The sequence below is a fragment of the Mobula birostris genome, chromosome 17 (assembly GCF_030028105.1).
Source record: "Mobula birostris isolate sMobBir1 chromosome 17, sMobBir1.hap1, whole genome shotgun sequence".
In the NCBI taxonomy this organism is placed as follows: Eukaryota; Metazoa; Chordata; class Chondrichthyes; order Myliobatiformes; family Myliobatidae; genus Mobula; species Mobula birostris.
In genome coordinates this window covers 64,022,605-64,310,962 of record NC_092386.1, presented here as the reverse complement: position 1 = coordinate 64,310,962, position 288,358 = coordinate 64,022,605, and the positions used below count along the sequence as shown (strand labels likewise).

Genomic DNA, 288,358 nt, shown 5'->3' with positions numbered 1-288,358 from the left:
AAGAAGAAAGGGGGCCACAGCTTCAGAACCACTTCCTGCCATCCCAGAGTCAACTCCTATAATCATCACGAAGAGGTCTCAGAACCTGAGGTTGTTGTACAACCACAAGTCTCACTTGCCAAGCAAAGTGACCCCTTGTCAGGAAAGATGCTATCCCACAAGAGTACAAATCTTCCACGGTGATTATATCTTCAGGCCTGAATGGGACAATCTAAACATTTTGTGGATGTCTGTATATGGTTGTTGTATGAGATAGCATACTGCGTGTATAGTTGAGATGCATTTTCTATTGTTACGTAATCAGCAACAATGAATATATAATTGAGTCAGGTTTTATAAACAAACATAAACATTTATTAAACTCTGCTCAATAATAGCGAAAAGTATTCAAACGACTAACTTAACCGGAAGTTAACTGCTATACGGCAACTCTGGAACAGTTCTTAAAAGGGTAAATTCGAAAACAGTTTTTAAAGTGGTAAATTCGAAAGTCCAAATGATTTACACAATCAATAAGGGGAGACTTCTCTGGAAACGAATTTCTTCAAAGATGTAACATTACTGCTGATTCTCCAAAGGATTCACGATGAAGGAAATAAAACGCCTTAAAGGAACTGACCTTTTCCTGGCAAGTGAACACTGTACAAACTTCTCTGCTCTTGTAGGAGTTATCTACGATACAGGTCACTTTTCTGAACTGTTACATACCCCGTAACTGGGTTGCCAAACCAGCAGAAATGGAACACTTGTTGGAGTCTGTGATTACTAGGAACTAATAAAGTTTTATTAAAGAAATAAGTAATACAGTACACTAACCACAAGGATATAAATGTAACAGGTTAGCAATGATAGCATACACATATACACAGAAACAGGGTAATAGGAATCAACCAAGCTCTATCGCAGTCGAGGGGTAAAATGATCAGTCTTAAGGTGAAGCAGAGTTCAGTTCAGTCTAGTGCAGTTTGAAGTAATCGCTGTTGTTGTACCGTTGGGGTGGGGGGTGGAGAGAGAGAGAGAGAGAGAGAGATATGGATGGATGCAGTTGGTTGGTTTCAGGCAAACCTTTAGATGCATTCTGATCCAGCTGTGGTCACCGACTGTGACCCCTCCATTCTGGATGTGATCGTTCTTCCGTGGTGAACCCGGCACCCAGGCAAGGGCGGACACACACCAGGTTCCCACCAATCATACCTTTACACCCTGTGAGCCTCTGACCGATTCCCGCGAATTGGTCCTCCAAACTCCCACCAACTTGTGGGGCACACTGCTCTTTCCAGGGTCTCGTGGCGTGTGGGTCGTGCCTTAGCAAACCTGCTATTTTTATCCCCCTGATGGGGTATCACCTGTCCATCAAACTTCAAACAGTTCAGGTTAAAAGCAAACGGTCTGTGGCAGACACCAACATCTGAATTGTGCCTCTTTCTCGTTAATCTCTCTCTTCTCTCTTATTAGCATTTTGAATGTTTCTCCATTGTCTTTCGTTATCTCCCCCATTAGCATCGTCCGTTCTGCAGCTCTGCTTGGCTACTCACATGACAGAATGAAGACTTAATAAGGTCGATCCTTCATCAAACCGCCGAAAGGCTCCAACTTCATTCCAATCCTTCAGGTTCCCATCCTTTAATAAGGTCTTCACTCTCCAACACTACTGTAAAGGTAAATCAAAGGTACACCAACAATGCTGGCAGCGATTGGTGAAACTGCCAGCACAACGATTTTACCTTACAATAGAAAGAAAAACTCCGTTTTAAAACGAAACCGCGTCATGAGATGAATATGTAGCATAATGGCGAAACTAACGAAGCAAACAACAACCCAACTGAAACTAACTGCGTCACAACAGGATTTCCCTGTATCTACCTGTTGAGAACGGGTCATCGTTCTCTATTAAGTTAGACTTCATAGCTAAGCAGGGAGGGGTGTAGTATATTTAATATTTCAGTAATGTTTGAGTAATCTTGTGTATGAATATTGTTTGATTAAGCATTCATGTTTATTTAAATAATTAGTTACGGTTATATGAAAAAATACATCAATTGCACACATCATCACACTACCATGTGATACATGCGCACCTCGCTTAAAGTGAACCCGAAATTACACCTATACTTCGGACTCTTTTGTCTTCCTTTGAACTAGCTGAATGTTTTGCAGTTACAAAACATAGCAGTGAGGTTCCACACTTGTCGATGATACAGAAATAAGTGGAAGGGCATGCGGTGATGAGGACATTGTGAGTCAGCAAAGGAATAGATAGGATAGATTGTAGAAGAAATTGCATGCAGATTTTAGCACTAGATTTAAGAAATGAGCAGGGTCTGTCCGGATTTCCAGTGCTCTGCAGATCGTTTGGATTACAAGGAAATTGGCAATAAAAATAAAAAAGAAGTTAGATTTTAGCCGAGAAACCATTTAGGGAGCAGCCATTGTGATAGTGGGCCAGGGTTAGAGTAGGAAGGTAAGGTTTTGGTGCAAGGTGCTTCGCCAAGGAAAGTTGGAGGCCGAGAGAAGTTATTGGTAAGTTTCTTTCTTTATTTCTTACTTATTGCACAGCTAGAGCAGTAGAAATGACAGTCCGGGACAGTAGAGTGCTCCTCTAATGGGATGTAGTAAGACAAGGAGACTGCCAGTCTTTCTGACAACTACATTTGCAAGAACTGCATCAACCTGAAGCTTTTTACAGACAGCGTTGGGGAACTGGAGTTGGAGCTGGATGACCTTTGGCTTATTCAGGAGGCTGAGCATTGACTGACAGGAGAGACAGGGAGGTGGTTACACCTAAGGTGAAGACTCAGTGAACAGGGTAACCATCAGGAGAAGGAACGGGGACAGACAGACAACGCAGGTTATCTCTGTGGCCATTCCCTTCAATAACAAGTATATTGTTTTGGATTCTGTAGTGGGGGATGACTCGCAGAGGAAGCTATGGCAGTCAGTTCCCTGGCAATGAATCTGGCTCTGTGACTCAGAGGGGAATGGGGCAGAATAGGTGAACTCTCGTGTTTGGTGGGGAGGTTCATTGTTTAGGTGAACAGACAAGAGCTTCTGTGGACAAGAATGAGATTCCTGAATGCTATGTTTCCTCCCAGGTTCCGGGGTCAGGGAGTTCTCAGATCGAGCCCATACTCATACCCATTGAGCTCAAGGGGAAGGGGGAGCAGTCACAGGTCATTGTCCATGTGTCAGTGCCAAAGACATAGGTAGGAAGGGTGCTGAGTTCCTGCAAAGCGAATTCGGGGAGTTAGGTGCTCAGATCCCGGGTTGTGATCTCAGGATTGCTAACTGTGTCATGTGCCAATGAGGCCAGAAATATGAAGAGAATACAGTTTAGCTTGTGTCGAAGGAGATGGGGCAAGAGTGAGTGCTTTAGATTTTTTGGATCATTGGGTTCTCTTCCAGGGAGTGCAGCACCAGTACAAATGCAACAGTTTGTACAAATGTTTGTAGTTAATCTGGAGGGGGAGTCAGTATCTTTGCCAGACAGTTTAAAGTGTTGCTCCAGGGAGTTTAAACGAGAGTTACAGAGGGATGGGAACCAGCATTCCAGCACAGCAAATGTAGTGGGTGTGGGGAAAGTAGATGTTAAACACACATTCAAAGACAGGAACCAAAAGGTTGAGCATGGCGTTGCATCTATTTCAATGCAAGGAGTTTATTAGGTGTAGTGCCCTGGTTCACATCCTTACTGTTATGCTGTAGGTATTTCATTTAGCAGCTCTGTAAGAGCCACTGTTCTGCTTTCAGCCTGTTTGGGTTACTGTTGAAGATAAGGGATGATGTGGAATGTGTGACATCCAATTAGTGGGAGGTTTTCTTGGTGAGGTTGGGCTTGAGGTTTTTTTTTGTTCGAGAGGAGATGAAGAGAGAAGACGCTGGGGAGAACCAGTTGTAGCATATGATCCGGTGGAAGGTGGAATGTGAGCAACGCTCAGAAGGTTGCGCGTGCTTTCACGTTGACCGAGGGCCCAGTGCGTGAGTGACAGAGAAGTTCAAGATGAGTGCCAACTTGTGCACATTGACTGTTTAATTAGAATGGAACCTTTTCTTTTTGTTATTCTTTACTAACCCTTCAGTTAAGATTCATAAATATAATTCCTTTGTTCCTATGCACTGTACTGTCTGTAATTTTGTGACATTAATTTGTAACAGGGTGGCGAATTACACAGCATCCACACATACAGGGGTTAGGGGGTCTCACACCTCAATCTCACACATTTGGCAGGGCCGAAGATTGTCTTCCCTAGACTAACACAGACAAGGAAAGCAAGAGTGTTTCATGGGTATGACGCTCAATGGAAAAACATTGAGGAGAGGATACTTTCCATCCCCATAGTTTGTAAAGGGGGAATAAAAATGATGTAGTTCGGTGTTGTGAGGGGTCAGATATGTGTCAAATGGAAGGGAAATGTGAAATTCTCCATTTTATCAGAACAAATAACAAACATTGTCTATTTGGTGAGAGTCTCAATAGGAACATGAAACTTCAATGAAAAAGTTTTTTTACTTATGAGAGGCTTAGATGAAGTAAATAGTCAATGTCTGTTCCCCATGGGAGGGATGCCAAACACCACAATGCACAGGCTGAAGATGGGCAGGAGGAGAGGAACTGAAGGGTAAATGTTTCACACAAAGAGTAGCTGCAATGAGCTGCCAGAGGGGGTGGTGGAGGCAGGACTGGTAACAACATTTAAAGGGATCTTGAAAGGGATCTTGCTCGGACCAACAGGAGCAAGATGCAGGAGTGGCAGTTCACCTTCCTTAAGGATCTCTGCTGGGATCCCATCAGAACCAGTGGCATTGTTCATTTCAGTCTCCCATTAGCATTATGGTCCTCTTTCACACTGGGAGGTTCCCCCATATCTTCTCTCACAGGTCTCTGGAGGACTTGGTTAGTAACCTCTGGTTCAACAGTGCAGCCGCAGTTCCTAAAAGTGCCCCCTCCATCGATTGTTGATATCCTGCCAATCCTTTAGCAATTTCTTCCCATCCTTTCCGCAGAGGATTTAATCTGCAGTAACTTGGACCGCAGTCCGATTTGGTGGAACTGAGGAAGCCTCTAGTATTACCAGAATCTGCCAGGCTCCAGATTTCCAGTCTATCAAGAATTCTTTAGCTCTTTCACCGAGTTGGACATTTGCCTCGGCTCGGGAGTAGGCCCCTCTTTTGGCCTTGCTGTCAATGTCATTCTGCCAGGCACAAAAGGCTTTCCTTTTCTTGGAGACAGAACAAACCTGTCTCCATGTCATTATTATCAGACCAATCCTGATGTATTCTGGACTTGTACCCAAGGATGTTTTTGAAGATTTAAACAGACCCCAGTATTCTCCAATGCTCTCTGGGTATTCCTGTTGAAAGTTTTATCCAAACGAGGACAGAAGGTGTTGTTAGGTGGCAGAGTTAGTCACCCAGTTCGAGGCCAAGAACAAGGTCAGTACCACCACTATCATGGAGCTTCTGTATGCGGATGACATCTCCATTACAGCACACTCTGACAAAGACCTCCGATGTATCTTGAATGCCATTTCCAAGGCTTACAGGGGCCTGGGTTTTGTTTTGAATATAAAAAAAAAGACTCGGGTCCTAGATCAGCCGCTGCCTAACCAGCCATTTATCCAGACCTCCATAAAAGTTGACCACTTTCCCTACCTTGGCAGCATTCTCTCCTCAAAAGCAGACATCGACTCAGAGATCAACCATTGCCTGAGTAGTGTCAGTGGCGTCTATGCAAGGTTAAGGAAAAGAGTCTTTGAAGACCAAATAAAAGGTCCAAACAAAACTTTTGGTCTATAGAGCAGTGGTCTTTCCTATAATACTGTTGGAGCTGAATCATGGAACACCTACAATAGGCATCTGGAATCCCTGGAACAACACCACCAAAGAGCCTTACAAATGATTTTGAGGATCAGCTGGAAGGACAGATGTATTAACACCAGTGTACTTACTGGAGGAGGCCAACATGAACAGTATCCCCACCACGATAAAGCAACACCAACTCCAATGGTGAGTTCATTCAAATCAGGTGCCTGACTTACATCTCCTCAAACATATCCTCCACTCCCAGTTGAAGGAAGGTCAGCGAGCCACTGATGGCAAAGGAAACACTTCAAAGATGACATCAAAATCAGCCTGAATAAATTCAAAATTGCATCTAAGAACTGGGAGGGCACTGCACGCAATAGACACGCCTGAAGGAAATCTGTTCGAGAGGGAGCTGCGGGACATGACAGTGACCTCCGCTGTGCCACAGAGAGTAAGAAGCAGCTGTGAAAGATTGAACAACCACCACTTACTCACATCCACACTGCACCAGAATATGTAGATCCCAGATCAGCCGCTATGGCCACCAGAGGACCACCAATAGACAACACCTCAGGACAACATCTTACTCAACTCAAGTGATTGCAGTACTACAACTTTATGACTCTCATACAAATATTTCTGAGGGGTCTTGACAGCTTAGATATGAAGAGGACGTTTCCTCTTAAGGACAAATATAGAACTGGGGTCACTGATTTTAATATTTACAGTTGCTCATTTAAATAGAGATGGGAGAAAAATACTGTTGAGAGTTTTTAGAACGGTCTTTCTCAAAGGCTGGTAGGAACACTGTCTTTGAATATTTTAAAGATAGAAACACATTCTTGATAAACAACAGGTTGGAAAGTTTTGAGAGAGTTTTGGTTTTACTCAAATCAGCCAGGATCTTACTAACAACACACACAAAATGCTGGTGGAACGCAGCAGGCCAGGCAGCATCTTTAGGAAAAAGTACAGTTGACGTTTCGGGTCGAGAGGAGGGAGAACACCCTCTGACACTGTCGAACTGCCTCAATAGTGTACTTGTAGGTTTTCGCAAATAAAATGTTGTAAGGCATTTTATGTTTAAGAAAAACTGTAACAACTTATTTATTGTACTCCAAACACTGAACGCAAAGCACGGTGTCAGTACTTTATGTAATTACATCATCACAGCAGACCAGCCTCTTAAGTGAACCCCAACTCATGTAGGTGGTGTGAATTATGTACGTTTCCACCAATTACATTACCCTACACAGGCCCACCCCAGAATTCACTAAAACCGGCACTTTGACCCTGTGTGGAGTATTGACTAGCTGCTCAACTTGGGTCTATGCTCCATGGGTGGAGGAACAACAGAGGTTTCTGACTTGTCCAGAGATGTGTTGACATTTTCTGATGTCAGGGGCATGGCAGCAGATTCCTCCAAACCTTGGTGGGCCGGTTAAAAGCAATCAGATTTACCCTTCCTATCTATGATAAAATTCTTTTCTCCCTGTTCCAGAATGGTAGAACGGGCTAAGGGGATGGTGGATGAAAACAAACGAGGTGGAATGTAGGTCAACAGGAACCCAAGAGTGCTGTATGCCATGATGGGAGGTAGGAGTAGGTGAAAAAGAATTTACTGAGGAGGATGGAATGCTGTTGAGAGGCCGACAAGTGGTTGTGGTGTCAGAAATAAAGTCACCTGGCACTTGTAATGGCTGACTGTATACCAACTCGGCCAATGATGACTGCAGGTCCTCTTTTGGAGCAGTTCTGAGCCTCAGCAGGACCCACAGGAGGCAATTATGCCAGCACTCATCCATCAGGGAAGGCCTCAGAGCAGTGTTTAGGGAACAGTGAAACCACTCACATAGGCCATTGGACTGTAGGTGATATGCTGCGGTGTAATGTATCCTAACTCTGAGGGCCTGGACGATTGCACACCAGAGGTCTGATATGAATTAGGAACTGTGGTCAGAGGAAGTATCAGATGAGGTGCCAAACTGGACAACCCAGATGCTGATGAACACCCGAGCTACATCTGCTGCCGTCGTCAATGCCACAGGGATGACCTTTGGACACCTGGTGGTTCAGTCCACCATGGTAAAGATGGACGTGAAACTGTGGGGGGGGTGGGGAGGAGGACCAGCAAGCTCCCCTTTGACACGGTCAAACCATCGCTCAGGGACCTCCAAAGGTGCCAATGGAGCCCGAACATGACGCAGTCCAATCACACACGTCCTTTCTGAGGTCATGCCACACAAACTTTATTGCAACCAGTTTCTATGAGGCCTTTCAACCTGGATGTACAAGGGCATGTACGGAGTCAAAAACAGTCCATCGTCAGTTTGCGGGCACGATGGGGTGAAGGCGACTGGTTGAGAAAATGCACAGGAGAGAAACCCTAGCTTCCTCCAGCTTAATGTCAGCCAACCACAGGCCCATGACTGCTGTTAGGTAAGCCTCGCCCTCTGGGTCAGTAACTTGGTTGGCTGCCTGCCGCGACTATGCGTGTGGCCTCAGCTGCTGGGTGAGAGAGGCAATCAGCTACAGCATTATCTCTTCCCTTGGTGTGTTGTATATCAGTTGTGAACTCTGATGTGCAGGCCAGCTGGTGTTGCTGCCGTGCAGACCGAGGGTCCGATATTTTGGCCATTGTGTGCTCAAGGGGTTTGTTGTCAATGAACGCTGTGGAATGGCAACCCTCTAGAAGAAAACAAAAATGGCATACAGCCAAATAGAGATGTGAAGCTCGCGGTCAAATGTGCTGTACTTCCTTTCAGGGGGGCGGAGTTGGCAGCTGAAGAAAGCGAGTGGCTGCCACAGGCCTCCAGCTAACTGTTCGTGCACAGCACCCACAGCACAGTCTGAAGCATCGGTAGTGATGGCTATGGGTGTGTTGGGGCGTCAGTGTACCGATAGGGTCATGTTAGAGAGAGCTCATTTGGTATCATTAAATGCCCTGGTCAAATCTGCTGACTAGTCAAGCTCGTGATTAGGGCCATTGCCTTTAAGGGCAGTATGCAGGGGAAGCACAAGTTCAGCAGCTCATGGAATGAAATGGTGATAGAAATTCACCATACCTAAAAACTTCTGTAGTTTTTTAGTAGTGTGGGGTGGTGGGAAATAGCGATTACTTTTAAAGGGAGGGATTTCGCACCTTCTGTGGAGATTGGATGGCCAAGAAAGTCAATGGTAATAGAAACATAGAAAATAGGTGCAGGAGTAGGTCATTCGGCCCTTCAAGCCTGCACCGACATTCAGTACGATCATGGCTGATCATCCAACTCAGAACCCTGTACCTGCCTTCTCTCCATACCCCCGATCCCTTTAGCCACAAGGGCCATATCTAACTCCCTCTTAAATATAGCCAATGAACTGGCCTCAACTGTTTCCTGTGGCAGAGAATTCCACAGATTCACCACTCTCTGTGTGAAGAAGTTTTTCCTCATCTCGGTCCTAAAAGGCTTCCCCTTTATCCTCAAACTGTGACCCCTCGTTCTGGACTTCCCCAACATCGGGAACAATCTTCCTGCATCTAGCCTGTCCAATCCCTTTAGGATTTTATACGTTTCAATAAGATCCCTCCTCAATCTTCTAAATTCCAACGAGTACAAGCCCAGTTCATCCAGTCTTTCTTCATATGAAAGTCCTGCCATCCCAGGAATCAATCTGGTGAACCTTCTTTGTACTCCCTCTATGGCAAGAATGTCTTTCCTCAGATTAGGGGACCAAAACTGCACACACTACTCTAGGTGTGGTCTCACCAAGGTCTTGTACAACTGCAGTAGTACCCCCCTGCTCCTGTACTCAAACCCTCCTGCTATGAATGCCAGCATACCATTCGCCTTTTTCACCGCCTGCTGTACCTGCATGCCCACTTTCAATGACTGGTGTACAATGACACCCAGGTCTCGTTGCACCTCCCCTTTTCCTAATCGGCCACCATTCAGATAATAATCTGTTTCCCTGTTCTTGCCACCAAAGTGGATAACCTCACATTTATCCACTTTAAATTGCATCTGCCATGAATTTGCCCACTCACCTAACCTATCCAAGTCACCCTGCATCCTCTTAGCATGCTCCTCACAGCTAACACTGCTGCCCAGCTTCGTGTCATCTGCAAACTTGGAGATGCTGCATTTAATTCCCTCACCTAAGTCATTAATATATATTGTAAACAACTGGGGTCCCAGCACTGAGCCTTGCGGCACCCCACTAGTCACCGCCTGCCATTCTGAAAAGGTCCCGTTTATTCCCACTCTTTGCTTCCTGTCTGCCAACCAATTCTCTAACCACATCAATACCGTACCCCCAATACTGTGTGCTTTAAGTTTGCACACTAATCTCCTATGTGGGACCTCTGTCAAAAGCCTTTTGAAAATCCAAATATACCACATCCACGGTTCTCCCCTATCCACTCTACTAGTTACATCCTCAAAAAATTCCATGAGATTCGTCAGACATGATTTTCCTTTCACAAATCCATGCTGACTTTGTCCGATGATTTCACCGCTTTCCAAATGTGCTGTTATCACATTTTTGATAACTGACTCTAGCATTTTCCCAACCACCGATGTCAGGCTTACCGGTCTATAATTCCCCGGTTTCTCTCTCCCTCCTTTTTTAAAAAGCGGGGTTACATTAGCCACCCTCCAATCCTCAGGAACTAATCCAGAATCTAAAGAGTTTTGAAAAATTATCACTAATGCATCCACTATTTCTTGGGCTACTTCCTTAAGCACTCTGGGATGCAGACCATCTGGCCCTGGGGATTTTATCTGCCTTCAATCCCTTCAATTTACCAAACACCACTTCCCTACTAACATGTATTTCCCTCAGTTCCTCCATCTCACTAGACCCTCAGTCCCCTACTATTTCCGGAAGATTATTTCTGTCCTCCTTAGTGAAGACAGAACCAAAGTAGTTATTCAATTGGTCTGCCATGTCCTTGTTCCCCATGATCAATTCACCTGTTTCTGACTGTAAGGGACCTACATTTGTCTTAACCTATCTTTTTCTTTTCACATATCTATAAAAGCTTTTATAGTCAGTTTTTATGTTCCCTGCCAGCTTTTTCTCATAATCTTTTTCCCTTTCCTAATTAAGCCCTTTGTCCTCCTCTGCTGCACTCTGAATTTCTCCCAGTCCTCAGGTGGTCCGCTTTTTCTGGCTAATTTGTATGTTTCTTCTTTGGAATTGATACTATCCCTAATTTCCCTTGTCAGCCACGGGTGCACTACCTTCCCTTGTTTATTCTTTTGCCAAACTGGGATGAACAATTGTTGTAGTTCATCCATGCGATCTTTAAATGCTTGCCATTGCATATGCATCATCAATTCTTTAAGTATCATTTGCCAGTCTATCTTAGCTAATTCACATCTCAAACCTTCAAAGTTACCCTTCTTTAAGTTCAGAACCTTTGTTACTGAATTAACTATGTCACTCTCCATCTTAATGAAGAATTCCACCATATTATGGTCACTCTTACCCAAAGGGCCTCGCACGACAAGATTGCTAACTAATCCTTCCTCATTGCTCAATACCCAGTCCAGAATGGCCTGCTCTCTAGTTGGTTCCTCGACATGTTGGTTCAGAAAACTATCCTGCATACATTCCAAGAAATCCTCTTCCTCAGCAACCCGTGTTGGCTTCAGCACTCGAAAAGTATATGGAGATGAGATACGTGTTTGGATTTGGATGCACTGGTGACAAGTATGTCATCCAAGTAAACAAAAAGAAAATCTATGTTATTAATACAGAGTCCATCAGCCGTTGGAAAGTCTGTTGCATTTTTCCCCCAAACAGCATGCTCAGAAACACAAAGACACCAAAAGGGGTCATCACAGCTGTATAGGGGGTGTTCTCCAAGCACACAGGCACCTGATGATAGCCCCCAAATACACTGACTTTGGGAAAAAATTTAACTTTCCGGCTAAACGTGCTGAAAAGTCTTGGATGTGTGGGACCAGGTAAGGATTAGGGGTGGTGTACTAATCAAGGCATTGGTAATCGCACAAGGGTGACAACCACTACTGGACGTGAGGACCATATGGAGTAACGAAGTTCAGGGGCTATTCGACCAGCATACAATGCCAAGTTTTTCCGCGTTGGTAAACTCAGCCTTCACGGTTGCCAGCTTTTCTGGGCTCAGCTTACGCGCATGAGCGTGGACTGGCAGGCCAGTTGTAGAAATATTATGCTTGACCCCACGTTTGTGATTGTAGTGGAGAATGTGGGCTTTGTAAGGTTTGGGAATTCATCCAGCAGTTGAGTAAACTCACGTGTGGTGGTACATGTGCTTGACAGAGTCATTGTGGGGAACTTACTGGGGGAGCAGGGTAACAACCCAAAGTCCTTGACATCCACAAGCCGGCAGTTCTTAAGATCGATTAATAGTCCTTGGGCACACAGGAAATCTGCAGCAAGCAGAGGACTGGCCACTTCAGCCAGGATGAAGTCCCATATGTAACAGAGTATCACCTGTCATGTCCTGCAAGTCTGGATCCTGCTGCCATTGGAGGTCTCCAGCGAGGTTTTGTCACTCCTTGCCTTCTCATCAATAGGTAATGCTGGCAGCACACTCACACAGGGAGCGTCGCCCTGAAAAGGTGTCCATGGTGAACAGCAGACGACCCTGGCAGCTGGAGCCCACGGTGTTCACTTATGTCCTGGCACTGTCGAAGCTGCAAGGCCGTTGGTACTTCCTAGCATTCCTATTAAAGTGAGCGTGTTAAAAGCACAGGCCCAGCATCGTCTGTTTCGCAGCGGTCGGTACTCTTTCTTTCTTTTAGTTTCAAATCTTTTTATTGTTATATTATACAGGAAAAATAACATGAGTACATTGAAGTAACAACACTTACAATGCCTCAAAAAAAAAACATTATCTTAAAGATTGAAAAAAAATTTTGTGATAACAAAAAAAACCTACTAAGCAGAAAAGTGAGAGAAAAAAAGAGCAACACACATCAAAGTTGCTGGTGGACGCAGCAGGCCAGGCAGCATCTCTAGGAAGAGGTACAGTTGACGTTTCAGGCCGAGACCCTTCGTCAGGACTCATATCTGCGAGTTGTCCCGGTCCTGATGAAGGGTCTCGTCCGGAAACGTCGACTGTACCTCTTCCTAGAGATGCTGCCTGGCCTGCTGCGTTCACCAGCAACTTTCATGTGTGTTGCTTGAATTTTCAGCATCTGCAGAATTCCTGTTGTTTGTGAAAAAAAAGAGAACCCATTAGGTGTACAACCCCGGAGCCATGCGTCATACAAAAAGCTTCTAAAAATAAACATCAAACCGCCAGCAAGAAAAGAAAATATACTAAAATATTTACAATTAGATTGTGGAAAAATTATATCAATTAACTCAAATGATAATAACGAGCAAATAAGCCCCATCTTTTCTCAAAATCAAACAAAGGTTCAAAGGTTTGACTTCTAATTTTCTCCAAACTAAGACATAGCATCACTTGACAGAACCATTGTGACAAAGTGGGAGCTGATGTATCCTTCCACTTCAACAAAATGGCCCTCCTAGCTATCAATGTAACAAATGCAATAACATGTTGGTCAGACACAGAAATAGCATGAATATTTTGAGGAATTATTCCAAAAAGCCCAGTTAATTTATTAGGTTGTAGATTAATTTTAAGTGCTTTAGAAATTGTTGAAAAAACCGACTTCCAGAACTGTTCCAATATAGAACAAGACCAAAACATATGTGTCAGTGTAGCTATCTCAGTTTTACATCTATCACAATGACTATCAACATTAGAAAACATTTTAGAAAGTCTCTCCTTTGTCAAATGATAACAATGTACAATTTTAAATTGAATCAATGAATGGCTAGCACAAATTGAAGAGTTAACCAACTTCAATATCCGCATCCAATCCTCCGTCATAAAAGTCAAATTAAGTGCCTTTTCCTAATCCTGTTTAGTCTTAGATAAAGGATGCTTATCCCATTGTAATAATAAATTATAAATTCTTCCAATAGAACCCTTAATCAAAGGATTCATACTCATAATAGTATCTAACAGGTCAGCCTCCAATATGTAAGGAAAATTACTTAAGTATTTTTGTAAAAATGTCTAACTTGAAGGTATTGCAGAAAGTGTGAGTATGAAAGAGAATATTTATCAATTATTTGTTCAAAAGACATCAATCTACCTTCTTTAAATAAATCCAAAAAAGAATTAATACCTTTATTTTTCCAAAGTAAAAAAATTGGATCACTCAAAGAAGACTTAAAAAAGTAATTTCGGTAAATTAAACTACAAAGTTTAAATTTTTTAAGATTAAAAAAATTGCGGAATTTGAGCCAAATTTGTAAAAAATACTTAATCACAGGATATAGGTTTAAGTTAACAACTTTAACTAATTGCATAGGTAAAGGAGCTCCCAATAACGAGGTTAAATAAAACTGTTTTACAACTTTCAGTTCCAGGTCTACCCAAATTGGCTGATCACTCTTATCAACCCAGTATAACCAAAAAGACATATATCGCACATTAACACCCCAATGATACATTCTTAGATTAGGCAAAGCAAGACCTCCGTCCTTTTTCAATTTTTGTAAATGACATTTCTTAATTCTTGGTCTTTATTATTCCAAATAAAAGATAAAATAATAGAATCAATCCGATCAAAAAACTTCCTAGTCAAAAAAATAGGAATATTCTGAAATAAATATAGAAATTTCGGTAAAATCATCATTTTAACTATATGAATACCACTAACAAGTGAAACTGTAAGTGGACTCCATCTACTAAATAAATACTTCATAGAGTCTACTAAGGGAACAAAATTGGCTTTATAAAGATCCTTATATTTTTAGTAATTATAATACCTAGATATCTAAAAGAGTCTGTAACTTTAAAAGGAGTATTGTCATATATAGAGACAGAATCATTTAAAGGAAACAATTCACTTTTACTAAAATTTATTTTATATCCTGAAAAACCTCCAAATTCATTAAATAATTTCAGCAAGGCAGGAATGGATTCGTCAGGGTTAGATATATAAACCAATAAATCATCAGAGTAAAGAGAGACCTTATGCATGGTCTCATTCACCAAAATCCCATGGATATTTTTAGCCTCACGAACAGCAATAGAAAGGGGTTCTAATATAAATTAAACAACAAAGGACTTAATGGACAGCTTTGCCTTGTCCCCCATGAAAGCTGAAAAGAAGGAGACCTACAATTGTTAGCGACAATAGTAGCAATAGGGGCTTTATATATCATTTTAATCCAATTATTAAAATTAGCACCAAAGCCAAATTTCTCTAAAATATTGAATAAATATTTCCATTCAACTCAGTCGAATGCTTTTTCAGGATCCAAAGATACAACACATTGTGGAGTTTTAAAAGAGGGTGAATATATAATATTTGTAGGAAGAGGTGCAGTCCTGACGAAGGGTCTCGGCCTGTAACATCGACTGCACCTCTTCCTACAGATGCTGCCTGGCCTGCTGCGTTTACCAGCAACTTTGATGTGTGTTGCTTGAATTTCCAGCATCTGCAGATTTCCTGTTGTTTGAATATATAATACTAAATAGTCTCCGAACATTTGAAAAGGAATAACAACCCTTTATAAAGCCTGTTTGATCTTTAAAAATAATTTTACCCAAAATATTCTCCAACTGATTGGCCATTATCTTTGACAAAATCTTAGCGTCGACATTCAGTAATGAAATAGGTCTATATGAAGCACAGTCAGCAGGATCTTTATCTTTTTTAAGAATTAAAGAAATAGAAGCCTCATAAAAAGTAGAGGGTAATTCACCTTTCACAAAAGAATCCTTAAACATTTCCAACATATACGGAGAAAGCAACTTTCCAAATTTTTTATAAAATTCTACAGGATAACCATCAAGTCCTGGGGACTTACCAGATTGCATTGAAAAAATAGCTTTATGAATTTCAGTTTCAGTAATTTGAGCATCGAGAGTTTTTTGATCCTCAGCCGAGATTTTAGGAAAAACAATCTTTCATAAAAAAGCATTCATTTCAGAGGAATCTAACAGATATTGAGATTTATAAAGCTCAGCATAAAAATCATGAAAAATCTTATTAATTTCTTCATATTCCTGAGCTAAGGTACCATCTTTCCTACGAAATTTCATGATTTGCCTTTTGGCTACAGTCATTTTTAATTGAGACGCAAGCAGTTTATTATTTTTAACTCCAAACATATAAAATTGGCTCTTTAACTTAAGCAAATATCCTTCAATGGGATGAGTTAATAACAGGTTATATTGTGATTGAAGTTCCACCCTTTGTTTAAATAAATCAGTATTGGGGGAAATTGCACAGATATTATCTAAATCTTTAATTTGTTTTGAAATTCTATCTAATTCTGCTTTAGTTTGTTTTTTAAGTTTAGCTGAATAAGAAATAATCTGACCATATAAAAATGCTTTAAATGTATCCCATACGACTAATTTAGACATACCCCCATATCATTAAAAAGAAAAAATTCTTTTATCTGGGTTTCAATGAAACTGACAAAGTCAGAGTTTTGCAATAATGTCTGAGACATGTGCCAAGGTGGGCAGGCAAGAATGACATCATCAAATTCAAAAGACAAACTCGGAGGCACATGATCAGATATAGCAATAGCACCATATTCGTAAGTTTTAACATCAGGCAAGAAACGGGGATCGATTATAATATAATCAATCCTCGAATATTTTTTATAAACATGTGAGAAGAAAGAATATTCTCTATCATCGGGATGGAGATACCTCCACAAATCAATCCAACCAAAATCAATCAAAAAGGAATTAATAAATGATGCGGATCGATTTGGAAGTTGCTGATTCGTTGAGCTCTTATCAATCATAGGATTTAGGCAGCAATTAAAATCCCCAGCCATTATCAGCATATATTCATTTAAATCAGGCAGTAAAGCAAATACCTTTTTAAAAAAAGGATCATCTAAGTTAGGACAATACAAATTAACCAAAACAACTTTTCTGTTACAGATTGTTCCTTTAACAATTAAAAATCTACCATTAGAATCTGATTCAATATCCTCTTGAATAAATATATCAGGTTTAATAAAAATAGACACGCCTTTTGTTTTACTCTGAGAAGTAGAGTGGAATTGCAAACCATTCCATCATCCAAAAAATCTATTTTGATCTCCCACCCTGATATGTGTCTCTTGAGCAAAAATTATATCGGGTTGGAATAGGTTAATAATTTTAAAACAACACACACCAAAGTTGCTGGTGAACGCAGCAGGCCAGGCAGCATCTCTAGGAAGAGGTGCAGTTGACGTTTCAGGCCCAGACCCTTCGTCAGGACTAACTGAAGGAAGAGTGAGTAAGGGATTTGAAAGTTGGAGGGGGAGGGGGAGATCCAAAATGATAGGAGAAGACAGGAGGGGGAGGGATAGAGCCAAGAGCTGGACAGGTGATAGGCAAAAGGGGAAATGAGAGGATCATGGGACAGGAGGTCCGGGAAGAAAGACAAGGGGGGGGGGACCCAGAGGATGGGCAAGAGGTATATTCAGAGGGACAGAGGGAGAAAAAGGAGAGTGAGAGAAAGAATGTGTGCATAAAAATAAGTAACAGATGGGGTACGAGGGGAAGGTGGGGCATTAGCGGAAGTTAGAGAAGTCAATGTTCATGCCATCAGGTTGGAGGCTACCCAGACGGAATATAAGGTGTTGTTCCTCCAACCTGAGTGCGGCTTCATCTTTACAGTAGAGGAGGGCGTGGATAGACATGTCAGAATGGGAATGGGATGTGGAATTAAAATGTGTGGCCACTGGGAGATCCTGCTTTCTCTGGCGGACAGAGCGTAGATGTTCAGCAAAGCGGTCTCCCAGTCTGCGTTTAAAAGTCTTTTTTCATTTAATAGGATGATTCCAACCATGTACATTCCAACTTATTATATTAATCCATTTAAATACCATACTATAATTTTATTCTACTTTATACATGCACAGAACAGATGCCAATACGGGATGATCAAAAATGGCAGTGATGAAGAATACAACCAGATAAAAAACACGCACGCTCCGGAACCACCCAATGGGAAAAAACTCCTAACTCTAAACCCACCCACCCACACCCGGAAACCTGAAAAAGGCAAGTGATCTACAATAGAATTCAAAGCTACAGACTGCCCTGTCTGTATTTTCTTTCCCTCCCCCCAGTTAGTAAAAAAGTAGAGTGACCTTGTGAAAAAAACAATAAACTCTCAGCAAGGTATTTACATTCCATCGACTAATAAACAAGAAAGAACCAAAATAATGTTATCTCTTAGAGAGAAAAACCAGCGCCATCTTTAAGTTTAATATTAATTCCCTAAAAAGGCTTTAAATTTAATTATAAAATGTTATAATAAAACAGAAAAAATATATATAAAGCCCTATTAGTAGGAAAAAACTACCAATTAGCTAATTTTAAAAAAAGAAACAAACCAAGTATTAAATTAAAGGAACAAATTCCCCTATCATCTTCTCTCAGTTGTAGAATGTTTAGAGATCATTTAGACAGAAATACTTAAGCCCTAAATCTTTCCAAAGGAAAACCAAGAATATGCAATGATGAACAACTCTCCTTGTCTTCTTTAATTAGTCTCTCAATGAAATATACAAATGACCTTCATAAATCTTCTTTCCAAAATGCGAATAATATACAGATAGCCAAACAGCCTTTCAGATAGATCATTCAACAGCAGCATCGGTAACAATGGCGGGTATAGCCTGAATAAAGTCCAGTGCAGCTTTTGGATCAAAAAAAGTACGAGGAGGAGAATTAGCAGGAAAAATTTTAATTCTTGTCAGGTATCTCAAAGACGGAAAAAGTTTTTTATCATATGCTTGTTTCACTACCAGGGCAAATTTTGATCTTTGTTCCATTATCTCTCTTGGATAATCTTCGTAAAAACGGAGTTCAGATTCCATAAATCTAAAAACTCTCTGTTTTCTTGCCTGTCGCATTATTTGATCTTTAATTTTGAAGTGGTGAAAGCAAACCAGAACAGATCTTGGTTTACTAGAATCCTTCAATTTCGAGATAAGTGCCCTGTGTGCCCTTTCTATAGCAGGCGGCTTTGATAGAATGGTAGGAAATAAAGTGTGGAAAAGTTTACCAAAGTAAGCCGTTAAATCTCCATCTTCGGCTCCTTCCTGCAGCCCAGCAATTTGTATATTCCTTCGTCGAGACCTAGTTTCCAGGTCTATAATATTTTGATATCTTTCCAAACGAGTTGTAGCTTCAGACAACTTTTGCTTAGTTATCTTCAATTCCTCTTCATGTGAAATAACTTGAGTTTCCAGGTCTTCAAGTTTTCCCAGAAATGACTTCATTTCATTACTATTCTTTTCCAGTTGGTCTTTAATTGATCCATTCTGATCCTTAATTGAATTCAGTGTCTGAACGATATCTTTAGCCCACGATGGCATTTCATCAGATCTTTCCTTTTTCACCTTTCCTTTCCCATTACCTTTATCATTAGGTTCAGGTAAATTCTTCCCACTTCTTGTAGAGATAGACATATTGATCCCCCTCAAGAATCAGCAAGTAAATTTTTTAAATTCAAAGCTTAAACTAGGGGGAGAGAAAGAGAACTAAGAGCAGCACAAAAATACTGCTACTCCATTTGCAGACAGGGGCAATTCTCCTGGCATTCTTATGCTAGTGGCCTTGCTGAACGGGTTTACTGAGGCAGGGAAAGGAGGAGGAATGATGCACTGCTGCCTGGCTGAGTGTAGACTACCAGCCATTTTAGCAAGCTCCCTATAGTCCTTTGTGGGTTCATTAGCGAGGGCTATACAAAATTGATCAGGAGTTTGTTGCAAGAAGAGTTCTTTAAAAATAAAACAAGGATGATTTCCTGGTGATTTCACAGGAGAGACGGCATGTGGTCCATTAGCTCTGACGGCTTAGCATCGCTGAGGCCGGGCAAGGAGGGCAACTGTTTGGCGCACTCAGACTCCCCAAAGTCTGTAAAAGATGAGCTTCCAGCGATCGGTATTTATCATGTTCAGGTCGGTGTTCGAATAGACTCACCACTCTCGTACCTGTGGAGTTGCCGAGCGATGTTGCCACATAGTAGAATTTGGTTTTGTCGGCTGTGATCTCTCACAGCACAAATTGGGCCTCAGCTTCTACAAATCAAGCGACGGAATTTTGCTCCCAAAACTCCAGCAGTTTTAAAGTGACTGCATTGGCCAAGATGTCAAACAACTCTGGAATTATCCTAGAGCATTGGGGTCACCAATGTAGGTTTTCAGAAATAAAATGGCATAAAGCTTTTATGTTTAAGAAAACCGAAACTCATTTATTATACTCCAAACACTAAACACAAAGCATGGTAAAAGCACTTAATGTAATTATATCATCACATCAGACCAGTCTCTTAAGGTGAACCCTGACTCAGTGTTGGTGGTTGTAAATTATGTACTTTTCCACCAATTGCATTACCCTACATAATAAAACTTTTTTTTTGGAGTGGGACATGAACTCACAGCATCGAGTCAGAAATAACTCTGCTACCAATTAATCTTTCAATAAAGGCGGGAGGAGAAGATGGCGGCGCACCTGCGTGTGCACAGCTCTCTGGTGAAAAATGATATCATATCTGTTAAGTAGGGGCCGTGGACGATTCTGATTTGATGGAGAATGGACGTGAAAGCACAGGGGAACATCTGGAGAAATTTCTGAAACGCCCGTTCGCTGCTGTTGTTACTGTGTGGTCGGGAATCTTTCGGAGGGTAGGCCTCAAAATCCCTGGCCTTGCCTGCTTTTGGCGACCGAGAAGGAGGTCAAATCATTTGGACAGAGATGGCGTTCAGTACTCGGTGTCGGAAAGCTGATCAGCACTCGAAGTTTTCGGATAACTCAGAGTCGGATTGTGGTTGGCATGGCAGGGAGAGTTTTTCTTCCTTCTCCCGTCTGCGTGAGATGTGGGACATTTGAGAAACTTTGAACTTTACTGTGCTCATGGACTTCATCGTTATGGTACTGTTGCACTGTTTGTAACTATATATTATAATTATGTGGTTTTGTCAGTTTTTTCGGTCTTGGTTTGTCCTGTGTTTTGTGATATCACACCGGGGGAAATAATGTATCATTTCTTAATGCATGCATTACTAAATGACAATAAAAGAGGACTACGTGTCTTCATAATCATAATCTCTGATCCAATAGAAGCCGATTATTTATACAGCACAGAGTAGGACTAGCCTGCCCCGGCAACCCTCAACAAATCCAATTAACCCTAAACCAATCATGGGACAAGTTACAACAACTAATTCACCTACCCGGTACATGTTTGGACTGTGGGAGGAAACTGGAGCACCCGGGGAAAACCCATGCATTCCTTGGGTATAGACTCCTTACAGATGGCACCAGAACTGAACTCCAAATTGCAGAATGCCCCAAGCTGTCATGCTAACTGCTACCCTACTTTATACATTTGGCATTAAATCAAATGGTTTCATTATAATTGGCACTTTGCAAAGTCATGTTTGGAATATAGAATAGGACCTTTGCCTCACCATTTCTGTGGTAAGCATGGTGCCAAATTAAAGGAAATCCATCTGCCTATGCAAGGTTTATATCTATTCATTCCCTGCTTGTCCATGTATTTGTCTAAATTACTCTTAAGTGTTGTTGATATATCTGCTTCCACTACCCATCCCCTGCAATGCATTTTAGGCATCTACCATTCTCCAAGTAAAATATTGTTTCATAATTCTCCTTTGCTTTCCCCCTCTCACCTGATGCCCCCTCTAATGTTCGACATTTCCACCCTGAGAAAAAGATTCGCTAGCTTGCCAAACCTCAATTTAAAAACTTCTGTCTGATTTCTCCTTAGCCTCTGGCACGCCACTCAAAACAGTTTAATTTTTTTCAGCCTCTCATTATAGCTAATACTCTCTGTTACATACCCCGTAACTGGGTTGCCAAACCAGCAGAAATGGACCACTTAGTTGGAGTCTGGATTACTGGAACTAAGAAAGTTTTATTGAAGAAATAAGTAACACAGTACTCTAATTGTAAGGATATAAATGCAACAGGTTAGCAATGATAAAACACACACATGTACACAGAACTAGGATAATAGGAATCAATGAAGCTCTATCGCAGTCTAGGAGTAAAATGATCAGTCTCAAGTAACGCAGGGTTCAGTTCAGCTGAGTACAGTTTGTAGTAATCACTGTTGTGCCGTTGGAGAGAGAGAGAGCGCGAATATGCAAATTTCTGATTCAAACAGACCTTTGATGTTCCTCGCAGTTAGCTTTTGGGCGAGCCCTTTTACTGTCTTCTGAGGTCACCAACTGTGACCCCTCCGTTCCGGATACGATCGTTCTTCAGCAGTGAACCCGGCACCCAGGCAAGGGCAGACACACACACACCAGGTTCCTGCCGATCATACCTTTTCACCCTGTGCGTCTATGGTCGGTCCCGCGACCAGACCTACAAACTCCCACCAACTTGTGGGGGCACACTGCACTTCCAGGGTCTCGTTATCTCCTGATCTCATGGTGTCTGTCTTGCCTTAGCGAACCTGTTCCTTTTATCCCCCTGCTGGGGTATCGCCTGTCCATCAAACTTCAAACAGTTCAGGTTCAAAGCAACCGGTCTGTCAATACTCGGAACTGTGTCTCTTTTCGTTAATCTCTCTCGTCTCTCATTAACATTTTGAACATTTCTGCCTTTTGTCTCTCTTATCTCTCTCATCAGCATCAATCTTCTGATAACTTGGTCTTTCGTCACACCCCTATCCTTCAAAGGATTTTTACCGGGGTAAAAACTATAGGCATGAATACAGTATTAGATACACACAAATATACAGGGTCATCAGCTATTTGGCTAATACAGAGAACTTTAAGTTGTCAACACTTCGACAGGCAGTCAGCCATCACCTTTCCGTTCCTTTTATATGTGTTATTTTAATATCCTCTAAGACCAGGCTCCAACTTAGCAAACTTCATAGTGGCCAAAAACACTAATGAGTTGTGATCAGTGTAACTTCTCAGTGGTTTTCGTCCTGGACATAGATAACAAGGGTCGTCCCACACCAACTTAGCATTCTTTGGTAAGAGCTTAGTAAGAGGGTAGGTAATATCCGCAAAGTTTTTTTTTGCAAAACTTCCAATAGTGCCCCACCATCTCCAAGAACCTTCTCAGGGCTCTCTTGTTTGTCGGGGTGGGGACTTCAGAGATAGCCCGCACCTTAGCCTGCATCGGTGCCAGCTGCCCCTGTCTTACCACAAATCCCAGATAAGTGATTTTTCCGTGGCCGAATTCACTCTTTGCAAGGTTCACTGTCAGGCTGGCTTCAAACAGCTTTTTAAACAGTGCCACAATGTGGTCCTCCCACGTGTCACTCCAGACCACTAAATCACCAATATACGCTTCTGCATTCTTTAGCCCTTTTGTCACTGAATTAATCATCCTGTAGAGGTGTTGCTCACTAGGCTGACCTGATGTGACAACAACACCATGTCCCGGCTCTTTGCATCGCCTCGGGACATCCGGACATACGTGTGCGTGCCGTTTAATTGGCTTTATCGGCAGCTCGCTTTGTTCGGGGATTAAGTGAGAGAACTCATCAGCAAGTTGGGCACCACACTTATCTTTCCAAAATGGGTCTTCCCCTTATCAGGTGGCACCCTAGCCTCATTAATTTTCCTGATAACACTGACTAGGTTTGTTCGCCTATCGTGGCAAGCTGTTAGCATATCAATAGCCTGTAATTGTGTTAGCTCACGTCTACAATAGTCAATAGTATCCTTCCCCCTGTGCGGCCAGTAAAACTCTTTCATGATTCTACTGACTGTTTTCCTCACCCCAAAATGTCCACCGAGGGGTATCTTGTGGGTCAGGTTAAGAATCTCATCCCCATAAATTTTTGGCAGCACCCCCCATTCCTTATCTGCGGGCATGATACTTGGTCTCCATTTCCTCCTTAGTACTCCCTCCTTCACATAATAGCCCACTGGCTCCCTTTTAAATTCTGCTTCAGAGAGAGCTGTCTCCGCCAAAACCATCAGCTCCTCGTCTCGTTCCTGTGCCTGTACAAATTCCTTCCTTGCTAATGATAAATCTACCTTAACTTCTGTTTCACTACACTGCTTCCCACTTTCTAACCCCTTCTGATACAAGGCTGGTAAAAACGTCTCGGCTAAATCTATATTCACTTCGGCAGCCTTTCTGGACATGCGCCGAGTCACTGCGCAAACGGGATAAACCTGTGAGTCCATAGGCGGGGCCTCAATCCTGGCAGGCTAGCTTGTCAATCTTACTGCTGGGTACACCTCTCTGCCGGCGAGGTCATTACCGAGTAAGACCTCCACGTCTCCCATCGGTAGTTCGGGCCTCACTCCGATCGTGACCAGTCCAGAGACCAAGTCGCTTTTCAGGTGCATCTGGTGCAAAGGTACTGCTTCAGTCCCTTTCCCAATGCCTTTTTCACCCTGACCTCCCCAGTCTGGGTCTCTGAACTAAAGTCTAACACACTCTTTAATATCAATGACTGACAAGCTCCAGTGTCTCTCCAGATCCGTACTAGAACTGGGTTTAACCCCTCCTTCACCGACACCAATCCAGCCGAGATAAACCTCTCGCGCCCTTCCTGAACTTTATCAGACCTCTTCTCCCCTAACGGTTTGTTTACCAGCTCAATACAGCCAGTCGGAACCGTTGTTTTCCCTTTCACCGTCTCCTTCTTTGGGGCAGAGCACCTGGACGCAAAGTGTCCGGCTTTCCCACAATTATAGCATACGACCCCAGGAGACTTCCTACCAAACTGCTCCCAGTCTACCTTATCCTTCTCACCAGTCCCCGGCTTATTTTCTGACTTTTCTGGCGGACTCTCCCCGCCGTCTTGACTACCCTTCTGGTAGCCTTTATTCAGGGTAAACTTCGTCTTATGTGTCAACGCGTACTCATCCGCTAACTTAGCAGTTGCAGCTAAGGTGTCTGCCTCTTTCTCATCTAGGTAGGGTTTCATACCTTCAGGGACACATCCTTTAAACTGGTCAATCAGGATTAGCTGAAGCAGTCTGTCATAATCCCCACTGACCCCTTTTGAGGCACACCAACGCTCACGGGCGTCTACCTGCATCTACCTGCATCTCACGGGCAAACTCTAAATACATGCGGCCCCACTGCTTCCTTGCATTCCGGAACCTCTGCCGGTATGCCTCCGGGACCAACTCATCAATCCTGAGTATGGCCTCTTTCACCACATCATACCTCTGGGCATCTTCTGCGGACAAGGCCGAGTAAGCTTGTTGGGCTTTTCCTTTAAGTACACTCTGAAGCAAAACAGCCCACTTATCCCTCGGCCAGTCCTGACTAGCAGCAACTTTTTCAAAATGGTGAAAGTACCGATCAACATCGGTCTCCTCAAATGGGGGAACCAGCCTAACCTCCTGGGTCGCCCTGAACCCTCCACCTTGGTTCGGCATGGGCCCCTGCACTATCGGCATCTTTAACTTCTCCAGCTCAAATTCTCTTTCCCTCTGTTTCTCTCTCACTTCTCGTTCTAACTGTTTTATTCTCTCTTCGCGTTCTAACTGCTTCTCTTCTCGCTCCAGCTGCTTTACCCGGAACTCGTGCTCGAGTCTCAATTTTTCAATCTGCAGCTGTACTGCTTCTCCACCAGGTTTTCCCATAGATACCACCTCCAGCTCCCCTTGGGGAAACACACCATTAGATACATAATGCTCTATGATAGCTCTGTGCATCTCCGCTCTCCACATTGTCGACTTCCCCATAAAAAGATTCAACCATTTGGCCACAGCTGCCAATTCTGATTTCCTGGCATCCTCTAATGCCCCCAAGGCCGGCGCCTTTAGAAATTCCTCAATCTCCATTTCTGCTGTTTGCCCTTTCTTTCTTTCGGGAATTTTAACCCAATCAATTTACCCAGCCCAAATTTAGCGTTCAAAATTGCGGACGAGATCCCCACTTATGTTACGTACCCCGTAACTGGGTTGCCAAACCAGCAGAAATGGACCACTTAGTTGGAGTCTGGATTACTGGAACTAAGAAAGTTTTATTGAAGAAATAAGTAACGCAGTACTCTAATCGTAAGGATATAAATGCAACGGGTTAGCAATGATAAAACACACATGTACACAGAACTAAGATAATAGGAATCAATCAAGCTCTATTGCAGTCTAGGGGTAAAATGATCAGTCTCAAGTGACGCAGAGTTCAGTTCAGCTGAGTACAGTTCGCAGTAATCGCTGTTGTGCCGTTGGAGAGAGAGAGAGGGAGCAAATATGCAAATTTCTGATTCAAACAGACCTTTGATGTTCCTCGCAGTTAGCTTTCGGGCGAGCCCTTTTACTGTCTTCTGAGGTCACCGACTGTGACCCCTCCATTCTGGATACGATCGTTCTTCCACGGTGAACCCGGCACCCAGGCAAGGGCGGACACACACACCAGGTTCCCGCCTGGATCATACCTTTTCACCCTGTGCGTCTATGGTCGGTCCCACGACCAGACCTACAAACTCCCACCAACTTGTGGGGGCACACCACACTTCCAGGGTCTCGTTATCTCGTGATTTCATGGTGTCTGTCTTGCCTTAGCGAACCTGTTCCTTTTATCCCCCTGCTGGGGTATCGCTTGTCCATCAAACTTCAAACAGTTCAGGTTCAAAGCAACCGGTCTGTCAATACTCAGAACTGTGTCTCTTTTCGTTAATCTCGCTCGTCTCTCATTAACATTTTGCACTTTTCTCCCTTTTGTCTCTCTTATCTCTCTCATCAGCATCAATCTTCTGATAACTTGGTCTTTCGTCACATCTCTAATCCAGGAAACATCTCTTCTGCATTCCCTCCAAAGCCTCCACATTCTTCCTGTCATGTGGCGACCAGGACTCCACACAATACTCCAAATGCTTTACAACCACAACATGTCTTGCCAAGTTAAATACTCAGTGTACGGAACAATGAAGGAAAGTGTGCCATGTACCTTCTTTACCACTTGATCTACCTCCAGTTAGCTATGGACTGGCACCTCAAAATCACTCTGCTTCAGTTCTTGCCATTTATTGAATACTTTCTTCTTTCATTTGACCACCCAAAGTTCAACACCTTCAATTTGTCTAGTTCAAATTCAATCTGGCATTTCTCCGCATGTATTTCCAGCTGATCTACATCCGACTGTATTCTTTGATAACCATCTTCGCTATCTGCAACTATGCCATTTTTATACCCTCTGCAAACTTACTAATTGGTCCAGCTACATTTTCATTCATCATTAAATACACATATCACAATCAACAGAGATTCCAGCACTGATCCCTGCACAACACCACTGGTAACAGATCTCAAATCAGATCTACACCCCTCCACCATTACTTACTCTCTGTCATCCAGTTACCAAGTCCCATGTGCCTTAATCTTCTACATCAGTCAATCATGAGGGACCTTGTTGAATCTTTTTCTAAAGTCCATGCAGATAACATCCACTGTCATACGTTCATCAATCATCTTTGTCACCTCCCCTAAAGACTCAAAAGAATTTTGTAAGACATGGCCACCCCTGTACAAAGCTATGCTAACTCTTCCTAGTAAGTCCATGCTTTAATTGCTCGGAATTAGGAAGAAGAAAGAAAAGATAAAGAGGAAATTCTCCGGTCAGATCTGAGAAGGTAACTTCAGATTTTAAAAGCCCAGAAAACATTCAAAATGAAAATATTCAATGGCCTGAAAGGGAAGAATTCCCTGAGATATGGGGAGAGCATTGGACAGTAAGACAAGTTGGATTGCTCTTTCTAGAGCTGGTATGGACTTGATGAGTGAAATGACTTTTTGGAAGTCTATGTCAGTTACACCAGCCACATTTGCTTTATCGATTCCCTCTCATAAAACACAATTGCTGGAGATGCTCTGCAGGTAAAGCAGCATCTGCGGAGAGAGAAGCAGAGATGATAGTTCAGCTCAAGGTCCTTTCATCAGAACTATAAAAATGAGAAAATATGCATTGTAGATTGTAATCGTAGAGGTGAAAATAGAGGGAATTACGTGATAGAGTGGAGACCAGAATTGTCCAAATGTTGTAGGTACTGTATTAGAGAGGCTAATCAAAGCTGAAGACTGCTGGCTCTGGGAGATCCTGATTATCCATCGCAGATCTAACCTTGAGATACACCAGTTCTGTAAAACAGTGGTCCCCAACCACCGGGCCACGGACCGGTACCGGGCCGCAAAGCATGCACTACCGGGCCGCGAGGAAACAATATGATTTGGCGATAGGAGTCAGCTACACCTTTCCTCATTCCCTGTCACGCCCACTGTTGAGCTTGAACACACACGAGGTCATTACACACGCATCATCCATGTCAGCGCAGGAAGGAGATCAACTCCTCGAGCTTGCAAATGACGGCGGGCTGAAAGGTATGTTTGACATAACATCTCTGCCGGCATTCTGGATCAAGGTCAAGGGCTAAATATCCTGAGATAGCTATGAAAGCACCGAAAACGTTGCTTCCATTTCCAACATATCTCTGCAATGAATGCAATGAAAACTAAATTGCGGAATAGACTGGACATAAGGAACCCCCTTCGCGTATTGCTGTCTCCCATCACCCCTCGATAGGACCGTGTTGTTGCAGGAAAACAAGTATTCAGCCTAGGGCTCCCACTGATTCAGCGATATTGGTGTGTTGCAATGATTTTATATGTTCATACGGGGAAAATATGTGTTGTGTGTTTAATATCCAAATCTTACTTAAAATGTTATGATGCTATTGACTTATATAACCATATAACAATTACAGCATGGAAACAGGCGATCTTGGCCCTTCTAGTCCGTGCCGAACACTACTCTCACCTCATCCCACCGACCTGCACTCAGCCCATAACCCTCCATTCCTTTCCTGTCCATCTGCCTATCCAATTTTTCTTTAAATGATAATATCGAACCTGCCTCTGCCATTTCTACTGGAAGTTCGTTCAACACTTACTCCAAGCTCCCCTGCCCTCCCCTGATAATTGACTTATCACTATATTCATGTGAGGAAAATTTGTGCTGTGTGTTTAATATTAAATTTATTGGATAAACCCTTTTGGAAACGAACTGGAGTGTATTAGCCATTTATCACCTATATTCCGGTCATGATTAACACCCCCCGCCGAACAGAATCGCCAAAAGCGGTTTGTAGGAAAAAAATCGGCACGTACACGCATGCACAAGTGATGCATGCGCACACAGGTGCCCGCGCAAGGCTTCATGGTCATTGTAGTCTTTTTGGGGTAAACACAACGTATTTGACTGCTACTCTTGTCCATTGGCAACCCCCCCTCCCGGGTTGGCCGGTCCACAAGAATATTGTCAATAATAAACTGGTCCGCTTTGCAATAAAGGGTGGGGACCCCTGCTGTAAAATGTTGCTTATCTATCACATAAATAAGTTTGGTTTTGCCCCAGTTTTTAAATAAGTCAATACCTTCAGCACTCTGAAGGTAAAAAATAGTTTCATCTATGCATATTGTTCCAGTTATTGTAATGACTTGCAAGGGATTTCAATTAGGCTAGCTTGAAGAAATCTCTGCCCAACTACCATCAGCCCATCGCCTGCAGCACCAGAGGACCCAACGAACTTGACCACTTCTACACTACCACCAAGACTGCCTACTGTCCTATCCCTTGATCACATTCTGGGAAATCTGAGCATCTGGTTGTCCTCCTCCTACCTGGATATAGGTAGAGAATAAAGAGCCAAGAACCAAGATATTCACAATCTGCATTGGTGGCGTTCAGGAGTTGCGACCCATGAAATCGCATGAGCTGCAGGTATGACTCCACAAAGCCATCTGAAATACGAACTGGCAATTCCAGACCAGCACAGAATCACAGAAGGATGCTCGACAGCTGCGGCAGGGCTTGAATGCCATCACCTCCTACAAAGCAAAACCAAGCAACATAAATCACATCAAGGTTACACTCCGTGATGAGCTCAATGCCTTTTGTGCTCGCTTTGACTGGCAGAAATTGGAGGCACCTTTATGAGCCCCCATGGCCCCAATGACCCTGCGATTTCAGTCTCTGAAGCGAAAGTGGGAGCATCTTTCAGAAGGGTGAATCAATGTTAAGCACCTGGCCCAGACAGCGTATCTTGCTGAGTGCTAAAGACCTGTGCTAATCAACTGGCTGATATCGTCAACCTCTTGCTTTGGCAGTCTGAGGTATCCACCTGCTTTAGGCAGGCTTCATTCATACCAGTGCCTAAAAAGAACATGGCAACCTGCCTCAGTGACTAACACCCAGTAGCACTTACATCCACTGTGATGAAGTGCTTTGAGAGGCTGGTCAATAAGGATATCAACTCCTGCCTGATGAGTGACTTGGATCCACTCCAATTTGCCTACTGTCACAACAGGTCAACAGCAGATGCCATTTGATTGGCTCTTCACTCAATTCTGGAACATCTGAACAATGAAGATGCGTACATCAGGATGCTCTTCTTTGCCTCCAGATCAGCATTCAACACTATTATCCTCTCAGAAATAATCACTAAGATCCTGTGCAACTGGATCCTTGATTTCCTCACTTGTAGACCTCAGTCAGTATGGGTTAGCAACAACATCTCCTCTACAATCACCATCAACACAGGGTGTGTCTTTAACCCCCTTCTCTACATGCTTCGTACCTTTGATTGTGTAGCTAAGTACAGCTCTCACGCCATAGTTAAGTTTACTGATGCTACCACTGTTGTTGGTCAAATCGAAGGTGGATATGAATCAACAAATACATAGCAGGGAGATTGAAAATCTTCTTAGACACCCTTCTCTGGTCTTCTACCCGCTCTGGATATTTTCAATCCTAGCTGCCGATGAGGCAACAGCCATCTCTACTTCAGCACTCCTCTCTCCTGTTTGAATCTCACACCATTTGAACACACTGCTCTCCATACTAATCCCAAAACTCACCATCAAACCTGCAGACACAGGTGGGGGGAACGGAATTGCTGTTGCTGTCTCGTGGACCGACCTCTACCTTGCTGAGGCCAGGCTGCTATTCTCAGCCACTTCCTTTTACTTACTCCTTCAGCAGGGCTCTATTAGGGAATTTCAGACCATTGTCTCCAACACCATCACTAACCTCATAAAGTCTAGAGATCTACCAACCACTGCTACCCATCTCATAGTTCACTTACTTCACACTGCTCATTTTTACCTTCTACCTAAGATACACAAACCTGACTGTCCGGGTAAGCCCATTGTTTCGGCTTGCTCTTCCTCCACAGAACTTGTATCATCATAACTAGACTGAATTTGCCTATCTTGTTTCAATATCTTCCCACCTACATCCATGACACCATGTGCACTCTTGATCACTTTAATCACGTTAGTTTTATTAATCTATTTTACTTAGAGATACAATGCAGAGCAGGGCCTTCTGGCCCACGCAGCAACCCACCTAGCCTAATCACAGGACAATTTACAATGACCAAGTTGTTGTGTATGTAGTATTTCAGCAATATTTGAGTAATATTACAAATATGTTATTTGATTAAGCAGTCTTTGATGCTTACATAATGCATTAGGGACTACATGTAAAAGTACATAATCGGCATACAGTATGTCATTACGCCGCCATGTCATACATGTGTGCCTCATTTAGAGTAAAAACAAAGTTCAACTCGCATTCCAGGCTCTTTTGTTTTCCTTTCAATTAATTTTTATGTTTGGAGTAACAAAACATAACAGTGGCGATGAAGAAGTTTTAAATGAACCTGCAATGTTGAACCTAATCTGTTGAAGCCCAACAAGGCATTCAAGTTTTCTAAAAAGCACAGCAAGAAATGGTTGAGTAAAAAAAATCACAGCATGTGCTCTTTGGAAGGGGGAGAAGACGTTTTGAGTTGTAAAAAGGCAGAAAATGGACATATTCATGGGTTTCCTGAGAAGTGAGCAGTGGTTGATAATAGTCATAAATTTAAAAAAATTTAAATGACTGGCCACATCAGAAAGACTAACATATTTAATTGCTCAATGGATAACTGGCTCATGAATACTGAGCAAATTGAGCAATATTTTGAAGCTAATGAAATAGCCAACAAGAAGTGAGTGCCAGTTTTGCTGAGTGCATTGGGTTTAAAGGCATACAGTTTGCTTAGAAGTTTAACTGCACCAACCAAACCTGCCAAAATGAGCCTTGCTGAAATCTTGAAAGTAATGTAGAAACATAGTTGATTGCAGAAAGCTTTAAGTGGAATCAAAAGGAAGGGGAGTCCATTTCATCATACATGGCTGAAATGAAGAGATTGTCTGAGCATTGTCAGTTTAATGATGGGCTTAATGATGCACAAATTTTGTTTATTTTTAGTTTAGTTTGTGGAATCTTACAAGAAAGCATTCAAAAATGATTCCTAACTGAAGCACAACTCACCTTTAAAAGAACAGTTGAAACCACTGTATCAATGGAAACAGCAGGACAGGACAGCAAGGGAGATGAGGTTGAGTACAGGGCTATGGTAGGAAATTGTGTCACATGGTGTGAGCAGAATTATCTGCAGCTTAATGTGAAAAAAACTAAGGAGCTGGTGGTAGACCTGAGGAGAGCTAAGGTACTGATGACCCCTGTTTCCATCCAGGGGGTCAGTGTGGACATGGTGGAGGATTACAAATACCTGGGGATACGAACTGACAATAAACTGGACTGGTCAAAGAACACTGAGGCTGTCTACAAGAAGGATCAGAGCTGTCTCTATTTCCTGAGGAGACTGAGGTCCTTTAACATCTGCCGGATGATGCTGAAGATGTTCTACGAGTCTGTGGTGGCCAGTGCGATCATGTTTGCTGTTGTGTGCTGGGGCGGCAGGCTGAGGGTAGCAGACACCAACAGAATCAACAAACTCATTCGTAAGGCCAGTGATGTTGTGGGGATGGAACTGGACTCTCTGACGGTGGTGTCTGAAAAGAGGATGCTGTCCAAGTTGCATGCCATCTTGGACAATGTCTCCCATCCACTACATAATGTACTGGTTGGGCACAGGAGTACATTCAGCCAGAGACTCATTCCACCAAGATGCAACACAGAGTGTCATAGGAAGTCATTCCTGCCTGTGGCCATCAAACTTTACAACTCCTTTCTTGGAGGGTCAGACACCCTGAGCCAATAGGCTGGTCCTGGACTTATTTCCTGGCATAATTTACACATTACTATTTAACTATTTATGGTTTTATTACTATTTAATTATTTATGGTGCAACTGTAACAAAAACCAATTTCCCCCGGGATCAATAAAGTATGACTACGACTATAAGAGACACAATTGAATTGCAGTCTGGAATGAAAGTGAGTGTGAACAAAATTGCAATGTCTAAATAGAAACTGGCCTGGCTGAACAAATTGTGTTACTATCATGGCAGGAAGTCACATGCACCCGTGACGGGGTCCTGAATTACCCCAATGAGCTGTGCTTATGGAAAGAGAGAGAAAGAGAGGTGTCCAACACAGATACCTTGTTAGAAGGGAGAGAAAGGAGAGAGAGAGAGGGGCGAAGACTGCTTTGAGATGGTGTTATGGTTTTTCGGCAGCACGTTTATACTTTCTACAAGGACACTGGCAGCTTTCAAGTTCTTACAGAGAGAGAAGGGAGGAGCTGCTTGATGGACAGTTGATATTCAGCACAGTGAGATAAATAGAAGGTCAGCTGTTAGACCTACAGACACATGGTTTTGGACACTGAATGAGCTTTGTTGTGCCCACAGGAAAAAGTGGGTTTTAGAGGATCAATCAGTGGCTCTAGCAGTGTGAAAAGGGTGTGACCGGTGGGGAGTTATTCGTGTGTCCAACCCTTGCCTGGGTTGATAATTCCACCACAGAAGAACGGTCCCCTTTGTTATGGTCACAGTCGATGACTTCTAAAGGATTTCGGAGAACAACGGGAGGATTGATGGCGTCAGCTCACCTGAAGACTCAAATCTCTTCCTCTCTCTCTTTCCATCACTACTCAACTCAATACCACGAACTGAACTGAACTTTACTCATCATCGTAAGACTATCTATTTACCCCTAGACTTGTAGAAACTTGGTTTTCATATATTTCCACACTTACTAATATATATAACCATTGCTAACCTGTTTGATATATCTGCATTTATATTACTGTATTGCCTAGTTACTAATAAATACTATTAGTTAATAGCAATACTGGACTCCATAGTGTTTTCCATTTCTGTTGGTTCTTTAACCCGTCACGGGGTATGTGACAAAATTGGGGGCTCGTCCGGGATATGAACAAATTGGTGGAAACCATTCCAAAATTTGTGGGAGGCTTGTTTGAATTGATTGGGGAAAATCCCTTTTGATTTGGTCATGTGGAAAAACAGCAGAAATGGATGTTAGGGAACTTTTGGCATTGCCAAACCCTGTGGCCTTGAAGGGAGCTAAAAAGGATGAGTTGCGGAAAATTGTCGAGGAACTGGAACTTAAGACGGTAAAGAAGGATATGACTAAGGTAGAAATTCAAAGAAAAATAGTTGAGTATTATACAAACATATTCTAACAAAGCAATTTACTGAGGATGTGTTGAAAATGTTTGCTGAAGGTAACGTACTTACTGAGGCTGAGATTCAGCTTCAGTTGGAAAAATTAAAAATGGAGCATGAGTTGCAATTAAAACAGATAGAGACTGATGAAGCAGAAAAACACAGAAAAACAGAGACCGTTCGAGAGGGAGATGTGGCAGCTGAGAGGTTTAGTGTCAGGCCCTGATGATTTTTACAGCTCGGAAGGGCTTGTTTTGTTTGATGAATTTAAAAGTTGTGTTCTTGATGATGTAAGGGCATACCTAGATGAAGAGGATGCCGCCATCCTGCAGGGGTCTGTTAAGAAAGCAGACGAAATTGTTTTAACCCACGATGTTGAGTTTACTCCAGATGAGAGTTACCTAGAGAGTAGCTGGGAGGTTCGGGGTGACCTTGAATTTGAAACTGGGACAAGTGATGAAAGCCCAGAAGAGGCAGCTGTCCCGATTGTCTGTATTCAGGTTGTTGAAGTACCAGTGGATTCACAGGGTACTGAACCTTGTGTTGAAGCTCAGTTAAGGTCTGAGGTGTCTGACTCGGTGGAAAGGAGTGCAGTTCATTTGTGTCAGATGGTTTTGATTCAGTGAATAAGGGGTTAACCTTGGTACCAGTGGAAATTGAGGATTCTCAATCACTTGTATTAGACAGTGTGCTAAAAGTTAGTGATGAGATAAAAATTGATGTGGTAAATGTTACTGAAGATATTGAGAAAAGTGTTGTTTCTGGACTTTTGAATAAAGTATTTGTGAAGGTTGGATTGGTTGTGCAACCTTTGATCCTGCTTGCAGGACAAAGGCCTGCTGAGGAAGTATGTGCCACTCTGTTGAATTTTGCTTTGACAGTTGGAGGTAAACACCTTCAAGGTTATGATGTTGTTCACGATGATGGTATGGAGACAGGTCAAAATAAATGTCGTAGAAATAAGATGAATGGATTGTTTGGCCTGTTCCACAATATACACATGGTAGTTATAAGTCTTGTGATCGGGCTGAGTTTAGTAAACAATGGGGGAAGGTTGACACCTCTCCAAGGTGATGATGTGTCACAGACTTTTCTACCTTCCATATTCCAGCAGGACGTAGAGGGTAGTAAAGTTGATAGTGGAGTGTATGAAAATGTACAGGAACAGAAGCGAAATTCTGAAATGGTGGCTTTAAAGCTCTCACAGAAGAGGAGGCTCAGAATGAGTCAGTGGGATATTACCTTAAAGATGGGGTGTTGATGAGGAAGTGGAGACCAGCCACTGTGCCTTCAAGTGAGGATTGAACATCAGGTAGTGGTTCCAAAGGTTTACAGAGCTGAAATTTTAAACATGGTTTACAGTATGCCTTTAAGTGGACATTATGGAGTGAGAAAGACGGTGAACAGGATTATAAAGGAATTCTACTGGCCTAATTTAAGAAAAGATAATAGGAATTTTTGCAGGACTTGCCATACTTGCCAGGTTGAAGGGAAACTTAATCAGGATATTCAAGTAACACCACTTAAACTGATACCAGCTTTTGGTGAACCTTTTTCCAGGGTCATAGTGGATTATGTTGGCCCATTGCCAAACACTGCAGATGGTCATCAGTACTTGTTAACAATTATGTGTGCTGTGACTAGGTTCCCTGAAGTCGTACCTCTCAGAAACATCAAGGCCAAGACTGTGGTAAAAGCATTCAGTAAGTTTTTCACACTGGTATGTCTGCCCAAAGAAATTCAATTTGACCAGGGTAGTAACTTTACTTCGAGAGCATTCCAGGGGATAGTTGGAGAATTGTGAGCTAAGCATATTGTGTCATCTGCATATCACACAGAGTCCGAGGGAGCCTTGGAACGGTTCAACTCCACTCTTAAGACCATGATTAAAACATATTGTGTGAAAAATGGGAAAAACTGGGATGAGGGCGTTCCCTACTCTTATTTACTGTTGGAGATTCAATTCAAAAATCATTGGAGTGTAGTCTATTTGAACCTGTGTTCGGTCACAGGCCAAAGGGACCTTTGACCCTACTCCAAGAACCGTGGTCTGATTTGGAAATATGTGTCAGTGTGCTTAACTATGCTTTAAGATTCTGGGAGAGACTTGACAACACTTCTGACCTTGCAAAGGAGGGTTTGCAGAATGTTCAAATTAAAATAAAATACTCGTTTGATAGGATGGCACCTGGGAGAACTGTTATGAAAGCAAATGGAGTCGTGAAGCCTGGGAATGAGGTGCAAAATCATTTTAACCCACTGAATCTAGTATCAGTAAGTCTTAAGAATTCCATTGTTTTGAAAAATATTACTGATAAGGTCCATCAGTTGAATCCTACACCGCAAAAACAATTGAAAGAATTAATTAGCAAGCATAAAGATTTATTTTCTGACATTCCAAGACGGTGTACAGCTGAAGTGCATGACGTCATTGTAAATTCAGCCCAGCTGAGCAAAGAGCATCCTCACAGAATGAATTTAGAGAAAAGTAAAATGGTTGAACAAGAAATTGGAAACAAGAAGGAACAGGGAAAGAGAGTGGATGACTGTATTGATAGAGTGGGGAAGACTATATACCTTACAAAAATTGACCTGTTAAAAAGATATTGGTGTGTTCCTTTGACAGAGAGGGCTAAAGAGATATCAGCATTTGTGATGCCATCTGGGCTGTATGAATATAATGTTTTACCCTTCGGGATGAAAAATGCTCCAGGGACATTTCAAAGAATGATCAATTCTGTGACTACAGGGTTAGAAAACACAGGGACTTACATTGATGATTTAGTTGTATGGAGTGACACGTGGGAAGAGCATATAGCAGCTGAACAAAGACTGTTTGAAAGGCTGTCCAAGGCCAATCCTACTGTAAACCTCACTAAAAGTGAGGTTGGCCATGCCACAGTTACATATCTGGGCTATGTAGTAGGCCAGGGCCAACCGGCTCCTGTGCAGGCCAAGGTTCAAGCTATTGTTGAGGTTCCTGTTCTGACGGGCAAGAAAGCTTTGAGGAGGTTTTTGGGAATGGTTGGGTATTACCGAAAGTTTTGTAAAAACTTCACAGACATCACTCTCCCCCTAATGAAACTCCTAGGGAAGAGTGAAAGATTTGTATGGAGTAATCTTTTCCAGGAGGCATTTGTACGTCTGAAAACCATCCTGTGCTGAAAGCACCTGATTTTTCAAAACTATTCTCTATAGCCACAGATGCTAGTGACGAAGCTGCTGGGGCAGTACTGTTACAAAAAGGTGTGGATGACATTGAACACCCAGTAGCTTATTTCTCAAGGAAATTTTATGTGCATCAGAAAAATTATTCCACTGTTGAAAAGGAATTGCTAGCACTTATTCTGGCTTTACAACATTTTGAAGTCTATGTTTGTCCTGCCCAGAGACCACTTGTGGTTTACACGGATCACAATCTGTTGTTGTTTCTAACTAAGATGAAGGATAAGAATAGAAGGTTATTAAATTGGAGTCTGATATTGCAAGGATATGACCTGACAATCAAACATGTGAAAGGTACTGACAACATTATAGCTGATTGTTTATCTAGATGTTAAGTTAGAAATTATACACGTTTTTGCTCTGTTATCTGATGATTATACATGTATCCTTTCAAATTCTATACTTTCCAGTTAAACTAAAATTTTGCCTGCGTGAAAATTTTTTCTAAAAGAAAGGGGGGTGTGACGGGGTCCTGAATTACCCCAATGAGCTGTGCTTTTGGAAAGAGAGAGAAAGAGAGGTGTCCAACACAGATACCTTGTTAGAAGGGAGAGAAAGGAGAGAGAGAGGGGGGCGAAGACTGCTTTGAGATGCTGTTATGGTTTTTCGGCAGCACGTTTATACTTTCTACAAGGACACTGGCAGCTTCCAAGTTCTAACAGAGAGAGAAGGGAGGAGCTGCTTGATGGACAGCTGGTGTTCAGCACGGTGAGATAAATAGAAGGTCAGCTGTTAGTCCTACAGACACATGGTTTTGGACACTGAATGAGCTTTGTTGTGCCCACAGGAAAAAGTGGGTTTTGGAGGATCGATCAGTGGCTCTAGCAGTGTGAAAAGGGTGTGACTGGTGGGGAGTTATTCGTATGTCCAGCCCTCGCCTGGGTTGATAATTCCACCACATAAGAACGGTCCCCTTTGTTGTGGTCACAGTCGGTGACTTCTAAAGGATTTCGGAGGACAACGGGAAGATCGACGGCGTCAGCTCATCTGAAGACTCAAATCTCTTCCTCTCTCTCTCCATCATCACTCAACTCAATACCACGAACTGAACTGAACTTTACTCATCATCGTAAGACTATCTATTTATTCCTAGACTTGAAGAAGCTTGGTTTTCATATATTTCCACATTTACTTATATAGTCATTGCTAACCTATTTGATATGTATCTGCATTTATATTACTGTATTGTCTAGTTACTGATAAATACCAATAGTTAATAGCAATACTGGACTCCAAAGTGCTTTCCATTTCTGCCGGTTTTTTAACCCACCACGGGGTACGTGACACACCAAAGCAATGCAGGCTTGAGGGTAAAACTTGCAGAAAATGTAACAAAGTAGGACACAGTCAAAGAGCATGTCAGGCAGCCAGAAGTAAATGGTCTGCATAGGGGAGAGAAAACACGGGGATAAGAGTGACACAGAACTGAGTAGCCTTGAAATGTACAATGTGAAAGCTATCAACAGACAAGCAATATGGCTTACACCAAAAGTGAACTCAAATTAGTTTAAATGGAATTGGACACTGGTTCAGATGTTGCAGTCATTCCACTAAATGAGTTTGAATAGCATTTCAAAGATAGTGAACTGAAGCATGCAGATATTCAGCTAAGAATGTATAATGGAGAAAAGATAACTCCTGTGGAAATCACACTCGTAGTAGTGAAATAAAATCACCAAAAAGTCACATTCAACTTGTATGTGGTAAAAACAGGAGGACCAGCACTGTGGGGATGTGAGTGGCTGAAACAACAACTTGATTGGAGATCCATCCACCATTTGCATTCCACATTCCCTGCAATAGAGTCAACTGAATGCAAATTAAGAAAGGTACTGGATGATGCCAAAAGCATATTGGACTATTCTGCTTAGAGGGAGCATGTAAGTGACGAAAGCAGTGGTCGGACTACAACAATTTTTGTAGACAACATATCTGAGACAGTTTCTGATATTTTAATCAGGTAGTTACTTGTGAAATGTGCCTTGGTTTTCAGTTGGAAGAGAGTTCAAGGGGTTTCGGGAATGCATTCAACTTTTGTGATTATAAAAAACCAGAATCTACTCTGCAAGCATTAAAGTTATTGCATGAGCTTCAAGTAGGAGACAAAAAGCTCTTTGTAAAAGTAGCTGCAAAGACCAAAGCCCAGCAGGATGAATGGAGGGCCAAAAAGAAAGGAGTTTATAGAGATACAGAAACAGAGGATTTATCAGATGATGAGAAAACCGGGAGAAATCAGATCATAAGGGGAGCAATAGAAAGATTAATAGTCCAGCGAACTAAATGCACCTTCCCAAGATCAAGATGTACATCCTAGAAAGAAGAAAAAGGAAAAGAAAGAGGAGTATGATATAAGTACTGTGGAAATGAAAGAGAATAAATGAGATCTAATTTATTGAGAAATTAGCAAATTCAGAGATACTCACAAGAAAATAAAAGGAAAAGGAAGGCAAGAAAAAGACAGATGAGATGTTGAAATGGAGAGAAGAGATAGAGAGAAAGAATGTAAGCAATAAAGAAAGAAAGAAAAAGTGGGATAAAGAGAGAGAATGAAACCGGGACTGGGAGAGAAGCAAAGATCAAAGTAGGTCCAACGAGAATAGCCGAGAAAAGTAGAAGAAAGATGTCAGAGCTGTCACAAACACTTCATGCAGTCTAAGAGTCACCAGATGTAGGAGGGAGACCTGGATACTGAGATTGTTTTCACAGCCACAAGTCTCACCTACCTAGCAAAGTGATCTGTCTTGTCAGGAAAGACAGAATCCCAAAAGAGTAAGAAATCCCCCAAAGCAATTAATTCTTCAGACCTAAACGGGACAATTTAAAATTTACTATGCTGTGTGTGTTTATATAGTAGTTTTATTATACAGTATACATGTACAGTACATGTATAGAAGTTGAGATGCATTCTCTATTGAACTGGAATTGACGGCTAAGCAGAGAGCAGTGTTGTGTATTTAATGTTTCACTAATGTCTGAGTAATATTGTAAATATATTGTTTGATTAAGCATTCTTTGTTGTTTATATAATGCATTGCAGGTTATATATAAAAGTACGTAAATGGCATACATCATTACACCACCATGTCATATGTGCGAAAGTAAAAACAATGTTTCCAGCATTCCCAGCTCTTCTGTTTTCCTTTCAATTAGTTTTTATGTTTTGGAGTTACAAAACATAACACAATAAACCTATTAACCAGTATGTCTTTGGAACAAGGAAGAAACCAGAGCACCTGCAGGAAGCCCACATGCTCACAGGAAGGATATACAAACTCCTTACAGATGGCGTTAGAACTGAACTCTGAACTTCAACACCCTGAGCATCATGCTAACCGCTGTGTTACTGTAAGCGCCCTGGCTCTGATCGCCTCATTTTCACTATGGATGTCCAGTCCCTATACACCACTGCCCCCATCAGGAAGGCTTTAAAGCTCTCCGCTTTTTCTTTGACAACAGGTTTAATCATTTCTGTTCTATCACCACCCTCCTCTCTCCGGTGGAACTAGTTCTCACCTCAACAATTCCTCTTATGGCTCCTCCCACTTTCTTCAAACCCAATGTGAAGCCACGGTATCCGCAGGGGCCACAGCTAAGTCTGCCTTTTCATCAGCTACGTGGAACAGTCAAGATTCCAAGCACTCTTTCTGTGCTACAGTTTTACTTGGTCCCTCAAATATACTTTGTCTATTTTGGACACCTCTCCCCTTTCTCGATCTCTCTGTCTCCATCTCTGGAGACAGACTGTCTCCTGATATTTTTCTTTCACAGGGAGCTTGGCTATAGCTCTTCCCATCCTGTCACATGTAAAAATCCTATTCACTTTCTCAGTCCATCTGTCTCTGCCACATCTGTTCTGCGGAGGAAGCTTATCATCCCAGAACATCAGAGATGCCTTCCTTCTTCAAAGAATGTGGTTTCCCTTCCACCACCATTGATTCTGCCCTCACCCACATCTCCTCGATTACCCACACATCTGCCCTCACACCATCCTCCCGCTGTCACAATGGGGAGAGGGATCCTCTTATCCTTACCTACCTCCCCCGGAGCCTCTTTATCCAGCATATCAAAGCACCAAGTAAATTTATTATCAAAGTGCATTTATGTCATCATATACTACCCTGAAACTAATTTTCTACAGGCATTCACAGGAAATACAGAGAAACACAATAGAATCAATGAAAAATTGCACACAACAAAGACAGGGGAATCAGAGATGCAGAGGGTCAGCAACTTTAAACTCCTTGGCGTTATCATTTCAGAGGATCTGTTCTGGGCCCAGCATATAACTACCACTACAGAGAAGGCACGGCAGACTTTCATAAATGTGCAGTGGAGAGTATACTGACTAGCTGGATCACAGCCTGGTACAGAAACACCGATGTCATTGAACAGAAAAGCCTACAAAACGTAGCGGATACAGCCCTGTCCATCATGGGTAAAGCCTTCCCCAGCATAAACAGACAAACAGCCAATGAGCAAAAGACAACAACTGTGCAAGTATAAAAACAAAAAAAATACTAACAAATAAATAAGCAATAAATACTGACAACATCAGTTATAGAGATCTTAAAACTGAGACCTATATGCATAGGTCATTTTAAGTATATTAGTTGAACATCTAGTTCAAGCTAATCAATATCACAACCGAATATATTAACATACACTTTGAATGCATCTGCACTCATATCTCTTCCTTGAGGTAAAAGAGTGTAGGATCCCCTGTTCTATCGATATCACTGGACAACAAATTTTTTCCGAAGTGTTGCTTTGTGGAAATTGAATCCGGATAAAGTCACTCAAAGACCATATAAGTACAAACTCTTTATTCAAAGCACTTGGGGCTTATTCAGTTAGTCGCTCAAACAGGAACAGTCTGTCTGTGACTGTTCCTGCCTGATCCACCAACTAACAAACAATTCCCTTTACAACACAGATATATTTGTTCAGATACCCCCCACACGACAGGCTGGAGTCAAAGTTATCCACTACACGACAGCCCCGAAAGACAAATTACAAAATAGGCATAATGGACAGAACATACACAAACAGGCTGGAGTGGTCCTATCTCTACGCATGTGTGCACAAGGAGATAAGCATCCTGAAACTCTAGCTAGCTGCCTTCAAGAAGAAATATGGCTCAGCACATCTGTGGATCATCAGCGGTTTCTTTCAGAAAAACAGGCTGCTATTATAACTCTTTTACATACTTTATCAGCTTCTTCAGAGATTGATTTTGGTTATGATAGACCGCTTGAAGCTGAACATAAATATAATTTCAGACTACTTGTATCACGTAGGGATTTAGATAAACAAGAAATTAACTTTTATTGAATGTGTTTAATTGCATAATGGTGCTGACACATTGCAATAGCTCAACTAAGCTAAAAATGGTTTGTTGATGTCTTTCATTTGTTCTCTGTGTCTGAAGCTTCTCGCTCGTGTCCAATAATCAGCCAGCATAAAGGCTGATTTATACTTCTGCATCAACGCATCGCCATAAGTTCTGCGTCGCCGCAAGCCATACGAAAAGTCGATGCGGAACCCGACGCGAAAGCTTGCGTTGCTGCGACGCGCACCTCCCCCAAAATATAACTGCGCGTCGCAGCAACGCAGACTGCAGCAGCTGTTATTGGTCCGCTTGGTAGCATCGCATGTCATCCTACACCGCAGTAGCTTCCCATTGGGCGACTGAAGGCCCTACGTGCGTTGTGAGCATTTATACTTGTGCATTGGTGTGTCTGCGTCGCTCGGACGTTCGCGCACGTCACGCATGCGTACTCACCTGCCCGCGCAAGGCTTCATGGTCATGGTAGTCTCGGGGTAAACAAGACGCGAGCGTCTTTTTCCGTGCGAAATGTGTCCTCCATAATTTCGGAGGTCTGTAAAGCTTTATGGAAAGCATTGCAGCCAGAGTTCCTTCCCTGCCCTTCAGTCGCCCAATGGGAAGCTACTGTAGCGAAGGATGACATGCGATGTTACCAAGCGGACCAATCACAGTTGTTGCGTTCTGCGTTGCAGCGACGCGCGGTTACATTTTGGGAGAGGTGCGCGTCGCAGCAACGCAAGCTCTCGCGTAGGGTTCCGCGTATGGTTTGCTGCGACGTGTTGACGCAGAAGTATAAATCAGCCTTAAGCCTATACTTCTATGTCAACGCGTCGCCGTAAAAACACAAGTATAAATGCTCACAACGCGCATAGGCTACGGCGTCCAGTTAACGCAGAAGTATAAACCAGGGTAGTCTTCACGAGTTCACGGTCAGTTGATAATCCGGATGACAAATAGAAGATGTTGCTGTATGGTTGTGTGCCTGGTCTCCAGCCTCACACACTATGGCAACCCCGGTTACCAGGCAGTCGGCCTCGCAGCATCCGGTTGCGCCTGCGCAGTCGCCGCCCCGCCCCTCCCGTACCACCTTGGCGCGGCGGGTGATTCCAGCTCCCGGCGGCCGAGACCACGGTGGGGGGTTTTGGACCCGGAGACGGACTCCGTAGCGCGGGCGGCCCCCGGTGAGTGACCCTGGGTGGGTCGTGCAACTCCTGCTCTCGCCGGAGAAAGTGAGGGCAAAAACCGGGGTGGCAGGAGAAGTGGGGGCCGAATACTGTTCCCCTCCACCTCGCGGGACCGGCGGCACAGTGCAGTGGTTTTCAGGTTGAGCCCCAGCGACCCCCGTCCCCTCCCTCTGAGCACACAACGACCCCCGTCCCCTCCCTCTGAGCACACAACGACCCCCGTCCCCTCCCTCTGAGCACACAACGACCCCCGTCCCCTCCCTCTGAGCACACAACGACCCCCGTCCCCTCCCTCTGAGCACACAACGACCCCCGTTCGCTCCCTCTGAGCACACAACGACCCCCCGTCTCAACACTTACGTAACACCGGACGTGCATATCAGAGACCGCCTTGAGCTCCTGGTTGCATTTGAGCTCTGCTCGCCACTGCTGCGGTGAGGCCAGATGCAAATGAGGACAACACCTCCGATTGTGCCTAGATTGTGTGAACATTGATCTTAACAATTTCAAATAACCCGCACTCCTTGTGTTCGCCTAGTTCTACTAGTGCACCGAGACTCTCCATTTGTTCATCTTTCCCATCCTCTTCCCCCCTACCCATCCCCACTCTTTTTGCTACCTCATCTGGTTCTATCTGCCCAACACCCACGTCTGTCCACCTGGGGTACTACTCCTAAGGCACGTCCTTCTGTTTAGTATCTGCGACACCTCCTTCCTACTTCCCGGTTCTGCTTGTCATCTTCCAGCTTTTTTTCCTCTCTACCTTCCATCTCCTCACCCTCCTAGCTCCATGTACCCAACCTGTTTCCATTTATCACCCACTAGCATCTGTATCAAAATTGTGGAGATGGGCTGATAACGTTCCAAGCAGCAGAATCAATCCAGTTCAATCTAAACAAAAACCAGATGTGGGCAGATAAATGGCAGATGAAATTGAGTGTAAATAAATTTAAGATATTACATATAGAAAGTAGAAATATTAGATATAAGTATGCATGGGGAGGGGTCTTGAGTTAGAAAGTGCACTGCATGAGAAGGATTTGGGCATCCTGGTAGACTCATCACTAACAACATCTGGACAAGGCACAGAAGCAATTAGAAAAGCTAATAGAATGTTGGGCTATATAATGCACTCAGTGGAGTTCAAGTCTAGAGATGTTCTCCTTAAGCTGGTATAATGCGCTTGTGAGGCCACACCTTAAGTACTGTGTACAATTTTGGTATCTCATTCTGTAAGGGATGTGAAGGCACTGGAGAGGATTCAGGGAAGGGTGATGAGACTCACTACAGGCCTAGGGTACGAGCTATGAAGAAAAATTGAAACAATTAAATCTTTTTAGCATGAGGAGACACGATAGAAGTATTCAAAATCATTCAGGGTATAAGTAAGTTGGATGCCAGCTGCTACTTCAAAATTAATCCATCATCAAGGACATGGGGCCATAGGTGGGGACTGGTTAAAGGGAGATTTCAGACTAATTGGGAAGCATTTCTTTATACAGCGAGTTGTGGACACATGGAACAAACCAGCTAGTTGTGTAGTTGAGAGCAATACCTTCGAGACTTTCAAACCTAAACTTGATAGTTATGTCAACACGCTATGTGAGTAGGAATTTGACAAGCTTTGTTGGACTGAATGGCCTGTTCTTGTCAAACATGTTCTAATGTGTCAACTCCCACCAGTTCTACCTATCACCTACTAGCCTCTGTCTCACCTCCTCCCTCACACTTGTGTATACTAGCTGCACAGGGTCTTGTTCATTCCTAGATAGTACAGAAGCTAGATAGAACAGTGTTCTAAGATCAACAAAGGCTTTTATTTCAATCTAAGTGAGGTACCTGAAAAATTGTCCCTTCTAATTGAAATCACACAAACAGAAAAATCCTGGCAACATTAACTTTCATTATTTCATTATGGAGTACTGTTCTGGTGAGAGTAGAAAATTGATTATCTGGAAGCAGCAAGTGCCCATAAATGGGTTGTTTTTCCTTTGGCAAGGTGTAATGCCTGGCATGCCAGCAGGTTTATGCTGGAGACTTGCATTTTATATCAAGGTACCAAAGGTGTGATTACTAAATTGGCTTCTGACAAATTTGGTTAGAAAATAAATTGTGGAGGTTAGGGGCTAAAGAGGAATTATAGTGAGTGTTATGATTGGCAGATGTTTAACAAATGATGTATAATGTGGGGAAAGTGGAACATTCCCTTTGGCAGAAAAAATAAAATGTACATTGTCAGTGGGTGAGAGATTGTCATTTGAGGAAAGGTTAGACAGGCCAGCTTGTATCCGCTGGAGTTTTGAGGAGCAACATGATGAAAACTAAGTTTCAGAGTGGTCTTCACAGATTGAATGTGGAGCAGAGGTTTCCTCATGGGAGATTGTAGAACAAGGGTCACTATCTTAAAAGTGGTTGTATCTTTAAGATAGAGATAAAGCAAAATATTTCAGAGTGAGAATTTAACTCTTCCTCAAAAGTTTGTGTAAATGAAGTCCAAATGTTTTAATGGCAGAAGTAGAGTCTTGATAAACAATGTGATAGAAAGGTACTGGAGTCGAGGTTTTGTTCAGCTCAGGTAGAAATTTATTCAATGGAGGAACAGGCAATATGGGTCAACTGGTCTGATGCTGTTACTCATTTGCTTGTTCATACCATATGCTGACTTTCTTGCTTTTTCCAAACCTTTTCAACAGTAGGAGGCCCTTACAGAAGAGCAGAGCTTGGAGATGGGTAGCTCTCTTTAGCATGTGCCATTACATTTTCCACCGCTTCCAAATACCTCGCTAAAACATTGACATTCTACTGAAGGTATGTCCTCTTCCAATTATGGTGAGTTATTTGAAAGGGGGTTAAGGGTCTTGGTGCTATTGTTAAAAATACGGAAGAGCTTGCAATAATCGTATTACTGCCTTTTTTATGGCATTAACATGCAACAGGCATTCAAGCAGGAAGAGAACATGTCTTGCACTGTAGAACTCCCTACGTAGTGTAAAGATTTAAAATCTTAAAGATTAACTTTATTTGTCACATGTACATAAAACGCTTGATTGCGTCAATGACTATCACAGTCCGAGGATGTGATGGGCGCAGGTGGCAGATGTAGTCGTGCTTTCAGAAGCCAACATAGCATATACAAAACCTACGAACCCTAACCCTAATCCATATGTCTTTGGAACGTGGGAGGAAACCTATGTGGTCATAGGAAGAATGTATAAACTCCTTGCAGAGGGGGTGGGAATCAAACTGCAATCACTGATCAATGGCATTGTAAAGCATTGTGCTAGCCAGTATGCTACCATGCTGCTGACTGAACTTTTGCAGCAGTCAAACTTATGCCCATAGCTTCTGATTGAGAAATACTGTAAGTGTGTTATCATCTGAGCTGTGGTTGTTAATCTTCAAATAAAAACTAATCTAATTGAAGCTATTTATTGCATTTGACAATTTAAAGTCAGTAGGTTTCAACATGATCTGCACTTTGGTCTGTAAAGACTTAGTTATTGGTAAATGGAAAATAAATAAGATACAAAGTAAAGTCCTTTGGTCAGATGGAGAAGATTAGTTTTGGATAAAGACTGTTGTGTTCAATATTGAGGGAGAGTGCAGAGCCCACGCCAGGATGCCAGCATGCGGGATATTCTTCTGAACTTTATTGATAACCCTGTTTGTACGGTATGTGAACTCCTCCCATGTGGGAGCGGCTAACTGAGTGACATAGGAATAACATTATTAAGTACCACCACATCTCCCCTTCTTGGGGGGGAAGAAAAAGAAAAACTAGGAATGTACTATGTCTCTAGAATTACATTGAAATTATCACTAAAATTGAACGATTCAGTTCACTTTGCCCATAGCACGTAACCTATGCTCCTTACAGAAACACAAAAAGGAACTTCCAACATTATAACTGTGTTTCTTTGTTTTTCTCTTTTTTTTCCCACTAAGTCCTTTTTGTTTAGAAATATTTTAATTAGAACTCTTATAATTAAAAAACACTTAACTGACTACCTGAACACTCTGGAAAAGTGAGGGAGTTATTTTGCCTCTTTAGTTATGTGCCCTAAGCTGTTAGAATATATCCGTGGTGGGACAGGTAAACAGCGATATCTGATATAGGTTCCTCAAAGTGTTGGAGCAGATTGAGCTTCTTGAACAGGTGCGTCCACCTCAGGTAAGTTGTCCTCGTCATAAGAATCAGGTCACTGTATTTCTTTCTCTACCTCTCGTGGACTTTGAAGTTGCATAAATACATGCTTGTTCTGCCTGATGTCACCTTATGATGTTCTGATCACAAACAATCGTCGTGCATGCTGCTGGACTATTGTTCCTTTGGTGGATTGGTCTGAAACCCAAACAATTTCACCACTCCTGGGTGGTGACAAAGATTTTGTTCTGAATCTGAGATTATGCATGCTTTTCGTTTTCTCACACTGTATTGTCTCAAAATTTCTCACTTTGTTTAAGTCCTGTAAGTGAAATTGGAGAAGGGAAGGAAGAACAGACGGGCTTGTTCTCAGTCTCCAGCCCATTGACATCTCTGATGAACCGTAGCCATTTGTAAGAAGTCAGGAGTGATAAGCCAGCAGTGCTTTGTGGGGTCTTTTGTTTTTAGTAGAAGACTCTTAACAGTTTGCACTGTTCTTTCTGCTTTTCCATTTGCCTGTGGCTACTATGGACTGCTTGTCTGGTGTTTGGACTCATCGTCTCTAACAAAGGCTTTGAACTCTGAGCAGCTGAATATTGGACCGCTGCTCAAAGTTCCATGAGTAATAATCCAGTGAGAGTATATTTGTCTCTTTTCAACTTGAAAATGTCGGTGTCTGCAATTTGTCATTGGAAGTCTGGGAATTCTGTGGGACAGTGAGGTTCAGCATGATTTTCTGTAGGCTTCACATTGCTTTACACAATCTCCCAGATGTTTGCTCAGACCAGGCCACCACATGATTGCCTTGCTCTTTAGATGACATTTTTCAAAACCTTGGTGGATTTGACTGATGATTTTGACGTGTACAGAAGCAGGAATAATGAGTTTGGCACCCTTTAGCAGCAAACCATCAAGAATGGTGAGTGTCTCTCTTTTAAGCCAGTAAGGTCTCAATTTGTGAGCTTCTTTTGGAACAGTTGGCCATCCATGCTCATGGTATTGCATAATCTTGCTGTAGATTTGGTCCTTTTTCAACTTAGTTTGAACTTCATCCTGTTTCCTTATGCAGGAAAGCATTCACATACCTGAGCTAAGTAGATGTTGGTATCTTCCATGAGAGCACAGTTAGCTTCTGTCCACTCATTCTTGCATGGCATCCTTGACAGACTGTCCAGTGGTGGGAAATATTTGCCTGGGACATGTTCAATGTCATAACAGTATTGCATAAGCCTCATTCTGAATCTTTGCAGATGTGGAGCAGTTATTGAAGTGTTTCAAGCTGAGGAGTCTGACAAGTGACTGTAGGTCTGTTTCAAGTAGGAATTTAGTGCCTATCAAGTAGCAGCATGAGAGTCTGTCTCCTTTTTGATTTGGGCATTACACTGTTCAGAAGGAGTCAGTGCTGTTGATACATATGCCTCTGGTTTCCATACACCACTGCAGTTTTGCATGTGCACTCCTCCTAGGTCGAAGGAAGAGGCATCTGCAGAGATCTTGGTTGCTTTGTTCAGATCAAAGAACAACAATGTTGGTGGAGAGATAAGCTCTGCTTTAAGTGATGAGACTTCTGCAGCGCGTCCCAGGTTCAAACGTTTTCTCTGGGAGAGGATATCACATAGTGGCTTTGTTTTCTCTGCCAAATCTGGAATGAACTTTCCCAGCTGGTTTACCGTGCCAAGGAAACTGCAGATCTCTGATACATTCGTAGGTTGTTCCATTTTCTGAACTCTTGCCAGTTTGTCTGAATGTGGTTGAAAGAAGATTAAAGCTGGGAGCTTAATGTCCAAGGATGCACACTGTATCAAAAAGCCAGGCAGGAAGGCAGAAGGGGTGATGTTGCTGTGTGGTAAAAAGTGAAATCAAATTATTAGAAACAGGTGACATAGGGTTGGAAAGTGTTGAATCATTGTGTATAGAGCTAAGGAACTGCAAGAGTAAAAAGACCCTGATAGGAGTTGTAAACAGACCCCAAGCAGTAGTAAAGATGTGGTCTACAAATTAAAACAGGAGATAGAAAATGCATGCCAAAAGGGCAATGTTACAATAGCCATGGGGGATTTCAGTATGCTGGTGGATCGGGAAAATCAAGTTGGTGCTGGATTCCAAGAAGACGAATTTCTAGAATGCCCACAAGATGTCTTTTTAGAACAGCCCAGTAAGGGATCAGCTATTCTGGATTTTGGTGTTGTGCAATGAACTGGAAGTGATTAAAGAGCTTATAGTAAAAGAACCCTTGGGGGTTGTGAGATCAGAATATGATTGAATTCACCCTAAATTTTGGAAGGAGCAGTTAGTCAGATGTATCAGTATTACAGTGGAGTAATGGGAATTATAGAAGCATGAGAGAGGAGTTGGCCAGAATTAATTGGAAAAGAACACTGGCAGGGATGACAGCAGAGCAGCAGTGGCTGGAATGTTTGGAAGGCACAGGATATATACATCCCAAAGAGGAAGAAGTACTTTAAAGGCAAGACGACACAACCGTGGCTAATAAGGGAAGTCAAACCCAACATAAAACCCAAAAGGGCATATAGTAAAGCAAATATTAGTGGGAAGATAGAGGATTGGGAAGCTTTTAAATACCAATAGAAGGCATCCAAAAAGTAATTAAAAAGGTAAAGATGGAATGCGAAAGCAAGCTAGCCAATTATATTAAAGAGGATACCAAAAGTTTCTTCAGATACAAAGTGTAAAAGAGGCAAGAGTGGATATCGGACCATTGGAAAATGATGCTGGAGAGGTAGTAATTGGGGACGAGAAATGGCAAATGAGCTGAATAAGTATATTGCATCAGTCTTCACTTGGAAGACCCTGGCAGTATGGTGGAAGTTCCAGGTGTCAGGTCATGAAGTGTGTGAAGTTAGCATTACTAGAGAAAAGGTTCTTGGGGAAACTGAAAGGTCTCCTGGACCAGATGGTGTATACCCCAGGGTTCTGAAGCAGGTGGCTGAAGAGATTGTGTAATGATCTTTCAGGAAACACTAGATTCTGGAATGGTTCTGGAAAATTGGAAAATTGCAAAGTCACTCCACACTTCAACAAAGGAGAGAGGCAGAAGAAAAGAAATTATAGGCCATTTAGCCTGACCTCAGTGGTTGGGAAGATGTTAGAGTCGATTGCTGGGGTACTTGGAGGCACATGATGGAATAGGTTGTAGTCAGCATGGTTTCCTTAAGGAAAAATCTTGCCTGACAAATCTGTTGGAATTATTTGAAGAAATAACAAGTAGGATAGACAAAGGAGAATTGGTTAATGTTGTGTACTTGGATTTTCAGAAGACCTTTGTCAAGGTTCCACACGTGAGGCTGCTTAACAAGCTACAAGCCCAAGGTATTTCAGGAAAGATTGTAGTATGGATAAAGCAGTGGCTGACTGGCAGGAGGCAAAGAGTGGGAATAAAGAGATCCTTTACTGGTTGGCTGACAGTGACTACTGGTGTTCCAGGGGGGTCTGTTGGGACCGATTCTTCTTTCTCGATATGTCAGTGATTTGGATAATACAATGGATGGCTTTGTTGTAAAGTTTACAGATAACATGAAGATAAGTGGAGAGGCAGGTAGTTTTGAGGAAGTAGAGGGTACAGAAGGACTTAAGACGAGAATGAACAAAGAAGTAGCAGATGGAATACAGTGTCGGGAAGTGCATGGTCATGCAGTTTGGTAGAAGAAATAAAAGGGTTGACTATTTTCTAAATAGAGAGAAAATACAAAAAAAAGTGGTGTAGAGGGATGTGGGAGTCCTTGGCAGATTTCTCTAAAGGTTATTTTGCAGGTTGAGTCTGTGATGAGGAAGGCAAATGTGATATTAGCATTCATTTTGAGAGGACTAGAATATCAAAGCAATGATGTAATGTTGTGACTGTATGAAGCACTGATGTGGCCTTATTTGGTGTATAGTGAGCAGTTTTGGACCCCTTAGAAAGGACGTGTTGAAAATGGAGAGGGTTGGAAGGAGGTTCATGAAAATGATTCCAGTTTTGAACGGCTTGTCATATGAAGACCTTTTGACGGCTTTGGGCCTATATTCACTAGAATTCAGAAGAATGAGGGGCAAATTCATTGAAACCTATTGAATGGTGAAAGCACTCGGTAGAGTGGATGTGGAGATGATGTTTCCTATGGTGGGAGAGTCTAAGACTAGAGGACACAGCCTCAGAATAGAGTGACGACCTTTTAGAATGAAGATGAGGAATTACTTTAGCCAGAGTGTGGTGAATCTGGGCAACTGTGGAGGCCAAGTATGTATGTGTATTAAAGGCAGAGGTTGATAAATTCTTGATTGGTCAGGGCATGAAGGACCATGGGGAGAAGACGGGATTGGGGCTGAGAGGAAAATTGGATCAGCCGTGATGATAATGGCCAAGACTGTTGCATTGGTGCCATTTCACTTATGTTATTGGACAGAGCTCTTTGATGTGGAGACTTGCCACAACTCCTGCAGTCAGACATTTTACCTGCTCTTTGTTTTGCTTGTCTATTTTGTTTGAGCTGAGCTCTACAGTCCCCTCTTTCTGTAGTCTTTCTGTCTGCACCTCTTGTATATCACATTTCATTTTCCTGTGAAATTTTTTTTGAATTTGTCCTGCACTGTTTTGTACTCCTTTTCCTGAGCATCTGTCAGTCCTAATCCATCCATGATGTCATCTGCTTTGTCACCCTTGGAGTACATCAGTGTGCTGACTTGATGCTCTTCTGAAGCTTGAGTGAGATTGCTTGCAACCCTGAATCTCTCAAAGCATCTAAGTCATCTCTCAAAGTCCACTGGTTCAGAGAAATCAAATGTCTCGGGACTTTATTAGGTAAGCAGAAAATAGATAATGCAGGTACTTGCTCCATTTTCCTGCTTGTTTGTTTAATTATTTGGACAACAAAAGTTGTCTTTTCACTCCCTGAGAGTTTGACTGACTTCTCTGCTGTGTTTGTGTCTCTGTACATATCCCCAGGCTGGTGGCCCACAGATTATTACACTGTGTCTACTTTTGGGTGTATCCTGAAGTGTTGCGTAGCAACCCTGGCCAGTTCTCAGCTCAGTTAACAAACTAGCATAGGCAGATTAGGTTGATAAGTCTCTGGATATCTCATAGATATATGCAACAAAAACACTTACTGTAAAGTCTTTCTTGTCGGGGATCTCATTTGGTCAGTAGCATGAATTCATCAACGATCAACCACTTTTGACACCATGTTGTGTTCACTATTGTGGGATAGTGTAAAGCAGGGGTCCCCAACCTTTTTTGCACGGCGGACCTGTTTATTATTGGCAATATTCTTGCGGACCAGCCGACATGGGGGTGGGGGGGGGGGGTAGGGTTGCCAATGGACAAGAGTAGCAGTCAAATACGTTATGTTTACTCCGAGAAAGACTACCATGACCATGAAGCCTTGCGCGGTCACCTGTGTGCACATGCATGACTTGCGTATGCGTGTACATGCTGATTTTTTTCTACAAATCGTTTTTGGCATTTCTGTTCGGGGGGGGGGGTAATCACGACCGGAATATAGGTGATTAGTGGCTAATACACTCAATTTTGTTTCTAAAAGGGTTTATCTAATGAATTTAATATTAAAAGCACAGCGCATATTTTCCTCGCATGAATATAGTGGTAAGTCAATTATCAGGGGAGCTTGAAGTAAGTGTTGAACGAACTTCCAGTGCAAGTGGTAGAGGCAGGTTCGGTATTATCATTTAAAGAAAAATTGGACAGCTATATGGACAGGAAAGGAATGGAGGGTTATGGGCTGAGTGCAGGTCGGTGGGACGAGGTGAGAGTAGCATTCGGCACGGACTAGAAGGGCAGAGGTGGCCTGTTTCCGTGCTGTAATTGTTATATGGTTATATAAGTCAATAGCATCATAACATTTTAAGTAACATTTGGATATTAAACACACAGCACATATGTTCCTCGTATGAACATATAAAATCATTGCAACACACCAATATCGCTGAATCAGTGGGAGCCCTGAGCTTGTTCCCTGCAACAAGACGGTCCCATTGAGGGGTGATGGGAGACAGCGATACTCGAAGGGGGTTCCTTATGTCCAGTCTATTCTGCAATTTAGTTTTCGTTGCATTCATTGCAGAGATATGTTGAAAATGGAAGCAACGTCTTTAGTGCTTTCGTGGCTATCTCAGGATATTCAGCCTTGACTTTGATCCAGAATGCCGGCAGAGATGTTATGTCAAACATACTTTTCAGCCCGCCGTCATTTGCAAGCTCGAGGAGTTGATCTCCTTCCCACGCTGACATGGATGACACGTGCATAATGACCTCGCGTGCGTTCAAGTTCAACAGTGGGCGTGACAGGGAATGAGGAAAGGTGCAGCTGACTCCTATCGCCTAATCATATCGTTTCCTTGCTGGGGACTGCTGGTGTAAAGCACACACAAGGAAGCCGGCATACTACAGTTCAGCTTTCAACATCATAATTCCCTCCCGACTCGAAAGAAACTCGGAGACCTCAGCTTTCACCCTGCCTTGTGTAAATGGATCCTGGATTGCCTGTCAGATCGCTGGCAGGTGGTAAGAGTGGGCTCCCTCATCTCTGCCCCTCTGACCCTCAACACAGGTGCCCCTCAGGGCTGTGTACTAAGTCCCTTCCTTTAACTCTCTGTATACCCATGACTGTGTCGCCACCCACAGCTCCAATCTGCTAATTAAATTAGACAGTGCCTCTTTCATCTCAGACGGTTCAAGAAGTTTGGTATGGCCCCCTAAATTCTAAGAACTTTCTATGGGGGCACGATTGATAGGATCCTGACTGGCTGCATCAATGCCTGGTATGGGAACTGTACCTCCCTTAATGGCAGGACTCTGCAGAGAGTGGTGTGGACAGTCCAGCGCATCTGTAGGTGTGAACTTCCCACTATTCAGGACATTTACAGAGACAGGTGTGTAAAAAGGATCATTGAAGACTTGAGTCATCCCAACCACAAACTGCTACCATCCGGGAAACGGTACTGCAGCATAAAAGCCAGGACCAACGGGCTCCGAGACAGCTTCTAACGCCAGGCCATCAGACTGCTTAATTCATGCTGATGCTACTGTATTTCTATGTTATATTGACTGTCCTGTTATACATAATATTTATTATAAATTACTATAATAGCACATTTGAATAGAGACATAACATAAAGACTTTTACACATGTATATGAAGGATGTAAGTAATAAAGTCAATTCAATTCAATGCAGAATATTCCTTTGAATTTAATTGATAACACTGCTTGTACAGTATGTGAACTCTTCCCATGTGGGAGTGACTAACTGAGTGTCATAGGAATTACACTATTAACTACCATAACAAAGACAAATAAAATTCAAAATTAAAGTATTTGACTATCCAAAAGGAAAGAATTTATTGGGATAGAGCAGAGAGCAGGAAAGTGGGACAAGCAGGATTGTTTTTACATAGTCCTGATGAGGGGTCTCAGCCCCAAGTGTCAACTGTTTATTCATTTCTGTAGATGCTGCCTGACCTGCCGCGTTCCTCCAACGTTTTTTATGTGTTATTACAGTGGTCCCCAACCACTGGGCTGCGAGGAAACAATATGATTTGGCAATAGGAGTCAGCTGCACCTTTCCTCATTCCCTGTCACGCCCACCGTTGAACTTGATCGCACGCGAGGTCATTACCCACGCATCATCCATGTCAGCGCGGGAAGGAGATCAACTCCTCGAGCTTGCAAATGACGGCGGGCTGAAAAGTATGTTTGACATAACATCTCTGCCGGCATTCCGGATCAAAGTCAAGGCTAAATATCCTGAGATAGCCACGAAAGCACTGAAAACATTGCTTCCATTTCCAACATTTTTCTGCGAAGCGGAGTTTTCTGCAATGTATGCAACAAAAAGGAAATTTTGGAATAGACTGGAAATAAGGAAACCCCTTCAGTATCGCTGTCTCCTATCACCCCTCGATAGGACCGTCTTGTTGCAGGATTCAGCGATACTGGTGTGTTGCAATGATTTTATATGTTCATATGGCGAAAGTATGTGCTGTGTTTAATATCCAAATGTTACTTAAAATGTTATGATGCTATTGACTTGCTTATATAACCATATAACAATTACAGCACGGAAATAGGCCATATTGGCCCTTCTAGTCCGTGCCGAATGCTTACTCTCACCTAGTCCCACCGACCTGCACTCAGCCCATAACCCACCATTCCTTTCCTGTCCATATAGCTATCCAATTTTTCTTTAAATGATAGTATCGAACCTGTCACTACCACTTCTACTGGAAGTTCGTTCAACACCTACTTCAAGCTCCCCTGTCCTCCCCTGATAATTGACTTATCACTATATTCATGCAAGGAAAATATGCGCTGTGTGTTTAATATTAAATTCGTTAGATAAACCCTTTTAGAAACGAAATTAAGTGTATTAGCCACTTACCACCTATATTCTGTTCGGGATTAACACCCCTCCCCCCCCCCCCGAACAGAATCGGCAAAAACGATTTGCAGAAAAAAATTGGCAGGCACACGCATGCGCACTGGTGCCCACGCAAGGCTTCATGGTCATTGTAGTCTTTCTCGGGGTAAGCTCAATGTATTTGACAGCTACTCTTGTCCGTTGTCAACCCTACCCCCCCCCCCGGTTGGCCGGTCGGCAAGAATATTGTCAATATTAAACCGGTCCTGGTGTGGCTTTTTGGAATTCTATGTCTGTTGCATCAGTCATATGTGTTTCATTGATTCTCTTTGTTTTAAAAACAAAATGCAAGAGATAGTGAACAGATCAGGTGGCATCTGTGTAAAGAGAAATGGGGGTTAGTCGCTCAGCTCAAAGATCTTACGAGATGGTGCTGGCAATATATGGGGACCATAAGAAGTAGGAGCAGAATTAGGCCATTCAGCCCATCAAGTCTGCTTTACCATTCCATCATGGCTGATCCCAGATCCCACTCAGCCCCTTTAACTTGCCTTCTCACCATATCCTTTGATTCCCTGACCAATCAGGAAACTATCAACTTCCACCTTAAATACACACATGGACTTGTCCTCCACCACAGTCTGTGGCAGAGCATTCCACAGATTCTCTACTCTCTGGCTTTAAAAAAAATCCTCCTTACCTCTGTTCTTAAAAGATTATCCTTCAATTTTGAGGTTGTGCTGTCTACTTCTGGATTCCTCCACCAGAGAAAATATCCTCTCCACATCCACCTTATCTAGTCCTTTCAACATTCGGTAAGTTTCAATGAGATCCCCACGCATTCCTCTAAATTCCAGTAAGTACAGGCCCAAAGCTGCCAAACGCTCCTCATGTGTTAACCCCTTCATTCCTGGAATAATCCTCGTGAACACCTCTGGTCTCCCTGCAATGACCACACATCCCTTCTGAGTTATGGGGCCCAAAACTGTTGACAGTACTCCAAGTGTAGCCTGACTAGATTCAGCATTATCTCCTTATTTTTATAATCTATTCCCCTTGAAATAAATGCCGATGACTATCCTTTTGTACATAATATTTATTATAAATTACTGTAAATTGCACATTTAGACGGAGATGAAAGTAAAGATTTTTACTCATGTATATGAAGGATATAAGTAATAAAGTCAATTCAATTCAGTCATTGGTTTCCTTCACTCACCTCAACACTGAATTGACTACACAACCTGTAGATGCACTTTCAGGGACTCTGCTTTTGTTGTGTATGGCTTTTCATGTATTCTGTTGTATTTTTTTATTTTCCTGTGGGTGGCTGTGAGAAAATAAATCTCATGTTGGTGTATCGTATACATACTTGGATAATAAATTTTCACTGAACTTTTTGTCAAAATTGGAAGAATGGCAAAAGCATGCTGTGAATTGTAGAGAGAGGGAGTAGTGGAGGGAACTGGTCAGTTCTGGTGCAAACAGGTAAGACTGGTTTTCTGGGATTACTGACTTCAGCATTCTGTCCTGAGGTGTGTAATTTGCCTAGACAGAAGATGAGCTGGTATTTCTGAAGCTAACTTTGGGCAACAGTCTGGAGCAGCAAACAGATCTGTTTAAGGAATTCAGTGCCTCAGGCAGTGTCTGTGAATAGAATTTAATCCAAAAAGCTCTAGGAGTGAAACTTCTCCAATCAAAGAGTTGACTGGGCAAGTTAATGCAGGTAAGATTTCTTGTGTAGAGTATCCTTGTACTTGTGTGTCTAGCAGTTGGTCATATATCTATGAATAAAATTCCAATGAGAGGCTATTTGGTCTATCAGTTGAGGCATGGCGTGCAGACCCTTCTCCCATCCTTTAGTACACCTGATATTCCACCCTGGGTAGCCTCCAACCTGATGGCATAAATATCAATTTCTCTCACTTCTGGTAAAAGCCACCCTTGCCCCACCTTCACCATTCCCCGCTCCTGTTTCCCTCTCTCACCGTATCTCCTTATCTGCCCATCACTTCCCTCTGGTGCTCCTCCCGCTTACCTTTTACTTAACACCTACCATCTTGTACTTCTTCCTCCACTCCCCCCACCTCCACCTTCTGACTCTGACTTCCTGATGAAGGACCCTGGCCTGAAACGTCAACTGTTCATTCATTTCCATAGGTGCTGCCTGACCTGCTGAGTTCCTCCGGCATTTTGTGTGTTTTGTCTTGGAATTCCAGCATCTGCAGATTTTCTTGTGTTTTTGATGAGATTGAAAGTTCAGACTTTGGGCTATGAGAAACATGGAGTGACTTTGAATAACATGTGCAGATGTACCTTGTCTGTTGATCTTGTTACAAATGAAGGGACAACTGATGGACCATAAAGCTGAGAGATTAGCTCATGTTTAGGAGTAAAGATGCTAGGTAAAGAAGTTGTAAAAACAGATACTTCTCCGGAAAAGGATGAATTTGTAGTCTTAAAACACTATGTATGGAAAACAGGAGGCACCTGGAGAGTATGTGTAGGGATGTATCCTTGGATCAGTAATTGCAAGGAAAAGGCAGTCAGCCTGAGACAGAGTTGAGAAAACAGCTTGTCATGAACCAGGCCAGTTCGCAAGTGTGTGGGTAATATCCCAGTTAGTAACAGAAAGTAAATGTAACACTGCATGTTAACTAATTAGTATGTGCACATATTAATTAAGTTGTTTAACGGAACTCTGGAGTGTGATTATTTGTCTGGAAGTGTTGTCAGAGAATAACAGACATCAGAAGGCTGTTGTGATATACTTGTGACAGTGGTGAATTTCTTCAGTGATTCCACTTGTTGAGAAATGACTGAGATTTTGAAAGCAATCCTCATTTTTCTTGATTTCAACATTGGTTCCATTTAATGGGTGGGGGAGAATCTGAATGTTTAATGCCGGACTAATCTTTTCGTCTGCTTCATTGAAGGCATCAGTGTCATTTGGAACTCTGCCTTTGCATGTGCACATATGTAGATAGTATCTGGCCCTGATCTCAGGATGATTTTGCTTCAGGATTGTATCTGAAGGTCAAGATGAAGGGTCCTGACCTGAAATGTCAAATGTCCATTTGTCTTGAGAAATCATTTATTTATTTATTTACTGAGCTACACCGTGGAATTGGCCCTTCAAGCCACACTGCGTGGCAGCCCCAGATTTGACCCTAGCCTAATCACAGGACAATTTACAATGACCAATTAACCTGGTATATCTTTGGACTGTGGGAGGAAACTGGAGCTCCTGGAGACACATGCATTCTACACTGAGGACTACAGATGGTGCCAGAATTGAACTCTGAATTCTGACACCCCAAGCTATAATAGTATCTGGCTTACTGCTGCACTACCATGATGCCTGACTTGCTGAGTTCCTCCAGCATCTTGTGTGCTACAGAGACCATATGTCCTGTCAGTTAACTCCTTTCTAGGCGGAAACTTTCTGGAGATGAGGTGCAGTATTACAGTAAGGAAGATTGAGAAAATGGTTGGTATGATTGCTTGCCCATGGGTTGTACAAGATAAGGCCTATGGTAGATCTCCTGCTTAGGACTATGCTTGTGTGTTCTTGCTGAGCAGACATAGAATGGTAGTGAATTTCTGAGAACATTCAAACTTGGGAAAAATTCTGTATAATCTCTTGGTTGATAAAGTTTTTGCCAAGAGGGAAAAAAAACATGTACAATGTATGGTGCAGCTCCAGTTTCTTCTAAGATGTGCCACAAGGTGTGAACATCGTGTTCATTTTATCTCTTGATGGATTGAACTTTCATTGTAACTCTGGGAAGATTGATAACCCTGATGTTCCAGCTGGTGAATTTTATGCTGTGGAAAGTGGCTGTGTGGCTTATTTTAATGCAAACTGACTGTTGTACTTGACCTACCACATGACCTTGACAGAGAAAACTCCTGGTGCAGTGGCAGGGAAGTGCGAGATAACTGGACATTGCAGTAGCTATGTTAAAGTATAGAGGAAGGCACCGAACTTAACACATGTTACTACCTAGTGCTACCTAGTCTGTATCATTCTGCCGTAGAAGTAGTTCTCTGTTTTTCGTGATGTTTGCTGCACACACATCTGCAATCCATTCCTGTTCCTCTTCTATTATTACACTGCATTTAGAGTAAACCAGTGATTACCTGTTCTTTATGCCTCTGGAATTTCCAGTGGGTCCACAGTATCACTATATGTCATTGATTTTGATTGTCCCCTTACAGAATGCCCAGTATTCCTGCATCCATTCAGTATAAGTGTTAGTTCCAGTATTGGGAAACAATAAATCTTACAGGTTTCAGATACTTATAAAACTGCAGACGTATTTTCAACTGACTTTCAAATACCCTACAACATGAGGGGTGATTGATGAGTTCATAGCCTAAGGTAGGAGTCAATGTTAGAGAACCTAGCACATTTATTTTTGAACCTAGTCCCTTCCTACATTTACACACTTAGTCCAGTGGCCGTGGAGCCATACGGATCTTGGACCTCCAGAAAGTGCCCACAGCAGGAGTGATTGATAAGTTCGTGGCTAAGGTAGAAAGAGATATACAGCTCTTGTTACATGCACATGCAGTTCAACCCTTTGAGTGATTATGCAAAAAGTTTGAAGTTAATAACTCATCTCCTTCTACCTTAGGCCACGAACGTATCAATCACCCCTGATGAGTTATTAATTGATAAGTTATTAACCTCAGACTTTCTGCATAATCACATTATGCAGAATCACTCTCACCTTAAATGCATGCCTTCTGGTATTAGATATTTCAAACCTGGTAAAATAATAGTCTGTCTACTCTATGCCACTCATAATCTTACAAACCTGTCAGATCTCTCCTCAACTTCTGCTACAGAGAAAAAAAACAACTTTCTTCCTCATTTCAGAGAGTGGGAGCTGTGTGGAACGAGCTTCCAGCAGAAGTGGTTGAGGCAGGTTCGATGTTGTCGTTTAAAGTTAAATTGGACAACTATATGGACAGGAAAGCAATGGAGGGTTATAGGCTGAGTGCAGGTCGGTGGGACTAGGTGAGAGTAAGAGTTCGGCACGGACTAGAAGGGCCGAGATGGCCTGTTCCCGTACTGTAATTGTTACGTAGTTTCATAGACGTTATATCTGGTCCATTGTCTTTTACTATCCTTTCCACTTTCTCTGTTTTTGATGATGAAATCAAAACTTTGGCTTAACCATCTTGCATATTCATTTGACCTGATGGGAGGCTAACTAACTGGATGTGACTGTCACAGAAAACGGACTATGTCAGAAATCCCCGGGGGTGGGGGTGGGGGGGGGAGAAGATATCTGTTACCTGTCAAGTAGGGAACCATGCACAATTCTGATTTGATGGAGACAGACGTGAGAGCACGGATGAACGTCTGGAAAACTTCTGAAATGCCCGCTTCGCTGCCGCTGCTACTGTGTGGTAACCAAAATCTCCGGAGCTGAAGGCCCCAAATCCTCGGCTTTGCTTGCTTCAGTGGCCAGGGCAAGGTTGAAGGCGCTCGGCAGGCTGTATCGGAGAGGCTGGTCGGAAGCTTGAAGTTTTCGGACAGATGGACTCAGTGTCGGCTGCTTCCAAGGTATCGGCAAGTTGACAGTACCTGGTGGTTTATGGCAGGGAGTTTCTCCCTTTTGCCGCCTGCTATCGGGGACTCGGGAGTTAATTGACTTGGGACTTTGAGACTTTTTTTTTTACTGTGCCCGTGGTCTGTTCTTCATCAAATTATGGTATTGCTTTGCACTGCTGTAACTATATATTATAATTGTGTGGTTCTGTCAGTGTGAGTCTTTGGTCTGTCCTGTTTTCTGTGATATTACTCCGGAGGAACATTGTATCATTTCTTAATGGATGTATGCATTTCTAAATGACAATAAAAGAGGACTGAGTGTTCTCATAATCTAAAAAAAACACTAAACTAAATCTACTGTTTAAAAATAGTTTCCACCAGGAATCTTAATATAGCTTGCCTTTGTTTTTGTTGAGATAAATCACTCCTTCCTTTTCTGTATTTTCTGTGTATGTTTTGGGGGGGATTTATTTTGGCCTTTGTTAGAAACAACTACAGCAATTGTATCCCCCTCCAGCTATGCTAATTCTGAACTGCTACACAAACAACACAGTGCCTTTGGTGTTTCCAAGCATCATTTTCAAAACGAGCATTTTGCTTATCAATTAAATGAGCTTTGTTGTAAGCTTTGCATATGTCAGAAGTGTTCATTTTTCTCATCATTTGACTTCTCTGTTTCAAAATACACTTTTCAGCTGGTTACAGTATTGCGACAAAATAAGGCTTCTACTTACAAGGTATGGATTTGGAGGGGAAAGATGGACCATCAGCCTCTCTGGATGGGGAAGGAGATGCAAAGGCAAACCAGAAAAGACACCTGCCTCCCAATGTGCTGGCCAAGATTGAGCGGAACCGGCAGAGGGCACTGCTTCTGAGGCAAGCCAGACTGGCAAGCAGGCCTTACACTCCAGTTGGCACAAGTGAGTACACCGTTGGTCTGCAAGCTCGATTGTGCAGAAATCCTGATGTTTCAGTGTCTGTCTCAGCTTGGAAGCTTTTTAGCAGACTAGAGCTCTGTTTCTCACGCTCCTTGAAGCTTACTCAGTACTGTTTTTTGTGGTCCGTTCACTCATTAGGGCCATGTTTCTAATCCCCTTGAAACTTACTAGGTTTACTGGAAAATGGATTATATCACTATATAACACCGAAAAATAAGAGAACTAAAATGTATTGGTGTGTTACCTGGAAAAGGAAAATCCAGCACGACCAGAGTCCAAATGATACTAGATTTACAAAGCTTGCAGTATCTTTTCCCAGATATTGTCACCTTATTTGCAACATCTTGGCTAGACAAGATTATCCTGAGTCTGCTCCATGCTCCGGGGTCGAGGATAGCTTTAGCATCGCTTCCCTCTATCCATAGCGCCACCCTGGGGCATGGCCCCTCTAAGCCTTCAGAAATAGGGTCTTTTCCTTTCGGAAGTTCATCGGTACATTGTTGGGAACGTGCTTCCCCAGAGAACCCAAGCTGTTCCCCCCACTGGGCCTCCACTAAGTTTCTCGATCCCTCTCTGATCAGCTGAACAACTGAAGGAGGGGCTGATCCCCTGAAATGATCCCCCTGGCACTGCAAGCAATTTAGCCACCCTCCTAGCCAGAGAAGACACACTGAAAGCTTTCCCCCCTCTTTGAAATAACTGACAGCTGTCACTACGGTGTAAGTGAACCTGACAGCTCTAACACCGTCACCAGCCCGCCTACTCAAACTTTCAACCAATCCCTGTCACTCTCCCTCAACCAAGCACTACCACTCATCTAACAACTGAGAGATCCGCTCCGCCCGCGTCTTGCATGCCTCCGCCCCTCTTGGGGTGGACACTATCCTAAGTGCCAGGCAGAGCCTGCCAGAGCTAGAACATTTATTCGCAGACCCTACCTCCAAATCAGACCACTCTTTCCTCTCTCTCCCAACCGCATGGACATCCCCGAGTGCCACCTCCAACTCGTCAATGCCAGCCTGAACTCGACCAAAGACCTCACCCACAACGCATACAGCAATCACCAGCAAATAACCCACAGAGACACACATTACAGATTTAAACAGGGCACCCACACAGCATACCAGCAGACTCAATCCTGGATGAGCCCCCACAATGTCGCCCCCCCCCCCCCCCCAACCACCCTCAGGGTCGCTCGGCTCGCTGTCGTCTGGGGAAACCGCCTCGGCCCCACCAAACTGGATAATTCATTTGGTGTGGATGCTGTGTGATGTACCCCACCCCGCCCAAATAACAGACAATACACCAGATGCAATTAAATGATTTACAGTTTATAAATATTACTGGAACTATATAATTAAGAGAGAATAAAATATAAAAGGAAAATAAAAGGTGCCACACTTATCAAAGTTCAATCTCTTCGTGCACAAAACAGTTGGAGCTCAAGGACCTTCTTCTTCACCCTGCAACCCCCTCGGACCACCTCACCCGGCCGCCTGGGACCAACAACGGTGGTCGACCAGACACTCCACACGAGTCCGTCTCCGTCTCCTCTCCTCACCGAATGCCCCTCTCGGGGTCTGACCCCGTTAACGGACATCACAGCACCTGGTCCATCCTCTGTCTCGCTCTCCCGCCTTCTGCCCCAAAACCCCGCGCATACAGTATCTTAAAATACACCAAAACCATAACAACTATCCCAATTGGTTAATAGCACCCTCTTATCACCCTCTAAACCAAAACAAGCTGCTAGCGCAAACTTTCTTAGCGTTTAACACAACAAAGCCGCATTCCCCACATTAACATAACAAAGACACCATTTTAATTAGCCTCCGCAGTAACATAAAAGTCAAAACCCCCTTACACTTATAATCCAGAATTGAGACAAAAACAAAGAGAATTCCTGCCATTTGGGAATTGCAGCATGCTCATTATGTGTTGCTAATTTACTTATTATCTGTATAGATTTGTTAAGTATGCCCACTGAGAAAGTACCTCAGGGTTGTATGTGGTGACATGTATGTACTCTTGATAATTGACTTTGAACTTTGAGTGGTCTGCGTATGTGAGCAGATATTGTCCGATACAGTGTGCAGTATTACGGTTTGTCTTAAAGGTTGTTATATTTATCTTTCTCATTCACAGGTAGCAACGTTCCAAAGCCTGAATCCAAAGTAATAGATACAGGAGGAGGATTTTTTTTGGAAGAGGAGCAGGAAGAGATACAGGAAGTAAATAAAGTTATACATCAACCAGGTATATTTAGATCTAGTATTCTAAAATGCTACTTAGAGATTATTTAAATGAAATGTTACATTACCTCATGAGTACTGAGGTTTGCACAGTATTATCTCTATATTGGAGCAAGTATTCCATTTTGTACCTCAAGGTTTAGGATATCTTGCCATTTCCTTGGCTGATGTGGCCAGTGGCTAGTGTGACTCTACCAAGGATGGGGCAAGAGGTGCTTGTTGAAGCATGTAAGAGAGTTGTTTGAGAAGCAATACACTCTTTCTGTTGTGCTGGTGTACTGGAAGTCACTGGCCAGGAACCCCCATGTGTTGGTGGGGATATTGTAAATTGAAGTCAAGCCCTGGTGTTTGTACCTAAAAGACACATATTCTCCGTACCTTTTTATTGCCCAGGTATAGGCTACCACTTCAGAATAACATCGTCTCTTGCTCAAAACGTGAATCTGTCTTCACAGGACCTGTTATGGAATTTGATTACTTATTGTGTGAAGAATGTGGCAAAGAGTTCATGGATTCATTTCTCAGCAGTCACTTTGATCTTCCAGTCTGTGACAACTGCAGGTATTATTGGTTTATCACTGTGGTGTGGGAATGATATGTTTTTGTGGGAGGAAGTATTCGTATATAACATGAAAATAGAGTATTTTGATGCACGGAAACTGTGGAGGTCTGACTGGAAGGGTGAACATGATAAATTATAAGAATATGATGGCTTTTGTAGATTGGGGGGGGTATTACCCCACAGAGTAGATTTAATAAAATTAGAAATACTCTGGCTATTAACTATAATTTTTTGTGAGAGGTATATTCCAAAGATAGGAGATTTTTTTTTTTGGCTGTGAACTTCACTGGCGAGACCACTATTTATTGCCTATCAGCAGTAGCCTGAGAAAAGCTGAACCATGGGTAGTGGCTTGCTATTGGATTTCTTACCAGGTCAATTAAAAGCCAACCACTTGGACATGAGGAAGTAACAGTTAAAAACAAGGGACAGAAAGGCACTCTATTAAACAGATAAATGGGTAGATGGATTCATGGCACAAGCACAAGTATAAATAAATAGGTATTAAAAGATAGAGATATAATTGCAAATTAACCAATGTCTGAAGAGTAAAAAGGAAGAGTAGGATCTCTAATAATAAAGGATGGGATAAGATCTTGGCCCAGCAAATCAAGAAGGGCAGTCAGTTTTGGTGGAGAAACAGAGTGGTAGAAACATTGGTAGGCGCCTAGACAGCAGGACATTGTGCAGATCAAAAAGTTGAAGCACTTAAGTGTTGAGGAGTTCTATCAAAAATCAACCTATAAACAAAGGCTACTATAGATACAGAGAAAGCAAAAGCTAAGGTGGGTCCTTTACAGACAGAAGGAAAAATAAGATTGAGGAATAAGATTTTTATTTAATTTTTCTGCTGTTTCCTTCCTTCAAGGGAAAAATTGCAAGAAGTCAGCTGCAAGTAGTAAAGAATAATATTCTAGATCACTGAGCAACTGCAAGAATTAGTATTAGTTTAAAAAAGGTTTTGGAAAAATTAATGTTGATATTAACCTGTAAATTAGTAATATTTGGGTAGGGTCAACATGAATTCATGAAATGACAGTATTAATCAGAAGTCTTACAGATTTTTTTACATTGTAACTAGCAGAATAGATAAAAGGGGATCAGTGTATTTGAACTTTCGGAAGGCCTTTGATAAAGTGTCAAACGTGGTTATCAAACAAGATTAGAGTACACAATTAGGATTAATATAGTCATACAGTGCAGAAACAGACCCTTCAGCCCATCTAGTCCATGCCAAACTATTTAATCTGCCTCGTCTCATCGACCTCCACCTGGCTGATAGCCTTCCATACCCCTCCCATCAATGTGCTGTACTCTTGCTGCAGAAAGCTAATTTTCATGGCATTTATAACCTGTCTACACTCTGTGTAATATACAGGCAAAGATTATTGAGTGATTAATATATGAATAAACACTCCTTTTCTGGTTGGGTGGTTTATGACTTGTGGTGCTAGACCCCCAGCAGTTCACAGTGTCTTTCACTAATTCAGACTGAGGGGGTCAAGTATATTGTATCACATTTGCTGTTGATAAAGCTGTTTGGTCATATGGCCATGCGGAAGTTGAATCCGGATAAAGTCACTCAGAGACTGTATAAGTATTCTTTATTCAAAGTACCCGGGGCTTACTCAGTTCGTCGCTCAAACGGGAACAGTCTCTGACTGTCCTTCCCGGTCCACCAACTAACTCACAATTCCCCTTACAGAATGGATGTAGTCGTTCAGATACCCCACATACATACCAAGCTGGAGTCAGACTTACCTATTGTTTGACAGTACCAAGAGACAAATCACAGAATAGGCATAGTGGCCTAATACACAAAACAGACTGGAGCTGTCCTATCTCTACGCATGACTGCACAAGGAGATAAGCATCCTGAAACCCTAGCTGGCTACCTTCAAGAAGAAATATTGCTCAGCATTGAAAACCAAAATTCGCACATCTGTTGATCATGAAGGTTTTTTCAGAAAAACAGGCTGCTATTGTTTAACGAAATGTTAACCCTTTTAATACTTTATCAGCCATGGCAGAGGCTTCAAGATTTAGGTGGTGAATGGGTGAGATCTTGGAATATAATGGAAAAAAATGTTAGATTATCCACTATGGTAGAAAAATTTCAAAAATGGTAAGATGGTGTTCATAGTCTCTCTGTATATGAATCACTGAAAGTTAACAATCATGAATAGAGCGAACAGTTAGGAAAACAACTGTGATGTTGGTCTTTATTGCAAGATTTGAACACAAAAGCAATTATGCTGTACTGCAATTTTATTGGGAACGTGTGCCTGAGAGTTAGAAGAATGAGAAATGATCTCATTAAAACAGACAAATTCTTATGGAGCTTATCAGGGGTAAGTTGAGGGAGGATATTTCGTCTGGCTGAGATGCATGGAATTAGGGTCTAAGTCCCAAAAAAGAGATTGGGAGATCAAAACTCCTACACCTGCAGGGTAGTACATCTTTGGAATTCCCTTTCCAAGGGGCATGGAGATGGCGCAGAAGAGTAGTACTCAGGTAAAGCCTGAGTCATGATTTTATTGAACGGGCATTTTGTTTCTATATTCAGATCCTAAATTGGCTTCTGAAAGATTTAGCAGTCGGTGGGGTGGATCTCCATCCCGATTTCGTGGCTGTAAAAGCCGTGAAAAATTTTAATAATTTAACTCTTTTTGACATTGAGATACTTAAATTAAATAAAATGAATCTTTAAAAAAAAAGTTTGGTAAAATGTTATATGAGTTAAAGTGTTTAACTCATAAATAACAAAATGCAATGCCTATATTTAAAAAAAAGTGTTCACCCCTGCCCCCCCCCCACAGAAGTTTTCATGTTTTATTGTTTTACAACACTGAATCACAGTGGATTCAATTTGGCTTTTTGACACTGATCAACAGAAAGTGACTCTTTCATGTCAAAGTGAAAACAGGTTTCTACAAAGTGATTTAAATTAATTAAAAATATAAAATACAAAATAATTGATTGCTTAAGTATTCATCCCCCCTTTAATATGACACACCAAATTATCCCTGGTGCAGCCAATTGATTTTAGAAGCACATAATTCATTAAATGGAGATCACCTATGTGGAGTCAAGGTGTTTCAATTGATTGTAGTAAAAGTACACCTTCACCTGTATTTGGAAGGTCCAACTGCTGGTGAGTCAGCATCCTAGCAAAAACTACACAATGAAGACAAAAGAACACTGCAAGCAACTATGCAAAAAGGTTATTGAAAAGCACAAGTCAGGAGATGGATACAACAAAAGTTCCAAGTCACTAAATATCCCTTGGAGTACAGTTAAGTCAGTCATCAAGAAATGGAAAGAATATGGCACAGCTGTAAATCTGCCTAGAGCAGGCCGTCCTCAAAAACTGAGTGACCGTGCAAGAAGGGGACTAGTGAGGGAGGTCACCAATAGACCTGTGACATCTCCGGAGGAGTTACAAACTTCAGTGACTGAGATGGGAGAGACTATGTATATAGCAACTGTTGCCTGGGTGCTTCACCAGTCGCAGCTGTATTGGAGAGTGGCAAAGAGAAAGCCATTGTTGGGGTAAAAAAAACACATGAAATTTTGGCTAGAGTTTGCCAGAGGCATGGAGACTCTGAAGTCAGCTGGAGGAAGGTTCTATGGTCCAATGAAACCAAAGTTGAACGTCTTGGCCATCAGATTAAATGCTATGTTTGGGGTAAGCCAAACACTGCACATCAACACAAACACACCACCCCTACTGTGAAGCATGATTGTGGCTGCATCATGCTGTGGGGATACTTCACTGCAACAAGCCCTGGAAGACTTGTGAAGGTAGGGGGTAAAATGAATGCAGCAAAATACAGGGAAATCCTGGAGGAAAACCTGATGCAGTCTGCAAGGGAACTGCAACTTGGGAGAAGATTTGTTTTCCCAGTAAGACAATGGCACTAAGCTTAAAGCCAAAGCTACACTGAAGTGGCTTAAAATCAACAAAGTTAATGTTCTGGAGTGCCAATTCAGAATCCAGATCTCAATCCACTTGAGAATTTGTGGCTGGACTTGAAAAAGGCTGTTCACTCATGATCCCCATGCATTGACAGAGGTTGAGCAGTTTTGCAAGGAATTGGGAAAAATTGCAGTGTTCAGATGTGCAAAGCTGATACCTATCCACAGACTCAAGGCTGTGATTGTTGCCAAAGGTACATCTACTATATACTGATTTGAATGAGGTGAGTAATTATGCAATCAGTTATTTTGCATTTAATAATTGTAGAAAATTTAGACCAATCTATCAATTTGTTTTCACTCGAGTCTTTTTGTTGATCAGTGTCAAAAAAGCCAAATTAAATCCACTGTGATTCAATGTTGTAAAACAATAAAACATGAAAACTTCCAAGGAGGAGTGAATACTTTTTATAAGCATTGTAACTTTCCAATTTGCTAACCATTGCTATTGAAATCAATGGAGATTAATGTGAGGGATTTTGGAATCTGTGTAGAATAGAGGCACAGCCATCCATCATTTATCAAGTTCAGTATTTGCATAGAAATTCTGAAGACTTCAGGCTGACGTCCGGCACATCAGGCTCAATGAATTTTTGAGATGCGCAGGCACTTGATAGTCAATTGATTTAAAATCTGAGATTGTTTTTTTTATATTTTTTGTTAAAGAATAATCAAGTGGGAGACTGGAGGATTTGGAAAACTTTAAAAAGTAACAAAGAACAACTAAACAGGAAATAAGGAAAGGGAAGATAGAGTATGAAAGTAAAGTAGCACAAAATATAAAAACATAGCAAAATTTTTTTATAAAATATATAAAGCAGAAGAGGATGGCTAAAGCCAACGCAGGTCCCTTGGAAGACGAGAAGGGGAAATTGATATTGGGTGATAAGGAAATGGCTGAGGCATTGAACGACTATTTTGTGTCAGGCTTCACGGTGGAGGACACGTCTAATATGCCAAAGAGTGATGTTATGGACGAAATGGGAGGTGAGGACCTCGATAAAATCACTGTCACTAAAGATAGTGATGAGCAAATTAGAGGGCCTGAAGGTAGATAAGTCCCCTGGTCCTGATGGGATGCATCCAGGGGTGCTGAGGGAATTGGCGGAGGTTATAGTAGATGCATTGGTAATCATTTACCAAAACTCTAGACTCTGGGTAGGTCCCGGCAGATTGGAAGACAGCAAATGTCACGCCATTTTTTTTAAAAAGGATGTAGGCAAAAGACTGGCAACTATAGGCTAGTTAGCTTAACATCTGTAGTTGGGAAAATGCTTGAAGCAGTCATTAAGGAAAAAATAGTGAAACATTTAGAAAGGAGTGGTTCCATTAGATAGATGCAGCATGGATTCAGAAAAGGCAGGTCCTGTTTGACAAACTTACTGAAGTTCTTTGGGGACATAATGAGTGCAGTGGATAGAGGGGAACAGGTGGATTTCCAGAAGGCATTTGATAAGGTGCCGCACAAGAGACTTATAAATAAGTTACAGATGCATGGAGTCGGAGGGAGTGTATTGGCATGGATAGTGGACTGGCTAACCAGTAGAAGGCAGAGAGTTGGTATAAATGGGTGTTTCTCTGGTTGGCAGTCAGTGGTGAGTAGGGTGCTGCAGGGGTCAGTGCTGGGCCCCCAGCTGTTTACCATTTACTTTGATGATTTGGAAGAGGGGACTGAGTGTAGCACAGCGTAGCAAAATTTGCTGATGACACTAAACTGAGTGGAAAAGCAAATTGTACAGAGGAGGTGGAAAGTCTGCAGAGGGATATAGATAGGTTAAGTGAGTGGGTCAAGGTCTGGCAGATGGAATACAACGCTGGTAAATGCGAGATCATCCATTTTGGAAGGAATAATAGAAGAGCAGATTATTATTTAAATGATGAAAGATTGCAGCATGCTGTTGTGCAGAGGGACTTGGGAGTGCTTGTTCATGGATCATAAAAAGTTGGCTTGCAGGTACAACAGGTTATTAAGAAGGCAAACGGAATGTTGGCCTTCATTCCTAGAGGGATTGAATTCAAGAGCAGGGAGGTCGTGCTGCAACTATACAGGGTACTGGTGAGGCTGCACCTGGAGTACTATGTGCAGTTATGGTCTCGAGGAAGAATACACTGGCTTTGGAGGTGGTGCAGAGGAGGTTCACCAGGTTGATTCCAGAGATGACAGGGTTAATCTATGAGGAGAGATTGGGTCGCCTGGGACTGTGTGTGGCCTCCGTCGGTCGTGGTTGACCATGGGTACTGCGCCTCTGGTAGTCACTAGTTTGTCGAGCAGTATCGACTGTGACTATTGAGGCCGATCCTGGAACATCGGGCTCTGCCACAGTTGCTGCATGTGCAGAGCATTGTGGAATTGTCCGCTGTCTGCTGTGCTCTCCACTCCTCAAACTGACTCAGGATCACTCTTTCACCTTGCTCTAGGTGTTGCTGAAGAGTACCTTGCCATTTGTTGCGGTCATCTGCTGTACCCTCCCAGCACTGTGTTGATTTTTAAGGCTTTCATGTCGCACTTGCAGAGGTCCTTGAAGCGAAGCTGGGGTCTACCAATGTTCCTCTTGCCTGTTGCTAGTTCTGTGTAGAAGTTGTCCTTTGGCAGTCTACCATCCTTCATTCGATGGATGAGGCCTAGCCAGCGCAGTCTGCGTTGTCTTAAAAGCGTGAAAGTTGTGGGAAGTTCAGCGCGGGAGAGGACCTCAAGAGTCTGGGACCTTGTCTCTCCAGGTGATGCCGAGGATGCGGCGAAGGCTGTGCAGGTGAAAACTATTGAGTTTCCTCTCCTGCTTGGAGTAGATGGTCCAAGTCTCACTACCATACAGGAGGGTGCTGATAACACATGAATTGTACACAGCAGTCTTGGGTCTTATAGCGAGTTTCAGATTCTCCCAGACCCGCGAGGAGAGTCGAGCAAGGATCGATGTTGCTTTGCCGATGCGCCTATTGATTTCAGCATCGAGGGAGAGAGTGTCGCTAATGGTCGACCCCAAGTATGTGACCTTGGGGACCACTACTAGATCCTAATCGTCGATGGTAATGACTAGTGTCTCCACTACGTTCTGGGCAAGGACATTTGTTTTCTTTAGGCTGATGGTAAGTCCGAAGTCCTTGCATGCCTTAGAGAAGCGGTCCATGAGAGTTTGTAGTTGCTGTTTGGTGTGGGAGGTTATAGCAGCGTCATCAGCAAAGAGCATGTATACTCTCTGGAATTCAGAAGAATAAGAGGGTATCTTGTAGAAACATACAAAAAATTGAAAGGGATAGATAAGATAGAAGTAGGAAAGTTGTTTCCATTGGTAGGTGGGACTAGAACTAGGAGGCATTGCCTCAAGATTCAGGGGAGAAGATTTAGGACAGAGATGAGGAGAAACTGTTTTTCCCAGAGAGTGGTGAATCTGTGGAATTCTCTGCCCAGAGAAGCAGTTGAGGCTTCTTCACTAAATATATTTAAGATACAGTTAGATAGATTTTTACATAGGAAAATTAAGGGTTATGGGGAAAAGGCAGGTAGATGGAGCTGAGTTTATGGACAGATCAGCCATGATCTTATTGAATGGCAGGGCAGGCTTGATGGGCCGGATGTCCTACTCCTGCTCCTATTTCTTATGTTCTTGTGTTCAAGGAATATTGTGTAAAGCCACTGTACTTGTACTATGATCTCATTAAATGATAGAATGGGCTAGTGGGACTAAATGGCCTTTCACTCTTCTCGTGTCTTTATCAGTGAATATTCTTTGATAAAAAGTCATTCATACTCATTTTCTTCTTGGGGCTTTGGTTTGATCTGTTGCAAAAAGGTAAACATTAGATACTTCTGCCACCAACCAAAACCCCATTAACAACTTTTCTGATTTAATCACAGAGATAATGAAGAGAAACACAAACTAATTACCCGAACAGATGCAAAGCAGGAATTTCTGCTTAAGGACTGTGACTTGGACCAGAGAGCTCCTCCCCTCAGATTTATTTTAAGAAAAAACCCACACAATACTCAATGGGGTGAAATGAAACTTTATCTGAGGCTCCAGGTCAGTATATTACTTATTGTTTACTCTGCAAAGAAACACAATGCACATAACACACTTTCTGGATATGGTGAAGGGGCCCCAAGTTGCTAATTTCCAAAGAGAACAAATTTACACTTATCATATAAAAAATGCTAATTTGAGCTGAAGCTATGCTTGATCATGCTATCGTATTAAAATCAGTTCAGGTAAATGGACGTTTACCTTATCTTTTATTCATGTACGATTTGCTAATTTCATTAAATATTTCTGAGATTCACAGCAGTGCTCGGTCAAGACAGACTGGAGAACTCATCTAGTGAGGCTTTATGGATGGAACTGAGGAATAAGAAATTTAGGACCACGTTAATGGGACTATATTGTAGACTACCCAATAGTCTGTGGGATTTAGAGGAACAAATTTGTAAAGAGATCGCAGACTGTTGCAAGAAACATAAGGCTGTAATAGGTGATTTTAACTTTCCACATATTGACTGGGACTCCTATACCGTAAAAGGATTAGATGAGATAGTTTGTCAAATGTGTTCTGGAAAGTTTCCTTAATCAATACATAGAAGTCCCAACGAAAGGGAGTGTGCAAAGCTTGATCTCCTATTAGGGAATGAGACAGGGCGGGAGACAAAAGTTTGTGTAAGGGAATATTTTGCATCTAGTGATCATAATGCTGTTAGTTTCAAGGTAATTGTGGAAAAAGAGTTGACTGGTCCTCTGGTTGAGATTCTAAATTGCCAAAAGGCCAATTTTGATGGGATCGGGCAAGTGTGATTGGGACAGGCAGCTTTCTAGCAAAGGTGTACTTGGTAAGTGGGAGGCCTTCAAAAGTGAATTTTTTAGGAGGACAAAGCTTGTATGTGCCTGTCAGAATAAAAGCCAAGGGTAACAAGTTTAGGGAACCTTGGTTTGAGAGCTATTGAGGCCCTGATTAAGAAAAAAGAGGTGCATAGCAGGTATAGGCAGGAAAGAACAAATGAGGTACTTGAGTATAATAAATGCAAGAGAACACAAAAGTCTGGTTGCTGTACCAGGTATAGGTGAAAGAGAATCCTAAGAGCTTCTATAGATGTGTTGGAGCAAAAGGATTGCAAGGGTCAAAATTGGTCTATGTGTGGAGCCTAAACAGATGGGGGAGATCTTAAATGGATTTTTTGTATCTGCATTTATGAAGGAGATGGACATGTTCAGTAGAAGTGAGGCAAAGCAGCAGTGAGGTCATAGACCCTATACAGATTAGAGGAGGTGTTTGCTGCCTTGAGGCAAATCAAGGGAGACAAATCTCCAGGGCTTGAAAAGGTGTTCCCTTGGACCCCGTAGGAGGCAAATGCAGAAATTGTAGGGGCTCTGGAACAGCGGTCCCCAACCACCGGGCCGCGGACTGGTACCAGGCTGCGAAGTGTGTGTGACCGGGCCACAGGCTGCGAGCCGCGAGGAAACAATATGATTTGGCGATATGAAATGATGAGTCAGCTGCACCTTTCCTCATTCCCTGTCACGCCCACTGTTGAACTTTAACACACGCAAGGTCATCAGTGACCCAAGACGTGCAAAGGAATGGGTCCATGACCTATTTGTAAATGTTTCCAATGAATCTTCCATGTCAGCGTGGGAAAAAGATCAACTCCTCGAGCTTGCAAGTGACGGTGGGCTGAAAAGTATGTTTGACATAACATCTCTGCCAGCATTCTGAGATAGCCACAAAAGCACTGAAAACGTTGCTTCCATTTCCAATATCATATCGCTATGAAACGGAGTTTTTTGTGATAAATGCAACAAAAACTAAATTGCAGAATAGACTGGACATAAGGAACCCCCTTCGAGTATCGCTGTCTCCCATCACCCCTCGATAGGACCGTCTTGTTGCAGGGAAACAAGCCCAGGGCTCCCACTGATTCAGCGATGTTGGTGTGTTGCGATGATTTTATATGTTCATACGAGGAAAATATGTGCTGTGTGTTTAATATCCAAACGTTACTTAAAATGTTATGATGCTATTGACTTATAAGTGACTTATAATTCAGTGGCCCCCAACCTCCGGGCTGCGAAGAATGCAGCGGTGGCCGGAATGCACCCAGCACATCTTTAAGAAAAAAAGCCAAAATAAACAAGCTAATTAATTAGGTGCCACCCGGCACCTAAATGTCGGCCCAGATCAGAGGCGATTGCCGATTGCGTCGCCTCTGATCTGGGCCAACATTTACATGCCAGGCAGCACCTAACCAATTAGCTTGTTTGTTTCGGCTCTTTTATTGAAGATGTGCTAGGTGCGTTCTGGCCACCGCTGTACCGCTGCATTCTTCGCGGCAATGTATCGGCCTGTGGCCCGGAGGTTTGGTACCACTGTTACAACTGACGTATCACTATATTCATGCAAGGAAAATATGCGCTGTGTTTAATATTAAATTTGTTAGATAAACCCCTTTAGAAACGAAATTGAGTGTATTAGCCACTTATAAGTGACTTATCACCTATATTCCGGTCATGATTAACACCCACCCCGCCCTGCCCCCTCCCCCCCCACCCGGTTGGTCAGTCTGTGGTGCAAAAAAGATTGGGGACCCCTGCCCTAGAAGAGATATTTAAATTTTAAATCATCCTTAATGACAGGTGAGGTACCAGAGGATTGGAAGATAACTAATGTTCTGCGTTTAAGAAAGCCCATAAGAATAAATCGGGAAATTAACTGCCGATGAGCCTGACTTCAATAGCGGGCAAGTTATTGGAAGGTATTCTGAGAGACCAGATATTTAGATAGACAGCAATTGATTAGGGATAGTCAGCATGACTTTGTGCATGGTAGGTCATGTTTAATCAATCTTATGGAGTTTTTTGAGGATATTACCAGGAAAGTTGAAGGAGGCAAGGCGGTGGATGTCTACAGGGACTTCAGACAAGGTCCCGCATGGGAAGCTGGTCAAGGTTTAGTTGCTTGGCATTGAAGATGAGCTAGTAAGTTGGATTAGACATTGGCTTTGTAGGAGAAGCCAGAGAGTGGTAACAATGGTTGCCTCTCCGACTGTAGGCCTGTGACTAGTGGAGTGCCGCAAGGATCGGTACTTGGTCTGTTGTTGTTTGACATCTGTATCAACGAACTGGATGTTGATGTAGTCCACTGAGGTTGGGTGAAAGTACAATTAGAGTTTGTGGGTTAAGGTGAAAGGTGAACATGAGGGGAAACTACTTTACTCAGGGTGGGGAGAGTGTGGAATGAGCTGCCAGCGCAAGTGGTGGATACCATTTTGATTTCAACGTTTAAGAGAAGTTTGGATAGGTACATGGGAGAGGTACAGAGGGCTATGAAATGGAGAATACTTTTAACCTATATCACACTTGAACAGATGAGGTCACTGTATACTAATTTTTGGAGAATTGAAGAGGAAACACCCACAGAGGGATGAAAATCCATGCTTGAGTGCTGCCTTTCTCCAGAAGATGCAGTGGTCCATTTTCTTCATTCATTGTAATCATGTTCAGAGTGGGGAGGTGGTGGTGAAGAGTTCCAGGAAAATGTTTGATCCAGCAGCAATGAAAGAACAAGGATGAGTGTTTCCCTCAGCACAACATTTAATTTGGAATGTTTCAATGCAATGGCTGCCCTTGGGAAGGTGTGACATAGCGACTATGGTATGCCCACAAACACAAGAGATGCTGAAGATCCACAGCAGCACACACAAACTGCTGATTGAACTCACCATGTCAGGCAGCATCTATGGAAATGAATCAACGAGTGACATTTCAGGCTGAGACCCCTCATCAGGACTGGAAAGAAAAGGGGAAGATGTCAGGATAAGAAGGTGAGGGTAGGGCAAAGAGGACATGCTAGAAGGTGATAGGTAAGCCAAGTGGGTGAGGGAGAATGTAAAGGGCTGGGGAAGAAAGAATCTGATGGGAGAATTGGAAGGTGGGGCACAAGGGGGATGTTATAGGCAAGTGAGGAATTAGGGGAGGGGGAAATAAATTATCTAGTTGGAGAAATTAATGTTTATATCATCAGCATGAAGGCTATCCAGATGGAATATGAGGTGTTGCTCCTGCAACCTGAGAGTGACCCATCGTATCAGAAAATTGCCATGGGGCTGGGGATAGGAAGTAAGATGGTTGACCACCAGGAAAACTCATCTTTTGCAAATGGAGTGGAGGCAGTGTTTGAGGAAGTGGTCGCCCAATTTACGTTGGGTCTCAGCAATGCAGAAGAGACCAATACAAATACAGTGGCTGACCCCCATCAGATTCGCAGGTGAAGTGTTGCCTTATCTGTAAGGACTGCTTAGGGCCATAAATGGAGGTGGGAGAGGAGGTGAATGGGCAGGTGTAGCATTTCTGTCATTTGCAGCGATTATGCCAGAGGAGAGATTAGTGAGGAGGGATGAATGGACAAGGGAATCACGGAGGGACTGTTAATAAATTACCATTTACCCTAGATGATACCCAACTTGTGTTGTTACAACTGCACTTGTGTAAGTGAATAGAATTCAGCCCCTTTTGCTATACAAACCTTATTTATACCCCTCTCCTCAATCTACCCATTCTTTAAAATGCTGCAACAACTTCAATATCCTAACGTCTTCATTAAACAAGCAGGAGGACTCATCGTTCTGCTTTTGTTTTCAGGTAATAAGACGGTCCCTAGAAGTGTGGGGTAATGAAGAAGCTTTGCAGCAGGCCAGAGAAGCACGGCAAGAGAACAGAGAGAAGATGAAGCAAAAGAAGTTTGATAAAAAAGTGAAAGGTGAGTGAGCTTAGATTAACTTCCATATCCCATAGTAGTAATGAAATCTGTACCTACGCACCAGGTCATTAGAAGCTTGTGAATATAGCATGGAATGCTGCATTGTAGAAAGCCACAATTTTATCTAAGAAAAGGAATTCTAACAAATAAATCAAGTCACCACTTTGCTACGGTTCTAATATGGATGATATTAGAACAATTAGTGCCCTCAACTTTTAAAACTTGCTTTGCTCTCCATTTTGAAAATAATAGCAGAAATTCCATGATAGTTGGCAACTCATGGTTTATTTACAATTTATAAAGCATCAGCAGTTTGCATCTTTCCTACAGTTATGAGGCTGTCAGCCTGTGTAATTGGGTCTTACCTGTTTGTAGAGCTTCGCCGAGCTGTGAGGAGTAGTCTGTGGAAAAAGGAATCAGCTGCACACCAACATGAATATGGCCCTGAAGCATATGTTGAAGAGGATGATGTGTACAAGAAGACGTGTACAGTGTGTGGCCACCTTCTAATATATGAAAAAATGTGACCTGATCTAATAACTCTTGTATAAAATATACAGATTTGTCACTTCAATAATTGTATAGTTTTTTATTTTTAATAAATCATGAATTTGTGTGGCGTTGACACTTTAAGTATTTTTAGCATTATAATTGTCTATTGCAGTATTTCAAATTACTTTGTCACACCCACAGATTCTGAAGCACTGAACTGGTCCTGTTATTAAATTAGTAGAAAACCACAGGATGGGTGATCAAATCCCACCATAATGCTTTGAGAATATGAATACGCTTTAGTTGTGAAATTAGATGGTATCAGTAAGTGCCCATGAAGCTATCAATTTATTCATATGGCTGCTAATTGAATGAATTGGTGACACTCTTCACTGCTTCAGCATTGCAGATAAACTTTGTAAGACTATTGTAACTCCAGAAAGGTCTCTTCAACCAGGAAGCAAGTGATAAGAAGTTGAGACCAAATAGCAAATATTGTTGGTGGCTGTGTCTAATTCAATCCCTGCAGACGAGGCAAGCATTCAGATAGTTTTTGATTGGGTTGGGTAATAAGTGGAAATACAGGTGACTGCTTTGAAACAGCCGTTAGCAATATTGACAAATACTAGAGTAGAATTTGTGCTAGAGCAGTACCTGTGTTCAGGTAACAATATTATATCAAGGAAAGAAGACAGGTCTTGGCTGGAAGAGAAAGACAAATATTATTGACACACAAACATGTTCTTGAATCAATGCACCTGCATGACCAGGCAAGGTGACAGCAACACAACAGGAAGTTATTCAATCAATTGTGTTTACAGAGCAATACCAATCTCTTCTTTTACTATGGCCCTGCATAACATTCTCTCTCACATGCCCAACAACTACACTGCAAAGGCACTGATTGATTTCATTCCTATTTATCACTACCACCACAAGAGGTGGATTTCAGGGAAAAGAGATTGCTCCTCAGATATGTACTGCCTCTTTTGCCCCAAGTTTAAAATGTGTCCTTGATCATATCTTCTATCATCTAGGAAGCAGAATGGTAAATGTTACGGGGGAGAGGAGCACTACCTAAACTCAACTTAAGGTGAATTCTGATTGTGTGTGCTTGGGGGTGCAGACATCTTAATGTTTAAAAAAAAATGCAGTGGGAATTAACTATTTCAAGACTACACCAAATAACTGCCTATCAGTAGTGTGAGGGGAAACAGGGCAAATAAAGATGTTTCTCAAACCGTAAAGCACAAATGCAAAGGACAGATGTGAGTGGCAGAAAAAGATGGAATTGCAAAGGAACAGGTTAGAAGAAACAAAACTACAATAAAGTTTGAGGGGAACATTAAATAATTTATGGCTTTGAAAATGTTCTATGTCACCTCCACAACATTATACCTATTGCAGAACTGAAAGAGTAGGACTATGGTAATAAAATTGCTGGATAGTTAATTCAATACATATTAATTTCCATATTACCATACAAAAATATGAAGTTAATTCTCTTACTAAGCCACCTTTACCTTCTACAAATTGGCTGTCACCACCAAGAGTGTTTTTGATAGCCAATAACTGGATTGTTTGGGGCAGTGCACTTGGTCTCATCCTACAGAAGATTTACTAATTAAAAAAGATACCAAGAGGATAAACAGCTGGCCAATCAAATTCATTTCAGTTCATTTATACAACTTTGCAATTCAACCCTCTGATCAGCATCTGGGTAATCTGAAGAGGCAAACAAACATTAAAAACCTAAATAAAAATGCCAGCAGTACAGAGGGTCAGATAAACCCTCAAAGCTTATGTCATTCAATTAGCATGGACAGTGTTACTCTCATGTCTATGATTCCACTCAGTCCTTTCATCTCTTGATTCTTTCCATAAACTAACTATCTTAAGTCTGGAAGTTACATTTATTTTGACTGACCACCCACAGCCAGAGATGTATTTCCCAAGCCTCCAGCAAGAGGAAAGTGCCCCTTTCTGAATCTGTCCTTCCAAGTCTTCTCTGAATCTTCTGTTTCAATGAGGTTTCCAGTCCAGCAAGTTTACACTTAATCCTACTCAAATTTCTTATCAATGATCATCTTTGTCTCCCTAAGAATCGTGCAAATCTACACTGCACAGACTTCAAGGCGGGTATAATCTTTCTTGGATGAGGAGACCAAAACTGCAAATGAAATAAAAAGCAGCAAATCCTGGAAGTACTCAGTATGTCAGACAGCATCTGAGGAGAGATGCAGAATTAATATTTAAGGTTAATGAACTGGTACTGATAATTGCATTATAATTAATAAGAATATTCACCACTTTGACTCCAACTGTTGTAAATTCTTTTATAACTTCCTCACATTTTCCACATTGCTCACTCATGTTCATTGTCCTTATCACACATCTTCACACAGCCCTTTAGAGTTACTTGTTTGCACTCTTTTTCTGCAGTGGCTGAAGTGCCCTATGCTTTTCAGACTCTGAATATACAGGTGCATCGCCAATGCCTTATAGCAAGATTTCTATATACTTTTGCACCAATCTCTTTCCAATAAAAAATAACATTATACTTGCCTTCTTTATTGCTCACTGTTTGTGCCATGACCTATTTTTCATACACTAGTGCACTAATATTCACCAGTTTCTTGGCATTTACAGTACTTTTGATCCTTCCTGTTAAAATGAACAACCTAACATTTTCCCACATAATTACAAACTCCCTTCTCTACTTCCCTTTGCACTTCTGCTCAGGTAATCCCTTGGACTCACGACCACTTGCTTTGACACCAGTTCTAAGATGGCCGGGGAGTGCTCTGCAGGATCCAGTCTCTGCCACAGGTTACATGTTTGGAAGGTTGTGTACAGACCTTATCAGGTTTCCCTTGTAAATACTGCATGTGTTCAGTGCCTACTCAGATGCATTTTTTCTGGAAATCTCAGTCTAATGAGCTCAGGATAGAATGCTCGCTTCTGGAAACTTGTATATGATCCACCCAACAGCATGTTCAGAGCCTCAATGCTGGGAATATTGGCCTGCAAGAAGTTGCTGCCAATGATGGAGGGTTTGATAAGACAGCTTTGGCAGCTCCATTGATCATAGGCTTAGAAATTATTTCAAGGATTTGGTGTTGAACATTTTTACTCAGTTAGCTGAATGCCTTAATTCAAGAGAGGGCAGCCTTTGCTGACAAGTGGTTCTTGACATATGGAAAGTGATCTGCACATTCCAGGGTGTCTCAGTGAAGGCAGACCTTTGCCTTCTGGCTGTCCTCTGTCTAGCCCAGCCTCTCAAATTCTTCTGTGAAGGCAAAAATCTCCAGATAATTACCACCTTGAATGAGTGGCAATGGCAAGTATTTGTAATGTATTTTGCAAACTGTACAGACTGCTAAAGTGGTAGTAGGTCCAGTCAAATTGTGCTAATCTAAGCTAGTGGATCTATATTCAATAGCAATACCAACACTGACTCCCCGATCATCAATATTCTGGATTTCACCATTGATCCTCAACCATAATACCATGGCTACAAGAGCAGCTCAGCTGTGTATTCTGTAGTGAACTAATCTCTTGCATCTGAAACAGTCTTCATCATGTACAAGACACAAATCATGCATACCCCATAGGAATTCTCCCCAGTTGCTTAGATGAGCACAACTTGCCTGGTCCCACCACCATTCTAAAACGTTTTCTACTATTGATATACATTACCTCTCTAAGTCCAATCCTACGTCCCTGACATAAGAGGTGGTAACAGGCAAGGTCAGCTAACAGGGCTCTGATGAAGCTGTACAGGCCAGCCCCTGTACAGTGGATACAATGGATTACAGAAACATTGATGAACTCCAACCATACCAGCAACTTTGGATGATAAAGAATGGAGGTCATCAATAGCCTATGTTCCACTGGAAAGAAGAGTCCAAGAATGAGACTGTACACATTGACCATTGAAACATTAAGGAACCATCTGGAACTCCCAACAGCCCCAGTGATTCTGTGACTTTAATCTCTGAGGCCCACATGCAAGCAGCCTTGAGGCTTTACTTACAAAAAACAACTGGTCCAGATGGTGTACCTGGCCAAGTACTAAAGACCTCTGCTGATCAACTGGCTGGAGTGTTCACTGAGACCTTTAACTTCTCACTTTGGTAGTCTGAGGTACCCATCTGCTTCAAGCAGGCTTGAATTATACTGGTGCTAAAGAAGAACATAGTACACTCCCTCAATGACTATTGTCCAGTAGCACTTCCACCCACAGTGATGAAGTGTTTTGAGAGATTACTGATGAAACATATCAACTCCTGCCAGAGAAGCAACTTGGATCTGCTCCAAATTGCTCTTCGCTCAACTCTGGAACATCTAGACAGCAAAGATACATACATCAGGAGGCTCTTTATCAACTACAATTCAGCATTTAATACCATCGTCCCCTCAAAGCTATCAATAAGCTTCAAGAACATGGCACCAATACCTCCTTGTGCAGTTGGATCCTTGATTTCCACACTTGCAAACCCCAGTCAGTTTGGATTGGCAATACCTCCTTTACAATCTCCATCAGAAGAGGTGCACCCGTCTGTGTACTTTGTCCCCATTCTACTCACTTTACTCTTATGACTGTGTAGCTAAGTACAACTCCAATACCATATTCAAGTTTGCCGACACCACTGCCATAGACCAAATCAAAATGTAGGAGGGAGATTGAAAATCTGTCTCAGTGGTGCCATAACAACCTCTTACTCAATGTCTGCAGGACCAAGGAGCTGATTATAGATGTCAGGAGGAAACTGGAGGCCATGAACCAGTCCTCACCAGGGGGATCAAAAGTGGAGAGGGTCAGCCACTTTAAATTCCTCAGTGTTTATTGTTTCAAAGGACCTGTCCTGTGCCCAGCACACTGGTGTAATCACAGAGAAAGCATGCAACCTCTCTACTTCCTTAGGAGTTTGTAAAGATTTAGCATTACATCTAAAACTTAGAAAACTTATATAGATGTGTAGTGCAGAGTATATCGACTGGCTGCATCACAGCCTGGTATGGAAACACCAATGCCTTTGAATGGAAAATCCTACAAAAAGTAGTGGATAAGGCCCAACCCATCTTGGGTAGACCTCCCCACTACTGAGAGCATCTACATGAAATGCTGTCACAGGAAAGCAGCATCCATCATCAGGGATCCCCACCACTCAGGACATGCTCTCTTCCCACTGCTGCCATCAGGAAGATGGTACAGGGGCCTCAGAACTCACATCACCAGGTTCGTCACTAGTTAATTCCCCTCAACTATTAGGCTCTTGAACCAAAGGGGATAACTCCATTCCATTTCACTTACCCAGCATTGAAATGATCCCACAACCCACAGAGTCTCACTTTCAAGGAATCTTCATCTCATGTTCTTATTTATTGCTTATTTATTAATTATTATTTCTTTTTGGATTTACACAGTTTGCCATCTTTTGCATGCTGGTTGAACACCCAAATTGGTGCAGTCTTTCACTGATTCTATTATGGATTTTATTGAGTATGCCTGCCAGAAAATGAATCTCAGGGCTGTATATGTTGACATATCTGTACTTTGATAATAAATTTACTCTGAATACTGACTGCAGTCTGTAATTTACAAAATACATTCTAATTACGTCACAGCATCATTCAAACCTGCAAGGTCTATCATACCGAGGAGAATCTAGAGTATGGATGGCAGCATTCACCAGGAAATTCAAGGAGGTGGCTCACCATCATTGTAAGAGCAATTAAGCTAGGTAATAGACGTTGACTTGCAGGTGACACCCAGATCACAAAAAGGAGCTCCGAATTTTACAGCATGGAAAAAGGCCTTTGTCCATGCTGACTAAGATGTACATTCAAGCTGATCCCATTTCCCAGCACTTGGACCATGCACTTCTAAATTTATCATAGGAAGCAACTTGGTTATATAAAAGTTACATATCTAAAGATGAGAAAACCCTAACTCGTCTATTAGCATAAACAAAAAAATTCCATTACACACTGCCGTAGGTGTTGGTTACCCAAGACTTCTAGATATAAAAAAGATAATGCAACAATAGTGGACAAGCTTGTAGTAGTTTAAAAGTAGCTGCAATTGTCTACCATTAGATTATATCCCGAGAATCAGTCAAGTACTGAATCCTGCTTTAGACCTGCCTCCCTACTCCACCCATGAAACCAGCATGTTCTCGTACACACGTTTGTACATTAACTAGACAAAATTTAAGTGAATTATTTGGACAGGAATTTTACTCTACACAATCATTTCCAGCAATCTTCTGACGTGGTAACATACCAATTGATACAATTCATCACAATTTGCTCAATCTATTCCTTAAGATATCTGGATCAGTAGTACCTGCTGTACTAGGAACCAATGCAACAGCATTTTTTTGATGGACGATGCCAAGTTCTGTATTCTTTAATTATTTATAGTAAAAAGTAAATCTTGTTTTTGGGGGCCTAGCTATGAGGGGTGATTGATAAGTTTGTGGCCTAAGGTAGACGGAGTCAATTTTAGAAAACCTAGCACATTTATTTTTCAACTTAGTCCCCTCCTACATTTACACACTTAGTCCAGTGGCCGTGGAGCATACGGACCTTAGACCTTCAGTAAGTGTCCACAGTAGGGGTGATTGATAAGTTTGTGGCCTAAGGTAGAAGGAGATGAGTTATACAGCTCTCTCTTTACATACACATGCAGTTCAACTCTTTGAGTGATTATGTAGAAAGTTTGAAGTTAATAACTCATCTCCTTCTACCTTAGACCACGAACTGATCAACCACCCCTGATGAGTTATTAACTTCAAACTTTCTGCTTAATCATTCAAAGAGTTGAACTGTGTGTGCACGAAACAAAAGCTGTATAACTCATCTCCTTCTATCTTAGGCCACGAACTTATCAATCACCCCTGCTGTGGACACTTTCTGGAGGTCCAAGATCCGTATGCTCCATGACCGCTGGATTAAGTGTGTAAATGTAGAAGGGGACCATGTTGAAAAATAAATGTGCTAGGTTTTCTAAAATTGACATCTTCTACATTAGGCCACGAACTTATCAATCACCCCTTGTATATCCTGGCTAGCATATTCACTTGACCACACATATAACTAAGACTCAACTCAGTCCTCACTACAGACTAAAACATGCTTTGCTTTACATCCAGAATTGTACATGAACCAGCATCATATTTATTTAGGATTTCCACCTGAAGATAGAGGCAGTACCTGCCACAGCTTTTCCAAGATGTCCCAGTGCTTCACAATGATGCACTTTCCATGTGGTAATGCAGGAGACAGAAACTAATTTGTCCACAGCAAATTACCAAAATAGAAATGTGATACTGACTAGGTTACCTATTTAATTTTTAAAATCCCTTGATCTTTGTTAATCATTATTCATGACTAACAAGTCATTAGTGAACTGTTAAGGGAAGCAGATTTTAGATTTGCACTTTCTAACAAAGCAGTCAATCTGATGTTGTGTGGAGATAATTAAAGGCCTCATTTGATTTTGTAATTTGATACAATCGGATACAATTATAAGTTCATTCAGAAATAAAGTCAACTTTGTGAGTTAGAACACTGAGAGTACAAGCCAACAACAACCATAGCTGCATTTGCTCCAGAGGGTATTGATGGGGAATTGATAAAGGCTTAAATGTTCGTCTCAAACCATGTACTGTACCTCAAAGTTTTAGATTCCACGTTTGCGCATACAGGAATGCACAAATGTCCACGTGGATTATTGAAGCCAACTGAAATTACTATTTTAAAAATAAAGGTTATTACTATTATTTTATTTACTAAATACTTAAAATTTTAAATTCACTTTTTAAAGTAATCTTTGAAGGTCAGATATTCACATTCAATTTCTGAACTTCCATAGTCAGTAAGCCTGGAGTTGGATGCCAATGCATATCATCAGTTTTATTCATTTATTCTTCTTTGAAATGTGGTTGTGCTAACAAGCCTTTACTGTGCATTCCTAACTCCATCCATTCAGCAAACAGTTAGGCATCAACTACATGAGAAACAAATAAACTCATCCAAGGCAGGATGACTAACTGTTTTTCCTGAATATCTGAGTGAACTAGATGGATTGTTTTCTGGGTCATTACCAGTACTAGATTTGCATCTAAATTCCCCAGCTGCTGTGCCAAGATTCAAATTGGCATCTCCAACTTTAATCTTGCAACATAACCATTCTGCCAAAGACTTCAAGGGTATTTATAGTCAGAATGACTTGGCCTGTTATGCTTCCAGAGAGAGGAGATGGCTCATGGGCTGGTCAGTATGCATATACAGCCGACCTGTAGAACATTTGGCCTATTATGTTCAATTTTATGTAAATAAAAGTTACACAAAGGGAATTGTTTCATTTAACCTTCAAGACTAAACTAATAAATTTGGTACAAAGCACTAGCCTGAACAGAATGGTCTCCCTATCCAAAGAAATCACTGTTGCTTAATGACTTCTCAAAAAAATCGTTACTGTAGCTATAGCCAGTGTGATAGAAAAAGCTGAATTTTATGAGCAAACACAGTCCAACACAAGAACCTGTAAAGTATGAGAGAATGGTTGAATACAGTAACTCAGAACTCCCTCCATATGGTAACATTAGGCATTTAACAGCTTCATGCATCCTCTTACTTCATGCCCACAATAGACAAGCTACCTGTACTATAATATGGTTCTCTATCTCAACTAAGCCCAATCACATTGTAAAGAATTGAACAATGCCACAAATCCTAGACTATAGACTTTGAAATCAGAAGTACACATTCTTGGTCAGTTACAGAACATCATTTGAATAACTTGCTGTTGCTTGGTATCTGAACAGTAAAGTTCCCACTTTTCTTTGTTTCTGTCAAACTAGCCACATGCAAAATGGAAGGGACATAATAGATGGCTGAAAGAAGTTGCACAGAATACTGAAAGCAGTAGTTAGAGATCACACATGAATTAGTAGATATTGGTGGTAAGGAATCAAACCATAAGCAGAAGGGTTGAATTTGGGTGAAATGTACACAGAATGACTTGAGTCTATAGACATGTTAAAAGACAATAGAGAAAAGGGGATAGGAAAGAGGGAAAATGTTTGAACTTGATAGAAATAAAAAGCAACTGGAAAAGGGTCAAACAAACTCAAGAGTGACATTGTTGACATAGAATGCTGTGTCACAAAGTCCCATGGCCACCAGAAGTAAATGAAGATGGAAAATTGAGTATTCCCTAGAAAGGCCACATCACCCACCATCTGATTTGAAACAAAATAGGTTTAAAAAGTGCCATTGTCATGTCAGATAGCTGTCAAGAAAACAAAATTGTGGAAAGATGGGTTTATGTACAGCATAATGCTTTCATGATAAGAACAATTTGACTGCTCCCATCTATAATTTGCAAAGACAGGAGTATAGGGAAAACTTGCAACACTGTTTAATGGCAGGGGTTAATAATAGATGGAAAAGGACTTACTATTTCATGGATGATATGAAATTCAAGGTACAATTTCCTGGAGGTTAAAGGAGGTTGGCACTTATAGAAAATATGTATCAGTGGAAATAGAATGGATTCAGATGACAAAGTAGTAAATCAAATCAGTCATCAGCACCTGAGAGAGAACATGGCGAGTTTAAGATTCTGTAAAATATTTTAAAAATTTAATCAAAATTATAGCATCATCTATAACTTGGCAGTATTCAAACATTACTAATCTAAAATGTCTCTGAATACAGATATTGCCAGTATTTCTCAATGTAGAATAATACATGTCAAGTTTTTTTTTAAAATAACGGACCGTAGAATGCTATCCTCTTTTATATACGATCTGATGGATGGGATAAAGTGGTTTGGAAAGAATTGGATAACAAAGCTGTGATCGCACAAATGTTTTCCCCATTTGCTTCTGTTAAGTAGATAATTTTTTACTGAAGTTGCACAACTCAAAAATCCAAATGCCTTATATCAATCGGAGTTGTATCAGTTGGGAACCTCTGGGTTTAGAGATGGTGCAGCATTAGGGCTGGATCACAATGAATGCAATCACGAACTTTGGCACTCTGCTATTGTAGACAGCATGGTTGTTTCAGACTCATTGCTCTCCCTCTCACATGTGCATGTGCGCATACATACACACACACACACACACACACACACACACACACACATATATATATATATATACAAACAAACACACACACACACACAAATAAGAGTCAGGCAGAATCCTAGGTCCAAAAAACACGTCTTGAAATGTTTTTGTAAATAGCCAGGTTTGAAAGTGAGTGGGCCCAGTAACTACTAAGGTTGCTATCATCCTAGAATCAATGCATTTCATTAAATCTGTAAAAAAATATTACTTTTCCAATAGTGATAAATTCATCTCTTCACTTCCCACTTTCTGTATGAGGCTTGAATGGACGTGTAAAGTTTAAAAATAACACACCTTTCTCTTTTTATAAAAAGTGGCAGTATTCCCACTGATATCAATAAGAATGCCTATTTGCCATTACTAGGTTCAAAAGAACACAATACAACATCTAAATTCAAAATGTTGGTCTACTAATAAGGAGCACAATTTCAGACAAGTTACAACATGCAGCTTAATTTACAAACTGTAAGAGCGATCATGAGGATAAGAACAGGTATTAGATGCAGAGAATACTGTATCAAACCACCAAACCAAGGAATACAAAGCAAATTTAAAATTGAGGTGAATACCAAAATTTGAATCAAACTGTATCTCTCTCTCATCTCTCCAGCCTCTAAGTTTCTAACTATTCCATAACATCTAATCTTTTAGAGAAAAATCCTTTCTAATGTAAATGGCAGCTTTCTTCATGCTCCATGGTTTCACAGATTATTAGGCAAAAGGATATTATTAATACAAGAATGTTGCTTGCTCGAGTCAGCTTTCACCAATGCAGGATTAAAATAACACTGAGAATCTGAAAAAGTTCTTTTAACTGTAACATAATCGCCATTACTGAAGGGCACAGAACTGTTGGAAAACAGCCAATATGTGGTGGTCCAGCTCAGCCGTGAAGAGCAGGTTCTCCAGAGTCACCATATACTGTTGAATGATCTGGTGATGCTGTAACACAGAAACATGCCAATCTTGAGTACAGTCATAAAACTTGCTTACCTGGAGCTTCTACTTACAAAAATCTAAAACTTACAGTTCTTTGACCATTTTCTGTTCAAACATGCATTTTATTAGGTACACCTGCTTGTTAAGCAAATATCTAATCAGCCAATCATGTAGCAGCAACTCAATGCATTAGAGCGTGCAGACATGGTCAAGAGGTTCAGTTGTTGTTCAGATCATACATCAGAATGGGAAAGAAATGTGATCTAAGAACCTGACCATACAATGATTGTTGGTGCTATTTGGGGTGGTTTGAATATCTCCGAAACTGCTGATTTCCTGGAGCTTTCATGCACAGCAGTCTCTAGTTTACAAAGAATGGTGCAAAAAAATCATCCAGTGAGCAAAAACACCTTGTTAATGAGAGGTCAGTGTAGAATGGCCAAACTAGTTCAAGCTCACAGGAAGGTGAAGCAACTCAAATAACAATATGTTACAACAATGATGTGCAGATGGGCATCTCAAAATGCACATGGTGAATGTTGAAGTGAATGGCTACAGCAGCAGAAGACTACACTAGGTTCTACTCCTGTAAAGTGGCCAGTGAGTGTGTCTTCCTTTCTGGCCAGAACATAAAGCTGCCTGGCAACTTAAACTGATTAATTTTTGCTATTAACTGTATAGAATTTCTCAGATAAACAACCTCCCAGCTGAAGATCTAGCACCTCCTATGAAAGTTTCAGAGACTACATAAAATGAAAATATTGCTCGAATTAAACCGCATATTTAGCAAGCTCTGTGAATAGTGAGAAGGATAAGAAGACTGGACAAAATTACATGAACAAATGTTATTCCTCTACTAATGGAGCACCAAATGCAGTTTGCAAAATGTGCAAACAGTCCACCATATTCAGAGTGCTTAAATACAACTAGCAGACATTGTCTGTAGTCCTAATTTTGATCCCTGAAGTCTAAAGCTATAGACTCAGATTTCAGTCTAACATTTGAGTACAATTAGTGTTGTGCTGAGTGCCAGAATGTTGAGTTTTTCCTTTTGTTGAGACACTGGATTGAATCATGCTGATTTTGTGCCACTGAATTTGTGGAAGACCTATCAATTAACTCCAATGCATTATTCAGCAAGTTCCTCACTTCCAGGTCAGCGTATTGTAACATGGAAATACAAATCAGATGCAGGTACCATGAGTCCATATTGAGCTGAATTGAAGGGACTTACTCTTGGAATGCTGATCTGCCTGGCATATTTAAGTGAAGTAAGATGTGTTTTTAAAAAAAATATATAATTCCCTTTAACCCTAACATCTTATATTAGTTTATACATTTTAATATCATCTGTTTTTAGAAATTTTGGGTTAACATGGCAATTCTGTAGCAGGTGAATTCAAGGTGTAGGATGGTTAAGCACAATTTGCTCCATTAAATTGAGACCCTTTGAGTTTGGACAAATGACTTCATGGCACTATAATGGTCCTTGTCAAAATTCATTACTCATTCAAAACAAGATATTTAACGAATGTTTTGTATGGGATTTTGTAGATTACTTCAGGGCTGCTTCATTCACCGCCACTTGAAAATCAAAGACTAATGTGCTTTAATGCCTAAGAATTTAAACCAAAAACTTATTGATCCCTCATGGTTTGAATAAGGAACTTTTTGTTTTGTATTTAAACAGGCAGTAATTCACAATAGGTACATCAATATTATTGATTCTGTTTAGGTTTGGCTTTACTCTTGGTGTCTCCTGGAAATAAAATGTACAAAGGTCTGTTTCATGTGACATTACTAACCTGGAGGAAGATCTGCTGCAACCGTTCAATACAGTTCTTGTACCAGGGTGTGTTAAAATCAATCCCACCAGTTTCACATCTTGCAAGATGTTCTGTCAATATCATTATAAAACGCTATAAAGAACAAAGAATCTTGAGTACATAAATAGAAAATGCTTTGGAACAATTAAAAAAAAGATTTAGAATAGATAAATGTAACTTACAACCTTACCTGGAAAATTACTAGAAAGAGGTTTTTCTGTTCACTTTGAGCAGACTCAACTTTCTCCTGAAGACGTTCAATTTGTTCTTCCAAAGGACCATCTTCATCATCGTCACTATTCTGGTCATAGTCATCATCACTGTCCCGCTGTAGAAAAAAAACACAAACTACTGTGTAGTCAGAAATCTCATGCTCGGACAAAATTACTGCCCCAATGCTTTTTTAAGTTTATGATCTCTCCCACCCTCTCTTATCCAGGACAAAGTTTTTATTACCATGCAACATGGCTGCAGTGCTCACCATCGTCTAATACTCTTCAATTACTCAGATATATAGCACCTCCTCCATTACACAAAGTAATACCAGAAGGCTTCCCCCTCATGTTGTCAGATGGCTCTGACATCCACCATCATGAAGTACTCTGATGGGATGGACATGGCTTACATCAACTGTAGCCTTCCAGCCAACCTCAGTCCACTGCAATTTGCCTACCACTGAAACAGGTCTATGGCAGACACCATCTCCCTGATCCCATACTCATTTCTGGAGCATCTGGAAAATAAAGACACCTACATCAGACTAATGTTTATTGACTACAGCTCAACTAACAATACTATAACTCCAAGCAAACTCATCACCAAACTCTGGCCTTTGGGAGTCAATGCCTTCCTCTGCAACCAGATCCTTGACTTCCTGACCAACGGACTGCATCAATAAGCATAGGCAACAGCTCTGCCATGATTATTCTGAACACTGGTGCTCCACAAGGTTACGTCCTCAGTCCACTACTCTACTCCCTGTACATTTATGACTGCATAGCTAGAATCTGCTCCAACAGCATCTACAAGTTTGCAGATCATACCATCACAAATAACAATGAGTCAGAGAACAGGAAGAGCTTAGAGACAAGATGCTATGACAACAACTTCTCTCTCAAAGTCTACAAAAGAGCTGATCACTGACTTCAGGAAGGAATGTTGGGGGAAACAATGCACATGCCCCCATCTACATCAACAGTGTTGAGGTTGAGAGGGTGAACAGCTTCAAGTTCCTAGCAGTGAACATAATAAACAGCTTGTCCTGATCCGGATACATTGATGTTATGGTCTAGAAAGCTCACCAGTGCCTCTATTTTCTCAGGGGGCTAAAGAAATTTGGAATGCCCCTGCCAATCCAAACCAATTTTTATCCATGCATCATTGAAAGTATTTGATCTGGAAGCATAATGGCTTGGAACTGCAATTGCTCTGCACATAACTGCAAGGAACTGCAGAGCTGTACTCACAGCTCAGCACATCACATAAACCAGCCTATCCCCCTTGGAATCTGTCTACACTTCTCACTGCCTCAGTAAAGTGGCCAGCATAATCAAAGACCCCAACCATGCCAGACATACTCTCTTGAAGATACAAAAGTCTGAAAGCACCTACTACCATCTTCAATCCTGCTGTTATCAGACACTTGAACAGACCTCCTCTATGATAAAATGGACTCTTGATCTCACAATCTACCTTGTTATGATCTCGCACTTTGTTTCCCCTCACTGTACTTTCTCTGTAACTTTTACACTGTATTCTTCATTGTTATTGTTTTACCTTGTACTACATTAATGCACCGTGTATGGCTCTGATCTGTATGAACAGCACGCAAGTCAAGCTTTTCACTGTATCTCAGTACATGTGTCAATAATAACCCAATAATTACATCATCCTGACCTGGAAATATATCACCATTCCTTCTTTGTTGTTAGGTTGAAATTTTAAATCTCCTGACAAAATAGCAGCAGGAGGAGGCAGTTCATGAAGGTGGATTATCACTTCAAGGGCATTTTAAAAGTGGGTAATCAATTATATTCAGAAGTCCTTACACTTAGCTTTGAAATCACTTCTATTCTAATTGAAGTCTTACCACAGACAAAAACTTACTCCCCCTTTCACTGTTCTGCTTCTACAGTGTTGCTACAGGATTCTAGTTCTACTTAAGATTCTACTTGGAAATCACTGCAGAGAAAATACTAACAATATCTATCAAGGAACAATGTCACAAGATGCTCCATTAAAAATAAAGTCTTTTTTAAATTTGTTTTGGTTTTGAGAAGGATGTTGTAAGCTATCCATGTATTCTCCCCAGGTTACATTTACACAAGGTCTTTTGAAAGCTGTCACCAGATTAACCAAAAGGGTCACATCATTTACCTCATCCATCATAAAAGATACGGTGATTAACTTTACTGCCAAATTAAGCAGTGGGTGATTTTCTAAAACCTGAGAGCAGCAAGATATTTTCACAGGAAACATCTCATGCCACTTTGGCACTGTCAGACAGTTACAAAACCATGTGACAATAGATAAGACATTTTGAAATCCTCACAGATCTGGTGTACTGTATTTGAATAGTACACTGTTAATAACAATACTTTTTAGAAATGGTATTAATTTTTAAATTAGTAACATTAATTTTTGAATAAGGTTGATGGAATTATTTATTTCAATTTATCACTGTTCTACTTTGATTGATAGTAAAACAATGAATACATATAAATAAACTGGAATAATTCTTCCCAAAAAATGGCGATAATTATTGATTAATGAATTAGTAACAACAATAACTCTGCTGAAAATAACCAAGGCACCTGAGATAATTTTTTAAAAGGTTATCGCCAATGTGGGCACATTCGCCACCTCTGAGTACAAACATGGAACAATAGACACAAGAAAAGGTTGCAAAGTTAAAGGACAAAACTCAAATGCAGTTGAAAAACAATGAATATTATATCTACAGGTAATGAATGTTCAGTAAACTTAATTTCATGGTTCAATCACCAAAAATATTAAATAACCGAAAAGGCTAAAGCACTAAAAAAAAAATTGGTATACTGTATCTTGCTATAAGGATTTTAAGAATATCTGTGCTATGCTGTATTTGTGACGATTTGATTGCTCTGATCTCTACTTTCTACATCAAATACAATTTCACTCAGATGTGTGTTAATTATAGTAATCAGTGGTATAGTGGCATTTGCATTGGCCTTCGAGGCAAGTGGTCCCAAGTCCCTCCTTGCCCACTTTCCATCCGTGCTGGATTGAGCGCTCAGCTAGAGACTTGACCTCGTAAAAAAATGATTAAAAAATGGCAAAGTTGGTGCCTGATGCGCCACAAGGTGCAGAAAGGAACAACATGTCCAATTACAGAACAGAACCTGAAACCATCATGCTATTAGATCAGGATGGAGCAAGTTCCTCCTGAAGCTTTACAAGAAAAAATAGAGGACAAAATGCTTCTGCCCTTTTGGAGTCTTTATTTTAGTAAGGAAACATGGCAGAGATGAATGCCTACATTAGGATTTCTCATGACACTTTACCCTGCTAGAATTTTAGGGAGAAAGCTCGAGGAATCTCACTTTTGCTTTATCTAAGTACAGTTCATTCAAGATAGTTGAACAAACACAGCATACATTGGTAAATATGTGAAAGAGAAACACACATGCTGAAATTGCTGTTTTTGACAAACTGTTCAAGCAGTCACCAAACACACTTGCACATTTCTACAGATGTACTGTGGAGAGCATTCTAACTGGCTGCATCACTGTCTGATCTGGGAGGGGGGTTGTGGAAGGCTACTTGATAAGATCAAAAGAAGCTGCAGATGACAGATAAGTGAGAAGGGAAAGGATAAGACAGCAACCAGATAGGAAATGGAAAAAGAGCTTTGGGCGGGGGGGGGGGGGGGGGTCCCCAAGTCCCAGCAACTTCCTTGTAAATCTCCTCCACACTCTTTACAACTTAATATTTCCTAAAGCAGGGTGACCAAACTGAACAAATTTATGAGACATGATCTCAAGCACAAAGCTGTTCTCATCCGTTAGTTCAATTAACACAGAAATAGCTTACCCTTTTGTGCTGTTTATCCAATTTCTCTTTAGTTTCTTCAAGTTCTTTCTGTACCTTTTGAACATGTTTGTTCATCTTTCGGATGGTTGAGTGTAAAATCTCCCAGACATACAACCTAAAATATAATATCAGAGTTAATTTATCCCCATACAATTCCATTGACAGAAGAACAGTGTACTAGAATTTTAACTGATTAATATCCAGAATATTACCTGGTGAAATCATGTGCCATCTCTGAAGAGAAGATCCAGTTTGCCACTGCTGCACAGTCTACAATCTGTGTTCGGATCATTTTATCAACCAACATGGCCATCATCTGCAACACAACAGGAAAAATTAAGCCTAATAGACTAAATTAAATGTCTTACTACGTTGCAGAGTTAATTCATCAATTCCTTGCACTCAATTGAGGAACTGAAGAAACACATATACTATTCCATTATTTGCACTTTGTTAGGGCTTATTTTGGAGTTATGAAATTATGGATAGTATTAATTAAATAAGAAAACGCAAACAACAGAAATTCTGCAGATGCTGGAAATTCAAGCAACACACATCAAAGTTGCTGGTGAACGCAGCAGGCCAGGCAGCATCTCTAGGAAGAGGTACAGTCCACATTTCAGGCAGAACCAGGTTTCGGGAAATAAAATAAAATCAATGCAACTTTAGCTGATGCTTTGGGGTCATCAAAAATGAGATCAAGGAAGGAAATAACTGACTACCTCCTGTATAAATGTAGCATTAAAAGTGTAACCCTGCTAGTTAATGCACAATTCAGGACAGGTAGTTTGTAACTTTATATTCTAGTTGGTTGCATATTCAGGAAACCATCCCTCAACACTAACAAAAGAGGTAAATTTTGGGTGTCTGAGTTTGTACTGAGACACTTTTAGAGCAGACACCAGTACTGAATATTCAAAGGGATTCTGCAAGTTGGGATATACTCCTATCATAAATAGGTAATTTTATGAATGTACTAGTCTATATTCAAAATGTTAAAGTTAACTGCGTGTTTATAGCCATTTAAACTATAGTACAGCATACAGTGGCATGCAAAAGCATGGGCACCCCAGGTCAAAATTTCTTTTACTGTGAATAGCGAAGCGAGTAAAAGATGACCTGATTTCCAAAAGGCATAAAGTTAAAGATGACACACTTATTTAATATTTTAAGCAAGATTACTTTTTTATTTCCATCTTTTACAGTTTCAAAATAACAAAAAAGGAAAACTGCCTGAAGCAAAAGTTTGGGCACCCTGCATGGTCAGTACTTAGTAACACCCCCTTTGGCAAGTATCACAGTTTGTAAACGCTTTCTGTAGAGTCTTTCAATTCTTGTTTGGAGGACTTTCGCCCATTCTTCTTGCAAAAGGCTTCTGGTTCTGTGAGATTCTTGGGCTGTCAAGCATGCACGGCTCTTTTGAAGTCTATCCACAGATTTTCAATGATGTTTAGGTCGGGGGACTATAAGGGCCATGGCAAAACCCTCAGTTTGCGCCTCTTGAGGTAGTCCATTGTGGATTTTGAGGTGTGTTTAGGATCATTATCCTGTTGTAGAAGCCATCCTCTTTTCATCTTCACTTTTACAGACGGTATGATGTTTGCTTCCAGAATTTGCTGGTATTTAATTGAATTCATTCTTCCCTCTACCAGTGAAATGTTCCCCATGCCACTGGCTGCAACACAAGCCCAAAGCATAATTGATCCACCCCCGGGCTTAACAGTCGGAGAGGTTTCTTTTTATGAAATTCTGCACCCTTTTTTCTCCAACCATACCTTTGCTCACTGCGGCCAAAAAGTTTTATTTTAACTTCATCAGTCCATAGGACTTGGTTCGAAAATGCATCAGGCTTGTTTAGCTGTTCCTTTGCAAACTTCTGACGTTGAATTTTGTGGTGAGGATGCAGGAAAGGTTTTCTTCTGATGACTCTTCCATGAAGGTCATATTTGTGCAGGTGTCACTGCACAGTAGAACAGTGCACCACCACTCCAGAGTCTGCTAAATCTTCCTGAAGTGGGAGGGTGACCAGCCAGATGTCGTGGTGCACATCGGTACCAATGACATAGCAAGGAAGAGTGAAGAGGTCCTGGACAGTGAGTATAGAGAGCTTGGTAGGAAGCTGAAAAGCAGGACCTCAAGGGTAGTAATCTCAGGATTGCTACCTGTGCTAGGTGCCAGTGAGGGTAGGAATAGGATGCTCTGGAGGAGGAACAAGTGGCTGAGGAACTGGTGTAGGGGGCAGGGTTTCAGATTTCAGGATCATTGGGACCTCTTCTGGGGCAGGTGGAACCTGTACAAGAGAGATAGGTTACACTTGAACCACAGGGGGGCCAATATCCTTTCAGGGAGGTTTGTTAGTGCGATTGGGGAGGCTTTAAACTAGATTTGCAGGGGGATGGGAACCAGAATGCCAGAGCTGACAGTGTGGCTGGGGTGAAAATAAATGATGTTGAAGGTTTAAGCAAATCCGCTGATAGAAAGGTTGTGAGTGGTGGTAAAAATCTTCTGAGGTGTATATATTTCAATGCTAGGAGTATTGCGGGGAAGGCGGATGAGCTGAGGGCGTGGATTGACACGTGGAATTATGATGTTGTAGCAATTAGTGAAACTTGGCTACAGGAGGGGCACGACTGGCAGCTTAATATTCCAGAGTTTCGATGTTTCAGATGTGATCGAGGCAGAGGACTGAAAGGTGGGGGAGTAGCATTGCTTGTTAGGGAAAATATTACAGCAGTGCTCAGGCAGGACAGATTAGAGGGCTTGTCTACTGAGTCCTTATGGGTGGAGCTGAGAAACAGGAAAGGTATGGCCACATTAGTGGGATCGTATTACAGACCACCCAATAGTTAACGAGACTTGGAAGAGCAAATCTGCAGAGAGATAGCAGGCAACTGCAGGAAACATAAAGTTGTGGTGGTAGGGGATTTTAATTTTCCATACATTGATTGGGACTCCCATACTGTTAGGGGTCTAGATGGTTTAGAGTTTGTAAAATGCGTTCAGGAAAGTTTTCTAAATCAATATATAGAGGGACCAACTAGAGGGGATGCAATATTGGATCTCCTGTTAGGTAACGAATTAGGGCAAGTGATGGAAGTCTGTGTAGGGGAGCACTTTGGTTCCAGTGATCATAACGCCATTAGTTTCAATTTGATCATGGACAAGGATAGATCTGGTCCTAGGGTTGAGGTTCTGAACTGGAAGAAGGCCAAATTTGAAGAAATGAGAAAGGATCTAAAAAGCGTGGATTGGGACAGGTTGTTCTCTGGCAAAGGTGTGATTGGTAGGTGGGAAGCCTTCAAAGGGGAAATTTTGAGAGTGCAGAGTTTGTATGTTCCTGTCAGGATTAAAGGCAAATTGAATAGGAATAAGGAAGTTCTCAAGGGATATTGCAACTCTGATAAAGAAGAAGAGGGAGTTGTATGAAATGTATAGGAAACAGGGGGAAAATCAGGTGCTTGAGGAGTATAAAAAGTGCAAGAAAATACTTAAGAAAGAAATCAGGAGGGCTAAAAGAAGACATGAGGTTGCCTTAGCAGTCAAAGTGAAGGATAATCCGAAGAGCTTTTACACGTTTATTAAGAGCAAAAGGATTGTAAGGGATAAAATTGGTCCTCTTGAAGATCAGAGTGGTCGACTTTGTGCGGAACCAAAGGAAATGGGGGAGATCTTAAATAGGTTTTTTGCGTCTGTATTTACTAAGGAAGCTGGCATGAAATCTATGGAATTGAGGGAATCAAGTAGTGAGACCATGGAAACTGTACAGATTGAAAAGGAGGAGGCGCTTGCTGTCTTGAGGAAAATTAAAGTGGATAAATCCCCGGGACCTGACAGAGTGTTCCCTCGGACCTTGAAGGAGACTAGTGTTGAAATTGCGGGGGCCCTGGCAGAAATATTTAAAATGTCGCTGTCTACGGGTGAAGTGCTGGAGGATTGGAGAGTGGCTCATGTTGTTCCGTTGTTTAAAAAAGGATCGAAAAGTAATCCGGGAAATTATAGGCCAGTGAGTTTAACGTCGGTAGTAGGTAAGTTATTGGAGGGAGTACTAAGAGACAGAATCTACAAGCATTTGGATAGACAGGGGCTTATTAGGGAGAGTCAACATGGCTTTGTGCGTGGTAGGTCATGTTTGACCAATCTGTTGGAGTTTTTCGAGGAGGTTACCAGGAAAGTGGATGAAGGGAAGGCAGTGGATATTGTCTACATGGACTTCAGTAAGGTTTTAGACAAGGTCCCGCATGGGAGGTTAGTTAGGAAAATTCAGTCACTAGGTATACGTGGAGAGGTAGTAAATTGGATTAGACATTGGCTCGATGGAAGAAGCCAGAGAGTGGTGGTAGAGAATTGCTTCTCTGAGTGGAGGCCTGTGACTAGTGGTGTGCCACAGGGATCAGTGCTGGGTCCATTGTTATTTGTCATCTATATCAATGATCTGGATGATAATGTGGTAAATTGGATCAGCAAGTTTGCTGATGATACAAAGATTGGAGGTGTAGTAGACAGTGGGGAAGGTTTTCAGAGCCTGCAGAGGGACTTGGACCAGCTGGAAAAATGGGCTGAAAAATGGCAGATGGAGTTTAATACTGACAAGTGTGAGGTATTGCACGTTGGAAGGACAAACCAACGTAGAACATACAGGGTTAATGGTAAGGCACTGAGGAGTGCAGTGGAACAGAGGGATCTGGGAATACAGATACAAAATTCCCTAAAAGTGGCGTCACAGGTAGATAGGGTCGTAAAGAGAGCTTTTGGTACATTGGCCTTTATTAATTGAAGTATTGAGTATAAGAGCTGAAATGTTATGATGAGGTTGTATAAGGCATTGGTGAGGCCGAATCTGGAGTATTGTGTTCAGTTTTGGTCACCAAATTACAGGAAGGATATAAATAAGGTTGAAAGAGTGCAGAGAAGGTTTACAAGGATGTTGCCGGGACTTGAGAAACTCAGTTATAGAGAAAGGTTCAATATGTTAGGACTTTATTCCCTGGAGCGTAGAAGAATGAGGGGAGATTTGATAGAGGTATATAAAATTATGATGGGTATAGATAGAATGAATGCAAGCAGGCTTTTTCCACTGAGGCAAGGGGAGAAAAAAAACCAGAGGACATGGATTAAGGGTGAGGGGGGAAAAGTTTAAAGGGAACATTAGGGGGGGCTTCTTCACACAGAGAGTGGTGGGAGTATGGAATGAGCTGCCAGGCGAGGTGGTAAATGCAGGTTCTTTTGTAACATTTAAGAATAAATTGGACAGATACATGGATGGGAGGTGTATGGAGGGATATGGTCCGTGTGCAGGTCAGTGGGACTAGGCAGAAAATGGTTCGGCACAGCCAAGAAGGGCCAAAAGGCCTGTTTCTGTGCTGTAGTTTCTATGGTTTCTATGGTATGGTTTAAGGTCTTTCGCAGTCAAACGGGGGTTTTGATTTGCCTTTCTAGCAATCCTACGAGCAGTTCTCTCGGAAAGTTTTCTTCGTCTTCCAGACCTCAACTTGACCTCCACCGTTCCTGTTAACTGCCATTTCTTAATTACATTACAAACTGAGGAAACGGCCACCTGAAAACCCTTTGCTATCTTCGTATAGCCTTCTCCTGTTTTGTGGGCATTATTTATTTTAATTTTTAGAGTGCTAGGCAGCTGCTTAGAGGAGCCCATAGCTGCTGATTGTTGGGACAAGGTTTGAGGAGTCAGGGTATTTATAAAGTTTTTAAATTTGCATCACCTGGCCTTTCCTAACGATGACTGTGCACAAACCATAGCCCTAACAAGCTAATTAAGGTCTGAGACCTCTTTATCTGAGAGCTCAGATCTCTTGGGGTGCCCAAACTTTTGCATGGTGCTCCTTTCTTTTTTTTCACTCTAAAATTGTACAAAACAAAAATAACACACTAATCTTGCTTAAAATGTTGAAAAGAATGTTTCATCCTTAACTTTATGACTTTTGGAGATCAATTCATCTTCTACTCACTTAATTATTCAGTCACAGAAATTTCGACCAGAGGTGCTTAAACTTTTGCATGCCACTGTATATTGTTCTCTTTCACTTTATACCGTATTGAGTGAGGAATTAAGATTGTCTCCAGAAGATCTGTTTTTAATAAAAATTTTGTATCCACCAATTCCATTTCCACGTTAGTCAGTCACAACACATCTTTCCTACCAGCAGCAACACTCAAAACGCAGGAGGAACTCAACAGGTCAGGAAGCATTTATGGAAGGAAATTGCGTATCGGTGTTTCGGCTCAAGACCCTTCCTCAGGACTTCGAGGATTTAAAACAAAATCTTTTGAAAAGGACAAAGCAGCCCAAATCATAATCCATTTGGTCCTTAATGACACGGATAAGGAAAGAGGAGGTCCGGCAAAGAGAATTTAGGGTGTTAGGCAGAAATTTGAAAAGCAAGATCCCTAGCATTGCAAACTCTAGATTACACCCTGTCCCACAAATAATGAATATAGGAACAGGAAGATAGGGCAGCTGAATGTCTATCTAGGGAACTGATGCAGGGGAGAAGAGGGCTTCAGATACTTCAATCATTTGAATCTCTTCTTGGGCAGGGCTGTACAAGAATGACAGGTCATCTAAACTGGAAGGGAATCAAGATCCTTGCAAAGAGATTTGCCAATGCTCTAAAGTAGGTTTAAACTAGTCAGAATAGAATAGGCAAGTCCAGTGGACAAGCAGACAGAGTCAGAAAATTGAAGCTTTCATCAAAAATCAAAGAAAATATACAGTTGCAAGAAAAAAATTTGTGAACCCTTTGCAAATACCTGGTTTTCTGCATTAATTACTCATAAATAAGTAGTCTGACAGAGTCAGGCATGAAGGGATATGGGGAGAAGGTAGGAGTTTGGGACTGAGAGGGAAAAAGCATCAGCCATGATAAAATGGTGGAGCAGACTTGACAGGCCAAATGGCCTAATTCTACTCCTATATCTTATGGTCTATCCCAAAATGTGACTGGAAGCAAAAGAGGAGATTTCTGCTCATGCTTTTCATTCAAAAGGGCAGTATGAATATAGTAGGAAAATGGTAAGTTTTCTCTCAGCAGCAGGGAAATTATATCAAAGGACTGATTGGGAGCCAACATGCTTTTGCTAAGGTGAGGTCCTGTATCACAAATCTGACCAAGTTTCACTTGAAGAGATACCTAAGAAAACTGGTGAAGGTAGTGCGGCAAGGCTTTTGACAGAGATCTCAGTTATAGGATGGTCTAGTCATTTGGGCACATGGGATCGAAGGTTTATTCACAAACTGAATCCAAGTTAGCTTGAAGGCAAAGGGTGGTGGTTGAGAGTTGATTTTCTGACTAAGTCTGTAACCGGTGCTATACCACAGGAATTGGCACTGGGACCATATAATGATGAGGACGAGAATGTAACCAGCAACTTTGCTGATGAGATAAGAATCTGTGATAGCGATAAAGGTTGTGAAGAGAAACATTGTGTTGTAAAATTAGATGGCGTGGTAGCAGATGTATTTCATTCCAGACAAGCATGACCTCAAAGGTAGAAATCTCAGGATTACTGCCTGTGCCATGTGACAGTGAGTATAGGAATAGAATGAGGTGGAGGATATGTGTGTGGCTGAGGGATTGGAGCGGGGGCAGGGATTCAGATTTCTGGATCATTGGGACCTCTTCTGGGGCAGGTGTGACCTATACAAAAAGGATGGGTTGCACTTGAATCCGAGGGGGACCAATATCCTGGCGGGAAGGTTTGCTAAGGCTACTGAGGAGAGTCTAAACTAGAATTGCTGGGGGGTGGGAACCGAACTGAAGTGACGAAGGAAAGGGAAGTTAGCTCACAAAGAGAGAAAGCATGGAGACAGTGCGAGAGGGAGGATAGGCAGGTGATAGAGAAGGGACGCGCTCAGTCCGATGGTTTGAGATGTGTCTATTTTAATGCGAGGAGTATCATGAATAAAGCGGATGAGCTTACAGCGTGGATCAGCACTTGGAGCTATGATGTTGTGGCCATTACAGAGACTTCGATGGTGCAGAGGCAGGAATGGCTACTTCAAGTGCCAGGCTTTAGTTGTTTCAGGAAGGACAGGGAGGGAGGCAAAAGAGGTGGGGGCGTGGCACTGTTGATCAGAGATAGTGTCACGGCTGCAGAAAAGGAGGAAGTGGTCAATAACTGTACCGGGTGTTTTTTAAAACCACCCAATAGTAACAGGGACATTGAGGAGCAGATAGGAAGACAGATTCTGGAAAGGAGTAATAATAACAGGGTTGCTGTGGTGGGAGATTTTAATTTCCCAAATATTGATTGGCATCTCCCTAGAGTGAGGGGTTTAGATGGGGTGGAGTTTGTTAGGTGTGTTCAGGAAGCTTTCTTAACACAACATGTAGATAAGCCTACAAGAGGAAAGGCTGTACTTGATCTGGTATTGGGAAATGAACCTGGTCAGGTGTCAGGTCTGTTAGTGGGAGAGCATTCTGGAGATAGTGATCACAATTCTAAATCCTTTACCATAGCATTGGAGAGGGATAGAAACAGACAAGCTAAGCAAACGTTTAATTGGAGTAAGGGGAACTATGAGGCTTTCAGGCAGGAACTTGGAAGCATAAATTGGAAACAGATGTTCTCAGGGAAACGTACCAAAGAAACGTGGTAAATGTTCGGGGGATAGTTGTGTGGGGTTCTGAGTAGGTACGTTCCAATGAGACAGGGAAAGGATGGTAGGGTACAAGATCCGTGGTGCACAAAGGCTGTTGTAAATCTCGTCAAGAAGAGAAGAGCTTACGAAAGGTTCAAAAAACTAAGTAATTATATGAATCTGGAAGATTATAAGGCTAGCAGGGAGGAGCTTAAGAAGCTTCCAGGAGAGCCATGAGAAGGCCTTGGAAGACAGGATTAAGGAAAACCCCAAGGCATTCCACAAATACGTGAAGAGCAAGAGGATAAGACATAAGAGAATAGGACCAATCAAGTGTGACAATGGAAAAGTGTGCATGGAACTGGAGGAGATAGCAGAGGTACTTAATGAATACTTTGCTTCAGTATTCACTGCGGAAAAGGATATTGGCAATTGTAGGGATGACTTGTAATGGACTGAAAAGCTTGAGAATGTAGATATGAAGAAAGAGGATGTGCTGGAGCTTTTGGAAAGCATCATGCTGGATAAGTCACTGGGACTGGACGGGATGTACCCCAGGTTACTGTGGGAAGCGAGGAAGGAGATTGCTGAACCTCTGGCAATGATCTTTGCATCGTCAACGAGGGCGGGAGAGGTTCTGGAGGATTGGAAGGTTGCAGATGTTGTTCCCTTATTCAAGAAAGGGAGTAGGGATAGCCCAGGAAATTATAGGCCAGTGAGTCTTACTTCAGTGGTTGGTAAGTTGATGGAGAAGTTCCTAAGAGGCAGGATTTATGAACATTTGGAGAGGCATAATATGATTAGGAATAATCAGCATGGCTTTGTCAAAGGCAGGTCGTGCCTTACGAGCCTGATTGAATTTTTTGAGGATGTGACTGAACACATTGATGAAGGTCCAGCAGTAGATGTAGTGTATATGGATTTCAGCAAGGCATTTGAAAGGTACCCCACGCAAGGCTTATTGAGAAAGTAAGGAGGTATGGGATCCAAGGGGACATTGCTTTGTGGATCCAGAACTGGCTTGCCCATAGAAGGCAAAGAGTGATTGTAGACGGGTCATATTCTGCATGGAGGTCGGTGACCAGTGGTGTGCCTCAGGGATCTGTTCTGGGATTCCTACTCTTCGTGATTTTTATAAATGACCTGGATGAGAAAGTGGAGGGATGGGTTAGTAAATTTGCTGATGACACAAAGGATGGGGGTGTTGTGGATAGTGTGGAGAGCTGTCAGAGGTTACAACAGGACATTGATAGGATGCAAAACTGGGCTGAGAAGTGGCAGATGGAGTTCAACCTAGATAAATGTGAGGTGGTTCATTTTGGTAAGTCAAATATGACGACAGAATATAGCATTAATGGTAAGACTCTTGGCAGTGTGGAGGATCAGAGGGATCTTGGGGTCCAAGTCCATAGGACACTCGAAGCTGCAGCACAGGTTGACTCTGTGGTTAAGAAGGCATACAGTGCATTGGCCTTCATCAATTGTGGGATTGAGTTTAAGTATTTAGGAGCCCCGTGAGACCCCATTTGGAGTACTGTGCTCAATTCTGGTCACCTCACTATAGGAAGGACATGGAAGTCATAGAAAGGGTGCAGAGGAAATTTACAAGGATGTTGCCTGGATTGGGGAGCATGCCTTATGAGAATAGGCTGAGTGAACTCGGCCTTTTCTCCTTTGAGCGATGGAGGATGGGAGGTGAGTTGATAGAGCTGTACAAGATAATGAGAGGCATTGATCGTGTGGATAGTCAGAAGCTTTTCCCCAGGGCTGAAATGACTAGCATGAGAGGGCATAGTTTTAAGGTGCTTGGAAGTAGGTACAGAGCAGATGTCAGCAGTAAGTTGTTTTTTTTTTTAAACGCAGAGAGTGGTGAGTGCGTGGAATGGGCTGCTGGTGGTGGTGGAGGCAGAAACGATAGGGTCTTTTAGGAGACTCCTGGATGGCTACATGGAGCTTAGAAAAATAGAGAGCTATGGGTAAAGCCTAGGTAGTTCTAAGGTAGGGACATGTTTGGCACAGCTTTGTGGGCTGAAGGGCCTGTATTGTGCTGTATGTTTTCTATGTCTGTATGTTTCAATGTTTCTAATACCATCTTGGGACATCAATATCAGGACCATGAACTGGAAAGGACTTCAGAAGTGCTATGGTACAGAGACCTCGGGGTATACATTGATAGCTCCCAGAAAGCAGTGACAGATGGATAGGGTAGTAAAGACTGATTTTGGGATGTTGCCTTCGTAGGCCAAGGAACTGAATACAAGAGTTGCCTGTAATATTGTAACTATTCAAAACACTGGTCAGGCTACACATTATGCACAATTCTGATTGTTACACTAGGATGGGGTAGCATTAGAAAGAGTGCAGAAGAGATTCACAAGGCTCTTCTCTGGGATGGACAGTTTTTACTAATGACAGTTTGGACAGGTTGGTTTTACTCTGCTGGAAATTAAGAGGGAGGGATGACCATATAATGTTTATAAAATGATGAGGGGCATGGATAAAGTTGACAATCAGTACTTTTCCTAAGGAGAGGAGGCTAAAACTACAGGGCACAATTTTAAGATGAGAAGGGAGAAGTCTAAAGGTGTGAGGGACAAGTTTTTCCACAGAGAAGGTAGAGGTTGTATGTAACGAGCTGCCAGAGGAGGTGGTAGAGACATTTGGACAGCTACTTGGATAAGAAAGGAGTAAAGTGATAAGGGATGAATGCAGACAAATGGGCTTGGCATAGAAGGGCATCACAACGTACATGGACAATTTGGGCTGAAGAGTCCATGTTTGTGCTCTACGACTAGGATTCCAAAAGTGATCAGGTTTTGAATTTAGCTGAATCGTTGCATATACATCTTTGAATAACAGAACTATTTTTTGTTGTAATGAATAGCACAGTACTCTCTGTGCGCGGGACTCTATTGTACCACAAGTCCCATAAAGGGCTTCATCTATTCTCTTCAATTTACAGCATTTCAATTTCCTTTTGTAAATTGAAGTACAATGGGAGTACGGATCAGACAAGGTACCTTACAAAGTCACAATTCAACATTATATCATAATTCCCTTTCCATTATGAACCTACATTTAAATGGTAGAAAATATTTCAGGCAGAGAAAATGCGTCAAAAAAGTCACATTTAAAAAGGACACCGTTGATGAAATATGATAAAACATATTTTCCCTTTAAACTGGCACTGAAATCTATATTTTATTTGGTTTGAAGGCAAGAGGTTGGGAGAAGGGGGTGGAATAATCATTACCTGAGGATGGCACTTCCACACGTCATACATGACTCTAAGTACGTGCAACTTGCCCTCATCACCTTCAGCCAAAGTCTTAAAAATCTCATGAAATCTACAAAAAGAACATTACTTTGTGAAAACATGCAAGCAACTGCAGAGAGTGTGACACCAAAATGCAGATTTAAAGATGGGAGGCCTGAAAACACTCCTTTATCTCAGGCTACATATATACAGCGCCTGTAAAAACTATTCACCCACCCACCCCCCCCCACCCCCGGAAGGTTTCCTGGTTTATTGTTTTATAACATTAAATTACAGTGGATTTAATTTGTTTTTTTTTTGACACTGATCAACAGAAAAAGACTCTTCCGTGTCAAAGTGAAAACAGATCTCTACAAAGACAACACCAAAACATCACTGGTACAGCCAATTGGTTTTAGAAGTCACATAATTAGTTAAATGGAAATCTGTTTTTGGAGACCTGTGTGCATGCAGTTAAGGTGTTTCAACTGACTGTAGTAAAAATACATCTACACCTGTATCTGGAAGGTCCAACTGCTGGTGAGTCAGTTTCCTGGCAAAAACTACACATGAAGACGAAAGAACTCTCCAAGCAATTCCACAAAAAGATTATTGAAAAGCACAAGTAAGGAGATGGAGACAGGAAAATTTCCAAGTCACTGAATATACCTTGGAGTATAATTAAGTCCATCATCAAGAAATGGAAAGAATATGGCACAGCTGTACATCTGCCTAGAAGCAGACTGTTCTCAAAAACTGGGAGATCGTGCAAGATGGGGACTAGTGAGGGAGGCCAACTGTTGCCCGGGTGCTTCATCAGTCACAGCTTTATGGGAGAATGGCAAAGAGAAAGCCACTGTTGAAAAAAACTCACATAAACTTCAGCTAGAGTCTGTCAGAAGACATGTGGGAGACTCGGAAGTCAGCTGGAAGGTGGTTCTATGGTCTGAAGAAACCAAAGTTCCCGGTTACATGGTAGAGGTCTTGGACACTTGTCTCCACTGATATTGTCTCATTATAGCTATAGCTTCAATAAATTTTTTAATCAGTATTGTCTCCTCTCTAGGGGTTTCACTCTGAGGTTTTCAAGTAACTACTAATTCCACTTTTAACAGTTTATATCTTTAGTTTCTAATAGTTTGCTGCATTTTTCTCGCTTGTCTGCACCTGCATCAGCCACACTTCATTCTCGCATAGCTTTTTTCTCCCCCCAAGTTCTCTTTTTTGAAAAAAAATTTGGTAAACATCATTTTCATTCCTCCACAGGTGGAGTTTTCTAATGTTACATCTTTGGGTTTAATTAACCTGGGTTACACAAAGCCTCTTCATCCTTTGACTATCTAATTCCTTTTACTCACGTTACGCTCTGCTTTTAGGACCACATCAATTTGTACTGCAACATTCTATAGTCTTACTCCATTTAAATAATAATGTGCTTTATCATTCTTTCTTAATTAAATATTCTCTATTTTCCTGTATTTTAAGCCATCACCAGCTTCTTGCCCACTGAATTAAACTATTTATAGCCTTTGCAGAGTCTTTGTGACACAGTTTGGTAATCCACTAATTTCTTTAGCAGCAACACTCAGCCCATTCATCCAAGGCATAATAGAGTGAAAGTAACTGATGCCCCGGCTCTGAAGCCCCAACATGTAAGTGACTGCAGCTCTGCAAGTGACCAATTTAACCTGTTACTTTCTCTCTCAGTCAATTCCCAACACGCAATGAGTAGAAATCAATCTGTTCACTAAAAGAAAAGGAAAAGATCTTAAGGTGGGTTTCATGCAAGCAGTTGCAGAACCTCATTCTTCAACTCTTGAAAGAATACTGCCCCAACCCCATGCACTTTTATTTTCTGCAATCCATTTTAATGTGAATTTTATTGAATGCCTGCTCGAAATCCAAACACACCATCTTTGCTGGTTCCCAGAGTTACCTATTTCTTTACATCTTCAAAGAATTCTAGCAAATTTAAAGCAATTTCTCTCACCCTGATTCTGCCAATTAGCTGATGATATTTTTTAAGTTTTCTGCTGTAGCCCCCTTAATACAGATTCCAAAATTTTCCCAATTACAGATTTCAGTCTATTTGGTGTATTGCTTCCTGCTTTCTGACTCCCTCCTCCTTCCTCTGAATTGTGGCATTACATTTGCTCCTATGACTTTCTATTTACCTGCAGGAAAGAGTGCCAATACATCTGCCCACATTCATGTGCAAGAGAAAGAGGAAAGTGTCCAAGACTGGTGAATGAGTCATTTGAAACAGAATGTGCTTAAGACCATAAATGGGTAGATGCTAAGCTAGTCCCACTAGCAGAAGGATCTCAAACAATAGAATATGTTTATAAGATGGGGCTTGGGGTAGTCATTTAAAAGATATACGGATTACTTCTCGCAGGAAGTGGGGAACCTTTGGAATTCTCTATGGAGTGGCTGGATCACAGGAGATATTTAAAGAGAAGATAACTAGATCTTTTAAAGAAAGATTGAGGAATTGAAAGTTGTGGAGAACTAGCAGAAATAATTGAACTATGCAACAGATCAGCCATGATCACTTTGTAAGGCCGGGCAAGCTTGGGAGGCAAAGTGACCTACTACTTCTGTATTCTTATATGTTCTAATGTTTCAAATGGTCAACTTATCATACGTTACCATATTTACTGAACTGTGTATCCATTTCTCAATTAACAAACATTCAATTTACAAATTTTGCTTAATAGCATTTTTTTCAGGATACATGTCTTGATTAAGAAAACTATCTTTCCCCTACAAAAAACAGTGCAGTACTCTCCACACTTAAGGGCAGTATGCCAAGTTACCCCATCATTTCAATAGAGAAATTTTTTGCTTCACAGATATTCTCTAAGGTATTTCCCTTTTGGAGATGTAACAGTACAAACAACATTTTAGTTGCATTGATTAATTATAGTCATAGTCATAGTTTATTGATCCCAGGGGAAATTGGTTTTCGTTACAGTTGCACCATAAGTAATAAATAGTAATAGAAATAGTAATAGTAATATTACTATTAGTAAATAGTAAATAGCAATAGTCATAGAAATAATAAATAGTAATAGAATAGTAATAGAAATAGAATAGTAATAGAAAATAGTAATAAATAAGAAATAGTAATATGTAAATTATGCCAGTAAATTATGAAATAAGTCCAGGACCAGCCTATCGGCTCAGGTTGTCTGACCCTCCAAGGGAGGAGCTGTAAAGTTTGATGGCCACAGGCAGGAAGGAATTAAGTTCAGTAACCAGAAAAACTAAATGTTATTATTAAGTACACCTAATATGTGGAATCTATATATTTGCTGAGTTAATCCCTTATCAATAAACAAACTATCAATATATTATCCTACGGTTTCAATCTTCATTAATATAAAAGAGATACACTTACTTTGCTAAAGCACTGAAGGAATGGCTAAAGGACTTGGATGCCAGGTAAAGCAAGGTCTGTACAAAAACTTCAATCTTCAGAGGATTAAAGCTGAAACCTTCATCTGAAAGAGTGAATCTGAAATAAGTCAGTTGTTTGATCATAGCAGAATTCTTTCCTGTTAAAGGTGAGAGAATAACTGATTTCTGATATTCATGGAAGGGCTCATAACTGTACAATTGCATTTTAAGGGGAAAATAAACATGAACTAAACACATCAAAAAAAAATGTTGTTCCAAAACAGGTAACAAAATCAAAATTCACAGTGACTCTAATGTAAATACAACCTCAACAAATCTCCTAGCTCACAGAATGTACAGCATTAGAGGTAACCATTTGACTGATAAACCTGGCTGCACATTCAGCCTACCATTATTTTTTCCCTCTATCCTTCAGTAAGCATTCCTTTTCAAATATTTACCCAATTCCCTCCATAGATTAGTGACTTGTATTAACTAATTGGCTCTCATTGTTAGGGCCTAATGAACAGCCTAATAGTACATTCCATGACATTTATTGACGAATGTAATTAGCAAAATTGCTCAGCTTTAATTCTAATGCACTGAATATTAAGAAGAGTCAAATCCTTCCAAATCTTGGAACAGGAACAGTGAAGAACCTTACCCAACAACCCCTCATTATGATTTGATTATATTTTTAAGGAATTTAGAATTCGTCCATCCTCGAATCGGGTCCATGCCATTCTAAAGGGGGAGGGTAAGCAGCCAGAGGTCTTGGCAAATATTGGCACCAATGGCATAGGTAGGAAAAGGCAGAAGGTCCAGAAGACAGATGTTAGAGAGCTAGGTAGAAAGCTGAAAAGCCGGACTTCCAGGGTCGTAATCTCTGGATTGCTGCCTGTGCCACGCACTGGTGAGAGTAATTGGATGATGTGGCAGAAATATGTGTGGCTGAGGAACTGATGCAGGAGGCAGGGTTTCAGATTTTTGGATCATTGGGATCTCTTCTGGAGAAGATATGACCTGTACAAAAGGGACAGTTACATTGAACGCAAGGAGGACTAATATCTTTGTGGGCAGCTTTGCTGGAATTGTTGGAGAGAGTATAACCTAATTTGGCAGGGGAATGGGAAACGGAGTAATAGGGCTGAGGATGGAGCAGTTGGTATACAAGCAGAGGCAAAGCGTACTGAGACTGTCAGGAGGGACAGGCAGATGACAGGGCAAAAATGCAGAAGGTAGAATGACTTCGGGACAAAGTCGAAAAGGGTGATGAAACAGGACTGAGGTGTTGTACTTGAATACACAGTATTCAGGATAAGGTAGATGATCTCGTAGCACTATTAGAAATTGGCAGGTGTGACGTTGTGTCATCACCGAGTCATAGCTGAAAGAAGATCATAGTTGGGAGCTAAACATCCAAGGATACACAATGAATTGAAAGGATAGGCAGGAAGGCTTGGCTCTGTTAGTAAAATAAAAATGAAATCAATTCCTGTACATCGTTATTATTTGACAAAGGAGAGACTGTCTAAAATGTTTCCTAATGTTCATAGTCAGTGTGATAGATGTAAGACCAAGACAGCTACATTGACACACATTTTGGTCATGTTCTGTATTGAAACATTTTTGGAAATCTATTTTTTCCTACAATTTCTAAAGTTTTAAAAATTAATTTACAACCTAATAAATTGACAGTTTTATTTGGTATAACCCCTCAATATATTCATGGTATTTCTCTATCAGACCAACATGTAATTGCATTTGTCACATTATTGGCCAGAAGGGCTATTTTGTTGAAATGGAAAGATGCCTCTACTCCTACTTTGATACAATGGTTCTCTCAGGCGATGCTATGTCTTAGTTTGGAGAAAATCAGAAGACGAACTTTTGATCCTCGATTTGATTCGAGAAAAGGTGGTGTTCCTTTGCCTGCTATTATCATCTGATTTGAGTTAATTAATATGGTTTCCTTCCGATTTTTGTTTAAATGGATTTGAGTTGGTGGATTAATGTTTTTCTTTTATGGAAGCTTGTATGACGTATAGCAACACACATCAAAGTTGCTGGTGAACACAGCAGGCCAAGCAGCATCTGTAGGAAGAGGTGCAGTCGACGTTTCAGGCCGAGACCCTTCGTCAGGACTAACTGAAGGAAGAGTGAGTAAGGGATTTGAAAGTTGGAGGGGGAGGGGGAGATCCAAAATGATAGGAGAAGACAGGAGGGGGAGGGATGGAGCCAAGAGCTGGACAGGTGATAGGCAAAAGGGGATACGAGAGGATCATGGGACAGGAGGTCCGGGAAGAAAGATGGGGGGGGGGGACCCAGAGGATGGGCAAGAGGTATATTCAGAGGGACAGAGGGAGAAAAAGGAGAGTGAGAGAAAGAATGTGTGTATAAAAATGAGTAACAGATGGGATACGAGGGGGAGATGGGGCCTAGCGGAAGTTAGAGAAGTCGATGTTCATGCCATCAGGTTGGAGGCTACCCAGACGGAATATAAGGTGTTGTTCCTCCAACCTGAGTGTGGCTTCATCTTTACAGTAGAGGAGGCCGTGGATAGACATGTCAGAATGGGAATGGGATGTGGAATTAAAATGTGTGGCCACTGGGAGATCCTGCTTTCTCTGGCGGACAGAGCGTAGATGTTCAGCAAAGCGGTCTCCCAGTCTGCGTCGGGTCTCGCCAATATATAAAAGGCCACATCGGGAGCACCGGATGCAGTATATCACCCCAGTCGACTCACAGGTGAAGTGTTGCCTCACCTGGAAGGACTGTTTGGGGCCCTGAATGGTGGTAAGGGAGGAAGTGTACGGGCATGTGTAGCACTTGTTCCGCTTACACGGATAAGTGCCAGGAGGGAGATCAGTGGGGAGGGATGGGCGAGACCCGACGCAGACTGGGAGACCGCTTTGCTGAACATCTACGCTCTGTCCGCCAGAGAAAGCAGGATCTCCCAGTGGCCACACATTTTAATTCCACATCCCATTCCCATTCTGACATGTCTATCCACGGCCTCCTCTACTGTAAAGATGAAGCCACACTCAGGTTGGAGGAACAACACCTTATATTCCGTCTGGGTAGCCTCCAACCTGATGGCATGAACATCGACTTCTCTAACTTCCGCTAGGCCCCATCTCCCCCTCGTATCCCATCTGTTACTCATTTTTATACACACATTCTTTCTCTCACTCTCCTTTTTCTCCCTCTGTCCCTCTGAATATATCTCTTGCCCCTCCTCTGGGTCCCCCCCCTGTCTTTCTTCCCGGACCTCCTGTCCCATGATCCTCTCGTATCCCTTTTGCCTATCACCTGTCCAGCTCTTGGCTCCATCCCTCCCCCTCCTGTCTTCTCCTATCATTTTGGATCTCCCCCTCCCCCTCCAACTTTCAAATCCCTTACTCACTCTTCCTTCAGTGAGTCCTGACGAAGGGTCTCGGCCTGAAACGTCGACTGCACCTCTTCCTACAGATGCTGCTTGGCCTGCTGCGTTCACCAGCAACTTTGATGTGTGTTGCTTGAATTTCCAGTATCTGCAGAATTCATGTTGATGACGTATAGCTCTGGGGTTGTGCTCCCAATGGGTTTTTTTTCAGTTTTTTTTTAGTTCACAGGGATTTTTTCTCTTAGTTAGTAGGGGTTCTTTTTTTCCTTTCTTCTTTCTTTCAAAAAAAATTAACACTTTATTTTTCTTATTATTATTGATATATTGCTTAGTCTTGTTAATCAGTTATTTGCTAATTTAATTCTTTATTGTACATATTGACTTGATTATCTTAACGTATTTTTTGCTGATCTTTAATAATAATTAATAAAAAAGATTTTTAAAATGAAAACCAATTCTTCAGAAGGAATTAACAGAGGATCAGAAGATGTAGAATCCTCGTGGGTAGAGTTGAAGAACTGCAAGGGTAAAACAACCCTGATGGGAGTTATATAAAGGCCTCCAAATTGTAGCCAGAATGTGGGCTACAAATTACAGCAGGAGATAAAAAATGCATGTCAAAAGGAAAATGTTACAACAGTATTGAGGGATTTCAATATGCAGGTATATTGGGAAAGTCAGGTTGGTGCTGATTTTGGATCCCAAGAGAGAATTTGTAGAGTGCTTACAAGATGGCTTTTAAGAGCAGCTTGTGGTTGAGGCCACTTGGGGATCAGCTATTCTGGATTGAGTGTTGCATTATGAACCGGGTTTAATTAGGAAGCTTAAGGTGAAGGAACCCTTAGGAGTTAGTGACTATAATATGATAGAACTCACCTTGCAATTTGAGGAGGAGAAACTAAAATCAAATCAGTATTACAGTGGAGTAAAGGGAATTATCACAGTATGGGAAGTATGAGAGAGGACCTGACCAAAGTTTACTGTGAGAGGTCACTAGTAACAATGACGGCAGAGCAGGAATGGTTGGAGTTTCTAGGAGCAATTCGGAAGGTGCAGGATAGATACATAACACAGAAGTAGTATTCTAAAGGCAGAATGACACAACCAAAGCTGACAAAGGAATTCAAAGCCAACATTACAGCAAGAGAGCGAGCAAAAATCAGTTGGAATTTAGAGGGTTAGGAAACTTTTAAAAACCAATAGAAGGCACTAAGAAAGCTAAAAGATGAAATATGAAGGCAAATAAGACAATAATATGAAAGAGGACACCAAAAGTATTTCAAGATGTATAAAGAGTAAAAGAGACGTGACAGTAGGTATCCATCAGCTGGAAAAGGATGCTGGAGAGGTAGTAATGGGGGAAAAGGTAAAGCTGGATGAACTGAATACATAGGGAGAAGGTACATGGGAAGCTGAAAAGTCTGAAGGTAGAAGAGTCACCTGGACCAGATAGACTATACCCCAGGGTTCTGAAAGAAGTAGCTGAAGAGATTGTGGAGGCACTGGTAATGATCTTTCAAGAATCATTAGGTTTTGGCATGAATCCAAAGGACTGGAAAATCACAAATGTCAATCTACTCTTCGAGAATGGAGGGAGGCAGGAGAAAGCAAATTATAGCCTAGTTAGCCTAATTTCAGTGGTTCGGAAGATGTTGGAATCAATTGCTAAGGACTTCAGGGTACTTGGAGGCAGATGGTAAAATAGGCCAAAGTTAGCATGGCTTCCTTAGGGAAAACCTTGCTTGACAAATCTGTTGGAATTCTTTGAGGAAATAACAAATAGGATGAGCAATGGAGTATCAGTGAATGTTGTGTACTTAGATTTTCAGAAGGCTTTTGAAAGGTGCCACACAGGAGGCTGCTTATCAAAATAAGAGCCCATGGTACTACAGGAATGATACTAGCATGGATAGAGCACTGGCTGATTAGCAGGAGGCAAAGAGTGGGAAAAAAGGGAGTCTTTTCTGATTGGCTGCTGGTGACTAGTAGTGTCAATGTTGGGACCGCCTGTTTTAGATTATATGTCAATTATATGGATGACAGAATTTTTGTCTTTGTGACCAAGTCATGAAGATAGGTGGAGGGATACGTAATGTTGAGGAAACAGGGAGGCTGCAGAAGAACTTAAGACCGATTAAGAGAATGGGCAAAGAAGTGACAGATGGAACAGAGTATTGAAAAGTGCAAGGTGATGCACATTAGTAGAAGGAATGAAAGCATAGACTATTTTTAAAACAGGGAAAAAATGCAGAAGTCTGAGGTGCAAAGGGACTTGGGAGTCCTCGTGCAGGATTCCCTAAAGGTTAACTTGCAGATCAAGTTGGTGGTGAGGGAGACAAATGCAATGTTAGCATTTATTTTGAGAGGGCGAGAATATAAAAATAAGGATGTAATGCTGAGGCTTTATAAGGCATAGGGGAGGCCTCACTTGTGTTTACTGTGAGCAGTTTTGGGCCCCTTATCTAAGGGGAGAGTGCTCAAAGCAGGTTCATGAAAGTCATGCAACACACATCAAAGTTGCTGGTGAACGCAGCAGGCCAGGCAGCATCTCTAGGAAGAGGTACAGTCGGCATTTCGGGCCGAGACCCTTCGTCAGGACTAACTGAAAGAAGAGCTAGTAAGAGATTTGGAAGTGGGAGGGGGAGGGGGAGATCCAAAATGATAGGAGAAGACAGGAGGGGGAGGGATGGAGCTAAGAGCTGGACAGTTGATTGGCAAAAGGGATATGAGAGGATCATGGGACAGGAGGCCCAGGGAAAAAGAAAAGGGGGAGGGGGGGGAATCTGCAGAATTCCTCGTGTTTGCGTCATGAAAATCATTCTGGGAATGAAAGGGGTTCATTCCCAAAGTGATTTTCACATGAGTGGTTGATGGGCCAGGGCCTGTATTTACTGGAATGAGGGGGAGATCTCATTGAATCCTATCGAATGTTGCAAAGCCTTGATAGAGTAGATGTAGAGAGGATGCTTCCAACGGGGGTGGGAGATGGAGTCAAGGACCAGAGGGCAGAACCTGAAAATATAGGGACGTCCATTTAGAACAGAGATTAGGAGGAATTTCTTTAACCAGAGGATGGTGAATCTGCGAAATTTGTTGCCACATACAGCTGTGGAGGCCAGGTCATTAGGTGTATTTAAGGAGGGGGGTTGATAAACCAGAGCATGAAAGTACGGGGAGAAGGCAGGAGCATCGAGTTGAAAGGGAAATAGATCAGCCATGATCAAGTGGTGGAGCTGAATGGCCTGATTCTGCTCCTATGCTTTCTGGTCTTATATTTCTTGCAAGTAAATAGCCTTACTACTTTTGTATGCCTCTTTCCTATTTACACATTTAACCTGTGTCACTCTAATGCCGCATTTTCTTTGTTTTGCGCATTTACAATCTTTTATAAGAACAAGAAAAAGTGGAAATAAGTCATTCACCTGCTGCCACCAACTTTCAATAAAATCAAAGATGATCTTTTATCTTAGCTTCATCTTCTAGCACTAATTCTACATCCTCAGTTTTCTTACTATCCAAAGATATATCCATCTCGACCTTGAATACCCTCTGCAAATTCTCTCCAGAGTTCTTTTAAGCAGAGAATTCCAAAATATCCCCTGCCTTCTGGGTGAAGAAATTGCTTCTCATCTCCACCTAGATTGGCTGACTCTTTGAGATTGTGGGCTTTAGTTCCAAATTCTCAAGCCAGGGTAAACATCTGCAATAATTTATCAAATGCTCCCATGTAGAGTTAATACATATCCTCCTCCTCCAATATTTCATGAAGGAACTCAAATCAGATTAGACAGCACTTTTAACGTCTGTTTTTCAGGTGGATGCAATTATGACTTTGAAAGTGGCCTCAAAAAATTTCTACATCAAAATTAAGAAGATTCCTTACCATCATCATCATCCTCTTGATTAGGATTTGGGAGATCTTTTAGTATGCTCAGAATTTCATCATTATTTGCTTTGCTTTTAATAGCATTGCATAAACTGACAGCCACAGCATAGCCAGGCAGAGAACCTAAAACAGTAATGAAAAATAATCTGAATGGCCTCAAAATTCATGATGTTTTGAAATTTCAATTGGCTACATTGTGAATCTGGTACAACAGTATTTATCATTTCAGCACCATTACCTTGCTTATAGTGTTTTAAAGTATACAGTAATTCTAACTCATTGACATTCAAATGGAAGAAAAGGCCAAAATGAGGCACATTCAAATGTACATGCATGACATGAGTGAGATGCCACAGATGTATATATGAATTAGAATAAGTGTGTACCAAGAGGGTTAAGACATGCATTTCCAAAATACACGTTGCATGTAAGAACACAAGAAAGTGCCAGCAAGAATCAAACACACCATAAAGCTGTGATATTTCAACCCGGTTTTAAGGACGTGCTGCAATGTACAAGTAAAATTAACCGATCATGCAGGTTGAAACCAGTACACATTAACTTTGCCCTTTGTGTCGATTTTCAACTCCTACATCAAAATTCAGTTGCAATTTGAACTGCATAATTAAGACAAAATTTCACAACTTGCTAAATAAAAATGCCAATATAAGAAAGCCTCCAGATCAGCCCTTCAAACTTGTGTTCTAGACACCATCATTAAGCAACTTCAATAATAGTTAGAATTATGCAATTTTTTTTACAAGTAGTAAAAGGTGAATGGGTAAGATTCAATTTCTAATATTTCAGTATGACACAGGAATTAGTGAAATCATAAAACTATATTCCCAGTTCATACAATAAAAGTTACAATCTAGTAATCCAAATAAAAGCTCATTACTTACTGTTGCTCTCATCCCCATACTTGTAAACACATAATGGATTTGCTGGTAACAAGGCAGCAAAGTTCTCCGGCACAATATCCACTATTCTTTGATAATAGGAAAGCCTATGTGCAAAATGAGTTCATTTATATAGTTGTTATAGATAACCAAAAACATGTATTTAAATACATATAGCTGCTTAAATTATAAGGTCAATAAACAATGAAAATAGATCTTAATGAAATCAAGTGGTACGCTGGATTCTTCCTCATTAACTTGAGGTGGGAAAGCTGTAAGTATACACTGCAGCTTAGAATATTAAATGTGTACAAAGGTGAACGCTGGAGAATATCCGTGCTTCAGGAATTAGCTTTCACTGATCACTTTAAGGTCAATGGGTTTCAAGAGAAATTGTTCACTATTTTAAAAGAACTATTTAAAATTACAATGCAAGTCTCTGCAATCCCTACTGAAAAATCTTGTTTTCTTACAGTTGATAAAATAGGAACTATGAGGGAGCAAAAGGATTTGCGCCTGTGTATTCAGCTCACAAGTAATCAAAAGGGCATGAAGATGTTAGCCCTTAACTCAAGGGAAATAGATTACAAAGGAGTAGGAGTAATAATGCTTTGGGTGCAAACATTGCAATGAAGGGAGCATCTTTATAGTAGGAGGCAGTTGAGGAGGTCATGTACAATGACCTTTCCCATGAAAGAAGCAGCAAGACCCCTCTGTAATTACCATAACTGGGTTTGTTTACTGGTCAAATTCCCAAATTACTTTTGGAACACTTTACTCAGTTCTTGACATCACCTCAAAGGCTTTGGTGGGAGTAAAATACAGATATATAAGAATGAGTGTTACTCAAAGCATTAAATTAGTAAGATATATCACATTAACTTGGGTTGCTTCATTTAAAATTAATTCAATTGAGCTACAGGACCAATATAAAACAAAATGACTGACGAAGTAAAAACAAGTTCTTGATTGATGTTTCATTCTACTCTAGAGGAGCTAGCACATTGTTAAAGCAATTGCAATAACTACAGAGAGGACTCCCTGCTCTCTGCTGCAAGGAAGGCCACTGTACAAGTCTTCCTCAATTGCCTTCTATCAAAAAATTGCAGTATGGATTCAATCTATTTAGTGGCACAATGAATTTGATCTTCCCCACAAAACTAAAGCAAAGAGCAGCTCCCATGCAAGCTCTCCCCCACCCTCACAAATATCTTTGACTTTGTCAATCAATAGGAACTGCGGAGTATCCATTCCAAATTGGTCTGCTTTTGGAAATTTGTCTAAATGCTGTATATACTTCATCTCAGATACTTCCAGATAGACTGAAAGGCAGGGTGTAAGGTTCGGAGGTTTCACTCATTCTTCCGCAAAAATCACTTCTCTCTTCGTGACACTGAGACAGCCCTGCTTCACCTCTGCGAGCTTCACAGTGATCTGTCCCGCTAGTATGATGAAGTGATACTGAGGCTTTGGGCCTACTCTGGGGAGTCAGATCTAAGGACTCAGTTCGGTTTGGAATGCTGTTGTTCACTTTTATTGTTGGCAAGATTTGTGGATTCTTTTCTCTTTCTCTGTGCATTGGGATTTGGTCTTTATTTTTTTTAATTGGGTTCTTTCAGGTTTCTTGCTTTGTGGCTGCCTGTAAAGCAGACAAATCTCAAGGTTGTATAATTTATACATTCTTCAATAATAAATGTAATTTGAATCTTTGAATGTTGGCTTGCAGCCTGCGCATTTAAACAATGGGTTCATACAGGCACAGTACAGACTGGCATCGAGCAGGGCTGTGTCATCAACCTAACTTTATTCTTGCTGCAACACTACATCTCATTTCAAACAAATATTCTGCTCAAATGGAGCCATCCTATAGGACAAATGGGTCACCTGCCTTCAGTCAGTATCTGGAGTACTTAGACAACACGTTTGGAAGCTCACCTCCAAGTGATTCTCTGTTAATTAAATGAAACAGACAAGCAAATCGGTCTAGCACTGAATATCTACAAATCAAAGCTCCCCTACTATTATGCCCAAATGTACCAATCAGCCCTTGGCAAGAAAAATCTACGATGAGATCCTACAAAACATGGGCCACTTCCTCTCTCAGGAGTTCACTCAGAGTGAAGGTGGATGTTAATGAAAGAATTCATCATCACATTCACTAATCTAGTACAGCCTTTTGGCAAAATAGTAAGAGAATATTTGAAAATCAATATCCCAAAACCTGTAGTGATCCAGACCTTCCTATTCGCCCGAGATACGGACTACCCACACCTTAAAGCACCAAGAGGCACTGACAAAGCTGCTGCAGCAACAAACTTTTCCTAATCCACTAGCATGAAAGTGAAGTCTGCATTTTCTGCTGAACCAAACCCTCTAGCACTGGGGTTCTTAGTCACACTTTATTGATCCCGAGAGAAGTTCTACTTACATTCATCCAGCTCCAGTTAGTAGGCCATGGTGTTTACATGCCAAAGCCCAGTCTACCAAAACAGACACTTCAAGTTTGGTCATTGCAAGAGGATAGAGAAAGATTCAAGAATATCTTTGAAGTCTCCTTGAAAAGTATAACTTCCACTTTCTCAGATGAGAATGAACATTTTTATTTTCAAACTTTGTGATGCAAGGCACAAAACAAACATTTGGAAAATCCAATTCCTTTTATGGTAAATTGGGCATTGCCATTTTTGACAAAAGCAATATCCACCATACAAAAATAGCAGGGATCACAAACCAAAGTTTACTTACCTCATACATTTCTCCAACACTTCACGCAAAAACTTCGGTTTGGCTTTGTCAGGATCCAGAGCCAGGCAGTCAGACCTGTGTGCATATTGAGAGAAGAGGGTGTGTAAGCATTTTGGTGGGGTTGGGGAGAGTGGGAAGAAGGGATAACATGGGGACATTTGGCAGAAGAGTGTCACATTGACATGTTAGTAAAGGAGCCCATTGGCAGGGAGAGAGAGTGTGAATGTGTGTTTGCAGTACAGAGAAAAAACTCATTATTTATGCAACAAAATATAAGTACAGAAATATGCCAATCTATTGGAATGCTTATGAGAAAACAAGCAGTCCCTTAAACTCTAATAAAATGGACCTTAGTAAAAATCATAATCACACTGTACATTACAGCCATTGGCATGTGCACCCAAAGGCTCAATGTATTGCCACAATACCAACACAGTTTATCAATGTCAGTATCAATATTGTTAACAACTTCAGACTCAGAAGTGTGCATGTGATGTCCAATTATGATCCATTATTGTAGAAAGCTCCTCCCTGTTCCTCCAAGCTCTGATCTACCCCACTTGCTTATTCAGAGATCTTAATTCCTTCAACAAATAGTTAATTCCAATGTCTGCGAATAAAATTTCTGACTGAACAGTGTCAACATGGCCTGAAAAAACATTCTTCACAGTTCCTCAGCATGCCCACAGATAAGGAAGCCACTGATAAAAAAAAACACACCAAATTTCAATGCCAGAATGCAGTCTCAGCACACAATTCTAGCAGCTAATTCATGGTCACATACATAAATAATAAATATCACAAAACTATACACAGAGACACACTGAAACTGCTACACATTGCCATCGCACACAGCACCCAAAGATGATGGAACCTTGATATACTACCAACCCCAGAACACTTGCCCTGCAATGTAACAGCACATTTGCGAGAGACAAAGGAACTCTCATCCTTAACTGCGAAATCATCTAACACAGATGTAGAGGAATATATACTACAGCATAATCTTTGACTTCTTGTTAAAATATAGAAGTTGGTTCATAGTATATTTTATTATCTGATAAGTCTGTTTTTTCTTTTCTCCCCCAAACAGCTTCGACTTTGGTAGTGGGTGTAGATCCCTTGTTTTTAATAAAATTGTTTATATTCTAATATATGAATTAATCTAATCAATATGAATATAGAGTAAGGAGTTTGTGATTCAAAATACTGTATCTGGTATTATTATACTTTTTCTTTTGTCTTATAATATGTATTCTTTTGAACTCTGTATTCTTCTACATAGAAATCAATAAACAATATTGGAAAAGAAAATGTTATTAGCTACATCAATGAAAATTCACAAATAGTAATGATGCACATCTAATGCAAAGCAACATCACCATGCTACTACATAAAGAGTTAAAGCCACTGGTACAGCTGACCAGGTTTAAGTAGCGAGCTTTGTCTTTAAACCACTAATGTTTACCTTGTGACTGTATTCATGGCTGTAATATTCAATTGCTGGAATAAATAAAATTCTGTCCTCTAACCCCTGCCACTTTTAATCAGTACCATCGCCACTGGTCTGCAAAACGAACTGAACCACCAATTTTGGATATATAGTTTTCCTTCTTCCCACTAGAGAAGGAAGCATTGATTATTTCAAATGAAGCTCACTTGAAGTATGTCTAAACTGCAGGAAAATACCCTTAGCAGATAATCAAAACTACAGATTCTGTCACTTGCTGATCTGCCACTTGGTGGTGCAGAAGAACTGTTCAGCAATGATTTACTACAGATCTCTAGCTCCTATTCCACTTCCAGCAGCCTCTAACCAATATAAAAAGGCCTGAGATGTCAGAGCAATACAATCATACCTGCCTCTACCCTCCTGCACCAATTACTTTGACTAGGTCACTTAAGTTGCCCTTTTACAGCAAGTTAAAATATGCAAAGGATTCAAATTATAGTTCTACTTGAGGGCTAATTTAAAGAGACTCCAAATTCATGTTTGTAATCCAAAATAAGCAATACCTACCAGTCATCCCAACTCCATCTGAATTGAAAATTACTTAAGTGATGAGAAAACCAGTTGATAAATCTGAAAATGCAAAAGATATAAAATTTGGAGGAATAAATTTAACATCAAGTCAGTGAGGTGGGGGATTGAACAGGAACGGGAAGGTGAAGGGTGGAAGAAACATTTTCTACCTGGAGAATTTCACTCTGAGTTGAACTGATTGGCTCATTAAACTTACATAGAATAATGCTGATTTCTGATCACTCTCTGCACAGACTATTCAAGCTTTGAAATGTCACAAACACAACCACTTTGTCAGGGAGAAGGCTGCCATTGAATCCATGCTCTTATTATTGCAAGGTTGATTTTAAATTTTCTCTGGTCTTCTAAGATTTAATTCAGCAATCTAGTTATGGGTCCATCCACATTGGCAGAAATGAGTATTTTTATTGTGCAAGCCCAATGGTTATTCAGTGACAGGCTATCTCAAACTTCACACAGAACTTTAATTCTACTCCACACTCATGTAACTACTGAAGAATCTCAAGTAATTTCTTTCTCTTTAACCCAAGCCCCACTAGCACACCATGACTAGTACGAGAACAGTCAACCTAGCACAGAAGATGCAGTTGTAACCAAGAAACTCCAAGTTAAGTGTGGTACTACAACAGACTACAGAGTTGGCATTTACCATTGTACATCTAAATAATTCCTTGAGGGAGGGGTGGAGGGGTGGGGGGAGGCGGGGAAGGTGGAAGAGCAGGGGAGGCAGAGGGGTGGGGGGAGAGATGGAGAAAGTAATCTTATCTCTGTAAAGCAATGATGCCAAATGGGAGAAAATATTAACTGTGATAATTCTGTACTCTGACATTCTCACTAACTACTCCTCAATCTTGTCCTGGATCACAATTATATTAAAATTCTAAAATTTAAAACAAGAATATTTATACCATACAAAGCTACTTTTAAAACAATGCAAAGTCACCTGTCCACGCAAATTGTATTCATTGCATCGATCCGCATGTATAACATCTCAGTGGCTTGTGCAAGCTGATTGACTAGTTAAGTAAAATATGCCATGAAATGTTGCTTTGAAAATAAAAGTCTGAAAGAGAGAAGGGAGGATGGTGACAGTTATCAATTGTTGAAGAGCAAAACAACATCTCAATAGCAGATCAAGTCCACTAAAATGCAACTTAAAATACTTCAAAAATATCTTGAGTTTGCTTCATAGCCCCTAATTTGAAGTGCATGAATCCAGAAGGCATAACGAGAAGTACTAGAAATTATGAAAAACAGAATCTCAAACAACTTACACTCTAGTTGTTGGATAAGACAGCCAAGATTCAACTTCAAATTATTTAAGATGTGCTTCTTAATAGAGTCTACATATTCACGTGTACATATACAGTAAAGACAAATATATAAAATGTAAGTATGAACTATTCTTCTCAAATCAATTACCTAGATAACTCAAATGTCAACATCATATTTTCTCTTGCAATGACTTTCCAACACTGAGGTGTGTAGTAACTAACGGCTTCTTTTGCAAGAAAAGTGAGAATAAGTGTGAAAACAAAGAAACACACACAAAATGCTGTAAGACTCAGCAGGTCAGGCAGCATCTATAGAGAGGAACATGCAACCGACATTTGAACGAAGAAAGTTATATATAATGAATATGAAAATTATTACACCACATAACATTCAGAGTTTCTTTTACGCTATCTCCCAACTTTTTACCATGGAGATGACCTTAATGGAACATTTCTAAAAGGATACAACTTGTGGCAAAGAGCCAGGCTGTAGTTTGCAGAGTTCAATCAATAATGTTGTATACATGACTTCAATATGAGGGGGTTGGGGCAACCGAAAAAGTTCTCCAAAGACAACCTATGAAACAATTGGTAGCATTATTACAGAGCATTTCTTATAGGCTACTGGAGGCAAACAGAAATACTAGTACATTAACATGTTTATAGTACCATAACAACCATACTTTAATGAGCATCTTAAAGCCTCCAAACTTCAGCTAAAACAAGTGCAGAAATGTGGAAAAAAATGTCAAAATGTCAAGTTCCCTTTTTATGATTTGCTCACATGCACATTGAACTTGAACCATATACTCTGAAATTATCTACTTTTATTGTTGTTTACCTCTAAGCATCTCTTTTTTTCATTCCTTTCTCCTTTTTATTAAGGTCTAGAGGACGTATAGCATTTCAGCAGATTATGACTTCTCATTCATGTAGCATTCATGCTTTCGATATGCTGTTTATAAGCCACTTTTGTAAACCTCTAGTTATTTGGTGATGTTGTACCCACAATGTAGTGTCTCAGGATTTAGACCAGGTGATTAAAAAGAGGGAATGGTAATATACCTCTATTTATTGAATAGTGTGTGACTTGCAGGATAACTTGAGTAAAATTTCAATGCATGTGCTACCCTTGACTTTCTGGAAGAAGTCATGATGAACTCCCCTCTGCTCAAACTACCCATCTGTACATTCCATCAGGCACTTCCTGCCCTATTGCGGGAAGAATCTCAGACAGTCATCTAGAGTCACAAAATTAAATCTAAGCAAGTCATCCTCAATCCATAGGAACTGCCTGAGAAAATTCAGGGGCTTGAAAGGTACTAATGGAGTAATCTGGGTGAGTAGTTGCATTAGATTGCAAATGGAAGATATCAGTCATACTTCATTGATAGTGAAGCCAATAAACATGTAAGGTAACAGATTAAGTAAATAAATTCTTGGTATTATCTCTGCGTCTCTTGCTAATTACCTTGTACTTGTAAAGGACACTACATTTTTGCTTTGTATTAAATCCCCATCATATCCTTCTATAAATCTGAACATTAACTTGCCTCTTAAACCTTTTCTACTCCAAACTCCTCTGCATAATTGAACTCTTTCATCCTTAAATCACTCCAATAAATCTCTTCTGCATCCTCCCCGTAATCTTAATACTATTACTAGTAATAAGATTATGGGGACTGTTTGGAGGATAGAGTTTAGTAATACTCCCAATTACTAACAAGCTCAGCTTCTTTGCTATTACACTTTCATTAAGCCAAACAATCACAATATTTTTGGAAAGAAAGAGCTTCCTGATTTGTCCTATCAGCATGTCTACTCCCAAAAATCAATTTAAAATTGTATAATTTATATTGCTTCACCTTGCCCTTTATCAAAACACATCACCTCACACTGGTCTGCACTAAATTTTGAATGGCAACACATCTGCCTATATGATCAGTCTATTACAATTTTGTTCCTTATGAAACTATATTTCCTACTTTATGCTAATAACAAAATAATTCTCTGTATAATTGACCTTGACTTCAAACCATATCAGAAAATCAGGTGCTTTCAAAGCCATCCCCACTGCTTGACTTCTTTCAGTCTAAACAAGCATTCACTTCTGCTCTCTCTTTTTTATATAAATTAAACTTATATGCACACCTTAATAAAGCAAATCTTTATACAATCCAAGATTTTATAAACTATACAAAATACCAGTGTCTGGAGAATTTTACAATTTGAGCTATCTTTTCTTCAGTTTCTCTATTAGCTAAGCAAAATTTCTGGTAAATAAAATTCAAGTTACCAAGTTCCATTATAAAAGGTACATACCTCTACTATATGGTAATTCAGAGGAATTTTGTTTTTTCCTGGATAACTCAGCAGCTGTGCAGCACTGTTAGTGAAAAAACATCAGGCACAACAAATTAAACTACCGAAATAAAAATTCCAATATCACCCAGAAAATAGATTATCTTCTTGTGCAATGTTCAAATCTGTCTCGTTAAATCTAATCCATATTTTTTACTGGCAAGATCAATTACTAGATACTGAAAAACTGACTTACAATAACTTTAACACCATCATCAATAATTACTCCATTAATTGGTGCTCTGCGTATTGCTGACTGCACCAATACGTTTTAACTTTTTCCATTTTTTCTTTAGTTTTAAAATATTGCATATTAATATTTAATACAGCATTAAAATACGTAAAACTCCATTAATCAATTAAGACATTTAGAAATCCAAGTGGTTCAGCAACAGACTCCAATGAAACTCACCGTGGTCACTTCCCCATCACGTTCCTTCAAAACTCATGAAATTTGTTGAAAAATATACTAGAGTGTAACATTTAAAGCAAATTAAAATTGTGCTGGAGTCTTAATTAGAATGACGTCTAATGGTCTAGAAAAACTGCCAGTCCAAGCACTACACAAATCCTGAGTGTCAGATTAATGGAGTTTTACCATTATCGACATTCTCCTCAACAATAAAAAAAAGTTACTACAGGAATTCAAAAAGATGTCCAAACTTTACCATGTTTTTCTTTCTCTCCAATGAGATTTGATAATACAACGGAGGTTTTCCTCAATTACAAATCTCTCAACAGAGTGGCTGCCAGGCATGACTGGACCCTAAAGCAAGAGATTACAATAAAAATGTGATTTTTTTTAAAGCTGGTATTCTCAATTTAGCCATTTTTGACAGTATCCAGGTAACCATATAAAATAAATACAACTGAACATCAAACAAAATATCATGCTTGAAACAATTAACTCAGGTAACTGAAGTCTAACAAAACTGCAGTTCAAGATCTGAGCATCTCCTAGATTGCCAAAGATTAACTATCAATAAAGGTTTCAAAACAAACGTGTTTCAATGATGGAAATAATCCAAATAACTGAGCTGATTAGCAAACCGTAATACTTCATGTATACAAAACTAGTTTAAAAAACTAAGAAAAGGGATAAAGAGATAAAAGAATGTTTGAGTGGGGTGAAGGCCAAGAAGAGTGCATCATTAGCAGATAGGCAATTTATGGTGGTTGAACACCCAAAGGAACACGTTACTATTCAGTTTAAGTAACAATAGATAAATTGAGAATAAGTATCTAGTCTTAGGCAATATCAAAATAAGAACAAGTAAACTTCCTGCTGTGATAAAATATTGTAACCAACAATTCCACATCAGTTGTCATATTACCACTGCCTACATTGTGCACATTATCTCACATGCTCACTAATCAACATCAGCTCCCACTTCACCAATGTCCCAGTTTAGTTTTCATACTCATTGTCCCTTGTATGCCTCAGTCCTCCTGTAAACGTCAAACCCTTCAAGAACTTTCTGTTCTGAACTCCTGCACAATTCCCACAAAATGGCTGTAATTTTTGTCATGCTGTATGATTCTTTTTATAGACGAATCTCTAGAATGCTCTCTCTCTCCAGATTTCTCTCCTTCAAGCATACTCCTCTATGACCAAACCTTCAGTTAACCTTCTTATGTGTTTGGTTCTATCTAGTTTTCCAAAGTACAATTCTGTGAAGTACCTATGTGACATTTACTACATTAAAAACATGATATAAATGCAAGTTGTTGTTGTAACAGTGTATTCAAAAAAATAAACTAAAGCACTTAAAAACACTCTTGCTGACAAACCATTTATATTTAGACTGAATTTCTGGGTCAGAATATTGCTAAGAAATTTTCATTCCTCTGCCATACATCAGCCTCTTAGCCATTCTTCATAGAAGGCTACAAGGCAAATGTCAGTGAGGCTTTTGGGTCACTGAAAGTCAGCAAGTAATTAGCAAAGACTTTCTGATTTCACTCCTGAACCAAAGACTATCTTCAGAATAGGCAGACTTGACATAGAATGAAGACAGAGCTGTTGTTCGGCACAACATCACAGAACTAATAACACAAAAATGTTGAAAACAGATTTGTTCCCCTAATGATAAATAGAAAATATCCAAATATATCTTTAAATTGTGAAACAACAATCAAGTCAGTACCCACAACATTCTTTGTTCCAACTTCTTAAATTTCCCTTCCACTGTCATTGTGCCCAGGCATTATCTATGATACTGGCTCAGTTTCTAACAGGAAAACCTTTTTTCAAAGGAGGTGATTTATGGAGATAAAGTAATATTCCTAAAATGCATTGTGAACTATCAAGAGGCAGGTAGGTGAGTGTGAGAGACAATCACAATGAGGCCAAACTCAGGTTGGAGGAGCAATACCCTATATTCCATCTGGATATCCTCCAACTTGATGGCACGAACATTGATAACTCTGAACTCCAGTAATTACTTCCCCCCCCCACTCTTTTTCCATTCCTATTTTGGCTAACCTCTCAGCCCTTCTGCTCTTCTTCCTTGCTTATCAAATCCCTCTACTCCTCCTCTTTCCTTTTATTCCATGGTCCAGTCCTCTTCTAATAGATTCCTTCGTCTTCAGTCCTTTAGCTCTTCCACTTATCACTTCCCAGTTTCTTACTACATTTCCCCCTTCTCCCTCACCTATCACCTGCCAGTTTGTACCCCTCCCCCACCCCACACCTTCTTATTCTGGTTTCTGCCACTCCCTTTCCAGACCTGATGACATTGACTGCTGATACCCTCCATAAATGCTGCCTGACCTGCTGTATTCCTTTAGTATTCTGTGTGTTGCTCAGCACTTACAACATCTGAAGAAGACAGGTAATGGCCCGTTCCACTGGTAGTAAGTGTCAAAAGTACAACCCAGTAATTTAGTAGCACATCTCACAGAACTCAAGGGGGAGAGCTCAGTTCCAAATCCACACTATCCCAGGAGTTATGGCAACATGCTCTGCTTTATTATTTTCCTTCAAAATGTCTATTATGCAAATGATCCATGTTTGATTCTAAAGATGTCAGCCTATTAGGTTTCAAAAATTAACATCTGATTTAACGATTAAAATATCTGAACAATTATCACTATCCTATATTAAACAAATTAAATAAGTGATGCACATACATGAACAAAGGCCAAGAATTTGCAGTCAGCAGTGAATCAATGCTGAACTTCAAAAAAGCTGCCCTGAAAATTTAGCTTCCTTTTGTTGTTAAGCATTAATTCAAATGAACCTCTGATATCCTGCAACTGTGATGTTATTAAGCTGGCTACGCAGCCAATCACATTAAAGATTTCTCACGGATAGCATAAAGCACAGTTTTTAATTAACTTTTTAAGCATCATACAGATTGCTAAATGAAAAAAAAAATTGGAACATACACGTAAAAGAAAGAAAGACTTGCATTTATATAGCATCTTTCATGTCTCTTTCATAACGTCCCAAATCGTTTTACAGCCAATGATGTACGTTTGAAGTGTAGTCACTGTTCTAATGTAAGAAATATGTAACATGTGATTAAAGTAGCAACTGAAATACCACTTTTTTATTTTAATATCCATATTTTGAAATATTTATTTAAGGGAATGACAAGACATTTACATAACTGCTGAGGACCCAATAACTGGTTAAGAAATAATTGTCGCTTAATATGCCATTAAACTCTTAAATCTCATACAATAAAACATAAGAGTTCAGAGTATTTTTCAGGGGGATTATTGCGTATATTGGTTAAATTTTCTCAAATGTGAAGGCTGCAACAGCACAACCCATTGAGAATGTCTGTATCACTAACAGCAACTTCAGACTTTCCAGACTGAAATACACTAGTTACCGTGAATATCTGGGTTACTATTGCAAAATCTGGGCACAAATATTCATTTATTCAACTTTATTTTTAGTAGTTGCTCATGCATTAAATTTTGAATTCATTAATATTCTGTGTTTACCCCAGTATTTACATAACCAACAACTTGCATCTGTATCACAATTTTAATGCTGAAAAGCATTTCAGGCACTGCACAGAAGTACAGTCATATTAAGAATCTGCCACTATTCAGCAAATGATTCTAAGTGCAGTTCATGTACTAGTGACCAACAACTGCAAAAATAAGCTGCTACATACCTCAGGGGCATCTGTGTAGTCGAACATTCTGAAAATGACTTGTGGAACAGGGTATACAGAGTCTTTTGTGTGAGGAGGTGGAGTAAAAGGCGGCAGGTTGTGCTGCAAGGCTTCACAGAGTACACTGTCAAAAGCCAAATATGGTCTCAAGATATGTTTCTCCTGCCAACGATCCTTTTTCAACTTCTGAATTTGTGCCCACAGACAGTCCAAGTACTGCAGAAAAATAAATATTTTTCAATGCTTAATCAGTCAGTCAGTCCAAGGTTGTAATGTAGTGTGTGCAAGAATTACTTCAATTTGATCTAAACTTTATTTTACTGATAAATGCTATAACAAAACCTCAGTTGGTTCTGGAAAAGGTACAACTAACAAGCTACCTGAATTAGAAAGCTGAAGTTGGTAAAGAAAAGAGATCACTTGGGCAAGATTAAAAGAAATGCTAGGAGGACAAAACTAGTGCAGATGAGCAAAGGTTCACCATGGATGTGATTGAGCCTATTCTGACTCTATTTATCCATAAGAACATAAGAAATAGGAGCAGGAGTAGGCCATCCGGCCCATCGAGCCTGCCCCACCATTCAATAAGATCATGGCTGATCTGTCCGTAAACTCAGCTCCATCTACCTGCCTTTTCCCCATAACTCTCAATTCCCCTATGTAAAAATCTATCTAACTGTATCTTAAATATATTTAGTGAAGAAGTCTCAACTGCTTCCATGGGCAGAGAATTCCACAGGTTCACCACTTTCAGGGAAAAACAGTTCTTCTCATCTCTGTCGTAAATCTTCTCCCCTGAATCTTGAGGCAATGTCCCCTAGTTCTAGTCTCACCCACCAATGGAAACAACTTTCCTACTTCTGTCTTATCTATCCCATTCAAAATTTTGTATGTTTCTATAAGATCCCCTCTCATTCTTCTGAATTCCAGAGAGTATAGTCCCAGGCGACTCACTCGCTCCTCATAGGTTAACCCCTTCATCCCTGGAATCAACCTGGTGAACCTCCTCTGCACTGCCTCCAAATCCAGTATATCCTTCCTCAAGTATGGAGACCAGAACAGCACACAGTACTCCAGGTGCAGCCTCACCAGTACCCTGTATAGTTGCAGCATAACCTCCCTGCTCTTGAATTCAATCCCTCTAGCAATGAAGGCCAACATTCCGTTTGCCTTACTAACCTGTTGTACCTGCAAGCCAACTTTTTGTGATTCATGAACAAGCACTCCCAAGTCTCTCTGCACAACAGCATGCTGCAATCTTTCACCATTTAAATAATAACCTGCTCTTCTATTATTCCTTCCAAAGTGGGTGATCTCACATTAACCAATGTTGTATTCCATCTTCCAGACTTTGGCCCACTCACTTAACCTATCTATATCCCTCTGCAGAGGTCGAGGACTTAATAGTACCACAATTCAATAGAAGCCAATGAGAAGGGAAGATGGTGAATGTGGATATGCAGATTAAGAAGCAGCATAATTTTTATGTATACTGTACAGGAGACAACAAGTGGCCATTACATTATGTAATATATTTGATCATGTTACCCTTACCAAAGTAAAGCAGAGTAAATCTGATAAATACTGTAACAAATTAGTGATCATTTCCAAAATTTGACTGGTTTGTGATCAATATTTCAAGTAAAAAACACAAATAAAATTTAACGAAAAAATATAGAATAATATGTGAACTTAGAATGTCTGTTCAGGAGAGGATTACATTCTGGAGTTTAGAGATTGCTGTTTACAAGAATCAGAGCTCTGATATGTAGCTAATTTTAGAAATGCGAGTACTTAAATAATACAGCTATCAACTAAATTGTACAAACATTAATCAAAATTTCCAAAACCTCTCAATGCACTCGTAAATAAAGAGCAAAAATACTGTAAAGTAGTACCTGTGAAAGAAATACGCATAATTTATATGCAATTATCTGAAAATCTCATTTAAAATAACTAAGCAAGTGCCCAAAGCACTGCACACCTAAATAAGTTACCAAGCTATTTCTGGTTAATTCCAAGACATCCGTGTTGAATTGTTACTACTTTCAGTTTTTCTAATCCAGCCATTTTCTCACATCATTGGGATAATTGCAAGAATTATCTTGCACATTAGAATGAATACAAGATCTCTATCTGTGTTGTTAATAGGTGGAAAGAGAAAAGTTCAGTGTTCCTTTCCCAAAGCTTTTTCAGATCACTTGATCTCCCTGATGTAATTTGTCAATTTTCATCTTTGCTTGTGATCGAGCAGTAATTAAACACAGATTTCACTTGCTAGGAATAACCAGGCTTCCGATTATCTCTTATAATTAAATTCATGCTGGGACTGAAGGCTCATTATACAGAGAGCTCTGATTTAAACATCCAAGCCTCCATGGTGCAGTACAAGATCTGCCAAACATAGCCTCTTCATAATCCAGACATTACTGCGTTGTCAAGCTACAAAACAGATTTATTTATCAACAAATACTTTGGCCTATATATAAAATCATGTTCCACATTCCTTCTTCTCCTCAACCCTTTGCATCTTGCCTAATTTCTAGATACCATTTCCTTTTTCCTTTGTGTAGTCTCATTTCTACTTGTCCATAGGCCTTCAATCAAGATAGAACAAATAAAAACTAGAAACCTTTACCAATTTTGCTGAAATGGCATTATTTAAGTGATGAGGAGCAGAAGAATCACGAGCATTGCTTAATAATTAAAGTTTTAAAGTTTGCATTATTTTAGTTGTGAATCAAGGTATATACAAGCCTTGATATTAAGCAATATCATACTAACAGACAATTTCCTCACAGCATGCGTTTTACTTGATTAGTTTTTGCACTGGACCTTCAATTACTACAACGGACTTATGGATTCACTCGTGTATTCAATTTAAAGTCTTATTCTTATCCAGTGAGGAAGAAAGTTCAAATCATATGATGAATCCTAAAATTGGTACACTAATATGGGAATGAGTATTTGTCAAAGCATATCCAACAGGAAAACCTTTCCTAAGGGAGACTGACTTGAATTACAGCTCAACAAAAATGTGCAAAAAACTTAGGGCCTATTTGAAATGAAATGCATTAGTTTTCGATTAATTTCTATTAGATTTCTTACCTCCTCCTGTAAATGTGGTTGTTCAGCATTCCAGCACTGTAGCATTGGGACATGATGTTTTTGTCGTCTCCTACAAACAGATAAGAGTAAATATCAAACATAACCTTGGCTCCATGCACAGAAGACTAGTGTTAGAGGGAAAAATTATGCATCAAATTTGAAAATCTATATTAGCTCTAACATTTTTGAGACATTTCCACCAAGGTACATAAAAGTACTTTGAACTAAGCTTAAAAAAGCTTAGAAACATGATCAAACACTTCATAACTCAAAACAACACAGAAAGGGCCCGTTTTTTGACCAACCCCAGTCAACACACTACTTCACCTATTTAATCTAGACAAAAGCAAGGATTTGAAAGGTTTCTGGAAATTAGCAGAGTTCACACTTTTATCTATTAGAAAAGTTATGAATGCTACCAGAATTATATCCCACATCCTAAAAAGAGGCTATCAAAATAAAATTCCATGGATATGGCATAGGTTCCATTTAAGTGGAAAATAGCAAGAATAATTTCTTTAATCAAAATGAGAGGCAGAATACAGGGAATTACAAACCAGTTAACTCAACATCTGCATTGGGAAAATGTAGGAAAGCATTGAATAATGAAGGGGAACTAGTTCATGAAATAGATTTCCATAAGATATTCGATAAAGATTCTGAATCATCGGCTATTGTAGAAAACTAAAGTTTACAGTATGGGAGTATCATATTGAGATTGATACATTACAGGAAATGGATCTTTTTCAGGTTGGCATTGATGCTATACCCTCAACTTTTTTTTACAATTTATCCAAATGATCTGGATAAGAAGCAAAAGGTACAGTACAAATTGCTAAATTTGCTGATGATTCAAAGATAGTAGGACAAATAAGCTGTAAACAGGACATAAAGCAGTTACTAAAGGATACAGCTGAATTGACACAAATCTGGCAAACAGAGCATAACTTTGGAAAATGTGAAATTATTTTAGGTGGAAGACTAAAAATTATCACCTAAATGGTGAGGCAATATAGAGGTTTAAAAATTAAAGACCTCTGAGTGCTTGGTAGATGGTTCACAGGTTAACATTTCAAGTGATTAAAGATAAAATAAAGATTAAAAATTAGCTTTATTTGTCACATGTACATCAAAACATATAGAGAAATCCATCATTTGCCATCTAATCAAATCAGTGAGGATTGTGCTGGATAGCCCACAAATATCCCAACACTTCTGATGCCAAAATAACATGCCCACAACTTACGAACCCTAACCTGTACACCTTCGGACTGTGGGAGGAGCACCCAGAGGAAACCCACATGGTCACAGGGAGATCAGCAGCAGAGATTGACCCCATTCAGTCATTGGTGACGCTATAATAGCATTAGCAAAATACTCCAGTACGTGCCTCTAAAGTTTCAGCTAGGAAACTAACAATGTTATTATTTACCTTCAGGAAGAAAATGAAAATTAAATTTCTAGAGTACTGTATGCAGTGTCAGTCTCCTTATTAAACAAAGGGTGCACATGTATTTGAAGCAGTTGAAAACAGTTCATTGAGACTGACATCTGACAAAAAGTTGGACAGGCTAGGTTTGCAGCTGATAAGAGTTTAAAACAATGAGAAGTGACTTAATTGATTCATATAAGATTATGAAAGATATTGACATTGTGAATGTGGAAAGGTTGCTTCCTATTGTGTGGAAATCTACAATTTGGGGTCACAATTCAAATATACAGGAGTTTTACATTTAAGAACAATGATGAGACTTTTTTTCTCTCCTTAGAGCTATGATGTAAATGCTCAAAATAAAATCAAATAATAAATTGTATATTTTAGTCATAGTCATACTTTATTGATCCCGGGTGAAATTGGTTTACGTTACAGTTGCACCGTAAATAATAAATAGTAATAGAACCATAAATAGTTAAATAGTAATATGTAAATTATGCCAGTAAATTATGAAATAAGTCCAGGACCAGCCTATTGGCTCAGGGTGTCTGACCCTCTAAGGGAGGAGTTGTAAAGTTTGATGGCCACAGGCAAGAATGACTTCCTATGATGCTCTGTGCTGCATCTCGGTGGAATGAGTCTCTGGCTGAATGTACTCCTGTGCCCAACCAGTACATTATGTAGTGGATGGGAGACACTGACCAAGATGGCATGCAACTTAGGCAGCATCCTCTTCTCAGACACCACCATGAGAGAGCCCAGTTCCATCCCCACAACATCACTGGCCTTACGAATGAGTTTGTTGATTCTGTTGGTGTCTGCTACCCTCAGCCTGCTGCCCCAGCACACAACAGTAAACATGATAGCACTGGCCACCACAGACTCGTAGAACATCCTTAGCATCATCCAGCAGATGTTAAAGGACCTCAGTCTCCTCACGAAATAGAGATGGCTCTGACCCTTCTTGTAGACAGCCTCAGTGTTCTTTGACCAGTCCAGTATTTTACTATCTTAAGCACTTAATTCACAATTGTAAGAGGAATTAATAGTTACTTACTTCAGATAACTTTCGATCTGCAAAAGAATTCGATCCATCTCAACATCTTTTTTCTCATAGAGCTCCTTTCCAACCCAGGGAAGAGAAGAAAGCACTGAATACACGTACCAGTCAGAGCGTACCTACAGCAAAGTGAAACAAGCATGACAGATATTTAAAAGGTTTTACAATACAAAAGCCTTTTGCTACCTAAAATACCTATAGAAGACACCATTTCCTTAATGTGCAAAAATGAATATCAAAGTAATATCAACTACTATGAAAAATAAAAGGAAATTGTGAATTTCTCTTGGTTACATATTCTAATTTAGGATCATTATAAACAAACACTTGAATTCATACACTTTAATTAAAAAAAGTTCCAAGGTACATCTCAAATAGTGTTAAAGGAACTGGCTAAGAGGAATAAATGAAACTTAATCAATAGACTGGGCCTACATGTTTTTTTTAAGAATGATGAGAGCAGGTCCATTACAGCAAGACTGAAGCAGCAATGGGCTTGTTAAAAATGGCCAGACAAGGAATAGTATAAGCAATTGGTTTCTTATTTGGCAAAATTATCTTACAATTGTACAATAATTTGATCTCACTGCTTAGGTATCTATCCACAAACTAATAAAGAATACCAATAAAGCAACATGAGGTATTTTAAAAGAATTCCCAAATGAAGAAACAGAAGGGTTTAAAGGTCTTAAAAGCAACGTCACAACAGTTATGCAGTGAATCCTCGGAGCACAGAGAAAACTTCCAAACATCCACATCAAGTCACACAGGGAAAATATCCCACCCGACAACCCCATTTGATCACTTTATTTTTTAATACCTGTAGTGTCTCCTCCTCGTTTTTTCTTACCTGTGGTATGTCCTCCTCTTGTGTTACGCTGATAAAGTTTTCAAACATTGCCACCATCGATGGAGCAGCAATCACATGACAATTCACGAGATCAGACAAAAAACGAACCTACACAAGGAGCACAACTTAACTCCAAACTGAATATTCCTTTTACAAGTAGCACACTATCTATATAATTTTAAAATACTAGGTTGTATTTCATAAAAATTGTAAGCATTTTACATGCCATCATAATAATTGTAGTTAAACGGCATCATTAACATATTACAGATTGCAAGTTTTTTAGAGATTACAAGTATAGTTTAAAATCTTTGGGAAAAGTTTCTGAGAATTATAAGTGACAGTATTTAAGCAAAATTAAAAGAAGCCAAGACCAATCAGAGAAAGAAGGAAGCAGTTGTTCAATATGGGGCATGAAGAACAATATAACCCTATATAATGGGATATATACTGGGGTACAAATTGGGGTGTTGTGAAATTACAGAATGCCGCAGTGAGCGTAATTCACACATCGTCTTTGGCACCATTATAATCATCACACTGCCAACAGCAATGACTCCCACTCATGGTAGAGTTTATTAAAATAAAAGATGAAAAGAAAAGATTTCACAGAGCTTTATATTTTACTTCAAACCAAACTTAATCCAATTGTGGACATGGCAATGCTATCCACGGCAGATCACTCTACCCATTACAACACAAAAAAAAGAGACTTACAGCAAAAACTGCTTCATTGTACAAATTGGCTTTCAAAATTTCTTTAAGCTGTCTGATCATAGCTTCAACGAATTCACCACCGAAGTTGTAATTCCTGGCATTTAGTAGGCCCACGAGTGTTGTGTATACAGGTAATTTTTCTGGAAGCTGCCTTGCTCTAAGGAAAATATCATGTCGAATAATTCACTAAGTATTTTGTTATTGTTATAGAAAATCAAATATTTCCAATGTAGCAAGAATTGTTAAGCATTAACATTGAGGACACCCAACACAACAATGGCTTCAGTAATTGCAATAACTCCATAATGTTAAACAATTGGCTTTAAAACTTCCTTTGAAAAGGAGAGTTCGTTGCCAGCAAAAGCACTTTGTTCACATTTTTGGCACTTTAAAATGACACCTCATATGGTCCAGATTATACTTCAACCTCCTCTGCTCCACTATTCTTTAGCCATGATCTCTGAAGAGAACAATTATTGTCCAAGATGAAGGGTGAACCCCTGATATAAAACATAAGTAAAGGTTCTATATGCAGTGATTACCTGCCCAGCTGGTCTCATTGCCAAAAGCACCTTATAGCTGTATACCCATCATTAAAAATAAACTTTGAAAACCTAGAACCAATATGTCAGGGCACAAACTGATGTTAAAATACTTGCAATTGTCTTTACTTCATGCTATTAGCAAAACAACAGGCAATATTTTTCTAGTCAGAAGTACTTCCTTCTATTAAATTATTCATTTTTCTGGTGATTCTTCCATGCTGTAACCCTGTGCCTCAAATAAAACAAAAGCTATTTATTTATATATTGCAATCCAGAAATTGGATATCTGTCATATCACAATAAACAGTTTATTTCCTCCAATACCATTTTGTTCTATTGAAACTATTCCTCCTATTGTTAAAAAACAGAAAATGATAGAAGCACTCAGCAGCATCCATGAAAAGTTAATTTTCTGAGTTAATTTTTCAGATCCTCAACCCATCGTGTGAACTGGGAGATTAAAAAATGTAATTTTAAACTGCAGAGCAGGTGGCAGAAGGGATGTACTGGGCAAAGTAAATGCATCTCCCATATAAAGAAATATACTTCCTTCCAACTGCCCTAATCACACATATAATGTGACTTCATCCTATCAGATGAAATCTGATTTGAAATCAGATTTCCAACATGTCCAGTTCTTTTTAATCTTTATTTCCCATGTTTGTAGCCAGTTAACAGCAGCAGCTTATGGAGACAATACATGTAATTGAGAGGACTAGTAGCAGAAAGGGTAAATCAATATACTCTAATCCACAGGCCTGGGCTAATGACATGCATACATGCTCAAAACAGATGGGAAATTTAAATTTAGTTGATTAAATAGGTTATGCTAATGATTGTCACTAAAAAGGATACTCTAATTCACTAATCTCCTTTAAGAGAAAATCTAGCAGTCCTTAATTGATTCATTTACCATTACAATTAATTGATTTATTCTATACACAATTGTGTAGCAATGAAGCTAATGTTTAATGGCCACTGAAATACCTTCACAAGCCCTTGGTTCAAAGGTAATTATACATAAGCATGAACTGCTGTTATTGCCATTAACGTCCACATGCTGTGGACAACTATAAATAATAATTTCCAAATCTGCAAAAGCCAGAATTTCAAATCAGTTAGTTAAACAGAGCTAATGTACAATAATTAGTGATTTTACAAATTGCCTCAAAATTCTTCATATCATCCAACTTACACTGCACAAAGTATTCTCAAGATTTTACTTTTATAATTTGGCAGATCTGCTTCCAAAACACCTGCTAGTCCTTCTAGATTGCTCTCTAATGAAGACGTGCTCTGTAAAACAAAACATTTATGTTGATGATACAGTGAGGCACAATGAATGCACAAAAAAATCTCTGGAATGAATAATATATCCAAATTACTACTAATAAAGTATTAAAAGAAGATAATTATAACAAAAAGAACAGAACTTGCTTTTGTTTAATACCTATCATAAGGCATACAAAGTAACTATCCTGATGACACATGCAAGGTACCAAATCACTTCTAAGATTTTAGAGATATTGTAGGCAGTAATAAGTGTTTCCTTTCTATTAGCCATCGTACATTGTTTGTGATTCAACCAGGTAGTGAAAAAAAGTCACAAATGAGAAAATCTGCAGATGTTGCAATGAAAAAATAGTTATGTCTGTAAACGTTAAATGTACAGCAGGTACTCCTGATTTGATACTTTTTTCCATTTTTACAAGGCTTCACTTATCATGCAATAATTAGAAAGATTCCATCCTTTTTAGAAAATATTTTAAAACGATTTAAATGAACGACACCTTTTCTCCTACACGACATATCAGAGACTCCAATCGGTCTTCAATTTCAATTGGTTCAGATGTCCTCCTCCTTTTATGAGGTTGCCCTATTGCAAAACAAAAGGTCCATCATTAATTCAACATTAATTCAGTCATTTGACTGAAAGTCATGCTAGATGCACAACATGTACACTTCAAATTTTACATGTCCTATGACCTTCATAGATGTCATGATCCTCATCTTTCTCTAAAATCAACTTCATTTGTCACAGTGATGCCCTTGGGCAGTGATTCTGGGCATGATGACTGAGTCAGCAAGATCTGGCCCATTGTATTTGATCATCACATGATCACTGTTAAATAATCCATTGTTAGGTAAAGTGATCTAACATGGAATGTCCTCTTTTTGATTGTAGGATATTGTTGCACTGTTCTTAAATATACTAACAAGTTTAACACCTTTTTAACCTGAACTACTCTGCTCCTCCAAACGTTTAGGCAAATTGAAGTTTACAATTTTGCTGCAAGTTTCCTTCATGATTGAATTACCACATTCATAGTTCAAAGTAAATTTATCAAATAAATCTCAGTGTAGTTATGTCACCATATACTACCCTGAGATTCATTTTCCTGTGGGCATTCCCAGCAGATTCAAAGGAATCAATGAAAACCTATACATAAAGAGGACAAACAACCAAAGTACAAAAAGACAAACTATGCAAATACAAAAAAAATCTAATAATATCATTAAATAAATAACAAATAATATTGAGAACGCAAGATGTAAGAGTGGCCAAGTGGTTAAGGCATTGGTCTAGTGATCTGAAGGTTGCTAGTTCGAGCCTCAGCTGAGGCAGCGTGTTGTGTCCTTGAGCAAGGCACTCAACCACACATTGCTCTGCGACGACACCGGTGCCAAGCTGTATCAGCCCTAGTGTCCTTCCCTTGGACAACATCGGTGGTGTGGAGAGGGGAGACGTAGCATGGGCAACTGCCGGTCTTCCATACAACCTTGCCCAGGCCTGCGCCCTGGAAACTTTCCAAGGCGCAAATCCATGGTCTCACGAGACTAATGGATGCCTATAATAAGAGTCCTTGAAAGTGAGTCCATCGATTGCGGAATCAGCAAGTGTGGAGTCGAGTGAAGTTATCCATGCTGATTCAGAAGTCTGATCATTAAAGGGTAATAACTGTTCCTGAACCTGGTGATGTGGGAATTAAGGTTCAACTACTTCCTTCCCAATGGCAGCAGTGAGAAGAGAACATGGTCTGAACGGTGGGAGTCCTTGATGATGGATGCTGCTTTCTTGTGGCACTGCTCCTTATAGATATGCTCAATGGGCCGTGTCCACCACTCTTTGTAGGCTTTTCTGTTCATGGGCATTGGCGTTCCATGCCAGATGGTGATGCAACAAGACAGGATACTCTCCACTGTGGAGCTATAGAAGTTTGCAACATTTTAGATGTCATGCTGAATGACATGACAAACTTCTAAGAAAGTAGAGGAGCTGCTGTGCCTTCTTTGTAATGGCAATTATATGTCAATGCCAGAAGAGATCCTCTGAAAAGGAATTTAAAGATGCTGACCCTCTCCATCTCCGATCCCCTGATGAAGACTGGCTCATGGACCTCCAGTTTCCTCTTTCTGTTGTTAATAATCACTTCTTTGGTTCTGCTGACGTTGAGTGGGAGGCTGTTGCTGTGGCACCATTCAACCAGATTTTCAATCCCCTTCATATATGCCAATTCATCACCACCTTTGATCCTGAGACTCCTTTACTGCTATCACACTGTTTCTCCTCAATTTTCAATGAATGATTCTTTTAATAGATCATGATGTCATCCTCAACTTTCCGTAGTTAAAAAGAGTGACTACATCTATATCTGCATGCAATGGATTCCCATTAATTGGGGCACATCGGGGCCAGTACATTTTGGCCCAATTAAGTGACAGTTGCAATTAGCCAAAGTGTCATGGAAATATTTTAAAACATTAAAAAGACAAACTACCTTCAACTGAGTAACAAATTATATATTTAAATGAAATACAGATCAATTTAAACATTACCAATACGTGGCAATTCTCAAAGTAGATCTCATTCACCCACTCCATCAGAGCTGACTTGGCGTGCTAGGACAGGCTTGTCCCATCTTACCGGGGTACAAGAACCGCCAGCTATCCTCACTTGGATTAGCCCGCCTGTCCAAGTGGCGTAACTGTTGTTGTATGCTAACAGGTACTTGGAACCACAGGTGACAGCAGAGTGTCTGCTGGGAATCGAAGTTGAGTGAGCTGTCCCACACTGGACATGACAAGTCTCTTCACGAGAGGTGCCACCCCTCCCTGGACACCCTAACAATTTTACTATAGTACTATAAAACTGTAGATCCTGATAGTTATATACGGAGGAATTCATCCACTGTATGCTGCTGTGTTCTTTTGATTGATTGTAAATGAACAAATCAGCACAGTCACCTAGTGCAGGTAATGGACTGCCTTCACATAATGATTGCAATGATTGCATTCTCCAAATTTTCATTGTAGCATTCAAGATGACTGTCAATACCTTCAAATTCTACGTAGTTCATAACTTGTTGAAGTAGCAAAATCATTTAATTTTCACTCCTGGCCATCTCTGGCATCTTCAAGCCTAAATGCTTGAAACCGCAGTGAACAAAACAAGTCTGAGTTGTTTTATTGCTTTTTAATCAACTATCAGTAACAAAAATCAGTGTTTTTGAACACACACTATTTTAAAACTGTTTGCTCTAAGCACGGTGTAGTGTTTAACAGCCACACAAATGCACGCGACTGACGCTAGTTAGAAACTTTGGCAACAGTCTCCTGTCCCAATTAAGTGACACTGTGCCCCAAATAAATGAAGAGAATCCTGGCTATTTTCTTAATTATTTTTTGTTCTTTAATAGTTGTCCCAAATAAATCCTCTATATATAACTAATTTCCATTTGAAACATAGGATTTCGTTTAAAACTACTTTTCTTGTAATAGTCAGTAAATATATTAGATTTTTAGCTTTTAAGGTGCACAGATCACAAACTATTATTACAGTTCGCAAATATTACCGCTACTACGTTATTAAAAGTAATTTCATCTTTTCTTTCAGTTCAATCATGCAAAATCTAAAAGCTTGCTTACATTAAAATCTGGAAAATCTAGTTTCCAAAATGGAGTGAGAAATGATGTTTGCATAAACACCTTCTTAAACTGGACAAATAAAATTTGACATAAGTATGTGAAAAATATTCAGGAGAGCTTAATGAGACCAAAATGCTGTTTGCTGTTTTGTGAGGCAGGGAACATGCAATACGGGTACAATGAGAAGGATGGGGCGGCATGGTAGTGTAATGGTTAGCACAATGCTTTACAGTACTGGTGACTCAAGGTTCAATTCCCACCACTGCCTGCAAGGATGTTCTCCCCGTGACCACGTGGGTTTTCTCTGAGTGCTCTGGTTTCCTCCCACAATCCAATGATGTACAAGTTGGTAGGTTAATTGTCCCATGATCATGCTAGGGTCAAATAAGGGGTCGCTGGGCAATGTGACTCCAAGGGCCAGAAGGCCCTATTCCACTCTGTATCTCAATAAATAAATAAATGTGGTGGATCAGAGATGCGTCAGATAGGACTCTTAATACTGCAGCAGGAAGGGCTAGACAAAAATGTAAAATAAAGTGGAAAAAGAAAACCACAAATGTTGAAATTAGATTGGATTAATACGGTATTGAGGAAATATGACAAAGTAGCAGTACTGGTTTAGGCATATTGCAGGACTACAGGGGAGCAGAACACGGATTATTTTTGGCTAATGGAACAAGAATGAGTTACTGGAAGCACAGTGAAAGAGGAAAGCAATAGAATTAACTTGGGAACATACAGTGTGAGCACAATTAGATCTACAATATGAAATTGAGGGATTAATACTGCATTACAGAAAGAGATAAGCAATAAGATTAGTTTGTAATTGAAACAAAATTATGGTACAAGTCAGCAGAATTGCTGTTGCGATATGGGATAGTGAGATTACTTATGGTTTGTCCAGAGTCCAACGGCCCTTGAAGACAGCAGTGCAGCAGTGGTATTACATAACCAAACAACAAAAGTACTAGAAGCAGGATTAGGCCTTTCAATCCCCTGAGCCAGATCTGCAAGCAACTCAATAACATCATGGCTGACCTACCTCAAATTTATTGTCCAACACTATCTCTTTAAATGTTGATTCATTCACTATCCAGATGGAATGGTGGCGTATACTCAATGTGCTAAATTGTCTAATTCTGCTTCTATGTCTTATGGTTGGAAATCAATTAGTCTCTATTTGGAATGCAATCAAAGACTGAACCTTCAGAGTTTTATGGTGCAAGAAATTATTGTACTCCACATGAAGGAATGACTCTTCTTTTCAGTTCCGAATACCCCAACTCTTACTGTGTAACCCTGACTGTTAGTTTTAGATTCCACAGACAGGGGAATCTACCTTGTTATCTCCTCTTATTCTTCTAAACCCAGCTAATAAGACGCCTGATCTACTCAATCTCTCCTCATATCTACCCTGCAGCACGACTCTTTGACGCATATTTAATTGTTTAGGTGAGGAAATTCATATTGTTTATAAAAATCCAGGAATTATATCACAAGAATCTTAAATTAGCTCGATATTGATAATTACAAAAAAAAATTAAATGTATTAAGACGCAGTAAATTTTATATATTAAAATGGTTAGTAGGATTAGTACAGAGATGAGTTGCACGCTGAGTACAGCAGAGCAGCGGGACTTGAAACAGAATGCCAGTCATAATCTAATTGTATGTTATAGCAACCTTGAAGGACCGCATGGACTCCTTCTGCTAACTCTAATGGGGACAGAGCAGTTACAGCGGGCTGTTGTTCTCTGGACGATGGGAGGAAAAACAAATCAATTGAAAATTTTCAAATTAAGAGCACCAGGTAAAGAACACAACCACCCATATCAGTGTCGTCACGGAAACCGGCCGAGAGGCACCAGTTCTAACCGCGCAAATATCGTGTGCTTCTACCATTCCGGTTTTACCCACCGTCATTATCGTCACTATGCCGTCTTCTCGACATTTCTGGCCAGTCGCCGGATTAATAGGAAGAACACGCAAGGTGCTGTCCGATTTAACTCAACTATCCCCTCACTCTCTCCGTCCAGAAACAGCCTGCAGACGCAGCCCCCCACCTAATGGCCGCCTCTCCTCACAAGCTCTTCCGGGGGCGCGAAAACTCCTTCCGGCCGTGCCGTCGTGCTGGGTCCGGCGTGTCCTCGGGTTGTGGGGTTTCCGCCCGCCGTCTAGCATTCCGGCCTGTGTGCAGGCTGTTGGTTCGCTCCGTGCTATCATGGAGACTTTGTTTCATGCCGGCATGCCGGAGCTGGACATTGAGGGCTCTGAGAAGGGACGCGAAGCCGCCTGTCACCCGGCCCGCGGGAGCGGCAGCGGGCACCTGGGCCGTAAGCACCGAGGACCAGCGAGGAAACGGGTGAGGCAGGCCCTCTGGAATCGGGTTCTCTGCCCATTTCACTTTCCATTGAAACATTTTAAGGGCATTTTCCTCTCTCTTGCTTTATCATCCGAGTTCTTGAAAGCTTAGCTTGAATTTACTTCCAATTCCAATACTTCGTTCCTGAATTACTAACAAATCCGTACTTACGAAGTGCTGAACATTTCCCGAAGTTTTGTTTGAGAGATTTATTACCCAGTGTTGTTTGCTATTCAGTGAATATTAAACATGGAATCAAGACCGAGGGAAACCTGAATGAGAACCCAAGATTACCAGGGGCATGTGATACTGAGAAATTTTTCTCTTTAGCAATGATTACCACGCTGTTTGATTTCGACTCTAAACTGGATAAACTTAAAACAATTTGATCCGCGTTACCTTTGCCTGTTCCTGAGTAAAGTGAGCCAGTCACTCTTACCTTGACTGGTACTTTGAAATGAAAACAGAAAATGCTGGAAACACTCGGTATACCTGGCAGCGTCAGAGAAAAGTGTTAATGTTTTGCGTTGAAGACAAACGGTTTGTGACCAGAAATATTAACTCTATTCTCTTCTACAGATACTCTCTGACTTGTTTCCGCAGTTTTCTGTTTTCGTTTCAGATTTTCAGTATTTGCATTATTTTTGTTTCATTGTCTAGTATGCATTTACTTGGCTCAAGTAAGGCTCTGAAAGATCATCGACTTAAAAAATTGATTCTCTACTCATAAATCCTCAGCATTAAAAGTTTTCAAAAATATCTTGACAGAAGGTCAGAGAGCAAGTTTGTTTCTGAACTGCTGCCTGGAGTCATTTGAGTTTCATAGAAAAATGTTAATTATGTAATTTGAGACATAAAGGTGCATTGAAAAAGAACAGATATCTGGATCTTAGACTGTCAGAGATAAGTAAAAACAGCTTTTAAAATGGTGCTGGTGAAGCACAGCGGCAAGATACTGGCAGCAAACAAAACTATTAACTTATCACACTTTTTCTCAGAAACTATCACTGCAATCAGTAGCCTGTAACTTCCCTTTCGGAGCTGAACTTTTGAACTGCCTGTACGACTTGGCATTCTTGTGGTGTGAACTGAAGTCTCAGAGATGCAGGACAGGACAGGACCGCCCCAAGAGCAAGGAATAAGCCAACGTTTGATCATTGCTGGGACGGACTTAGAGGCAATTCAAAGCAGCAGAACTGAGTTGAGGCAGCGGGGCCCAGGCCCGAGAGTGAGGAAAACCCCACTGTTTGGCTGATTTAAGCCCCAGGCCAGATTGGAAAGGTCAGGTACGGACCAAATTGAGGTGGTAGAGCCTGGGTCTGAGAGTAAGGACCTGAGGTTTGGCCAATTTAAAAGCACCAGGCTAGATTGAAACGGTCAGAGTGTTGGAGGGCGGAGGAAAAGGACGGCCTGGTGTTCAGCTCTGTGAGGCTTATTCATTTCTGCGCTGAACTGAGGCTGTAGCCTGCAATTATCGGGCTCCTGGATCGCTGCAGTGATGACTGGCTTCGTGGCTGTGAATTGACTTTCGTGAACTTCAGTTCTGAATGTTAATTTGCTTTTATTGTTTGCATGATTCATTTTTTTCCTGCCCAATGGGTGTACAGTGGTCTGTTAATGGATTCTATCGGTTTCTTTTGTGGCTGCCTGTAATCTCAATGTTGTATATAAATATGCATCATACACAAAATGTTGGCGGAACGCAGCAGGCCAGGCAGCATCTATAGGAAGAAGTACAGTCGACGTTTCGGGCCGAGACCCTTCGTCAGGACACGTACTTTGATAATAAATGTACGATGGCTTTATGCAGCCTCAAGGTGGTAGAAGGCAAGTCCAGTTTTATGGCACTTGCAAACTTTTGCTACCTTGTACTTCTGTCTGTGGCCTTCTGCCCCATTGCAATCCTTCCATTCGTTCTTTGAAATTTCCTCCTCTCTTTCTCTGCATTTTGCAACAATTTATCTCATCAGCATTTCCAGACATGAAAGGTAATTGTCATGAAGCTACATGCCTTACCTGAGTTTTTCAATTAGTTTCTATTTTTATTTGGATCTTGGCGCCTTTGTTTTTTGTATTGTATCTCCTATGTTCATGCATAACATTATAGAAATGTTAGTGCATGCCTAAGTCACATTTGTGGAACCTGTATAACCTCTGATTTGTCTGTGATCAAAATTTACTGGATGATACTGGCTTTTACTGTAATCTATTAGAGTACATGATATTTTTAGAAATGTAATTACATCATTTCTATTGTGCATTAAGTGGTTTGAAAATAGTGCTAACTCAAAGATGGAATTCTCATTGGAAGATTTTTTTATCTTGGTGATGGTTATCACTTGCTGCATGCAGTTAAGTAAACTGAGATCTTGATTGTCATTGTGTGTATTCATTAACATAAACCCAGTTGCAATAATCGATCCCTAGAATGTGTTTGCTGATTTAGAATACCTGCAGCCTGATACTTTTGATATTGTGCAAAGAGCTTTCACAGATTGACTGATATCCCAAAGTAGCAGTAGATTTTATAACTTTTAATAAGAAAGGAAATAAATGTTTTTTGAATTGCATACATTATCTTCCAAGAGAACAAGAGTGTTGATTTTGTGGTAATGAAATGAGTAGTCGCCTAACTTAGTGAACCATAAAACTTCTACTTTTCACTTGTGATTTCGTTATGATAGTACTTTCAATATAATTTTATCGTTTTCTTGTCACATACACTTATACTTTCTTTGTTTTAGGCATTTGCACTTTTTATCAAATCAAGACAAGTATCTAAAAGCAGTAACCCAGCATTGGATGAGGAAAATATACATTGGGAATGCTGTGGACAGCAGTTTGATAAAGAAGTGTGCATTCACAAGCATGTGGGAAATGAACATATGTCTGAGGTCCTACAGCAAACTGAAGCTATTTTCAATTTGTTAGGACAAAAGAAATCCAAGCTAACAAGAAAGCATGATTCTGCATCACAACACAATAAACCAAAGGAAGAATTTGACATATCTCCATGGTTACCTGCTACAAGTGGTATTAACTTTGATCTAACATGGTAAGAACTTAATTTTGTTTTCATTTTTCTTTGCAGCAATGAAATGGTCATAGGAAAACTTATTTTACTTTGACTTCTGATTCTCAGACACGTCTTTTAAAGAAAGCCTGTGTCTTGAAACTCAAAGTCCAGTTTTACACAACTCTGCTGAGGGGAAACAATTATCTTTTCACTCTGCTTCTCAGTTTTGTAAACCTCAGCCAGATCCCACTCAGCCTTCTAATTCCAAGGAAGACAAACTCAGCTAATTCTCCTCATAGCTGAAACACCTCATCGAGGTTAACATTCTGGTGAACTTTCTCTGTATTCTCTTTTGTAATCACATCTTTCTCAGAGCTGTGACAGGAAATTCACTCAGTACTAGACTGTGTAACTAATGTTTAATGTGGTCACTCAGTAATCTTGCATTTGTTTTCAATACCTCAACTAATGAAGACTGCCTTAACCTTATCTGCTGCCTTCAGGGACCTTAGGACATCTATGGCAATGTCCCTTTTTCCTCAATCCATTCTAGGTTCCTTCATTCGCCGTACATAATGCAATTTTATTAGTTACCCCAATATACTTATTGTCATTTATTTCTGGATCAAGTTCCATCTGCCATTGCTCTGCTCATCTTGCCAACAAATCAATATAATTCTGTAGTCAAAGAATACCCTCCATAAGACAAAGACTATTCAGCCCTTCGAGTCTATTCTGCCATTCCATCAAGGCTGATTTATTATCCCTCTCAACCCCATTCTCCTACCTTCGGGTAACCTTTGATTCTTCTTGCTATCAGCATCAACAATTTTGTACCATCAATGTTTGGATTCAAATTACTTTTAAACAATTTTTTAAAATAAATGTACTAACACTTTACCTTAACCCCTTGAGTCCATTCTCTTCCGTTGAAATTTTTGCCCTGTGAAGTTGATCTTGCATTTTAGTTTAATGAGCTGGAAAAAAATTAGGGATGACCAAGTTATAAGATGCAGATAAGGGAAGACATTAACAGAAAGATAATAGGTTCTAATGTAAGAGTAATTAAATGGCCGAAGGACCAATGTAAGGAGAAAAAGGTTCTAGTGGGACAAATCGGGAAGCCAGACCAGCCCAGCAAAGGTTTAAAGAGGAGCAGCAGAATTATCCTCTGATACTGCTGAACTTCACATTCGTGAATCATTGTTCAGTATGTGTTATAACACCATTTATTCTCACAGCCAACATGATTATGCCTCCTTCTGTCCTGCTTCCTTGAAGGAATTAGTCAATAGGTTCTGTCTCCATTGGATGTTATTGTACTGCCTTTTCTGTTTTTCCCTAACTAAGGATTCCCTTGTAGTTTGTGTAAAGGTGCCAAATAATGTCTCTTTCATTTCCCTGAGTTTTCCTGCCCTTCACTCTGCAAATCATTCCTTTTGTCTTTTGCTTTCAACTGTCTAATTCTCCACATTTAACGGACTGTTCTTTGCCATTAGTGCTAGCTGTAATCTGATACTTTCACCAAAACATCTTTCCCTTCCTTTTTCAGCTCAGAAAGCAATAAACTGAAAACAGAAAATGATGGAAACACTCAGCAGGTAAGGTAACATCTGTGGAAAGAGAAACAGTTTAGTTGTCCCTTTCTTGACATTCATCCAGTCTTTTGGCATGTCTGTACCTTCTCCCCCCATCCTCCATTTTCCATAACACCTTTCTATACAACCATAGGAGATTTAAAACATACATTTTTACCTCTGTCCTTCCCACCATCCATTAACTTCAAATTCTGTTATTCCACTAATAGAGATATTTACATATGCTTGTTTTTTCCCCAATTTGACATACTGTATTCATTGCTCATGCAGCAAACCCTTGTTAATTTGCCAGACCAGACACTGATGGGTGAATGTATACTAGAATACCTCAATTCAATCCCTGAAAATGACCCATGTCAGTTTAATTTCTCTGCCCTAAGAACATTGTTCTTAGATTCGTGCACTGTTTGGTAACACTCAACAAGAATTAGAAGGATAGCATTTTCGTCTGAAACTTTATAGTTTTCTGGACTTAACAGAGAGTTAAACCTATACTTTCACTTTCCTTCCCTTGAATCTTCCTGTTTCTTTACTTGTCCCATTTCTGTCCCCTTTTTGTCTTATGCCAACATTTTTTTGAATCATTTAATCTTTTCTATCACAGTAATTACTTCTATGCTTTCCTCTCCTCCCCTCGATTTCTACAGCCCAAAGCTGCTTATTTTGTATTTCTAACATTTTGTAGTTGTGATGAAAGGTCATCAGCTTGAAATATTTACCTTTTGCCTCTCCATAGATGTTGCCTGAACTGAGTATTCTCATCAATTTCTTTTTTTTTCTGATAATGTAATTTTGGTCGTTGCATTTAGAAGTTTTATTGTGCTTGTTCCTAGTGCAGAAGGCGAAGTACTGTTATATTATTCCTATTGTGACATTGAGGACCCGCAAATAATCTGCAAATGGCAAAAAGTCTTATGTCTTCAGCTGCATCTTACAGGCAAGGTAAATGATGGATATCTTTTACATCTAGCTTTTGTATGCCTAATCTGCCAGATGTGACCTTGTGAAAGTTGATCTCATAAAATTATCGATAGATTGGCTGGTCAAAGGTAAGACTCTGTGGAGATTGGCAATTGGATCCAAAGTTGGGTGTGGTTGGCTGGAAGCAAAAGGTAAGCAGGTACTTTCATGACTGAAGGGGTATTGTCAGTAGGTTTCCACAGCATTCACTATTCTCGCAATTGTACAATTCCCACAATGTGGCAATTGTGATGATGGAGTTTGTAGATGGTAAAAAAGTTGGACATGTAGTTGACAGTGAGGGGCAAAGCTTAGACTGCAGGAAGATGTAGATTGCTTAGCAAATCAGGCAGGAAAACAAGAATTTCCTCTGGGTACTGTGGTTTCTTACCAACATCCCAAACATTGGCCACTGTAAACTACTTCGAGCATATAGATGAGCAGTATCAGAACAAATGCTCAGGCTTTGTTGAGGATGTGTGGAGAAATATACTAGGGTAGGATTAGTCTAAGATGGGTGCTTGATGGTTGGCATGACACGTTCCCTAAAACAACACAGGGAGTATGCAATAAATGAGAATATATTGAGTTTGTGAGGAGCAGAAAGACCTTGGATTATCTCCATTAAGGTTCTAAAATATAGCAAGGCTAGTTCAATAAAGTAGTTAAAAAGGCACATGAGTGGCATTGTTTGTTGCAGCCCCCCAGGGAAGGAGCAGAGGCGTGGCAGGCAAGCTGGAGCTGGTGCTTGGTTGGGGGCTGGCCCCTCCTATCATTGCAGCTCTCCAGTGTCCGGTGGAAGACGAGCTGGACTACACTCATCCATGGCAGCACGAGGTGAGGATCTGCTGCATTCTTCTTGCAGAAAAGTAGCTCCAGGACAATATCCCATGCACCATCAATCTTCAGGCCATCCCCAAGGGACTTAGGCTAATATTATTATTATTATTATTATTATTATTATTTCATAATAATAATAGAAAGACCATCTGTGCTATCTTAATTCTGTGCTATGTGTTGTGTGCTGTGTGACTGTATGCACCTGGAAGAACAACGGGAATTCTGCAGATGCTGGAAATTCAAGCAACACACATCAAAGTTGCTGGTGAACGCAGCAGGCCAGGCAGCATCTGTAGGAAGAGGTGCAGTCGACGTTTCAGGCCGAGACCCTTCGTCAGGACTAACCTGGAAGAACACTGTTTCATTTAACATGGGTATGGCTGAAGACAATTAAACTTCAACTTTCCTTTGTTAGCTGAGGCTTTGAATGTAAATGCAGGGAGGTTATGTTGAACTAAACAGAGCACTAATTAGATCACAGCTTGAAATACTAGGTACGTCCATCATAATGCAGGAACGATGTGATTGCATCAGAGGGATTGTAGAGGAGGTCCATGAAGATATTGCAAGCACTGGAATATTTTAGTTTTAAGGGGGAAAAACTGGAAAAGGTAGAGTTGTTTGCATTGGAACTTAGGGAAGAATTAATTGAACTGTATAAAATTGAGTGACTGGGAGATTAAACTGGAAATATCCATTTCCCTTAGCAAATAAGTCATAAAATCAGGAGGTACCAATTTAAAATAATTGTTTCAAGGAATGGGGCAGACAAGGTACAGGAATCTGGAAATCATCACCTTTAGGGATGGCGGTTGCAGAAACTAATTATTGAACATTACATTCATGTGCACTTGGATGATTCATAACCTGCAAGGCTCATAACCATATTTAGAAAGGCAGGATTGGGTTGGGTAGCACATTTCCAAGAACACAGATACAATGAGCTAAGTGGTGGACATCCTGAGCCATAACTTTTCCATGATTCTATATTTAAGCAATGTGTCACAGTATATGGGCTGTTATCATCACAAAGTGAAATGAAATTACTTCTACTAGAGCAAAAAGCTGCTGGAAATAAGAAAATATAAGGCTGACTTTTCAGTGCAGTACTATTAGAGTTGCCGACTTTTAGGGAGAAACTGAAAGATTATATGTTCAAATGAGTCCACTATTAAAATAAACTGTTACTCCAGTGCAATGACATTAAGTAAAATGTGTTGTTTATGGACACATATGTCTCCTTTACAGGAGTTTTATCTTGAAAGCAAAATTTAAATCCAATTTAATTTTTTGTTACAAGCACATAGTAATTTAAGGAATAATTTCAAATTTCACTTTCCAAGATGCAACATTAAAAATAGATTGATATTTCTGAAGATACAAGTTGAACAAAAGATAAGCTTGGAAGATAAAATACCTTGACTGGACTTGAGACAGATAGAGTGAACATACAATTAAGAGTTCTGACTAATTCTTTCAACCCAGGTAAATGTGAAGTGGTTCATTTTGGTAGGTCAAATATGATGGCAGAATATAGTATTAATGGTAAATCTTGGGAGTGTACAGGATCGGGGGATCTTGGGGTCCGAGACCATAGGACGCTCAAAGCAGCTGCGCAGGTTGACTCTATGGTTAAAAAGGCATACAGTGTATTGGCCTTCATTAATCGTGGAATTGAATTTAGGAGCCGAGAGGTAATGTTGCAGCTATATAGGACCCTGGTCAGACCCCATTTGGAGTACTGTGCTCTGTTCTGGTCGCCTTACTACAGGAAGGATGTGGAAGTCATAGAAAGGGTGCAGAGGAGATTTACAAGGATGTTGCCTGGATTGGGGAGCATGCTTTATGAAAACAGGTTGAGTGAACTTTGCCTTTCTCCTTGGAGCTACGGAGGATGAGAGGTGACCTGATAGAGGTGTATAAGATGGTGAGAGGCATTGATCGTGTGGATAGACAGAGGCTTTTTCCCAGGGCTGAAATGGTTGCCACAAGAGGACACAGGTTTAAGATGCTGGGGAGTAGGTACAGAGGAGATGTCAGGGGTAAGTTTTTTATGCAGAGAGTGGTGAGTGCGTGGAATGGGCTGCCGGCAACAGTGGTGCAGGCAGATAAGAGAGGGTCTTTTAAGAGACTTTTGGATAGGTACATGGAGCTTAGAAAAATAGAGGGCTATGGGTAAGCCTAGTAATTTCTAAGGTAGGGGCATGTTCAGCACAACTTTGTGGACCGAAGGGCCTGTATTGTCCTGTAGATTTTCTACGAGGGGTGATTGTTAAGTCCGTGGCCTAAGGTAGAAGGAGTTAATTTTAGAAAACCTGGCACATTTATTTTTCAACATAGTCCCCTCCTACGTTTACACACTTAGTCCAATGGTCATGGAGAATACGGATCTTGGAGCTCCAGAAAGTGTCCACAGCAGGGGTGATTGATAAGTACGTGGCCTAAGGGAGAAGGAGTTGAGTTATACAACTCTCGTTACATGCACACGCAGTTCAACTCTTTGAGTGATTATGCAGATAGTTTGAGGTTAATAACTCATCAGGGGTGATTGCTAAGTTCGTGGCCTAAGGTAGAAGGAGATGAGTTAATAACTTCAAACTTTCTGCATAATCACTCAAAGAGTTGAACTGCACGTGCATGTAACGAGAGCTGTATAACTCATCCCCTTCTACCTTAGGCCACGTACTTATCAATCACCCCTGCTGTGGACACTTTCTGGAGCTCCAAGATCCGTATGCTCCACAACCGCTGGACTGTGTAAATGTAGGAGGGGACTATGTTGAAAAATAAATGTGTTAGGTTTTCTGAAATTGACTCCTTCTACCTTAGGGCACGAACTTATCAATCACCCCTCGTATGTTTCTGTTTCTAACCGGATTATAAGGACTGCCATAACAGTTGTTCTATGTCCAATCAAATGATGAGATGCTGTCCTTTAATTTTCTTTTGAGAAAGCTAAAATATTTGAACGTAATATATAGAAAAGTTCTGATAGTGATGCTGTGGTAAAAAAATCAACCAGGATCTTGCTAATAATTTAAGAGGCAAATCTCATCCTCTTGCTGCCTAGTCTTAGTAAGATTCAACAGACAGTTAAAATAACAGCACTTCATTGTTTGATTATATGCTTTATAGCAGTGTTGACAACATTGTGATGCTGTCTCCTGCCAATGCAGTTAAGCAACTCAATGGAAGATAATTCTGATTAACTATTTATGCTTCGTGTTTCTGTCTTAAGTGTGATAAAGGTATTTTCTTTTATAACTCTTGTTATGTTGTGTTACAGAAAGTGAATTGAAAAAGTTCCCTAATTGCTACACTTAGTATCAAAAAAATTGTAATTGAGTTTATTTTCAATTTTGTAAATGTTGTAAACCAGGAAAAGCCTTTAAAGGTATTCTAAATTAGTTGGTTATAAATAATTTATGTAACATGCATGTTTCAGGAGGAGCAACACACAGTAAAGTTGCTGGTGAACGCAGCAGGCCAGGCAGCATCTCTAGGAAGAGGTACAGTCGACGTTTCGGACCAAGACCCTTCATCAGGACTAACTGAAGGAAGAGCTAGTAAGAGATTTGAAAGTGGGGTGGGGGGGGAGATCCAAAATGATAGGAGAAGACAGGAGGGGGAGGGATGGAGCCAAGAGCTGGACAGTTGATTGGCAAAAGGGATATGAGAGGATCATGGGACAGGAGGTCCAGGGAGAAGGAAAAGGGGGAGGGCAGAAAAAACCCAGAGGATGGGCAAGGGGTATAGTCAGAGGGACAGAGAGAGAAAAAAGATAGAGGGAGAAAGAATGTGTGTATATAAATAAATAACAGATGGGGTACGAGGAGGTGGTGGGGCATTAGCGGAAGTTTGAGAAGTCAGTGTTCATGCCATCAGGTTGGAGGCTACCCAGACAGAATATAAGGTGTTGTTCCTCCAACCTGAGTGTGGCTTCATCTTTACAGTAGAGGAGGCCGTGGATAGACATATTAAAGAAAGGGGCTTCCCTTCCTCCACCATCAACTCTGCTCTCAAACGTATCTCCCCCATTTCACGCACATCTGCTCTCACTCCATCCTCCTGCCACCCCACTAGGAATAGGGTTCCTCTTGTCCTCACCTACCACCCCACCAGCCTCCGGGTCCAACATATTATCCTCCGTAACTTCCACCACCTCCAACGGGATCCCACCACTAAGCACATCTTCCCCCCCCCGCAACCCGCTTTCCGCAGGAATCGCTCCCTACGCGACTCCCTTGTCCATTCATCTTCCCCATCTCTCCCCACTGATCTCCCTCCTGGCACTTATCCTTGTAAGCGGAACAAGTGCTGCACATGCCCTTACACTTCCTCCCTTACCACCATTCAGGGCCCCAGACAGTCCTTCCAGGTGAGGCGACACTTCACCTGTGAGTCGGCTGGGGTGATATACTGCGTCCGGTGCTCCCGATGTGGCCTTCTATATATTGGCGAGACCCGACGCAGACTGGGAGATCGTTTTGCTGAACACCTATGCTCTGTCCACCAGAGAAAGCAGGATCTCCCAGTGGCCACACGTTTTAATTCCACATCCCATTCCCATTCTGATATGTGTATCCATGGCCTCCTCTACTGTAAAGATGAAGCTACACTCAGGTTGGAGGAACAACACCTTATATTCCGTCTGGGTAGCCTCCAACCTGATGGCATGAACATTGACTTCTCTAACTTCCGCTAATGCCCCACTTCCCCCTCGTACCCCATCTGTTATTTATTTATATACACACATTCTTTCTCTCTCTCTCTCCTTTTTCTCCCTCTGTCCCTCTGACTATACCCCTTGCCCATCCTCTGGGTTTTTCCGCCCTCCCCCTTTTCCTTCTTCCTGGACCTCCTGTCCCATGATCCTCTCGTATCCCTTTTGCCAACCAACTGTCCAGCTCTTGGCTCTATCCCTCCCCCTCCTGTCTTCTCCTATCATTTTGGATCTCCCCCTCCCCCTCCAACTTTCAAATCCCTTACTCACTCTTCCTTCAGTTAGTCCTGACGAAGGGTCTCGGCCTGAAACGTCGACTGTACCTCTTCCTAGAGATGCTGCCTGGCCTGCTGTGTTCACCAGCAATTTTGATGTGTGTTGCTTGAATTTCCAGCATCTGCAGAATTCCTCGTGTTTATGTCTCAGGAGGAGCATGAATTAAGAATGGTGTCTATTTGAACAGGTGATCCTGAAAGGTGGTAATTCTGACAATACTAAAATGTCAGCCTAAAATCTCGGAGAATGAGACATTGTTAAGACTGGCACTGACAATCAAAGGATTAATTCTTCTCTCCACAGATGTTATCTTATTAGCTGATATATAAAAACAAAATGGTACAGAAACACATATTTTGTTACAGATTTCTGGTAGTGGAAGTGCATCAGTAGTTTTACTATAAATTTGGGCAAATTAGGACAAGGTTGATTGATAGTTTACACTGAGTATCAAATGAGTTTTTCAACTAGCAACTTTTCTTTCAGGTGCGCATCTCTAAAGAAGGAATTAATGGAACAGTTGGTGGATGCAAAATGGCAACTGAGCTGTATATTCAGACTATGCTTTCCCATCCACTCTTTCAAAGTATGTCCATTGAGGACTTTAAGGTAAAGGAAAAACTGGTTTTCTGCCATATTAAATAATAAGTGTAAATATAACAAAGTTCTGTTACTGTGGTTAAAATTATATTTGTAAGAAATCTACTCATGTACTTCATTGAACTCAGAAAACATCAGCTGAGTCCGAAGCATTGTTTTATAAAGATTCAACGCAACTTCCCTGCTTTAATGCTCTCTACCTTTATTGAAGTTCACAATTGTGTATGCCTTATTAAGCACTTTCTCAGCTGCCTTGTCACTTGCAGTCACTTCTGCACACATACGTCATCCCTCAACTTCTGCATCATTATCAGAACAGCATCCTTTCTGCCAAAATACATTGGCATGCATTTCTCCACATTGAACTTCATTTGCAGCATAGTTGCCTGTTCCTCACTTTTTATCTCACTGCAATTTATCCCTATTCTCTTCATTGTTCACAGTACTGTTAAGTTTTGTGTCATCTTCAAAGTTAGAAATGGTCTTGCACCCAAATCAAAGTTATTAGATCAGATAAGCCATAGCTCTAACGCTGATCCATAGGAGCAGAAATCGACATTTGACCCATCATGTCTGCTGTACCGTTTGATCATTGCTGATTTATTTTCGGTCTCAAGCACATTCTCCTGCTTCTCCCCATAACCTTCTATGCCCTTACTAATCAAAAACATATCAATCTCTGCTTTAAAAATACCCAATGCCTTGGCCTCCACATCCATCTGTAACAAATAATTCCACAGAATCACCAACCTCTGGCTAAAGAAATTCGTCCTCATCTCTGTTCTGAAGGACATCCTTGTATTCTGATGCTGTGCCCTCTGGTCCTAGGCCCTCTCCACATCCACTCTATTTATGCCTTTCAATATTCAATATTTTCCCTCATTCTTCTGAACTCCAGTGAATACAGGCCCAAAGCCATCAAATGTTCCTCGTATGTTAACTCTTTCATTCCTGGGATAATTCTTGTAAACCTCTGGACCCTCTCTGATGCCAGCGTATTCTTCCTTGGACGTGGGACCCAAAACTGCTCACAGTACTCCAAATGTGGTCCAACCAATGCCTTAAAGCTGCAACATTACATTCTTATTTTTATACTCTGGTCCTCGAAATGAATGCCACCATTACATTTGCATTCCTTGATACCACCTTAACCTATAGGGAATTCTGTTGTTGGACTCCCAAGTCCTTTTCACTGATCTCTGAATTCGCTCCCCATTTAGAAAATAGTGTACACCTTTATTCCTTCTTCCTAAGTACATGGCCATACACTTTCCTACACTGTTTTCCATCTGCAGCTTCTTTGCCATTCTCCTTATCTGTCCAAATGCTTCTGCTTCCTCAACACTACCTGTCCTTTCACCTATCTTCTGCAAACTTTGCCACAAAGCCATCTATTCCATCATCCAGATCATTAACATATAACATGAAAAGTAGGGGACCCAACACAGACCTTTTCAGAACACCACTAGTCTCCAGTAGCCAATCAGAAAAGGCCTCCCTTTATTCCCACTCTTTGCCTTCTGCCAGTCGGCTAATCTTCAAATCATTATTTTCCTTATAGGAAAAGTTATTTTTCCTTATATTTACTGAATTCTGTTTTGAAAGTATTGTTGAATTTACTTTCTCATCAGTATTGAACTTACCCTGACATGAATTGGGACCACTGCACCTAAAAGCCACTGCCCCTTTAGTTATATGATCTTTAGTTTTCCTGACATATACAGTATACTTAATATCATTTATATTACAGTACATGATTTAGATAACTTTTTTGAAATGTTCTTCATATTTCCATTTTGTTCTGTGGTACTTTAATTAATTCTAGTCGATTTAAAGTGCTGTGTGCGTGCAGCATATCGGTATATAAAACTATTCACACCTTTGTGAACTACAAAACAATTCTTATGATAAATATTTTTGGCTAAGCGGAGTGCTGGAGGTGCCCACTGTTTTCCAGACCTGCGAGTTGGAGTTTTTAAAGAGGTTGTTCCCATGGGAGTGGATCCTGAAAAGATCTCTTATAAGGATGCAGGTAAGCGAAAGAGTATGTGGGACTGGGTACTAGTACATTGGAGTAACTAAAAGTCTATTCATAAATGGCCTGACTGTTTATTTACAAGTTGTGAGCTAATTAATATCAATAATTTAGAAGGATAACTTGGATTACGTTTTTTGTGTTCAACAGGATCCTGAATAAACATAGGTTTAATTTAGCAGAGGATTAGACTTTCTTGGCATTATTACCAACGCTATATAATTGAAAGCACATTTGCTTGAATGATGTTGTGGCAACATAAATGTGTGTGCATCTGCAATTTAATTTGGTTTATTTTATATATATATATATATATTCTAGGAATTCATCTAACTCCAGAAGAATTTCACAGAAAAGTGGAAGCGTTGTCCAACAATGCCCAAATTCGAAAGGACACCATTTTGCTAGATTGTAGAAACTTCTATGAGAGTAAAATAGTGAGTTTTTATTCAGACATTTTTGCTTTTCCAATCAGCTAATAAATTAGAAACTATATGAACAGATGCTTTTAAATATTTAATAATTGATAAATCATGATGCCACAAATGGTGAAAAATTTCTATAAAATTTTGATGCTGATATTTTATATAAATTCTTGTACTAATAAATAACTGAGGAGCAGTTGTTTTGTTCTCAGCATGGCAAGATCTCGTGGAAGGCTTGCACATGTGTACTCTGCATTTTTTTACGTGACTTAAAAATGATCGATAAGTGGCAACAATTGTTTTGAACCCCATTTGGAAAATTTTAGTGAACTGATAAAGGAAATGTTTATTAAACTTTAATGTTGGTTACTTTGTGCAATTATTATGCAACTGCAATTATTATGCAACTGTGCTAAACTTAACTAAAGGGCCTAAATTCATGCTCTATTCTTAATTTTGTTGATTGCAACCAAGATGTTGTGAATATTGTAGTTGGATTTGATGAAGGTGGTTTCTCTGAAATATATAATGTGATCCCCTACCTGCACATATAGAGAGAAGAAAATGAAAACCTATATTGTCTGTAATGGTACCACAATGAATAGCCAACAATCAATTGGTCTCCGGAGCTGCACATGCAAACTTCACAAAATCAGCACCCAAGGTCAGGTCTTTGCTGTTGTGTGGCAGCAACTGTACTAACTGTGCCACTATGAAGTTAGTGTTAGAATACCATTTTCACCTTAAGCAAGAGGAATAAATTGATTAGCAGTTGTGTTTGAAGTTTGGAACCAGAACTTGCTGGAGCAATAACATAATAGCTTTCTCCTGCACTCTTCACCTGGATAATATTTTGCAATCTAACATGCCAAGTAAGGCTTGTAATGTCATTACAAAAGCAACAAGGATCTGAAGTGTATCAGCCACTGAGATTTGGGGATTGAGACTAAAATAAGAATGACTAGGAAAAGGGGGTGAATTAAAAAGTCAAATCAGGTACAGGAACAGAGAGAAGGTTTGGATTTGAAAGGAAAAGTAGCAACAAGTTTAGAACCTTTGAAATGTGGAGTTTATTGCAAGCAATTGGCCATTGCATAAATAATTATCAAATCATAACAAAGAGCTACTGTATCATCATCATTATGTGATTATGGTCCATCCATGACTGTGACTGTTCTTAGCAAATTTTCTTAAGAAGTGATTTGTTTTTGCCTTCGTCTGGACCGTAATCAATGCTCTTCAGAGATTGTCTGCCTGGTATCAGTGGTTGCATAACCATATCATGTGATATGCACCACAACCATCCACCACCAGCTTCCATGGCTTCATGTGACCCTGATTGGGTGGCGCGGTGGATGCTAAGCATGGAAGCAGGTGCTACATCTTGCCCAAGCGTGTCCTGCGGGCTAGTAGAGGGAAGGGGGGCTTTACACCTTTGGTAGAGCTGTATCCCGCCACCCAAATATACAGTATAAGCTTTCACATTACAATCCTACCCCTACTGTGACATATTTAAATAATTAAGGAGAAAATCTTAAGTCATAGAAATATTAGGCAGAAAATTAGTGAGATGTAGCTTGTGGAAAATATGTAACAGAACAGGATAAATCATTCAACAAGTTTGTATTTATATTATTTCAAATTTAGTTACTAACAAGCTATTTGGCTTATCAAGTCTTTGCTGACTTTGAGAGCATCCTATTTCCCAACCTTTTTTCTCCCCTGTAACTTATCCTGTCTCAAATAATCAATCACATACACAAATTTCCACATACAGGAGATTTAAAGCTCATTGGATATTTTTCATTGTTCTATGTTATGCTAGTAAATTTGCATATTAACAACATTAATGTTCTGTCACTTTTCAAGTGAGAAATGCAACATCTCGTGGAGATGGTATTGCCGCAGGTTCTTTGGTGGGATCCAGTTGCAGTGGTGGGAAATCAGTTCTGTCAGAGGGTATATGTCAGATTAATGATCCTTCATCAAAATTGGAACTGTAAGAAAGTGAGCATCTTTAAGTTGTTGCCTGAGTCAGAAAAGATCTTGAGAACAAAAGTAACATGTATGGTAGGATGGAAACCAAGGTTCTGTGGGTGACGTTAAAGGTGTTGGTGCTATCTCGTGGCACTGTGAGATACAGAATACTGTAGTTGCTGGAAATCTGAAATAAAAGTCTGTTCAGAAAGCCCAATAATAAAGGACAACAAAGTGGGAGGACGAAAAATTAAAGTGATAGGGTACATAGAATAGTAGAGCACAGTACAGGCCCTTCGGCCCACAATGTTGTGCCAACTTTCAAACCCTGCCACCCATATAAGCCCCCAACTTAAATTCCTCCATATACCTGTCTAGTAGTCTCTTAAACTTCACTGGTGTATCTGCCTCCACCACTGACTCAGGCAGTGCATTCCACGCACCAACCACTCTCTGAGTAAAAAAATCCTTCCTCTAATATCCCCCTTGAACTTCCCACCCCTTACCTTAAAGCCATGTCCTCTTGTATTGAGCGGTGGTGCCCTGGGGAAGAGGCGCTGGCTATCCACTCTATCTATTCCTCTTAATATCTTGTACACCTCTATCATGTCTCCTCTCATCCTCCTCCTCTCCAAAGAGTAAAGCCCTAGCTCCCTTAATCTCTGATCATAATGCATACTCTCTAAACCAGGCAGCATCCTGGTAAATCTCCTCTGTACCCTTTCCAATGCTTCCACATCCTTCCTATAGTGAGGCGACCAGAACTGGACACAGTACTCCAAGTGTGGCCTAACCAGCGTTTTATAGAGCTGCATCATTACATCGTGACTCTTAAACTCTATCCCTCGATTTATGAAAGCTAACACCCCATAAGCTTTCTTAACTACCCTATCCACCTGTGAGGCAACTTTCAGGGATCTGTGGACGTGTACCCCCAGATCCCTCTGCTCCTCCACACTACCAAGTACCCTGCCATTTACTTTGTACTCTGCCTTGGAGTTTGTCCTTCCAAAGTGTACCACCTCACACTTCTCCAGGTTGAACTCCATCTGCCACTTTTCAGCCCACTTCTGCATCCTATCAATGTCTCTCTGCAATCTTTGACAATCCCCTACACTACCTACAACACCACCAACCTTTGTGTCGTCTGCAAACTTGCGAACCCACCTTTCTACCCCCACATCCAGGTCGTTAATAAAAATCACGAAAAGTAGAGGTCCCAAAACAGATCCTTGTGGGACACCACTAGTCACAATCCTCCAATCTGAATGTACTTCCTCCACCATGACCCTCTGCCTTCTGCAGTCAAGCCAATTCTGAATCCACTTGGCCAAACTTCCCTGGATCCCATGCCTTCTGACTTTCTGAATAAGCCTACCATGTTGAACCTTGTCAAATGCCTTACTAAAATCCATATAGATCACATCCACTGCACTACCCTCATCTATATGCCTGGTCACCTCCTCAAAGAACTCTTATCAGGCTTGTTAGACATGATCTGCCCTTCACAAAGCCACGCTGACTGTCCCTGATCAGACCATGAATTCTCTAAATGCCCAGAGATCCTATCTCTAAGAATCTTTTCCAACAGCTTTCCCACCACAGATGTAAGGCTCACTGGTCTATAATTACCCGAACTATCCCTACTACCTTTATTGAACAAGGGGACAACATTCGCCTCCCTCCAATCCTCCGGTACTATTCCCGTGGACAACGAGGACATAAAGATCCTAGCTAGAGGCTCGGCAATCTCTTCCCTCGCCTCATGGAGCAGCCTGGGGAATATTCCATTGGGCCCCGGGGACTTATCTGTCCTAATGTATTTTAACAACTCCAACATCTCCTTTCCCTTAATATCAACATGCTCCAGAACATCAACCTCACTCATATTGTCCTCACCTTCATCAAGTTCCCTCTCATTGGTGAATACCAAACAGAAGTATTCATTGAGGACCTCGCTGACTTCCACAGCCTCCAGGCACATCTTCCCACCTTTATCTCTAATCGGTCCTACCTTCACTCCTGTCATCCTTTTTTTCTTCACATAATTGAGGAATGCCTTGGGGTTTTCCTTTACCCTACTCGCCAAGGCCTTCTCATGCCCCCTTCTTGCTCTTCTCAGACCCTTCTTAAGCTCCTTTCTTGCTTCCCTATATTCCTCAATAGACCCATCTGATCCTTGCTTCCTAAACCTCATGTATGCTGCCTTCTTCCACCTGACTAGATTTTCCACCTCACTTGTCACCCATGGTTCCTTCACCCTACTATTCTTTATCTTCCTCACCGGGACAAATTTATCCCTAACATCCTGCAAGAGATCTCTAAACATCGATCACATGCTCATAGTACATTTCCCTGCAGAAACGTCATCCCAATTCACACCCGCAAGTTCTAGCCTTATAGCCTCATAATTTGCCCTTCCCCAATTAAAAATTTTCCTGTCCTCTCTGATTCTGTCCTTTTCCATGATAATGCTAAAGACCAGGGAGCAGTGGTCACTGTCCCCCAGATGCTCACCCACTGAGAGATCTATGACCTGACCCGATTCATTACCTAGTACTAGATCTAGTATGGCATTCCCCTAGTCGGCCTGTCCACATACTGTGACAAGAATCCGTTCTGGACACGCTTAACAAACTCTGCCCCATCTAAACCCTTGGAACTAATCAGGTGCCAATCAATATTAGGGAAGTTAAGGTCACCCATGATAACAACCCTGTTATTTTTGCACCTTTCCAAAATCTGCCTCCCAATCTGCTCCTCTGTATCTCTGCTGCTACCAGGGGGCCTATAGAATACCCCCAATAGAGTAACTGCTCCCTTCCTGTTCCTGACTTCCACCCATACTGACTCAAAAGAGGATCCTGCTACAGTACCCACCCTTTCTGTAGCTGTAATAGTATCCCTGACTAGTAATGCCGCCCCTCCTCCCCTTTTTCCGCCCTGTCTATCCCTTTCAAAGCTCTGAAATCCAGGAATATTGAGAGTCCATTCCTACCCTAAGGGTAGCATAGGGTGTTTTCTCCAATTTAGCATATTGCATTTGGTGCTCATTATGTGGTGTCCTCTACATTCAAGAAACCAAATGCAAACTGTATTGCAGAACAGTACCTACTCTTTGTTCCAATAAAATACAAAGCAATTTTGTGAACGTCTTCCATTTAGGTAGATTGCAATCGCTGAATTGAAAAATGAATTGATTAATTTTATATACCAGCCTTCCCTCTGTGTTCACTTCCGATTGAAAGTTATTAATCTGTAATATTAACTCAGTTTTTCCTCTCTCCATGAACGCTACCTGATCTGCTGATCATTTTCAGCATTCTTTTATTTCAGCTTTCTGCCAGATGATGTGTTCTGCAATTTACAGTCCAGTGTTGTTCTTCTCTCTGAACTGTATTTTACATTTTATCTAGAAAGATCAGCTATAATTAACAACCGTCATGGCCCTCTTGAATGGCACCAACAGGTTTGCATCAGTCTTGGTGTCCACCCTATCATACCATTTATTCTCCCAGTCATTCCCTTTACTAGAACTTAAAACTTGGGCGTTTCTTGCTTTTACTCTTCTGATGAAAGGTTATCAATTTGAAATGTTAACTTTGTTTCTGTCTCCGCAGTTGCTACTGATTTCCTCAGCATTTTAACTACTTTCTGCTTTTAGCTCAAGATTTCCAGTTTTTTTTATTTGGAGATAATTTATTTTGCATTAAAGTGGTGGAACATCCTATCTTAAACAACTAAAATTTTGAAAAAAGATTTCTGTCACATTTCTCTCACAGGTAGCATAGAGACTTTCACTAACTTCCTATTCTGAGGATATCATTGTTTCACAACCATTAAAACCATGGGCAAACTTTAAACTCTTTGGGCTTTCAGATTACAGGGATTCATCCTTACAGATTTAGAGTCATTTATTTATCCCAGACACCGTGAAATGGGTTGTTTGAGTTAACAACTAACACAACCTAAGGAAGTGCTGGAGGCAGCCCACGAGCATACAGAAATCACTACTCAAAAATGTGAGATACAGGATAAAATTTCCTCTCATGGAATTCGTGTGGGTGAGGGGTTGGGTGCTTGCATTTTTAACATGTGCGCAGATTGCACGTCTTTGTGTTGTGAAACACCACAGTGCCAACTCTTGGATTGCAAACCCATCTTCCCCCATAATGCAGGGGTTGCCAGTATGTAAACCAACCAGTAGGATGATACTTAAGATGTTAACTAGAGAAATCTTTTTTTTGGCGTGATATGAATATACCTTTCTTGGATATGAAGCCCAAAACTTCTCTCAATTCTCCAAATGTGGTTTGACCAGTGCTGGCATTTGAGAGAGAGAGTCCAGAGGAGGTTTGTGAAAATAATCCACAAATGAAGGGGTTAACATAGGAGTATTTGATGGTTCTAACCCTGTGCTCACTGCCGTTTAGAAGTATGTTGGGGGGGGGGTGTTGCGGGGCTTGGTTTCATTCAAACCTACTGAATATTAAATGGCCTAGATAAAGTGAATAAAGAAAAGATGTTTCCAGCAGTGGAAAATGGTCAGAATTGGAAATCTCTTTAGAACAGAGATGAGGAGGAATTTCTTGAGCCATAGGGTGGTGAATATGTGGAATGCATTGTCACAGATGGCTGTGGAGGCCAAGTCATTTGGTGTAAAGTGGAGTGTGGTAGGTTCTTGATTAGTAAGGGCATTAAAGGTTGAGGGGGAAGATGGCAAGGGAATGGGGTTGAGAGGGAAAATGAATCAGCAATGTTCAGATTGCAGAGCAGACTTCAGACTGAATGGCGTAAATTTGCTCCTGTGTCTCCTGGTCTTACGGGCTCATGCAGTGCCCATGTCCACGCCTTTGCTTTGGGGAAAGTGGGAGGAGCTGAGAGTGAGAACGAGTTCCACCAGATAGAGCATGGTGGTGGTAGAGGGGAGCTGGTCAGATTGTCGTCCAGAAAGAAGTGGAGAACTTTAAGGCTTTCCTGATATTGGATGGAAGTGTATAGGGACTGGATGTTCATAATGGAAGTAAGTCAATCAGTGACAGGGAAATGAAAGTGATTGAAGTGATGGAGTACAGATGTAGATGGGAAAGTACTGAACCAAGGGGGACAAAATGGAATTGAGTATGCAGACACAAGTTCAGTAGGGCAGGAGTAGGCAGTAACAGTGGGCCTACCAGCACATTTAGGTTTGTGGATCTTGGGTAGAAAGTAGAAATGAGCAGTGCTGGTTACAGGAACTATGAGATTGGTGGCAGTTGCTGTGAGATCTCTAGCGTCGAAGAGATTGGTGACATAGCCTGAGGGTCCCGTTCAAAAAATAAGAAAAAGTTGGTGCTTGAGAGCTGCCATCTGGCCTCAGCAAGATAGGGGTGAGTCCACCAAACTACAACAGCACCCCTCTTGTCTGCAGCTTTGATGCTGAGGTTAGAATTGGTGCGGAGAGCAGTGCGTCCAGAGATTATTCAGAAATAATCAATCTAAACATTGTGCTTTGAATATGCAGTGCCTTCAGCTTATTGATTGATTTGCCAAATATAGTTTATGAATACTACTTTTCATACCGCCCTTTTAATATTAAATATACTGCTTTGTAATTCTTGTACTCTTTTTAAAAGTCATTTGCTGAATTATAGTTTGTGTTTAGGGAAGTTTTCAACACTGTCTTGCTCCCAATATCCGGAAATTCAGCTACTTTCCAGATTACATTGATACAAATTTGGATTGCTTTAAAGGCAAACAGGTCCTTATGTATTGCACGGGAGGAATCCGCTGTGAACGAGGATCAGCCTATCTGAGGTCAAAGGTGAGAAGCTTAGTGGAACATGAAATCTATCTGAATAATTTCGTTGCAGACTGTCAAAATACAAAAATTCCTGTTGATATGAAGTTAAGTTATTGATATATGGGGGAATTTCACAAATAATCTATTAAGAGTAAGTGTAAATCTGTAAGAATTTAAAGTTGCTCCCTTGGCATTCAGGAGCATGCAATTTTTATAGAGTTTTAAATTTTCTGTGTTCCCCCATGGATAATTTTATATAAAGTGCCTCATTAAAACTGTTAATCCAATGCATACAAAGTTGTAATTTATTGGTAAAAGTATCTAAAGCTGTGAAAGTAATTTCTGTGTATTCGTCCAGTTGGCCCATCCATGGATAATGGTGTTACAATTTAAATATTATTAACTTATACGTAACAACCAGAGCCAAAAACAAATTTTTAAACACTGTCTAAATTATGCCCTGTAGGTTTTCTGCTGCTGTGTTCCAACCTCTGAAATTGAAACGGTTTTGATTCTCTTGGTACTTGGATTACTTTTCCTTTGAATTATCCCATTTCAGACTATTATAGTCCTGTTGATTCAGAAAGAGTTATCTTTCATGTTGCTGCCTCATTGGTGAGCAAATCCTATTAAGTACTCAAGAATATCTTGACATCTTCTGCTCACACTGTTTTCAGATTATTTGAAGCATTGATTTCAACGCAGTATTCAACATTCTTAAATACTCTTTGTGAAATGTTGCACTCAAAGAAGCACATTGCTGTATTCATGGCCTTTGACCTAGTCTCTCTTGGGATATCCTCTATTTTGTGATGAAGCAGCTTACATGTTAACTGCATTTACCAAAATAACCCACAAAGAACAAAACTTCAAACACTCCTGCTTTGGAGAGCACATCTCTTACTAATAGGTAACATTGAGTATGTCCTTGGTTTATTTGTTGAATACTGTATCATGTTTGTTTTCAGGATGTATGTAAGGAAGTTTACCAACTGAAAGGTGGAATTCACAAATATCTTGAACAATTCCCAAGAGGTTTTTACAGGGGAAAACTATTTGTGTTTGACAATCGCTATGCTATCTCTGTAAATGATGATGTCATTTCAGGCAAGTATCTCTGTAGCAACTAATGGCGAATAGATTGTTTTACCTTTTTATGGTAGTTTAGAACAAAGAACCACAATTGTAAAATAAGGAATATTATTCTGAACTTGCCTTCACTACGCACAAGATAGTGAAGCTCCAGAACTGTTTCCCCAAATGTCTAAAATCTTAGATGAATTGAAACTTTTTGAAAGTGATCCAGATTTCTTGGGTATGATATCCATAGAGATGTGAAATGGTGGAATGTCTTTCAACCTGAGAGCATACACTCATAGAGTCACACGGAATGGAAATGCAAACCACGGTTCCCATCTAAATTACTATTATTTACCTGGGTTTGGCCCATATCTCTAAATCTTTTTTTATCCATGTGCTTGTCCAATTGCCTTTTAAGTGTTGTTAACACCTCAAACACTTGCTGTGACAGCTCATTCCATATACTTACATAGTTGAAAAAGTTGCCCCCCCACCTCAGGTTACTATTAAGTCTCTTTCTTCTCGTCCTAAATCTGTATTGTTCTTTATTCCTAACCCTGTGAAAGAAACTAAGTGAATACACACAATCTGTGCGTCTCAAGATTTTATACACCTGTGTAATATCACCCTTCAATCTCCTTTGCTCGAGTGAATAAAATCCTATCCTGCTCACCTTTCTCCTTAACTAAATCTATTATGTTACGGCAACATCCTTGTAAATCTTCTTTGTATTCTTTCTAGCTTAACGGTATCTTTCTTATAGCGTGGTGACCAAAACTGAAAACAATATTGCAAATGTGGCCCCAGCAACCTCTGATACAACTATAACATAACGTCCCAACTTCTATGGCTGGTGGATACCAGCATTCCAAAAGCTGTCTTTGCCACCCTATCCACTTGTAACACCACTCTCAGGGGGCTATATACTTGTACTCTCTGGTTCCTCTGTTCTACAACACTCCTAAGGACCCTACCATTGACTACATGAGTGTTCTGCCCTAATTTGTTTTCCCAAAAATGCAACACATCCACCTTTTTGTTTATTGAGATACAGCACGGAATAGGCCCTTCAAACTGCCCTGCCCATCAGCCCTCGATTTAACCCTAGCCCAGAGGTGGCCAACCTTTTACATTCCATGCACCAATTTTTTCACTCACTGTGATGTTGTCTGAACTTTAGTAAAGCATTTGAAAAGGTTCCTTTTGGGAGGTTTATCTAGAAGATTAAGCTGCACGAGTCCATGGTACATTAGCTGTTTGGATTCGGAATTGGCTAGTCCATGAAAGAAAAAGGGTAGTGGTTGGTGGGATCTATTCTGCATGGAGGTCCATGACTAAGTATTGTTTCACAGGGATCTGTACTAGGACCTTTGATGTTTGTAATATGTATAAATGATTTAGTTGAGAATGTGGATGTGGGTTAGTAAATTTGCAGACAATACAAAGTTTGATGGCATTGTGGATGGTGTAGAAGATTTCCAAAGGATTCAATTGGACATAATCAGTTGCAAATATGGGTGGAGATTAGTAATGTTGATGTATAGAGGGATCTTGGGGTCCAAGTTCATATATCCCTGAAAGTGACTGCACTGGTTGATAAGGATGCTAAAGAAAGTATCATTCGAGGCATTGAGTTCAAGAGTGAGGAAGCTATGTTGCAGCTTTATCTGGAGTATTGCATTCAATTCTGGTTGCCCTGTTATAGGAAGGATGTGGAGATTCGGAGAGGGTGCCGAAAGGATTTACCTGGATGCTGCCTGATTAAGAGTGGCTATGCTACAAGGAGAGGTGGACAAACTTGAGTAGTTTTCTCTGGAGAGGTGGAGGCTAAGGGGAAACCTGACAGAGGTTTTGAAGATTATGAGAGGCTTAGATAGATTAGAAATTCATTATTTTTCCTGCAGAGTCAAAATGTCTAATACTAGAAAGGATGCAATTAAGGTAAGAGGGACAAATTCAAAGGAGATGTGCAGTGCATATTTTTACACAAAGTGGTGGCTGCCTGGAATGCACTGCCATAGGTGGTAGTGAAGACAAACATAATTTTTATAAATTTGGAGGCAGAGTTGTGTAAGAGGCTCTTAAGATATGCATGTAAATATATAGAGAATGGAGGGATATGTGCATTGTGTACACACATATACATTGTGTAGGCAGATGGGATTAGTTTAGTTAGGCATTTAATTACTGGTTCGGTGAGTTCAGCAAAATATAATGGATCAAAGGATCTGTGCCTGTGCTGTACTGTACTAACTTTTGTTTTAAAAGTTTTCTTCCTGGCAGATGTCACTACCCGCAAACAGCCTACTCCAGTCAGATTTTGCAAATTCCTGTCTAACATAGTCAAAATTTAGAACTTTAGTTTGTGGGCTGATGCCCCATTCACATATCCTGCCCTATTTCTCAAGAATAGGTCAAAATTTGCTGTGTCTCCAGTAGGGCAAACTTTGCTCTGTGTCTAGTAGGGCCTTCTATATATTGCCTAAGGAAATTTTCCAGAACTCACTTAACAAATTCCATACCATCTAAGTCCATAGCACTCTGGCAGTCCCAGACCACATTTGGAAAGTTAAAATCGTCTACTTTGTCAACCATTTTATTTGGTTGCCACATTGAATCTGAATGTTGCTTTGGGTATGAAATCGCCTCCCTATCTAAAAAAATAAATTGGAAGATTCGAGTGTTTATAAGTATTGACATCTTCATGTGTTCTTGTACTTTATGTACTCTTTTGCAGAGCTATGGAACAATATTTTCTCTTCATTGAGCTGGTTATCAGCATAGAAAATACTCTTTTCAAGTTAGTAATTTAACACAAAATGGAGTAAAAACTTGCCAACTGATACCATGCTCATTTTCCAACTTTACATTGGTCTTGTAGTTTGTCTGGACACTAACCCTGAGACTAGTTGTGATCTAAATTTTGTTTTCTCTTGCAGTGGCAAATACGTTATTTGTACAAATTGGAAGGATCTTACTTTTTTTATTGTGTGTTGTAAAATAGAACATTTGCAATCCAAGCAATCTGTTACAATCTTATAAGCTAGTTTAAGTGGCCAAATTTGTTTACTCTCAGCCTACAGTTAAATGCCATTTCCAGGTTTAAGGTTCAGATTAAAAGATTTTTATTGGTGTTCAGTAATTATTTCCTATGATACATTTTAGAAATATGGTGTGGAACATGCACAGAACTCCAGTACTGATATGAATGTTCCAGTCCAGCAAAAGGAATCATTTGCAACTAGACAGACCTCCAGTATTCATTTCAGTTGAAATTACCTAAGATATATTCTACTCAAATCAGAAGAAAGGCAATTTGGTTTCAGCAGCAAAAAATGAAATCTTGAATTTCTGTACGCCAGGCAATTCAAATTTTACAGCCAAAGTCATTGTTCACAAATCAGTTATCATTTTAACATTACAAAGCAATCGGGCTTCACAAGAGTAATCAAAAGGATTAGCTAGACAGAAATGTGTTTGGTGTTTTTTTTTGAAGAGGCGTAATATTGGCTGGTACATGCCTGGCCTACAAGCCCGCATTTCCCACTCCTCTTCTCACAAAATTGCAATGGTTATGGTATCACAGAAGATCATTTCACCCATTGAAACCATGCTGGTCTTGCGCAAAAGCAATCCAGCTAATTCCAGACCTTGCCAGAACCATTTTGAACACTGTAGTTGAATTTGTCTTCATAACCACACCTGGCACTGCATTCTAGATTGTAACAACTGGCTATGTTAATGTCACTTTGGCTGCTTTGTAGGCCTTTATGTTCTCTCGTTCTTGACCTCTGCCAACATACACACAATGCATACATACACACAACATTCCATGTAGCCTCACTTAAATGGAAAGAAATGCTTTCATCCTCTGGACTTATATAGCCTTTTTCAGCATTACTTTGAGTTATTCAATCTGTCTCACAACATTTAATAATAAAGATATGCAGATGATACACAAATGCTTGTGCCACAGACTTCATCACATTGGTTACTTGTATTAAGTATGTTGTCACTGTGTTTTATATCATTCTACCTATGTGCTCTAATGCTAATGAAACTAATCTGGTGTTTCTCCTTCCAGAATGCAGATATTGTGGTGCCCCTTGGGATGAATACAAACTCTGCAGTACTGCTTCTTGCTGTCAGCTTGTTTTGTCCTGTCTCCACTGTAGAGATAAAGGTCTCATAGCCTGTTGTGCTGTGTGCCAGGAAAAAGGAAAAGCATCACCTGAAACTCAATCACGACATCTAAGGAAAGAGCAATGTGAATGTACTGAGAAACGGATACGGATTCCTGTTGTGATTCCACATTAGACCATTTGTTCAAGCTCAAAACAGACAGAAAACAAATCACCTCAAATAAAGGACAGATTTCTATAGAAACCTGCACAATTTCAGCATGTCCCAAAATTCTTGACCGCTAATTGAGTTCTTTTGACATTTAGTTGTCTGTGTCCTAATACTGGAAACACTGCAGCCAGTTTGTACAGGAAGTTCCCACATTTAATAACAAGATAAATGGTTTGATCATGTTTTAAAGATCTGTTCCATTACACAGAATAGGTTGATTTTATATTAATACTGTAAAAGAGCTTATTAAAACTTGCAGGTTTTCATCAGCATGCTACTATAAATTTCATTTGAGAACGGTCATGTTTTAAATCAATTGAATTAAAATGCATTCAGTCAGAAACATTTCTGGTTTTCATACTCATTTTATTTTGAATCACATTGTATCCTAAGTTGAGATACTGATTGTGCCCACATTAGCTATACAAAAGCCTGTGTATAGATCAGCTTATTCCACGTGGCATTTCCCATGGAAAAAATCAGCAGACTGGCAGGAATTGAGTCTTTCATAAATTATCATTCACATGAGCTCACCTCAGATCAATCTTGAGTCATAGTTGCTGAGACTTCAGTCCAAATCCACAGTTAACATCAGGACCACAACTCTATTGCAAGCTACTACATAATCTGTCTTACTCCTAATGTCCAAGATGAAGACCTTTTCAATTTATGGTGGTGTTCTGATGTTTCAGAGAAAATGTGAGCTAGGAATGCTCTGCAATCTGTGATAAATCACTCAACATTTTAAAGAAAAGTTAACGCAATTTAAGTTAGACAATTTCCAATCTTTGAGGAGTTAATTTAAAAATAAGAATTCAAATTGTGATTGAACTCAATTTACATTCATACCAGATATTCAAAATGTTATTCTTTAGGATGTTATTCTGGTTCTGTGGTTTTTAAGAAGCTACATATGTGTTCTTGGAACTGAAAGATGAGTTTTTTTTTGTGACTTAATATATTTCTGATCAAAATATTCCTTTTCACAGTAGTAACGGGAAAATACATGTGGAGCAAAATTGTTTTCATAGGAAACTTTAGAGTCTTCTCGAAGCAATTTAAAATATGTGTATACTTCATTCACAGCCTCCACATGCACAAGCAGATACAGTTCTTTGCAGGAATAAATACTTTGTGGAACAACAACCATGTGAGATGTGTCAGTTTAGTTGGCTTGTACTAGTTCAAGAATTCTGAAAAGTAGTAAGTTTTCAACAAAAAAGGAATCCGGAAGAGGTAACAATTTCAAAGACAATCTTAATAGTCTCTGTCTCTGGCTGTTGAAGTAACTGGATCAATTTTGCTATCAGGGAAACAAAGACCTTTAAATTTTGTTTGAAAACCTATTCTCTCCTCATCCTGGTCCTCCCAGCCCAGGAATCAATCTGTTGAACCTTTATTGTAAGTACAAATGACTTGTTCCAGTATATTGGTACAGGTCTGGTCTCCTTACCCCTGGAAGGATATATCTGCAATAGAGGAAGTACAGTGAGGGTTTACCAGATGTATTTCTGTATGGCAAATCAGTGGTATGAGGATAAGCAGACTGGACCTCTACTGTTGAGTCAAGAAGAATAAAGTTGAAGAAGAATAAAAATGCTTATGTGGCTTTACAAGTGAATGCAAAAGGAGAAGGGTTGGGTTGTCATTTGAGAAGGCTTGGTCTTAAAATAAGGGATTCGCTTTTCAGATCAGATTACATTTCTTCACTTGAAAGTAACCATTCTCTTTTTACCTTTCTATTTCTAAATAAATTTAGATTTCTTCCCATTTAATTAGGTATCTCTTAGTGAATTCACATCCATGACCATAGATTAGGTTAAGAGAATTCTCTGCACCGTATTTAATCTAGAATTAATTGTGTGGAAGTGGCACATTCTAGTTGAATCTGAAAAGTTTCACAATTCTCATGTTTTACTTCATTCCATAATTTTTGCCACAATAAATGAGTTCAGTGTTACTACAAGGCCAGGACAGCATCTTACTCAGCCAGTTACAACTACTTCAAGATAAGCAAAATGTCACAACTTTTATTGTACAAATGGTACATCATGAGGTTTTACTGACTTTCTCAAAGCATGTGAGGCTACAGAATGCAAAAAAAAACTGTAATGCTTTATTCATCATGAGGTGCAACAATCAAACACATCCTTTTTTGGGAAACCACAACAGTAGATTTAACACCAAGTTTTTTTTTTAACCTGTTTTGCTTAGAGCATGCTCTGTTAAGCATCACAGTTGTGTTCCTCAAACCCAAAAGTTTTTAGTATTCATTTTCTTTTTTGGCTAATCCTTCGGCTGAAGTAATAAAATTAGTTAATGGTAAAAGGAATTCTGATGTCTGCAGACTACTGTATAAGAAGACATAGTGGAATGAGGTCATTCAGCCCATTGACTCTTCTCTGCCATTCAATTATGGCTGATTTATTATCCCTCTCAACCCCATTCTCCTGCCTGCTCCCCATAACTGTTGACACCCTTAACAAATCAAGAACCAATCATCCTCCACTTTAAATAATGACTTGGCCTCCATGGCAATGAAGTCCACAGATTTGGCCCTCTCTGTCTAGAGAAATTCCTCCTCATCTTTTTTAAAAAGACATCCTTGTATTCTGATGCTCTGCCCTCTGGTCCTAGACTCCCCCACTATTGGAAACGCCCTCTTCACATCCACTCTATTTAGAGCCTTCAGTGTTCGATGGGTTTCAATGAGATATCCCCTCATTCTTCTAAAACCCAGGCCCATCAAACACTCCTCATACATTAACTCTTTCGTTCCCAGAATCCTGTCCTGATGCTCTGTTGCAGCTTTCCCCTTCCTTCCACAGAGGCTGCCCACCCTATTGAATTCCTCCAGCAGTTTGCTTCTCCAGTGACCTGCTCATTAAGTCACTCAAAAACATGGGTTAAAATGCTGATTTCTAAAGGAGAGGTGAGAGTGACTTTTCTTAACATTAAGTCAGTGTTTGACTTAATTTGGCATCAAGAAGCTGTGGTAAAGTGAATGGATATCAAGGGGAAACCACGCCAGTGATCAGAATCTACCCTCACACGGAGGAAGGTGTTGGAGGTCCTGGGAGATGTCTGCAGGAGGTGCTCAGGGCAGTGTCTTGGGCCCAACCACTTACATCAGTGACCCTCCATCCACCATGAGGTCCAAAATGGGAACAGTCGCTGGTGTCTGCACAATGTTCAGTTCTGTTCACAGCTCGATAGCCAATGCAACAGCCTTCAGCAAAATTTGAACTACATTCAGACATGGGCCGAGAAGTGGCATAAGACACTGGTGCTACAGAAGTACCAGGCAGATTCTCTTCTCTGAGGATTGTCACCTGCGGTGGTGAAGAGGCTTGCGAGCTGGTGGAGTCACTCATGGCAGTAAGCTCAAAGGGGAGGTTCCAGACAAAGTGATCCAACCAAGACGTCAATCATGGAGTTGGCAAAAGATGATCACACATCATAACGACAGTGAAGTTGAATACTGCATATTTAAAATAAAGTTATTTTGGATTGTTAAAAATACTTTGTTTCAGGAAATAATGGAAATATAGCCAAATATATAAATAATTGTAATTTTACTGCCTGCTCCATAATTGATGCAAGGCAAGGACATATGCAGTAAAGTGAAGGGTATTTGGAGGTTCTCAATGATAACTCAAGCAATAAACAACTGTTTATATAAATTTCCATAATTTTAAACAGACTTAAGTATTTTGATTGAAACTCAAAACTATTTGGCATCTTTTGTGTAGTAAGTAACAAATCAGTGGAAATTCTGGATTACATGAAAGTTCTGTAAATCAGTAAACACAAAGCTGATACACACAATTCTCAAGCAGTACTTTTGTCACAAAATGAAGAATGATTTCCTCCAAGAAAAGAACAGCTTACTCGAGGTAATTTTCTGGCATCAAATAATATAAATAAAATAAGTACTTATGCTTCTGCAGTAAATGTCATAACAGCAGGTTCTTTCATGCATCATATAGCTATAGTTTCACTCAACAATCCATTCAGGGATATATTCATCAACTAATGAATGGATTTAGAATTGATGATTTATTTGCACACAGCACTAATTGGATTGAAAAGTTAATCAGTAGTACAGAGTGTTATTAGTAGATCAAAGTACACCACAATCTGTTATTGAACTTCATTATCCCACTATGCAACACTAAAAAGAAAATAGAAGTACAACAGAACTGAGAAGGCACTTCTGGCTGGCTGTAAAAATCATCAGCATATAGTGTGCTCTGTAGAGGCTTGAAGTCTTCACAAACAGATTATACTGTTGTTCGGTTCCTGGGGATGATGGGGCCATCGATGCCCAGAAGTCGACTTTTCCTCACTAAAATAGATCAACAACCCAACACAGTTAATTTTTGATAGAAAACTGGATCGCAAAAATGAGAGGTATTTGACTTGCATTACCTTTAATTTAGACAGTTTTTAAACCTTACTGTATTATATACTGTAGTCTTCGTTAACAGATGTGTAGCATTATAGGGAGATGTACTAATTATATCACTTCTTTATTTTCTTCAATTTTAAAACTCCGTCTTGCACTATTTTCTCAACTAACACTTCTCCACTTCATGCTCTTAAACATCAGCTTTCCAGTACAACTCTTCTACTAACTCAAAGTACTTTTTGCCTAAACATAATAGTAAATAGTTCCTGAACCTATGCACAGCATGAATTATTTGATTAAAGAAAATCAGGAACATGGTTGTGGAATCTTCCTGCATTGGTGAGAATTGTCCTTTTGATATTACAACTGGCTCCTTCACAAACCTGAGTTTCCAAGAGAACAATTTATCTTCTACCTTCTTCTAAAGTCCAGATTAAAAGACTAAGCAACCTTTGCTCATTATACAATCTCTCTAATTTACACTTGCTGCATTATGTCTTGTACATCCTTCCCCAAATAAGGCAATGACATGGCCAATATCATGGTGCTGCAATTAATATTGCTGCTCATAGTTCCAGCAAGCTATGCCTGATTCCAGTCTCTGGTGCTGTCTGTGTGAAGTTTGCATATTCTCCTTCTGACTGGTATTCTGGTTTCCTCCCACTGAAGATTAAATGTTTGTTACTTAGTCATGGTAAATTTCTACCACCATCCTACATTAGGGATATGGAAACAGTCGTAAATTGATGTGTGAAAAAAAAAATAGGTTACAGCAAAGTTAGTGGAGATATGCAAATACTCTGAGAATAGGTATGTCATGGTCCCTTCTGGCAATCCCCCACCTTGCAATTTATCTCAGCATTTGGGCCTCAATCACCTCATTTAATTTCCAATCATTCCCAGGTTCCACTAACTACACACACCTGCTTCCCATCAGAAACTGCAGGACAAGGACCCTGTTATCACAACAAGGAGCTGCCAGGGGAGCAAGTTGTTCAGCTTTGAAGAGAAATGTATGTGGCTTTAGTGAGATCCATGTTGGACTATGGAAATATAGTATATGGATCAGCAGCTAGGTCTCTTATAAGGAAACTGGATGTGATTCAGGCTCAGGCCTTGAGAGTGTGCAGTGGGGCTTTTAAAACATCACCAGTGTCAGCCCTACAGGTAGAAATGGGAATAATGCCTTTGGAACTAAGAAGGATGCAACTGATGGCAAACTACTGGGCTAACTTGCAGGGGCACAATGATTCTCACCCTGCTAAAGGAGTGCTGGGAAAATGGGAGGTTTCAGAGGGATACCTTTAGTTGGGTAGGGAATGATATCGCGAAAGAATGTGAAGTGTTTGATCTGAGGATAAGTCCTTCAGTAGTTTATCTGGTTGTAGCTCCATGGAAGTTTGTATGGCCTGACATAGACTGGCATTTGTTAGAGGTAAAAAGGAAAGAAAGATATAAGACAGATTTGGTAAATGCATTTAATTGTCATGTGATGGAAAAGTATAGTGATTATACTCACATTTATACGTATGGTGCGAAGGAACCTGAAACAGGAGTGACAGGGTTTGGGGTGGTTATACCAGCAAAAGAAATTGGAATCAGCAGAAGAACATCTAATAAGTTAGGGGTGTTTACAGTGGAGATGCTGGCAGTGTTGGTTGCGTTGCAATGGGTGCAGAAAGCCAGACAAGTCAAAGCATTGATATGTTCAGATTCATCCTCAGTTCTAGCAAGTTTAAGGTCTTTTCACACAAACGGTCTGCAAGATGTACTTTATGAAGTCCTTCAGTTAGTTACAAGAATTGCAAATCAGGGAGGTCAGGTAAAATTTCTATGAGTTCCAGCACATATAGGGGTGAAGGGGAATGAGAGGGTGGATGAGTTGGCAAAGAGGGTGTTAAAGAAAGAAAATGTGGAAATGCACATTAGTATCAGTAAAGCAGAGGTTAAGTGTGTAATCTGGGAAAAAGTCAACCGAATGTGGCAAGAAAGATGGGACAGGGAGGCATTTATATCAAATACAAAAGAGTGTTGCAGTTACTAGGGTAGGTAATGGAAACAGAAGAGAGGAAATTGTGTGGACTAGGTTAAGGCTGGGGCATTGTGCATTAAACAAAACATTGAAAATGATAGGGAAACACCAGACAGGATTGTGTGAGAAATATCAGGAGGAGGAGTCAGTAGAACATGTAGTTTTGTGTTGCAGGAAGTATGGGATACAGAGAGAGATGATGAGAATTAAATTAAGGGAGTTGGGGGTGCAGGAATTCACATTAAAAGGGTTGCTGGGCATGGGTGAGAGAGCACGTCTGGGTATTTTTAGTGTTTTTAAAGGGTACAGGGGTTTTTTATAGGATATGACGGATAAACAGGAATAGGGTACTAGGATGGTCAAAGATGGGAGGGTAAAGTGTAGGTTTGTGTGTGTGTGTGCGCGTGCGCGATTGGGTGAAGAGATTTAGAATATATGTCTAGTGCACATTCCAGAGCAGAGGGTGGTGGTAATGCACCATTAAGCTGGATGCCAACCACCGTAAAACAAGATACAGACAGACAGACAAAGGGAGCTGCCAGTTTGCTGGTCGACTTGTGTATGAGTAACCTCGGTCCCTGGTTCTTAGGACTATCAGTTCTAAGTCTAGCATCATTCCTGAATTCTCTATTAAAACCAAGACTCCGGGTAAAGACTCTCTTGGACACCAATTCCACGCTCGTTATGACCGTAATGCCTCCCAACTAGGCCTCTGTGCCTGTGTTCAGCACTTGGGTTCGTTCCACCACCTCATCCTTGCAACAAGGTATGGACTGAATGGTTTCAGTGATTCCTGATGTATGGAAACATGAATCTTAAATAATACTCCAGGGTACACTATTGTCTCACCAAAGCCTAGTGTAATTTTAGTAAAACTTCCTGATCTTGGTACTTCATCTTTATTGCAATAAAGCTCAATATCCTATTTGCTTAATTACTTAAAGTACCTATTATCAGAACCATTTGTCACACATGAAAAACACTAGCACTCACTAGCACACACACCAGTTAAATTCTTTGTTAGATAACCATAGCATAGAAACATAGAAAATAGGTGCAGGAGTAGGCCATTCGGCCCTTTGAGCCTGCACCGCCATTTATTATGATCATGGCTGATCATCCAACTCAGAACACCGCCCCAGCCTTCCCTCCATACCCCCTGACCCCCGTAGCCACAAGGGCCATATCTAACTCACAAGGGCCATATCTAACTCATATATAGCTCTCCCTATATTCAAAGTATGTTTATTACCAAAGAATGGATAAATTATACAACCTTTTAAATTATAGGTAGTCATAAAACAAGGAACCTGAAAGAACCCAATTTAAAATAAAAGACCAACACCGATGCACACAGAAAAAGACAAAAACAAAACAAATCATGCAAACAACAAGCGAGCAACAACAGCTTTTCGATCCAAATTGAGTCCTTGGATCTAAATCCCCTGAGTGGGCCCAAGGCCTCAGTATTCAGTTCATCATATTGACAGGGCAAATTGCCACAAAGTTCGCAGACATGAAGCACGGCAGCCAGGGCGGTCTCACAGCCTTAGCGTTGCAGGGAGAGAAACCCCCAGTCTATCCGCGTAGGTGTTTAACCTGTTCTCAACTCCTCCAAATCAGCCCAGGGTGATCCAACCTCTCCCGACACTTGACACCCATCCCTCCCGGTCTGTATGGACCAACATTTAGTTGTCCGAGTGGTGGATTGCACCACACGGAGTGTATTATACTCCAGCCGTCTTCTGTTTGACCACTCAAAACTTATTAGTACTTCTTTACAGACATTTTGTGCCCCCTTCACAATTTAACTTGCCACATATATTTTTACTGACAGCAAATTTGGCTCAGTACACTTGGTTCCTTCAAATAAGTCATTAATATAAATAGTTGAGGTCCAGGCAATGAACTCTCTGATGCTTCATTTGTTTCCATTTGCTTATCTGAAATGATCCATTTATTACAGCTCTTATCTCTTAACTAACATGCTAATTGTGGAATAACTTCTTATATGATACCTAATCAAATAGCTTTTGGGATTACAAGAGAAAATAAAACTGGTTTACAGTTCTCTGTAGACTCCACCCCCCTCCCCTTTGTTACAAGTCCTCTTTATTTTTTGATCAATACTATATCAATTTTTCAGGGGTCTTGGGACTACTTCGGGCCACAGTTTAAGAATTAGGGGTAGGCCATTTAGAACAGAGTTGAGGAAAAACTTTTTCACCCAGAAAGTGGTGGATATATGGAATGCTCAGCCCCAGAAGGCTGTGGAGGCCAAGTCTCTGGATGCTTTCAAAAAAGAGATGGATAGAGCTCTTAAAGGTAGTGGAATCAAAGGTTATGGGGATAAGGCAGGAATTGGATACTGATTGTGGATGATTAGCCATGATCACAGTGAATGGTGGTGCTGGCTCGAAGGGTCAAATGGCCTACTCCTGCACTTATTGTCTTTTGTCTATTGTCTACCGTCTATTGTCTACTTTCACCATCTATTCCTTTTCTGTGAATTTTCTTTTTAATCTGGTATGAACAATTCTACTTCCTAACTTTCAGAGCTAATGTCCTAATACATTCCTTTATTATCAGAGTTTCTCACCTCCTTTTCCATTACGCCTCTCCTGAAATATTCCAATTATCCTAAAATTGACCATTTTGCAAACTTGTTCAATGCTGGCTGTTAGTTTATACCAATAATCCCTATTCCCGCAGTTGATTCGTCCATCTTGTTAGAAGTGCTTTCTGCATTCAGGAAGATAGAGCCCATGTTTTTGAACCATTTTTCTCTATTCTAATCTATTTAACACTATTAAACGCTCTGTAAATTCAGGCCACCCTAAGCAATATGTTACTATTTTCCATGTCCCTCTGCTGAGGCAGAGTTTTATAGGGTATGTTCTGCGGTTACTATTCCCCTCATCAATGGATCATATTGGCATTAGCATCGATCAAAACTCTTCTATTTCATCTCTCCTCAACTTCTGGTTTGTAAGAACAATCTCGGCTGTTCTAATCCCTCCAATTCCAATCCCTCAAACCGATCTAAATACAGGCATCATTTTAGTAAAAGGAGGAAGTGTAGACAAATAAGTACAGATGTACTGCTTAAAAATGCTGCCAGTACGCAACGTAAGAAAAATCAGTCTAGTGGTTGGGGAGAGGGGGAATATGTAGCCCAGTTTACCGAGGAATCCAAAGGGAAAATACAGGGCAGGATTTGGCAATGATATTCTAATCTACTCGAATGTAGCTGAACACATGGGGGGTCGGGGAGCAAGATAAACGTGTGACTTAATTTTTGCAGCTACTAGACGGTGAATAAGTGTCTGATCGACCCTAGGTGAGGATTACCCTGCCCTTCCAGTTGTCTGTTACTTTAATTCTCCACTCCAACTTTTGGCATATGATACTGTTCCTGTGAAGTCCAATGTCACCTTGAGGAGCAGCATCTCATCTTTAAGAAGGCAATAATCTTAGTAACTAGTGCTTCTAGTTTGTGGAAAAAAAACTGCCCAATTTTGATGAGAAGTTGTCAACCTCTGCTGCCTAACCTACTGGGTATTTTTAACATTCCCTTTTATTTAAGAACTCTATTAGCTGTGATATGTCCAACAGTTTCAACATTGGTTTTTTTTTGTTTCCTCAGAATTTATTTATCTGACTTCATTTAACCTTCTTCAGACTGATCGAGCTGTTGTTAAGAAGCCTTTGGCACCCTCACAGCTAGCACCACCACATGTCTCAGTCTCTCTTAGTCTCACCTTATCAAAGACATTCCCTTGAATCTTTCCAGGCATATCCATTTTCTGCAACTTAAGACATATTTGTTTTATAACTTTTTCCAGCTTTGATGAAAGGTCATTGCAGCATCAGTTTGTTTGTTTGTTTATTTAGCGATACAGGACGGAGTAGGCAATTTCAATCCTTTGAGCTATGCTGTCCCAGCAGCTTCTGACAAACCTAATTAACCCTAACCTAACCACAGGACAATTTACAATGACCAATTAACTCACCCGATACATCTTTGGACTGTGGGATGAAACCAGAGGACCGGGAGAAAACTCACACATTCCTTGAGGAGGACGTACGGAGACTCCTTACAGAACAGCACCAGAATTGAACTTCAGACTCCAGAAATTCCCGAGCTGTAATAGCATCATGTGAACCACTACTCTACCATGGCACCACAGGTGCTGCTTAACCAGCTGAGTATTTTCAGCATTTTGATTTTATTAGAGAAAATTCCTTATAGCAAAAAAAGATGAATACAGATGTTCAAAAATCTTAGATATAGTAAACAAGGTTACAGTCAGAGGTCACAGATTTAATATTCTCCAGGAAAGCAACTGGAACAAAAGAAGAAAACGATACCTAATGCAGCAAGTTACGGTCTGGAATACAATGTGTGCATTGCATTGCATGATGGAACATGTTGAATTACTGCATTTGCAAAGGAGTAATTTGCAAGGTTGTAGAAAATGAGTAAAGCAAAGGAGCTAATGGATAGTTCCCTCAAAGACCTGGCAGACGGACAATGGTAAAATAACTTATTTTCTGCATTATTCAAGGATTTGAAATCTCTTCTGCTTCAAGGCTATCATGTCATTCCTACCTGGACAAAATATTTCATTCTATACTGGTTAATCATAACTACCTGATTTTGCTCTCAGTGTCCCTAAAGTAATTAATCCTGTCTGTTCTCGTAACCATTTAAATTAGGTTTCAAAGTGCTTTTAAGAATGTAATCTCAATTGTTTGTCATACAAACATAGAAAACCTACAGTACAATACAGTCCCTTTGGCCCACAAAGCTGTGCCGAACATGTCCTTACCTTAGAAATTACCCAGGGTTACACAGAGCCCTCTATTCTTCTAAGCTCCATGTAGCCATCCAGAAGTCTCTTAAAGGACCCTATCGTATCTGCCTCCACCACTGTCACCGGCAGCCCATTCCAAACACTCAGCACTGAGTAAAAAAACTTACCCCTGACATCTCCACTGTACCTACTTCCAAGCACCTTAAAACTGTACCCTCTTGTGCTAGCCATTTCAGCCCTGGGAAAAAAACCTCTGACTATCCACACAATCAATGCCTCTCATCATCTTATATACCTCTAACAGGTCCCGTCTCATCCTCCGTCTCTCCAAGGAGAAAAGGCTGAGTTCACTCAACCTATTCTCATAAGGCATGCCTCCAAATCCAGGCAACATCTTTGTAAATCTCCTCTGCACCCTTTCTATGGCTTCCACATCCTTCCTGTAGTGAGTCAATCAGAACTGAGCACAGTACTCCAAGTGGGGTCTGACCAGGGTCCTATATAGCTGTAACATTACCTTTCGGCTCCTAAACTCAATCCCACGATTGATGAAGGCCAATGCACCGTATGCCTTCTTAACCACAGAGTCAACCAGAGTCATCTCTTCAAAAAGAAACAAAATTCGTACCATAGATATGCAAAAGAGTTTCTCGTGTTCTAAAGTTCAGACATAAAAGGCTTACGAAATTCATTTTCCTAGTTTAAAAACCAGTGAACATCTGAACTACCAGCATTCTGAAGTGTCAGTTTTGAAGCAATCTTTAAAAGTGACCAAGAACACTTTCAGCCTTCTGATTATGTTAATTTCTTGTCTGACTATATGAATCCCACTTTTAAACTGCTATTTTTTTCACTCATTTTGCATTTTGTTTTGTAAATCTATCTCAAAATAAATTAATCTTTATTCTTAAAGTTCAGTTCTGCATATAAAGCTGTACAAAGCATTCCGTGCAACATTTTTGCATCTGGTATCACTGCCAATTGCTCTTAGGTCAGAAATTACAGTTACTAAGTCTCACCCATTCTCTTCTCTTTCTCTCTATAAAAGATTCAATATGCACTACACAAGCCACTCTCCTATTATGGTCTCTTTTTTTCTCTGTACATCTTTTCTTACTAAAAGTACATCTATTTTGGCCTTACTGTAATTAGATTCCAGATGGTTGGCATGGTGAACCAGCACCTGACTCATACACTTGAATCTGTTCTACCGTTAGTCTATAAAATGTGTTTAACCACTTGATGCTAGTTACCGAACTCCAAATTAGAACACAGAACAGTAAAGCACCCGTCAGGCCATTCTGCCCATGACGTTTAGCCGATCTTGATGCCAATTTATACAGAATGTCCTCCTCGCATTTATCATCCATATCCCTTCATTCCCTTCATGTTCATGTTTCTATCTAAAAACTTCTTAGGCTCAACCAAAGGGCCTGTTTCCACGAGTACCCATTTAACCAGTCCCAGGCACCTGCCACTCTCTGCATAATAAAACTTGCTCCTCACTTCACCCTCTAATCTTTAAAGGTGCTTGACCCTGGGAAAAGATTCTGACTGTCTACTCAATCTATGCTTCTCATAAATTTATAAACCCCTATCAGGTCTCTCCCCCAGCCCCCAGAATTTTAGGGAGAGTAACCTAAGCCTGTACAACCTTTCTTAATAGCTCATACCTTCTGATCTGGGCAGAGTCCAAGTAAACCTCTTCTGCACCTCTCCATCATTCCTATAATGGAGTGACTAGAATATGCATGCAACACTCCCAAGTGTGAGTGTGGTCTGACTATAGTTGCAGCATGTCTTCTTCACCCTATACACCTCTACCCCTATTAATAAAACAATATAAATGTTTTTTCTTAAATCATGTTTGCACAAAAAAGTTTCACCTGGGCCCAGTGTAGTATTGACACTTTCCATCAACTAGGTTTGGAACACCAAAAAAGTCAATATCGAAAAATTATTATAACTTATCTACAGTTGAAAACTAATTTAGTCAATCATCTTTTGTGTAAAATACAAAGTGTTTTCTTGCACTACAAAAATGTTCTCTACTGAAATGTCTGTTTGGCAATATTCCGTTGTGTGGCATAGTATACTCTTAACTTTGTTCTGTTGGTTCTTCATCCTTTGTCCAACAACACACAAAATTGCTTACTGTTGCTTGGTGATTAGGGGATTTGTGGCAAGAAGCTGAGAGGTAGGGTTCTTATCCCCCAGTGAATGCACTGTATCTCTATTCCAAATGTTAGCAATATTATCAAAAGTGAAGCAAAGTTATTAGATCTTAGCCTTACTAAGTAATAAGGAGTAGACACACATGCAAAGTGGCTGTGGTGATAGCAAATCAATTCTTTTCAAACATGCCGATGTAAACATCCCAATAAAACTGAACACTACTTCAGATATAATGAAATAGATGGTAAAATGTTGTTATAATCTTTCAGTGCTGAAAATGCAATTGCCAATTTCTGTTTGAAAATTTGTAAAGTATTGAGTTCTGTGCTTGAAAAGCTATATCACAACATTAACTTTGTACACAATGACAGCATGATGACAGAAAGAATGTTAGCTGCTGGGACACGTACAGCCCAATTCAAATGATCAGAACTGTCTCTAATATCAGATTCTGAGCTCAATCCCCTTTCCAATGACAGTCAATCATAGAGTCAGAAATTAGCCCCAAAGTGAAATAATGCACACCTTGGAAAGCGGAGATTCAGTAAAAACAGCACTGAACAACTTTGAGATAGGACTTATAATTAAAATGGCTATTACTAAATGGAGGTTATTGCAACATTCTTTGACTCTGCCTCATGCTGTATGTGAAAAATTGCTTCCAAGTGGCATTTTGCAGTTCTTTTAAAGAAGTGACAATATACAGAATTTTTTTTTAAATCTCAGCTAAGAAAAAGGTATTATAACAGAAGAAATTTCACTGCTGCAGGCATAGATTTGCTAGTTAATGCAATTTAGATCTATATATAAAAAGGATATCCAGAATTATTAATCATAAAGAATAATTGTGTAGCAAGAAAAACAGGAAAAGCAGTGGAGGAAAGGGGAAGGGGATAAATCTGCAGTCAGAGAAAGGGAAGTTGGTGTAGTCCAGCAGAAAGGCAGTGTAAAGCACTGCCAATTCAGTAAGGGAGACTATGACCAAAAAATACTATATACTTATATCTCCTCCAGCTCCAAAGCTGAGAATCTAGGCCAGGAACCATCTGCTCTGTTAATGCGAGCTGCAACAAAAATTGAATTGTTAAGAACTCCTGCAAAACAAGACAACCAGGGATTCTAAAAGGAAAATTCATTAATGTATAAAATCCACTGATATTGGAAAGTTGAAATAAAAAAACGAAAAAGCTGGATCGTCAGAAGTCAAGCAGCATCTGTGAAACTTCACAAGTTGAAACCTTAACTCTGTTTCTCTCTCCGAAGATGCTGCCTGTCCTGCTGAGTATTCTCAGCATTTTCTGTTTTTACTTCAAACTCACTAAGAATGTTTTATCACAACTTTTGAAAATCCCTCTTATGGTAGTCATTAATATATTAGATTAGCAGCAACTTCAGATTCTGTTTCATTCAAGGATGGTGGACTTAAATTGCCTTTATTATATTTTGCCACTAACTCAATTTACTAGCATTTTGAATTTAATGCAGTTCTAAATTTTTGACTAAACCAATTTATTGAAGGTACTGAGAGTCATACATAGTCCCAGGCGGCAGAGTTGTGGAACCCACCGCAATAATGACGTAACTAGTGGATGTTTTATTGTCGTAAGCATTTAAATAGTAATTACCTCTGGTGCTGTAGCTCTGATGAGCAAGTTAATCTTCACTTCAACCTCAAACTGAATTGAACTCAGTAAAATAATTCTTGAAAACCACCCACCTCCTTCCATTCCTTAGACCCATAAACATTTTCACAAATCTATACCATGGACTTTTCTTCAATTTTTCCAATTAGTTTGAGTCTCTTCTCTCCTCTCCTCAAGTGCAGGTTGCTACATACGTGCCAATGTCTTTTGCTCTTTGTAAAGGTTTTCCACGCTATGCATAACTCAGTTTCTCTGTACTGCTTAATGCAAGTTCAACTTCTTAGCAATTATATAGAAATATGAGAATGTGTCATGAAATGAGCATTTCAGTTTTGTCTCCCTAACGTGAAATAACTTCTCTAACCAGTGATTTCTACAACAGCACACTTGGAAGTGGAAACTCAACAGGAAGGAAACCAGAGCTGGAATTTTGAACGCAACAACTGGGAAAACATATTAAACAAGTTTTTATATAAATTACATGGCATTCGTATGTTAGCAATAATGGAGTTTTATTTGTTAAAAAAACAATAGGCACAAAGAATTGGAACTGCTATATCAATCAGGCAATTTTTCGTGAGAGCGCAGAGCTTAAATATAGCAAAATGTATTTGAACTTTTCACAATTAAATTAAACAAAAATGCTGGTGCATAACAATTATATCATTACATTAGATATTATAGCTATTTCAATACTGCAACTTGTAAATGGCAAATATAAAGTTTTCTTGGTATTTTATATTAGTCTGAATACTAAAATTAATTAAACCAAAATTAAATGTGGTATCTGAACACATCGTAGAACATTGTGGCGACAAAGGAAGTCATCTTACCAAGGTCATTGTTGTTCATCACAGCATTAGAAGCTCGAAGCCTTGGGCCTTGCTGGGTGAAATGATAGCCAAATTTCAGAAGCGCTCGATTTTGTTCCAGCATATTTGCAATTTCCATTTCCACTTTATTACCCAGCTGCTGACACTATGAATAAAGGAAGGAGATGCATCATATACTTTGATAAACTGCATTTACAAGATAACCCTAACATAATAAATATCCCAAGGCACTTTAACTAAACAAGCAGTAGCTAACAGAATCCTATCTTCCTTTTGCAACACACAAAATGTTGGAGGAACCCAAAAGGTCAGGCAGCATTTTTGGAGGGAAATAGTTGATGTTTTCGTTTGAGACCCTTCATTGGGACAGGAAAGAAAGGTGGGGGGAGGGGGAGGAGCAAGAACTGGTAGGTGATAGGGGATGACAGGCAGGTGAAGGATGGGAAAGTGGGAATGAGGTAAGAAACCAGGAGGTAATAGATGGAAGTGACAAGGAGCCAAAGAACTGGAATCTGATAGGAGACTACACTAGAGAAAGAATAAAAATTCTGGTATGGAGAAAACCAGAGGGAAGGATGTGTGGGTGAGGTTCAGGTCAAGGGGAGGGGGAAAGGTAAGAGATGGGTGACAGGGCGGGTAGGATAAGGGAAAACCAAGGAGGGTATAGAGGGGAGCAGCTACTGAAAGAAATCAAAGTTGGAATGTCACAACCACGGATTCGGCAACACTGCAGATGTGGCAATTGCACTCGTGGATATGCATGTGTCAACTAATTATTATTTCATTGTGACAGTATTTAACTCCATTCATTCCGTCGCAGTATTTGTCGAGACTTGGACACAGCAACGCTTCACTGCCGGTTTGCATTCCACCTTGTCTGTGTAGGCTTCGTTTTCCATTTGAGAGTTTTAGTTAATGGCCCTGCTTGGCCTAGCACTTATTGTTTTCTTTTCCCTTTAACACTGTTCATATTAAAGTCTGTGAACTATCGACCTGCTTCAGTGTCTCTCACTCCGCACCTGGGCCATAGACGAACCAAGTGACATGGAGACTACCAAGATGGAATATGACGTGCTCTCCCTCCAATGTGCATTTGGCCTCAGCTTGGCAGTGGAGGAGACCATGGACAGACAGATTGGTGTGGGAATGGGAAGTAGAGTTAAAATGTCTGGACACGAGGAGATGTAGACAGAACGAAAGAGCTCATGCAATAAATAACACTGATTTTCCCTGTACAGGCCAAAAGCTAAATATAGCCTACTGTTTAATTTGGGATTTACCCACAAAAAACTTCACACCATATTTTCAAACCATATAAAATTTACAATTGAAATGAGTTAAACACATTTTGAAGGAAAACTGAACACGTCTGACCTGATTGTCAATCTTAAGTTCAACCAAAGATTTATTGTATTGGAGAGCTTTCACTAGAGCCAGGATTCCATTACCAGTGATAAAGTTGGACTCAATGTTCAAACTCTTCAGTGTTTTGTTAACTTTCAGCATCTCTGCAAAAGACTTGACAGACAGTAGATTTATAAAGATATTAAATATCAAAGATGATACCTTTGATTACCATGCATTGAACAAAGTCTATTTTAAATATCAATTGTTCATTTCCATGACCAGAACTGTTTGCAAATGCTTGCTACATCAAAGTGCTGTACGTATCATTCATTTTGAAATTTAATATATCTGTTGTCACACTGTCAATCTAAAATTCTTGGTTCTAAGATGTATTGTTTCCTCTAATGTTTATGTGACATTTTTATTTCTGCAATAACATTTAATAATTTTCAATGTGAAGAGTGGTTTTCAGCCTGTAATATTATTATGTAATCCCATAAAATCCTCATGATCTTGGAATTGGGCAAGAATTCCCAGTAACAGTTTGGTTGGATATAAGTTTTCATCAGTATAGTCCGTGAAGGAAATCTAAAAAATGTCCAAGTTAGAGACGAATTTTGGTTGATTTCCTATAACACTCGTATAAGATCATAAAAACAAAAGAGATGGGAGCAGACACGAAGAAATCTGCAGATGCTGGAATTTCAAGCAACACACATAAAAGTTGCTGGTGAATGCAGCAGGCCAGGCAGCATCTCTGGGAAGAGATACATTTGACATTTTGCGCCGAGACCCTTCGTCAGGACTAACTGAAAGAAGAGCTAGTAAGAGATTTGAAAGTGGGAGGGGGAGATCCAAAATGATAGGAGAAGACAGGAGAGGGAGGGATGGAGCCAAGAGCTGGACAGGTGATTGGCAAAAGGGATATGAGAGGATCATGGGACAGGAGGCCCAGGGAGAAGGAAAAGGAGGGGGGGAACCGAGAGGATGGGCAAGGGGTATAGTCAGAGGGACAGAGGGAGAAGAAGGAGAGAGAGAGAGAGAGAATGAATACATATATATATAATATATAAAACGGATGGGGTATGAGGAGGAGGTGGGGCATTAATGGAAGTTAGAGAAGTCAGTGTTCATGCCATCAGGTTGGAGGCTACCCAGGCAGAATATAGGGTGTTGTTCCTCCAACCTGAGTGTGGTTTCACCTTTACAGTAGAGGAGGCTGTGGATAGACATATCAGAATGGGAATGGGATGTGGAATTAAAATGTGTGGCCACTGGGAGATCCTGCTTTCTCTGGCGGACAGAGCGTAGGTGTTCAGCAAAGCGGTCTCCCAGTCTGCGTCGGGTCTCGCCAATATATAGAAGGCCACATCAGGAGCACCGGACGCAGTATATCACCCCAGCCGACTCACAGGTGAAGTGTCGCCTCACCTGGAAGGACTTTCTGGGCCCCTGAACAGTAGTGAGGGAGGAAGTGTAAGGGCATGTGTAGCACTTGATCCGCTTACAAGGATAAGTGCCGGGAGGGAGATCAGTGGGGAGCAGAATTAGGCTATTCATCCCATTGAGTCTGTTCCACCATTTCATCATTGCTGATCCATTTTCCTTCTCCTGTCTTCTCTCCATGCTGACTTTGGCCTATTTCATTATGTGCTCGAAGTACCCTGAGACCTCATCCTTAACGATTGATTCCAACATCCTTCCAACCACTGAATCAGGCTAACTGGCTTATAAATTCCTTCCTTCTTAATGAGTGGAGTGACATTTACAATTTTCTAGTCCTACAGATCCATTCCAGAATCTAGTGATTCTTGAAAGATCATTACTAATGCCTCCACAATCTATTCAGCTAACTCACACAGAACCCTGTGGTGTTTGTCCATCTGGTTCAGATGACTAATCTACCTTCAGACCTTCCAGCTTCCTTCACCCTAGAAATAGCAACTGCACTCACTTCTGCCCCTGACACCTCCGGCATCTTCCTAGTATCTTCTGCCATTTCTCTGTTCTCCATTACCACCATTCCAGTGTCACTTTTCAGTGGTCCGATATCTACTCTTGCCCCTCTTTATATGTCTGAACAACTTTTGGTAGCCTATTGGATATTATTGACTAGCTTACCTTCATATTTCATCTTTTCCCTTACGGCATTTTTAGTTGCCTTCTGTTGGTTTTTAAAAGTCCCCCAATCCTCTCCCTTTCCACTAATTTTTGTTCTAATATATTACCTCTCTTTTGCTTTTAGGTTGCTTTTGACTTCTCTTGTCAGCCACGATTTGCATCATCCTGCCTTTAGAATATTTCTTCTTCGGGATGTATCTAATCTGTGCCTTTGGAATTGCCTCCAGAAATTCCAGCCATTGCTGTTCTGCTGTCATCCCTGCTAGTGTCCCCTTCCAATCAATTTTGGCCAGCTCCTCTCTCATGCCTCTTTAATTCCCTTTACTCCATTGTAATAATGATACATCTGACTTTATCTTCTCCTTCTCAAATTGCAGGGTGAAGTCTATCACATTATAATCACTGCCTCCTAAAAGTTCCTTTAACTTAAGATCACTAATCAAATCCATTTCATTACACAACACCTGTCAGTAATATTTGAGTAATATTGTAAATATAATGTTTGATTAAGCATTCTCTGTTTACATAATGCATTGCAAGTTATCTATAGAAGTACATGAATGGCATACATCATCATGCCACCAAGTCTTGCGTACACGCTTCACTTAAAGTAAAAATGAAGTCAGACTCATATTCTGGACTCCGTGTTTTCCTTCCAGTTAGTTTAATGTTTTGGAGTCACAAAACATAAAAATGGCAATGAGAATGTTTTAAACAAACTAGAGACAACTACTTGTTGAAGCAGTGAAAGGTTCAAGTGTAAAAAATACACGGCAAGAAATAATCAAGTAAAGCAAACAGCACAGGGTGTGCTTATTCTGGAATGGACAGAGACTGCTGAGCTTTTAAAAAAAGGCAGAATATGGAAGAATTCATAGGTTTTTAAACAGTGAGTATTGGGTGTGATAAAGTGATTTTTGGGTTTAGCACATTTATATTTAGCAAATGACTTTGACCACCAGTCTTTGGGTCTGAGTCTAAATTATGGTTTTAATTTGGAGCGCAGCTCTGAACAATGGGTTCCTAAAAGTTGTGAATCCCAGACCTTGCAATGCTGATGAAAATTCATTTGAATGTCTGTGGTGTGGGTGCAGATCAGGAGGTTTGATGTTTGTGTGTAGTTTCAAAGAAAACATCGTAGATACATTGTAAATACGGAATTATCCTTTCATGTTTAATACTTAAAATATCGAGCCCCACATTAGGCTAGCCAGACCTTTCCAACGAAAGCATCTCCATATGATGCCTGCTGTACCTTGTTTTGTTGAATAATGGAATAATTCATAGGTTCATAAACAGTGAGAATTGAGTGATAATAATCATAAAAAAGAGCATAAGTTGCTGGCTACATCGGAAGGATTGATGAGTTTGATTACATAATGGATAACTAGCTCATGTACATTGAGCACACAAATGAAATAGTCAATGAGAAGCCGGTGGCAATTTTCCTGAATGTGTTAGATTTAAAGGCATATAGTTTGCTCAGAAGTCTAACTGCTCCAGCCAAACCAGCTGAAATGAGCTCTAATGATATTGTGAATGTAATACAGGAACATTTAAAACCAAAACCAGTCAATTGCAGTATGCTTTAGGTTTCATAAGTGGAGTCAAAAGGAAGGGGAATCCATTTCAGCATATGTGGCTGAATTGTAGAAGTTGTCTGAGCATTCTCAGTTCAGTAATGGGCTTAATGATGAGAGATCATTTAGTTTGCAGAATTTTACAAGAAAACATTGAAAATTGGCTCCTAACTGAAGCACAAGTTATATTTAAAAGAGCAGTGAAATTCCTACCACTAAACATACCTTTACTTCATCCCATCCCCACTTTCTGCAGGCATCACTCTCTCTGCAATTCCTTTGTCCATTCATCCTTCCCAGTACTTATTCCTGCAGGTGGTCTATGTGCTACACCTACCCATTCACCTCCTCCCTCGCCTCCATTCAGGGCCAGAAACAGTCCTTTCAGGTGAGGCAATGCTTCACCTGCGAATCTGTTGGGGTCATCTGTTGTGTTCAGTGCTCTCGATGCGGCCTGCTCTACATTGGTGAGACCCGTCATAAATTGAGAGACTATTTTGTCGAGCTCCTCTGTTCCATCTGTCAAAACCAGAACCTCCCAGAGGTGATTCCCTTTCCTATTCCCATTCCAACATGTTGGTCCATGTCTTCATCTTGTGCCACACTCAGGTTGGAGGAACAACATCTTATATTCCGTCTGGGTAGCCTGCAACCTAATGGCATAATCATCGATTTCTCCTTCCGGTAATTTTTTTTCTTTTTCCGCCTCTCTTCTTCTATTCTCCACTCTAGCCTTCTACCTCTTCTCACTTGCTTACCACTTCCCCTTGGGTCCCCTCCTCCTTCCCTTTTTCTTGTGGTCCACTCTCCTCTCCAATCAGATTTCTTCCTCTCTAACCCACCTTTCCCACCCACCTGGCTTCACCTATCACCTTCTAGCTATCCTCCTTCCCCTCCCTCCACCCCCTCCACCTTATTCTGGTGCCTTCCCCCTTCCTTCTCAATCCTGAAGAAGGATCTTAGCATGAAATGTCAACAGTTATTTCATTCTCATTTCCGTAGACGCTGCCTGACCTGCTGAGTTCCTCCAGCATTTTGTGTGTTTTGAGTTGACATAGCTGTATCAATGGAAACAGCAGCCACAGAAGCGACTGAGTCGCCATCAGGAATGAAAGTGAGCCTGAACAAAACAAAGCATCTAAATAGAATCCAGTCTGGCCAAGCAAATTGTGTTACCATTGTGGCTGGAGCTCACAAACACCAGACGTGCAGATTTAGATGTGAAACTTGCAGAAAATGCAACAAAGTAGGATACATACAAAGAGCATGTCAGGCAGACAAAAATAAATGGACTGCACAGGGAAGAGAAAAAGCCAAGCTGCAGTTTCAAAAAGAATGCTAATTTGCATGTTGTTGATGAAAACTCTGATAAAGGTGAGAGTGACTCAGGACTGGGTAGCCTTGAGATCTAGAACATCTCATGGAAAGCCATGGAATAGACAAGCAATATGGCTTACACCAAGGGTGAACAGCAAATTAGTTAAAATCAAATTGGACATTCACTTGGCTGTTTGAATCATTACACAAAATGAGTTTGAATGGAATTTCAAAGACACTGAACTGAAGCCTGCAGATATTGCAGATTCAAAAAAAAAACTTATACTGGAGAAAAGATGACTCCTGTGGGAATGACATTCGGAATACTGAAATACAACAACCAACAAGCTACATTGGGTTTGTATGTGGTAAATAAAAACGGAGAGCCAGCATTGTGGGGTTATTGTTGGTTGAGACAACCACAACTTGGCTGGAGATCCATCCACCATTTACATGCCACATCCCCTGCAGCACAGCCATCTGAATGCGATTTAAGAAAGGTACTGGATGATGCCACAGCAGTGGTCAAGGATGGCATTGGAAAACTCAAACATATCAAGGATAAAATATTGTTAAAGGAAAACCATACATCCAAGTATGATCCTGTCTGGTTCCTTATACCATCTGTGATAAAATAGCCAGTGAGCCAGATTGCATGGAGGCCGAAGGAATTCTTTCCATGGTTGAGTGGAGCCTGTGGACAATGCCAATGGTCCAGTAGCCAAAGAGAATAGCACTGGCAGGATCTGATGTGATTTTAAGGTCATCGTCATCCCAGTACTGAAAGTAAATCAATATTCTCTGCCCAGGGTAGAGGATATTTTTGCAAACCTTTCTGGAGGAAAATATTTCAGCAAAGTGGACCTGGCTGAGACCAGCTTACAGATGGAGATGGGAGAAGAGTCCAAAGTATTTCTCAACGTAAAAACTCACAAAGGGCTCTATTGCAATAAAAGGCTTATTTTTGGATTCACATCTGCACCTGCACTCTGGCAGAAAACTATGCAAGACATCCCAGGCACTCAGTGTTACCTGGATGACAAGGAGCATCTCTAAAATCTCAAAACAGTGAGCTAAATTATGGGCTCAGAGCATAATGCCACAAGTATGAATTCTTTAAACCAAGCATCACGTACTGTGGTCACACCATTGATGCACAAGAAGTACACAGTGAGCTGAGAAAATTTAACCAGTGGTGGATGCCCCAAGGTTAAAGGATGTGTCACAGTTGCTGTCCTCGTTAGGATTTGTCAATTACTATAGCAGGTTCCTGCCAAACCTGACTAATGTGCTCAATCACTTGAACTCATTACTGCAGATCAGGAAGAATTGGCAATGGACAAAGCATTATGAAGTGGCTTTCCAAAAGGTAAAGGAAATGTTGACATCAGACACTGTGCCCTCACATTATGATCCATATCGTCCAGTGAAGCTTGCCTGTGACACCTCATCCTATGGAATAGGTGCAGTCAAGTCAGACGTTATGAGTAATAGAAGTGAACGCCCCACAGCATTTGCAACACGTTCCCTTACTGCTGCAGGGAAAACTTGTGCACAGATTTTCAGAGAGGCCTTGAGTTGGGTTTGGAATGTAAAATGTCTTAACCAGTACTTGTATGGGAGAGTGTTTATCCCCATTACTGATCATCAACCACTACTGTCAATTTGCAATCGACAGAAGGGTATTCCACCAACAGCAATAGCATGAATGTAAAGGTGGGCTCCATTTTGTGCAGGACACAATTACAAGACTGAATTTAATCTTGGAAATACTGATGGGCTGTCCTGTTTACCCTTGGAAAAGGAAATAATGGAAAAATTCACAAAAAAGAGAACTCCTCCTGGTTTCCTTTCCCTAATGCCAATCAAAAGTCTCCCTATAACAGCAGAGATGAACCAAAGAGAAATGCAAAAAGACCCCCACACTGCCTCAGGTCTACATGGCCACCCAAAGTGGCTGTAATGTACATCAAAAACTGCTTGTTCCCCCATTTTTACCTCGCCAGACTGTACTTGCCCTTGATGGAGTTTGCCTTATGTGGGGATTGAGAGTTGTTGTACCATCCAAGCTGAGAGCTGAAGTGTTGGAGGAGCTACATGCTGGTCAGTTAGGCATGGTTAAAATTAAAGCATTGGCTCAAAGCTCTGTTTGGTGGCCTGGGATTGTTCAGCAGGTTAAGCAACTTGTGATGCAATGATTGGGGTGCCAACACATCCAGAAGATGCCAAGAGCAGTGCCTCTCCATTCCTGGGATTGGCCTGCATTGCCCTGGCAGAGGATTCATGTGGATTTTGCCAGACCATTCATAGGCACAAATTTCTTGGTAGTAGTGGAAGCAGCTACAAAGTGGCCAGAAATTTTCCCAGTAGCCTCCACTGCAGCGTCACTCACTGTTGATGTGTTGAGAAGTCTCTTCTCAAGGACTGGTGTTCAAGAACACTTAGTCAGTGACAATGGACCAGTTTGTTACGGAACAGTTTCAGTCATTCCTAAAAATGAATGGAATTAGACATATTACATCTGCACCGTACCACCCAGCTACAAATGGCTTGGTGGAAAGGTTTGTCCAGAGTCTAAAGAACACTTTGTGAGCAATGTCAGCAGAACACACCACACTGCCACTGAATCAGAAGCTCGCCAATTTCCTCAGTCCTGACGAAGGGTTCCACCTGAAATGTTGACTCATCATTTCCACTGATGCTGCCCGACCTGCTGAGTTCCTCCAGCATATTGTGAGTGTTGCACCAATTTCCTCCTTGCATATTGCAACGCAGCACACTCAACCAACAACTCAGCAGCTATGCTGTTCCTGGGTTGTCCCTTGCATTCTCACTTGGATTTTCTCAAATCCAATCTCAGAAGTTGTATGTATGCAGAAGAAACAGCTAAGACAAATTGAGGGCTCCTCAAACAAGTAGATTTGATGTTTCATTCCTGGACAAGCAGTACTGGTGAGGGGCTACAGAGGAGATCAAAAGTGGGTGCTCGGAAAGACTAAAGACAGATCTGGACCACTCCTCTACACGGTGGAGACTGCATCTGATACACCAGAGATGACACACCAATCATTTGAGGAGAATAGAGCCAAATTTTAAAGAAGAAAGGAGACCACAGCTTCAGAACCACTTCCTGCAGTACCAGAGTCTCCTCCTAGAATCATCACGAAGAGGTCTCAGAACCTGAGGTTGTTGTACAACCACAAGTCTCACTTGCCAAGCGGAGTGAACCCCTTGTCAGGAAAGATGCTATCCCACAAGAGTACAAATCTTCCACTGTGATTATATCTTCAGGCCTGAATGGGACAATTAAAAAAATTTGCTATGCCATGGATATCTACAGTACATAGTGGTATTATATAGTGCACATTTTGGACAGGGAGGACAGGTGGTTTGGAAGAAGGGTTATAGTAGCCATCTTTGTCAAACTGGAAAACCCATCCCTGAACAGAGAGGGTGGGTACAACACCACCTATCAGCTGCTTATAATTCAGTCCTATCATCTCTACCCTGCATATCTCCACAACAGTTCACACCTCCATACCTGCAAAGATAAGACTAATGACCCTCTCATTACCTCTAGGACTCTTAATGTCCCTCATGTGATGGCTATATCTTTAAATAACTCAGAGTTTATAAACCAGAAAACTACCCACCATGGTTCAGAACTGAAGAAGCCTCTTGGATGAGTGGCGAACTGTCTTTGAGACAACATAGCAAATCAATTAGCCTTGATTTATTACTGCTTGATATCCTCCTAGTAAAATTATTTTGCCTTATATTGACTGTTTTAATGTATTTCACATTCTGCAAGTTTTTAAGTTTTTTCTATTTTGTCATTTCACCTTCAGCATCACTCATCACTCAAGCAATTTAATGTTGAATCTTAGTGTTTTAGTATTAAGAAAAATGAATATTTACTAAGCATAAACAGTCATTAACCTTTAGTCATTAATCATACTTACAATTGCAACGGGATCATTACTTCGGGTTCCTACAATGCTGAACTTCTTTACGTGTGTGTTATCCTTCAATGCTTCAGCATAGGCTTTCAGCGTGGCAAGGGGAATGTTCTAGGAATAAAATTAACTCAGCATAATGACAAGTATGATCAAAATAGCAAACCTGATCATTTTTGCACCTTATCTGATCCATTCTGTTGTTTCAAAACATTTACCGCACATTTGCCAGGATCCTGTATTCATCAAAAAATACACACTTCGAGGGTTTTTCAGCCACGTGATGTGATGCTCCCTGGCATCCCAACTTGTATTCAGTGTATATCTTTCTAGTTTTCATGTACCTGTATACCATCCCCTCCTCTCCTTCACAACTACTCCACCACATACACAGAAGTTGAGAGACAGTGTAACTATCATTTAAGCTACCAGCCAGCCATACACTCTTCTCACTGTTGCCATCAGAAAAGAGGTACAAGAGCTTCAAATCCCACACCGCCGGGTGCAGGAATAGATATTACTCCTTAACCATCAGGCTCTTGAACCAGAGAGGATAACTTCACTTGCCCCATCACTGAACTGTTCCCACAACCTATGGACTCACTTTCAGGGACTCTTCATCCCATGTTCTGGATATTATTTATTTATTTATTTATTATTTCCTTTTTTCCCCTTTAGTATTTGCTGTAAAGTAGAACTTTAGATTAGATTATGAAGACACGCAGTCCTCTTTTATTGTCATTTAGTAACGCATGCATTAAGAAATGATACAATATTTCCTCCGGTATGATATCACAAAACACAGGACAGACCAAGACTGAAAAAAACTAACAAAACCACATAATTATAACATATAGTTACAACAGTGCAGCAATACCATAACTTGATGAAGAAGTCCATGAGCACAGTAAAAAGTTCAAAGTCTCTCAAATGTCCCACATCTCACGCAGACACGAGAAGGAAGAAAAACTCTCCCTGCCATACCTGACCACGGTCCGACTCTGAGTCATCCGTAAACTTCAAGCTCTGATCAGCTCTCCGACAACGAGTACTGAGTGCCATCTCTATCCGAACGATTCGACCTCCATCTGGGTTGCCAACAGCAGGCAAAGCCGGGGATTTTGAGGCCTTCCCTCCGAAAGATTCCCGATCACGCAATAACAACAGCAGCGAACTGGTGTTTCAGAAATTTTTTCCAGATGTTCCTCTGTGCTTTCACATCCGTCTCCATCAAATCAGAATTGTCCACAACCCCTGTTTAACGGATATGATATCATTTTTCACCGGAGGGCTGCGCACGCGCGATGCGCTGCTCTCTCTCCTCCCGCCATCTACTTCTTTAGCTAATGAAGGTTATTACAGATGTGTAATCTTCTTAAACGTGTCTAAATCTATCTGTGACAGTGAACATGAAACACTATTTCTTTAAAATCCTTCTTGATCAGTCTGTAGCCTCTGACATTTACTTCCTCCTCCAATGTCTGTCCTCCATTCCCTGTTTGAGTGCCATTGTCCTTGCCTAACTTCAAATTTACTAATCCACCAGCAACTGAAACAGAGACTTCATTGTCTTCATGCAGTTAGTTCTGGAATACCCCAGTCATCCTTCGATTGCTCTCTTCTAACTTCTATGCTGCTCAAGTAAATTGAAAAGTTGAAGGAAGATTCCACACATACTCTTACAGTGCTGAGCTCGACCTTTCTTGGCTTTTTCACTCACTCTGTACTTTCAGTCAGCCTCTCCAATATGCAGGCGTACATGAAACAGAATTCCCCCAGTTAAATACACTGCCTTTCTTTGCTATCACAAACACTCACCCATCTCATCTTTACCAGGTATGAAACTTCCTCACACTGTTAGACCTCATTCTCACCTTTCTATCGCATATCCTCCCAATAGCAAAGAATTTGAAATTCCACCTTTGTAATATTACATCCACTGCCTCAACAACTATCATCCAGTCACACCTACATCCACTGCGATGAAGTGTTTTGAGAGGTTGATCATGAAACATATCAACTCCTGCCAGAGAAGCGATTTGGATTTGTCTAACGGCACAGCAGGTCCACAGTAGATGCCATTTTGTTGGCTCTTCATTCATCCCTGGAACCTCTGGACAGCAAAGATGCACACATCAGGATGCTCTTTATTGATTGTAGCTTGGCATTCAATACTATCATCCCCTCAAAACAAAACCAAAAGCTTCAATACTTTCTTGTGCAATTGGATTCTTGATTTCCTTACTTCCAGATCCCAGTCGGTTTGGTTTGGCAACAACGTCTCCTCCACGAGCTCCATCAGCACAGATGCACCGCAAGGCTGTGTGCTTAGCCCCCCTGCTGTACTTGATTTATAACTGTGAGGATAAGAACAGCTCCAATGCCAATTTTAAGTTTGCTGACGACACGCTACCTTTGGCCAAATCAAAGGGAGAGTGAAATCTGGCTGATTAGTGCAATGATGAAGGCGGCACAGCAGCACCTCTACTTCCGTAGTTTGACAACATTTGATATGTTATCTAAAACTTTGACAAACTTCTAAAGATGTGTAGTGAAAGTATATTGACTGGCTGCATCACAGCCTGGTATGGAAACACCAATGTCCTTGAATGGAAAATCCTACAAAATGTGATGGATACAGTACAGCCCATCACAGGTAAAGCTTTCCCACCATTGAGCACATCTACACGGAGTGCTGTAGCAGGAAAAAAACATCCATCATCAAGGCCCCCCAGCAGCCAGACAATGCTCTCTTCTTGCTACTGCCAACGGGAAGAAGGTACAAGTACTTCAGGGACCACACCACTAGGTTTAGGAACAGTTACTACCCCTCAACCATCAGGCTCTTGAACCAGAGGGGATAACTTGACTCAACCCCATCACTGAACCGTTCCCACAACCTATGGACTCACTTTCAAGTCTCTTCATCTCATGTTCTCGATATTTATTACTTATTTATTTAATATTATTGTTTCTTTTTCTCTTTTGTATTTGCACAGTTTGTTGTCTTTTGTACATTGTTTGATTATCTATCCTGTTGGGTGTGGTCTTTCATTGATTCTAGCATGTTCCTTGGATTTACTGAGTGTGCTCACAACAAAATAATCTCAGGGTTGTATATGGTGATATACCAGAGGTGATTGATAAGTTCGTGGCCTAATGTAGAAGGAGTCAATTTTTAAAAACCCAGCACATTTATTTTTCCTACATTTACACACTTAGTCCAGCAGTCATGGAGCATACGGATCCTTCCTTTGTAGAAGTTGGCGTCTTGGACCTCCAGAAGTGGTCCACAGCCGGGGTGATTGATAAGTTTGTGGCCTAAGGTAGATGGAGATGAGTTATTAACTTCAAACTCTCTGCATTTTCACTCAAAGGGTTGAACTGCACGTGCATGTAATGAGAGCTATATAACTCATCTCCTTCTACCTAAGGCCACAAACTTATCAATCACCCTTGCTGTGGACCACCTGGAGGTCCAAGACACTCTCGTTACATGCACGTGCAGTTCAACTCTTTGAGTGATAATGCAGAAAGTTTGAAGTTAATAACTCATCTCCTTCTACTTTAGGCCACAAACTTATCAATCACCCCTGCTGTGGACCACTTCTACAAAGAAGGGATCTGTATGCTCCACGACCGCTAGACTAAGTGTGTAAATGTAAGAGGGGACTATGCTGAAAAATAAATGTGCTAGGTTTTCTAAAATTGACTCCTTCTACCTTAGGCCATGAACTTATCAATCACCCTTGTATACATACTTTGATAATAAATTGGCTCATTCATTACCTTGGGTCTGAGATCAAGGAACAAGTCAATTTATACTAATGGCTGGAGTGGACCTGGAGCCAATTTGAAGCGGCAGATCTGAGACAAGGCAGAGTTGAGTCAGTGAGTCCTCTGCCTGAGAACAAGGAACAAGATGAGGTTTGGTTGATTGAGCATCAGGCCAAATTGAAAAGGTCAGGGTGTCGGGGCCAAAGGCGAGGGATGGGATGGTGTTCAGCTCACTGCTCAGTGAAGTTTACTCATCTCTGTGCTGACTTGAGGTTGTGGCCTGCAACTAACACTCACACCTTGGAAAGTCCAAATACCTGGCTGTGCTTCTACTCCCAGCTCATAGGCAGAGACAAGAGACTACAGTGCCAGTAATGAGGACCAAGAAGGTATGTTCAAGAAAGGTAGAGGAGTGATTACAGGACTGCTTTGACTCCGGCATTCTAACTGGTTGCATCACCGTCTGGTACGGAGGGGCCACTGCACAGGACTGGAAAAAGCTGCAGAAAGTTGTAAACTCAGCCAGCTCCATCATGGGCACCAGCCTCCCCAGCATCCACGATACCTTCAAAAGGCGATGCCTCAGAAAGATGGCATCCATCATTAAGGACCCCCATCACCCAGGACCTGCCCTCTTCTCATTGCTACCATCAAGGGGGAGGTACAGGAGCCTGAAGACACACACTCAACATTTCAGTAACAGCTTCTTTCCCTCTGCCATTAGATTTCTGAATGGACAATGAACCCATGAACACTTTCTCAGAAATTTTCCCTCTTTTTTTACACCAATTACTGTAACTTATAGTTTTTATTACTATGCAATGTCCTGCTGCCACAAAACAACATATTTCACTACCTATGCCAGTGATATTAAATCTGATTCTGAAATCCAGCTGAAAGGAACAGAAAAGATTTTCTCCCTATTAATCACATAGCTGAGTAATAGATCCTTCAGCCACCAAATCTGTTCTGACTACTAAGCACCCACTTACAATAATCACAGACTAATTCCATTTTATTCTCCACATGTTCCCAACATCATTCCTCGGAGTCTCTGCCACTAAAGTACAGTCACCTACATACTAGGGACTATCAGCCGTGGCCAAGTAATCTACCAATCTGCAACCTTTGGCATGTGGAAGGAAACTGGAGCATCCTGTGGAAACCCATGCAGTGACGGGGAGCAAACACCATGATGGTGCCACTCTCAGGCTGGAAGAGCAGCATCTCATATTCCATCTGGGTAGCCTCTAGCCTGATGGAATGAGGTTGGATTTCTCAAACTTCCTGCGATTTTCCCCTCTCCCCCTTCTCTCTTTTTCCATTCCCCATTCTGCCTCCTCCTCTTCTCCTCATCTATCTATCAGCTCCCTCTGGTGCCCCTCCTCCTCCCCGTTCTCCCATGGTCCAGTCTCCTCTCCTATCAGACTCCTTTTTCAGCCCTATACCTTTTCCACCTATCACCTCCCAGCTTCTCACTTCACCCCTCCCCGACCCTCCATCCTGCCTTCCCCTTCACCAATCACCTTCCAGCTTGTACTCCTTCCCCTCCCTGACCTTCTTCGTCTGGTGCCTTCCCCTTTTCCAGTCCTGATGAAGGGACTCGGCCCAAAACGTCAAACTTAGCATTTTGTGTGTGCTACAAAGAAAACCAGTCTTGCTCTTCAAGATGATTACATCTCGGTGGTTATTCAAAGTGTATTTTTACAAAATAACTCCCAAAAGTAAATGGGCTAACACAGCAATTGTTAGGGATTATTCTGGAGTTATGATAATTATGTTTTAACTAAAATGAAAAGTAGTCTTCAGGCAATAAAACCTGTTCACAATTTAACTTAAAATCCAATCCTCTTGAACAACCTTTTGTTAGAGAGTTAGAATTGGCTTAAATAACTTAATTTGCTTCAAGTTCAAGTTTAAATTATCATTCAACCATGCATGAATACAGCCAAGTGAACCAGTGTTACCCCCAACCAAGATTGATCAGACCTTAGCTTGCGTCCCAGCAGCATTACTCCAGAGGGGGGCGGGGGGGGGGTCACACCTCTTGATCCATTGGTTGGCTCAGCCGCCACTGTGACGGTCCTGATGTCTCTTTATTTTGGAGCTCTCATAATGCCAAGGAGAGAGTAGGTTCTGCACAGTGAGCACCCAGCAAAACCTCTCCACTCCACCTCTGTAGGCTCACATCGTGCTCTCCACCCCTGTCTCTGGCACAGCTCTACCAGATCCTGGTAATTGGCTTTCTTACATTCAAACACTTCCTCAATCTGTTCTTCCCAAGGAACTGCAAGTTCTACTATGACCACCTGCTTTGAGGTTTCTGACAGAAAGACCATGTCAAGCCTCAGAGATTGATGATGGGATGAAGTCAGCAGATTTTAATTGCTTAAACATAAATGTCTCAAACAAATGAAATAAAAAATTCTCTTAATATCTCCCATATCATATTTCTTTTTTGTCAGTGATATTGAAGATAGCAACCCAGACTGAAGCACAAAACACAGCATCGGAACACCATGTTTGTGCCAATCATAATTCCAACCCAAACTAATCTCATCTACCTGTACAATGTCTATGTCCCACCACTCTCTGCCTGCTCTGCATACCTGGTCCCACTACTTCTCTTGGAGGTGAATTTCAGACACCGACCATTCTTGCATAAAACAAATCTTTTAAACATTCTCCCTCTCACCTTAAAGCTACGTCGCTATCATTTGACTTTTCTATCCTGGGGAAAAGACTCTGTCAATCCTATCTACGCCCTTCATAAGTGTATATACTTCTATCAAGTCTCCCTTCAGCCTCCATTTCTCCAGAGAAAACAATCTAAGTTTACCCAACTTCTCCTTAGAGCTAAGAACCTCTGATACAGGTAACGTCCAGGTGAGAGTCTGATACAGGTAACATCCAGATGGACCTCTGATACAGGTAACGTCCAGGTGAATCTCTGATGCAGGTAACATCCAGGTGAACCTCCATTACACCCTTTCCAAAGCCTCCGCATTCTTTCTGCAATGCGATAACCAGAACTTCAAACATGGCCTAATCAAAACTGATCATCTGGAGCATTTCAGTATTAAGAAGGTGGAGGTGTTAGTTGCCTTGGAACACATAAGTGTAGACAGATACCCAGACACAGAGGAAAATTATCCCAGAATGTTATGGAGGATATACCTAGGGCTTGGACAGAGAGTTTTGCTTCTTCATTGGCTACAGCCAAGGTACCAAAAGACTGGAGGATAGCAAATGGACAAGGACAATAAACCATCTGCAGTCACCTTTATATTATTGAGGTTAATCTCCTCAAGTTCAGGGTCATTTCTCATAACTTTCTTCAGGGTTTCTTCAACATCTGTAGAGTTTGGCAGTTCATCAGGGACTGGCTTATACTGAGTGGGTTGTATGACACCTGCACAAAAGAGACAAAGTTAGACTTGATGTGAACTTTGCAAAATAATCACTTGGCAACACAATTCTCAAAATGGAAATAAAGGTATTCTCTATGGCACAAAACTGAACCTTTGTCTTAATGGGAAATGTCAACTAGAATTGACTAGTTCACTTAAATACCAAATACAATTCTAGAAACAAAACCTGAGGCATTGCTTAGGTGACAATCGTTCATAAACTATTCAAATTTTCCCTTCCAATTGTAGGCAGTTCCCTTTTGAAACTGTTGTGAAAGGGATTTAGAAAAGGATTCCTCCTGCAATCCCAAAGTTATGTGGCTCTTTGATGAGTTTTAAATAATGGCTAACCCTAATTCACATATTGAATTTGTAACATTTCAATAATTAACAGACAGAAAGAGTTAAAATGCATAGTACCAGCATTGCACTGAAAAATAGTAGGTCACATTTATTATATACATCTACATTTATACCAGGTCACAGAAAAATCTGCAGAAAGTAGTAGCTGCAGCCCAGTCCATCACAGATAAATTCCTCCCCACCACTGAACACATTTACAAAGAGTGCAGTTTCAGGAAAGCACCATCCATCATCAAAGATACCCACTCGCCAGGCCATGCTCTCTTCTCACTGCTGCCATCAGGAAAGAGGTACAGGGGCCTCAAGTCCCACATCACCAGGTTCAGGAAGAGTTACTAACCCTCAACCATCAGGCTCCTGAACCAGAGCAGATAATTTCATTCAGCCCAACGATGAACTGCTCCAAAAGCTCATTTTTAAGGACTCTACAACTCGTGTTTTCGATACTTACTGCATATTTATCTATTTATTTAGTTATTTATCAATCCAACTATTTATCTATTTATTATTCTCTTCGTAGTTGCACAGTTTGTTGTCTTTCGCACATTGGTTGTTTGTCCATCTCTATTGGGTGCGATTTCTCATTGATTGTTTTAAGAAGTTTAACTTATTTAGATACAGCATGGAACAGACTCTTCTCGCCCTCCGAGCCGTGCAGCCCGGCAACCCCCCAATTTAACCCTAGCCTGATCACAGCACAATTTACAATGACCAATTAACCTACTAACCAGTACGCCTCTGTCCTGTGGGAGGAAGCTGGACAACCTGGAGAAAGCGCGTGCAGGCGGGAAGGATGGGACAAACTTGCTGACAGATGATGCTGTGTTTCTTTCTACTTACTGCGAATGCCCGCAAGAAAATGAATCTCAGGGTTGTATATGCTGACATATATGTACTTTGATAATAAATTTACCTTGCATTTTGAACTTAATAGTTTTACCCCACACTCAACAAGTTGAGTCTGGCACAGATTAGTCCAGCCCTTACAATGCACATATTAATATGCTCAACATTACTTACTGTTAAGACCTTCCTTGTTCACTATGGTACTACTGGCGAGGGCTTCATAGTACTGTTGGTTACTCATCAGTGTGTGCATGCCAAGGATGGCTAAAAAAAAAGCACAATATTCATGGAATCAGAAGCTGAGGTATTCCACTAGCAGACACTTGCATTGGATGTAGGAAATGCCGGAAATTTGGAACTTCACTGCCATTCAAAAAGCAACATAGCCAGAGAGCTGGTCTTCATACACCATAGTTCCCAAATAATCTATCCAAAGTGCAGATCATGATGCATGTTGTTAGCCTCAACACTTCCGGCCAGCTCACAAATACATATTTCAAATGGTTAATTCTCAGCTGGCCAGGCCAGCGTTTAAACATAATGTCACAGAGAAGCAGCACAGAAACAACCCTGCAGCCCATCGAACCTCTGCTGGTGGTCAACCACCTATTTACCACACCGAAAGGTAGCAAAAGTACTCTTCCAGAGCACACGGCAGTCAGCGCAGAACATAAAACACCACAGCTTGCAATAATCTCCTGGTACAGGCTCACATTCACACTAAAGTATACAGTCTCAACTTTGACAGCGACCACCATTTCACATTAAACAGCAAATGTAAATAGTTTCTCTGGATGAAGATGACCTTACGCTCCGTGGAACACTGCGAATGAAATGAATGATGATATGGATTTGTGAAAAAAAACAGAATGAATGCTGAAAAATAAACAGTGAAGTGTAATGAACAGTCCAAATTTTAACTTTTATTTCTAATTAAGATAACTGAAAAATGTGTGGATTTGGCCATGCAGATAATCGTATTTAATTAATGGCAAAATAGCAAATGGTGATATAATTTTTTTCCAAGCATGAGAAGTACATAGAGTAATAGTGTACTACAGCATGGAAACTGGCTCTTTGGCCCATCTAGTCCATGCTGACCCGATCTTTCTCGTCACATTTACTTGCACCCGGACCATATCCCTCCAAACCACTCCAATCCACGTACTTATCCAAACTTCCTCTTAAATGTTACAACTGAACTCACATCCACAACTTCCACTGGCAGCTTCTCCATATTCACACCACCCTCTGAGTGAAAAAAGGTTCCCCTAAGATTCCCCTTAAATGTTTCACCTTTCACTCTTAACCCAGGACTTCTAGTTCTAGTCTCACCCAACCTCAGTGGAAAATCCCTATCTTTCCCCCTCATAATTTTGTAAACACTTATAAGATTTCCCCTCATTCTTCTGCATTCCTGGGAATGAGGTCCCCGAACCTATTCAACATTTTCCCATAACCCATCTCCCGGCAACACCCTTGTCAATTTTCTCTGCACTCCTTCAAGCTTATTGAAAGGTTAACTGGAACTACATATGAAAAATTTAAATGGAACTCAGCAGGGAAAAGGAATTTCTGTAGAGTGATTGGGTCAACTGAAGTGCATTACCAGAGAAATTGAATGGCAAAGGGACCTTGTCAACACTGAAGGGCTGGGTTAGCCTGGTTGTTCAAGAAAAGTAGAGGAATAGCTATGGAAATGGAATGGGCCATGTGATTCATACTAGGGCTTCAATGGAGTACAGGAGCCAGCACAGTCTGACTGGGCCATAAACCAGTCTTCATAGTGTAATTTCCATTTAATCTAACATGTGCACTTACAAATTGTCAATGTAAACGATTTTTACACCTGGCCTCGCAGGTGAAAGAACAAAATCATTTGGGAAGGTTATAAAAGGCTAATCTGGCATATTGAAATTGAGAATGATATAAAAGAATCGCAGGCAACTGAATTGCAATTGAAACTTTAGAGCAGTAACCGATTCTGTTGTTTGTGTTAAATACATGGCATAATTTCGGATACTGACTGAACTCTGCCTCTAAGATTTCAACCCTTTATCTGAACAAAAATGTAGATCACTATATGCCCCATTTAGTACAGATGAATGTTATCTCTACTGCAGTGAGAAATGGTGTAAAATGAATCATTTCTGTATTCTGAGTTTCCCTTACCTGCAATATCACAAAGTTCAGCATCAGTAGCGTTGACCAAAGCCTCCTCCAGTTCCGGCTCCAGGGTAACACTATCCATTACAGTCTGGACAGGCTTCTCTTTGGGGATAAAAGGCTTCCCTGCAATTCAAAACAGAGCAGGATATCAATTTAAGAAAAAATAATCAAAGCCAACATCTGTTCACTCCCTAACATCACCACGAGAGCTGCAGTAAGGAAAAGATTCAATAGCACCTTTGCAGAGAAGCAAACGATGGCCACTGAATAATAACATTATCAAAAATTAACACATCCATAAACTAATAAAGAACATAGTTTATTTCATAGACATTTTAAAAACTTTCTTGTGGAATATGAAGTAGTGTGGAATATTGTGTGTTGAACTGTAGTAGATTCAAACATGGAAGCAAATCTTACAAAAAGTGACAATGTTTTTTCAGTAGTTCTCGCCTTTAAAGTTTTCTAAAGATAGAAGCTCCTCAACTTGATTATGTTGGATGTTTATTTAATCTAATCCTATGGTCCCAATCTCTTCCACTGCCCTGGCATGCTTGTAGGGTGATGTAACATTTTCCCACGTTTAATGCCCTGTCCTTTGAGCAATCACTCAGGCTAATTATTGTAAATAGGTTTATGCTGCTGAAGACGAACATCGAAGTTGAGTTTGTTATCAAATGCACAAGCACGTGTGCGCACAGCTACCATGAAGCACTTACTGGCAGCAGCATTGCAGGCACAAGAAAAATATCAACTATACACAAATTTTGCAAGCAATAAAAATAAAAGAAAACAAGTCAATTTTAGTGCAATGCAGTCATGATGTCACTGTACCGTAATGACTTGCATCATTAAGGGCGGCAGGGTAGTACTACGGGCGACCCAGGTTCAATTCCCACTGTTTCCTGTAAAGAGTTTGCATGTTTGCCCTGTGACCGCAGGGGTTTCCACCAGATCTCCGGTTTCCTCCCACAGTCCAAAGGCTGGTAGGTTAATTGGTCATTGTAAATTGTCCCGTGAATAGGCTAGAATTAAATTGGGGGGGAGGGGGTTGCTGGGCTGTGTGGTTCGAAGGGCCGGAAGCTCCTATTAAAATAAATAAAAATTAGAGTTGTACTGATTGGTTCAAGAACTCAATCTTTGAAGGGAAGTGGCTGTTCTTGAACCCGGTGGTGTGCAAGTTCAGACTTCTGTATCTCCTGCCAGACGGTAGTTGCTAAAAGATGGCACGGCCCGGATGCCGGGGATCTTTGATGAGAAATGGTGCCTTTTTGATACTGAGGGACAGATGTCCCTGTGACGTGTTGGACAGAGACAACTACGCAGCTTCTCATATTCCTGCGCGTTCGAGTTGCCGTAAATCAGAGCATGACACAACCAGTCAGGACACTCTCAACTGAGACTTTGTGGATTGGCAAGAGTTTAGAAAAATCTTCTCCAGGTCTGAAATCCCCAGATTCTTTTCTCACTTTTTCTTGTTATTTTTACAATTTATCAGTTAATTTCAGAGAGTCAAAATACAAGATTAGATCTCACTAGAACTTAGAGAGTGGGAATGGCGGCACAGCGGTGTAGTGGTTCTCACAATGCTTTACAGTACCAGTGACCCGGGTTCAATTCCCACTGCTGCCTGCAAGGAGTTTGTACGTTCTCCCCATGACGGCGTTGGTTTCCTCCGAGTGCTCTGGTTTCCTCCCACAGTCCAAATTGGTAGGTTAATTGGTCATTGTAAATTGTAAATTGTAATTGTCCTGTGATTAAGCTGGGACTAAATTAGAGCATTGCTGGGCAGTGTGACTCAAAGGGCTGGAGGGGTCTATTCCACACTGTATCTCAATCAGTAAATCAATCAATCAATAAACAAATAAATAAATCAATCTTAATCTTAATCCTCTCATTATTTACGATATAATTCCACCATAAACTCCTATTTGCCAGTTTAATAATGGCAGTCTAGCGTAAACACGTTGTGTGGTAATACAGCCTTCTGCCAGTGAAGTTTCAAGATTCAGAATTCAAGTTTATTTATTATATGTACAGTGAAGTGCATTGTTTACATTAGCAGCCAACACACCCAAGGATGTGCTGGGGGCAGCCAGCAAGTGCTGCCACAATTCCAGCGTCAACACAGCGTACCCGCAACGCTCAGCAGAACAACAAAAGAGCAACGAAACAATAACACCAAAACAAGTTCTCATTCCTCCCTCCCACCCATGCAGGTACACGGTCCTCTAACGTCAAGACAGTCCGTAATCTTCGGCCTCCAGCGGACCCGGATTCGGTCGCAGGCACATGGGCATTGGGCCTTCAACTACGCCAGCGGACTTGCAGAGGGTCCCATACACAATGTTCCAGCCAAAGAGCCTCGACCACCAGATTTCCGACCCGTCCCTCGAACCTCATTTCTCAGCATCCAACACAGGACTAGCTGATCACTGAACACCAGGCCTCGAAATCCAGTCTCACTGACTCATGAACCCGGGGGACCATCAGACCCTGTTACACCTGCCCGCGTGGAAGTCCAACACTGGAACTATCTCACTGACCCTGGGGGAGCCACTAGCCTTCACCCATGTTGGTGTGTCGGCCATAGATAGATAGATAGATAGATATACTTTATTAATCCCAAGGGAAATTTGGTTTCGTTACAGCCGCACCAACCAAGAACAGAGCGTAAATATAGCAATACAAAAACCACAAACAATCAAACAACAAAATGCAAACTATTCCAGATGGAAAATAAGTCCAGGACCAGTCTATTTGGCTCAGGGTGTCTGACCCTCCACGGGAGGAGCTGCACGTTCGATGGCCACAGGCAGGAACGACCTCCTGTGCCGCCAAGTGTTGTATCACGGTGGAATGTGGCCGAAGTCCAACAGTAAAAAGTTCAATATCCAGTCTGCAAACACGTTCCTCGATCGTAATATACCCTGGATTGCACCGTCCGTTGTTAGCCAGAACAGTAAGCACCCAACTCCTTTACGCTTACTGCTCTCAGTGCACTTCCGGTCAGCCGGAACGGTATTACCCACCGAACTCCTCTTCTCCAAAAGTCTCTGTTGTTTCGACCCGGTCCTCTTTCCTTGCTTTGTGATCCCCCTCTGTGTGTTTTCCTCCGGATTTCAGCAGGAGTGTCCACCGCTCTGTTTGCTAAGCCGGCCGGTCTTTGCTGGTCCGTGAAATACACAATGCGACCTTGCTTCTGTCCCGCGTGTCGGGATTTAACCACTTCCAGCACTAAAGAAAACCCAAATAAAACTCCCTCTACCAGCATGCTAGAGAGGGTGCAGCTTCGACGTGTTACCGTGAGAAAAAAAATACAAAAACTTACGTAAATTAAAAAGTAAGAAGAAGAAAGTAAGAATAGATCGGAACGGCTGTACCAGGCTGCATGCACGACTGGCGCATGCACACTATTACATCCAGGACTGGCCCGTGGATGTCCCATGTCCACGTCACTGTCTTTTGAACACGGTGCAGAGACTTAAGTCTCAGGCCTCAAGCCTGTCCTCTAATTCCCACACATTACTGTCCCTAAAACCCTAACCTAAGCCCTAACTATCCTCTCTGTCCACAAAACCTTCCCCACAAACCCAAAACAATCACTAAAGAAAACAACAAAATCTGAGCTATGACGTGGCAGCTGAGTAATGACAAATGTAGATTAAATTATAAAATTGGGTATCATAATTAGAAAATTGAAAAGGAACGAATGGTGCAAGATTCTTATTGGAAAGGAGTTAAGATTTACATGTTACTGTGAATGCACAGTTTAGAGCACATGGTGCGCTGCAGTTCTTGGAACAGACAGAGCCTGGGACCATTCCAAGCAACATCAGAAGGTGTTTCATAAACATGAGAAAAATCTGCAAATTCTGGAAATCCAAGCAACACACACAAAATGCTGGAGGAGCTGGGCAGGCCAGGCAGCAGCTATGGAAATGAATAAACAGTCAACGTTTCCAGCCAAGACCCTTCTTCAGTTCTGAAAAGTAAGGGGGGGTGGGGGGGGAACGACAGAATAAAAAGGTGGGAGGAGGGGAAGGAGGAAGAAGGTGTTAATATTGAATTCCTTTATTTTGTCAGGATCTAGGCATCATTAGCAAGGTTAGCTTTTATTGCCCATCCAAGTTTGCCCCTGAAAAGATGGTGGTAAGCTGGTTTTGGAACTATTGCAGCCTGCCACTACTACCTTGTAAGGCACACCTACAGCGAAGATGGGGAGGACGTTTAGGATCTAGACCAAACAATGATGGGTGAATATATTTCCCTTCCTCGCCTTGAGCTTGAATTTAAGTACTGATACCGGTTATGGTTAGGGAGATTTGGGTGGACAGCTGAGCCAGGATACTGTGGTGAACTTTACAGACAGGTCATGCTGTAATCACAGGCTGGTGCGATAAGAGGTGAAAGTTTCCAGTGCTGGTTTTAATTCAGCAGGTGACATCATTCTGTCTCTGTGAAGTTTTTAATGTTTTCTCTGTGACCTTGCAAGTTTCCTTCAAGGAGCAGTGTCTCAGAAAGGCAGCGTCCATTATTAAGGAGCCCCAGCACCCAGGGCATGCTCTTTTATCATTGTCACCATCCGGTAGGAGGTACAGGAGCCTGAAGACACACACTCAGCGATTCAGGAACAGCTTCTTCCCCTCTGCCATCCGATTCCTAAATGGACATTGATCCCGAGAACACTACCTCACTTTTTAAATATATAATTACTTCTGTTTTTTGCACGATTTTAATCTATTCAATACATGTGTAACACGCTGTAAGGTTTCATTGCTAATGTAATGGCTTCTCTGTAACGTTCCACTGCTAAGGTAATGGTTTCTCTGTAGCAGCGATGTTTGGGTTATGACTAGAGATAACGGGACATGTTAACCAATGAGCGGGATGTTGTTCTTTCTTGTGCGTCTGGGAGCCGGGAATTCGCGGTCTTTTGCCGGGGGGGGGGTGGGATGAGGAGAGAAGACGTGAATGGAGAGTTGGTAGACCGCCGGACGGACTGGACTTGGAGCAAGGGTCCAAACGTCAGTGACGATCGGAGGAGGTCGATGGTGGACGAACGGCTTGTCAGTGAGCTCCAACGTTTGCACATTAGACTGTTTCATGAGAATAGGCCTTTATTTTTTTTTCTTTACTAACCATGTAATCAAATTAAGGATTATAAAGCTCAATCATTTAATTGCATATTGTGTACTGTTTGTTATTTCGTGATACTGATGTGTAACAGGGGACACATCGCACAGCATCCACCCAAACAAGATTTCTTAAGTTTGGCCCGGCCGGGAGGCTGTCATCCCCTATATTAAGCCGCTAGCCGAACTGAGAGTTACATACATATACTGTAAATTGATTGATTGATCTGTTTTCTTCTTCTTCTATATTATGTATTGCATTGAACTGCTGCTGTTAGAAAGCATTACCCCTTGTAAGAATAGTAAGAATGGTGAGCATCAGCTTAGGATAAATTTGGGTTGAGATAAACCAAGATAATCTGAATCTGAATCAGAATTAAGTTTAATATCATAGACATCTGTTGTGAAATTTGATATTTTGTGGCAGCAGTACAGTGTAAGACTAACAGAAATTACTGTAAGTAACAACATAAAAAGTAGGGCAAGAAAGGGATAGTTAGGTAGTGTTCACAGACTGTTCAGAAATCTGATGGCAGAGGGGAAGAAGCTGTTCCTAAAGCATTGAATGTGTGTCATCAGGCTCCCGTACCTCCTCCCTGATGGTAGTAATGAGAAGAGGGCATCTCCCAGGTGGTGAGGGTCCTTACTGAAGGATTCCATATCCATGAGGCCCTGCATTTGACAATAATCTGCCTGAAGATGGCAGAGAGAGAATAGTAATAATGTCGTAGAACACTACAACACAGAATCTGGCCATTCGGCCTATCTAGTCTATACTATACCATTAATCCTCCCTACCGCTCAGCATGTAAGACCTAACCTGGTTGGTCCTTCCTAAGTGTAATGCCTCACACTTGCCTGCATTAAATTCCATCTGACATTTTTCAGTCCATTTCCCCAGCTGGTCCAGATCCCATTGCAAGCTTTAATAGCCTTCCTTGCAGTCCACAACACCCCCAATATTGGTGATATCTGCAAATCCGCTCACTTTCAAGGACTCTTCATCTCATGTTCTCCATATTTATTGCTTATTTATTTACTATTTTTATTTCTTCTTTTGCAAAGTAAGATGGTTGTGGTGGTTGAAGTTTGATCATCTCCTCGGGACACCACTGCAGGAGTTCCTCAGGGAAGTGTCCGAGGACCAACCATCTTCAGCTGCTTCCTCAGTGACCTTCTTTCCGTCATGAAGTCAGAAGTGGGGATGTTTGTAGATGACTGCACAATGTTCTGCACCATTCGTGACTCCTCAGATTGTGAAGCAGGACCTGGACAATAACCAGGCTGGGGCTGACAAGTGGCAAGTAACATCTGAGCCATACAAGTGCCAGACAATGACCATCTCTAACAAGAGAGGCTCTAACCATCATTCCTTGACATTCAGTGGCACCACCATCACTGAATTCCTACTATCAACATCCTGGGGGTTAACTGAACTGGGTTAGCCATATAAACACTGTGGCTGCCAGAGCAGGTCAAAGGCTAGGAATCCTGCAGTGTGTAACTCACCTCCTGACTCCCCAGAGCCTGCCCACCATCCACAAAGTTCAGGTCAGGAACGCATTGGAATACTCGCCAGTCGCCTGGATGATTGCAGCTCCATCAACACTCAAGAAGCTTGACACCATCCAGTACAAGGCAGCCCGCTTGATTGGAACACCTTCCACAAGCATCCAATCCCTCCATCATCGACCAACAGTTGCAGCAGTGTGTACTATCGACAAGATGCACTGCAACAACACACCAAAGTTCCTAAGGCAGCACCTTCCATAACCAAGACCACTACCATCCAGAAGGGCGGGAACAGCAGATACTTGGGTACACCACCACTTGGAAGTCCCCCTCCAAGTCACTCACCATCCTGACTTGGAAACATATTGCCGTTCCTTCATTGTCACTGGGTCAAAATCATGGAATTCCCTCTCTAACAGCACTGTGGGTGTACCGACACCTCAGGGACTGCAGTACTTCAAGAAGGCAGCTCATCGCCACCTTCTTAAGGGCAACTAGAGATGGGCAATAAATGCCGGCTTAGCTAGCGATGCCCACATCCGGTAAATTAATAAATAAATGTTTGCACAGTTGGTTGTCTTCTGCACTTTGGTCTTTTATTGATTCTGTTTCAGTTATGGTTCTATAGATTTGTTGAGTATGCCCACAAGAAAATGAACTCCAGGGATGTACATGGTGACATATGTACTTTGATAACAAAAACTACTTTGAACTTTGATCCAGTTTACCATATTATCATCCAGATCATTGATACAGATGACGATCAACAATGAACCCAGCACTGGTCCCTGCACCACACCACTAGTCACAGGATTCCCGTCAGAGAGGCAACCATCTACAATCACAAAGCCAATGTCTAATCCAGATTAGTACCTCATCTTGAATGCCCAGCGACTGAACCTTCTTGACCAAACTCCCATGTGGGACCTGTCAAAGTTGACCTAATGAAGCTGCTTGTTTCTATTTCTACTTCAAAGAGCATAAAGTGCCATAAATTCAATAAGGAGCTGAGGAATTCTTTCCCAGCATGTGGTTATAATTTGGAAGTTGCAAAGGATTGTAGGGTCTATAGTACAGATGCTAATGGAGAAAGATATAGACGGATGCTGATGGGATGAGAAATAAGTTGTTTTGTTCTACATATTAGAAACTTGGAAATGTGTGAAATAGATGCATTATAAATGTAGTGCAGTGTTCGTGCAATTTCTTTACCGTGCCAATGATCACCGATTGGGGTTGGATTTCCACCACTGACGGTGAGGTGTTTGTACATTCACCCTGTGCCTGTCCGAGTTTCCTGCCACATTCCAGAAAGATGTAGGGTTCCGGTTAGTGAGATGTGGGAAGGCTATGTTAGCACCGGAAGCATGGCGACTCTGATGGGCTGTCTCCAGCACAAACCACCGACTGTGTTGGTTGTTGGTGCAAAATGACGCATTCTACTGAATGTTCTGAAATTTCAGAATCAGGTTTACTAACACTGGCACGTATCATAAAATTAGTTAACTTAACAGCAGCAATTTGATGCGATACAAAATATAGAAGGAGAAAAACAAAATAAAATAATAAATAAATAAAATACAGTGCGTATATATATATAGAATAGATTTTAAATTCTGCAAAAAACAGAAATAATATATGTTTAAAAGGTGAGGTAACGTACATGTGACAAATAAACCATAGAAACCATAGAAACTACAGCACAGAAACAGGCCCTTTGGCCCTTCTTGGCTGTGCCGAACCATTTTCTGCCTAGTCCCACTGACCTGCACACGGACCATATCCCTCCATACACCTCCCATCCATGTATCTGTCCAATTTATTCTTAAATGTTACAAAAGAACCCACATTTACCACCTCGTCTGGCAGCTCATTCCATACTCCCACCACTCTCTGTGTGAAGAAGCCCCCGCTAATGTTCCCTTTAAACTTTTCCCCCCTCACCCTTAACCCATGTCCTCTGGTTTTTTTCTCCCCTTGCCTCAGTGGAAAAAGCCTGCTTGCATTCACTCTATCTATACCCATCATAATTTTATATACCTCTATCAAATCTCCCCTCATTCTTCTACGCTCCAGGGAATAAAGTCCTAACCTATTCAACCTTTCTCTGTAACTGAGTTTCTCAAGTCCCGGCAACATCCTTGTAAACCTTCTCTGCACTCTTTCAACCTTAATTACATCCTTCCTGTAATTTGGTGACCAAAACTGAACACAATACTCCAGATTCGGCCTCACCAATGCCTTATACAACCTCATCATAACATTCCAGCTCTTATACTCAATACTTGGATTAATAAAGGCCAATGTACCAAAAGCTCTCTTTACGACCCTATCTACCTGTGACGCCACTTTTAGGGAATTTTGTATCTGTATTCCCAGATCCCTCTGATCCACTGCACTCCTCAGTGCCTTACCATTAACCCTGTATGTTCTACGTTGGTTTGTCCTTCCAACGTGCAATACCTCACACTTGTCAGTATTAAACTCCATCTACCATTTTTCCAGCTGGTCCAAGTCCCTCTGCAGGCTCTGAAAACCTTCCTCACTGTCTACTACACCTCCAATCTTTGTATCATCAGCAAACTTGCTGATCCAATTTACCACATTATCATCCAGATCATTGATATAGACGACAAATAACAATGGACCCAGCACTGATCCCTGTGGCACACCACTAGTCACAGGCGTCCACTCAGAGAAGCAATTCTCTACCACCACTCTCTGGCTTCTTCCATTGAGCCAATGTCTAATCCAATTTACCACCTCTCCATGTATACCTAGCGACTGAATTTTCCTAACTAACCTCCCATGCGGGACCTTGTCAAAGGCCTTACTGAAGTCCATGTAGACAATATCCATTGCCTTCCCTTCATCCACTTTCCTGGTAACCTCCTCGAAAAACTCCAACAGATTGGTCAAACATGACCTACCGCGCACAAAGCCATGTTGACTCTCCCTAATAAGCCCCTGTCTATCCAAATGCTTGTAGATTCTGTCTCTTAGTATTCCCTCCAATAACTTACCTACTACTGACGTTAAACTCACCGGCCTATAATTTCCCGGATTACTTTTCAATCCTTTTTTAAACAACGGAACAACATGAGCCACTCTCCAATCCTCCGGCACTTCATCCGTAGACAGCGACATTTTAAATATTTCTGCCAGGGCCCCCGCAATTTCAACACTAGTCTCCTTCAAGGTCCAAGGGAACACTCTGTCAGGTCCCGGGGATTTATCCACTTTAATTTTCCTCAAGACAGCAAGCGCCTCCTCCTTTTCAATCTGTACAGTTTCCATGGTCTCACTACTTGATTCCCTCAATTCCATAGATTTCATGCCAGCTTCCTTAGTAAATACAGACGCAAAAAACCTATTTAAGATCATATAAAGCTCATCTTCATCCTTGATCTTCACCTGTATTTATAGACAACATCCCACTGTGTTAGATACGTGGGTTATGATCAAAGGAAAAATGGCTGGAGTCGCTTGCACGTTAGTGCAAGGATGTGGCAAAACTCAAACTTACCAACATTATCAAAAATAGTGAAAAGAAAACTGGCAATATTTACAAACAGGTATCTACCAGAAAACACAACAGCTCCATACAATTTTTGTCCAGTTTGAACTCCTGTCAGCCCCGATCTCTCTCTCATTGAGGGGAAAGAACCTTGTTTTATTAGGCACCAAGCCATACCATCCTTAATTACCAACAAAGTTAACTCATCAATTAGAATGTGATGCATCCCACGATGTAGTTACAATCATAGTACGCAAGAAACAGAAATATCGACCTTAAGTACAGTATACAAACCACATTTACACATTTACATATCCCCATTACTAAAGAAATGGAATGTCCCACTGTGTCAGGCAGAAAAGGCACCATAAAGCCAACCCAAACGTGTCAGCTTGGTTTAGGACCCATTGTGAGAATATACTGGGGCAGATATTAAGGTGCGTACACTCAGCACAACTCCAGCAGAATGACAAGGCAGTGTTTGTGTGAATGTGCATGTGTAAGGCATGCGTTTACCGAGTGCTCTCTGTCATGCACTGCCTTGCCTTCACCAACTTTCCTGGTAACTTCCTTGAAAAAAATCAATAAAATTTGCTAGACAAAACCAACTACACTTAAAGCCATGCTGACCATCCCTAATCAGTCCCTCGCCATCCAAATATTTACTTCTCAGTGTGCAACATGATCCAGTGTTAGGACGATTTAAATGCCGGCCCAGATAGACTGGAAAGGCAGGATGTCGGGACCAGAGGCAAGGGTCAGGCCGATTCCTCTCGTTCTTCTGCGATGTTCACACCTTTCTCTGTGGCACTGAGGCTGTGAGACTGCTCCAGCCGCTATGGGCTTTGTGTCGATCTTCACGGAGACTTTCCCCTCTATGTGATGAACTGAGACCGAGGCAAAGGGCCTACTCCAGCTGCTGCAGGATTCGGCTCTATGGACTCTGTTTCGTTCAGAATGCTGCTGCTTGCTTTTATTGTTTGCATGATTTGTGCTTTTTTTTCTCCGCACATTGGGGGTTGGTCTTTTTTTTTTAATTGGGTTCTTTTGGGTTTCTCGCTTTGTGGCTGCCTGGAAGCAAATGAATCTCAAGGTTGTATCATTTATACATATTTTGATAATAAACGTACTTTGAATTTTGAATATATCCAGTCCCTTAGAATACATTCCAATAATTTTCCCACTACTGATGTCAAGTCCATAGTCTTCTGACTTCCTGACTTATTCTTGGAGCCTTTCTTAAACAATGGAACAACATTAGCTATCCTCCAATCCACCAGCACCTCAGCTGTGGCTAGGGTTGTTTTAAATACGTCTGCTAGAGAACCTGCAGTTTCTATACTCGCCTCCCACAGGGTCCAAAGGAACACCTGTCAGGCCCTGTCAGGTCCATGCTAAATTACCTCGAAACAGCAAACATCTCCTCCTCTGTAACTATATATGACCCATGCCCTCACTGCTGTATTTCCTCACACCTATAGACTCTGTGTCTATTTCCTGAGTAAGTACAGATGCAAACATTCCATGGATCTCCCCCCTCTCTTTTGGCTCCACGCATCTTCCAGTGGAACAACTTTGTCCCCTTCTATCCCATCCTATCCTTTTGCTCGTAACATATCAGTAGAAGCACTGAGGCTGCTCCTTCACCTTGTCTGCTGGAGCAATCTCATGTCTTCTTTCAGCCTCTCCTATTTCCTCTTAAGGGTTGTTTTTCATTTCGTATACTCCTCAAGCACCTCATTTATACCCGCCTGCCTATACCTGCTATGCACTTCCTTTTTCTTAACCAGGACCTCAATATCTCTTGAAAACCAAGATTCCCTAAGCCTGTTAACCTTGCCTTTTATACTGATAAGAACATACAAACTCTGCTTTCAAAACTTCTCTTCTGAACGGTTCCCACTTACCAAGTCCACCTCTGCCAGAAAACAATCGGTTTGAATCCACCCTTGCCAAATCCTTTTTGATACCATCAAAACTGGCCTTCCTCCGATGCAGAATCTCAATCCAAGGACCATAACTGTCCTTTTCCATAATTACCTTGAAAGTTATGGCATTATAATCACCAGGTGCAAAGTGTCCCTCCGCACAAACTTCTGTCACCTGCCCTGCCTCATTCCCTGACAGGAAATCTAGTTACGCACTAGATCTAAATTGCATTAATATGGCACAAAATGAGGGTTTAGAATTACTCAGCTGGGCGAGGGTGTGTTTTCTCACAAAAGAAACATGTATTTTCTATGTTTCTATGTTTCTATGTAGCAGAGGCAGCTGAGTCGATGCCCTCAATCCTAAAATCAATGGGCTCTGTACACTCCTTTTCAGCTGCAGGTGAGAACTAAGTAATTCAAAATTATTAATTGTAAAGGAAAATGCTTTTCCTGAAATAGTGTTTTTTTAACTGAGAAGGGTGGCTTAATATCATACAAACTCAGGCTTCCAACCTGAGGTGATATTGAGGGCTGTGGTGTTGAGGGAGGGGCAGTCGTGTTGGAATGAAGGTGGTAGAGAAGTCAGAATCAGGTTTATTATCACCGGCATGTGACGTGAAATTAACTTAGCAGCAGCAGTTCAATGCAATACATAATCTAGCAGAGAGAGAAAAAAAATAAAAAATAAATAAATAAGTAAATCAATTACAGTATACATACATTGAATAGATTTAAAGACATGCAAAAAACAGAAATACTTTATATTTAAAAAGTGAGGTAGTGTCCAAGGATTCAATGTCCATTCAGGAATCGGATGGCAGAGGGGAAGAAGCTGTTCCTGAATCACTGAGTGTGTGTCTTCAGGCTTCTGTATCTCCTACCTGATGGTAACAGTGAGAAAAGGGCATGCCCTGGGTGCTGGAGGTCCTTAATAATGGGGGCTGCCTTTCTGAGACACCGCTCCCTAAAGATGTCCTGGGATGGAGGACATCTACGTCCAAGATGGAGCTGACTAAATTTACAACCCTCTACAGCTTCTTTCAGTCCTTTGCAGTAGCCCCCCACCCCCATACCAGACAGTGATTCAGCCTGTCAGAATGCTCTCCACGGTACATCTATAGAAGTTTCTGAATGTATTTGTTGACATGCCAAATCTCTTCAAACTCCTAATGAAGTATAGCCACTGTCTTGCCTTCTTTATGACTACATCAATAGGACCAGGTTAGATCCTCAGAGATCTTGACACCCAGGAACCTGAAACTGCTCACTCTCTCCACTTCTGATCCCTCTATGAGGATTGGTATGTGTTCCTTCATCTTGCCCTTCCTGAAGTCCACAATCAGCTCTTTCGTGTTACTGACGTTGAGTGCCAGGTTGTTGCTGTGGCACCACTCCACTAGTTGGCATATCTCACTCCTGTACGCCCTCTCGTCACCACCTGTGATTCTACCAAAAATGACTGTATCATCAGCAAATTTATAGATGATATTTGAGCTATGCCTAGCCACACAGTCATGGGTATAGAGAGAGTAGAGCAGTGGGCTAAGCACACACCCGAGGGGCACCAGTGTTGATCATCAGCGGAGAGGTTAAGTTATCACCAATCCACACAGTTTGTGGTCTTCCGGTTAGGAATTCAAGGATCCAATTGCAGAGGGAGGTACAGAGACCCAGGTTCTGCAACTTCTCAATCCAGATTGTGGGAATGCTGGTATTAAATGCTGAGCTATTGTTGATGAACAGTATCCTGATGTAGGTGTTTGTGTTGTCTATGTGGTCTCAAGCCATGTGGAGAGCCATTGAGATTGCATCTGCCGTTGACCTATTGTGGAGATAGGCAAATTGCAATGGGTCCAGGTCCTTGCTGAGCAGGAGTTCAGCCTAGACATATCCAACCTCTCAAAGCATTTCATCACTGTCGATGTGAGTGCTATGGGGTGATAGTCGTTAAGGCAGCTTACGTTATTCTTCTTAGACACTGGCATAATTGTTGCCTTTTTGAAGCAAGTGGGAACTTCCGCCCGTAACAGTGCGAGTGTAAACATTTTCAGACCGGCAACCTGAGTTTGCCGCGTCGGTTGCTTGTGGAGTTTTGCACCGGATTTTAAAAGCGAGCACGGCCTGTCGAGACTTTCAGCAGGGCTTGAGATTGTTTGGATTATTAGACACTTGCCAAGGACCAATAAGAATTAGTTAGGTTTAAGCAGAGAAGCCATTGCCTAAGTGGGACAGAGTCAGAGTGGGGGACTGAGCCTTTGGCGAGGCGAGGTGGGGCTAAAGTAAACTTACCAGCAGAGGAAAGCCACAGCAGTCAGGTCTCTGACATTGAGTCTGGCTCGGTGACTCAGAATGGAATGCAAGAGAAGAGCTGACCAGTAGAGTTTGGGGATTTATTAGTTATGGAAACAGACAGGAAGCTCTGTGGGAAAGACCGAGGTTCGTGGATGGTATGTTGTCTCCCAGTTGCCAGGGTCGGGGACATCTCGGACCAAGTCCCTAACATTCCAAAGGGAGAGGTGAGCATCCAGAGGTTATCGTCCACATCAGTGCCAACGACATAAGCAAGAATGTTGACAAGGATCTGCTGAGTGAGTTCAGGAAGTTAGGTGCTAAGTCAAAGGACAGGACCTCGAGAGTGGTGATCTCAGGATTATTAACTGTGCCACGTACTAGTGAGGCTAGAAGTAGGAAAATAATACGGTTTAACACAAGGCTAAGCAGATAGTGCTGGAGAAAAGGCTTCAGATGTTTGGATCATTGGGATCTCTTCCAGGGAAGGTGGGACCTGTACAGATGGGATGAACTGGGGAGGGACTAACAGCTGCACAAGGGGGTTTAAACTGGAGTTGCAGGAGACTAGGAACCAGAGTGAAGTGTAGATACTGGAGTGGTTGTGGGGAAAGTAGATGTTAAGCCCACAAACAAAGACAGGAGCCCTAAGCTGAGCATGGTGGGACTAAAGTTCTGAGTTGCATCTATTTCAATGCAATGATATTGCAGGTAAGGCAGATGAGCTTAGTGCATGGACCAAATTGTGGAGTATGAAATTGTAGCCATTACTGAGACATGGTTAATATCTCATTGTTCCGGATTTCCATGGTTTTCTGCATGATAGAGGAGGAAGTATTAAAGGGGGAGGAATGGCATTACTCACCAGGGAAATGTCACGGCAGTACTCAGAAAGAACAGATCGGCGATCTTGTCTGCTAAGGCTATATGGGTGGAGTGGAGGAATAAAAAAGTTGGTGTCTATATTAATGGTCATATTATATTGGTTTCTGTATATTATTGACCTCCCAATAGTCTGTGGGATTTTGGTGAGCAAATTCATAGAGAGATAGCAGACAGTTGCAAGAAAAATAAGATTGTGATGAAATGTGATTTTACCTTTCCACATATTGATCAGGACATCCATACGGTAAAGAACTCGATGTTCATTAATTTCAAGATAATTATGGAGAAGGATAGGACTAGTCCTTGGGTTGGCATTCTAAATCAGAGAAAGGCCATTTTTCATGGCATCTGAAAGGATCTGATAGCGTGGATTGGAATGCATTTTTCCAGCAAAGATGTGCTTGGTAAGTGAGAAGCTATTCAAAAGTGAAGTATTAAGAGCAACATGGACTTTAGCAAGGCCTTTGACAAAGTCCCACTTGGGAGGCTCATCCAGAAGGTTCAGCCCCTTGGCATTCAGGATGAAGTAGTAAATTGGGTTCAACATTGGCTTAGCAAGACAAGCCAGAGAGTGGTAGCAGATAGTTGCCTCTCTAACTGGACGTCTGTGACTAGTGGTATGCCACAGGGATTCATGCTGGTTCCTTTGTTGTTTGTCATCTACATTAATGATTATCTATATTAGATTATAATATGGTCAATTTACAAAGATATTGCTGGGACTTGAGGACCCAAGTTATAGGGAAAGGTTGAATAGGTTCGAACTTTGTTCCCTGAAGTATGGGAGAGAAAATGGGGAGAGATTTGATAGAGGTATACAATGTTATAAGGGTATAGATAGGGTAAATGCAAGCAGGGTTTTTTTCCGCTGAGGTTGGCTGAGGCTAGAAGTAGAGGGCATTGGTTAAGGGTGAAAGGTGAAATATTTAAGTGGAACCAGAGGGGGAACTTCTTCACTCAGTGGGTGGTGTGAGTGTGGAACGAGCTGCCAGTGGACGTGGGTTTGATTGCAATGTTTGAGAGTAGTTTGGATAAGTACATGGATGCGAGGGTTATGGAGGGATGGTTCAGGTATACGTCAATGGGACCAGGCAGAATAACAACTCAGACCAGTGTGGGGTGTTCAGCACAGACTGATGGGTCAAAGGACCTGTTTCTGTGGTATAGTGCTCTATGACTCTAAAACAAATGGGAAAATTCAACTGTAACCATGCAGGCATTCCATGCTCAAACTAAATTTAGCAAGATGATCTGTCAATTACTGTGAAATAGTGAGTAATTTGAGAATAGGAGTAGAGCTGCTGGTTGGAGCTGGAGATTGCAATGGAACAGAGGCTCTCCTGGAGCAATGTGCAATGTAACACCTCTTGACAACTGGCTGGCAGATCTCCTCAAGAAATAAATACACAGCTGAAAATGGAATGCAGTCACTGCTATTTTTGTCCAGGCAGTGGAGCTGCTGTTAGTTGACTGGAGAACAATTAGAAGATAAATTATCCCTTCTAATGTCAACAGAACACAAGGTGACTGAAGGTGAAGGTTCGTCATTTCTAGTTTCAAAAGAATTCTGAACTTCTATATATTTTTCCAAAAATATCCCAGTCTTCATAACACTCCCAAAGCTGTAATTTCCAGTTATATTAAACAAGCTAATTGTCTAACTCCAATTAAACATTGGTCTATAAGATTACCAACAGCTCACTAAGCAGTTAAACAACCTACATTAGTAGAGAATCTCTTTTGCAGGTAGACACCTCAAGAGGCTTCGGAGAAAGAAAACTGAAGCAGATCTTCAAGTGGGAGAGATGAGAGAGGTTCCTAAGTTAAGACATAGAGACACTTTCTACAGAGCTTCTAAGAGCAGAAAGGAGGCAGACAGCCAAAGGTAGTTAAGAGATGTGTTCCAGAGCAAAACAAGATAGTTTGCACTTCATAAAAACAATTATGTGGTATCTGACGGAAATCACATTTACTTATTTGTGTTGAAGAACTACAGAATATTACTTAGAGGTGATAACAGATTGCATTTTGGAGAAGTTAATAAAAATGTTTCGTTTTCTCCTGCAAGCCCTCATACCTTTCTGAGTGGACATTTATGGCTGCTTTCAGAGTCACTACGTAAATAAATAGCATTGCCATCAATGGTCACAGTTCAGTCACCAAAGGATCCAGATACATTCAATGACTGACAGACACTCAATTTTACAAGAAAGTATAAACTATTCATACAGCATAGGTTCATATAAAGGCAAAACAACTATTTTTACAGAATCAACAAAAACAAAATATAAAGCTGTATGATTTTTTTCAGGGATAACAAAAAAACTGAAATGTCGAGGAAAACATTTTTCAAAAAAAAACTTCAGCGCTAATCTTTGACAGATGAACCTTCAGACTTTTCTTGCTGCAGTTTTTGTTTATTTATTCTTCATATGCAGAGTCTGACAGCAAGGCTGGCATTTTTTTATTGTTAGAGCATGAAAAAAGGCCCTTTGATTTAGTCAACTCCACCCAGATTCTACGATACACTTTCTCATGAAGGGCAATTTTACGGTGGCCAATCATCCCACCAACCAATCACAAACAAGAGAAAATCTGCAGATGCTGGAAATCCAGTCAACACACACAAAATGCTGGAGGAACCCAGCAGACCAGGCAGCATCTATGGAAAAGAGTACAGTCAATGTTTCAGGCTGAGACATTTTGGCAGGACAGGAGAAAAAAAGATGAGGAGTAGATTTAAAAGCTCCTCCCACCTTTTAAATCTACTCCTCAGTATTTTTTTCTCCAGTCCTGCTGAAGGGTCTCAGCCCAAAACATCAACTGTACCTTTTCCATAGATGGGTTTCCATAGATGCTGCCTGGCCTGCTGAGTTCCTCCGACGTTTTGTGTGTGATCCTACCAACCAATACATGTTTGGGAGGAAATTAGAGTACCCAGAGGAAGCTACAGTGTGGGGCTTGACTTGCCTATCGAGGAAGCAGTTTTCTCTCTTTCAATTATAATTTGGTGAAACAAAGAGGTATCTTATATGAATGCAATAACTTCATGGACACTTTTACAAATAAAAAGCAACTACATTCAAGTTATCAATTTAGACATCTATTATCTGATAGCATAATTATTACATTTTAGAATAAAAACAGAGAACAAATTTAAATTCCACAATTGGCAATACAAAGAGCTGAAAAAAATTATGTTTTTGCTTTGTTTTATTGTAGACATTACAATGACATTAAAAGGATTAATGTTTCAGTTTAGACATAGAAAATCTTATTCTCTTACATTGAACAAAGGCTCATACAAAAATATTTGACAGTTGATGTAATTATGCTGTTTTACCTTCTGGTTTCACATTGTCTGTATATAGACTGCTAGATGCCATTTGATTTTAGTGTTTATTTAGAACAGCAAGAGCTAGACATGTTGTGCTGAACAAAAGGTAATAGAAATGCAGTTAGATAATACGACTACATCAAAGCAACAGACACAATGGTTTCATCTGCTAATTATAGTCTCACCAGGAATTCACTGTCTGTACTCTTCACTAACTGAAGACTCAAGCTGACATTTCATCTTTCCCTTGCAATTATTAAGTGACTATATTCATGGCAGGAAAGAGAAAGAGTATCTTCAAAGAAAATATCTACACAAACAATGGGGAAACTTATCAGAAGTCTATTCTGATGTGTAAGGTTTTTATAATACTCTCATACTTTCATGGAGTCCTGATGCTTTTAACTCAACCAAGTTTCATATACATCCCTCAGACCCACGCAAGTGAGATGCTTCTACAGGGAGAGGAAATGGCAGAGTCAGAAAAATAGATCAAGTGCCTGCGTGGACTTTTCAAGTAAAAACTTCACAGCTTTACACTTGACTCAGGAAATAACAGTAGTACAAATCAGTCCATGTTAACCTATGACATGAGCCATTAAACAGAACATGATGGACTCGAAGAAAAATAGATTATGCAGCCTTTGTAACTGCATAAAAAATTACATACCTCGTTTTTCTCCTGTGTATGGAACCAAGTCTTCTCTGTCCTTACATTCTTTTGCTTGTTTCTCCAAGTGTTCCAGAAGTTGATCTCTATTTAATGGACCTGTTGGCGCCTTTTTTGTCTGATCTTTTTGTCTTAATCCCGCGGGTAGAAGGTCATTCTGAAATGGGAATTAAAAATAACTTATCAGCAATGTAAGCTGCAGGATAAGAGCTTCTTTTAAATGCTTCAGTCGGAGAAGATGTATACATTTGCAGAGATTAATCGCACTAACCTGATTGACACTGTATCAATGCAATGAAAACCAATCAGGAAATGTATCAGTGCTCCTAGCAACTAGGATTTTAACTTTTCCCTTTAGGCATCAATTTAGCTGAAACTTTATTCTGAAGCTTTTGATATTGTATCAAGAAACTATACAGTTTGATTCAGAGAAGGTCATCATCTGGGGCATTTTGTTGCCATCATTGCACATTCATTTGTAATAGAGTCATAGAAAAGTACAGCATAGAAACAGGCCCTTCAGCCCATCTAGTTCATGCCTAACCATTTAAACTATCTACTCCCATTGACCAGCACCAGGACCAATAGAGTCACAGAAAAGTATAAGCCTTTGTCTCATAAATTGGTGGGATTTTGTGTTAAAGTTCAAAAGAGCATAACGCTATAAGAGGAAAGAGATTTTTCCTCCAAAATGGAATAGTCTGTTCCAAATGCTCTTTAACATTTAACAACCACCAGCTGACCCCATGAAAGCAAAATTGGAAAAGTTTATAGAACTATCCAGGAGCAGGTCAAGTCACTCATGAAGTTAAACCAGGACTTCACTCTCTCCGGTGCCTGGATTGATCCATCATGCATAACTAGGAGTTACACTGTACTAACACAATTAAACCACAAGCTCAGGCTTACTACGACTGAGGTGTCATATGCTATCATCGATCACAGCAATAAGCTTAAATACCATAACTCTGCAAAAAGTCCTTTTCTTAGAGTTGAGTACAATTTGCTTCTGTTCCATTTCCATGTGTTCTGAAGTGGCCAATGTGGGAATCTGAATTCTGCTACATGTAGGTCAGGAGATGCTGAACACGGCTGGTGGGCGGCTTACATGGAAGGCAGAACGAGAATCACATCAAAAAGAGAGCAAAAAATAGTGAGATGGGATGTACATGGGTTGTTTCAGTGTCCATTCAGAAATCTGACAATGGAGGGGAAGAAGGTGTTCCTAACATGTTGAGTGTGTGTCTTTGTGTCTTCAGGCTCCTGTACCTTCTCCCTGGTGGTAACAATGAGGAGAGGGCAGGTCCTGGGTGATGGAGATCCTTAAAAGTGGATGCTGCCATTTTTGAGGCATTGCCTTTTGAAGGAGTCCTGGATGCTGGGGAGGCTAGTACCCATGATGGAGCTGAGTTTGCAACCCTCTGTAGCTTTTCCTGATCCTGTGCATTGGCCCCTCCATACCAGACGGTGATGCAACCAGTTAGAATTCTCTCCATGGTACATCTGTAGAAATTTGCTAGAGGCTTTGCTGACATAACAAATCTCCTTAAACTCCTAATGAAGCAAATGCAATGTTGTACCTTCTTTGTAATTACATCAATATGTTTGTCCCAGGATAGATCATCAGAGATTTTGACATCCAGGAACTTGGGAAACTGCTCAACCCTTCCACTTCTGATCTTTCAGTGAGGACTGCTGTGTCTTCCCTCAACTTCCTCTTCCTGAGTTCCACAATCAGTTCCTGGTCTCAGTGATGTTGAGTGCAAGGTTGTTGCTACAACATCACTCAACCAGTTCATCGATCTCACTCCTGTAGGTCTTCTCATCACCATCTGAAATTCAGCCTGCAATAGCTTTATCATCAAGAAATTTATAGATGGCATTTGTGCTGTGCCTAGCCACACATTGATGGGTGTAGAGGGAGTAGCACCGCGGGTTCAGCACTCATCCTTGAGGTGCGCCAGTGTTGATCGCTAGCAAGGAGGAGATATTATTTCGGATCCACACAAACTGTGGTCTCTCAGTGAGGAATTCAAGGATCCAGTTGCAGAAGAAGGTACAGAGGCTCAGGTTTTGTAGCTTGTTGATTAGAACTGAGTGTATGGTTGTGTTGAACGCTGAGCTGTAATCGATAAATAGCAGCCTGACATAAGTATTACTATTGTCCAGGTGATCTGAGGCCGAATCGAGAGCCAGTGAGATCGCATCTGCTGTAGATATATTGTGGCAATAGGCAGATTGCAGTTGGTCCAGGCCCTTGCTCAGGCAGGAGATGACTCTGGCAATGACCAACCTCTCAAAGCACTTTATCACAGGAGATGCGAGTGTCACCGGGTGATAGTCATTGAGGCAGCTCACCCTGGTCTTGTTGGGCACAGGTATAATGTCACCATTTTGAAGCAGATGTGAACCTCCAACAGCAGCATGAGAGATTGAAGATATCCTTGAATACTCCCGCCAGTTGGTTGGCACAGGTATTCAGTGCTCTGACAGGTACACCATCAGGGCCTAACGACTTGCGAGGGTTCATCCTCTTGAACGATATTCTGACATTGACCTTCAAGACAGAGATTTCAGGGTCACCAGATGCTGCAGAGATTCACACAGGTGTAGTTTTATTCTCTCTTTCAGTGCATGCATAAACATCATTGAGCTCATCACCCCCATTCATGATGTTAGGTGTCACTTTGTAGGAAGTAATGATCTGCATATTCTGCCAGAGCTAACTTGCATCTGATTTCATCTCTAACTTCAAACAACATTGCTTTTTTTATTCTTCAGTTGGACTTCTGTAGGTTGTACCTCAACTTCTTGTATAGTTCTGGATCACCAGTCTTGAATACCAGAGAACTAGCTCTTAGCAAATGACGAATCTCCTGGTTCATCCACAGCTTTTGGTTTGGGTATGCCTAGTACGGTTTTGAAGGCACACACTCATCCACACAGGTCTTCATGAAGTTGGTTATAACTGTGGCGTATTCATTCAGATTCGAAGATGAATCTCTAAATATTGTCCAGTCTACTGACCTAAAGCAGTCCTGTTGGCACTCCTCCGCCTCCCTTGACAACACTATCTTCAACCTTATTACTGGTCTTTAGTCTCTACTTATGCACTGGGAGTAGAGGTGGATAGCCGGGTGATTGGACTTCCCAAAGTGTGGGTGTGGGATGGCACGGTAAGTATTCCTGATGGTGGTGTTACAGTGGGCAAGTGTGTTGGCTCTGGTTCCACAGGTGATATGTTGGCGGGTTGTTCACAGCTGGCCTGGTTGAATGATAGAGAAGACAATGGACTGATGATTACAGTGCTCAGCTCCTTCAGAGCCTGCCTGACTTTGGCCAAGGTTGGAATGTACACCGCTACCAGGATGATGGCGGAAAACTCCCATAGCAAATAAAATGAATGACACTTGGTCACTAGATGCTCCAGGTCGGATGAGCAGGATTGAGACAGAACCACCACCACTGTGCACCATGATGAGTTATTGCCAGTGCTAATGGCAGATGGACGTTATCACCTCTAAGAAGGGGTAGATTGGCGTGGAAACTTGCAAAGTGACGATTTGTGGTGCTTAATTGAACTGGTCCTTAAAACGGATTAGAATACAGTAACCAGTTCCTACAGCACAAGATCACCAGCACCTTTCTGTGATCAAGGCAGTGACTAACACAAGTTGCAACAGATATCACTCTATGGAAATTCATCGTGAACTTGATCCTGAGTTATACCTGTAGAGCATTTCACCTTTGGAGATGGACTATATCATTATTTAAAGGATCTGATTTTTGATCATAACCATAACAAATACCATTCTGAAAAAGCCCGTGATTACTTCAGTTTGTGTGCTAGCACAACATATGACCCTCTGAGAAAAAGAGCATTTTGAAAACTTGGCCCAATGTCATAGTCTATCAGTGGTCCCAGAAGCATGATTTACCTCCAGCAATTGCTCTAGAGCACTGGATAGATTTCTTCAATGCTGATGTTATGAACTCTTTACAGTACAATATACAGTGCCTACCACCCTCAGCACTAAGCCTCTACTTACATTCAGTCAGCTCACATAAGCAAGCCATACTATTCTTAAGCAGACTGGTAAAGGACACTTTGCATTCTGCTATACCCTGCGATATCTATGAGAGCAGAAGCAATAGTTTAGGGATCTCCTTAAGATTGTTATTAATGATTATGATATAGTTGGGATCACAGAGACATGGCTCCAGGGTGACCAGGGATGGGAGCTCAATGTTCAGGGATATTCAATATTCAGAAGGGATAGACATGAAGGAAGGGGAGGTGGGGTGGCGTTGCTGGTTAAAGAAGAGATTAACGCAATAGAAAGGAAGGACATAAGCCGGGAAGATGTGGAATCGATATGGGTAGAGGTGCGTAACACTAAGGGGCAGAAGACGCTGGTGGGAGTTGTGTACAGGCCACCTAACAGTAGTAGTGAGGTCGGAGATGGTATTAAACAGGAAATTAGAAATGTGTGCAATAAAGGAACAGCAGTTATAATGGGTGACTTCAATCTACATGTAGATTGGGTGAACCAAATTGGTAAAGGTGCTGAGGAAGAGGATTTCTTGGAATGTATGTGGGATGGTTTTTTGAACCAACATGTCGAGGAACCAACTAGAGAGCAGGCTATTCTGGACTGGGTTTTGAGCAATGAGGAGGGGTTAATTAGCAATCTTGTCGTGAGAGGCCCCTTGGGTAAGAGTGACCATAATATGGTGGAATTCTTCATTAAGATGGAGAGTGACATAGTTAATTCAGAAACAAAGGTTCTGAACTTAAAGAGGGGTAACTTTGAAGGTATGAGACGTGAATTAGCTAAGATAGACTGGCAAATGACACTTAAAGGATTGACGGTGGATATGCAATGGCAAGCATTTAAAGGTTGCATGGATGAACTACAACAATTGTTCATCCCAGTTTGGCAAAAGAATAAATCAAGGAAGGTAGTGCACCCGTGGCTGACAAGAGAAATTAGGGATAGTATCAATTCCAAAGAAGAAGCATACAAATTAGCCAGAGAAAGTGGCTCACCTGAGGACTGGGAGAAATTCAGAGTTCAGCAGAGGAGGACAAAGGGCTTAATTAGGAAGGGGAAAAAAGATTATGAGAGAAAACTGGCAGGGAACATAAAAATGGACTGTAAAAGCTCTTATAGATATGTAAAAAGGAAAAGACTGGTAAAGACAAATGTAGGTCCCCTGCAGACAGAAACAGGTGAATTGATTATGGGGAGCAAGGACATGGCAGACCAATTGAATAATTACTTTGGTTCTGTCTTCACTAAGGAGGACATAAATAATCTTCCAGAAATAGTAGGGGACAGAGGGTCCAGTGAGATGGAGGAACTGAGCGAAATACATGTTAGTAGGGAAGTGGTGTTAGGTAAATTGAAGGGATTGAAGGCAGATAAATCCCCAGGGCCAGATGGTCTGCATCCCAGGGTGCTTAAGGAAGTAGCCCAAGAAATAGTGGATGCATTAGTGATAATTTTTCAAAACTCGTTAGATTCTGGACTAGTTCCTGAGGATTGGAGGGTGGCTAATGTAACTCCACTTTTTAAAAAAGGAGGGAGAGAGAAACCGAGGAATTATAGACCGGTTAGCCTAACGTCGGTGGTGGGGAAACTGCTGGAGTCAGTTATCAAGGATGTGATAACAGCACATTTGGAAAGCGGTGAAATGATCGGACAAAGTCAGCATGGATTTGTGAAAGGAAAATCAGTCTGACGAATCTCATAGAATTTTTTGAGGATGTAACTAGTAGAGTGGATAGGGGAGAACCAGTGGATGGGGTATATTTGGATTTTCAGAAGGCTTTTGACAAGGTCCCACACAGGAGATTAGTGTGCAAACTTAAAGCACACAGTATTGGGGGTAAGGTATTAGTGTGGGTGGAGAGTTGGTTAGCAGACAGGAAGCAAAGAGTGGGAATAAACGGGACCTTTTCAGAATGGCAGGCGGTGACTAGTGGGGTACCGCAAGGCTCAGTGCTGGGACCCCAGTTGTTTACAATATATATTAATGACTTGGATGAGGGAATTAAATGCAGCATCTCCAAGTTTGCAGATGACACGAAGCTGGGTGGCAGTGTTAGCTGTGAGGAGGATGCTAAGAGGATGCAGGGTGACTTGGATAGGTTGGGTGAGTGGGCAAATTCATGGCAGATGCAATTTAATGTGGATAAATGTGAAGTTATCCACTTTGGTGGCAAAAATAGGAAAACAGATTATTATCTGAATGGTGGCCGATTAGGAAAAGGGGAGGTGCAACGAGACCTGGGTGTCATTATACACCAGTCATTGAAAGTGGGCATGCAGGTACAGCAGGCGGTGAAAAAGGCGAATGGTATGCTGGCATTTATAGCGAGAGGATTCGAGTACAGGAGCAGGGAGGTATTACTGCAGTTGTACAAGGCCTTGGTGAGACCACACCTGGAGTATTGTGTGCAGTTTTGGTCCCCTAATCTGAGGAAAGACATCCTTGCCATAGAGGGAGTACAAAGAAGGTTCACCAGATTGATTCCTGGGATGGCAGGACTTTCATATGAAGAAAGACTGGATGAACTGGGCTTGTACTCGTTGGAATTTAGAAGATTGAGGGGGGATCTTATTGAAACGTATAAAATCCTAAAGAGGTTGGACAGGCTAGATGCAGGAAGATTGTTCCCGATGTTGGGGAAGTCCAGAACGAGGGGTCACAGTTTGAGGATAGAGGGGAAGCCTTTTAGGACCGAGATGAGGAAAAACTTCTTCACACAGAGAGTGGTGAATCTGTGGAATTCTCTGCCACAGGAAACAGTTGAGGCCAGTTCATTGGCTATATTTAAGAGGGAGTTAGATATGGCCCTTGTGGCTACGGGGGTCAGGGGGTATGGAGGGAAGGCTGGGGCGGGGTTCTGAGTTGGATGATCAACCATGATCATAATAAATGGTGGTGCAGGCTCGAAGGGCCGAATGGCCTACTCCTGCACCTATTTTCTATGTTTCTATGTTAATGTATCCTTCCCCAGCAACTTGTGGACATCCTCGGTCCACGACTACTTAAGGAGCAGCTGGGATGGTGTCGGGAACAGCAGATATGACAAATAAAATGCACTGTCACTAAGACCTTCAGATCTCTCCTGGACCCAGCATACTGATTCAATGGTAAAGGAAGCGTGACAGCACTTTATTTCATTAGGAGATTGAGCACACTTGGTATGTCACCAAAGACGTTTGCAAAGTATTTATTCATTTATTGAGATACAGTGCAGAACTGGCAATTCCAGCCCTTTGTGCCATGCTGTCCAGCAACCCCCTGATTTAATGCTAGCCTAATCACAGGACAATTTACAATGACCAAGTAACCTAGCAACTGGAACGTGGAAGGAAACCGGAGCACCCGGAGGAAACGCATGCGGTCACTACAGATGTAGCATGGAGAGCATTCTTACTGGCTGCAGCATCATCTGGCATGAAGGGGCCACTGCACAGGATCAGAATAAGCTGCAGAAAGTTGTAAACTCAGCCAGCTCCATCAGGGGCACCAGCCTCCCCAGCATCCAGGACACCTTCAAAAGGTAACGCGTCAGAAAAGAAGTATCCATCATTACGGATTCCCATCACCCAGGATATGCCTTTTCTCATTCCTCTCTTTCTGCACTATTTACTTAATTAATTTTTAAATATATATTTCTTATTCTAAATTATAGTGATTTTATTATTATGTATTGCAATGTACTGCCGCCGCAAATCAGCAAATTTCACGACATATGCCAGTGATATTAAACCTGATTCTGGTTTAATAACAGGACCTCATTTACATAGAATGCTACTCTGGCCTGACTACCAACTGACCTGATCTCAGCCTAGTGGGTGGATTAGAAGATTAGCTTTATTTGTCACATATACATCAGAACATTGAAACATACAATGAAATGCACCATTTGCATCATCAATGGCGATGTGTTGGGGGTAGCCTGTAAGTGTCACTATACTTCCAGCACCAACGTAGCATGCCCATAATTTACTAATCCTAAACTGTACGTTTTTTTTGGCATGTGGGAGGAAACTGGAGCACCCGGAGAAAACATACTGATCATGGAGAGGGTGTACAAAGTCCGTACAGGCAGACGTGGGAATTAAACCCAAACTTCTGATCACTGGCACTGTAAGGTGCTATGCTAATCATTACTCAGATTCTACCATGCTGTACAAGAGAGAGGAAATCAACACCTAGTTAGGGAAAGGGCAGTGCTAAGATCAGATGGTCACTGGGACAGAGGACAGTGTGGGGTTGGTGTAGAGTCAGATTAAGGTAAAGATTATGTAGCCTGGTTTAAAGGAGGCTACCTTGTGAGATCAGAGGGACATCCTGCTCCTCCTGGCCCATAAGGAAAGATCGGTACTAACCCGAGGAATTGGCTCTATTTCTATATCTCTCTGTCTTGCACAGAGACAGATGCTGGAAATCTGGAGCAACGCCCACAAAATGAGGAACTTTGCATCTTGACAGCATCTATGAAGCCAATGCTTCAGGCTGAGACCCTTCATTAGGACTGGAAAGGAATCTGGCAGAAGCCAGAACTGAAGGGTGTGAGGGCAGACAAGGGCACAAATGGGCAGGTGACAGGTGAATTCAGGTGAGAGGGGAAAGGGTATAATGGGGGAAGCTAGGAGGTGATTGGTGGAAGAGGCAAAGGGCTGAAGAAGATGGAATCTGATAGGAGAGGAAGAAAGGGGAGTGGTATGGAACCAAAGGGAAGGGGGTGTAGGTGATGGACAGGTTTTGAAGGCAGGTAAGAAGGAGGAATGGGGCCGGAGGGATAGGGGAAAACAAACAGAGGGATAGAGAGAAGTGTCTACTAGAAGTTAGAGAAATCATTTTTGATGCTGTCATGATGGAACATGAGGTGTTGCTCCTTCATTCTGTGTCTGCCCTCAATATGGCAGTAGAGGAAGCAGAGGACAGGCACGGCAACGTGGGAATGGGAAGTGGAATTAAAATGGCTGTCCTCCGGCATATCCTGACTGTTGCAGTGGGTTGAGAGAAGGCACCCTGACTCCCCAATTTGTGTTCGGGTCTCACTGATGTAGGTGAGGCCACACTTCAAGCATTGGATGCAATAAATGACAGCGATGGATCCCCATGTGAAGTGCTGCCTCACCTGGAAGGACTGTTTGGGGCCCTGAACGGAGATGAGGGAGGAGGTGTAGCAGGGATAGGTGTCCGGAGGAAGATTGGAGGGTAGAGCTGAGCAGGCAAGGAAGTCACGGATACAGCGATATTAATTGATATTAACTATATGAATTACCAAATCTGGCTGTTTTGGTCAATCCCTGGTGTGCTTGATTCCTTCCTGCAGGTAAAATTGGCTCTGTCTCGTGTGGGAGAAAAATAATTAATATCGGGCAGGGCCTGAAGTGAAGCCTCTGTAGCACTGCTGCTCATAATTGCAAATGGCGGGTGTGGTAAACCATGTATATAGGTTGTAACTGGACACGCCCCTCTGCTGACTGCTCCTGGTGGGGGAGAGCTGTAACAAAGAACATTCTCTGCAAGCAGCAGGGGATGAATTTTGAAACATCATGCGTCAGGCACTGTTGCTGGCTAAGAGTTAAAGCCTTCATTGAAAGAAATGTTTATATACACCACAGAAGGGGAGAGAGAAAACAGGAGGGAAACACACTTGTTATTCTAAGCTACCAACGTCACACAGACTCAGATGCTATCAGTTTGGAGTAGTTAAGATCAAGGCTTGATTCTCTTCGCTGAACTACCAGATAAATGGAAAATCACTGATGGAACTTCACCCACGATATTGTTTATATTACTATGTGGAATATGTGTCTTTAATCATGAAGAATAATATTTATGCAATTATATGCATTTGTCCACTAATAAATTGCCTTAACTTGCAAGGAGTGTCACGAGCAGGAACAAGCATCAATCTTATCCTACTTAGGCGAAATATTTATCTCAAATATGAGGCCAAAGGGTTCAACTTGTAGGGAATTAATACTGAAATACTGTTTCCTTTTTTTGTGCAAATTCTTTACCCCAACACTCATTATGTAGTCCAAATGCAACAGCATACTTGTCTTTAACTGTAAATCACACACTCATAGCCACTGAATTACCAATATGTAATATATTAAATTTTCTTCTGGTCATACAGTATGTTACATTGGATAGCTGCAGTAAATCAGCAGTGTGTTTACTGTTTGCTTGAAGTTAAATCATGAAGACTTTTACTTCTTTCCAAACTGTGCTCATGTGTTGGTGAAGATCATTTCAGCAATTGCATTCGATTCAACTTGGAGATCTGCAAATCAGTCAGAGTTATTCTGCCTTTGCAGATGTGTCTGGTTTCTACTGTTTATGAATGACATTGACGACTGCCAGCAGTGTAGCTAAATGTAATGGCGAAAGAAGTAGACTGCTTTTGCGAAAAATAGTTGCAGCCAAAGTAAATCGAAGAGAATATCAAAGGTGCTGAGATACATCCTAGGATGTGCTGGGACACACCATCAGTGATGTAGCCTGGGGTCATCGGGTGTTTCAACATCAGACACTCTCGTCCCATCAACTCAGCCAGGGTTGATCAGATGGCTATGGATCACACCTCTTGATCCATAGCCATCTGGAGGCTTGTTCTGTGACGGTCCTGAAGGCTCTGTTCTTTGCAGCTCCCGTAATGCCAAGGAGAGAGTAGGTTCTGCACAGCGAGCGGCCAGCAAAACCTCTACATTCCACCTCTATAGGCTTGCATTGTGCCCTCCACCCCTGTCTCTGGCGCTCGTTTACGAGACAGCATTACTGGAAGCCTGAAATAAATGGAGAAAACACTGCAACAACTTAGCAACATTTGTGGAGGGAGGAGGAGTCAGCATTTCAGGTGTGGGGTGTGGGACCCTTCATCAGGATTGGAAAACAAGCTAGTTTTCAGCAGCAGAGAAGATGGGAGAAGAACGGGTGGATCAAAGAGAATATCTCTGATAAAGTGAGAGCAAATCAACTAATAGCAATGAGAGTCAGATTGTGCTTCCATGTCCTTGTAATGTGCAGCTAATTGCAAGGCTGTGAGACTTGCCCAGGAAGGCAGACTACACAAAACTAAGCCAAAGAACGACAGGCTCAAATGGCTAGTTCCGAAAGAAAGAATGGGAGAATTCAGCATCAATTCTTAGAGGCTGCAAAGTGCCCAGATGTAAGACACGATTTTGTTCCTCACAGGTACGTGTAGGTGCTTATGTTGTAACAAAACATTTCCAGTGCATTGTCTCCAGACAATATATATTTAAATGCCAGAACATTAGCGGTTTGCTGGCATTACGAAAATTTTCTTGAGGCCCATTTGTGGCTCAGTCACTAAGCATTCTGCAGCTCAGAGGATTATCAGTGATAACTTCACCACAGTGCTGTCTTTCTAATCTGACTCAGGACACTTACATCATACAACTGTTGGACTTCTAAATATGGGTGTCTTAATGACAAAGACAAGATAGTGGATAGTTGGATAGAGCAGTGAGTTATGGAAAGGGTTAACTTTGGGAAAGATTCCACATATAGATGGGGCTAGAATTTTAAGCACCTGATATTACCACTCTGTGAAAGCTCATTCAATAACAAACTCCTGGTTTGATTAGAGTCTGAATGGGGTTAATTGTGAATGGCATGATAAAGACGATAGTTATATTTCCAGTACTGCACCTTGGGGGATAAAGAAATAAAGCAGAAGCATTTGTGGTATTCCTCAGAGCCCTAGACACAATGTCCAAGAACATCACTACACAACTATCACATGTCCACATTTATTGACTTCATGGCTTTTCCTTGAAATTTTAATGAAGAACAATGCTTGGAACTTTGCAATTTAACCTGCTGCTTACACCCAACAGATTGGACAGTAAGGAGACAAAAACAGAAGGCATGTTGGCTCCCTTTTCATCCAGTTATTCTTAGTTTAAAATAAATTTTTTCTAAGAAAGGGAACCACTCAAAATGACTTCAACAATACCATGCTGGGAGATAGTGTTTACATGAGTTTTTTTTTAACTCAACAGAACATATACAAAATATGAAATAATTGTGGAACATCTGCATCTGGGAAAATAATTCTCAACTATAACTGGTACTAGAAATACATAACATTGTGTGTGGCTATAAATCAGTTTCTGACACGGACCTAGATCTGAGCACTAAGCTCGACGCTACTTCTGTTATAAAGTACATCAGAGTCCATCTTCCGGAGACAGTTAAAGGTGGAAATCAGCAAGTTATTCTTCAGGTTGCTTTGAGACGACACCGTGCTAACGGTGATGATTTGAAACTGGCAGCTCAAGTCAAACGAGGCAATGTAACTCTTCTATGGTGTCTTCTTCTGCAATATGTGAAGTCATGGTTTGGCATCTCCATCACTCCAACACTACTGTCAAGCTAGGAGGTAAATCACGGTTCAATGAGGAATACAGAGCGCAGCACCAGGAACGCCTACACGAGATGCCAACCTGTGAAGCTACGGTACACCACCACATGCATGTTCAACAGCAAAAGCATGGTCAGAGGTAAATTCCACAAAAGGAAGGAGAGCTACTGCCCTTGATATCAATGTAGTGGTGACAATGTGGGGCATTAAGGACCCCAGGTAAAACTGGTGAGAGTAAAAAGTGAAAATACTCCATTAGTTGAAATCAGAGCTTGCTAAATGGAAGCAGGTATTAAAGGCCACTTATTCTAGTCCTGGCAATTACTGCAGGTGCTGCTCAGGAAGGATCTGGTAGCAACAACTTTGCACTCAACGTCAGTAAAACCAAAGAGCTGATTGTGGACTTCAGGAAGGGTAAGACAAGGGAACCCAAACCAATCCTCATAGAGGGATCAGAAGTGGAGAGAGTGAGCAATTTCAAGTCCCTGGGTGTCGATCTCTCCGAGGACCTAACCTGGACACAATGTATTGATGCAGCTACAGAGAAGGCAAGACAACAGGTATATCTCATTAGGAGTTTGAGGAGATTTGGTTTGTCAACTAAAACACATGAAAACTTCCACAGATGTACCGTGGAGAGCATTCTGACTGGCTGCATCACCCTGTAAATGGGATGGCGGGGAGGGGGGGTGCTAGAGCACAAGATCACAGTAGGTTGCAGAAACTTGCAAAATTAGCCAGCTTCATCATGGGTACCAACCTCTGTAGTATCCAAGACATCCTCAAGGAGCGGTGTCTCAGAAAGGTGGTGTCCATCGTCAAAGTCCCCCACCACTCATTTGTCATAGCTATAGAAAAACAGCAAACTTTTCAAACAAGCTCGACTGCTTCGGGTTTTAATATATTTCAGCTTCAAATGTGTCAATATCCCATTCATGGGCAAGAAGATCAACTCAAAAGTCAACCATGTCCCTGCATCTGATAATATATACCACAGAATTTTCAGAAAATGGAGTAAAGATAGAACAATTCTTCATTTTGTACTTGAAGAAAGCTATGTAAATAGCAGATTCAAAGTTGTGTACAACTTTGTCTAATGATTATTCAAAGTAACCTTTAACCCAAGACTTCGGGTCAGTTATTCCCGTATCTATTCAGAAATGACCAATACAAGACAACCCAGGATGCTTATACTGGGAGTACGGGGGTCATGCATAATCAACAATGATCTCAAGGCAATACATCATCAATTTCAATTTGTTTCAATCCCAACTGAATTCATGAAGCAGCCCTTTACAGACTGAGGCTAAAATTCATAAAAGTATCAGATGTTTGGTTGAAGAGGTGTTTGAAAAAGAAGAAAGTGAAATGAGAATTGGCCTGGATGGGCAGACAGCTGAGTTACAAGGCTTTGCAGCAATTTGTACTGGAAGCAGCAAATTATTGTAAGGAAATTATAAGCAATAACTGTACATACATCAGGATCTAATTCGTCCAACTCATCTTCCAACTGTTGTATCTCCTCTACTGACAACGTTCGGAGGAGATCATCTTCATCAATATCTCTATACTTTTCCAATTCTTTTTTAAACAGTGTAGACATGTTAAATCAATCTTTTCTTGCACTCCTTTGCAATACCTCAGTGTACCTATAATTTGAACAAACAAAAGGGATCATTAGAATCAAGATGTCACTTAAAATGATGGGGCATCTTATAAGGAAGTACAATTTGTAACATCAGCATAAAACAAAATAGATTTCTTTACTTGAATATCAACATACACAACCCAGTTCATATTTTATTTCAATTGAACATATTTATCTGCTTAATTTTCACATAAGCCCAGGGGGAAATTAGATAAACATCAGACAGAGCCTTACTGAAGCAGAGCAACCTGGCACACGATTTGTTTGTCTTTATTTTGTGCTTTTCAGCTTCAAAAACATATTCTGTGCTGTAAATTGCTGGAAGGGGAGCTAATGTCACCAATGCCAAGGCAAAGGGCACTTGGTCCTTGGGGAATATTAGGCCTGACTGCAAGACCACGAGAGCTAAGGAGTGACGAAACAGGAGTGATGTAGTGAGACAGGAAGGTGAGTGAGAGAAACTTGGCATTGACAGAGAAAGAGGGAAAGAAAATGGAATTAAAATGTGAAATTAAAACATGACCTTTTAAAAGTCTCTAAAAAGTTGACAAGTACTTGGAATGCTTACGTTCATCCCATTCTGGGCCAGAAAGGAAGAAAGGCATGACATTAAAAAATCATTATGAAAGGGGACTTGCAGAGCTAATTACTATGCTTAAATTTTCTTGACGTTCAATAAGGAAGTTAACATGAGTTATAATTTCAAGCAGCCTCTGGAGTTTTGCATCTCTTTATCCTCTGAAACTGTTGACAATTTACATGTTAATAAATGCTGTGAATTACCAACACCCCATTGGACCAGATTTCCAGGAATATCCATTGGCTGGCTTTGTCATATTTATAGTCACGTTACTGTTGTTCCCACAGCCGTTGTCCTTGCCGAATTCCCGACCGGCCTAAGGAGTCGGCTCGAGTGACAACCGTGGGGGAGGTGAGAGGGTGCCACTGGCCTTACTGGCACTGAAGACCACGCCACCAGGCTTAGCACATGTCGGTGTCAATTTCGAAAGCATCCTCCCAAGTTATCCAATTTTATTGGGTTAAGCTACTATTGTTAGCAGATTGATATATTAGGTTTAATCCAAACACTGACAAACAGCTGTAGGAGAGAAAAATAACAAATGTATAACAGTGAGCGAATTGCAGAGCAACAGGTCGTGCTGCTGCCGTGTGGCTGCTATGACCCAAGTTTGATCCTGATCCCCAGTGATGTCCTTGTGGAGCTTGCACATTCCCTATGTGACTGCATGGGTTTCCCCAGCCCCTTCCGTTACCTCCCAAACATATGAAAGCTGGTAATTGACGACTGCAAATAATCATCAAAGGGAAAACACTGTTGCCACACAATGTTCCGTTCAGTGAGACTTTACCATATTATCTGCCCTGATAGAAAGACTATGCACAAAAGCACCTTTGACCACCGCATGGAATTTCCTGCAGGCTCTGCAAGGGTTGGAGAACTGTCTGCCTCTGTGTGTGACGGGGTGGGAAAGGGCCTATTTTGATGATGTTTTGTTTTGATGTTGTTGCTTGTACTGTTTTGATGAACTTTATGGTCATGCTATCTTGGCACCAGAACGTTTGGCGACACTTATGGGCTGCCCCCAGTACATCCTTAGGTACACTGGTTGTTAACACAAATTATGTGTTTCACTGTATACTCATGTGAACAATAGCTGACTCTAAATCTGAAGATAATGACACAAAAATCAAATCAATTCAACCATACATGGACATAGCCAAACAAAACAGAATTCCTCTGGGGCCAAGGTGCAAAACATACATAGCATATTCAAAATAGCAAACTAAAATAATAACCACGCAAAAAAAACCTGTATAGTCCAACACCTTGGGCGACATGTCCTGCAAATTGATGCTACATCTCCCGGCAATCTGACCTGCCATTCTACCAATCAAACACTGGAGGCCAGCCCCAAACCGAGCACATATTCCATGCTACAATGCTTCCAGCGTCTCCTCACCTGGACTACCACAGCAGGCAAGCCCACGGCTTGAGGCCTAGTACTAGCAGCACCCATGCCACATGTCTCGCTGCCAAGTAAGGGAGACCAGCCTGCAGTGCCCTACATTATCATTGTCCAACAGTGTCTCATGGTCACAAGAGAAAAGAAGACAATCACCCATGGGTACTCTGCGCACCGCCTTCGTGCACCAACTCTGATGCCTTTGAGTAGCAGGCAGCAACACGGGCTGCTCCTCCGAACCCAAATCGGCTTCTCCAACCCACCACCCAGCTCCTTCTCCATCCCACCGGCCACCTCCTTCGACACCCCGGCTGGCTTCTCCAATCAACCAGCTGCTTACTGATGTTGTAGACCTGCTGTACCCAAAGTTCTTGGAGTCCACTATCCTCTGAGATGGTTTCCTGAGCAGACAGTTAAAATCAGGCTGCCTCATCTCAGAACTAACCAGCAAACACCAAGAGCTCATTTAGCTAGCAGTGAGAATGATCCACCCCAGGAGAGCCTTCCTGCATGGGCAGAATCTCATTCCCAGCGTGTGCTGCCCTTGAGACCACTGCACAGAGGACACACTGGTTTTCCATTCCCTGTAACAGAGCACTGCTTAATCCATACACAGCTCTGAGATCCAGACTGGGACAAACATCACAAACTGTTGGAATATCATCAACTTGATGAAAGATATACATTGGTCTACACCAAGCCTGCCTGTCTTCCAGCATAATGCGATATTTATAAGCAAATGCTGCTGCCTAGTGCATTTCAGAATGCAGGAGTACATGCTAAGGGATGCACAATGCAACCAAAACAAAGGCTTTAGGAGGAAGGATTGCAAGCTAAAGTTTTACCACCATTGGTCGCTGAGGGACTGGGTCCTGTGTAACAGCCTCCCAAAGATTTGATGGGTGTCTTGGAGCTTTATATATAGAAAGTATTGATCTGATAACACTTTGAATGTTTTGATTTGATAACACTATGAATGTAAAGGAAGACATATACACATTGTATGCTCCCTGTATATATTTTTAAAAATAAAATTTATTTTTGAAGAAAGAATAGACTTAGCAGATTCAGTTACTTCTTCTATGTTGTAAAGAAATCTCAGCGCTGAGCCAATATATTTTTTTTCTATTTAAAGAGTAGTACTTAACTGCTTCCAGCAAAGACTTGCCAAGGTAAGAACTTTAAGATATAAACATGTGCTTATTATGTAGTCAAGGCTACTGCAAAGCAGTAACAAATAGTTCTAACAACTTCAAGGACAAGAGGATCCTCTGGTGGGAGATAAACCCAAAAACAACAGAGAGACAAATCAAATGGCAGCGTTTACAGTGTTCGGAAAATGCTGCTGTTGTTGAAATCTCTATCATGTTAAGCATTATAAAATAAATACATGATTTAATGATACACAAATGGTGAAAAGTTGTTCTGGATTGCGGACAGCAATTTCCTCTGTCAGTGATGATTCACTCCAGTGATAAAATGTCATTTCTTAACAGCTACTGAAGACAACATTTCAGTGATCACAACATCACTGTAGGTAGTGAGAGATCTAAAAAATATATTATTGGGGAAAGACAAGAGATTTAGCACATTAAACAAAAAAAGCTGGGGTCAATTATTCCAAGAAATTGGAGTTTTTTGGTGGGCAAAGTATTCAAAACTAAATAGGAGTGTTGCATTACTAAAAGAGGAATAATTTGATGTGGCAACTATAAAAGTCAGATTTGAATTGATCTCAGCACTTAATATTTGCAGCTGCAAATTTTTTTCAAAAGAGGAATACAGGAAAAATAATGCCAGTAATGTTCAGAAAAATTGTATTCAATGCTAGAATAAAATCATTGCATTTTAGGTTTATTAAAACTGAAATCACATTAGCAGACTAAAGAAACGGAAAGCAAAGTGACACAATACTTAAACCTGGATTCATAACAACAAGGAAATGCAACAGAACAGGTCAGCACGTACGATTGAGTAGCGGTTAATGCAACACTATTACAAATTAGAGCACCAGAATTCAGAGTTCAATCCCAACCTCCCCTGGACACCTCCTCCCCGTGGAATGCAAGGGTTTTCTCTGGGGGGGGGGTGCTCAGGGTTCCTCACACTGTCCAAAGATGTACTGGTCAGTAGGTTAATTAGTCATTGTAAATTTCCCGGTGATCAGGCTAGGGTTAAGTTGGGGGTTGCGGGGCGGTGAGGCTCAAGGTGCCAGAAGGGTCTGTTCCACGTTGTATCACTGAATAACTAAAAATAAGAGGTGGTAAGAGAGCACTGATCTTCAAGTGTAGAACAATAAAGGTTTACTCTAATTCTTCAGAAAAATTGTCTGGAATAAAGGAATAGCTCTGCAACACACCAGGACTATTTTCATTAAAAGTCAATGAACCCTGAGTCAATGGTGGAAATCCTGACGAAAATAATATGGTTGCTGCCTTAAACCCATTTCCAGGACTTAGACAAAAACTTGCATCTGACATGTAGGTATGGTACTAAAGAGGTGCGGCAACATTAGGGTATAGGATATTAAAGCCCTATTAATTGTCTTGAGTGAATGTAAACAATTACATCTACTTGTCAAAGAAGAGGAGAGCCATTCTCCATGAGGTCTTACAATGTTTATCCCTCAGTCATCATCATTAAAAACAGATTAGCCGATCTTCATCACATTGCTGATCATGGACCTTTATGTGCATGAGTCACCACATTTCTTAATTTACATCAATAACAATGCTTCAAAAGTGAAGCATTGACTCAAAGATCATTGCAAAAATCACATTTGTCATTGCTTCCTTCAAGTCTTCCTTCAAGCAGAAAGCAGCCTCACTATTTTAGTTCTTTTAACTCAAGTGGACTAATGACCTGATGAGAAAGTAGAAAAACAATTGAAAACAATAACAAATTGCTCAAGCAAAAACAGAAGGTAATGAACAGTTTAAGATTAAAGGTGGAGGACGGATTAAAGGGATTCGGGTACAATGTGAGTGAGTTGAAAACTTAGTCTGTGGCTAATGGAGTGAGACAAAGTGCTGGAGGAACTCAGCAAGTCAGGCAGCATCTATGGAGGGCAATAAGTAGGCTGTTAGTGCATTTTTGGGGTTTCCACATATCACAAATAACTTCAGCAACTAACTTCAGCCATCAAACTTCAAATCTGAATATGGGCTGTAGACTAAATTTAGAATGCAGCTCTGAACAATGGGTTCCTAAAAGCCATGAATCACAGTTAACAGAAAGACCAGACAATGCTGATGCATTGTAAATATGGAATTGTCCTTTGATCTTTCGCACATAAAATGTCGTGTAGTGTTGGGTTGAGCAGGGTTCTTCCTCTGAAAGGGGTCTCTGTATGATGTCTGCTGTGTCTCATTTTGTCAAGTAAAGAGACTGCTTCATGTACTTCTCTCTAGTGATTTTGTTCATGCAACAACACAAACAACCTTTCAAGCTGAGAGCCTATTGAACATCGAAAAGGAAGGGGGAAGAAACCAGAATAAGAAAGTGAGGCAATCACATATAACATGGTGGCGTAATAATGTATACCATTCACATACTTCGTACATATAACCCACATTGAATTGTGTGAAAAAACAAAAAAATAATGAATCAAACAACGATATTACTCAAATATTACTGGTATATTAAACACACTACATTAAACCCTGCTTAGCTATAAACTCCAACTCAAAATGGAGTGCAACTCAACTCAAATATGTAGCATATTGCTCTCTATCCATCGTGTGCATATATATATATATGTATACACATAGTAATCTATACAATAAGCTAAGCCTAAATCAAGTTAAATTCCAATCAAGCCTAAAGATTTAATCACTGTGGAGAATTTCCTACTCTTGTGGGATAATGTCTTTCCTGACAAGGAGGTCACTCTGTTTTGCAGGTGAGATTTGTTAAAAAAATCTCAGGTTCCGGGGCCTCCTCCGCAGTGGTTGTAGGAGTTGATTCTGGGACTGGAGGAAGTGGCTCTGACATTTCTGGGCACCTTTCTTCTCTAACAATTGACTCTAGTCTCCTCAACTGACCAATGTGTCATCTCCAGATGACATCAGACACAATTTCCACTGTGTAGGAGGGTGGTCCAGTTCTGTCTTTAAACTTTCCAAGTACCCACTTTTGATCACCTCTGTATTCCCTCACCAGGACTGCTTGTCCGGGAGTGAAACATCGAACCTCCTTGTTTGAGGAGCCCCCCAATTTGTCTCAGGTGTTTGTCCTGCGTACACCTTCTGAGATTGGGTTTGAGGAGATCCAACCATGAGTGCAAGGGACAACCCAGAAACAACATAGCTAGTGAGTTGGTGTTTGTGGAGTGTGCTGCATTGCGATTTGGAAGGAGGCAATTGGTAAACGTTTGAGTCAGTGTCAGTGTAGTGTGTTCTGCTGACGTTTCTTGCAATGCTTTCTTTGGGCTCTGAACAAACCTTTCCAGCAAGCTATTTGTAGCTGGGTGGTATGATGAAGATGTAATATGTCTTATTCCATCCAATTTCAGGAATGACTGAAACTGTTCTGCCATAAACTGTGGTCTATTGTCACTGACTAAGTGTTCTGGAACACCAGTCCTTGAGAAGAGGCTTCTCAACACATCAACAGTGAGTAAGGCTGTAGTGGAGGCTATTGGGAATACTTCTGGCCACTTTCTAGCTTCATCCACTAATACCAAGGAATTTGTATCCATGAAAGGTCTGATAAAATCCACATGAATCCTCTGCCGGGGCAATGCAGACTATTCCCAGGGGTGGAGATATACTCTTCTTGGCATCTTCTGGACACGTTGGCATTCCATATAGTACATGGCAAGCTGCTTGATCTGTTGATCTATCCCAGGCCACCAGACAAAGCTTCAAGCCAATGCTTTAATTTTAACTACACCTAGATAACTGACTTGTAGCACTTCCAGATTTCCTGTCCTCAGCTGGGATGGTACAAGACCTCTCAATCTCCACATTAAGCAACCTCTGTCCAGGGCAGGTTCATCCCGGCACTGGTAAAAATGGAGGAACTGGAATTTCTGCTGCACATTCCAGCCATTTTGTGTCGCTGTGTAGACCTGAGACAGTGTGGGCTCTTTTCTGGTTTTTCTTTAGATTATCTCTGCCATAATAGAGAGAGGTTCAATTTGCATTTGAGAGGACATATCAAGAGTAATGTTCTCTTTTGTAATTTGTTTAGGTATTTCCTTTTCTAAGGGTAAATAGGACAATCCATCAGCATTTCCATGATTAGTTGTTCTCTTGAATTTGATCTTGTAATTGTGTCCTCCGCGAAACAGAGTCCATCTCTGCGTCCGTGCTGCTACAGTTGGTGGAACACCATTCTGTGGGCTGAACATTGACACCAGATTGTGTCAATGTGGACTGAACATTGACACAATGCTGACTATTGATGATCAGTACTGAGAATAAACTCTCTCCCGTACAAGTCCTGGTTGAAATGTTTTACACCCCAAACTAGCCTCAAGGTCTTTGTGTCAATCAGTATGTAATTTTTCTCTGCAGCCATAAGGGAAATTGCTACGGAGTGTTCACTTCCATCACTCATAATATGTGACATGACTATACCTATATACTATAAGGTGAGGTGTCACAGGCAAGCTACACTGGACGATTGGACCATAATATGTGAGTACAATGTCTGATATCACCATTCCCTCTACCTTTATGAAAGCCACCTCACATGGCTTTGTTCATTTCCATTTCTTCTTGATATGTAGTAGCCAGGTTTCACATAATCCTGTTACAGTAATTGACAAATCCTAAAAAGGACCACAACTGTGCCACATCCTTTAGCCTTGGGGCATCTGCCACTCCTTGAATTTTCTCAGCACATTTGTGTAATCCTTGTCACCATAGTAAGAGATGCTTGACTTAAATAATTTATACTTGTTGTGTTGTGCTCTGAGCCCATAACCTTCTAATCTTTTTAATGCTGTCTTGAGATTTTGGAAGTGTTACTTGTCACACTTACCTGTAACAATGATGTCATCCAGGTAACACTGAGTGCCTGGACAGCCTTGCAGCACCTGGTCCATAGCTTTCTGCCAGAGTGCAGGTGCAGATGTCACCCCAAAAACAAGCCTATTATAGCGATAAAGACCTTTGTGAGTGTTTATGGTGAGAAACACTTTGGACTCTCCTTCCATCTCCATCTGCAGGTAGACCTCAGCTAGGTCTACTTTGCTGAAGTGTTTCCCTCCAGAAAGGTTTGCAAAGATATCCTCTATCCTTGACAGAGGGATTGATCTGCTTTCAGTACTGGGTTGATGGTGACCTTAAAATCACCACAGATCCTGACATACCCATCTTTCTTGTCTACTGGGACCACAGGCATTGCCCTTGAGCTCCATTCAACCTTGAAAAGAATTTCTTCAGCCTCCATGTGATCTAGCTCACTGGCTATTTTATCACGGATGGCATATGGAATCAGACTGGCTTTGTAAAACTTGGATGATGCATTTTCATTTAACATTATTTTACCCTTGATTTGTCTGAGTTTTCCAATGTCATCCTAGAACACTGCTATGGCATCATCCAGTACCTTCCTTAATTCACTTTCAGTTGACTCTATTGTAGGTGATTAGGCATGCAAATGGTGGATGGATTTCCAATCAAATTGTACTTGCCTCAGCCAATCATGGCCCCATAATGCTGGCCCTACTGTTTTTACCACATAAAAGCCCAATGTGGCTTGTTGGTTGTTGTATTCCACTGTTACAAGTGCCTTTCCCACAGGAGTTATATTTCCTCCCGTATAAGCTCTTAGTTGGATATCTGCAAGCTTCAGTTCATTATCTTTGAAATGCCATTCAAACTCATTTTGTGGAATGATTGAAACAACTGTCCAGTGTCCAATTCCATTTTAATTAATTTGGCATTCACTTCCGGTGTAGGTCATATTGCTTGTCTCTTCTTAGTTTTCACATTCTACATCCCAAGGTTATCCAGTCCTATGTCATTCTCATCATTATCAGATTTTTCATCAACAGCATGCAGATTATGCTCTTTTTGAAACTACAACTTGACCTTTTATCCTTCTCTCTTCCCTGTGCAGTCCATTTATTTTTGTCCATCTGACATGATCTTTGTATATGTCCTGCTTGGCTGCATTTTCTGCAAGTTTCGCCCTTAAACCTGCATTGGTCTGGTGTATTTGATCCCCTGGCACAATGGTGACTCAACTTGTTCAGCCAGGCATACTTCCGTCTGGACATTGCCATCTTGTTCACGCTCACTTTCACTTCGGACTGCAGCTCTCTTGCTTCTCTGGCTGTTGTTTCCATTGATACAGCAATTTCAAATGCCCTTTCAAATGTAACTTGTGCTTCAGTCAGGAGTCATTTTTGAATGCTTTCTTGTAAGATTCCACAAACTAAACAATCTCTCAGAGCATCTTAAGCTCATCACTGAACTGTCAACGCTCAGACAATTTCTCAGTTCAACCACATAAGCTGAAATGGACTCTCCTTCCATTTGATTCTGCTTATGAAACTTATTCTACAACCAGCAACATTTTGAGTACTACATGTTCCTGCATTACGTTCAGGATATCACCAAAGCTCAATTCGTCTGATTTGGTTGGATCAGTTAAACCTCTAAGCAAATTGTATGCTTTTCCACCCATTGCACTCAGCCTCCCACCTTTTTATTTTGGCTTCTTCCCTCTTCCTTTCCAGTCCTGATGAAGTGTCTTGGTCCAAATCATCGACTGTTTATTCCCCTCTGTAGGTGCTGCCTGACTTGCTGAGTTCCTCCAGCACTTGGTGTGTTTTGCTCAAGATTTCCAGCATCTGTAGAACCTTTCGAGTCTTTGGTAATGGAATTTCCAAAAAAAAAAATGCACCAAATAAAAGAAGTTACTTCTCAGGTAAAAGGTAATCACTGAGCAGAGAGCATAAAAGGCTTCAGGACAGCATTTGACCAGCCTGACACAAATAAAGCCAAAGGACATCAGAAGGAAATAACTTTGTTGGAGTTCATCTTGCAAACAGAAAGGTGGCTGTTCCTATCAGAAGTCAATCATTCCAATCAAGGACGTCATTGCAGGACAATGCCCTAGGCCCAACCATCTTCTGCTTCCTTTCATCATAAGTGGTTGTCAGATATCAACCATTACAAACCCCAGGTGATCACTGCAGCATTGTGTCTTAGGTCCAACCATCTTCAGCATTTATTAATTCAAAAGGTCAGAAGTAGAATATTTGCTGAGGATTGCACGATATTCGATTCCATTTGCAGTTCCTCGGTGAATGCTTCAATGTGATCTACACAACATCTACGCACATCCAATAAGTGCCAGATAATTACCATCTCCAATACAAGAAAGCCTAACCACCTATTTAACATTCAACAATGTTGCTAAATCCTCATTCACAGCATAATCATTGACCTGAAACTCAACTGGATGTATTGGTGTTCCTTCAAACTCAACTGCCTAAATCCTGGAACTCTGCCCAGAAGATCCATAGAACCACCCCACCAGAAGGACTGCAGCAGCTCAAGGTGGTAGCTCACCAACACATTCTACAGGATAACAAACGCTGGTCTTGCCAGTGATGCCGAGATCCCAGAATATTAAAACTAACAAAGATGAAAGAGTGTGAGATAAATTTAAAGACTAACCATGCAAAACAAAAACAGAAGGGCAATGCTAATAACAATTTTTAAAGTACATTTATATTTTTTCTGGCCCTTCGAACCACAACACCCACAACCACAATTTACAATGCCCAATTAACCTACCGTCGGTATGCCTTTGGACTGTGGGAGGAAACCGAAGCACCCTATAGAAACTCATCCGTAATGGGTAGAATGTACAAACTCCTTAAAGGCAGCGGTAAACCATTTATCTCGCAACATCCCTGCTCATTCTTTTTAAATTTCTTCCCAAAGTGAATCATACTAGATTTTTACTTATTAAATTTTATCTGTCCCAAGTTTGCCAAATTCATCAGCACCTGGTACTATTACCTCACTATATTTCTGAGTTTTTTTGCAGCTAGAGACTTTGAAACGATACTCCATATATTGAAATCCGGGACATTAACTTATGTCAGAAAGAGCAACGATCCCAAATTTGGTCCCTGGATCCACCATTACACCTTACAACAAATTTGTGTGTTCTGATGATAGGTTATTGCCCAAAAACATCTCACTTCAATCTTGTTAGAAGTAGGATTTGCCATTCTTCATTCGATCTCTTCAGGAATTTCATGTGCTTAGCATCAACACCATTATCCTTATCCTTCTCTCCATTACGCAAATCAATCAAACTTGTCAACGTCATAAACATAAGAGATTCTGCAGATGCTGGAAATCCAGAGCAATAAACACAAAATTCTGGAAAACTCAGCAAGTCAGGCAACAACTATGAAAATGAACAAACAAAAGTCAATGTTTTGGGCAGAGACTTTTCTTCAGGACTGTCATCTTCACCATCATTTACTTGACAATGTTTTTTCCCATATAATTTTGATCAAATCATTATTTCTTAATCATTTCCACCATTGATTTTGGTTCATTGTCTTTATTTGGTGGGTATACGCATTTTCTCTTTCTGAAGGCGGTGAAAATATTTGTTGCCCTCCAGACCTTCAGGATTACAATGTAGATTGTAAGATTGTGACTAGAGCCTCCATAATTTTGATCTTTACATTGGTCACCAAGGTGAATCCCATCAAGTCTGCATAACAATTTTATTTTTAGGCTTGCAAACCTTCACATACTTGACTTAAGTTTTATTAATTGATGAGTTTTGTGTGACCTCAAGGTGCTTTACTCAACCCAATCCATGCAGCTGAGATACTCCTATTGTTCCAATAGTTTATCACACATTGCAACCTCAGGGCAGGGGTAAAAGAAAGTGTTGCTGTGTATTTAATATTTCAGTAATATTTGAGTATTCTTGAAAATCTATTGTTTGATACAGCATTCTTTGTTTTTTATATAATTTATTATGGTTTATATGTGAAGTACGTGAATCGCATATGTCATTACGCTACCACATGATACATGTGCTTAAAGTAAAGAACAAACTAAGACTACCATCTGTCATCATTCTCGTTTCCCTTTGAATTAGTTTAATGTTCTGAAGTTACAAAACATAACAATGGCGATGAGGTATTTTTAAAATGGACCTGAGATGGCTACCAACCTGCTGAAGCACAGCGAGATGTTCGAGTTAAAAACAGCAGCACGTCATGTACTGCTTCAGAAGGGAAGTTACAATCGAGTTTAAATTTATGTGTTCATAATCAGTGAGTATTCAGTTGTAATAATCATAAAAAGAGCAGAAATAGCTGGCTACATCAGAAAGAAAGACATGTTCAATTGCTCAACAGGTAATTGGCTCATGTATACTGAGCTAATTGAACTGTATTTTGAAGGAAATGAAATAGAAAATAAAAAAAAGTACCAATTTTGCTGAGTGTATTGTGTTTAAAAGCAAAATGTTCCAAGCACACCAGCTGAAATGAGCTTTGCTGATATCGTAAAAATGCAGGAACATTAGTATGTGAAGAGCAAGAGGATAAGACGTGAAAGAATAGGACCTATCAAGTGTGACAGTGGGAAAGTGTGCATGGAACCGGAGGAAATAGCAGAGGTACTTAATGAAACTTTACTTCAGTATTCACTATGGAAAAGGATCTTGATGATTGTAGTGATGACTTGCAGCAGACTGAAAAGCTTGAGCATGTAGATATTAAGAAAGAGGATGTGCTGGAGCTTTTGGAAAGCATCAAGTTGGATAAGTTGCCGGGACTGGATGAGATGTACCCAGGCTACTGTGGGAGGCGAGGGAGGAGATTGCTGAGCCTCTGGTGATGATCTTTGAATCATCAATGGGGACGGGAGAGGTTCCGGAGGATTGGAGGGTTGCGGCTGTTGTTCCTTTATTCAAGAAAGGGAGTAGAGATAGCTCAGGAAATTATAGACCAGTGAGTCTTACTTCAGTGGTTGGTAAGTTGATGCAGAAGATCCTGAGAGGCAGGATTTATGAACATTTGGAGAGGTATAATACGATTAGGAATAGTCAGCATGGCTTTGTCAAGGGCAGGTCATGCCTTACGAGCCTGATTGAATTTTTTGAGGATGTGACTAAAGACGTTGATGAAGGAAGAGCGGTAGATGTAGTGTATATGGATTTCAGCAAGGCATTTGATAAGGTACCCCATACAAGGCTTATTGAGAAAGTAAGGAGGCATGGGATCCAAGGGGACATTGCTTTGTGGATCCAGAACTGGCTTGCCCACAGAAGGCAAAGAGTAGTTGTAGATGGGTCATATTCTGCATGGAGGTCGGTGACCAGTGGTGTGCCTCAGGGATCTGTTCTGGGACCCTTACTCTTTATGATTTTTATAAATGACCTGGATGAGGAAGTGGAGAGATGGGTTAATAAGTTTGCTGATGACACAAAGGTTGAAGGTGTTGTTGATAGATAGATAGATAGATAGATAGATAGACATACTTTATTGATCCCGAGGGAAATTGGGTTTCGTTACAGTTGCACCAACCAAGAACAGAGTATAAATATAGCAATATAAAACCATAAATAATTAAATAATAATATGTAAATTGTGCCAAATGGAAATAAGTCCAGGACCAGCCTATTGGCTCAGGGTGTCTAACCCTCCAAGGGAGGAGTTGTAAAGTTTGATGGCCACAGGCAGGAATGACTTCCTATGACACTCAGTGTTACATCTCAGTGGAATGAGTCTCTGTCTGAATGTACTCCTGTGCCCAACCAGTACATTATGTAGTGGATGGGAGACATTGTCCAAGATGGCATGGTGTGGAGGGCTGTCAGAGGTTACAGCAGGACATTGATAGGATGCAAAACTGGGCTGAGAAGTGGCAGATGGAGTTCAACCCAGATAAGTGTGAAGTGGTTTCATTTTGGTAGGTCAAATATGATGGCAGAATAAAATATTAATGGTAAGACTCTTGGCAGTGTGGAGGATCAGAGGGATCTTGGGGTCCGAGTCCATAGGATACTCAAAGCAACTGCGCAGGTTGACTCTATGGTTAAGGCATACAGTTGTAATGGCCTTCATTAATCGTGGAATTGAATTTAGGAGCCGAGAGGTAATGTTGCAGCTATTTGGACCCTGGTCAGACCCCACTTCGAGTACTGTGCTCAGTTCTGGTCGCCTCACTACAGGAAGGATGTGTAAACCACAGAAAGGGTGCAGAGGAGATTTACAAGGATGTTGCCTGGATTGGGGAGCATGCCTTATGAGAATAGGCAGAGTGAACTCGGCCATTTTTCCTTGGAGTGATGGAGGATGAGAGGTGACCTGATAGAGGTGTATAAGATGATGAGAAGTATTGATTGTGTGGATAGTCAGAGGCTTTTTCCTAGGGCTGAAATGGTCGCTACAAGAGGACACAGGTTTAAGGTGCTGGGGAGTAGGTACAGAGGAGATGTCAGGGGTAAGTTTTTTATGCAGAGAGTGGTGAATGCGTGGAATGGGCTGCTAGTAATGGTGGTGGAGACGGATACTATAGGGCCTTTTTTTTTTAAAAGAGACTTTTGGATAGGTACATGGAGCTTAGAAAAATAGAGGGCTATGGGTAAGCCTAGTAATTGCTACGGTAGGGACATGTTCAGCACAATTTTATGGGCCGAAGGGCCTGTATTGTGCTGTATGTTTTCTATGTTTCTATGTTAACGTTCAGAAGCAAAGCCATTGCTGATTGCAGAACAGTTTAGGTTTCATAAATGGAATCAAAAGGAAAAATGGGATAAAAAATGGCAGATGGAGTTTAATACAGACAAGTGTGAGGTATTGTACTTTGGAAGAACAAACCAAGGTAGAACGTACAAGATAAATGGTAGGGCATTGAGAAGTGCAGTAGGAAAAGAGGGATCTGGGAATACAGATGCAAAATTCCCTAAAAGTGGCATCACAGGCAGATAGGGTCGTAAAGAGAGCTTTTGGTACATTGGCCTTTATAAATCAAAGTATTGAGTATAAGAGCTGGAATGTTATGATGAGGTTGTATAAGGCATTGGTGAGGCCAAATCTGGAGTATTGTGTTCAGTTTTGGTCACCAAATTACAGGAAGGATATAAATAAGGTTGAAAGAGTGCAGAGAAGGTTTACAAGGATGTTGCCGGGACTTGAGAAACTCAGTTACAGAGAAAGGTTGAACAGGTTCGGACTTTATTCCCTGGAGCGTAGAAGAATGAGGGGAGATTTGATAGAGGTATATAAAATTATGATGGGTATAGATAGAGTGAATGCAAGCAGGCTCTTTCCACTGAGGCAAGGGGAGAAAAAAAAAGAGGACATGGGTTAAGGGTGAAGGGAGAAATGTTTAAAGGGAACATTAGGGGGGCTTCTTCACACAGAGAGTGGTGGGAGTGTGAAGTGAGCTGCCAGATGAAGTGGTAAATGCAGGCTCACTTTTAACATTTAAGAAAAACTTGGACAGGTACATAGATAAGAGGTGTATGGAGGGATACGGTCCAGGTGCAGGTCAGTGGGACTAGGCAGAGAAATGGTTCGGCACAGCCAAGAAGGGCCAAAAGGCCTGCTTCTGTGCTGTAATGTTCTATGGTTCTATGGAAGGGGAGACTATTTCAGCATATGTGGCTGAATTGAAGAAACTGTCTGAGCATTGTTAGTTCAGAAATAAGCTTACTGATGCACTGATAACTTGTTTAGTTTGTGGTATCTGACAAGAAAGCTTTCAAAAATGGCTCCTAACTGAAGCACATGTTACATTTAAAAGAACAGTTGAAATAGCTGTACCAATGGAAACAGCAGACAGAGACACAATTGAGTTGCAGTCAGAATGAAAGTGAGTGTGATGGAGGCATGCCAGACCAAACAAATTGTATCACTGTTGTGACAGCAGTTCACATACACCAGATAAATCCAGATTTAAAAGCAAAACTTGCAGAAAATGCAACGAAGTAGGTCACATACGAACAGTATGCCAGGCAGACAAAAATAAATGAACTGCACAGGGAAGAGAAAAAGCCAAAACATCAAATTGCAGTTTCAAATCTTCGGGTCAAGATAGCGCCTGGGTACAACACTCCTTCGATCGACATCTCCTGGATAGATCATGAAACCATATTCTTCACTTCTGTTATGTCCTTTATGTTTGTTTTTCATCTTGGATGTGACTCTGGAACTGTTGGAACCTGTGATTTGCTGTTTGGAGATTGTTTGGGTGCTCCAGCGTTCTGCCCTCTCTGAGAAGATTCCATGAGACAGAGACAGTGTGGGAACCTTGTGGTGAGAGGCCTGTGGGACAGGACAAGCAGTTGTTTGACTTCATTTTGCTGATTAAAACTTCGATTGTTTGTCGATTGAAGCGACGAAGGAGATCAAAGCATGAAGGTGAGTGCGGGAGTCAGTGCCGGCTGCCTGTCTTTTGATGGCTCTGCTACGGAGAGGGAAAGGCCTGCCACTGGGTTAGAAGGTTAGAAGATTATGGGCTCCAAGCACAACGTGACAAGTGTGAGTTCTTTTAAACAAGTATTTCTTACTGAGGTCAGACTAGTGACGCACAAGGAATGCACAAATGTGCTGAGAAAATTCAAGCAGTGGTGGATGCTCCAAGGCCAAAGGACATGTCACCGTTGTGGTACTTTTTAAGGATTTGTCAATTACTATAACAGGTTCATGTGAAACCCAGCTACTGTGCTCCACCCCTTGGACTCATTACTGCAGATCAGGAAGAAATAATAATGGACAAAGCAGTGTGATTGGCTTTCCAAAAGACAAAGAGCATGGTGACAGCAGACACTGTAGTCACACATTATGATCCACACCATTCAGTGAAGCTTGCCTCGTAGTATAGGAACAATCATGTCACATGTTATGAGTGATGGAAATGAATGCCCCACAGCCTTTACACAACGTTCCCTTACTGCTGCAGAGAAAAATTATGCACAGGTTCACCGAGATGCCCTGAGTCTGGTTTGGATGTAAAATATTTTAACCAGTACTTGTGTGGGAGAGAGTTTATCCTCGTTACTGAACATCTAGTGAATTCCCGGTGAATATGACAAATAAACTCAGCAAGCTTTCAGCCGGGTACAGATATCAATCTTAACTGATGGTTTGATGAGTAACTCTGCCATCTTCATCAGGGATGATGCCTGGGCATGTCTAGTCAGTGGTAGTTATACCCTTGCCATCTGTCCATCCTGATTGATTAGTCCTCATCCAATCAGGTTTCTGCTGTCCCAACTTGTTTACATTCAAATTCCAGTTCTTAGTCAGAGGGAGATGGGACAGCGGAAACCTAAATGGAAATCTAATCATCTTATTTCCTTCTGGAGACTCTCCGGGTCTGAAATACACAGACTTATACCTCAATAATAACAGCCACCATCACACCTCCCAACACTGAGGGTTCTTTCTACTTTGATTAACCGTGCAAAAACTATTTCGGACCTGGAGAGACTCCCTGGAGAAATAAGATGATTATGCATGGCGTTCCTACAGAATGGCTACAAAGTGAAGGAAACCAATCGGGCCCTTAAAAGTGCTGACGGAAAAAACAGGAAACCTAACAAAAAAGAGAAACCCATCGCTACCTCCTGTCTTCCTTCTATTTCCACGGTTTCTGGAAAGATCGCCAGGATCCTGAAGAAATACCAGATTAATACTACTGTATCCACAAACCCATAAGGAAGCTCAAAACACAGCTTATGTGGGTCAAAGATGACCTGGGACTCAGACCGACTGGCGTTTACAGGATTCCCTGTGAATGCAGAGCAGTGAATATCGGCCAGACAGGACGCATGGTGGAATCCTGCATCAAGGAGCCCAGGAGGTGTATCCGTTTCGGTTACCCAGAGAAGTCAGTGGTAGTAGAGCACTGAATTTGCAATGGCCATAGGTCTCACTCTAAGTGAGAACTGGAATTCAATTGTAAGCAAGGTAGGACAGCAGAAACCTGATTGATCTGGGACTAACCAATCAGGAGGGCTGAACGACAGGGGTATATGTACCACCGGACTAGAAATGCCCAGGCATCATCCCTGATGAAGATTGCAGTTTGTCATCGAAACATCGGTTAAATTTGATAGCTGTACCCGGCTGGAAGCCTGAGAAGAGTTTATTCATCGACCATTAGTTTCCATTTTCAATCCACAGAAGGGGGTTCCACCAACAGCAGCAGTGTAAATGCAGAGGTGGGCTCTGATTCTGGGAGGACACAAGTACAAGCCAGTCATCCAGATGTGGTTAAAATGAAATTATTGGCTCAAATCTTTGTCTGGGGTCCTGGAATAGATCTGCAGATCGAGTAGATCGCCGTGCACTGTGCAGGATGTCATCACATCCAGAAGATGCCACGGCACAGAGGGTCAACTTGGAGGTGCGCACATCCACTGTGCTTTTCTACATCAACAGTTGTGTAGACAGTGTAACAGGAGGCAAGAAAATAAAGATATTCCCAAACCAGAAACCGTGGATGAATAAAGAGGTACAAAATCTTTTAAAAACACGCAATAATGCTTTTAAATCTTGTGATGCCTTAGCTTACAGTGTTGCCAGGTTAAACCTGAAAAGAGGCATAAAAAAGGCCAAAGACATCCACAGGCAACGGGTAGAGGACCACTTTAACAGTGCTAATAATCAGAGCTTGTGGCAAGGCATCAGGGCTATTACTGACCACAGGAGTAACCCTGTCTGCCCCCACAGTGATGTCACACTGGCCAATGAACTCAACACCCTCTTTGGTCGGTGTGAAATTAACAACAATGTGAGGAGTGCAGGAATCCCGGCCACAGAGGACGAACCGGTTCTTACACTGAGCACACATGATGTACGGCGCACGCTGCAGACGGTCAATCCACGAAAAGCTGCAGGCCCAGATGGAGCCCCAGGACAGGTACTTAAAGACTGTGCTGAACAACTGGCTGATGTCTTTACGAGAGTTTTCAATCTGTCTCTATCTCAGGCAACGGTCTCCAAGTGCCTGAAGTCAGCCATCATAGTGCCTGTCCCGAAGAAAACAAACATCAACAATCTGAATGACTATCGTCCGGTTGCCCTCACACCAACAATAATGAAGTGCTTTGAGAGGTTGGTCCTGTCCCACATTAAAGTCACTATCCCTGCTACACTGGACTCACACCAGTTTGCCTGTAAAGCAAACAGGTCCGCAGAAGATGCCATCTCATTAGCTCTTCACTCTGCCCTGACGCACCTGGAGAGAAAGGGCACATACGTGAGGGTGTTGTTTGTTGATTATAGCTCTGTTTTTAATACTGTCATCCCCAGCAAGCTCATCTCCAAACTCCACCAGCTAGGCCTCAGCTCATCATTCTGCAACTGGGTCCTGAATTTCTTGTCAGAGCGTTCACAGGGTCACAGGCAGTGAGACTGGGCCCTCACCTGTCCTCCACTACTATCCTGAACACTGGTACACCACAAGGTTGTGTATTGAGTCCCATACTCTACTCCCTCTTCACTTACCCCTGTGTACTTGCATTTAACACAAATACCATCATCAAATTTACAGACGACACAACAGTGATCGGGTTGATCTCCAACAGAGACGAATCAGTGTACAGAGCGGAGGTACAGAACTTAGTGAGCTGGTGCTCAGAGAACAACCTGTCTCTTAATACAGCAAAGACAAAGGAGCTAATTATCAACTTCGGAAAGTCATGGGATGACGAGTACGCTCCAGTCTACAGTAACGGAGACATAGTGGAGAGAGTGTCCAGTTTCAGGTTCTGGGAATACACATCTCAGAAGACCTTACATGGTCCACTAACACCACTACAATAGTTAAGAAAGCACAGCGATGCTTGTTTCTCCTCAGGACGCTGAAGAAAGCTGGTCCACCTGAACAGATGCTGGTGACCTTTTACCCCTGCATCATAGAGAACATCTTAACATACTGCATCTCTGTGTGGTATCTCAGTTGTACAGCAGCTGATAGGAAAGCACTTCAGCGGGTCGTCTCTAGCACACAGAAGATCATCGGGACACAGCTCCCAGCCCTGGAGGACACTTACAGCTCTCGCTGCCTCAGGAAAGCGACAAGCATCTGTAAGGACAATACACACCCATGCAATCACCTGTTTGAACTTCTTCCATCTGGCAGACGTTATAAGATTTTCTATGCCCACACTTTCAGACTGAAAAATAGCTTTTTCCCCAGAGCTATAATTGCTCTGAACTAATCGATCAAGCATCATCCATAAATTTGTTATATTGCTACTTTAATACGGTTTTATGGCTGTCATGCATCTCAGTTGTGCTTTTGTACCGCTGGACGTTGCTTGTACTGGCTGGTTACTTGGTTTCTTTATTTTATTTGTTGTTTTATAGCGTTGAGTATGAGAGTTGCAAACTCATTTTCGCTGTGTTGGTGCATGACAAATCGTACTATGCAATGACAATAAAGATACTTCAATTTCAATATACATAAAGACTTGGCCTCCACAGCTGCCTGTGGCAATGAATTCCACAGATTCACCACTCTCTGGATAAAGAAATTCCTCCTCATCTCTATTCTAAAAGGATGCCCCTCTATTCTGAGGCTGTGTCCTCTGGTCTTAGGCGCTCCCATCATAGGAAACATCCTCTCCACACTCAATGCTTTTCACCATTCAATAGGTTTCAATGAGGTCTCATGTCATCCTTCTTAATTCTAGTGAATACAGGCCCAAGCCGTCAAATGCTCTTTCATTTTTTCAGTCTTTAATTCCTGGAGTCATTTTCATGAATCTCCTTTGAACCCTCCCCAGTTTCAGCACATTCTTTCTAAGATAAGGGGGTCAAAACTACTCACAATACTCCAAGTGAGGCCTCACCAGTGCTTTATAAAGTCTCAACATTATATCTTTGCTTTTAGTTTCTAGTCCTCTTGAAGTAAATGCTAACATTGCATTTGCCTTCCTCATCACAGACTCAACCTGCAAATTAACCTTAGGGAATCCTGCACATGGACTCCCAAGTCCCTTTGCACCTCAGATTTTTGACCTTTCTCCAACGATATGTTATCCCACAAGAGTAAGAAATCCTCCATAGCAATTACATCTCTCAAATTGATCCATGGGGCAATTTAAAATTTACTTTGCTGTGAATATCTGTATATGGTAATTGTATTATATAGCATACTGTGTATATAGTTGAGAAGCATTCTCTATTGAGTTGGAGTTTATAGCTAAGCAGGGAGGAGTGTTGTGTATTTAATATTTTGGTAATCTTATGAATATATTGTTTATTTAAGCATTCTTTGTTGTTTACATAATTCATATGCATATGTCATGACACTACCACAAGAGACGTGTGTGCCTTGCTTAGAGCAAAGAACAAGCTAAGATTTGCATCTCTCAGCTCTCTTGTTTTCCTTCGAATTAGTTTTATGTTTTGGAGTTCCAAATCACACACTTATTTACCATGTTCACAGAAAGGATTGGCATTAACAGTTGAAAACCCAGCCTCTGATTTGTTCCAGTGCTTGTGCGGCTGATCCAATTGAGTTGAGAGAGAGGGAAAATGAATGGCTGCTTATGTCAAAGGTGGGGTTCCAAATAGAAGTAAGAAACAGGTTGAGTACAAAACAAATCAGAAGTGAAGTGAAAATTAAATAAAAAGAGTGTGTGATAAAATTATAACATAAATAGGAACCAACACTGAGGCTGTCTACAAGAAGGGTCAGAGCTGTCTCTATTTCCTGAGGAGACTGAGGTCCTTTAACATCTGTCGGATGATGCTGAGGATGTTCTACGAGTCTGTGGTGGCCAGTGCTATCATGTTTGCTGTTGTGTGCTGGGGCAGCAGGCTGAGGGTAGCAGACACCAACAGAATCAACAAACTCATTCGTAAGGCCAGTGATGTTGTGGGGATGGAACTGGACTCTCTGACGGTGGTGTCTGAAAAGAGGATGCTGTCCAAGTTGCATGCCATCTTGGTCAATGTCTCCCATCCACTACATAATGTACTGGGTGGGCACAGGAGTACATTCAGCCAGAGACTCATTCCACCGAGATGCAGCACAGAGTGTCATAGGAAGTCATTCCTGCCTGTGGCCATCAAACTTTACAACTCCTCCCTTGGAGGGTCAGACACCCTGAGCCGATAGGCTGGTCCTGGAATTATTTCATAATTTACTGGCATAATGTACATATTACTATTTAACTATTTATTACTATTCTATTTCTATTACTATTCTATTACTATTTATTATTTCTATCACTATTACTATTTACTATTTACTAATAATGATATTACTATTACTATTTCTATTACTATTTATTATTTATGGTGCAACTGTAACGAAAACCAATTTCCCCCAGGATCAATAAAGTATGACTATGACTATGACTATATGTTCTAAAAACATGTAAATAACAAAGTGATCGTACATTGAGATGCAGGTCTGTGTGGTTAAAAGGTCTTTCCTTGCCTCTTAGCAACATTTTAAGACTATGTCCCACCATTAATGGAAACAGCTCACCTCTATGCCAATCATTGGAGAGAATTTCTCAGTAGATACACAAACGTTGTTCCCTTATTCCAGAAGGATCACAAGGATAGTGCAGGAAAGCACAGGCTGATGAGCCTGTGGTAACAAAACTAACAATTGTAACAAACTTATGTTGAAGATTCTAAAGGACAAAATTCATGCCTACTTGTCTCCCTATCTACTCACTGATTGATTGATTGATTGAGATACAGTGCAGAATATGTCCTTCTACACTTTGAGCTGTGCTGTCTAGCGATCCCCCGATTTAATCCTAGCCTAACCACAGGACAATTTACAATGACCAATTAACCTACTAACTGGTACATCTTTGGACTGTGGGAGGAAACCAGGGCACCCGGAGGAAACCCATGCGGTCACGAGGAGAGCATACAAACTCCTGACAGAGGGCGGCGGGAATTGAACCAGGGTCACTGGTACTGTAAAGCATTGTGCTAACCACTACCCTGAATAGAGAAGTCAGCATGGCTCACTGCAGGGGAAATTCTGTCTCTCAAATTTGACTTGAGTAGTTGCAGGAAGTAAGAAAGAAAATGGATGGAGTAACATACATCGTACATGGACTTTAACAAGGCTTTAGGGGATACAAGGCACGTTGACAAACTGGATATAAGAGTGATTTCAATGATAGGAGGCAGAGGCTGATTTTCCAGCTGGGAGTTTGTGACAAGTGGAGCACAGCAGAGCTCAGTGCTGGAACTATTGTACAGTATGTCACACTTAAAAATGTAGCTAGTAATAAGTTTACTGACAACACGACAATTGGGATGAAGTAGAACATAGAACATTACAGCACAGGAAGAGGTCTTTCAGCCCAAAACGTTGTGCTGAACTAGCTAAAAAAAAATTTTAAACAATCAAAAACTAATCCCTCCTACCTACACCATGTCCATATCCCTCCACCTTCCTCACATCCACGTGCCGATCTAAACATCTCTTAAAAGCCTCTAATGTATTTGCCTCTACCACCACACCAGGCAGCACATTCCAGGCATCCAACACTCTCACCTTTCGTATTAGACATTTCTACCCTCTCTACCCCCTCTCACCTTTCGTATTAGACATTTCTACCCTGGGAAGAAGATACTCACTGTCTACTCATCTATGCCTCTCATAATGTTATACAGTAAATTTCAATCAGATCTCCCTTCCACCTCTGCTGCTTCAGAGAAAACAACCCAAGTTTTCCAGCCTCTCATGATAACACATGCCCTCTAAACCAGGCAGCATCATGGTAAACCTCTCTGCACCCTCTCCAGGGCCTCAGCATCCTTCCTATAGTGGGGCGACCAGAACTGTGTGTAATACTCTAGATGTGACCTCACCAGAGTTTTATAAAGTTGCAACATAACCTCTTGACTTTTGAACTCAATGCCCCGACTAATAAAAGAAAGCATTCCAAAGCCTTCTTATCCACCCTATCGACCTATGGAGCCACTTTCACAGAGCTATGAACTTGGACCCCAAGATCTCTCTGCTCAGCAACACTGTTAAAGATCTTGCCCTACCAAGGTGCATCACCTCAGGGTTAAACTCCATCTGCCATTTCTCTGCCCATATCTACATCTGATTTATATCACGCTGTATCTTTTGCCAGTCTTCTACACTATCCACAGCTCCACCAATCTCGGTATCAAAAGCAAACTTACTAACCCAACCATCTACATTTTCATCCAGGTCATTTATAGACAGCAGAGGTCCCAGCACAGATCCCTGCAGAGCACCACTAACAGTAAACCTCCAGCTCGAATAAGTCCCTTCCACCACTACCCTCTGTCTTCTATGCGCAAGCCCGTTCTGAATCCAAACAGCCCATCTTCTGGATTAGCCTCACCTAAGGGACTTTGTCAAACACCTTACCAAGATCTTTGTAAACAACATCCGCCACCCTATCTTCATCAATCTCTCTCAAGGGGTGAATGGGGAAGCCGTAAATCCTGCAGAGGTTTGTCTAAGGGTTTAGGGAACCATAGTTCAGCTAGGAAGTTGGATGGAACAATTGCAGATGGAACTTAATGCAGACCAGTGAGAGGTGATGCTTTTAGGGACATCAAATACTGGCAGGACATTTACAGTCAAATGACAGGACCTTCGGAGTGTTGATATACAGAGACACCCTGGGCTGCAAGTTTGTAATTGCCTGAACATGGGGGGCACAGGAAGACAGAGCACTGAAGGAGGCACTTGGCATGTTTGCCTCCACAGGCTGGGTTTCTTCTCATTGAAGCACAGGAGGCTTATAGGGGTTTATACAATTGTGAATTGTGAGGGACGTAGATAAGGTAAATAGTTTGTCTTTTCTCCAGGGTAGGGGAGTCTAAAACGAGATGACATAGGTGTAAAAGAAGAAAGTTAAAGTAGGTCTGGAGGATGTGTTTTTTCCCTATTGAGGGAGGTGGTTATCTGAAATGTTGCCACTGGATTCTGCCTCTGTGATGTTTAAAAGACATCTGGATATGGTACTTGGACAGGAAAGATGTTGAGGGATATGGGCCTAATAGAGACACATGGGATTAGTGTACATAGGCATAATCCCATTGCCTATCAAAGGCCCAATCCAGTTGGGCCATTGATTTTGTATGAATCTACGGGTTTTGAATCACATTACTTGCGCTAATGAAAATCCCATTGGAAAGGCCTCTCTCTCCAGTGCTATGAGAATGAATTTCTTGGCCCAGGGATTTAAAACTGAACAAATTAGGTTATCTCTGTTGAGAAAAATTATGCTTACAGATAGTCTAATGAAACATATTTTAAGTTATCAATCAGCTTGATAGGGTAGAGTTGGGAAAATTTTAAAATCAGCCATTATTAAAATAATGACCAACAGAACTATATTATGTAGTCATTGCAACTAGAGAGAGGCTGGCCAAATTATTTTTCCTTAATAAAATTAATAACTCAGAACAGAACTGATCCACAATGTAACCGTGTATTCAGATATTAACCTACCACAAATTGAATGCAGCAGAATATATCAGTAAAATGCCAAACCTCACAACAGGGCAGCTTCAGGTTATGTACAAGCTGCAGGGCTTTGTGCGGGTCAACTGACACTAACAGCTCTTTATCCTTCTCTGGAGTTAACTACAAATCAATAAACACATAGTAGGTTAACTGGCAGCCAAGTGCATTTTGGTTGTGGTAAGACTGGTCCGCACAACTGCAGTTAATAGGTCTGTATGATCCTGAACAGGTCAAGCAAGCCACCGCGTAGGAAAATAACCTGCACTTACATGCAGCACTTCAGCCAACTTCTGGCGATCGCAAGTGGGCAGTAGGACAGCATTTTGCAGCGCAGTCATTACAAAAGTGGAAATACGGCACATCTAGGTCACACACACACACAGAGCGCTACGATTTTATTTCATTATGTTGGTTGCTGAAGAAGAACCAAGTAAGTCATATCCAGCTCGTTTCAGAGTATTCATGTGGCTTAGTTTAGGTCCACCCAGGTGGAGAGAGGCTCAGTTTTTCATCCACGCTCCCATCGGTTCAGTCCACATTTTGTACGCTGGAATCTCTTGTGGGATTTGAACTCATTCCCTTCAGTCTCAGCACTGACGAAACTACAGTGAGTCACTCGAAAACTGCTGTGACTGAGCTAAATCCCGGAGAATTTAGAACTCACCTTCATTTTTGCTTTAAGACACTTTGTTGGCTGTGTGTGTTTAATAAGAAATCAGTAGTGACTTTAACTGGGAAATAAACTTTGTGTATTTCTTCCGATTAACCACAGTAGCTAAACAAACCATGAGCAACAAACAGAACCCGCTAGGCGGTTTTCCAAGCAGGTACGGCAACTTGATCAGGACAAGGTGAAACGGGAGCCAGGCTTCTGCCCACGGAGGTACCCGTGAACCTCCCTCAACATGAGAGAGCACCCCGGTGCCTCACCACACGCTCCACTACCGCTTTCCCCGCGTTAAACGCTTCATTTGAATCCATTTCATTTTAAGATTATCCGCTCAGGAGTGTCGTCTCTTACCGGTCAAACAAAAGCCCGATCTGGAGTCATTTAACGCGAACCCAGCCTCGGTGCGCTGCTGCCTGGGTCTCTCTGCCGGGGAAGACACCGGTTTGTTCAGACACACACTAAAGGGTGGTGTGTGAGAGAGGAAAGAGGGAGAGAGAGAGAGAGGGGGAGAGAGAGAAGCCAGGCTGCGGTGGTTTGGTTCCCAATCCGATTCACGGCATCAGATTTTTGGCCATTTAAAGCAAGCGACGCTCGGCGCCGCCTTTCTAAGGCTATTTTTAAACTGGTAACAAAATTAATGTTTGCGGAGCAATAACTTCGGCCACAGGCGTGGATCTGGTTTGATGTGGCGAAGCTGGTGGAAATTTCGGTCTGATGTGTTTTGGTGCCCGATGAATATTTTGACCAGATATGGTGAGGCGAGAGAGAGTGAAAGTCCGTACCGGTCTGGGCAAGTCTTGGGCTGCTCCTCGGAACATCCCCATCCCTCAGAATAACCTACCCTACCCCCATAACATCTACACCCTCCTCATCCCTCCCAAAGCAATCCCAGCCCACGCCCCCAATATCTCTATCCACTCTCTTACTTTCTCACTGCCATCCACTTTAAATGGGAGAGTTTAATCCCGCTGAACAACCCCATCCTCTCTCATTCCCACTTGTAAACACAGCCCCACTCCTGTGAACACCCCTAGCTAAAGATTAACCCCAGTGCCTTGCTTTGGAAGTGTTAAAATGAACATTTTATTTTTGTATTTGTTTATGGAGTGAGGTTCGACACAGTAAGAGGGCTATGCACCTTGTTAAGTCTATAAACAGCAATATCAACAATTAATTAAATAATATTTTTCATATTACGGGAGGAAAGAAGTGTGAAGTAAGTGGCAAGTATATCAAATAGAATTTAGAGATAATGGGAGGGGTTTTGATTCCCAGATCTTGGCTTTGAGTCAGCTGGGATAGAAATATGTCAAAAACACTGAACTCAAACGCAACACTCCACAAGTTTATGGTGAGACAGGCTGCTCAGCCTGAATCGGTAGGACCGAATGGTCTGTTGGGTCCCCTTACAGAACAACTAACATTGATATGTGAGACTGGAATCAGACTTGGGTTCACCTGCATGTGGGCAGCAATTTTCCTTCCTTAAAGGACAGTAGAGAACTAGAGATTTTTTTTGTAAGTGATAACCAACAGTTTCATTGTCGTTTTTACAATATGTTTAAAGGTTGCAGATTATTTCATTTCCAGAGAATGTCTCTAAATCACAGTGGGCCTCTGAATTACTGGTCCAGTAACTAAGCAATTCCTTTAACTGGAGGTTAGAAGGGTGAAAGGTCGGCCACTCCTGGTAGGTCAGATGTTTACACATTTCAATAAGTTGTGCTTCAAGCTTTTTTCTTCCTTTTCAAATTTTACGCCAGCCAGTGAGTTTTCTGGCTCCCAGAAGGAGAGAACTGCTGGACTTCCCTCCTTCACTGAATTAAAAACTGGCAACTGAATCACTGACCCACGAAGCTTACCTATAAATCACTCAGGCAGCTGGATGGATCTTCTGAATAATTTGGCCCCTATCATCACAATCTACCTCTGATCCAGTTCTTCCAATTCCTAAATCCCACCCCCAATATTTTAATCTCCTCTGCCCAAACCCCAAACCCGTGATTCCTGGTACAAGTAGCTACACGACCCTGAGTCTTTCAATATACAGTACTAGTCCTGATCTCCCAAATCTTCTATCTGGAGTTCAAACTAAAAGATACGTGTAGCCCAAAATATTTAAAATCGTAGGAGTAGCAGTGTTTGACAAAGCTTTTGGTTTTAAATGAATATGATCCTCTTGTGAATATTTTCTGGAATGATCAAATCCCAGGGTATCACAAAAATAAAATAAAAAGTAATTCCTCTCTTCAAAAAAAAAGACAACAGGCCTATCAGATTGCTGTTCTGACAACATTTGTAATGAAAATTATTTTAGAGTTCATTCTGTGTGCCCTTCTCATTCAGCTCAGGCATTTGCAAACAAAAGAGACACTGCACGTGTTAATGGCCACAAGCAAAGACTTTATTAAAATCCACACAAATGCAATCCAGAAAGAAAAACGAATATCTACAGTCGTAGCAGTATGGAAATCAAAATAATACTCATCATTCACTAAAAAGCTGATCTGCAGAATGTTGACAAACATCATACAGCCCTTTCTCTCTCTCTCCTCCTCACCCTCCCTCCCTCTCCCCTCTTTCTCTCCCTTCCTCTCTCCCCCCTCCTCCCCCTCTCTCTATCCCTCTCTCTCCCTCTCCTACCCTCTCTTCCTCCCTCCCCTCTCTCTCCTCCCTCCCCCTCTCCTCTCTCTCCCCTCCCTCCCTCTCTCCCCTCCTCCCCTTTCTCTCTATCCCTCCCTCTCCCCTCTCTCTCTCCCTCTCTCTCCCTCTCCTACCCTCTCTTCCTCCCTCCCCTTTCTCTCCCTCCTCTCACCCCCCTCTCACCCCCTTTCTCTACCCTCTCTCTCCCCTCCCCTTCTCTCTCTCCCTCTCTCTCCTCCACCCTCCCTCTCCCCACCATTCCTCCTTCCTTCCCTCCTTCTCCTCCACCCTCCCTCTCCCTGTCCCTCTCTCCTCCTCCCTCCCTCTTTCCCTCTCTCTATCCCTCTCTCTCCATCTCTCCCTCCCTCTCTTCCTCTCCCTCCTTCCCCCCCCTCTCTGATTCGATATACGGTAACTCCCCTGACCTATTTGTCACTACCTTCTCCAACTCCTAGTGCTAGCGTTGGTCATGACCTAGACCAAGACAAAACGCTCTCCCCTGCACCAAGAAGGTGCCCCTTTTTATACACTTTGAAACCGCTTACACTGGTATTTTCCATCCTTTGATGGTACCAGCTGTACCCCTTTATCCCTTACAACCTCCAGCCCAGACAAACACGTTTTTTTATCATTATCCACTATTATGGCTGCAGATGTGCTCCCTTGACTTTCTCAAAACATTGCTGTGGACTGGTTTTCTTGTACCTTCTCAAATCAATCCCAATTCAAGCTAACACCATTTTGTCTTATATACTTCTATTTTGTTTTAGCATATACCAAGGAGGAATCACATTTAACTCTTTCCTTAAAACATTATTTAAATCTATGAGAGTATTCTGAAGAGCAAAAGTTAATCTTAAATAGTCCACATTGTTTTAATGACTTATTTGTGGAAAGCTCATGTTCATTCAAATGGCTAGAATGTGTGTGGAATGAGTTCCCAGAACTGATGGTGAAATGGGGAACTTTAACAAGTCTTATTAACGAACCTTCCGGCAAATCTGAGTCAAGCTTGCATATTTAAGGAAAAACAAATGGCAATTTCATTTTTGAAAATTACTTTCAGATGATGGTTGTTACCTGGGAAGTGTATTCTATCTGTTGATATGTATAGATCACAGTATATTTTGTGCTATAACACATCAGAAAGATATATTTTAATAGAACTTCCATTGTACACTGTTTCAGAAAGGAGTATAGTGAAATGGTAAACCATTGCCAACGTGTACACAATTTGAGATTTGGTTAATATTTCACTCTGTTCCTGTGCAATTACGATAATTAAGACCACAAATTCATAAATAACCTAAAATATTTAAAGGCAATTAATTAATTTGACTATGAGCAAAACACTTAAAGGGGTCTAAATGCATAAAGAATCTGGACATACTATTCTTTAGAAATATTATCCCTGACTGTGCAGTTTTATTAGTTCAATACTTTGTATTCCATTGGAAATGATGGCTCAGGCCTCTTAACCACAGTAACCAAAGTGCCAAATCCAAGAGTATAAAATAAAAGCCAGATCACTTTGGCTGAAAATAATTGCAAGTAGTTTGGTTTTGATTTTGTACTCTTGCATTGAGCTCTGTGGTTACAAAGGATGGGGAATGCCTGGATATAGCAAGTCGACGGAGATTTCAGGCCATCTGTTGGTTGTGAGTTTTCTTACTGTTATCTACAACTTGCTGTATCTTTTGTTCTGCACACATATGGTCTGTAATCAGGTGGTATTTCATTCTTCCGTGTCAAAAGCTGTTCCTAGATTGCTTTCCCATGCTTTACATTGAGCATTCATGGGCACCTGACTTGATATTCATGAGAGACCGAGCACTGCGGCAGGCTGTTAGGAATCTTTACTTTGAGTTACTAAATCAACTTTATATTTCTTGTTACTTGCTCCTTTGATGGTATCAAAGATCTTAATGGAGTGTGTGGGAAAAAAAGTTAAGTTGGTCATTTTTGAAGTAAGATCAGCCTACAAGATGTAAACTCTTTGGTTTGGCATTCTGTGGTCCTGACAACTCCCATGGGCGACGTTTTGTATCTGTAATACAGATTTATAGAAATTAACTAGTTATAACTAAAGTCTAAAATTAACTACGATCTGTACTAATAGAGATAACGTCTGTGATCGAGCACAGAGCTAAATTGAAACAAGGAATTAAAGCCACAGAGAGAAGGAATAGAGAGGCTAAACTATTAAATTTTGTGCAGGGTAGTGTAACATATTCAGTTGGAATATTCCTAAGAACATAAGACCAGAAGCTATAGGAGCAGGATTAGGCCATTTGGCCCATCGAGTCTGCTCTACCTTTCATCATGGCTGATCCATTTTTTCTCTCAGCCCCAATTTCCTGCCTTCGCCCCATATCCCATCCTGCTTTGAGCAATCAAGAATCTGTCCACTTCTGCATTAAATATACATAAAGACCTGGTCTCGACTGCTGCCTGTGGCAACGAATTCCCCAGATTCACCCCTCTCTGGCTAAAGAAATTTCACCTCCATTCTAAAAGAATGCCGCTCCATTCTAAGGCTGTGTCCTCTGGTCTTAGACACTCCCACCATAGGAAAGATCCCCTCCACATCCACTCTATCCAGGCTTTTCACCACTCAGTGGGTTTCAATTAGGTCAGCCTTCTCTCTTCTGAATTCGAATGAATACAACCCAGAGCCATCAAATGGTCTTGATATGACAAGCCTTGTATTCCTGGAATCATTTTCATGAACCTCCTTTGAACCCTCTCCAGTTTCAGCACATCCTTTCTAAGATAAGGGGCCCAAACTGCTCACAATACTCCAAGTGAGGCTTCAACAGTGCTTTATAAACTCTTAGCATTACATCCTTGCTTTTATATTCCAGTCTACTTAAAATGAATGCTAACATTGCATTTGCCTTCCTCACCACAGACTCAACCTGCAAATTAACCTTTAGGGATCCTGTACAAGGACTCAGATTTGTACCTCAGATTTTTGTATTTTCTCTCCATTTAGAAAATAGTCAACCCTTTCATTATTCTACCCAAGTACATACACTTCCTGACACTGTATTCCATCTGCAATTTTTGCCCATCCTCCTAATCTATCTAAGTCCTTCTTTAGTCTCTCTATTTCTTCAAAACTACCTGCCCCTCCACCTACCTTAGCATCATTTGCAAACTTTGCAACAAAACCATCCATTTCATCATCCAAATCATTAACATATAACATAAAAAGTATCAGTCCCAACACAGATCCCTGTGGAACACCACTGGTCACCAGCAGCCAACCAGAAAAGGCTCCCTTTATTCCCACTCTTTGTCTCCTCCAATCAGCTACAGCTTTATCCATGCTAGAACCTTTCCTGTAATACCTTGGGCTTGTAACTTGTTAAGCAGCCTCATGTGTGGCACCTTGTGAAAAGCCTTTTGAAAATCCAAATACACAACATCAACAGAATCTCCTTTGTCTACCCTGCTTATTATTTCTTCAAAGAATTCCAGGAGCTTTGTCAGGCAAGATTTTCTCTTGAGGAAACCATGCTGACTTTGGCCTATTTCATCATGTGCCTCCAAGTACTCTGAGATCTGATGCAAAATATTTATTCAGTTCATCCACCATTTTCTAGTCCCTATTACTACCTCTCCAGCAGTCCGATATCCACTCTCGCCTTGCTTTTATACTTTATGTATCTGAAGAAATGTTTGGTATACTCTTTAATATTATTGGCTAGCTTAATTTCATATTCCATCTTTACCTTCTTAGTGACTTTTTTAGTTGCCTTCTGTTGGTATTTAAAAGCTTCCTAATCCTCTAACTTCCCACTAATCTTTGCTCTATTATATGCCCTCTCTTTGGTTTTTATGTTGGCTTGGATTTACCTAGCTAGCCATGGTTGAGTCACCTTGCCTTTAGAATACTTCTTCCTCTTTGGGATGTATATATCCTGTGCCTTCTGAATTAGAAACATACAAAAATAGCAAACCTACAGCACAATACAGGCCTTTCGGCCCACAAAGCTGTGCTGAATATGTCCTTACCTTAGAAATTACCTGGGGTTACCCATAGCCCTCTATTCTTCTGAGCTCCATGTTCCTGTCCAGGTGTCTCTTAAGAGACCCTATTGTAACCGCCTCTATCACTATCGCCGGCAGCCCATTCCACTCACACACCACCCTCTGCGTAAATTGCTTCCAGAAATTTCAGCCATCGCTGCCAGTGTTCTTTTCCAATCAATTCTGACCAACTCGTCCCTCATGCCTCTGTATTCCCTTTACTCCACTGCTATACTGATACAACTGACTTTAGGTCCTCCTTCTCAAATTTCAGGGTGAAGTCGATCATATTATGATTACTTGCCCATAAGGGTTCTTTTTACCTTAAGGTCTCTAATCAATTCTGGCTCATTGCACAACAGGCAATCCAGAATAGCTGATCTCCTAGTGGGCTCAAGCATGAGCTGCTCTGAAACACCATCTCATTGGCATTCTGGACATTCCTCCTTGTGGAATCCCACACCAACCTGAATTTCCCAATCTACCTGCATATTGAATCTCCCCCATGAGTATTGTAACATTGACCTTTTGGCATGCATTTTCTATCTCCTGTTGTAACTTGTGGCGCACATCCCTCTTACTGTTTGGGTGCCTGTGTACAACTCTCATCAGGGCCTTTTTACCCTTACAGTTCCTTAGCTCTATCCACAATGATTCAACAACTTCTGACCATATGTCACCTCTTTCTAATGATTTAATTACATTTTTTACCAATATAGCCATGCCACCCCCTCTTCCTTCCTGCCTATCCTTTCGATACAATGTGCATCCTTGGACATTAAGTTCCCAGCTATAATCTTTCAGCCATGATTCAGTGATGCCTACAACATCATACCTGCCCATCTGCAACTGTGCTGCAAGTTCATCTATCTTATTCCATATACTGCACACAATCAGATATAACACCTTCAGTCCTGTATTCACCTTTTTCAATTTTGTCTACTTTTTATGTTGTAACTCATCCTGTTGACTGCAGTTTTGCCCTATCATCAGCTTCTCCTTGCAAGGAGTCTTACTACACAATGCCCCTGTAATCCAACTAACTCATCTTCAGCACTATCACCCATCTCCCTACCAAATTAGTTTAAACTCTAGCCAACCAGCCCACAAGGATATTGGACCCCCTCAGATTCAGTATGGCTTCCCCCCTCCCCCCAGTAGTGTATAAAGTTATATATTTGTTAATGAGGGGAACGGCCACAGGTGTACTCTGCTCTGGCTGTGCATTTCCCCTCCTTCTGACAGTTACCTACTTACCTCTCTCCTGCTCTGTAAGGGTGACTACCTCCCTGTAGCTCCTGTCTATCACCTCCTTATTGTATGAGTGGAAGGCCATCGAGCTTCAGCCCCATTTCCTTAGTATGTTCTCTCAGGACCTGTAGCTTGGTACAGCTGATGCAGATGTGTTTATCTGGGAGACTGGAGGTCTCCCAGACTTCCCACTTCCCACATGCAGTGCAAAATACTGCCCCTAGAGCCATTCTCACTATACAGGCACTGATAGATGAGGAATGGACAAACAAGAACATTGAGAGTGCAATTTACAAGACAATCTACCTCACCCAAGCCTGATCCTGCCTCAGCCTGGTAGGCCAAAACCACTCTAAAGACTAGCACACTCAAAACGAATGGCCACACTGCTTACACTTGTCTTACTTGTATTTCCCCCTTTCTAATTAATCCCTCTTGCTGATTGGTCACTCCTCAACTCGAAGAAACTCTGCCTTTGAAATCTGAATCGCCACCCTGATTAAAAAGTAACTCTCCTCACGCTTCCCTGCTGTGGCTTGTCCAGCAGCTCAGAGAGAACTGGCTCGAAGCTCTGCTTTTTAAACCTGGAAAGCAGACCTGACCAAAATATTCTGATGCTCTTTGGGCATCATTGTAAGTAGCTGAAGATGGGGGGTGGGAATGGAATAAAAGCTCAGGATGACTTTATTACTTCTGAAAGAACTCCCAGCATTTTCTGTTTTGGTTTAGATCAGCAGCAGCTACAGTTCTTTGTTCCAATGAATCTTCAGAATTAAGTTGATTTGAAGAAAAATTACAGAAGAAAACAAAGATTTATTTTCAATTCAGGACTCTCAGACTAAGGTCATTGTTATATTGGAGTATTCCTTTACTGCCCTTTGTTCTTTAAGTGGCTTTATAATGTGCAGTATCATTCCACTCTGAGATAGGTAAAATATTTTAACTATGTAACCTATGCTCTGCACAGCTGAGTATTTCCAGCATTTGGTTCCTTCCTTTATGATGACCTTTAGACATTGTGGGAAATGGGAAGAGGAAAAAATAGCCTTCAAGGGATTTTTTTTGTGTGGCTTATTCTGACTGCCTCATTTTCTTCACAGAATTATTTCCTCTTTTGGAATTAAATCTAATTAAAAATAAATTTTTAAAAAACTGACTGGTATGGAAACATAACATTTGGCTAATTTTAGCTTTCAAAATTGAAGCTTTCTCTTTTTAAGCCAGTTTATAATTTATTAGTTTTATCCTGGGGGGGGGGGAATAACAGCCTTTTCAGTGCAGCCATTGTTTAATATGATATTTCAATAGTTCAATATCAGAGAACTGTATACCATATATATCCTGAAATTCTTTTTCTTTGCAGACATCCATAAAAACAGAAGAGTGCTGTTTTTGTGAAAGAATGAAAGACAGTTAAAACTTTTGAGTCCCAAAGCACCCCCCACTCTCCCCTCCCACGCACAAACAGCAGCAAAGCAACAACCCTTCCCCACCCCACCAAAGGATTGGCTCGGAAGATTCAGCAGATGACTTGAATATGCAACTTGAATATGCTTTTCATTCAAGAAACAGAGATTGTATCAGTTTGGCAGCTGACTTTCCATCACCTTGCTCCTAAAAGGAATAATCTCTGTAATGCTGATCATTAGTGCAGTTCAATAAAATGATTTAACCTTAGTCCTGTTCACCTGAATGTTTGAGATCATTGTGACTGCTGCCTTCTTAGTCAATGCGTGGACCAACGTTTCTCAACCTTTTTGCCCTGAAGGAGCCCTTGAAATAATTCTCAGGTCTCAGCAACCCCCTGCATAAAATTATATCTACAGCTCTCGGTACATTAGCATGATCAGTAAGGTGTAGATATAATAATCCAAGAATAATTGTCAATGCTCTTTTGAGTAGAGAATGAATTTTTAGACAACCTTTCTTGAAAAAAAAACAGATAGTTAAGCTTAGTTGATCTTTCTTGAAATTAATCTTTCTTTCTCTTTCATGTATTTTAAAAACTCTACGGCAAACATAATAAAGTTCTCAATCCTGGGTCGAACTTGAGATAAGCACACACGGATTTTACCTTCAACTGAAATGAGATGATTTCTATCCTTGCTCTCAATGCCTGTTAAACAGAAAAAGCTTGCTCTCACATGTAAGAAGTTGAAAACTGCAGCAAAATATTCCTGCAACACACATCAAAGTTGCTGGTGAACGCAGCAGGCCAGGCAGCATCTCTAGGAAGAGGTGCAGTCGACGTTTCAGGCCGAGACCCTTCGTCAGGACTAACTGAAGGAAGAGTGAGTAAGGGATTTGAAAGTTGGAGGAGAGGGGGAGATCCAAAATGATAGGAGAAGACAGGAGGGGGAGGGATGGAGCCAAGAGCTGGACAGGTGATTGGCAAAAGGGGATATGAGAGGATCATGGGACAGGAGGTCCGGGAAGAAAGACAGGGGGGGGGGGACCCAGAGGATGGGCAAGAGGTATATTCAGAGGGACAGAGGGAGAAAAAGGAGAGTGAGAGAAAGAATATGTGCATAAAAATAAGTAACAGATGGGGTATGAGGGGGAGGTGGGACCTAGCAGAAGTTAGAGAAGTCGATGTTCATGCCATCAGGTTGGAGGCTAACCAGACGGAATATAAGGTGTTGTTCTCCTCTACTGTAAAGATGAAGCCACACTCAGGTTGGAGGAACAACACCTTATATTCCGTCTGGGTAGCCTCCAACCTGATGGCATGAACATCGACTTCTCTAACTTCTGCTAATGCCCCACCTGTCCAGCTCTTGGCTCCATCCCTCCCCCTCCTGTCTTCTCCTATCATTTTGGATCTCCCCCTCTCCCTCCAACTTTCAAATCCCTTACTCACTCTTCCTTCAGTTAGTCCTGACGAAGGGTCTCGGCCTGAAACGTCGACTGTACCTCTTCCTAGAGATGCTGCCTGGCCTGCTGTGTTCACCAGCAACTTTGATGTGTGTTGCTTGAATTTCCAGCATCTGCAGAATTCCTGTTGTTTACAAAATATTCCTGTTGTTTGCAAAATATTCATTGCTTTCTTATGAATGGCAGGATACTCTTCGTTCATAGAATTCCAGAACTTGTCCAGGGGCAGGTCAGAAAAATCTCATCTTGAGTGCGTGATCAGACTGCACCTCACAAAGTTCTTCCTCTTCTCTCAAAGTCAAGTTCACAGGCTGAGCAGAAGATTCAGAGAAAGGGTCCCTCACCAGTCATACATTTGTGTTGTAAGGAAGGGGAAAACTGTCCAATTTTGTTCTGCAGTTCTTCCAGGTGGTTTTCAATAAGACTCGAGACTTTCTGATATCCTTCCCCACTCTGAAGCCCAAGCAGCAGTGGAAACATTTCCAGATTTTCTTTTGCAGCATGATTTTTCCAAAGATATAGTTCCCTTTTAAATCCAAGAATCTTGTCACTTGAAGTCAAAACATTTTCTCCAGGGCCTTGCAGAGACTTGTTCAACTGGTTCATATGATGATAAATGTCTGTTTAACAGGGTAGCTTTTGCAGCCATTCTTCATCTTCAAAGAACTCAGCAAAATCTGACCTACTATTTTCTTGAAAGTACTCCTGCAATTCACCTTTCAACTTTGAGAACTCTTCCTCTGAAAAGCCATCAGATTTCTGCATGTAGCAGGAGATTGGTGTGCTCTTTGCCCAGGTTTTCACACATTTTTTTAAAAACATTCTCAAGTGAACTGGTCTTAAAGCTACTAAATAACTTGTGTCCTGAATCTTTTTACTGACTGTGTCTTTATTTTTAAAAGCTTTAAACTGTTTGTCTTGAGATTCCAATAGTTATTTAAAATAATCAGCACTTTATGTGTCATATAACTGATTTGTAGTTAAGTGCCTTTTCAGCTTTGCTGGAACCATTGCTCCGTTTGTAAGTTGTTTGCCACAGACTAGGCACAATGGAATAGGACAACTTGGATCACCATTGATAAGTGTCTTTCATTGTAAAGATATGGTATCGGCTGATTACATTAGTCCCACCTACTGATTTTGTCCCCAGGACCCAGAAGAGGCTGGTGGACAACTTCTGGGGCAACGGGAGGCATTGGGTCTTTGCTGCGATCCTCAGTCTTCCGATTGCGGAGGACGGTCAGCCACTGATGTGTGTGCACACCCAGCTGGTGCCTCTTCACCTCAGGACCCTGCAGAGATGCCTCTGTAGCGATCACCCCCAAGATGGCATACGCTGGCGACACACTTTCTCTGCTGGGGACATTGCCTGCAGGGGGATGTGCAGCTTCCAGCAGTCAGCATCAGTCGTGCCACTTTGAGGGAACTGCCTCACTTTTACCGAGAGCTGTTGAGGGTATGGGGTCTAGTCTCATCCAGACAGAGTGTTTCTGTGCCGCTGGGGGATGGTGATCTAGTTACGAGGGGACTGGTCCCCATCTTATCATGGTGGGTGTCGAAGGGGCTCAGGGAAGTGGAGGGGTTCCGCTGCACCACCACCTGATGGGATGGATGTACTCGTCAGACCCAGGCCTCCGGAGACCACGCGGGAGATGGTCCCACACAGTGTGAGCTGTCTCATAGGGATGCCCACCGTGCCCTTTCCCAATGCTCCGAAGCGTTTCTTGTACGGGTTGCTCTTGTACACCTTTCACTTCCCTGCCGACGATACTTGGGGGTCTGTTTTCCCATCTGGCAGTGGAGGGGTCCCCAGTGGAAGTCTCTTTGTGCAGGAGTCCCTCCCCCATACATTGGGGACCTGGCGTGGAAGGTGTTGCACGGGGCAGTACCGTGCAACAGGTTCACAGACACCCTGTCCCCCTGTCCATTCTGTGGCCGGGAGGAGTCAGTGTACCACGCTGACATGGAGCGTGAGAGGTTGCAGCCCCTGTTTGAGTATCTGAAGACGCTGCTGCTCAGGTTCTGGATGCACTTCGGCCCCTCGCTCCTCATCGACCGGCACCCAGTACGGAGGGAGGTGGGTCGCAAGGCAGATCTCCTTGTGGACTTGCTCCTGGGCCTGGCCAAGATGGCCATTCACAGGTCCAGGTGGTAGAAAGTCGAGGATTCTGCCTGGGCCCGACTGCCCCTCTTCCGAAGATACGTTCATGTCCAGCTGTCCTTGGAGAGGGAGTATGTGGGCAAAGTGGGGGATTTCCGAGAGTAGTACCCACCCCCAGAGAATTGACTGTTATATAGACAGTAATAATCATATTTTAATTTGAATGTATTCACTGTCTTGTAAATGCTTAATGTTTGTACTTTGTGCATTTGTGTAAATAAACTTTTAGAGTTTTATAAAAAAGTTTTTTATGTCCATCGTTGTACTAGTGCAGTGAAATGACTCAGAAGATTCTAATTCTTCATCATTAACCTCACCAGAATTGTCCATAGGCCCAGAGTCCCCCTCTTCAAAAATCGCCAGACTGGACTGTCTTTAGATTGAACATTTCCCTCCAATTTTCTTCTACACCGACAGTTTGCTCGGGTAAGGGGAAGTTGGGATAGGTAATTCACCAGGGAGGCTGAATGTCACAGCCCAAGTTGGGCGAGTTCATTCAATGCTTGGAAAACACACTTCACACTTATCAGCCCACCGTCCCCCGTTCCGTGCAACACAGCACTCACCAATTATCAGCCTACTGTCCTCCCCTCCATGCAATCAACAGCCTCCCCTATCTCACATTAAAAACCGAGAATGGACTCAACCAAATAAACGCAGTCCTGCAGCGCACTGCCATACTCGAACGAGATTGCTAACGGGGCTGCTCAGTCACTGCTAGCCGCTGCAAGTGCTAACATCGTGCATTATGCAAAGTTCAAAAACAAGATATTTTTTAAAATTAATCTCTCACAGAACGGTTGAGAACCCCTGCTGTGGACTACGAACACAAATGAAAAAGTTAGAGGAGAATTAGAGTGTGTGTGTATAGAGTGGATTATAAAGTGGTACCTTTATGCCACACAGCTTCTCATGCCATTTAATTGTCTATATTTCTAAATGGAGAGAAAATTCAAAAACCTGAGGTGAAAAGGGACTTGAGCGTCCTTGTGCAGGACTACCTAAAGGTTAATTTGCAGGTTGAGTCTGGATGAGGAAGGGAATTGCAATGTTAGCATTCACTTCAAGAGGACTAGAATATAAAAGCAAGATGTAATGTTAGACTTCATGAAGCACTGGTGAGGCCTCACTTGGAGAATTCTGAGTAGTTTTGGGTTCCTTAAGTTGGAAAGGATGTGCTGAAAATGGAGAAAGTTCAAAGGAGGTTCATGAAAATGATTCCAGGAATAAAAGGCTGGTCTTAAGATACTAAACCTGGTATCAATGCAATGGAATAAACCAATTTTACGTGTTAAAATACTTTTGTCCACTTAGTGAACAATGGCAATCCAACAATCGTAGGAATCTTAAACATATCAAAGTCCATAATCTCCAAGGTATTATGGTATGGTTGCCATAACAAAGACACCCAAAACAAGACTTAGAATGATCATAATACAAGCAAGCAGAATCAGTTTGGAGACAAGAGATTGAAGATGCTGGATATTTGGATTAATACACACAAAATGCTGGTGTTCTAATGAAGAGTCTTGGCCCAAAGCATTAATTCTTTATTACCTGCTCCATTTTGTGCATGATGTTCAACAAATTTTAATTAGTGTGCTTTCTGACGATGTAACAGCAGGAGAAATAAAGGGAAACTGTGGTTGTTATGTTGCAAATGGATCTCCAGAAGTGATTGATAAGGCACTTAAAAATTTACTGCCCCGAAGAAAAGATTATGACCTTGGGCGTAGTGTGCTACCATGCAGAGATGATTGGCTAATTAACAGATTCTAATAAAAAAAATCATTTATCTGCATCACTGGTTCCAAACATGAGGATACAATTTTTACTTATGTGCAATCTCAGTGTTTGCAAGATGAAATATTTAAGTATGGCAAGTACCTTGTAGCTATTGGTAATTAACTTCAAACATCTCCTTTAATCAGAATCACGTTTAATTTCAAAAGCATGTCGTGAAATTTGTTAACTCAGTGGCAGCAATACAATGCAATACATGATACAGAAAAACAAATCAGTAGATTGCAATAAGTGTGTATTAAATAGTTAAATTAAAAATAGTGCAAAAACAGAAATAATAAGTGATATAGTATTCATGGGTTAAATGTCCTTTTAGAAATTGGATGGCAGAGGGGAAAAAGCTGTTCCTGAATCAGGCTTCTGTACCTCCTACCTGATGGTGACAGTGTAAGAGAACATATCCTGGGTGATGGGGGTCCTTAATGATGGATGCTACCTTTCCGAGGCACCTCTCCTTGAAGTTGTCTTGGATACTGCAGAGGCTCGTACCCAAGATAGAGCTAACTAATTTTACAACTTTCTGTAGCTTTTTTCGATCCTATGCAGTAGCTCCCACCTCCCCCCCCACCACACCAGACAGTGATACAGCCTATCTGAATGCTCTCCACAGTACATCTGTAGAAGTTTGAATGTCTTAGGTGATGAACACATTACCTTCAAACTCCTAATGAAATCTAGCTGCTGTCTTGCCTTCTTTATGGTTGTATTCAAATGTTGGGACCAGGTTATATCCTCAGATCTTGACACCCAAGAACTTAATTTCAATTTCTCTCGCTCTCTCTACTTCTGACCTATAAGGATTGGTTTGTGATCCCTCATCCTACCCTTTCAAGTCCACAATCAGCTCTTTGGTCATACTGACGCTGAGTGCAGGGCTGTTGCTACACCACTCAACTAGCTGATATCCAGTGGCATGCAAAAGTTTGGGCACCCTGGTCAAAATTTCTGTTACTGTGAATAGCTAAGCGAGTAAAAGATGACCTGATTTCCAAAAGGCAGAAAGTTAAAGATGACACAACTTCCCAGCTCCTGTCTTCTCCTATCATTTCAGGTCTCCCCCTCTCAAATCTCTTTTTTCCATTAGTCCTGACAAAGGGTCTTGACACGAAATGTCGACTGCACTTCTTCCTACAGATGCTGCCTGGCCTGCTGCGTTCCACCAGCATTTTGTGTCTGTTGCTTGAACATCCTTCATTGATGGGTTAGTCTGGAATTGCCACTTCACCCGTGAGATGGCTTTCCAGAGATTGTACCTGTACCTCTTGTAAATTACCTGGTCGACAGACTAAAATGCCTCTGACCTGGCTTTTAACAGATTGCGGATTTCATTGTTCATCCAGGGTTTCTGGTTGGGGAAGACTGAATTATTTTTTTCATTTTTGGACAACACACCTCAGTACCCAACCATTCACTGTCCAAGTCCTAACCAGGGTTTGTCCTGCCAAAATGCAACTCCTTACATTAAATTCTATGTCATTTTGCAGCCCATTTTTCCAGTTGGTCCAGATCCTGCTGCAAGCTTTGTTGCCTTTCTTACTATCCACTACATCCAAATCTTGGTGTCACCTGCAAAGTTGCTGATCCAGTTTACCACATTATTAAAAGACACAATAAACCACAACAGACGCAGCACCAATCCCTGCAGCAGCACAACACTAGTCACAGGCCTCCAGTCAGATCACCACTTGGCATTCAGGATGAAGTACATAGTAAATTGGCTTCATGGGAGAAGACAAGTGGCTGAACCTTCTGAACTAGCCTCCCATGCGAGACTTTGTCAGGAACCTAGCTGAAGTCCAGGAAGATGATATTCACCAACTTTTCTTGATCAACCTCCTCAAAAAACTCAAGGTTGGTTAGACATGACCTACCACGCACAAAGCCATATTGACTATTCCTGAGCAGGTCCCTAATCTATCCAAATAAGTTGTATATCATATTCCTCAGAATACCTCACATTAATTAACCCTCTACTGTCATTAGGCTCACCGGCCTGTAATTTCTTGACTTTCCTTAAGAGGTTTTCTTGAATAACAGAACATCATTTGCTATTCTCCAGTCCTTCTGCACTTCATCTTGGCTAAGGACGTTTTAAATACTTCCTCCTGGGTTCCTGCAATTTCTGCAGTAGCCTCCCACAAGGTGCGAGGAACACCTTGTTAGGCCCTGGGGATTGATTAATCCACCCTAATTTACCTCAAGACAGCAAGCACTTCCTCTCCTGTAATCCTGATATAGTTTATGACCTCACTACTGTTCTGCCTCAATTCTATAGACCCTGTGTTTGTCTCAAGTAAATACAGATGAAAATAAAATTACCTCTCCCATCTCTTTTAGCACCACGCATAGATGGCCTCACTGATCTTCACATGGACAAATTCTGTCCTTTGTTACCGCTTTCGCTTAATATAGCTATATTAGTTCTTGGGATTTTCTTTCATCGTGTCTGCCAGACTAACTCCATGTTCTTTTTTTTAAACCACCCTGATCTTTCGTTTTCCCTTGCATTTCATCACTCAAGCATCTCATTTAATCCTAACTGCCTACACCTGGTATGCACCCCACTTCTTAACCAGAACCTCAGAAATCCCTCAAAAACCAAAGGGATCCTAAAGCTGTTAGCATTGCCATTTATTCTAACAGGAAATTTTGTAC

The 288,358-nt window shown here is 41.2% G+C and overlaps 4 protein-coding genes across 8 annotated transcripts; 2 read left to right on the top strand and 2 right to left on the bottom strand.

Moving 5' to 3' along the window:
- The first annotated feature begins 43,864 nt into the window (after positions 1–43,864).
- On the top strand, positions 43,865–79,179 carry xpa (xeroderma pigmentosum, complementation group A). 2 transcript variants are annotated; one of them, XM_072281812.1, is made up of 8 exons: positions 43,865–43,997; positions 46,697–46,808; positions 62,779–63,003; positions 65,167–65,277; positions 65,729–65,834; positions 73,667–73,832; positions 78,435–78,552; positions 78,928–79,179. In XM_072281812.1, exons 3-8 carry the CDS (start codon positions 62,823–62,825, stop codon positions 79,077–79,079), a joined length of 834 nt encoding a protein of 277 aa, XP_072137913.1. In that variant the 5' UTR covers positions 43,865–43,997; positions 46,697–46,808; positions 62,779–62,822; the 3' UTR covers positions 79,080–79,179. The 2 variants fall into 2 exon arrangements, with proteins under 2 accessions (XP_072137913.1, XP_072137912.1); XM_072281811.1 differs by having other exon boundaries at positions 46,694–46,808.
- A 6,877-nt stretch (positions 79,180–86,056) lies between these two features.
- Positions 86,057–146,742, bottom strand: LOC140211716 (nuclear cap-binding protein subunit 1-like). Of its 3 annotated transcripts, XM_072281804.1 has the most exons (23): positions 146,571–146,742; positions 141,518–141,603; positions 140,923–141,023; positions 139,183–139,339; positions 138,466–138,573; positions 137,613–137,734; positions 135,121–135,190; positions 132,013–132,228; positions 128,548–128,645; positions 127,841–127,904; positions 125,985–126,095; positions 125,188–125,252; positions 124,221–124,283; positions 122,201–122,275; positions 119,459–119,562; positions 118,554–118,679; positions 111,287–111,389; positions 107,881–107,974; positions 96,241–96,344; positions 96,029–96,143; positions 92,148–92,285; positions 91,937–92,050; positions 86,057–90,134 (listed from the first exon to the last, which is right to left on the bottom strand). In XM_072281804.1, the coding sequence occupies exons 1-23, from the start codon at positions 146,602–146,604 to the stop codon at positions 90,024–90,026; spliced, it is 2,379 nt and encodes a 792-aa protein (XP_072137905.1). In that variant the 5' UTR covers positions 146,605–146,742; the 3' UTR covers positions 86,057–90,023. The 3 variants fall into 3 exon arrangements, with proteins under 3 accessions (XP_072137905.1, XP_072137906.1, XP_072137907.1); XM_072281805.1 differs by lacking the exons at positions 132,013–132,228; positions 135,121–135,190; positions 137,613–137,734; ... (3 more) ...; positions 141,518–141,603; positions 146,571–146,742 and adding an exon at positions 131,270–131,358; XM_072281806.1 differs by lacking the exons at positions 132,013–132,228; positions 135,121–135,190; positions 137,613–137,734; ... (3 more) ...; positions 141,518–141,603; positions 146,571–146,742 and adding an exon at positions 131,293–131,347.
- A 15-nt stretch (positions 146,743–146,757) lies between these two features.
- On the top strand, positions 146,758–175,834 carry LOC140211719 (thiosulfate sulfurtransferase/rhodanese-like domain-containing protein 2). The gene is made up of 9 exons (XM_072281810.1): positions 146,758–147,015; positions 149,760–150,070; positions 152,463–152,571; positions 158,915–159,037; positions 160,955–161,060; positions 161,385–161,500; positions 169,110–169,268; positions 170,216–170,354; positions 174,412–175,834. Exons 1-9 carry the CDS (start codon positions 146,875–146,877, stop codon positions 174,642–174,644), a joined length of 1,437 nt encoding a protein of 478 aa, XP_072137911.1. The 5' UTR covers positions 146,758–146,874; the 3' UTR covers positions 174,645–175,834.
- A 940-nt stretch (positions 175,835–176,774) lies between these two features.
- Positions 176,775–271,740, bottom strand: tmod1 (tropomodulin 1). 2 transcript variants are annotated; one of them, XM_072281807.1, is made up of 11 exons: positions 271,288–271,739; positions 244,655–244,826; positions 230,754–230,910; positions 211,481–211,600; positions 209,483–209,572; positions 207,971–208,101; positions 200,919–201,026; positions 191,966–192,109; positions 190,592–190,736; positions 189,115–189,179; positions 176,775–179,028 (listed from the first exon to the last, which is right to left on the bottom strand). In XM_072281807.1, exons 2-10 carry the CDS (start codon positions 244,778–244,780, stop codon positions 189,115–189,117), a joined length of 1,086 nt encoding a protein of 361 aa, XP_072137908.1. In that variant the 5' UTR covers positions 244,781–244,826; positions 271,288–271,739; the 3' UTR covers positions 176,775–179,028. The 2 variants fall into 2 exon arrangements, with proteins under 2 accessions (XP_072137908.1, XP_072137909.1); XM_072281808.1 differs by lacking the exon at positions 189,115–189,179 and having other exon boundaries at positions 271,288–271,740.
- Between the last annotated feature and the right edge of the window lie 16,618 nt (positions 271,741–288,358).

What these genes read in the sequence shown, in the direction of transcription:
- xpa (XM_072281812.1), top strand. Translation starts at nt 62,823, where the DNA reads ATGGATTTGGAGGGGAAAGATGGACCATCAGCCTCTCTGGATGGGGAA. An exon ending in TAAAGTTATACATCAACCAG is followed by an intron (nt 65,278 to 65,728) that starts GTATATTTAGAT and finishes CTGTCTTCACAG; the next exon opens with GACCTGTTATGGAATTTGAT. An exon ending in GTTTGATAAAAAAGTGAAAG is followed by an intron (nt 78,553 to 78,927) that starts GTGAGTGAGCTT and finishes ACCTGTTTGTAG; the next exon opens with AGCTTCGCCGAGCTGTGAGG.
- LOC140211716 (XM_072281804.1), bottom strand. Translation starts at nt 146,604, where the DNA reads ATGTCGAGAAGACGGCATAGTGACGATAATGACG. An exon ending in CAGATCGAAAGTTATCTGAA is followed by an intron (nt 135,191 to 137,612) that starts GTAAGTAACTAT and finishes ATCTGTTTGTAG; the next exon opens with GAGACGACAAAAACATCATG. An exon ending in GTATGGGGATGAGAGCAACA is followed by an intron (nt 118,680 to 119,458) that starts GTAAGTAATGAG and finishes TTACTGTTTTAG; the next exon opens with GTTCTCTGCCTGGCTATGCT.
- LOC140211719 (XM_072281810.1), top strand. Translation starts at nt 146,875, where the DNA reads ATGGAGACTTTGTTTCATGCCGGCATGCCGGAGCTGGACATTGAGGGC. An exon ending in AGCTGCATCTTACAGGCAAG is followed by an intron (nt 152,572 to 158,914) that starts GTAAATGATGGA and finishes CTTTTCTTTCAG; the next exon opens with GTGCGCATCTCTAAAGAAGG. An exon ending in CAGCCTATCTGAGGTCAAAG is followed by an intron (nt 169,269 to 170,215) that starts GTGAGAAGCTTA and finishes GTTTGTTTTCAG; the next exon opens with GATGTATGTAAGGAAGTTTA.
- tmod1 (XM_072281808.1), bottom strand. Translation starts at nt 244,780, where the DNA reads ATGTCTACACTGTTTAAAAAAGAATTGGAAAAGTATAGAGATATTGAT. An exon ending in GAACAAGGAAGGTCTTAACA is followed by an intron (nt 208,102 to 209,482) that starts GTAAGTAATGTT and finishes TCTTTTGTGCAG; the next exon opens with GTGTCATACAACCCACTCAG. An exon ending in TTAACCTCAATAATATAAAG is followed by an intron (nt 201,027 to 207,970) that starts GTGACTGCAGAT and finishes TTTTATTCCTAG; the next exon opens with AACATTCCCCTTGCCACGCT.